Source organism: Phalangium opilio, unplaced genomic scaffold, assembly GCF_054372755.1.
Source record: "Phalangium opilio isolate 3A_F unplaced genomic scaffold, DU_Popi_V2 ptg000528l_1, whole genome shotgun sequence".
NCBI classification, from domain to species: Eukaryota; Metazoa; Arthropoda; class Arachnida; order Opiliones; family Phalangiidae; genus Phalangium; species Phalangium opilio.
Window position 1 is genome coordinate 537,754 of NW_028324242.1, and position 288,358 is coordinate 826,111.

Genomic DNA, 288,358 nt, shown 5'->3' on the forward strand with positions numbered 1-288,358 from the left:
CTAATTTGGCTCAGTTCTCATGGAGAATTTTACAACAATGCACTGAAGTTAACCTAAACTTCGTTGGATAATGTACTGAACCTATATTGCCCATTATTTTCATAGTCGGTCTTGTTTTAATATTCTGCGAAGGATTTTATAATTTCTTGGTAGTACTAGATAGTAAAACATTTCTCCCAAATGTGACCTAGCTTCCGCGGGGGGTTTTCAACTAGGGCTATTCCAAATCCGTATTTCTCTTAGCGTAACCTTCAAAAGAATCCAAGTAAAGCCTTAGCCCCTATTGCCAAAAAAAAAAAAAAACTCCATATTTAGAAAAGCCGAAGAAATTCTTCAAGTTCGTATGTTGTGGATTGATGCGGTGAATGACTTGGAAAAAAAAAATATTTTACCTATCTCTCTCTTCAGTGAAGATTACGAGATTTTCAGGTGTGAAACATCGAAGGCCTACTTTTTACCAGTTTTTATTGAAAGAGTTTTCAGACTTTCGTATAAAAAAAAGAATTGTTTGAAAAATAGTTGAGGCGTTACCTTTTCTCCTATAACATCCTAAGAAGCTTTTGTTTACAAACTTGAGGCGCGTTTTCTGTGGTGATGAGTAATAATGATTGTTCGGGTTTTTTTTATTAATGGTTTGTTATTATTTTTTCTTCTTCTAAATCATTATAATAATGGTTATATAATCTAATACCGATGCTGAGAAATCGATTCACCCTCATCAAGAAGTTATATCAGTATCTCAGAGAGAAGGTATAAGATGCCTTTGTATTCGCGCGCCGTAGTCCCTCTGAGATACTAGATATAACTTCTTGCCCTCATTGAAATTTGTGAATTGATACGGTTTGCCTTATTGGAATTTTAAAGTTCAAAACACTAAAGAATCACGCTGGAGTATTTAGCCCAATTTGTTCGATCAATTTGAAAAGGTCTCGCCGCTTCATACGAGTTTCGAGTGTTATTTTAAACCCGTAAAATAATTATTCAAAATACCGGTCGACACAGCAGCTTTACCTTTATTTATTTAATCAAAAAAATACTTACTTAAATCCTAAACAGAAGGAATTATCATCACGGAAGTTCAAGACCGCTTATTTCATATAAACATAATACTCTTAAAAGTACCGCGCGTAATCCATATGTTCATGAAAATAATGCCAAATTATCATATATTTAATAATTAAATTGTTCGTTTTGGGCAGTGACTGAAACCGCATGACCATTCTACTAAACTGTAAATTAAATTTTGATTTAAAGAGTGTTTTTCCTTTTCGAGGCAATATATTTAGAAATAAATGAAAATTTCTAAAGTGAATAGACCCCTCCATAAATTACAGCGGAGAAGCAAACACCACAGGGGCGGAGATGACACCTTCTTGGGTTATTTCCCTGACGCCAAGAAGCGTGCACCGCTAGAGTCGGCTACCCTCCCTCCCTCGTTGCCTCTCGACGCGAGGGAAGACACCCAAGATGGCGGCCCCGCCCCTGTGATTTCTCTGTAAGGAATTAATGGAATTATCCATAAGTAACTTCTGCTTTATACGGAAGTTTAGTTATTTAACAAATTTTTAGAATTCGAATAGAAACTTGTTTTAAGTTAGGAAAAAAATGTTCAATTTTGGCAGAGCCTGCAAAATGGTTGAAATTAATCAAGTGTAATCTATACCCCCAATACCGTAAATTTGCAGTACCCGAACGATTTAGCGTTTAATCCATTATGATATGTAAGTATTTTTCTAAGGCGCCTCAGCGGTCGTTCATTCCTCTCGGTGCAGTTTAGACTCGTCGGACGTTTCAAAAATTCTATCGTTTCTTCCCGTTCTCAATTGGGACATGAAGGTATATTTGAGAATTAAATTTTGGGCCTCTTTCGGAGGAAACCACCCTTATTCGAATGACATAGAACCTAAAAAGAACCTTTATCAACAAATTTGAAGCGCCTAATCTAGCTTGATCCCATTTAGGAAATGTCGACGTGATTTGGTGCACGACTAGCTCGAGTTGCAACCATTTTTTTAAATTTTTGGGTTTCTAACTGCATAGGCCTAATCTTTCGTTAACCTGATTTAATGAAATACATACCCGGCACTTTGAATGCAATTTAAGGTTCTACCTGTAAAATGCCCGAATTTTAATTGAACTATTTTATCAGGGGTTACCTGGAATGACTTCGCATTCCTCGTGTCACTTTTATAATTTCCTGAAATTGAAATTGTGGAATACACCGAGACTCTTTAAAACACTTCCGAGATTCTTACACCAACAGTGTTAATTAAATAGAAGTAATTAAAATTTAATATAAGAAGAAGCTGAATTTACAATGAATATTTTATTGTTTAAATTTAACCTTGACATTGACTTTGTTATTTTATTCCCGTTTTTGTTAACAAGATCACGAATATCCTAATTTTCTTTAGTCTATAATTACCCAAAATACCGCAACTTCCTTTTTGATTCTCTCTGAATTTAACGCACCATCCAGAATGTTTCCTTAAACAAATCGTAGTAAAATTTCACTTTCATTAAATACGTATAAAAAAATTATGAAAAAAATAAAAGTGAGTGTGGTCCGTTGGGTAATTTTTGACCAAAAGTTTCCTGTTAGGAACGGTTTTTTTTTTTTTTGAAATGCTTGCGCGAGACCACTTTTGCCACAAGGAAACTTTTTCTAAAATAAAGAAATTTTAACTTCAATTTCGTTTGGAATACATTTTGTGTATGTGTGTATCTACATGTATTATGCAAGATAAAATAATGCCCAATATAATAAGGAATCTTCATCTTGCCCTGACAATCTAGCATTGACAGTGACCTATTTTAAAAGTTAGGGTTACAATAATTCGCAAATTACTGCAAGTTGCAATTTTATTGTAAAGTATAAATGTGGGTAACGTTACATTATATGTACCTTAAAAGAACTGCCTTTATCTAAATATAAAGAGAAACATATTAAAATGAAATAGTCCCCGTTTTTAAGACTAATTAAATGTTAATTATTTTGTAATAGGAGATCATTTATTTTAATTTTAATATTTTTCCTTTTATATTTTAAAAAATACCGTTATTTTTATGGCGTAAAGTTTTCCTTTAACAATTAGGCCTACGTCAATTGCTTTCCAGAACTCGCAAATATTTAAAGGGGTGTTTAAGCACTCTTTACGAGAGACGTGGCAAATCATACTTAGTTTGAAACTTTTCAAGTCGACGTTAACTATCACGAATTAAATTTAAATTTAGTTTTGGTGCCAAGGCTAAGTTCAACTTTGCTTCCTGTTTAGTTTAGCCAAAACCGTCGTAAATTAGACTTTTTCAGGTAAACACCCGCCGGGTTCGCTATAAAAGACTACAAAGAATTTTCTTAAATTATTTAAGTCCTTCCTAATATTTAAGGGAACAAAAAGAAAGCGTTGAAGCGAAACAAAACGTTTTCTACAAAGAAATAACTTTAAAATAACCATATAGGTCTCGTTGTACCATTTAAATTTCGGAGAACTATATTTGCATTTGAAAAACATTTAATGATATTAGTAATAATGGAACCTTTTCGTTATTTGCCAATTTATTTCTATTGTAACTATTTTATTTATTTATTTATTTCGCCCCATTTATCAACGACCGTAATGCTCGGTAGCGTTTTGAAGTTAATCTACGAGACGGGTTCGTGACCTTTTGGTTGTAGTTGGTTAATATAAGCAACCTTTTATATAATTCGGTACTTTTCTGAACTTCAAATAATTTAATACCATCATAGGGAGACTTATTTCCACCCCAATATAATAAGTTCATGAACAATGCCGCAACAGCATTCCCCCCCCCCTCCCCCAATTCAAATGTGCCGCCATTTATTCTTTAAAGAGCTGATTTCACTACCTTAAATAGCGCCATCTATGGAACTTTTTATAATTTTAAATTTATACGACTAACTTACACGAAACTTTATATTTATATTTTAAATAATTGTTAAAGCAAATACGTTAAATTATTCTTAAAATAAAATATTTAATTCAAAGTACTATTTATTCCTCACAGATGTCGCGGCTATCTCATATGGATGCCATATATCGAGCTTATTGAGCGAAGAGACTGGCAACCCAGTCACAAGGCGCAAAAAGAAGTCGTTGCACGCGAATCGGACTCGGTATAGTCGCGAAGAGCCGAAGAGTAGGAATTTAAAGATGGATGCCATTGGGATCGCTCGTGTAAGTAACCCATTCCGTAAATCGTGTTATTTAAAATAATTTCGGGCAATTATGGTAAATTTAACTATCAGGTATGATAAAGTAACGAATATTACTAGTTAAACCGCGATAATATTAGCGATTTAACGAACAATAAAGATTTTATAAGCAAACACCGGATTGCAATTTACTGTCAGCCATTGTTGTTATGTTGTAGTGGGTCTCCCTTGGGAAGTTGGCGCCTCTTTTCCGCGTACTCTTAGCAAGACGTTGCAGCCATTTTACGTTTCAATTGTTCGGCTCGTAAGAGTTTTATCAATTTTTCAAAATTTATTCATGAATCGCTATTACGCGTCACCGTAAGAACGGAAAACTCCGATCAAATGCGAAATACGCGTAATTTGCCCCATTAATGATGCGTTGTACAGGTGTTTGTAGGCAATTAAGAATATTTATTAGAGACGCGGAACGGGACAAATAAAGTAGATAACGTATTTATTATAGTGCCCTTATTTCCTTTCTTACACGAGTGTCATCCATTTATTTCAATATATATTGTTGCAGTTGATGTAATTGATAAATGCCATCGTAGTTCTTTGAAATGCAACGTGGAGGAGGAGGACACTCCATTGATCCATGGTTGAGGCCTGTAGCGGGAGTGATAGGGACTCAAGGTTGTAAAAGCCATTTTAATGTTTTTTTTTTTCCATACCTAAGACGCGTTGTAGATCATTAGCTTCTGGCACCGCATTAAAATTTATTTGCACAAAAGAACTCGATACTTTTCTTAATTGTTTCGAATAATTAAAGCTAAAAGACGATTTTTTTACTTTACTTTCGTTTCGATTGCTAGTTGTCATAGCGCGGAAACTTTATCCATTTTTTTTGTTGTTTTTGTTTTTATTAGTAACGATCAATTTCTTCCTAAATAGAAATTCAAAATTTTATGACATTTCATCGCTGTTATCCTCAAAAAAAGACTATCCTATCTAGACTATAATAGTGTTTTGTCTAGGCTTATGCGAAGTGCCAGATATTAGGCTACGGTAAATAATTGATTTTCATGTGTTTTTGTCCATCATCCAAAATACGATCGAGTTTCGCGTCGTTTCTACATCGTATTCTTAAATTTCTTAAACCGTTTAAAAACAGGAATATCATCTTCAGGCCCTCAACATCGCGACAGAGAAGAAAATCAAAATTTCCATAGACATTCTAGGGGTTGGTCCTATAACAGGAACCAAACGAGTAGTTCGACCTCCGATCGGGGTTCTAGTTTTTCAAGGCGAAACATTCCTTACAATCCTAATAAGAGACACGACAATAACGAAACACGTCATAATTACCATCATAATCGTTCTCATAATTGGGCTTCTTCTTCTCAATCTCAACGCCGGTCCAACAGAGATTATTATCAAAATCGCTTTTCGTCTGAATCACCTCGTTCTCAAGATCGTGACAACAGATCTGTGTCCCCGAGAGATAGGTCTAGAGATAGATCCCCGGGGGCGGCGAGACGTCATTATTCACCATCGGAAGACGAAGCTAGAAGGTCTTACCATCGTAGTGGTGATTCTGCTCGACCTGAACGGAGAACTAGATGGGATAGTGGTCGAAGTTTTACCACCGAAACAAACCCTTCCTCCGAAGTATATTTTGAAGATTCTAGCGCCACCATTTCAACTCCCGAAGCTTCTTCCGTTTCCAAATCCGAATATGAAAATGTTGTTGAATTAGCCAATAAAATAACCAGTTTAGGCCCTTCCTTACGCGATCCCAGGCTTATAGCGCGAGTTCTTAAGATTCAAAAGCAGGATTCCGAAATTTCTATTACGACTCCTGGGAACGAGACGTCGGTGACGTTATCAGTACCCGCTTTAGATCCTATATCCAGTCCGGAAGTATTTGAAGAACCTTCCAGCGATTGGGGGGATGGTAATCAAAGTTCCATGGACAATTTGGAAATTTCAAAGGTCAAAGAAGATACGAATCAAACTTTAATAGATCCGCGGCTTTTATCGCCTAAGAGACACCACACGGAAGTTGTTATCAAACCAGTCGCTTTCAAACCTGATCCGAAAATTCGGAGAACATCCTCCTCCGTTTCGACGGAAGAGCAAAGTACCGAGACGGCGCGTCACGCGCTTTTAGACACGCCCATATCCCCGGTAAAACAGGATCCGATCAAGTCCAAAGAACTCGATGATTCTATTTTAAACGAAGCTAAAACTTTAGCCGGCGATATTGAAGAAAGATTAAAAATGCCAACGGTCAAGAGCTTATCGAGGGACCTGTCCCAAACTCCTAATAAATCCGCTTCCGGTACCACCAAAGACGTTTCTGATAAAAGTGTAAATGATTCTACCACTGTCAAAGAAACTACGAAAACAATCACACCACCGCCTACAACCATTTCTAAAGTCGCTACCACAACCACCGTATCTGGGGGAACACATTCGTTGTTGAAGGATTCTTTCTTATCAAAGCTTAAACAAGAGGGTAGGGCCAAAATGACGGCTCCCTCGAAACCCGAAACGAAACAGAACCAAGCTATTCTTCAAATGGCGTTTAGTCCGGAACGACCTACGTCTTTTAAGTCCAATTCCGATAGTCAAGGAAGATCGGCGATTCCCAAACAGATTGGTATTAAAGGCATTTTGAACAAGGTCATGAAGTCCTCCATAACAAAGGTACTCAGACCCAATATGGATTCCGTCGCCAAGGAAAGCGCCAGAGCGACGACGGCGGAAATTACTCCGGAGAAAATGGATACTTCCGCCGTGACTGCTGAAGAAGCGGAAGTTCCTAAATCTAGAGACCAAAACGAAGATGGCGAGGTTACGGCGGATTCGGAAATGGCGGGCCCAGTTCACGAACCAGATGGACAACGCGTGGAAACTGAGGAAGATAAAAATTCCCCCGCCCCTTCGCAATCCCCGTCAGTTTTGGAAAGGTCCGATAGCGCCCTAGATGAAAAAATTGATGGCAATAATCAAAGTTCGAGTAAACACAACAAAGCTCGTAAATCATCGCAAAATACAACCGTTGTTCTTCCGAGTGAAGACACTGTTGGCAATACTAGTGTTTCATCCAAAACCCCCTCGTCAAAAAGTGACTCTAAAAAGAGTGGCAAGAAAAATAGGCGCAGACATTTCCGCGGTAGCACTTATGGTCTTTATTTAAGCTCTCCGAAAAAGAAGAAGAAACGACCGTCTAAAAGCCCGGATGGTACCGTTAAATACGATGACAGTGTTGGTGGTGGTACCGAAACAACCGGAAGTGTCGTAGATTCCGCGGATGAAGGAAGTTACAGAAGCGACTTTCAAACATCGTCCGAAAAATCGTTTCAAGATGACGAAATGGTTCGAAGCTCTTCGGAAGTAGCTTCGAAACCCTCGCCAGAAAATGCCGACAATCAACAGGCGGACAAGTTTCCGATACCCGCGTCAAAAATTAAGAAAGAACGCGGCGAAGATCGTGAACCTAAGACACGTGATGAAACCACCAAAATTAAGGAAGAAACTATGGATGTCTCATCAGGAACTGAAGTTGAAACTGAAGGAGAGTTTGATGGAAAACGGAAGTACTCCAAAGAAGATACGGAACTTTTGCCAACTGGCGAAGCTGCCATTCCGGAAATTGTTCCGTCAAACTCTGATTCGGAAAACTTGAGACAACCCGAAACGTCTGATATGGAATCTCCGAGAAATTCGATTAGGAAGCGACATTCAGTCAGGGCTAATAAAACCGCTGGCACCACACTTACGAGTCGAGGTTAATACTTGGTTTAATTCTTCGAATTGCCGCCCGCCATCATGACCCAACCAATTGTCTTAAATTTTAGATGGAAGTTCAATCGCTCTGAGTGTCAAAAGTCGACAGAGAATCAAAAGAAGAACTGTCGATGATAATGACGGTTCTTACACCTCCGAAACACCAAACAATGAATTGACACCAAAACGTCAACGAAGGGATCAAAATCATAAGGTTCACGCCGCCTTGACTAACGCCAGTGGTAATGGTAGTTTACCTAAACTCGAAACTTCGGTTAGTAAATCAGTATGGGGAAGAATATTGAAACCCTTTACTAACCAACAATATTTTTCGCAAAGTACGAAAGTACATTGCCTCCGGTAATTGTTTGCACGTGCCAAACCAAACCCTTGGACGCCACTAAAGAGTCGGCCAATTCAAAAATATACTGCCAAGCTATTGATAGTATAGATGATAAGGTAATTAAACGAGGCTGGCAACAAATTAGGCGCGCGGTTGTAATGTCATTCGACTCCCGCCGCTTTTTATAGCTCATAGGTTGTTGCAACGAAGTAACGACTCATCATCTTGTACGACCATCGGTGAAAATACCTTTTACCGCCATGTGCGAAGTCCATTTATGGAGATTGAAACATCATCAGTGTTGTCCCGTCTGCGGAATTTTCTGTTCCCAAGGAGATTTCGCGCAGTGTTGCGGCCCGAGTTCCTCACCTTATCGCATCCATTTGTTCCACGAAGAATGCAAGATTGTCTTGAGAAATGTGGAAGAGCCATTGTGTCCTCATTGCGGAGATGGCGGAGGACAGATTAAGCTGATTACCTTAGAATTGAATACTCCTTCAGCCTCGACGTTTTACCTCAGTCAGAAACCGTTATTCTCAGAGTATGTCTCGAGTGTACTTGCGTTGTCACAGATGATTAACGAGGTTTTTCAGACCAAGGGCGAAGATGACGATTACGAGGCTAAATGACGTGAAAGATGACGTTGACGAATTTCCCGCACGGTCCTTTCAAGTACCGGAAACTGGCAAAGTTTTCAGTTCCGGTATGATCGTTTAATTATAAGAAATTGAATAGTTGTAAGCTCATCGCCTTTGTTTGTAGCTGGCTTACCGGTTGGTGCCGATCGCTCGGAACTCGAAGCCATGCTCGTCGCGTTAGATACTGAAAAATTGGCTTTTATGAATTACACCGATGATCAGTTGTACATAGCCGCGCAGAATGGCGAAGTTGAGAATGTTTTGTATATGTTGGGTAAGTTTGCTTTAAACTGGTATTATTTTTTTTAAGTAAATTGATTGCTAACTAACAGTGACTTTGGTACAGCTTTAGGGTTTGATCCCAGCAAGAAATATCTTGATTATGGAGGCGATAGCGCGCTTCATGGAGCGGCTATTAATGGACATTTAGTCACAGTCCATCTCTTGTTGCAGGTAAATTAATTATGGGGGGGAAAAGGATCAAACCAAGAAACCTGGCGCTTTGAAACACATTCAAGTGTCGTCATGATGGTACTTGTATCGTCGCGATGGTACTCGGGTCGTCGCGATGGTACTCGGGTCGTCGCGATGGTACTTGCCTTTTCGCGATGGTACTTGCCTTTTCGCTATGGTACTTGCCTTTTCGCGATGGTACCTGCCTTTTCGCGATGGTACCTGCCTTTTCGCGATGGTACCTGCCTTTTCGCGATGGTACTTGCCTTTTCGCGATGGTACCTGCCTTTTCGCGATGGTACCTGCCTTTTCGCGATGGTACCTGCCTTTTCGCGATGGTACTTGCCTTTTCGCGATGGTACTTGCCTTTTCGCGATGCTACTTGCCTTTTCGCGATGCTACTTGCCTTTTCGCGATGCTACTTGCCTTTTCGCGATGCTACTTGCCTTTTCGCGATGCTACTTGCCTTTTCGCGATGCTACTTGCCTTTTCGCGATGCTACTTGCCTTTTCGCGATGCTACTTACCTTTTCGCGATGCTACTTGCCTCCTCGCGATGCTACTTGCCTCCTCGCGATGCTACTTGCCTCCTCGCGATGCTACTTGCCTCCTCGCGATGGTACTTGCCTCCTCGCGATGGTACTTGCGTCGTCCATGGCGGCGGTACTTGTAGATTTAACTGTTCCATTTTAAAACTAATTTAAAAACGCTTTTAAGGCTGGAGCATCAATTGACCAAACAAACACCCGCCTTTACACCCCGTTAATGGAATCAATTGAAAAGAACCAGTTACTGATTGTCCAGTATCTTATCAAATCGGGGGCCCAACTTTTAGCCAAAGTAAATTTAGAGAGAAACACTTTCTTTCTTTCTTTGGAAGCTCGATATATGATAATTCTCCTTAATTAGGGCGAAGATGGTATGTCCGCGTTGCATTTGGCCGCCCGTAGTGGTAGCCTCGAAATTTGCAGAGTACTTTTGAACACGGGCAAAATCATGCCTGATATTCAGGATGACGGAGGTTGGACTCCCGTTGTGTGGGCGGCTGAACATAGTCATTTAGAAATTGTTAAGTTGTTAATTGAAAGAGGAGCTGACACAACCATTAGAGATAACGTAATTAATTAATTAATTAATATCATATCGATTTATTAATTACTTGGCGCGGCTAATTTAGTAATTTGGCATTTTAATTAGGAAGAAAATATCGCCCTTCATTGGTCGGCGTTTTCGGGAAACGTTGACATATCCCAAGTTTTATTGGATTTAGGTTGCAAATTGAGTGTTGCCAATGAACACGGTGATACGCCACTGTAAGATTAATTAATGTCGTTTTTTAATGTTAATTTTGGTCACGCGAGTTTAATTAATCTCTTTATTGATTACAGACATATCGCGGCCAGACAGAATAATTACGAGTGCGTCGTGTTATTTTTAGCGCGAGGCGCTGACGTCAGCGTAATTAACAAAGAAAACGAGACTCCGATTAAATGCTGCGCCGATCCCAATTCTCAGACTTATATGGCGTTGATGATGAATTCCGAGTTGAAGAGGTTGACGAAAAATAGGCCAATTACGGCCGAAAGAGTCATGCACAAGTAAATTTAGTCTATTTTATTTTTAAGGAACTCGCTTCGGAATTACTTTGAATTTTAATATTTTCTTTAGGGATATATCGCGGGGGAAAGAACCGAATTGCATTCAATGCGTGAACGGAGTTGATGAGGAGGCGGCTCCTTCCGATTTCCTTTACATCATTAAGAACTGCGAAACTTCCGCTATCAATATTGACAGAACCATTACGTCATTACAGGTATTTATCTATCTACAAATACCTGTAAGGCTAAGCGCAGTACACAACATTTTTCGTTTGTTTTTCCTTCCTTCCGATAAACGTAGCTGTCGCATCTTTCTTTACGATTTCATGACGACGGTTTCTGTACTATAACTGTACGTCATTGCGCTTAGCCTACTCTTAACTGTACTTCCGCCCGCCATTGACAATACTATCTTCTTCTTCTTCTTCTTAACAGAGTTGTCAATGCGAGGACGATTGCACTTCAGCCAAGTGTACTTGCGCCACCATTAGCTTTAAGTGTTGGTACGATAATGTAAGTCTTACTATGCCTATACTTAGTCTTAAGATGTTTCGGTATAAACTTTAAGCGCGGCGTTGGTTCCGTTTGTTTGTTTCCTCAGGAAGGGAAGTTACTTCCGGAATTTAATATGCCTGATCCACCAATGATATTCGAGTGTAATCAAGCTTGTCTTTGTTGGAAAAATTGTAATAACAGAGTTTTACAGCACGGAATATTGTAAGATTTCTTTTTTTATCGGGTTTCTTTAATTTAATTTAATTTAATTTAATTTAATTTGTTTAGAATTAACTTAATCGAACGGTAATTGTAATTATTTTAGGTCAAGATTGCAACTATTTAGAACGGTTGGGAAAGGTTGGGGAGTTCGAACCTTAAAAGATATATCAAGAGGAACCTTTATTTGCGAGTAAATGACCTTACTGGACTTTGGGTTTTATAATAATAATAATAATAAGTCGAGCCCAGTTTCTAACTTAATTAATTAATTGAATTGTTAATTATTTTTTAGATATATCGGGGAAATTATATCCGACTCGGAAGCCGATCAAAGGGAAGACGATTCTTATTTATTTGATCTTGATAATAGAGTAAGTTCAATTAATTAAATTGTTTGTAATTAGCGTAGCTTATTCCTGATCAGCGCCACTTACCCATAGCGGCGACTTTGAGAACTACTGTAAGCGGTAAGCCAATCAGATGTGGCTAAAATCTGGTGACGTCACTGACTGGCACTCTCGGGTCTTACCAAAAATGACGTCACCAGATTTTAGCGACATCTGATTGGCTTGCCGCTTACAGTAGTTCTCAAAGTCACCGCTATGGGTAGATGGCGCTGATCAGGAATAAGGCTAATTGGCCATATGTCTAATCAGCGCCACTAGCGGATGGTCTGAGAACTACTTCCATAGAGACTAGTCATATTTAAGAGGGTTTGCAGAATTTCCGCCAGGTGGCTCGAACGCCGCGCCATCTGACGGAAATTCTGCAAACCCGCTTAAATATACCTAGACTCTATGGGAGTAGTTCTCAGACCATCCGCTAGTGGCGCTGATTAGACATATGGCCAATTTATCAGATTTTTAACTCTAAAATATTGCGCATGCGCGTTGTGTTTTTTCAGGATGGCGAAACTTATTGTTTAGACGCGCGATATTACGGAAACATCAGCCGATTTATTAATCATCTTTGCGAACCTAATTTAGTTCCCGTCAAAATCTTTGTCGAACATCAAGATCTTAGTTTCCCGCGGATTGCTTTTTTCAGTTCGCGCGATATTAAAGCTGGTGAAGAACTCGGGTAATTAATTAATTAATTAATTCTTATATCGGAATTAGCGAGTAAGGAATTAATTAATTATTTTGAATCATCATTTATTTCGTTTAGTTTTGATTACGGAGAAAAATTCTGGGTCATCAAGTACAAATGTTTTACGTGCGCGTGCAATTCACCCAATTGCAAATATTCCAAGGATAATATTCACCAAACACTCGAGTCTTATTACAAACGATTGAAAGAGGAGTTACCCGATGACGTCGTTGAAACGGATATTCCAACAACCACGTAACTAATTAATTAATTAACTACGGCTAAAATTAACATTAAACCATCGTCAATCAAACTTTATAACTAGTTAAAAGGACTCGAAACATGTATGAATTAATAATTGTTAAAAATATGGATGGTTTTGTTTAATTTCTTTCACTATTTTTGTAAATATATCCTTAATCAATTTTTTGTTTCATTTAATTTTATACATTTTGTTTTTCTTAATTAATTAATTAACACTTTGACAACTGGTAAGATTTTATGGAAGCTTTTTAGTTTAATTAGTGGATGATAAGTGCGCTAAGGCTCCGCCCCCATCTTCATCGTGGTTTATAAATTAAAATTCCTTAATTTGGAAAAAGGGATCCATTTGTTTGTTGATTATTTGTTTCAGAGGGACTTTTTACGTAAAACAAATATCCGTGTAATTAACTGAGTGTTTTATACTTGAAAAATAAAGTCATTGTTTCAGGTGATTAATTAATCCTCGTCATTATAATTTTGTGGTATTTTTGGTAAGTTTACACCCATAAATACTTGGAGTTGCCAAAATTAGGCGCCTTTCGACCTTTGAAATAGAGGGGTGGGGGGGGGGTAGGCAATCAGTACGTTACGTACGCCATGTCTAGGCGCGCTCTCGTGAGTCATGGTATAATAAGCCTACAGCGCACGCGCCAACATGCCAGACGAAAGGCGCAATTTCGTCCTTCTGTCTTCCCCTTAGTTTCTAAGTACTGTGTAAAGGTTGCAGAACGGGTGGGGGGATGCAAATTAAATGTATTCCCCCCTTCCCTTATTCATGTACGCGCTAGCTGCTGGGGAGAACGAAGGTCTTAAAATTATTCCTTTGTTCGTCCTCTTTAGAACAGAAGGTCCGTGGTCGTGTTGCGTGTATTCGCCAGGCGTATTAGCTCGTCACGGAGTTTTAGGTTCATTTACTTTAATGAAAGTACTTAAGAGTTCGTTAAAGTGGTTTTAGGCTAATTATCGTAGTGGTTACGGCGGTTCGAGTTCTATGATTCTTCCAATAATGACAATTTATATTGGCTTAATTTTTTTGTCTGGACTCGTTCAACCACGTGTTTGGAGCGTATCCGATTCATCATTGGTAAGTATCGCGTATCCTTGAAAAATCTAGTTTATTATGATGTTTAGGTACTTCTTTATTTGGTTTCGTAGCAATTTTATATCAAAGTATCGCCTTTGGAAAAAACCTAGTTAAAATTTTGTATCGTTTGATGACGTAGTAAGGAGAAAGTTTCCCTCTAGATGTTGCTCACGTGACACCTGTCAGTGTCGCCTCGTTAAGCCTATTTTTTCAGATTCGCGGGGACATTAGTAGGCTCGGGAGTCTCGCGCTTGGCTTTCACGCGAGATGCCGTGAGTGACGTGTCAAGGAGAAAAATCCGCCAAAAATTTTCTCCGCCAAAAATTTGCTTTTGCCCCCTAAATTTCAAGTTTTCAAAGTGTTTTTTCTGTGTTTTCCCTCATATTTAAATATTGATCAAGCCAATTTTTAGAATCAGAAGAATTTAAACTCTCAAAATAGTAAGGTTTTCTTTTAAGATTTGAGATAATTTTTAAACAACGTCGCTAATAGCTATTCCTTTAGCTGTACAAGGCTTAACAGCCCTAGCTCGACAATGAATAGAATGGAGCCAAAGGAAAATCCATTGTGAGCCAAGATTCAGGTAAAATTAAGAATAATTTTGTGGGAAACTAAATATTTAGGCCTATTAAGGATATTCCATGGGAACTAATGGATAAAACATTCAATATATAATGAAAACTTGACCGCTACTAGACGCGGTTACCTGGCGCTTTCAGTCTTGGAAGTGCCATGAAATACTTAATTGAAACCGGCTATTTAGTAGGAAATTGGGTTCTTTCCAAGATTATAACGAAATATACGACAAGATACAGGGCGTATAGAGCACGTTTTCCATTTCCGACTCTTCCAGTAGCTCGATTAGTTTTTCATTTTCTCTCCGGACTTGATAAGATGAAGTGAATTTTTTTTTTTTTTATTATCAAAAGGAAAAGAAGTATTTCTTTTATTTCTACAAATATACGAATAAATTTTGTCACGGGATGCTAAAATAATTTAAAACGTGACAGAGTACTATCATACTGATATAATTCCACGAAAAGTATCATTATTTTTAGCTTACTTCCAACTTACTATCAGAAAGCATTTATTTCCAACGGAGTTTGAAAGGGTTAACGTTACCTAAGACAGGTCCCGTTGGTCCCCAATTGGGACTGGGCGGATAAACAGTATTTCTAACATACCCCCCCCCCCTTAAATTTCGCTCGCACCTGAGTTTTCCGGACCCCCCCCCCCCCGCGTCGACCCAACGAGTCAATGGTTAGAAAAAAAGAATTGTTGATTAAAATTTCAAAGTTTTTCTTTTGGCGAGGGAAATGGGCTTTAACAACAATCTTAGACATAAGTTTGGGGATTGGAGACGACAGCTGTCTCGAAAGTTGTCAGGTTCCCCTTGGTCCTATCCTACTTCAATATTTATGCAATACGCCCCCCCCCCCCCGGGTCGAACTTGCCGCCCAACCCGACCGACCATCTTACCGACCGTCGACGACTTCCTAGCTAGCTGCACCTAGACAAACACATTTTCTCCATCCAAGTTTTGATAGAATTATTTTTTTTTTTGCCCGTTTATTCACAGCAGCCACCGGGCACTGTTGAAATTCCTTTTTCATCTTTTTAACCTTAAGGCTTAAGGCTTTTGTTTCCCCCGAAACTGAAAGGTTTTTGTCCTCGAAATTTAATCAATCTACCCAACGAAAAAATCCGAATTGTTTATCTTTGTTTGAAGAAAGAAAGAATTAATTTAATTTGAAAGGTCGTTTAGTACATCCCGTACCTGTAAAGTAAATATTTACCTTGAGATTTTGCGTCTTTAAAATGTTTTTAAGTTGTCCGAAAGCGTAGTGAAAACATCACAACCTTTGACCCCCTTGCCCCTCGCGAATCCCTATAAATAAAAGGCTCGTGGTTTCCAGTAATTATAAAATAACACAGGCGATTCGTATTTTCACGTACAGGGTGTTTCTGATAAGTCTGGCATTAATTAACGCGATTCGGTTGAAGTAATCTTGTTCCAAATGTATGGGGATGTTAGAAAGAATCGTGTTACAATTACCCCCCCCCCCCCCGCCTATTTGCGGTACACTTCTCTCTAAGAGAAGTATTATATACTTCTGGTTCTTATTTAGCTTAGTAAAGGGACCGTCAACCGCGATGGAAGTCTTGGATGCTTGCTTCATCGCGTAAATATTTTAGTCATCTACTTTTGCAAGCACAGCTGCTCCGTGTCTGTGTTTGTAATAAATTAATTTGGTTTTTATGGCAATCAAAATCAAATCGTTAAATTTAAAAAGCGCGGGTTTAGAGTAGGAAGTTTTGTTATTTAAGTAAACTTGACGTTCTAAAGATAGCGCTGTAGGTGGGTTTTGATCAAACATTTTTGCGAAAATTCTGTCCATCGTGTACTGTACAACCCCCCCCCCCCAACACATTTTAATCGAACATCCAGCTGTGATTTCGCAACCAATAAAAAGTAGCTAAGACAAATTATTCCGTATCTGCGTGCGACGTCTTGTTTTCTCACTAAACCCTTCCTAATGGGAGTTGTTGTTCAGGTCGTTCTTGGTAGCTACAGCCATAAGGGAAAGAATATATCGGGGGCGTTAGAGACTCCATCAGGTGTATTCTAGGAGAAGTTGAGGAGCCCCCAGGCCAAGGCGAGCGAGCGGCCCAGCCGTCTGTCGGTGGGTGATTTCCCCCCCCCCCCTGGTAGGCTAGCTTCTCCCGACCCGAAGGTTCTCGTTTAGTTGGACTCCACTTTCTGTTCGGGACTCGATCGCGAGTGACACAGTACACGCGGCGGCCGCTTTCCCCGGTACGATTGGCTGTAGAGTGTAGATAGAGACACCGGGGTATAGCCTTAAAACCCCCATATGGCGCGCGCCAACTGCGCTTTTCCAAAGTTTCGCCAACTGCGCTTAATTTCCGGTGTTGTTTTATTAGGCATCGTTTCGCTAATCGCGTGAGAATCGCGGCGGTTCCGTTGGGAAGTTTCTTAACACTCTTATCGATTCTTGAGATTCAGTTTTTAATAAATATATTGGAAACAGTAAGATATAAACTCTATATCATTTTAACCGTGGATGTAACGTATCTTTATACCCGTGTCACGTGTTTCTTTGAGTGATTTGTGATTTATACTCAGTGTTCAAGCTGTTTTTTCGTTCGTTTATAATTCGTACATGGATATGTCTTTATAAAACAACTTCCGTTAAAAGGTAGGAGCTTAAGGTTAAGATTACGAGTCTTTTTAAGAAATTTTAATCGGTTCCGAAACAACTAAGTCGGTAAACGTTTAAAGTCCTTGAAATTCGAATGGATGTATATATGTATATACCGCATTATTCAAATTCTAAGTATGTAGACTTGCGATTTCCGATTATAGAAACTAATTAACAATTAAGCTTTAGCGCGCGACGAATACAAAGCGAGATCTTAACGTCTAAGACCAACACGTATACAGGGTATTTCTGATGAGCCTGGCATAAATTAAGGGTTTGTTGTTCTTTGGGCGATTTGAGTTGAAAGTGTAAATTCTAACTCCATTTTGCCAAAAGAGACACTGTTTTCGAGTAATGAATTGAGTGTTTTAGGGATGACCCCTTAATTAAATTAGAAATCATTGTCTTAATCAGTTACTTGATTAAATTAAAGGGGTCATCAATAAAATACTCTGGGTAATATCAACTTAGGGCAAAGTGGAGATAGAAATTACATTTTCGGCTCAAAACACCTCCTTAATTAGTTTATGCCAGACTTATAAGAAACATCCTGTATACGTAACAAGATCGAGAACCAATTGATGTTTTGTTTATATTGTGGTAGACTAGGTGGCTTAACAGTTTTTCGTTTGAATAAAGGGGGCAGCTAGAAAAGTAATTAAATATATCTTGACCGTCCAACTTGACCCTGAAAACGGACGGCGCTTCTCTGTAAATCATTTTAGAAAATCCAGATGTAGATGCGTATAGGCCTAAAAAGAGTTTGAAATCTCAAATTTTCGTATTGAACTAAATAATAACTCGGTATAATACAATTTGGTGTCTAGAGAAGGCAGCAATTTCCATTAAAATCCGGACGGTTTGAAAGCCAACATATTGTCAATTTGCTGGGTAAACCGACAGAGTTGCGGGAGCGAGGCGTTATATTGTTTGTATCGCTTTATGATGAGGGCGCTCGAATATTCCTACCTAGACGAGGCCGAGATACAATCACGGAGGAGGAAATAGAAGAGTATGAGCGTGAGAGGGTGTTGATCGAGCTCCGGAAATAATAGCATCTCGTTTTCCGAAGATTGGGAGCCAAATATAAATAGATGCGCTGCTACCCTCAGTCCCAAATCCATTCTAGCGGCAAAACCAATTTCAAAAGTTTAAAGCAAGCATTCGGGCTTGAATCCCCAGTAGACAATATTCCCCCCCCCTCCCATCCCTTTTAAGTTTGGGGAAACGGATACCAAACGCGGGTTTTGAAAAATGTTTGCCTAAGCTTATTTATTTATTTTTCGTCAAACCATTCAATAGAGCGTTGCATTAATTATAGGACAGTATAGAAACACCGCCGTCGCCGCCTTTGGTTATTTCCCTAGAGCCAAGAAGCGCCGCTAGATGCAGCGCCAGTTAGTGAACTCGGGCTCCGTCTGGCGTTGCTTCTTGACGCCAGGGAAAAACACCTTACATGACAACCCCGCCCCGGTAATTAATTGAATTCAATAATCAAGTGCAGGGTCCTATAATTCCTATAAAATCCTATATTTTTGAACCTGTCCTATATTATTATCCTTAATTTCACGAAAGGTCAGACTATAATATCCTTTATTTTTGTCATAATATTGCATTTTAATATCGTTTCTCAACGTCAAATTTAGAAGAAAAGCGTTTAAAATGACCATTTTAACGCGTTACTTACAACGTTTTTGAATTCAGCTTTTAGGCTTAGTAAAAAGCCCGCCAAAATAACCCGCCAAAAAAGCCCGCCAAAATAGCCTCGTCTCCTTCGCTCTTAGAGCGCGCCATACAAAAAATTCAACTGCATGTTTTCCCTCCCCCTCCTCTATCTCCCCCTTCTTCTCGAAGCTCCGCTCCGGAGTCCCTCTCCCTCTCGTCCGGAAAGACAACGGGCCGGGCTTTGTTAGTTTGAATTTCGCGAGATAATCGGTTATTGTTAATTGTTTTAAGTCGGATTTAAACATCTAAAATGAGGCCAAAATGGATGAATTTTGTGATCAAAACTGTGCCAAGATCGAGGCAAAAAGGATTCAAATCATTTGGTCGTAAAATATTCCCCGTGTAAGTTTGTCTTTTTAGCAAGTTTTATTTGTGAAGTCCCGTTAGTCGTTAGGGTTAGTGAAGTGGGGGGTTAGGGTTAACTACTCGAGCTTCACTCGGTGCTAAACGGTGGGTGGGTACGGGGAATGAACATAATTATATATAAGAATTTTTAGTCCTATATTTTCCTATAAATACACATATTTTCTCCTATAAAATCCTATAATTCCAGAAAAAATTCCTATTTTTATTTTGCACACGACATCATAGATGGCGTTTGCAAAATATTTCTCTATACGGAAAATTTGACGAGGGAGAAGCCACTCTGTAATAAAGTCTTTCTGAGAGTGTAAGATGGGAAGCGTATTACGCCGTTTAACGCGGAAATACACTCGGGATTACTTTTTACAGTTTTTATTTCAATATTAGAACGGGTTAAAGGCATATCTCCCGAATTTACGGCATTAAAACCACCAAAAAGGTAATACCCGGGGAATACGCCATTGGCTGATCCCTCGGACGGCGTGCGTTTCTCGTTGACGAGGGGAAAGCCGCTCCGTAATAAAGTCTTTCTGAGGGTGTACGATGGGAAGCGTATTACGCTAGTTGCCTGATCCCTCGAATGCCGAGCGCGGCGTGCTCCCGAGCGCGACGTGTCGGTTAGTAACCTCGTATTTTAAGCTTAAGATGATACTGAGAATAAATAAGGGAAGATTGGCGCGGCTCTAGAGACCGCGCGCGTTATCCGGGGTATCGTAAATTATGTACGTAGAAAACCTCATATTTTTAGCTTAAGATGATACTGAGAATAAACGAAGGATAGATCTCTGGTCTAAACGCGCCAGATTTTACGGTAGACGGTAGAGTAGACCGGGAGTCCTATATTGCGTACGCGGGAATCTTGCGGACTGCCGACGGCAATGTTTAAGCCTTTGCTTAACTGAATTTTATTTTATCAAGCTAAATATAATTTTTGTGATCTACTGTCTTGTGACACTTGAAGTTCCGATTTAATGTTATAAACAGATTCCCGATTAGTAAAATCAATTGTCGGTAAGTGTATACAAATGGCCAATTGATTTAAGTTCCTATATAGAAACTAGTTCAAATAAAACGAAAATTATCAAATCTTAACTGAATTTCCTACTTAGATTTAAATATCAATTTTTCAAGCTAAGTATAATTTTTGTAAACACTGCGACTAATTGTATTATTTACTAAACATTATGATTAATGTTTAGAGCTCGGCATTATCTATCCATTATCCACAAATTGGTGGATAACCGATTATTTATAAACAAAGTTGTAGATTATAATACGATTTAGCATGAGTTATGTGGATAATTTTCGAGTATGGATGAAGATAAAATAACTTGGATAATGGATAGATAATGCCGGGCTCTAAACATTGTGATTAATGTAACATTAGTAAATAAATCATTAATAATGATTTATTTACTAAACATTGTTATTAAGGCTTTAGAGCCGAACATAAAATCTTAACTGAATCTCCTACTTAGATTTAAATATCAATTTTTCAAGCTAAGTATAAGCCCTGAAAATTTAATGACAAGTGTGTTACAATCGATTATATCCAAAAATGGTTAAAAATGTTCATAATTAATTAGTTTTATAAATTATGCAATGAAAGAGGAAGTGACGTACATTTGGGTAAATGTTTCGCGGGAGATTCAAATGTCGATTTGGGTTAAAGAAATAAGAGAATAATTTGAGATGGTGAAATGTTTGGCGGGAGATTCAAATGTCGATTTGGATTTGGGTTATAGCGTGGGTCCTCGCGGAGCGCTCCCATGGAGGAATAAAACTAGGAGATCCTATTCTTCAAAAACAGTCTTTAACGAAGCTGGAAACTACTACTACCATTTTTATTGCTCCTTGGAAGCGCTCCGCGAGGACCCAAAGGAAAACGCTATTAAAGAATAGGGTTTTAAGCTCTCTCTCCTTATGGAACCAACCCTAATGTTTACATTTGGATTTGGGTATTTAATCATTAAAATTTTTAGAGAATAGTGCCCCTGGATACATTTCAAGTTTTCTGCTTATTTCCGCTCTCGCGAATTTCCAGGAGGCTCAAAGTATTTCAGTTATTTCCGCCCCAATTCAACCTTTTCTAGCCGTGATTTATTTCGTCGGTTTTATTTTAAGCAGGGACGGAAATAAGATAACTTTGAGACACTTATAGGGGTCACTGCCTCACTGGACCAATGTCCTATAAATTGATTGGGTGTGCAAAATGTTCTGGTTGCTGGACCAGCTTGTTCCTATAAGTAATTTAAAATTTTGGCTGTGTTATCTGGAAGTGTTTTATTGGGGTTTCGGGTTTTAATTTGAAGCGGAGCTGGGGTTTAAATTTTAATTTAGTTCTAGTTTTCAAAAAATACCTCGATTTAGACTTGGGAAATTTAAGAAATTGGTTATTTTATGGCTTGTACAGTTACTTGGCCTAAACTGTAATAGCAATTTATTAAGAAACGCTAGTTTAAATTTAATATTAAACATTTTGTTAGCTTTTTAATCGCATCCTTCCTCCGAAGAAAAAGCTGGGCCCCGAAGGGATTTAGCGGCGAGTAATTAATTAATTTTAATTAAAATTTAAAGAAAGTTTTTCTTAATTCTTTTCTCTCACCTTTTTTCTTATAATACCAGACTCTTAATTTTGGAGTAATTAATTAGAAAGAAACCCGTCTTGTATTCTCCCCCCCCCCCGGTCACAGAAAAGAAACGCCATTAGTTAAGAACTATATGTATCTGTATAGGAATTCTTGCTTTTTTGTTTACTTGTTTACCATCTGAAAACAAGCTCTTAATAATCAACTAGTAAGATAGAAAACATACTGTCGTGGATTGTAATTAGAAACTTAATTAGTGTTTTAGTTGCACTTGATTTCTTAGTTGCCGCGGTAGAATTATTTTTGCACCCAAGAGCAATTGCTTCAAGATGGGAGACAATTCGCGGTTTTTGCACCTACATCCCAAATTGAATTTAAACACCAATGTCAGACGATAGAAAGATTTCTACAGTTAAAAACTCTTTACAAAAATAGCTCAAAAATTGGTTTAAATCTGATACCTACTGTACCTTATCAGTGTTTGGAATGGATTTCTCTATAATTTGTGGGTATAGACCGAGTGAGATTTTCCTTGAACTAGTTTCGTTTAAAGTATAGGTTCTCGGTTTTGGATGTCCAGGTGAGAAATTCAATCGAGATTGAGTGTGTATCAATCCGTGGTGCTGGTTTACTTTTTATCAGTTTGGTTGGTCGGAGCTTATTTTTAGACCAAAGTTCACGTCATTTCAAGGGTTATTTTTGAAATCCACTTTTTGATTAGTTTTGGGAAGAAACTTGAAAGAACGCGTCATTCCAAAAATATTGACTATAATTTGGCGTACTTTTGCTTCATGCCTTCTGAACATTACGGAATTGATAATTATTATTATTTGTAGGCCTGGTAAATAGTTCGCCCATTGATATGAAATTACAACTGATGCGTAGGGATCATTTCTCGGAGTTGAATTAGCCTTATTCCTGATCAGCGCCACCTACCCATAGCGGCGATTTTGAGAACTACTGTAAGCGGCAAGCCAATCAGATGTCGCTAAAATCTGGTGACGTCACTGACTGGCACTCTCGGGTCTTACCAAAAATGACGTCACCAGATTTTAGCGACATCTGATTGGCTTGCCACTTACAGTAGTTTTCAAAGTCACCGCTATGGGTAGATGGCGCTGATCAGGAATAAGGCTAATTAGGAAACTTAACGTAAATCCTTCAAAAATTCCTGAAAATGTCTAGACAGAAACGCAACTTACTTCCAAACTTATTTTATCCAATAAATAAAAGATTAAAATAAATTTCCATCTTTCTCGTGGCAATTTTTCTCTCGGGATTACAATGACAATCTGACAAGGGCTTATTATGTAAAACAGGAGATTCCTATACGAATTCGTCGTCGTCTTGTTAGTTAGTTTTTCCCCGAATGGTGACTGGTCCTTTCGCTTTAGTTAAATCTGGAAAAGCCTTCGGGAGTAACGCGGCCAGGGATATTCCATTCGCACCTTTTCTTTTTAGAACGTAGGCGGAGCTTAGATTCAAACGGGGATTTCGAAACGTCTCATTTCCCCCCCCCCCCCCGGTGTTAATCACGGGGGTCTCCTTTCTTCCCTCTCGGTCCAGCTCCTTTCCCTTTTCTGTTTGATGAGGAAATGAAAAAGAAAAGCTGGGCTTCCACGCTTCGGCTCTCCTCTTCCCCAAGAAAGGATACCGAGAGAGACGAGAAGACCCGACTCTTATCACCTCTTAGGCAGAATTCTTCGTCCCATAAGCTACGTCTCCGTCCTATGACGACGACATCTTCCTCCGAATGTCAGTGTACCGAGCGAGAGTCCACGAACCAAAGCAGTTTTCTTTATTAACTAGTTTCCAAGGTTGGGTAGGGTTGCGTACGGCGTTCTAGCACCCCTTTCGGGCAAAGATCCGAGTGATGGATCACTTCCGTCTATCCGACAACTATAAATAAAGTTTTCCTTGATTATTAAGAATAGAGCTTGAGGCTTTAGGCACAGATTTTAGCACGCTCGCCCCCCCCCCCCGATACTCCATTCTCCAAGAAGGCCCTTAGTTGACGAGAACTTTAGGCCGGGGTTGGGGTTCTTTGTCCAACCGAAACACCTGTAGATAACTGCCTAATTACGTACAGTTAGTAGGAAAAATTGCGTAGCCATGTTTTCAACCTGTCCTCGTGGATTTTGCGCCTAAATCCTGGCCCAGAAAATCCGCGTAGAAATTAAGATTAGAGATATGTGAGCCTGATATTATTGTGGTTCTATCCACCTTTCCTGGGACCATTCCCCGCCATTCGTGTACTGACCACAACCGAACACACCTATATGCAGTTAAATTTGGTAGTAGTATAGGCCTATACGCTATAACACCATTTAAGGCTTAATAGAGAAGCCCAATAAGTACTTAAGCTAAGCTTTATAATGGTAAATATAAAACCGCTATACTTCGTGGGATGAATTTCGGATTTTTTCCAGACCATTTATTAAGTTTAACGCCTTTTCGGCTAGCTAGGAAACTGTCGGATCATACGAAGCCATTGTGGCCAAGCAATTTTCGTTCAACCTCTCTGATGACCCATACGCTATAACCTGTATTGTGTCTAATTGCGCGGACGAAGTTTAATAATATTCCCATACCTATATATCTAGCCCCGTTCGATACGAGTTAAAAAGTCAAATATAAGTACGCGCGGGTGCTGCTTTTGCTCGCGTCCTCGCCTTAATCGATTCTCTATCCAAACATAAATTCAACTTTTTGTGGACCCAAGTTTGATGTAGTTTTTTTGTTTTTGTAACTTGTTGCGTGTGTACTGAAACTTCATAGTGGGTGGATGGCAGCTAGTCTTTTGAGGAAACGCCATATCCCAATCGAATAAGGATCAGTATTAGTTTGGATGTGCCAGTATATCAGTTGTTTTTGTTAGTTTTCATAGTTAGTCGTTGTTACATAAGGCCTGGCGGTTGAAGGAGACCCCGTAGGATTTCGCGCATCTTCTCACTCCATTTAGGCCTCCTTTTTAGTCTGACCAATGTTTGAGTATAATCAGAAGTATATAATAGTTCTTTTCGAGAGAAGTTTGCCACAAAGCGGGGTAATTGTAACGTGATTCTTCCCAGAACATTTAGGAGCAAGGTTACTAAACCTAATCACGTACGCGATAAATAGTTCCCCCTCATCATTACTCTATTAGCGCTTAATTATTTGTCAAGGCGCATGCGCTTGTGGATTTTTTTCCCACCTTAAGACAATCAAGGTTTGTGGGTTGACAGCTGAAGATTTAGTAAATACCAAACAGTTATAGAATTCACCCTATAGCACGGTGTGATATTCCCATCTGAAGTTTGATGAGCGGGAGAGCAAGCAGAAAGGGTTAGGGGCCTAGGAAGAATCATGTTACGTAACTAAAGTAATAAGAGGATACAGAGTGTCATCCTTCTTCTATTATCCCCTTCTGGTATAACCGAATAAAATATCACGAAAAGTATGGATTTTTTTCTTTATTCCGTGACGAAAAAGGAAATATATCGGGAAAATATGAATAAAAACGGAAACAGTGCCATAGGTGTGGCACTCTTTCTTCTTCTTCTCTCGTTTGACGTCACGAATATTCATTCAAACGCCTATAATAAGAGTAATTAGAAAAGGGGCAGCAATTTCCAGAATAAATCTTTCAAAATGGCCTCCACATCAAAAAATAAATTTAAATTTGATAGAATAATGCATGAGGGTACGTAATTAGTCGGCTGTTGAATTTAATAGCTTAATTAAAGCTTTTCTTAGTCTGTAAAGCCGCGCGTATCATTAGTAAAGCCAAGGACTCTCGGAGACCGGGGGAGGGGGAGAAACCCCTTCGCAATATTCTAGCGGCTAACAATAATCCTTCATTGGATCGATGAAGTTGCTTATTGGCTTTCGCGTCTCCTCCTTACCGCCGCACGCTTATGGGCGCGACACGTCTTCTTAGTCCTACCGGCTTGTTTAATGGCTTTTTGATTGGCCTCCTGCGCCACGTGTTGTTGTACGTTCTCCTACGACAATGTTATTACCACTGTTTGCTACTTGTACGATGAACACCCAATTAGTTTTGGATTATAAGATGCTAATACCTATACGTACAATGACGTGTTTATTGTAAAGTTGTTTAAAATTAACGCCGGCCATTAACTTAGCGTTCTTCATCGATAATCACGTGATCAATGGGTAAAGCGCGTGCAATTTCAAAATTCAAAAACAAAGGCTTATAAATATTAATTTATTCATAATAGCGCGTGAAAATTCTGAAAAAAATTTAAACCGAGGCTTAATATTTTAATTTAGGTTCGTCTATTTTCCGAACTCTATCTCTTTTTAATCAATAATGTTCGCGTCTTTTCTCATCCAGACGTGGCTTTGAATTTTCTAGGAAACATTAATCAGTTCAAAGCTAAAGACTAGGCATAAAGGTTTTACCCTCATCGTGACGGATTCTCTGGGCTGCCTCTATCTACCTGTTCTACCTGTAGGTCCTTTAGTTTTACGCCCCTCTTATTTAGAAGAAAGGAGCTCGATATCGCGCAGCTGCGCTTGCTTTTCGAAATATCTCCTTTGGAAAAAAAAGAAATGAAAAAAAAAAAGGGAGAATTGAAGCTGTTGCTTCTCAATTCGAATAGTATATATAGGCCTAGAGAGAGACTTCTCTTTCGTGGGTAACTTGAGGAATTCTATTGATTTTGGGCTGCCCCCTACGCCCACTTGCCCCTTGCCCGTTTTTTTCACGGACTTTCGCAACGCTTCCAACTCGAACCCTCTTTATAGGTGTATCGTGATACCCCGGAGTCCAGTTTTACCGAGGATATTCGTTTTAAATAGTTAGGGAACTTCAATTTAAATATACAGACATTCTGCTTGAGAATTATATAGGAAAATTTCACGTAACATAACCTTATACCTAAAAAAACGGGCCTTTTTCTAAATATAAATAGAAAAATATTGAAAAGTGGCCTTTCTTTTAAGGTATAACCATTCCTTTTCTCGGTTATTCTTTTGGGCGAACTCGTTAATTCCTTCTATAACCATTCCTTCGAGTAGTCATGACACGCCTATGAGAAAATGATAGAATGAAAAGAATAGATAAACACTTGCAGCCTGCAGTTATAGGAAGAAGTTGGTATCTTTGAAATGATACACCTTTACCTGCTGGAAAAAAGGTAAAAGTTTTACACTTTCCCGGTAACGTTAAGGCACCAAAGAAAATCCGAGAAAACTGACGTACCCTCGTTTCATTCTCGCGTAGGCTTTGCGAGTTTTCTTTTTTCGTTGTCAAGTAATTCGGATAATGGTGCTTGGGGGGGGGGGTTTATTATTAATTTTGGTAACCCGATCCTAGTTAATTATTCATAAACGTCATAGCCATATTTGTAATTATTGGGGAGTGATGTTTATCAGGAGTTAGTGTAGAAATATCACTTTTTTTGCAGAGTATAAATAACTTTAGGCGGGCAAGTTTCGTCTTGACTCGGCGTCAATTTACTGGCGTCATAAGCTCGTAAGATGTGTTCCGTAAGTTTGTCACTGGTTACAAACTGGAGCTTGTCACGAAGTGACGTTGGTGACACGTCATAGATTCTATTAAAACGACGCTTGGTCAGGCTTAGCACAGACTAAGAGGAAAGACGGACTGCAAAATTAACCGAACTTGCTCTCATTAAGTCTCTTGCATTATAAAGTATACGTAGAGTCATACTTATGGAACGTATCTTATGAACTTACGCTAGCCTTAATAATATATAATGCTCATTCGGTAATAACTGGTTTTCGCGAGAAGCATTGGGCTTTATTGCGAGTGTCACGGGATTATGGTTGGAGCCATTGAACTTCAAACTTTGTAAGAGATTGATTACAAGCTTCAATATTATTTTATACATTCTACCGAGTTTCATTCTTCGCTGTTGTTTATATAGGCTTAATTAGTAATATAGGTTTAGTTAAAAATGACGCTATCTCAGTGTTTTTATTGTACAATTCTAAGAAGAAATTTTCCCGTTCACGCAGGTGAATCAAACCGTGATGAAACACGTACTGTACGTTGATGTTTGATGTATTTGCGATATTTATTGGATCGAGCGCGGTGATTTTGTGTTTGTGAATATTCTTAATGGAATGGACTAAAGTTGAAGGAAGGTACTTGATGTTCAACGGAGCTGACTTCCACCGTAAGTACTTACCATTTTTTTTTCTATACACAATCTCTTACGGACGGTTATCGTAAACAATCTCGGCAAAAATGCGCGCTTAAAAGCGGAGCTCTTTTCCAATGAATAGTGTATTAACCCAAAAACAGATTTTGCCCTGTTAAAAAATTTGAAGAAAAAAAATATGACACCTGAAGGAGCTCGCAGCGAGTTCATTTAAAATTCTTCGACGCCCAAAGCGCGGCGGGGTTTTGGGGTCACTAACTATACGGATAGGGATTGACGGGTGATGGTGCGGTGTTCTTGTTTCTGCGTCGTGTCAATTGGGAACCTATCCCGGAAGAGTGATATTTTTTTTGCGAGGGACATTGGGACAGGTAGGCGAGGTACGCGAGGTAGCGTTCTTCGAAAACTCTCTTTTAATGAGGCGAACGTGTTGAAGTGGCCGTGACTGGTAAGCTACTGGCCAAGCTCTTTATAAGCAGGAATGGCGTAGTCAGCGGAAGACACCATTCCCTTCTGTTCCCTTCTGTTTTTTCACTTCACGCGCACTTAAACTTTTATGGACTGGTAGTAACTTGACATACTGGCGTTATGGAATTCCAAAAGAGGAATATCGGGTGGGGGGATTATAACTTTTTACTACAAGTTTAGAGTGGACCAGGATTAATTTCCATTATTATTTTTTAATATCTAAGAGCTGCAGTCTGGGATTTCCCTCGGGTATAAAAGGCTTGTTTTAGAAATTTTAAAAGTGATATCAAGAAATTGCTAGGCTAGTACACATTTTAAAGGCGCGCAGTACAATGTCTTTTAGGGAGAGATTTCTCAGAAGATTAGCGATGTAGTACTAGAAAGCGTTGTACGGTACGTTCCTTACCATCTTTAATGGTCGTGTATCGCTGTTCCCACCATTTGGGACAAGGACAAGGTATTTCTGTAAAGGTTATTACGTATTAAGAATTGTACTTTTTCATCGACTCTGTAAGCTAAAGTAGTTTTGATATCTATATACAGGGTGTTTCTGATAAAAGACATTCCCCTTAATTTATGCGTGCAGACTTATCAGAAACACCCTGTATAGAGTAGGAACTGTCGAAAAATGTCCGATTCTAAGCTTTGGGCAACATACACGTACGTGTTTTGTCGAATCATACGGAGGTTTGTTGACAAGAACTTTCTTTAGAGTAACAATCTCGGGGAATATTTGAAAACGAATTCCTACAAAGAAAAGTAATCCCGAATCCTTTTTTATACGCGTATCTTCCTCGCTATTTCCTCGCTTCATTTTGACCCATATTCTTTTTGCTTTGCTCCCTACCCAGAATATACCTGATATCATAAGTTCATAATACGTTCCGTAAGTTTGTCACTGGTTACTGAAGTGACGTAGGTGAAGTGTCAAAGATTCTCTGTGGTGAGGCGCTGTAAAAGGAGTGTAGTCTGCGATTCTCGCTTGTCGTTGTCGAACTAGCTCGAACTGTAAGTCTCTAGAGTTACAAAGTATAGGTAATGTCGTACTTAAACGGAACGTATCACTTATAAACTTAGGCTGATATTGGTTTGTATAGAGTTTTTACGAAAATGGCCGCTCTCGAATAAGCCTTTCGTCTCTCGTTTTAGGCGGGCTCTTGATTTTCGAGTGTGTAGGCCTATAGGATTTTCTTTGAAGATATACCGGGGCTTTATACGAGAGCTCGCTCGATTGGGAAAAAGTTATCTTCAAAAGACCTATTTACTTACTTTTAATCTAAAAGGATACGTTTTAATATTTGGTCAAATATAACTGGCTACAAAGAGAAATTTATATATTGCAGTTGTAGATAAACTTAGATAAAAAAGGGACGCGTGGTTAATCAACTAATGCGGTTAATTGCCGACCATATACTTTTAAAATAGCTATAAAATATATTCATCTATTCAAGCAAAATGAATGAAATTTTAATTTAATAGCATTTTACTTTCCAATGTGGGCCTCTCCGTTCGGATATTTAATAATTTTAACACAGTTTCATCGATCCCCCTTATAGTTCACCTTGTTAAGATAAATGGGATTAAAAGCTTACGTCTACGCGCGGGAAAGTTTAATTGCTCTAAGAGTAACTCCCTTATTCCCAGACCTACCCGGGATATACACCTTTGAGCCCCCCCAATATTTGGTCCTCTAATATGGCTCATTTTTAATTAGAAGTCTAATATCCCGGAATAGCCATCCGCTTTGAAGGGCTTTTCTAAATTTCTCTAGGCCTATAACCGTCTAGTCTACTAGGCTATCTTGACGAAACTAGTTATATACTATTGTAGACGAACGCGAAGCCTTCTAAAATACGTTTAAGGTATAAAAGGACCTTTGTACTTTGGCCGAGATTGTGGTGGATTGATTAGATTACCGAGATGGAAGGATAGGCCTACTCGACCTTAGATGGTTTCACCCGTATGACTGAAAGTTTATAATGAATATTTCATTTGCTCAAGGAATATTTAGTGAAGTGCTGAAACCTTTATTAGGCAAATGGTCAAGGAAAAGATGAAGGAATTTAGCTTCTTTCTGACTTTCCTAAGTTAGTCTGACCCCGGTGATATTTTCTCATACTGTAAGTTCATAAGATATCTTCCATAAGTATGACACTACCTATACTATGCTAGGGACTTACTGAGAGCCAATTCGACACGAGAATTGGCTACACTCGGTTTTGCAGTCCATTTTCCTCTTTAGTCTGTAGTAATCCTTTAACAGCTTTACAAGAATCCATGACCTACGTCACATCAACCTCTCAGTGACAAAGTTGTGGAACTTATCTTATGAACTTATGATATAAGTTAAGGAAAAATGTAATTAAGAAAGAGTTCCTTATAAGAGAAAGAGGGGAGGGGGTCTGGTTTTTACAATGTAATTAAATTGGGGGGTCGGTCCCCTCATTTGTCTCGAGACTCTTTACTCCGTTTCATCAATAACTTTTCCCGAAGTTAATTAGACTTTCTTCGGATTAATTTCTCAAAACTAATATTCGTAAGAGGCTTACGTTGAGTTTCTATAACTTAAGTTAGATTAAATGTCTTTTAATTGGCCTGGACTACTAATTACCGTGTTAGTTTATAAGGAAATATATGGACAGTTATAATTTCGAATACTATAGATTACAGTAGCGAAATGCTAACGGCATCTTAATTTATTATAAAGGTGACACTGGGAATTCTCATCTCCCCTTTAGATACCTATTTAATAGTCTATTTACAAATAGAAAGGGGCACTTCCATTCACAATTTTTTTGGTTTGTTTGTTAATTTTTAATGATTATCCGTCTTTTTCAATTTCAATTTTGAAATATATCTCTTTATTAATAGTGAACGTTATTTCTAATGAATTGAGGTGAGAGAGAGAGGGAGGGGGGAGGGGTTGGCAGAGAATGACAAGAAATATTTGAATAATTAAAAAGGAAGCTTAAACCCCGGCCGCTTCTCATTTTTCAAAAACAAGCTTGTCTTATATCGATACGAAATCGATCCATCTTTGTTTAGTTGGTCCTAAAGGAACCGCCGCCGCGCAACATACCCCTCCCCCTTTTCGGTTGAACAGAAATTCCAATTAATCTTCTAGTAATCCCGCGTGTCTTAGTCCTTGTTGCATTCTGTAATTGAGATAGATTCATCCATGCCTAACGCTTTTAAATTGAACAGTCCGAAATGATTAATTTCAGTCTTCTCGCCGCGGCATCACCTGTAGCCCCGTAAGACTTGCTTAATTTTATGTAATATAAAATATACATAACCGACTTTGTCTTTTAAAACTCTGTCGCCTTAGTCCTTACTGTACGGTACACAATTGACTTTTTGTGGCTATAGGGAATTTTTTTAATGTCGGACAAGGAAACGGGGTACCAGTGTTTGGGCCGGGGGTCTAACAATCCCAAAAATCTTACGGGATTTCTTCTTTGATTTTGTCAAAGATTTTGGGATTTCTTCTTTCAGGGTTCATACAAACCTGGAAAACCGGGAAAACCTGGAAAAAACAGGGTAATAAATAGTTGACAAAACCCTCGGGGAAAATTCAGGGAAATTTCGAATTTTTAGTAAAATTCAGGGAAATCAGAGTAATTTGCGTCAAACATGGGGCCGAGTATTTAAGCAAAATGTTCGTGAACATACCCCCTCCATAGGATTAACATTACACTATACTTTGGAGGCTCATAACTCTGGTTCTATTATAGAGATACGGGGATGTCCTTTGAGAATGTTATAACCCTATTTGCCCCCCCCCTCCTTCGTTAACATTTGCTCCATAGGATACTCCATATAGGGGAAAAACCTGGAAAATTGAGGGAAGTGTATGGGGAAAAACCTGGAAATCTCAGGGAAATTTGTTTTCCAAAAGTTGTATGAAGCCTGTACTTTGATTTCGCGATTTTGCGTGAAAGATTTCACGATTTCTTGTAAATGTCGGACCCCTCGCTTTGGGCAGTTTGGAACTCGGGAGGGAAATAAAAAAATAATAAGCTGCAGGTACATAGAAACTGGAGAGAAAATGATTGGCAGAAAGCTGATTACTTTTTTTAGTAATCTATTATGTTCCTTCATCGATATCCACCTTAGGACGGGGTTACCTTGATAGAAATCCATATGAAATTGAATTTGTGTCAACCCAACTTCATAGCGAAGGAGTTGCATTGTCCTCCTGGGTTTGGCAAGCGCTCTTTCAGAAGTTGGTTATACTTCCCGTTCTTTCTTTCCGCCTTAATTTTATTTTCTATCTATTAATTATACACTTACATTATGTAACGTATCCAAATTGACACTATATCATTTCATTTTTGCGTAACTAGAACTAAAGCAAACGCGACGTAGTTGATCGTAGTGGGGTTTACACTTAAAGGATCTGTAAAGTAGTCGGAGGACCGTTGGATTCCTATTTTGTTGTTGAAAAAGTCGTTATTGACGTCACAACGGGGTGGTAAACAAAACGAAAGTCTTTCCTTCTTTCCGGGAAAATAATGTTAAGACATTTTCCTATTTTTGTGTTATATGAAGCCTTATCCGGCATGTGATACAATTGGGCCCATCACAGCGCCTTTGCTATTGCAAACGGTCGACGGTTCTAGCAAGCGCAACACGGGTTGGGTTGGGTTACGGACTCTCTGGTGTTAGGACTGGGGCTCTCAACCAATTAACCGGATGCGAGGAACCGCTTTACAACCAAAATAATTCCTCTTTGACACGTTTTAAATCAGCCGCTGACGTCAGTGAAGTATTTCCCGGTCCGCCGACAACTTTACAGTCCCTTTAATTACATTCTAAACTACATTACGATTTGGTAAATTTACCTTAACTATGATCGTGGTGTAAACAATGTTAATCAAAGTTTTACACCGAGAAAAATAAGTGAGAGATTCTTTGAGTCTCTCGGTTAATGGAACACGGCCCTTCTTCCGTTTCGTGACCATTTTGCGCCTGAACAACGTGACTAGCATGATGAATCAGTGGTACAAGTATATAGCGCGGGAGACTTGTCTTTCAAGGGGGGAGGGGGCAAAAGGAGCTTCTCGTGTCCAGGAACGTGACTTACCGCCAGATCCCAATGAGATCCAATTTTTTTTTCTTCTTCATATATTTCGTACCTTCGAGTTCAAATAAAAAATTTACCCCAAACTTCAGAATTCTGCCTGTATATATATATATATGCTTTTTTCATTAAAATCAATATCAGACTGCTATACGAAGTATATATAGGTTCGTTATGTTAAATTGCTTGAAATATAAACTTAGAATGGTTTATACGCCTCATTGACTTCTGTTGCTCCCATTGAGTTTACAAGTATTTCGGCAAGGAGAATGTGTAAGAAGGGAGACTAAATGCGTGTGTAGTTCCTAAAACGATACTATGCCGTTTCCCGGTTAACGCGGTTACCGCTTCCCCCATCACGTCAAGAGAGCGTACATTAATGCGCATGCGTTCAAGCCTCCTTGGTCAAGTCTCTTGAGCTTGTTTATAATTTTGAATACCCCTGGTTTGCCACAATGATCACGTGACGCGCGCGTCGAAGTTGCGTGCCACTGTACGCGGTATTTCGTATCTGCCTCTTTTTTTTATAGCTAATCACTTTCCCGAACGAGTCTCCCCTCTTATACATCCTCCTTGATTCCGGGGAAGATATGGTTGTCTTGAATCGGAAACGTATATACTTTCTGTAAGATAAGGAATTGATTTTTTTCTTGTTATGGTAACACTGAATTTTGCTTTTCTAAACAATTCTTTCACACATTCGTTCAAAGTGAACGCGTATGACCAAAACCGCCAGCCTTTCTTTCAACCTTTAACCTTTTTTTAGTCCCTATTCAATTGCGGGTGACAAAATTACACACAGGGTGTGGAAAAAGTCGATCTAAGCGCGCTGTTATTTACCCACATATAGTTATTTTATCCTGGACGTACCCTACCTACAATTTCACGCTCTGTTAAAACTCGCGCTTAAATAGCAAAACCATTAGTAAATGTTGAACCCAGGCAAGCGGGGACGCGGTCGATTATGTAACTATATTTCCAAGTTTTCGACCTTAGGCGTGGTGTTTTTACGTCTGTCAGTGTGCATGGGCTTGGTACTCTTCAGTCATAAAATGCGCTATAGACTATTCCATTAATAACGCAGGCGGGAAAACCAACGCGGGTTATGTCCCTCTCGCCAAGAGGCTTGGCCAGACGGAGCCCGAGGAGCCTAGCCGACTCCTATGGTGTTTGCTTATCTTCTGTAATTCACGCGATGGTCTATTGTATTTTGAATATATAACTCAGTTAGGAAAAACTAAATATTATTTTAAATTTGAGTGCGGACTTGCATGGTGCGGTGCGTATATATGTTTGGGTTTCAATATTTTGTCCTTGGTGATCTTGTTCGATGTTCATCCGTCATGAATTTTCATGGCGGCGAGATCTTTCGGGGTTTATTTTAGACAATATCTTTACTATTTATTGTATGGCGTTACGTATCAGCACTTGTATCAGCGATATTGCTTTCAAAATATATAGACGGGCAAATCCTTCGAGTGCGTCCTCGCACAGTCTAGCATTTTTTATAAGAAGCGCGTTTTTCTGGAAATAAGGTACTTAAATCCCTCGGCTTTTCCAGAGTATATATTCCTTTGGATGTTTTGATCCCACTATGATCCTGTTTTTATTTTCATTTTTTTATACTTTCAAATGGAAGATCCATCCTTTTTTATAGTTGGAATTTCTTCCCATATTTTCTAGTTTTCTTGTATTTATTTAATTATTGATGAAAGTATCGTCATCGCGACGACGTATAGTGACTTTAAACATGGCCGAAATATTTCCCCTATTATTAAAATCAGAGAAAGAAACGTATTGTGGATCTTACTCCCCTTATTTTTACTCTCTCTGAGTATTTTATTTTTTCAAGCAAGCTATCGCGGCGGCGGCGGCGGCTCTAATATTATCTCGGATCTAACTCGATTAGCTTTATGTAAATTTTTTAAACGAGGATATGAGAATTGGCTTATAATATTGACGTTTGGGAATCGCGTCAGAGCGTTTTTGCTTCAGGCTAAATAATAATAATGAAGCCCCTCTCTAGTGAACTTTTTTCTTTCAAACTGTAATGTAATATACTTTCACAGCATCCGCCAATCCGGGAATCGGGAATCCCACTATATTTGCAAATATGGCCAAAAACAGTCTTTTAAAAATTTAGGGTGTCCTTCGGGTCCTTTATATTTCAGTAAAAATATAGATCCTTATTTACGCTTCCTCCTAGCGTCCGCGAAACTTTCAAACAAGCTGTCCTGGATTGTTTAGCCCCCAAAGCATCCGGTTTTAGGGCTAGTAGGCGCTCTTATCTTCGTATATTTCCACGTGTATTTTTACGTTTATTATTTTCAGATATGTTTTGCTTATAAAACCCTTATACCTTTGTAAATAATATATGATTTTAGATGTTTGTTGCGGGGTTTTTTTCTCGCGTTGATCCGGAATGTTACGGTTTATCTTAAATATCGCGTAACGTCGTAAAAACTCTGCAGTCCAGAATTCATAAATAATTTATAATACGAAGAGCGCGCTGTACTTATCCTTCTTAGATATTTATAACCTATGGCTGGAATATGACGGTGCATGCCTTTTCGAGAATAGAAACACTATTACGGAATAAAGGTGTCAGGTAAATAACCACAAACGCCGATCTCGTGATGGCAGTTCCCAATTGTACAGTTTGAAAGAAAGGCGTTTCAGGTAGTCGCGTATATTAAGGAGTTAATTGGCTAGTTTTGGTAAGGGAATCAATAGCATTTTTTTCTAAGCAAAGAATTATTGGTCACTACAAGTTAAAAATATCTTCATTCATTTCCTTACAATGTAACAAGTGCATGACTCCCATCAACCGAAACGAGGACAAAAATACTCCCTAAAAAAAGAGATTCAGTTTTTAGAAGGATGGTACAGGATACTAGTCTTCGCTACAAAGGACAGCAGACTAAAGAGATAGACAGGAAAATGGTGTAGGAAGGAAGGAGAGAGAGAGAGAGAGGACAGAGGCGCAACGGGGATCTCTAGTTTTTATGGGCAGCCTGTTGCTCCCTCCAAAAGCCTCGCCACCACCACCACCACCCATTTGGGCTTTGGTCCCCTTCCGCCTGCACGAGCGAACCAACCAGATTTGGTGTCTCGGCTGCTTGGCTTGGTCAAAGACTGTATAGATCAAGATAGCGTAAATAGAGAAGATATATCACCGTTAAAAGTCGCTTTCTTTCAATTACTCCTTAATAGACTAGCTTCTTGATCGAATAAAGGGCACTAAGCCTTGCAGGTCAGTCTAGAATCCACGGTTTCACCTTCGTTTTAAGCTCGGGTTTCGAGGAAGCTTATTTCGTCTACCTTCAATATAATAATAGCCGCAGTCTCAAATAGGTCACGTTATACTTAGATGGTTTTTCTGCGGAGAAAGACCAAGCTTGGCTTGGTTTTTATTGTAAACCTATAGATAGTTTACAAGCGTGGAGGATTCGTACCATTTACCTGGACGGGTTTCTGACCTCCTGGTATGAATCCTTCATGTGTGTAAACTATCTATTCATTATTTTTAAGTCCTTAATTAAATCCTTTGGAATATTGTCGCGTAATCAAGAAACAAATCCAAATTTATTATTACCCGTATCCCCGGGAGATTTATTTCAATTAAAACTATCTTAGCTTTAACTAAGTTAATTTACACTGTCATTTATTTCATTTGAAAGGAGACGTTAGGTTTCTCCGGATTTTCTTTTATCTTGTCTTTAATATGTTCAGGTGTGCGAAAAACGAGATTTTGATTGGATAGTTAAGGAACTTTTAACGAAGTGAATTCTTTTATTTACTCTCTGCCTCGGGCACAGCCACTCCAAATCCCGCGCTACTAAAGCCTTACTAAAGACAAGAAAACTAAAATGGCCAGACAATGACATTTACATACTATTTTTTAATCTATATGACGAAATAGAGCAAGACGAGGGGTCGGACGTTTGGCATTTTAGTGTACGGGATTTTGAGATTTCAAGATTTTGACAAAGATTTTGAGATTTTGCCCCAGATTTTGAGATTCTGACTCAGATTTTAGAAATCTGGAAATCTAGTCCAAGATTTTAAGATTTCGGGATTTTGAAGGAGATTTTCAGATTTCGAGGAGATTTTCGGATTTCGAGGAGATTTTCTGATTTTGATATTTTAGGATGAGATTTCGGGATTTTAGGTGAAGATTTCGGGATTTCTAGATTTTAATGTGAGATTTCGGGATTTTAGGTGAAGATTTCGGGATTTCTAGATTTTAATGTGAGATTTCGGGATTTTAGGTGAAGATTTCGGGATTTTCAGATTTTAAAATAGGGATTTCGGGATTTTCAGATTTTAAGGTAGGGATTTTGGGATTTCTAGATTTTGACGTGAGATTTTAAGATTTTTAGATTTTGACGTGAGATTTCGAGATTTTCGAGAGAGATTTTAAACAGATTTCAAACGAAGTGTACGGGATTTTGACAAACGTCCGACCCCTCGGAACAAGATATTCATTATCGTAGACACAAAATTGAAAACTCTTTTTACAAGCGCGAGATCGAGATAGGCTATGACCCAAAGTCTTCATCTCTAATGATCATTGAGAAGAAGCGAGAAATAAAAGGCATCACGGCCATTGAGCAAAAACAGTAATCTTTAATTAGAGTAGGAAACGTACAGTACTTCTAGTGGGTTAGGGTTTTCGGTAATCAGAGTACCTAGTTACCTACCTAAAATGCACGCTGGCTTCCGTAAGATCATTATTTTGTATTAACGGTCAGTGAACCGTTACGACTCCTAACGTTTGTACGCGGCTAAATTATCGGGTACCTTTTTTCGTAACTGAATGGTAGGTACATTTGTAAAAAGCCAAAACATGTTTTTTAGTAAAGAATACCTTTTAATTAGATGGTACTTTTTTGTAAAGACAATATTTTTAAATTAGAATTTTATCGAATTTCGAGCTGAAGTTTGTCTATGTTCCATTTCAGGCATTTAGAGTTTTAGCTTAAACGAAAAGTTCAGGTAATACCTTTAAACAACGGCCTTTTTCTAAATCTAATTGGAAGATAGATTAAAAAATAAAATTATCTCTTATTAAAAAATAATTAGCGTTTAATTAGTCTTAATCCGCCATTGGTTTAGTGGCGTCTGTTAAATCCAATAGATTATAATTCATAATTTACGCTGCGAAATTAAAATTTAGGAAATAATATAAAATATTTAAATAACATATCATTTAACTGTGATTATTCTTCAATATGTTTGAATAACCTAGAGCAATCTGGGGCAGTATACCTATAGGGGTTTAAGGCGCGAGGTATTTTCTACGAGCGCCTGTAGAACTGTTTACCCCCGCGTACCTAACGTGCTCAGGGTGATCCTGAAAATTGTACCTTAAAAAAAAACCAAGGTAGAAATTGAAAATAAAATAAAAAACAATGAATTGAGATTGCGAGCGTTTAAAAGTCTATTGATGGGGACACGCCCTTACCATAATTGAATATTTAAAGTTCTGGACTCACGGAATCTCTCCATTTTTCAGCCAACCAGATAGAGTGCATGCCGGGGAGCGCTGTTTATCAGTCACAATATATTCTTTTAGCCATTTCATTTTAAGGCAAATCAAAAAAGATAGACGCGAAAGGGCGTTGGAACTATTTGAAAGCGTTGAATTATAACTCAAAAGCCAAGGCTTTAAATAGTAATCCCCGTTACACTGGGGCACGCTCACCGCTCTTTATCCTTCCATCTCGACGTATTGTTTTCACCCTAAAAATATACCGTACTCAAAGGCAAAGGCGATCTCCGCAATGTTATAAATATATTTAAAAAGTATTAAAATTCTGAATGATTTTAGATCGCGCTTAACCCGAAAAAGATGGTCTTTAAAATCCTACGCAAATTTTTACCAATCATTAATTTAAACATAAATGCTTGTCTATACGTGTATGCGTATATATATTATGAATTATCTTTTAGTTTCTATAGTTAATTAGCCGCGGTTAGGCAGATGTGTCGCGATAAATAAGGGCAGTAATAACTTTTGAAAACGGCAATGAAAAAGGTTCACGCGTGCTTGCCATGTTAATGACGCGATGCTATTAAAATTCATGGCGAGTTTCGGAGGAACGCGTTATCTTCTTCGAGAAATTCTTTTAGACTATGTTAATATAACTAACATTTTAGAAATAACTTGTATATCGCCTTTACAAACTCACTAAGAAATTTATCTGTAAATTAAGCTTGGATTAACCCTTTGTACATTTGCAACTTCTCATATTTGTATTCAGACTTTTAAATTTTATTATTGCTAGGCCTATTATCATAAGTTCATAAAATATGTTCCGTAAGTTTGACACTGGTTACTGAGATATTTTCACGAACCATTTCAAAACCATTTAACGAGGATTTAGATTTGATTTCAAACTTTAAACAAATTCGTTCAGCTAATTAAATCCCGGTTCTTTAAAACAATTTAATATTAAAGTTTATAAAGCTTTTCACCTAACGTCTTAACGAGAGATAAAATTCTTGGAAACTTGTTAGTCCTTTATATTCCAATTAGTTTTCAGAGTAAGGAAGGTCTTTAAACAAGCATATACACACTTGTTGCTTGTATACGCGTATGTCGCCTCTCCCGTATAGCCTTTGAACAAGCTCAATGACCCCACGTTTTTGAAAACCTTTAGGCTACACAATCTGTTTTCCACAACGACGTGTATAGCGTTGCTTTCCTTGAAAACTCTGCCCCCATACTATCTTCGGTAACCTGATAAAACTCCCTAACCTTTTAGAGTTGGGCGCAGCGCTCGTGCCGATCACCTATAAGTGGAATCTTTATATATGGCTCCCTTTTTAATATCAGAAGTCTTCTAGAAGACGTTAAAATAAGGGATGAAAACTTTACTCTGAAAAGTTGATTTACTATCTAGTTGATGTAAAAGGGAGGGGCCTTGTTTAAGTCACGCCCTTTTGCTAGCTGATACCGCGAATTTAATCATACTTGGACGGTCTATAAAAAGTTCCCGACCATTTTTGTTTACCTCAAAATGTGTCGCGTATTTTAATATCTGAGAATAGTTTACTTCCACTGATGGGCTTCCAATAGAAAATGACTAGAATTTATTGATCTTTTTTATATAGTAAATGTCGCGAGCTTCAAAATATGAGTTCCAGGCGTTTTCTAGCTGCCAATACGAGGTTCTTCCACTTTGATCTTACTTTGTTCGTTTAAACGTGAGAGGGGGGGGGGAGAAAGTCGCGTCATGGAAGATGGGGAAACGGTGTGGTGTCGAGTTACAGCGGCCGCCTTCGTATTGCCTTTCCAATTAAGATGGAATTCAATATCCCATGTCGTCTTTATTACTATCCAATCAGTCTCAGATGACCATTCGTTCCTAAGAAGCGCGCTTGCCTCAATTTCGGCCCGGTATATATAGATATTTATGAAAATTTATACGTGGGGGGGGGGTTTGAATCAAAATTACCTTTAAATTACTGTATTTTGTGCCGTAAGCAACGTGTACGGTTACGTCAAAGTGCAGTACGCAGTCGCGGAAGAGCTAAAATGAACTAGATGTATACACGACCACGCTTTATGTCAACAATATTCGAAAGATAATATTTTCGTTATAGCCAATGACATCAACGTGAAACGTAAAGGAAAAGTTCAGGTAACTTAACTGATTATACTTTAATCAGTTATGTTACCTCAGTTATGTTAGCTGAACTTTTCCTTTGAGCGCGCGGGTATTACAGTGAGCTCAGCTGTTAAAATTGGCGAATGAGGCCTTTGGCGTTCATTGTTAACTATAAAAACACGAGTAGCGCGCCAACTTGAAGTAGTCGAAAGATAGAAAGCCCCGAAGGAATAAAATCCAAATCCGCTGAAGTCTTTATTGAACCGAAAAGGGTAATGAGGCAACTCGACCTTTTTGGAAACGGGAGAGAGAGAGAGAGAGAGAGAGAGAGAGAGAGAGAGAGAGAGAGAGAGAGAGAGAGAGAGAGAGAGCATGCATGCAGCAGTCATTCCCAAGACCTTTATTTCCTTAGAGAAAACAATTTTGGAGGGATGCTGACCTCCTTCATTAGTCAGACTACATCCCTGACCTAGCTCTCCCCCCCTCTCTCTGTCCACCCCCAAGAAGCTTAATATTGACGCAATTAATGAGAACGAGGTATTAAGCCGGAGAAATTTCGGACTGCCCCGAAACAAGGATACTTTTTAACTCACCACTGAAAACCACCAAAGGGTAGTAAGAGTAATGTACCTGAGAATTAGTTCCATCCTAAGTATACCATAAGATGTGTTCCATAAGTATGACACTTCCTACACTAGAGACTTCCAGCTCGAGCTAGTTCTAGCAGAACGACGGAAGCGAGTCAATTGAAGTCCTACACTCGGTGGTTAATTAATTTTGCAGGAATTCCATCTTCCCCTATTTAGTCTGCGTTACTAAGCCTTTGACAGCGCCTCACCAGGCGTCACTTCGTGACAAGCTCTCTGCAGTAACCAGTGACAAACTTATGGAACGTATCTTATGGTTTACAACCCATGGCATGCGGAAGTTTACTATAATCGAAGATAAACATTATCACCTCAACTGCATGATCACTGGGAAAACTCCTACACCTTCTCATAGAGACACTTGTAATAATTAGCCTTATTCCTGATCAGCGCCATCTACCCATAGCGGCGACTTTGAGAACTACTGTAAGCGGCAAGCCAATCAGATGTCGCTAAAATCTGGTGACGTCATTTTTGGTAAGACCCGAGAGTGCCAGTCAGTGACGTCACCAGATTTTAGCGACATCTGATTGGCTTGCCGCTTACAGTAGTTCTCAAAGTCGCCGCTATGGGTAGGTGGCGCTGATCAGGAATAAGGCTAATTGATTTAATTTCCCGAACGAGAAATAATGTAAATTAACTCGTCTTTATCGTGGAGATTATTTCAGACTAAAATACTTTTGTTTAGTGCGAATTGGCTTCGGGTCTTGGGGGGGGGGGGTGTATACGTAAGTCTTCTTTTCCCAGGGAGTGAGGGATTTTATCTACTCCAAAATCGACTCCCGCTCCCGCTCCCTCGCCCTTCTAAAGGTTAAATTCGAATGTCTCCCGGTAAATAGCAACTCGACTTCTGTTATCGATCTAGCTTCCTCTGGCGCGGCCAAACGACAATTTGAAATTAATTTAGTAAGTCTGCCTTCACCGAATGATCGTAAACACCGAGCTGCGGATGTATCTAGTTCGAAGATGGTAAAGTTGTTTGATTAACTAGGATAGTATGTAACAGTATCCTACAATTTGATACGTCCTACCAGCTCTAAAGGCGACATTTATAGCACGGATTTTCGAAGAAAAGCTCATTAATTCAACGCAACAGCTTAATTTTATATCTTCAAAAGTACTCTGCACTTTTAAATACTTGAAGATAACCTTAGCTATGTACAGGGTGTTTCTGATAAGTCTGCATGCAGAAATTAAAGTGGATGTTCTTTGGGAAATCGATTTTGAGTCGAAAATGTAACTTCTATCTCCATTTTGTCACAAGGGACACTGTTTTCGAGTTATGATTTGGGTGTTTTAGGGATGACCTCTTAATTGAATTAGAAATCATTGTCTTAATCAGTTTCATAATTAAATTTAAGGGGTCATTATTAAAATACTCCTTGAATCTTAACCCGGACAGCAAAATGGAGATAGAAGTTAAATTTTCGACTCAAATTCAATTTCCCAAAGAACATCCCCCTTATTTACGGTAGAATTATGAGAAACACCCTGTATATACATTTGGTGGAAACGAAAGAGCCGAAAAGCGATAGTTTATAGAGAAATGTGATCGGTATGTTTTGATATAATATTTAATATCCGGAAGCGTTTTAGCTTTCATGTCTTTGGAAAGCGGTATTTACACTCACCCATGCAATTGCGAAACAACTTGTAATTTTTTTTCTATACTCTATATATCGAACAAACTTAAACCCCCGTTGAGTACAAAATGCATTAAAGGTGTTTCTTCTTTTTTTCCTTTGAGGTTTGGTAGGATATTACAAGTACACGCGTTTTCTTTCGATAATGCGAAGGGACCCCTGCTAGTGACATTTTTTATCCTTATTTCTCAGTGGGGGGGGGGCGGGGGGTCTCCCAACTTAAGGAAGCTAAAAGGAAAATCGTGTAGTCGTGGCTTCGCGAGAGAGGTCGCCTCGTCTAGTCTTGCGGGTCAAACTGCTCACGACATAAAACTAAACCGTTTCCATTTCTTCATTTTATTTCCTAGCTTCGTCTATATAGGATATTCAATTTTTACTGTCCAGAATTCCTCTTCGTGAATGGGACGGTGGTCAGTGCGCGTTATAACATATTTTAAAGGCTTCGAGAGCTGCCAGTTGATTAGGTTATTAGTGATATGTTCCATAAGTATGACACTACCTTTACTTCGTAATGCTAGAGACTTACAGCTCGAGCTAGTTCGAGAATTGACTATACTCTGTTTTGCAGTCCATCTTCCTATTTAGTCTGCATTACCAAGCCTTTGACAGCGCCACACTCACCAGGCGTCGCTTTACCTCGAATCTATGACCTACGTGGCTTCGTGACAAGCTCCAGTTTGTAACTAGTGACAAACTTATGGAACATATCTTATGAACAACTGGGCTTCATAGTCCTATAGCTGATGAGCAATTCTTGATAGTTTGACGGTTTAATGAGCGTTAATAATCTAGCGTTAATTGAAATCTGCACTCCGAAAATTAAATGTTTTTTTTTCATTCAAAACACGTAAAACAATTTAAAAATCCAGTATCGAAAATTCATATCCACTTATTATAACGCTAATTGAAGCATTACCTATTTAAGAAGTACGATGAATATTTAAATTATTCTCCTTTTATTTAACAACGGATGAATATTAAATTTATTCTCCTGATAATTAATAATTAATTTAGCCCTTAAGTGTATTAATAGACTAGGCCTTTTTCTTTCCGCGGTTAAACATATCATACGCTTCAATTTGGAAGCTCTTAATATTAACGATTGCACTGAAAGAGAGTGGGAGAGGGGGAGAGAGAAAATCGTTATTGTAGAATCCCTGATGAGGCATTCCGAGCAATTTGCGGTGTCCCTGCAGTTAGGCCTTCAAGTTGTCTCCGGAGGAATGCTCTCTGCCGCCGCGTTAATTTATCATTGTTGAAACATTGCCATACGTACTCGGGTTTTAACAGGGCCTGAACGGAGATACACTCACCCCGTATCGTTTAAAAATGTATTAGTTCTCTCTGGATGAAACCATAAACGCGCGGTATGAGCGAAGGGATTTGAGGTTACGCTGCTGCTGCTGCCTAGCGACTGATTATTTATTATTGAATGATTCTCGCTTTCACGTACGCTTGTGATGGTGTTGCTCACTCGCCCTTTCTATAGGAGGGGGGAGGGAACTATAACGGCACAGCCCGATATCTCTCTCACGCGCACCTACCTCGGCGCACCGTTAAGAATATTGGCCCTAAACAAACTTCTCCGACTTTTTATCCTCTCTGCTTATATTTAGTAAAGTACTTAAAGTTATCTAACAAATGTAAAGGTGCAAATTTTCATAAATAGAGGTTACGCTCTTTTTTTTTTTGTTCGTTATTAAAGGGTCGTAACCCCGGTTTGTGATTTCCCACGTGACTCTATTCAATTTTCCCGCAAAATATAAAACTTTCTTTCGCTAGCCTCGCCCTTGCCGGTATTTGGCTTTTTATCTTTATAGATTTGAATAGATAATACGCAAGCGATATTGAAAATATATTACATACGTCAACAAAGACAATGTGTTTCTAATTTTTTCCAGGGTATCTTCGTGTAAAGCCCAAATTTGCGATGGTCCCTTGACACGCGATTATATAACTTTAAAAACCCAATTAGAAATCGGTAAAGAAAATGGTACATTTTCTTCTTGTACGTTTGTCAAAGTTAGAAATCGGTAATTGGCAACTTGAGACGCGTAATAGTCATCGATCTAAGTTCCTTTTTAATCAATAGTTCGACGCAATTCACTTTCAGACGCCAGATTTTACCCTCAAGACTTAACAACTGTTATAGTTGGTAAGAAAAATCCGGAAAAAACCTTCGTGTCAAAAAAGTCTAGGCTAAGCCCCGGCCCTTTTCCTTATAATAGATTTCGTTTTTATCGTTATGACAAAGTCTGTTTTCTCGAAGAAATTTATTAAAACGTTGTGAAAAAAGAAGGCTTCTGATTGGTCGCCATTAAGAAAAGGCGTGGCAATTATCAAAGCCACGTTTATATAAAGATAATTAATCATTTTCCGAAGTATTTAAATAATGAAAGGTTTTATAAAATTGCAGGGCTCCCATCTGGTCTCTAAAATACCTAAAAGTCTCTACTTTTTGGGTAGGTCTCTAAACCACCCTAAAATCGCCATTTGGTCTCTAAACCACCCTATTTTCAAAAATTCCCGTTTTTAATATTCCATCTAATATTTTTTGCAACAGTAAAACTATTCTCACTCCGATCCACAGGGAATTATTAAACGCTTTAACCTTTACAAATGACCTTGGCAATATCTCGCCAATTTGAACTATGTGTTTCCGGTTTTTCTCATTGGCTGGTGGAACTGTGTTTAGAAAGTAAATTCGTCTTGGCTCGGAGAGGTTTATTTTGGTTTCCCAACTTTTTTTTGTGATACTTCCGTACAAATAAAGATCTAATTTTGATTTTGAATTGGTCTCTATTTGGTTCCTATTTCCAAGAATTTGGTCCTTATTTTACCCTATTTTTACCGTGAAAGGTCTCTTTTTTTCACTATTATTTTAAGAAATTTCTGTGGGAGCCCTGAAATTGGTATTGCATGAGAAACTACAGACTTTGTCTTTGATGAAACTTTGAATAAGTATAATTTTGCAATTTGAAGCGATTAAGTTGCGGGGAGCAAAATCTTCTTTGTTATATTAACTTTTAACCTAAGGGTATTATTCAAACTTCTAAATTATCTGATAATGCGTTTGGGCGGCTTATAACGAGGAAGCGAGTTTAACATCCAGTTCGACTTTTAACTCCATTAGTTAGCAACAGGCGGACTGCCTAAAAAGAGACGTAATCTGATTACGCAATGTAATTAGTTTAATTCCTCCGTGTCTTTGAGCTGCTGCAAAAAGCCTTTTTCGATGGACGCCGCCGAGGACGGGGATGGCTATAGCGTCCAAGCTCTCTCTCTTTCTCCAGTACGTCACCCTCCTCCTCTCGGTATCTGCTGGCCTTCCTCGTGATGAGGAGGAGAGAGAGAGAGAGAAAAGAGAAGAGTAGACTCCGTCAGGTGTATCGTGGAAGCTCGGGCTATGTTGGGAAAAGCTTATTAGAGTTTGCGTTCGAAATCTGGTTGGACACGTACGCGAGTCTTGCATGCTTCTTTCGCTCTCGTTCGTTGATAGGGTGAGCTAGTTGTACTCCCGCACTATATTACACGGCCGCTTTCGACCAATTTATTTTCTCGCTCGTATATGAAGTATAGTATAGTACATCGCTTATAGCCCCGAAGAACGCTCTCTCTCTTTAGGTTAACGAGTTTTCGCGGCTTCTTTTTTCCCGACGGTTAGCTAATATAAGCTTGCCCGGCCGCGCTCTCCCTTCGACGCCTTGTCTGGATATAGATTTCGCGCCTTGACTACTTTTGTTGTGGTCGAGTTGGCATAAAGATGTTTTGCTCGTGCCCTTTTCCAATTGCTCCAGTTCGCATTATCTTTCCAGGATTTTTCCATGGAAGGTGAGTGAGTCGTATTGCCTCCACAAGTCTGTCTGGTTGGTTGTCAATAGACGTTAACAGCGGACCACCATGCACAAAGCGGTGTAGTTGTAACGTGACTCTTCCCAACATCGGGACATTTGGAGCGAAGTTACTAAACATAATCACGCGCGTAATAAATATTTCCCTATTAATATTTGCGAAAATTTAAGTTATGGAAAATGTGAATTCTCAAGTCATATCTCATGACTATAAAATCACGCTATTTAGTACTCGGTTTTATCTAAAAAATTAATGAAAATTTTAAATCCTTCAACCTGGAAATCGCGCTAATTGGAAATATTAATTAATATGACAAGGTTGAATAAATCTACAGTCTGATTGAAGTTCCCGCCTATACGAAAATTTCGTATATTCATTTTCAATCCCGAAACAGGGTCCGAATCTTTTATCATAATAATGAGCAAGATCTCCGTATTAAATCTCTGACCCGAGTGTAAGGATTTGTGGTTGGCCAAGGCTTTGAATGCTCGATCCCAATATATATATAATATAAGTGTTGCTTCTTAAGATTTTGATTCAATTTGAATCATCCGATATCTCTACCTAAGTAAGGAGATTTTGTACAAAGAGTATAGTTTCAAGTTGTGTTAATGGGGAATTTTGCTTTTCAAACCGATTCCCGAGTCTTTAGAATTAGAAAGTGCAGTTGGCTCAGAAAGGGGTCGAACACGCTCTGAAGCTTAGTAAAATTTATAACCTTTAACCTCGTGTATATCGATATTTTAAAATTGACAGTATTTTCCATTTAATATCGTTTTCAATTAGTGAAGATTTAGTTCGAGCGTCCATCTTTACTGTTTTATTCGATTGGTCGACACCATTTCCTAGTTAATTAGTGATAGGTCAAAGTTCACTTGTTTCATTTTGCGCCGCCATTGGTTTAGTGGCGTCTGCTAAATCGAACCTCTTATAGTCCTTGTTTTTAAGATTAATTAATTAAATGCTGACTATTTTGTAATAAGAGATCAATTAGTTTTTCTTAAATAATTAATTCCTTTTATATTTATAAAAGGGCCGTTCTTTCAAGGGTTAATCAGTTACGTTACCTGAACTTTTAATTTAAATAAATAACTTACATAATGCTTGATAATAAATAATTACAAGAAATCGGGAAAGGCAACGCCGCGTAACTTGGCTCTGATTTTAAATTATAAAGCCCTATTTCGAAAGGTAATTGATATTAATATAACGGCTAAATATTTTACGTTCTTATAAACGCCGTTGGAACCCCGGTAGAATTAGTAGTCATTTAAAATTAAATAGGATTATGCCTGGCAGCTTGACTCATTTCAGTATTCTTGGTGTGTACAAATATAAATTCTTGGTGCATGTGGGTTTATTTGACTAATCTTATAACGAATTCAGTTTGCTCTTTGAATTTCAAAGTTTCGACGCTGCAGCGAACAAATAATACCAATTGGCCTAACGCGGTAGTAGACTCTATACACTGTACCCCTTTATACACTTTATACCTCCATAGAGGATTAAACAGTAGAGGAGTAGACAGTTGAACAATGTATTCGGTTCTCGCTAAATTTTTTTGAGCTACTCCTGGCGGCACTCGATTTCTTGGTAGACACGTGGTTACCTTTATCCAAATATCACTCTTCGCCTCCATAGAGGATATACAGGATAGGGCATTTTTTAACCAATTATGATTTTTTGTATACCCAATGAGAAAAAACCGGAAATGAATAGTAAAACTTTTGCGAGATATTCTCTTTTGTATTGGTAAAGGCTAAAGTGTCTACTCCTCTAGTGTATATCCTCTATGATACCTCGACGAAGATTCAAATGCCGGTAATAGAATTTGAGCAATTTTCAGGTAGGCCTATGCTTTTGCAGTATACACGTCTCGTATTGCGTGCGCGAAAACCTGGCGTTGTCTTCTTAATATTCTGTTCTGGTAAGTTTCGTGTTTGACTATTATTATCTGGCTTGCATGGGCAGCGCTACAAACGGTGTTAAAACAAATCTTACATTTTAAATTCTTTTTCCTTTTAAGTTTACGATATAACGGAATAAGTTTTATTTTTTTTTTGTCATTCCGCGCACGGATACCAATTTCATCGCGATGGGGATGGGGACTTATATCCTGTTAAAGGATCCGCTTGGTCTTACTTATAGTCGAGCCAAAGATTCAAAGGCTTAAGGCAGCTGGGATGGAAAAAACTTCGTGATATTTAAGGAAATATAAATTCGGTTGATGCTATTTGGTTCCGCTTGATCTAATTCGCGAGTGTTACTCCCAAGGATTCCTCCCTAATTTACGTACGCAAATGGAGTCGAATCTGCTTATACTTATCGCGTTATCCAGAAACGGGATTGATAAAATCGTCAGATTTGAAAAAAACTCTTAAGATTAAATATGAAATAAATATGCAGGAAATATAAAGGACGAAATGGCGATGCGGTATTCCTTGTTTTTAAGACTAATTAAATACTAATTATTTTGTAGTAAGAGATGATTTATTTTTTTCCTTATTATATTTAACCTTTCCTTTGAAAGTTCCCAATTGTTTTAATTGTACCGATATGTCTCTCAAGACCAACAACAAAAAAAAAATACTTTCCAACATAAACCCTTTTGACGTATTGCCAAAATTAATCAGAGCAAATTAAGGTAAAAAAAATCCCGTAAAAGGTTACGTAACATCCGTTGTTAGAGCTTACGCAACGCGAAGGAAACAAATTGTCAAGTCTTTTTTGTAAAGTTTGGGAGGCAAACGAGACTTGTTTTGCGTAAGTAGCCTGCATGGCACGGAGTGATATCATTAATAAATGTCTTCTTATAAAAGTGACTTAGGCACGCTCTTGCTTAGTTATTAGCTCGGAATTCCGTAGTCCACCGCTTTTAGGCCTGCAGTCCCTCCGAGGTAAATGCTTTAGTGGTCAAGAAACGAAAGCCATTATCCTATATGGGGAATAAGATTAGTCCGCCCAAGTACGCGTTGGCCTTAGCGAAGAAGCTAAGAGCTTTTTCGTGTAAAAGTTTCCGCGTTAGTTACGTTAATTTTCATAGATTTTTAGTAGTAGTTGTTTGTGAACGTTTTGCTTAATTACTCGGCCCCTGTTTGTCGTAGCCCTATGTTTTTAGTCTGGTTGTTTGGGGGGCAAATAGGACTATAACATACTCAAAGGGCATCCCCCTATCTCTAGTAGAACCAGGGTTATGAGCCCCCAAAGTTTAGAGTAATGCTATTCCTATGGAGGGGGGGGGGAGTATGTTTTTTGAACATTTTGCTTAATTACTCGGCTTAAATATTTGGTTCAAATCTTTATTATTTTTTCGATAAGCGGGTACTCGCTTCGCGAATTAATCCAACACAAATTTTCAGTTTTGTTTTATTTGGTTTTAAATGTTAATGATCCATCACGCGATATTCAAATGATATTGTTTATTTTTGGCTCGAGTTGCTTTGGGTGAGCTTGTTCGTTAGCGATTAATAGATATCAAAAGTTAACGAACGTTTGTCAATGATAAACTTTTTTTCTACTTTACTCGCAGATATTAGAAAATGAAAACTTAGAAACCTTTTTAAATAATTCCTTGGCGCGTATTTTCTTCTCGTTAGTTTTGAATCTACTTAATTGATTTTGAAAGTATACATTTTGAAAGTATGTTTATATTATTCGCTTCCTTTTCTGGAGAACGGAAATAGAGCGTAGCGTCTTCCGGATCGAGAAACTAGTTCCGAGTTCTCGTCAACAGTCAGACCTTGTCGGTATTTGTTAGTTCGGGCGAGCGGAAAATTCAACGAAATCTAAACCAATAGGAAACCTTTCCCTAGGACGCGGATAAAAGCGTTGGAGCGTCATTTTCCCTAATAAGCTTTCCACTGGCAAGCGATTTCATCGGAAGTTACCTCTCCTGCCAACCCGCCGTGACGTGTGTTTTCCAGTATTAAAACGAGAGAAAAAGTTTTTAAAATGAGAAATTTAGAATTCCATCGTAGGCTCGACATGACTTTTAAAACTTTTAATTGGACGTTTTAAGTTTAAAGAGTGTATTTTTCCACAAGGAATGGAGTTACAAGCTTCCCTTTCGTTTTCGAGATGTCTTTTGGACCATCGCGTTGGATCCAGATTTGTTATACAATTCAATTCAATTTCATTATGTCTCAATGCACTCGGCTCGAAACCGAATCGATCATTTAGATATATTTGTTGTTAGAATGAGGGTGTTGATAAGAGAGAGTTTAGGTTGATGCAATTTGTCATTCGCTATCAATAAGATAGAATGTCCATTACGTGGCTTTTCGTATAATTGATTCGACACGTACTCAAAACGGGCTTGTCCATAGTTAATAGTACATGCGCGTGACCAACCAGTTGATACCGTCTGTGAAGTACGCGTCTTTTTTAGAATACACAACCTACGCTTCGTAATGCTCGAGACAAACAAGCGAGAATTGGTTTTGCAGTCCATCTTCCTATTTAGTCTGCATTACTAATCCTTTTACGGCGCCTCACCAGGCGTCGCTTTACCTTGAATCTATGACCTACCTCATTCACTTCGCGACAAGCTCCGGCGCAGTTTGTAACCAGACATTACAAACTTAGGGAACATATCGTATGAACTTACGATTTCGGTTTGTGAAATCTCAAACTCAATATTCTTGTTAGAATTAAAGGCATTCAAAGTGGACTTTGAATTACTCGTTTTTCGAGCAATTCGGAACACGACTGGACTTAATCTGTTATAAATGAAATCGAATTCCCACGTCTCTTGTTGAAAATTCATTCTTTACCAGAACTTCCGTAAATTAGATTTAGTAAAGTATTCTCTAGCCGCGCTTAATACCCAAAAGATTTATCTTCATTTAATTACGGAATTTCACTCACTATTTCTTTTTATACAAACAATAAAAACAGAAAGGCCGTTCTAAAAGAAACAATATCCTAAATATAAAGGATGAAACTTGGTTCGTTGGGACAGGGAGAGAGGGAGATGCCGCGTGAATAGCGCGAGGTGTCTCTCTTTTGCGTGGGGGAAGTAAATTTCCCAGCCAACGGGGGTAGTATCGCCCGGGCTACCGCGAGCTCTACTGTGCAAAATCCAAATTTTTTTATCTCATGTAGGGACTATTCGTGATGTCACTTCGCGCATGCTCAATGATCCACCGAATGACCCAAGGTAGAGAGAGAGAGAACATAGTATTTCATACCCCCGTTTTCAACCCCTTCCCGCTAGATACGAGTTCTGTTAGCATTAGGCGGCTTCTCCCTCTCTCCCTGGTTGGGAGAAGAAGAAATCTTCTGTTCGCTAGCTTTTCATTTTCCTAACGCTGCTCTCCTTTCTCTTGTTTACCACCTGTTGTAAGTCCACGCCTTCTTTTCCAATATTCTGCGGGGCTAATGTGTCTTTACAGTTTCGTGGAAGCTAGATCCCGAATGGCTAGATTGCTAGGTGTTGACGCCGTTAAAGAGCTAATGAAACCTAAATAAACATCTCAATTGTTTTGAGATTAGTAGTAAGATAGGATGAGCGTTTGTTCTATATTTATGCCTACAAATATTTTACAATATTATGGTATTTCTACTCTAGGCTTAATCATCTTTCGGTGAAGTTTTACGACATACTTAAGGTCTTTTCAGACGACGCGACTTTTGACTCAACTAGTTGGGTCAAAAAATAGAGTCAGCGAAGATTGGTCAGTGATAAATTTATAATTGGTGATTCAATTTGTCAGCCAACTTTAGTTCACATTTTCCAAATAGTTTAGTTGACTCGTTTAAATTACCCTAAAAGATCCATCGTCTGAAAAGGCCTTGATAGGTTTTAGGTTGACACTTTTATTTAAAAGTCGTAAATTGTATCTAATTATATAATAATTTCGAAACTTCATTCTCCCCTCAGAGTGTCTTTAAGCACGCTGCAAAGTGAATTCGCTTTGAAATTTCGATATTACAAAGGCTCTGGCTTCTATTTTATCTTCTTTGGGGGAATTGCTGGACTAAGAGCGGAGTAGTGCAGTGTAGTGCAGTGTAGTGCAGCTGCTTTTCTTCCTTTTTCTCCCGGGGATTCGGCGGTATGTTGAACGCTTCGCTTAGAACGAGTGCGCGGTTCCGCTTATATTTTTTCCATTCATTCATTCTAGCGTATATTCGCCTTCTACCCTAAGAAATAGGTTCCTAATGGCTGTGCCAAGAGCTAATTTTCCAACGCTTATGTTTTTTCCCTTTCTCGCTCGCGTGTCAACAGCAGACAAAGAGTCCGTGTTTTCTTCTTTTCCCTTCTCTTCACCGCCCGCTTTCTTTATCAAACTTTTCTGAAAAAGCATTATACCTTCTCAACGAACGAACGAACGAACGAACGTCTTAAGACGTTTAATTCTTTCGTGGAATATGATGGTTTTTCGCGTGTCTGCCAATTCCAGATCAATATATTTAAAGGGGTATCACGAACTCTAGATCTGTATGGCATACGATTTGAAAAATTAATTGAAATTGTGGTTAACCAACGCGCGACTGAGAGCCTTGCAATGCCATTTATACTATCATAAGTTTATAAGGTATGCGAGTCTTCGTACGGTAAGAGACTTACAGCTCGAGCTAGAATCGAGAATTGACTACACTCTGTTAGTTTTGCAGTCCATCTTCTTATTTAGTCTAAGTACTAAGCCTTTGACAGCGCCCCAGTCACCAGGCGTCGCTTTACATCGAATCTATGGCCTACCTCACTCACTTCATGATAGGCTCTCAGTAACCAGTGACAACATATCTTAAGAACTTATGATACTCTTCAAGGTGTAGTTTTTTTTACCACTTGTGAAATATAAACTTGAAATGCGTTGAGATTTTCAAGAAGACATACTTTAGGTGATTAGACCAGGCTCGATTCATCTTTGGGGTCTTTCGCGCAGTTGTAACAAAATGAACGCCCTGTACGTGTCAATACGCATCAGCCACAGCAGCACGTGCGTAATCTTTCCCGCATTTGTTTCGCGCTTATTTTGAAAATATATACGCGGAGATAACGGTAGAACTATACCATAAATATAATGCGCTTTTCTACTTTGCGATAAGGGTAGTTTTAAAGTACCGAGTAAATATCGAAAGGGATCTCCCCTCCCTGACATATAGGGAGGGCGTGTTGTTATTCAAGCTTATCAGCTTGGCTTTACATTAAACCCGTACCTGTTATATGTTTGTCATCGGACCAAGCTCTAAACGGAATCCTGATTAACTTTGATCAGAAATTGATAGTTTGAAATGAGGCTTACACGATGTTAAATTGTTGTATCTGTAATAAATTTCTTCAGTGGTTAAGGAAGCACGGGCCCAGTGCCCAAAACTACTATAATACATTTAATACAGTCCGTCATAGGTTCGTAAGATATATTTTCTCGCGTTTTGTCCGTGTTTACAGAGAGCTTGACACGATGTGACGTAGCTGAAACGTCATAGATTGTCGTGTAGCGACGCCTGGTGAGGCGCTGTCAAAGGCTTAGTAGTCAATTCTCTCGCTTCCGTCGTTCTCGAACTAGCTCTCAGTCTCTAGCATTACTAAGTATAGGTAGTGTCAAACTTATGGAACATATCTTATAAACTTATGAGTTACATAACGATTCCGTCAAATATAATGTTTAAGTTTTGATAAACTATGAGCAGACGGTTTTTCGCAAACATCCTATCAATTTCTGCAAATATGAACAATGAATGGTTATAAGCGGCTCTCCCGAAGTGGGCCTCCGTTTAATCCACGCACCCTAAAGATAGAACCGAATGTAAATGAGTATTTAAATCCACCGAGTGTCGGTGCCTGTTGCTAAACGTTTATAGCAAAGTTATTTTTCTATAAGTCAAGCGGCGCGTATTTCTTGACATTTTCCTCGAAGCAATAGGCAATAATCTGTTGCAAGCCCGCCGCTGTCGTCTTGTAACGGCTGCACTGCATTAACCCTAACCGCCAGACCACCGTCCTATCGTAATTTAGCCGCGTGCCTTCCTTGTCCAATATACTGTGCGGTTTCCTTCGTTTACTCCGCCGCGTCTAGGACAAACTGAGTTTGCCGTATTCCGAAACTACTTTCATCCTATAAGCTAAGGATTTGATTATGTACTGTTGAGCCGAGGGTTAGCTTCTGCCAGTCGACATACTGTGATTGAGTTAAATCATAAGTTTATAAGATATATTCTATAAGTATGACACTATACTCACACTTCGTAATGCTAGAGACTTACTGAGAGCTCGTTGGAGAATTGACTACACTCGGTTAGTTTTGCTGTTCATCTTGTAACTAGTGACAAACTTATGGAACATATCTTATGAACTTATGGTTATATTACTGAAATCCCGATGGTTAGTTGGTTGTTTGGAAGGGTATTTATTTGCTCTTAAGATTGACGGGTTCGTTTATTTTTATAACGCGAGCTCTCTGCTTAATTTCGGATAGTTTTTTTATTATTATTTATTATGATTTTATTATGTCTTTATGAATTAGGTAGCAGTCATTCTAATGAAGACTACGCGAATATTTAATAACATTCGGGAAGCGGAGAATGTTGTTAAATATACCTAATATATTTAGATATTAAAATACGATTAAAAATCAAATTACTTCACGTATTGTAGTGAAAACGCGAAATAAGATTTGTTCATACATGTAAAGTGTTAATGGTTTGCAAACCCCCGAAGCAGTGTCTTGGAAAATGCAGTCGGAACCCCTGGCCTAAGGCAAAAGAGCCTTAATTAAGAAAGAGCGTTAATGAATGTAATGAAAGATTTCAATCCATTCTTTGTTTAATTAAAATTATTTGAATTTCACGAAATAATATTTCTATAAATTTAATTAGTTTTCTTTGATAAGGTTTCGTTAAATCTTAAAATTCTGGAAACGAGGAATAACGAAAGTTTAGCTTAGTACGCTTTTAGTTTAAACAGGAACACATACAGCTAATTGGAATTATTACGCTCCCTTACATCCCACGTTAATTCTGACTTCATTTTTCTAGCACCAGCATTCCTGGTTTAACTTGACAGCAAATTTCTGAATAACAATACCCCTTTCCATTTACCTAATTAAAAATTCCAGCTTGTACCGCGCTAACATATCTCATTGGGTTTATTGTAAGAAATCTGGTCCTTAGTTAGCCCTTGGCTTTTTCTCTTCAGCAAACTAATTAAAGCGAGTCTCCATTATTGCATGCTGGTCTGACTGTACTTCCGCACCTCCCGGCGGCCGTTTGAGCCAATTTTAACATAATGAAAACCCTAACGAGTATCTGCCCCTATCACCGAGCTAGGGAGGAAAATTCTTAAACAGATTTCTCCTAGGGGGCTCGGATACTTCACAGATTTAAATTACTTCCTCCCTCGAAACTTATATCCGGGTTTTTTAGTTCTAAAGACGAGTGTCCGGTTTTGAATTTATCCTTGCACTAAATATATACATTCTAGCCAGTAGCGCGTACCAAAGAAGATGAATAAGCCACGTCATCGGGAATGGATAAAAACCAACTAGTTTTAATAAAAAAAGAGGAGATTTTTCAAAGGATGAAGACGTAAATCTAAAACCCCCGCCCGCACTTGCCTCGTAAAGCAATAACATTGAAATTAATTTTCTGCTAGGATGGTTTCTCTTATGGTTTTATACTTGTTTAAATTTCAAAATTTGAAATAAAACGAGAATCTATAGAACTGCGTGCGGCTGCAAAACGAAAGATACTTATTTGCAAATTTTGTATAATTATAATTAGAATAATTCTGTCATTAGTAACGCTACGATTTTAGTTACGGCAGGGATAGATTTAATTTTAGATGAAGGAATGGAGAACGGAGTAATCTGGGCGGGCGCGTCAAAGTCCCGGACCCCCTTTCCCGGGACGGGGGGGGGGTATGAAAGAAGAGGCGGGAGGGTCATAGCGACAAAGGTAAAAAGGAATTAGGTATTTTTCTGGCCGTCCCCGTCAGCAACGTCATCAAAACGTAGTTTAAGTGAGCCAATAAGATAATTTAAACTTTTCGTTACGTGTTGGAGGAAGGGGGCTCTATACTGGGTGGTCTATGAGTCGGACTGAAGTAAATACTAACCGTTCTCCATTCCTACTTCTAAAATTAAATCTATCCCTGGTTACGGTAAAAATATTTGATGAAATATTAGTTTAGTAAAAACATCTTTGGGACTGAATTTCTTTTTAGATCTAAGGGTTTTTCGGTAAGGACCTTATCTTATTCCCAGAAATTTGTCTGGGAATTTCGATTCCTGAAATTCAAATCTGATAATTAAGAAGCGAATCACGACGGAATCTTCGTTCCTATTATTGTAGGAGATTAACCGAGGATGAATAATAAGCCCCATTCTTTTATTATACGTCATCTTAAGATTATAATTAGACGCTAACCTTTAGAATCATCTAAATTCATCTACGCTTATAACAAAAGAGTCTCGTAAATCTCGGGCCAAAAATAATACTCTTGACGTCATATATAGTTCACTAATATGTCCAAGCACGACATCCACGACCACCAGGCGGCGCCTCGCTCCGATGAATAGACTTAGTAATATAGATCATTCATCCCCTTTGTTTTAATCTCTTACATCCGGATGGTGGGTGGGTGCTGTGGATTCGAAAATCCTTTTAATCCCTCCACGGATAACTCGCCATCGTCCAGTATGGCGTTGCTATTGGCAACGGTAAACCGTTTGTATTTAGGGGGGGGCGGAGCTACTGTCCTCTCCGAATACTAATTACTCTGATAAATTCCAGAGGAAGATTAAAGACGGACTGTAGACACTCTCTCTCTGAATCCTCTTACGTCTAACTGTGGGCTTAAAATGTATGATTAGTCGGCCGAGAAATCGAGCGTTTTCAACCGAACTGTATTTAAATGGGCCGCCGCTCTTATCGATCGACTGCCTTCTATTGGTTTCGCTATATGAAAAGCGCCGCGGGTTTCGCCACCTATGGGGAAATAAGTGGAGCTCATTTCGCCATGGGTTCCAAGAAATTATTTAAACAACACTTCTTAGAACTCTTTATTCGAGATTGGGGACCCCTGAAGCTTTTTTCAGGGTTGTTTACTTCACGTTGATTAGCTTTTGGGTTGTTTACTTCACTTTGATTAGCTTTTGGGTTGTTTACTTCACTCTGATTAGCTTTTGGGTTGTTTACTTCACTTTGATTAGCTTTTGGGTTGTTTACTTCATAGATTTTGAATTATTTACTTCATATTTCATGAGCTTTGGATTGTTTACTTCTTGGATTATGATCTTACGATTGTTTATTTCTCAGTTCATGAACTTTTGAGTTTTTTTATTTCATTGTTCAAGGGATTTTGATTGTTTACCTCGTATTTCATGGGATTTGTGAGGTTCCTCAATTGAATATTATGGTTGCGATTATTTTTGTATTTATATAAGTGTCATTGAAATGCGAATAAAAAAAAAACGTTTCTTCTTACTAACACTGAAGAATCTCTTCCCCCCCCCCTTTACCATTCTAATACATCATCCGTGTGGCACACACGTAAAAACAATAATATCGATTGGTATGGCCGGTAGTATAGAGAAAAACATCTAAAAGATTTGACAATAAGCGCTCAAAACAATGTTTCCAAAAAAAGGAATTGCATTTTTCTCGTCATCTATCAAAGTATGTTTTTCGAATTACAGCGAATTCAGTCTGACAACCTGAATCTACGAAACCCGCAACCAGAAATGGAATCTAACACTCTTCCCCCCCCCCATTTGGCGTTTCGTACTGAAAAGGTTACCTTCAAGTCTTACGGTAGTTTTAGGCAACTCTGGCCAATTAGCATTGATAAAAGAACTCCCGTACTGAAAGCGTCACGTGGTTTCGCGCTGGGTTAGCTAATTGGTTAGATATCTTTATGATCGACGCTTTATAAATTAAAACTAAGCGTTAGGCTTAGCGCGTAAGTTTTTTAAACTATGAAAATTTACATGCATTTACATCAGAAGGGGATAATTGAGGAAGGATGACACTCTGTATCCTCTTAATACTTTAGTTATGTAACACTATTCTTCACAGGACCCTCACCCTTTTTGTTTGCTCTCCCGCTCATCAAACTTCAGATGGGCATCGCACCGTGCACGGGGTGAATTATATAACTGTTTGGTACTAAATGGTCAGCAATCAACTCTCAAACCTTGATTGTCTTAACGTGGGACAAAAATCCACAAGCGCATGCGCCTTGGCAAATAGTTAAGCGCTAATAAAGTAATGGTAAGGGGGAACTATTTATCGCGTATGTGATTCGGTTTAGTAATCGTGTTACAACTACCCCTCTTTGTGTTACACTTCTCTCGAAGAGGAGTGGTATATATACTTCTGGTAAAATCAAGGCGTATCTCTGAAAGTAAAATGCATAATTAGGCCTAGTACTTTTAGGGTTAATCGTAGACCTTCGTGTTTATCTCGTAGCTTCGGGACTAGTAAAGTCCCTCGGGGCTTTTGTAATATTCGTATGAAAATCTGGAAATGATCTTAAGATGAAAACTTTTGCCCCCGTTACGTGAACTCCTATAAATAACCCCTGACACGTGACCAAGGCCGTAAATCCGAAGGCGTTCCTTTTAGAAGCGGGAGAAATACGTGTGGTCAGCGGTTTTTACATAGGCCTTAGCTTAGTCGACTCCGTTGGAGCATCGCGGAAAATTCGCGGATAGCTGATTGAGACGATTAGGTAACGCTCTACATATCCATGATCTACTACGTTTCTTTTTCTGTGGCCTATCTTAGGATACACCCTCGCTCTTAGAGAAGGCTTTTCCATCTTCTCTCTCACGCCCTGCATGCAGGATTGATTCATTCAGATATACTCTTCAAGTTCTTTTGAATTCCATCTTTACAAAGAGATTTCTGCGGCGTACGGACTTACTAGCCTAGAGTTCAAAAATGGGTTTAAATCTATAATTTTGACTGCCCCCAAATCTGCTACTGAATTCGATTCCATCGGATCTAAATTGATTTAATCTAATAACCCCTTCTTTCTCGAGAATTTGAAACCCATAAAAGCTTTTAGTTTCCATTTTCTTCAAAATTAGGCTAGTTAAAGGGCGTATTTTTCTCTCTAGAATAGGCCATTCCATAAATTTCAGCGGAGGAGCAAACCCCACAAGAGGGGAGACTTAGCTTATTTCCCTGCTCTCCCCCTGTGCGGTGCTTTCTCTCAAATAATTATTAGAACCTTCCAAGAATAAAACTGAATTTTGTGTTCCCTAGACTTAGTTAAAAAACGCTCCTTCGGGTTGTGACCTCGGGGTTGTCTTTAGTTTAACATTATGTGTCACTCCGCTATCAATAGACTCGCCTATTTCATAATGGTAAAAGTTAATTCCAGTATCAAGTTCATATTCGAATTTTCAAAGCGCCGTTTTCATTTGGCGCTATAACCGGGGGAAGTAAATGAGATGCATTCCCCCACGCTTAGAGTGTTCGGGTCGCGAAAAAGTCACTGCTTCGCTCGTCATTGTGGTGGTGCTAAAATTGAACTTTGTACTTTTTATGCCTATTACGCGTTGAATTTTAACGAAGGGGGGGGATGTAATTCTTTTTCGGAGTCTGCGCAGACTTCGGCAGTTTGATGATTCATCGTTCTGTAAAGACGAAGATCAGTTAGGTCTTTGTTTTATCAAGCGGTTTAAATTCATTTTACAAATTTGTGGTTGTAATTTTAATTTTAGCGTACTTTAAAATACTCGGGCCGTCGTATAGTTTTATTAAATGTACGTGTAATTTAAAGGACATTATAGAGTATTTTAATTAAAGGTAATACGGTTTTATTTTCAGGTATTTGCCAAAAAGTTGTATTTAAGCCAGAAGCCATGTTTTGAAAGTCCTGGCGGGTCCAAGATATAAACCAATCGGAGCGATCTCCCGGTTGTTGGCTGGGCAACTGACCGCTACCGCTACCGCTGACCATCATGATTGGAGTAACCGGAAGCCGACATATCAACAGCAGGAGGCGCGGCTCATCGCCCAATATCTCACCACACCCCCACAAGTTGATACCAGGTAAGGGTCACGTGTTCTCGCCTAATGAGTCCTAAGACAAGACCAATGGCTTATAACGAGCGCGAAGCCTAAATATTGACGTCACGGCCGCTGAAGATCCCCCTTACGTAACAAGGGCAAAGGGTTACTTAGTCGCTAGATGACGACAAAACACAAGTCTAATAATATCTTTCCCAACAATCCACCCACGCTCTCGCTCTCTGTCGATGAAGCCTTAGTATTCCGTTCGCTAGACGCGTAAGGGTAAAATTTATATCCTAATTGTTTAAGTCAGTTCCTTATGAAGCGGACTGGTCGGAGCTAGATAGCGGACGCCGCTTGTGTATGGGTTAGTCTTTGGAAATATCGTTACAATTAAAGGGAAAAGCCACCCGCTTCCAATATTCGCTATTAAGTTACGGTTACGTTTAATTTAGTTTGCTAAAGTTAGAACTCTCCTCAAACCGAGTTTGTCCATCTCAAATCTGGATACTCGTAACTATTTTTCATACGTCATTTTGACCATACGCGATGGCCTAGCTGATATGACGTCATAATCATACTAAGGGGAAGTATTAAAAGCTTTATTTAAGGAAATTCGAGAGTCGTGAACTGTAACTTAATAGTCAAAATGCAATCGGCGAGAGAGTCGACACTACATCCGAATATTTTAAAATCCGTCATGACGTACTTAAGAGTTTGAACGAGTGTCGAACTTCTTGAATTTTCCCTTTTTGCTTTAGAATGTTTATTCTACCCGCGTGAGAGGTCGAACATTTACCATTACCCTATTTTGCGTGAAAGCGTAGTATAATTTGGTACTAATATTTATAAAAAAATTAATTGGATTTATTAGAGATATCGCCGTAGTAGAATTTTGTTAGTTAAAGTCTTCTTAAAGCCCACTTGACAAAAAGGACGTGAAAGTTCAAAGGTGTTTCTAATGGGGAAAAAGGTAGTGTCGCGTGTGCGTGGATAGTAGGTTAGACTGGTAGTGTTCGACCCCTTTATTTTAACTTAATTAAGAAATTCAATCAAGTTGATGGTCGTGTTTTTTGTAAAATCTAAGGTACGCTGACCACTCAGCGCGAGGAGAGCGAGGACGACGACGATGGTACGAACGTCTCCGAAAACGGGGGCGGCTGGGGTGGCCACCCGAGGACCTCCCCCAATGGAGGGGGTGCCGGGGGTGGTGCTGCTTCCGGAAAGCGACAGTCGAGATCGTCCGGCGGCGGCGGCGGCGGCGGCAGGCGAGTTAAAGCTCCCAGTCGACTCTCGATACCGGACCTTCCGGCCGGGGTCACGTTGAACAGGCGGAGGGCCGTCAACACCGGCGATCACAAAACTTGCGCTCTTTTGCACACCAGGTTGAAAGGAATGAAACTGGAAGATATCGCGTGAGTACCCATTTTAATTACTCTTGACCTCTAGAGAGATTAAGCCGCAAACATTCTCGACTTAATGTTGATATCCTAGCGAATAAAGAGTCGCTTAATCTCTCTAATATTTTGGCCAAGGAGCGTCGACGTGAAGTGAATTTTAAAACGAATCTTGTTTACCTATCCTTGTACCGGACGTTATACCTTAGTTTATATCAAACACGGAATAGTTGGTCAAAGGTTGAAAATTAAGCTCCGTCGCGTCCCCCCCTTTGTTTCAACTTTGATAAGGGATCTTTAAAGGGAGGGTGAAGTAGAAAATCAAGTGATTTTTTTTATCGATTCTTCTACTAATTATAAGACCAGTCTGCATAGTGAAATATTCGGCAAATACTTCCGAATGATTTTAAATTTTAATATTCAAATTAGGTTCAGATTTTAATTATAATTGGAAATAAGCCCCTCCGACCAATCGCGTAACGCCCTGCCTTTCTGTTAACAAAATTCTCGTGGCACGTTCCATGTCTCGCGCCACGATTATCACGTCGCGCGCCTAATTTAACCAAATCTCGCGCTAAATTTCATTCGCCATGGAGCACGTGCCACGAGAATTTTGTTAACAAAAAGGCAGGGCGTTACGCGATTGGTCGGAGGAGCTTCTTTAAAATGATCCTTTAAATCTGAACCTAATTTGAATTTTAAAATCGTTCGGAAGTATTTCCTGGATGTTTCACTATGCAGAATGGTCTTAAAATTAGTTGAAGAAGCGATAAAAAATCACTTGATTTTCCACTTCACCCTCCCTTTAAATAATTAGTTCGGATCGCGTGTTTAGATGGCTGCAGGTTCACCCCTTGGTAATTACAATTCACCCCTTTCTCTTTTGGAATTGCGTGTTTCCCTTGATCTCGAGACACGATACGCTCACTTTTTTTTCTCTAGGCCTAAATTATTTAACAAATAAGCTCCTTTAGAATTTTAGATAATTTCCCATAAGTGCCTTTGTCAAAAAGGGGGCCATGGCGTTTCTAATTTTTCACCAAAATTCGGCAAATAATAATACTTTTCTCGAGTGATTTAATTAGTTAAAGAAATGGTTTTTCCCCCTAAAATTATTTATCAATTTTAAGCAATAATTATTGAAACCTATTTTGCAATATATGATAATGATATTTTGGTTTAGTTACGTTATATTGTTTATGAGTGACAAAAAAATAAGAGATCTTACGGTGCTAGGATAAAAATCGAGGGGTCGGACGTTTGGCATTTTAGTGTACGGGATTTTGAGATTTCAAGATTTTGACAAAGATTTTGAGATTTTGCCCCAGATTTTGAGATTCTGACTCAGATTTTAGAAATATGGAAATCTAGTCCAAGATTTTAAGATTTCGGGATTTTAAAGGAGATTTTCAGATTTTGAACGCGATTTTCAGATTTCGAAGAAGATTTCGGGATTTTTTTCAGGATTTTCAGATTTTGAAGGAGATTTCGGGCCTTGGAACAAGATTTTCGGATTTCGAGGAGATTTTCAGATTTTGATTTTAGGATTTTACGTTAAGATTTCGGGATTTCTAGATTTTAATGTGAGATTTCGGGATTTTTGGTGAAGATTTCGGGATTTTCAGATTTTAAAATAGGGATTTCGGGATTTTCAGATTTTAAGGTAGAGATTTTGGGATTTCTAGATTTAGACGTGAGATTTTAAGATTTTCAGATTTTGACGTGAGATTTTAAGATTTTTAGATTTTGACGTGAGATTTTAAGATTTTTAGATTTTGACGTGAGATTTCGGGATTTCGAGATTTTCGAGAGAGATTTTAAACAGATTTCAAACGAAGTGTACGGGATTTTGACAAACGTCCGACCCCTCGATAAAAAATACTTTACTTCAAATCACGTTTCAACTGTATACGGGAAATATTTTGATTTCCCAAAAGTAGTCTTGCCCTAACAGCCGTCCAATATTTTTTTGTCGACACCTTCCTAGAATTTTTAATGACATATCGAATTCCAATAACGTGTCACTCGCGAGATAGTTGGGTTCCCCTCGAAACGTGTAAAAGCTAACTAAAATCATTCGATTCTGAAATACCACCGGTAAGGTTTCTTATATATAAGGCGCATTCGGTCGGTCTTAGATCCCATCAAAGAAATAGACTAATGGCACCCCGTGTTATTTCCCCGTAGAGCTTAATACAGTCGAAGGCAGAGGGCTGCCATTACCCTATAAGTTCTATCTCTCTGACTCTGTCCCACTTGCCGCCGCCACATTACGGGACAAACTGTAAATCTTAGGAAAGGCACGCGATCCTCTGAAATATATATTCTTCTGTAGGGTTTCAATTTTTATAATTACCAAAATCACGTATATTTATACTTTGAAAAGTTACGACTTAGTTCTTTATTGCTATAAGGACGGAGCTGGAAAAGTTGTTTCCGGATCACAGGTGTACTTGTCACGCTATATCTTTCAAAAGGGTCACGATTATAAGCTCCGAACGCGACTTTTGTCTAAGATCAGAGCCTAATACTATTTAAGTCTAAAGCATTTAGGGGGTGGGGGGGGGTGGGAAGCTCAAAAGCAAATCGAATATAAAGAGAACGGAAGCTATTTGACGTTCCTCTTTCATAGTTCTTAGTTACTTAAATGTATAGAACTTTTAGCGTAGATCTAATCCGTTTTAACCAAAACCATTCAAAGAATTTTCGTTACTCTAAGAACGGTTCCACCAATTTTTGAAAAGTTATCAAGTTTTTCCTTTGGAATCGTAAGCGGCTTTTATATTCTTACTGAAAGTTTAAGAATTCTACTCGGGCTTTCAATTCGTAAATCGGTTTTTGGTGAAATCGTTTTGGTAAAATAAAGGACAGGGGATGAAAATAAAGCCAGGCCTCTCCGCTTCTACCTATAGTCCAGCGGGCCGGGCCTTCTATAGCGGTCATTGGTGGCCGTAGGCAACGTTTTTCTCTCATTCAATCATCCGATTAGGGACGTAGTTTTTTTTCTGTGGTCAAGCTGGCTGGCCCCTTTTTTTAGGGGGGTTTCCCCCGAACGCCTTCTTAGTAACAATTTTTCCTTACCTTATCAAAGGATTGGTAGCCCTTGACGGATTTTTCCATTAGCTATCTGTGTCACTGATCGTTACACCTCTTTCTCTTTCTCTTCATCTTCATCCTCGTACTCATCCCGTTACCTCGCGTCTCACCCGTGCTGAAAGAGCTAGCTACGGCCACCGCACCACGCTATACATTCTCATTCTCTAGTGGCAACTTTGTTGACCCTTTTATTCATCCTTTAAGACAATCTCCTCCCAGTTTAATCGTCAAGATCCGAAATCAAATCAAGAAAAACCTACTTTTACCTTCTAAAACATAGTCGAGGACACGGTTTACTGTAAACCCGAAGTTTGTATCCAGGACACCACTGACTATAATATGACCTTGAAGTTTGCCTCCACTATACCACTGACTATAATATGACCTTGAAGTTTGTCTCCACTATACCACTGACTATAATATGACCTTGAAGTTTGTCTCCACTATACCACTGACTATAATATGACCTTCAAATGTGTGTCTCTAGGGTACCATGATCTTGAATTTACCGTGGAGGATACCTATAAATGTTTCGCGAGGGCATGGCGGGGAAAAACCGTGACTTTGAACACATTTTTAATGAATTATTGTAAATAATATTATATGGCCTATGGAATGTTTCCCTCCAAAATCTCGCAAAAGCAATCGACATATCGATCTATCGAATTTGATCCGCGCACTCTAATTTGTTTGGGTTTAACTAAACCTAAACAAAATAATCGTATTAAAAAGAGATTTGTAGCGACACTAAGCCCAATCTCGCATTAAGTGGATGCTGGGTCGTTTACGAGAAAGCTTTTACTTTAATCTAAATCGAAGAGATGTCGCTGGCGAATGTTGAATAGCTTACCTCTCTCCGCCTCTGCCACGGAAGTTCGGATCGATGTGTCAAATCTGTCGGCAACGTCTGACGCTTTTCCAAAATTATAGACGTACGTCTTAGGCTAGCCCTTCGAGCCATCCTCTTTAGAAAATTTCCCCATTAAGAAATTGGTTTCCGCTTGTTCGCTTGCCACGTGGTCGGCCGTGGTCGCCACCTATCTCGCTTAGTAATTCGCTTAAATAAATGGTCGGGAAAGCCTGGAGAAAAACACTCCACCGAAACCTCCAATAATTGGAGAACCGCCAACTCTATAATAACTCATTAATTAAAATTCAAGAACCTAACTTAAAAGCGTTCGATGTCTGGAATCTGGCTACGAATCAACAGACGCCACCTCCCTTCCATCGCCGCTGGTCACGTACCACTTTTAAACCCGAAACAAATTAGCCAACCCCTTTATTTACCTCATCGAAGTATACAAAGCTGAAAGATTTCTATAGCTACCACGTGATATGGAAGTCGGGGCTGTAACGCGCATTCTACTGTTAAATACCTCGGGTACTTAAAGTGTTAGTGACATAATTTTCGTCATCCACAAACTTAATATGCGAAAAAAATGCTTGAAAAATCTAGTTTATTATGATATGTTTACTTTTTTATTTGGTTTCGTAGCAATTTAGAAAATTGCAATCCAAGTATTGTGTTTGGAAAAGGCTTAGTTAAAATTTTGTTTCGTTTGATGACGTAGTAAGGAGAAATTTTCTCTCTAGATATCGCTCACGTGACGCCTGTTAGTGTCGCCGCGCCTTGTTAAGCCTATTTTATTCAGATTCGCGCGGCATTAGTAGACTCGGGAGTCTCGTGCGCTCGCGCTTGGCTTTCCCGCGAGATGCCGTGAGTGACGTAGCAAGGAGAAAAACCCGCCAAAAATCTTCTCCGCAAATTTGCTTTTGCCCCCAAATTTCAAATGTTTGAAGTGTTTTTTCTGTGTTTTCCCTCAAATTTAAATATTTATCAAATATATTTTTGGAATCAGAAGAGTTTAAACTCTCAAAAAAGTAAGGTTTTCTTTAGATTTGAGATCATTTTTAAAACACGTCGCTATTCCTTTAACTAGGTAGTCTTGACGAGGTATTTTGACAAGTTCAGGATATAAATATTGGAATATTACGCGCTGTTCCAGTAAAATTGAAATAAACAACAACATTTTAAACTTGCCCCATGCAGTTGCGACACGAGTCCACTTTTTGGCGGGAAATAAGGAGTGTTAAATTGCCGCCACTGCACCACTTAAGTTTAAGCTGTATCGCGAGCAAGCCATGTAAAAGTTTTGAGGCAATTAAGAAAGTTGATGTATTGGAAAAATTTTAATTACACAGGCTTCGTTATCGTTATCGTTATCGGGGAACCATCAATTAATAAAAATAAAGTGAGCGCCCGTATCTTTCGCTAACTGTTCCAAACACCTGACTTGAAATTACACCCAACAACAGGGTGTAATTTGGGAAGGGGGGGGGACTGAACTTGAAAAATACGTAACAGTAAATGTTGGTGAAACAAAGATGAAGAACCATCTGCCGACTGACATTATTTTGAACCAAAAGAAATATGATTCGGTTCCATTTTTTTTAAGGAGATATTTTAGAACTATTTTCGATACACCTTTATGGTTTTCTTATACCGTACTGTCACTAGATTTAAAGAGAGACGTACGTGTGTGTCGAAAAAGCGTATTAACTCAGGGGGTTTATTCTGTGTTATTGATTTTTAGCAAAATTGATGAAAGGAAAAGATCTTGACTTGTTTCTATGCCTTGAAAATGTCTTTTTATTTTATTCTGGTTCGCGGCTCTTCTTTATCAATTCGAATATATCATAAAACGTGTTTAAATTTAATAGGGCTTATTTCAGTTTTTTTTTATTGCCTAGATGTTTGGGTACAGCCAAAAATTTCAGAAAATAAAGCCTGGAGATTAGCGAGAAATATAATTGAAAGCGTATTTTTAAGACCATAATCCCAGGCACGGAAATATTAGATAATAAAAGTTACGCTGTTTTTTCCGGTCGCTTTTGAAGAGTGCTTATAGGATATGAGGAAGAAAGGGTTTTTTTCACGTCATAAGAGCTTTTCGATGTTTCTATCCGTTTCTATAAGATTTTGTCAATCTTTCAAAGCTTTGAAAAGAGTCCGTTAAATTTCGGTGGTTGTATATCCAAGGGTGGGTCCGTACGAGTTCATTTAAAATTCACGGGACGCCATGTTGAGAACGGCACCTGGAGTTTTTAATCATTTCCCTTAGGGTTATATTGAATTATTTAGCCGAGTCTAGCCTAAAAGATAACCAAAATTCGTTGATGTTTAGATATTTTATGGGATGTTGAATTATTTTCAACTGTTTTATTGGATACAAAAGTGTCCCAATGGGTTTACCAAAAAACTCGTAGGCGAAAATTTACAAAGCTCCGTTAGATATTACTTCCTGAACTTGTGCACTTTGTTTACCGTCTCACGGGTATTGAAACAAATAAAATTGTCTGTAAGGTAGTCCGTAGTATTAGCCTGTCTTTTTCCTTCGAATCTTGGCCGGGTATTTTCTTTATCTCGCTGGTTACTTTATTCCTGGATCCGCGAGTAAACTTTGAGAAAAAGACGTTATCGTCGCTGTCAAAATAGAACTATAAATCTGAACGGCAACAGAAGAGACTTTGCCGACTTTTGGATTCTTATTTCTCGCGCCTTGTGTCTCTCTCTCCTATGTTTGACCTTTTTCGCGAATTCAACAAATGTCGTAAAGAAATTTAGAACCGAATTTTATACTATTTCGCTAGCTAGGATGGTGCCTAGGATTTATACAGGCGAAGAGCCCCAGTAACATCTGGACTATAGGGATACGTCGTACCAGGGATATGTCGCGCCAAAAGTATATAATGGTTTTTATGTCTTTATACCTTTGGTCGTACTGGTGGTGTACTTTAGTTACGGGGCAGTTTTGAATCAGTTTAAGACAGGATGTGTTTCGGACTGGTCAAAGAAGCGCTCCTCTAATGAGCCAAGCTACTTGCCAAGAATAAAACTCGGTCTTTCTGAAATATCGATTTCGAAAATGTTTAAACCCTAGTACAACCATTTTTGTATCTCGTACAATATGCCTAGTAGTAGTTATTTCGAAGTTTCTGACATTTTGAATGAGGAGAATTAATACGAGGGGATTATGACGGGCGGCGTTGCTCCGTTGCCGCCACGCTAGAAGCAATATTTTAGAGATTAACTCCAACCTCCAACGGGTACGTTGAAATTGGAAGGTGGTAAAATTTTTAAAACGGGAGAAACACTGAATCGTTAAACGCGACACAATGAACGCTCCATTCGATGCTAGAGTGGTTTTAATTAGAGGTTCCCCCGACGTCATTCGACTCTTCCCGACTTTGGTATTAAATCAAAAATGCGGCAAGCGACTGCCTATAGACCAATCCATTAATTACACGCGAGGAAGTCAACACACAGGGGGGGGGCGGCCGCCATCTTAGGTTAGTTCCCCTAGCGCCAAGAGGAACGGGGTACTACGTGCATTTTCTGTTTTCCCCTCTTATAACTCCCCTCCTTTCGCTGCCTCTGGAGCTTGGGATATAACTCGGGAAAGCGCCCCTTGTGGTGTTTGCTTCTCTTAGGGAATTATTGGAAGGGTCTATAGGAGTTTGAGCGAGCGAAGGCTTCTGGTTCCGAACGAATTAATTATCCTTTCGTTTTTAAGCCGGTCACGTGGTGTCGTTCCCAAATGGGTCTCCGTCTAAACTAATCCGTCGACCCACTCGAAAGCCATTAACGCCGCGCGATGTTCGCTCGTTTGTCGACTTCGACTTCGGTTTCGGACAGCTACTCGACGTCGGTTCCGTGTTCCTCAAATCCGCGCCATGAGAATCCCTTCGCCTTTTAAAGAGGCCCGAGGAAGAATTAACTTAATTGCGCCGCTGATATCTTTCGCTTAGTCAACAGACTACGCGGCAGAAGGAGGTACCACGGATTCTCCAATGCCATTTCTCGAGGATGTCCGCATCCGATGTAGAATACGGAGTCTGAATATGAGACCAACACTTAGAAATCGTACTGCATTGTTGCCACGGGTCAGGGAAAACCTGGAAAAGTCAGGCAATTTAAAAATGGGCCGAAAAGGTCGGGGAAAAGTCAGGGAATTTGGTTCTGAAAATTCCGTGGCAACCCTGTGTAAACATATTTGATATCATGTTACGAGCAGTGTTTGTAAAAGAAAATATCACTTCTGATATCATCAAAAATATCAACTTAAACAACTTATTTCTTTACTGGTGCATATTGATAATGATGTTAGTCACTACCATCCAAATCAAAGTCACTCAATCCTTATTCAAAGGAGTTATCCATTGTTGTCTTGTTGTTTTCCTGAAAGCTAAAGGGATCCGTTCTGTTTGTCCTAATGAGGAAAGGCATTTCGCTATAGTGTCTCCGCCTTCGGGGTACTTGCAATCCCCTATAGGCTGAATGTTCGGGTTGCCGATTATTAGCCATGCTGTTCTCTTAGGATCGCTCTACGGATTAATCCATTGTTTCCCCAATGCATTTCCCCTGAAGAAAATCTAGAGTGGCACACGTACCAGGATCTCTTTAGGCCTAGTCTTTTTTTCTTTGGCGTGTGTTCTGCTCCGGAAGTATTTTCTGTCTGTTTGGGTACAAATCGGGGGGATAAAAGGTAGTGTTACGCTTTTTATTCGGACAAAATGCTGGCTGGACATTTAGGGGCTTGGGAATGTTCGGTAATATAGTTTAGATTAGGCTTAGGTATGTACGGTACTGTTAGAAGCTATTATTCTGAATGAAACGATATTTATTTATTTATTTATTTGAGAGACATGAGGTAAAGGGTCGTGAAGCCATGGGCTTATGTACAACCTCCCTCGTCGGTAAAGTGTGAAGGATTACAACAAGAAATAAAAAAAATTAAATGAAAAAACTACAAATATGAAATTATATATAAAGAAAAATATTGTTAATACGGCAGATCAAATTCGGTATAGCCTGAATTAAGAGTCAAATAGCGCCGTTACGGCAGTGCGAAATGAGTTTCGCCCCGGAAGGGCAAGGGTAGCGATAGGAAGCCCATTCCAGTCATTCAATACCCTGTATGTAAAGTGTTGCAAAGAATGTGGCCAACTTTCTTATTTATTTTGAACAGAGATCCCGCCGGCGGTCCTATATAATTCCTACAAAATCCTGTATTTTTCAACCTGTCTTATATAATCCTATAATTTCGTGATAGGTCCTATAGCATCCTATATTCTTGACTTAGTCCAAGTTTTCTTATAATTATTTTTTGAGATTCTTCTACATAGTATTATATACCAGCATTTTCATTCCTATATTTTCCTATAAAACACGTGGTTTTTCTCCTATAAAATCCTGTAATTGCGAAACAAAATTCCCATTTTTTCCTATGAGAAATTTATATTTTTGGCTGGACTCCTTTTGATCTATTTATTTATAAATTAATTGGAAGGAGGTTCACCGCGTACTGACATTATTAAATAAAAAGACCATCTGCGAAGCGGAATTGAAATATTCTTCACAAAAAATATATATATAAATTAATAAGAAAAATCGAATTGATTTTCTGAAAATGTTGTAAAGAATATATATATATTCAATTTCCTTTTACGAAATTGGTATTTTATAAGCATGGCCTTCTGACATTTTTTTCTATAAACAACGGAAAACGATCGAATATAATAATTTTCGGATAGTTTCCATACGCGCCTTCAGAATACAATCTAACATTGTCAATAAGTTCCGAATATGACGTGAGATTTCGTAATAAGCATTTCCAAAAAGAATTACGATGTTAAAGGAACAGGTACAGGTAACGTAACCTCTTACCCCTACGGGATTGGTTGAATTTTCATAGGCTGAATGAAGTAAGGGGTAAGTGGTTCGGGCTAGCAGACGCCACTAAAACAATGGCGGATGGCGCAGTTATTTTATTCATTTTTTAATATATTAATTCCTTAACGTTACGTTACCTGAACTTCTCCTTTAACAATGAATTTTAATAAAATGTTCTAGCCGGATTTTATTTAGTATATTAATGGGCTTAAAAACATGCGAAGTTTTTTCGATGGCGCTCGTTTCGAAGTTGTTTCGGTTGTTAGGAGAACGTGAAAGCCGTTGTAAATAAAAGGATATACCGTAGGACTTTGCTCTGCTGTTGTAAACGGATAAGAGAGCGGCGAAGCACTCTTCCGTAAGGGTTAATATAGTGTCTTCGTAATTTCCGTGACTTATTTTTATGGCGATTGCGGGTCAGTGCGTCGAACATCAGTAATAGTTGCTTGGAAAGCTTATAGTGAATTGGGATCCAGCAAACGACGTAACAATACAACAGCAAGTATACAATACCCAATGAAATACTATAATCCATGGAGCTGTGTTACGTGTTTCAAAGTATAAACCCCCATTTTGATCAACCCGCTTTGTGATCTGTCAAAATGAACTTTCGTGCAAGCGATCCCCGGTAAGAGACAGTACCAGTAGGCAAACCTTTCTTAGGGATATGTCGTACACTGTACGCGGTGAAGGGATATGTCGTACTTTTTATTGTTACTTTACTTGTGAATACTGGCCTTGAGGGGTGTACTATAAACAGTCGAAGGGATACTAATGAAATCGAAGGGACGCGATACTTTTACTTGACCATGGTGTAAAATGGCCTAATTTCAAGAATGCGTGACTCGAAACTTTCAACAAAATTTCTCGAGTATCCTTGAATAAGTTCGTATTATGCAAAAAGCCTTTGAACTCGCGTAATGGGAGAAACAAACACGAAGAAATCTTTATCGATTCCTTCTTCCACATCCGTTTTTTCTATCCTCTATTTTCCTCGCAGCGTATTGGTCCATCTTATTTCTTCCAATTACGGTCACTTCTTAAGAAGATTTACTTTCTGCCAATTAATTTCAGATCCTCTTTTTTTTTTGTCGGTATCTCCGTCCTTTGCTTTAAAGCTACACACGCTTTCTTTAAAACTATTTGCGGTTATTTTTTTCTTCGTTTCTTTTACAGTTTTTACCGAATTTCGCGATAAGACCTCGATGCCTTAACCCTTTTTTACGTAGAAGTCGGTATGTCAGAAGTCAAACTTTTATTTGGGAGAACTTGCTTTTGAAAAGAAATTCTATTACGGAGTGTATTTTCAATTTCAATACGCGGCGTGATATTGTCGAAAAAAAATGGACCTTAAGAATCTTTGGATGTTACGACAGAGTTTTATTTTGGGGCCAAGTTTCGTTATCTGAACTATTTTATTCACTTTCTTTTATCGTTGAAGCAACAGCTCAAATTGTTATCGGAAGAATTTCAAATTTGGTTGTGAACTTGTTACAATATCTTTCTGAATGTCCCGGTAAAGCCTGCATTTAAATATCAAAATAGTACTTGAAGTAAAATGAAACTAGTCTTATTCTATTCGATTTCCATTCATCTTTTACGAGGGACACCAACAATATAGTGCGCGTGGATTATTTACACTAAAAAGATAGAACCCCCACAGTTTCGGAAATGGAGAAAGACTCCTTGGTACTCAACAACCAACCATCTTAATGTTTAAAGGAAAAGTTTAGGTAACGTAACATTATAGCTGAAAAGAAGTGCCTTTTTCTAAATATAAATAAGGAATCAAATATTAAAATAATAAATTATTTTGTAATAATTATGAGACTTGACCTTTTCCCTTAAACTTTTTCCCCATAATTTGAGGATAGAATAAGAACATAATTTAATGTCTTTACCACAGTGTTTATAAGAAATCTATTAACGTCAAAGAAAAAACAGACGTGAATTCAAAATCTATAAAGATTTAGAAAGGATTTGGTATATTTTCATTGCCAAACTAATACTAAAGGTTTTTAAGAATATGTTTTCATTTAATTATTGCGCTGTACAATACCACTAAGTTTTCGCAAACGTGTTAGAATCCCCGTCGTCAGTGTTGCCATTCGGATTTCTTACCTTACATTTTTAAACAGATGCTTAGGGAATGGAATAGAGGCTGCTGTTTGATCTGGTCGCTAGTGAACGAGACTACTTTTTAATCCGAGATTCCCGGGAGTGGAAACAAAATATAGGCTTAAGGGGGGGGGGCAGGTTAGACCCCGAGGGTTAGTAAGTACGGACTGAAGGTATAAAGCTAGTTCTGGCGAGAGAGGAAATGAGGCAAGTTCGGACATCCCCGAGTCCTATTCTCTGGGGGTTCTCTCTCATCGAGCTAACACTCGCTCAAAGTACGATGAGAGCGAAAGTAGAATCAAAATCGATGTTTGGCCAAGGTATCCGCTTCTTCGTATATTTCGGGATTCTCTTCTCTCCACCCTACCATGCACTAAAACCCACCCGAACGTGCTGCCCTAAAGTAAAAAGCACGTATTTACTACCTTGAAGTTTGTTTACAATTTGATTTTCGGATGGGTTTTGTTTGGGTTTTACCCGGATTTAAATGAAAACATACCTAACTTTGGGCTTAAGAGTTATATTTTAAAGGAAAAGTTCAGGTTATACCTTAAAGAACGGTCTTTTTCTAAATATACAAGGAATTAAATAAATGGTCTCTTATTACAAACTAATCAAGGACTACAGCGCCATCTGCCATTAGTTTAATGGCGTCTGCTAGCCCGAACCTCATACCCACCTTGCCCTTCCTCTGTAAGAATTCAACCAATCCCGTAGGGGTAAGTGCGTGGTTCGAGTTAGCAGATGTCATCACTAAACCAATGGCGGATGGTGTAGTAGTCCTTGATTATTTTTAAGACTAAATAAATGCTAATTATCATTTGTAATAAGAGATCATTTATTTGTGGAGTAAGTAGTACGCGCATTCGATTAACAGCGTCCGTGTTAAGACGTCTCAAATTAAAGTCTGGGTTTTTAAACTTTTAAAATAGATCTGGTCAAATACCATATTGACTTTATATTGCCTTATAGAACGTGATTCGACCACGTGTAAAGGTATATAGGCCTATACTTTATTTGTTGCGCCTCAGCACTCTTAATCGTAAAACCAGTAAACTAAAATACTCCAGTTCAGGAAACGTATATGCAAATTTTCTCATTAAATTGTTACGGAACAATCCCCAACTAATGCAGCTTGTACGCTATAGGCAACTACAAAAGTCGAATTTGTTGAATTTTAACGGGTAACCTAAAAGTTTTCAAACCTGGAAGTGTTTTTTATTGAGAGAGACTTAAATTCCTCCTTAATGTAGTTACGCTCTTCTCTCAGTTCCTAAAAAGAGAAGTTAGCCGTCTCTAACCGAAGTAGATTAAGCCGAACTTAATAAGGATCTACTTGTAACGCTCTGTCGTTGTAGTTTAGGGTGAGATGTCGTTGTAAAAGCGAGGATGATAGGGGGAAAGAGAGAAATAGGCGCGCTAACTGTGGAACGGCTTAGGTCCGGGGGACCGCGACAAAATGGGGGAGAAATAGTCGGACGCGTTGATAATCGGTCGAGAAGGGGTACGGACGAACCAATTACAATTGAGTCCGACTATTCCTCCCCCGTTTTTGGCGTCCCACCTAACCCGAGCCGTCCCACAGTTAGCCTATAACCTAGGTAAAAGTAGGGGTAAGTGAGCTTAAAACCGATTTTACTTCCACTTTCTCGGCTTCCGGCAACGGGTATATTGGTGGGTAGCAACGTGCAGGCTTTTTACTTTTAGATAGGGGCCCGCGTGCTATAGAAATTCGCCCTTTGTAAAAGCTAAAAAAGCCCGCCCACCCTTCAAAAAAACCTAGATCGTCAACGCTATCGGAAATGTCTCGTTGATCGGGAATAATACCTTTGGAAGTTCCTATTGGAGCATCGCTCGGCGTCTCCACTTAGTGTCGGGTAACCTTAGTTTCCTTTATAGGCCCTTTAGTAAAGTCACGTGACACCCGAGCTGAAATTCGGGAACGTGCTCAAGAATCGATGAAAGGCAAATGTTGGGAAACTAAACTTTTCGACTTGGCCCCGCCAGGCCAGAGACGGACCGCGGACGACTGATATTGCTAAGCCTGGCCAGCTATAGACTCCCTTTTCACTTCTTCCGATTCTCTATCTCTTCAGTTCTATACCTTAGTTTTTGTCTAACCCTTTTTTAGATTATCTCTCTCTCGCGAAACTTCTTACGTCACTGTATACCTGAAATCCTAATAATGTTTTTGGTTTAACAACCGCTTCTATTGATGCAATTTTGAGCCCCGTGGCTTGACAAAGTAGTTGCTTTTTCGCCTTTCTGTTGTGGTGGAAGTAGCCAATGAAAAAAAGTACTAACCGAAATCGGATACTCGTTAAAACCAAGTTATTTGAAGAGATTCAATTATCGTAGATTAGTATACCAAATGACACGAATGGATAAGTTAACAAGTTATTTTTAATTTCGAAATCGTATTAATTAACGTGGATATTTAAAGCTGATATTTGCGTTTATTATACATCAATGGAACTATAGTTAGGGAAGGCAAAATTGATCAGTTATCGCTTTTGCGGCGAGTTATTGATGGTGGAAAACTTGCAAATATATTATAATAATCGTGTTATTTGCAAATAGAGAGGAAGTACACGGGGAAATGAGAATGCGTATAGCGAATTAGACAATGTGATGCGTGGGACTGATGATTTGACAGCTAGTATGTGCCAATAAACTTTGACTCTCTGATAACACGCGTAGTTCCATTGGTACAGATGACGCGGGAATAGAGGGGAGTTATTAGCTTATATTGGCTTTAAAAATATCATTGAAGATTAATTGGTTGCTTGTAAAAATATTGGAAAGCTTAATGATGTACTGAGCAAAAATTTACAACCCCCCCCCCCCCCAAAAAAAACTCCGAGCATTTCTGATCATCTCTTTACTGTACTATAATTGTAGGCTGGGGTTTTATTTTCTTTGAGCTCTCTTATCAGAGAAGAAACTGTTTCTACTCTTCTACCTCTCATATTTCAGGAAGAATGTTTTTCGCTCGACTAGACTAGGCTGAAATAACATTGAACTCGGCCGCACCACACCGCACCGCGGTTGGGCGTATCTGTGTCCTTTTCTTCGAGAGCTTCCTTAGCGAACAGTAACGCCCTAACTATACCCCGATTTGTTGAAACCCGATTAATCGACTGGAAATATTGATCCAAGCCATCTTTTATATTTCCAACTCGAAAGCAATTACGCTAATTTGCTTAAACTATATTATTTCTTAAGAAAAGGGTAAATAATTGAGCGGAATTGTTGAATCTATATTATAATGTATGAAAATATTCAAAAATTGGTTCCATCGGGTTATATTTAAATTCGTTTCTATATATAATCTCGCTATTAAAGGAGCCTTCATCTCGGCTCGTTTAAAAAAGGCCCTTTTGAAAATTTATTTTAATCAAACCAATTTATTTGTGGAAAAGGCAGTATTGTGCCAGAAGAAAGAAGATTGTCTTACAAACTGTATTGTCTGACTTCTTACAATCGCGGATAAAGGGCTATAGCTAAGAAAAACGAAAGTCAAAAATGAGAATGAAAGGTCCAAACTGCGGCTTTTTACCTTGTTATTTCGCCCCGTGCCCGCCCTTTTCTTCTTTTAGTCTATCATCTGTTGATGAAAAAATGAGGCATTTCCCCCCCCCCCAATTTGTATTATTTTTATAGTCGTTGCATGGGAGGCATCCTAGCAATGTATGGTAGTAAGGAAGCTTCGTAGTTTGACCACCGTCGCCTAGAGGGGCGCTAGCGTTGCTCTTTTCACCTGTGCCCGCGAGGAGCGTCGCGGCGAGTGATCCGACGAGGAGCGTCCTTCGTTTGTTGGTAGCTTGCCACTAGTGGAAGACTGGTGTGCCTTGTAGCTAGAGAGGATCTTCTTTTCGGGACGGGTCCTTTATCATCATGACCGGGAAAGGTCCCGCCATCACCAACCTGTGGAATCTAGGATCCCGACTCGTTGGCTGGTGACTCGCTCCGTTGGGGATAAAAGGCTTGGCCCCAAAACCCAGAGAGAGAAAGATAAATCACCCGTGAAACGCATTTGCCACGGCAATGTGATATTTGATAGGATAGCCGTTATCAAAAAATCGTCGCGATGTTGCCTGTCAGGTCATACAGCGTTCGCATGAAGCGTCGGAACATGGAAACGGCGGCTTCCTTCCGACGTAGTCAAAATCGCCGCCGGGGTGAAGGTGGTTCCGAACCGGGTTCGCCCCATACCCCAGCTAGGAGAACATTCAGCACCGGTTCGGTTACTTCAAAGTCATCCTTGAATAAGTCACCTTTAGCGGAGCCCGCCGCCGCCACACCCGGGACCTCGAAGGAGGCGACCAAGCCCGCTGCGGATTTGAAAGATCTCGATGTGGCCAAGAGTACCATTAATATTAGACTCAAGGCGGGTCGACCTTCCATCATACCTGAAGGTGAGGATGGAGCCGCCGAGGAGGAAGAAGATGAAGAACAACAAACGGAAAAAGTGGACACCATCGTCAAGGAAGAACAAAGTAAAACTGTAACTCAGGAAAACAAGAATTTAACCGTGTCGTTTTCCGGTGTAAAAACCAAGGAAATATCAGTTCAAGGGTGAGGATTATCAATCAATCTGTATTGTGTCGTGTTGCCTTGAGTTGTGTCAATTTCCCACGTTACGTCTCGATCTTTTACTTCGGATTACGTCTACCATTGATATCATTACCGTACTTAGCTCGTGAAGAGGTATCACCAACTTCAATGATACATGTATACTTCTTGGGTGTAATTGTTTAGCTAGCCTCTTCATTATTGTGCGATAATGATAAGCAAAAAATAAAAAATCCTGTATAGAGAAATTCAATCAAAATACATCGAAAAACTGATTCGAATTGTAGTAGCCGTAATTATTTAAGCAACTATCTTGTCCCTTCAAAGCGATTTGTCCTAATTATAGCGCACTACCGCTTGCTTATCTCGCGTATAAATTGATTACTTTCTCTTCCACATATTCAAAGTTTTGAAAGTTGAGATCTCTGAAATCTCTATCAATTTTATATAGGTACAGTTTTCCAAAAATATGAAGCAAAGTAAATGGGAGAAACATTTTCAATTAGATTTTTCTATACCGCGCCGTATTTTGACTTGAGTACCTCTTTGTTGCTAGAAATTTTATGCCGTATTTAATTAGTAAGAGTTCTTTGGCGCGGGGGGGGGGGGTGTCTTCAAATACCCTAAATCTACTTTGAATTTGAAAAGAATACGCGCGGCCAAAGTATCCTTCGATGCGAAGCTAATTTTTGTCTACGCTGCGGGAAATGAATGAGTACCGCAAACAAAAGATGAGCCGAGTGAACGAACGATCTTCCCATTTTGTTTCTAATGATCTATCTCGATTCGTTTGCCGAAAACTTCAACAGTCCCTATAGAGCTTCCGGTTCTTCGCGCTTCCGCTTGAAATTTTACTTCCTCGATTAAAACCCGTAAATTTAATTCCCGAGTCATATTCTTGAGAAAATTGAGAGAGTTATTACGTTGAAGAGTGGATTGGGAGTGATTAAGGTTATTAAGGTAATAAAGACACTCGTCAGACAGGATTAAAGGTACTAGACTATATTAGTATCGTCTGAGATGGTAACGCGATCGAATACAATTTTAATTCAGTTGGAAGTAATACTAAAGCTTGGCTGCAGGCCTATAGGTCAATCCTAAGTTCGTAAGATACGTTCCATACGTTTGTTACTGGTTACTGACAGTTTGTTACGAAGTGACGTAGGTCATCATAGATTCGAGGTAAAGCGACGCCTTACTTAGGACAGACTAAATAGGAAGATGGACTGCAGTCAAACTTAAGTACCATAAGTTCAAAAGATATGTTCCGTAAGTTTGTCTCGCTGGTTACAAACTGGAGCTTGTGATGTAGTGACGTAGGTCATAGATTCTCGTAAAGCGACGCCTGGTGAGGCACTGTCAAAAGCTTAGACTAAATAGGAAGATGAAAGTCCCGCAAAATTAACCACCGACTGTAGAAATGCAATTCTCGCTTCCGTCGTTCTAGATCTAGCTGTCTCTAGCATTACGAAGTATGGGTATTGTTATACTTATGGAACATATCTTATAAACTTATGATAAATCTCTCGTTCGAATCGACTTTTTAGTTTATTCTTGGAAGAATTGAAGGCGCGATCTTGTTTTTTACGTACTAAAATTGAGTTTACACCGTAAGACTTTTGCCCAATAAGCTGTCCAATAAATTCAACATTCACCCTGTACAATTGGAACGCTACGGACATCTAAAAGAATGAACTTTTACGGAAAATGTTGAAATAGTCGTTGACGCTAAACAACTCTGACACTTGTTTCTCCCGCACTCGCCAAGCGCGCATTTAGACTGAAATGGTGGTGGAAAAGGTGGTACTTACTAAGCTAGAAAGCCGTCTTTCCAATCGAACATTTCATACAGTATTGAAATATTTTGAATCAATTCAGTTCTGCCAGGAATTGTTATATATTTCTATGTACTGTACAGAACAGGGTCTCTCTCTCTCTTCAATTAGATAGATATACTCGTTAAATGGACATATTCTTACCAACCAATTCCTTCAGGGGGTTGTTTGGTACGATATTCAATATAAAAACATTTCGTATTTTCTATACACGTAATATTGATTCCCCCTATGGGGGTGGGGGTCCGACTGCGACGGTGATTCGGTGTTTCTGTTCCATTTACCTCGAAATGGTCTTGTTTGTTAGAACGTATTTACAAGAACTCTCGGTCTCTGCTGCCGAAATTGATTTTGTCCTCATATCCCTGACATTTTTTCTTTCCATACGCGGCGGGGCTTTCTCGCTTCTTTCGGAGAATTGTTGATGGTCTCGTAGTGATTTGTTGTTCCTCTCTTTTTTTCTCCGTTAAGTATTGAGTAAACATTTGACTCTGCAGTTGGGAAATGATATTGTCGATTGCCAATCAGCGTAGCGCGATATGATTACCGATGCGTCTATACTTTTATCAAACGTACATTTTCGGTTAGGTGATATAGCGTAAATGAAAAATTTAAACCAATTTTCAATCCTGGAAATTCTCGCGTGAACCGTTAACTTCGTATTTTCATTTACTCTTGATAATGCCTGAAAGAGACTATGTTTTTGGATAAAGACGTTTTAAATTACAAGAATATAACTATACGCTTAACCTCGATGTTATTTGAAAGGGTTAGTTAAGTCTTACAATGAAATGAAGTTAAACTTCATGATTTCGCAAAGCATTTTCAAATTTTCTATGGAACGCGGCGTATTCGTATAGATGGCGTTTGAAGCCTGATTTAGGTGTAGATTATTAATTATGATTTAATAAATAACCTAAATTTATACCTAAATTGTAAAGCGTGAAAGCCAGCGAAGGTTAGAGAAATTACCCACCGTAATTCACACCAAGCTGAAGCGGCGTTGGCGTTGCCCAATTACCAACGTATTAGTTTAAGAGAGCGTTAAACCGTTAACTTGCCATCTTATAATCATATAGGCTGAAAAAAATATTTTAGGGCGCGTAATTAATTTCTCTGGGTCCTCAATTTAGATGAGATAATAGACGTGAAGTAGCCAGAGCACTTCAATCTCTCTTAAAAGGCTATGAAAGGTCAGCTAAAGATGGGAAATAAGTTCACCAAGGAGAAATTGCTCGGTGCGGTTGGATATATAAAACGCTTTTTTTTTTCGTCTTATATCTAGCTTGAATTTTGTTCACCATTTTTTCACGTTAAAGGCTACGAACTCGATTTATTCGTGTGTACAGGGTGTTTATGACGCTGCGCAGTGTCTAGGTTAAATTTTCAAAGTGAGAACACCTCATCCTATCTCGCGAGGCACACTATACTAAACACTCCTATAATCATAATAGCGTAAGTCTATAAGATGCGTTTCAATAGTTTGTCAATGCTAACTTAGAAACTGGAGTTTGTCACGAAGTGATTGAAGTAGGTCATAGATTCGAGGTAAAGCGACATACGCCTGGTGATCGAACTTACGATAATAGAGGTACGCGGTTTTTCTAGCACCCTGTATATTTTCTTTCCGTATCTAATAAAAAATTGGTAGCACTAGCTATAGCTCCCCCGTCATATTTTGCTATCCAATTGACGAAGCATAAAGTGTCCTCTTCTTTGGCTGCTTATACTCTTAAAACACTTTTAGCTGCCGGGATAGTCTATAACATTACCGACTTGAGGTTGAGAGTGAAATGAATTTTCCGATAGGAGCCAAAGTACTTTAAAAATTGGGAAGCACTTTTTAATACTCTCAAAAACAGGGTGTTTCTGATAAGTCTGACGTGAATTAAGTTGGGTGTTTTTTCCAGGGTTCGAACCTAACCTGGATAACCTGGAAAACTTAGATGGAAGTCGGGGATTTCGAAAATGGAGGGATTAAAGTTTTGTCCTAAAAGTCTGGGATTAAGTTTGGTATATCAAACCATGATTGTAATGATGGAGCAATGCTAAATATGGGCTGCATGTGTGCGGGTAAACACGAACTTAAAATGGTCAGGGATATTGCGGCAAACTTTCGTCAGGGTAAGCTGGAAAAGTCGGAGATTCACAACATTAAAAAAACTCTGGTTTTTATGATTTTTTTTGAGTCGAAAATGTTCTATGAAATTTTTGCCGTCCGAGCCACGGTGCACTGTTTTCGATTTGTGATTTGATGGGTGTTTTAGGGATGACACTTTAAATAAATTAGATATCATTGTCTTAATCAGTTTCAAAATTGAATTTAAGGGGTCGTCCGTAAAATACTCCTTGAATCTTAACTTGAAAACAGCATTGTCCCTTGTGGTAAACAAAATGGAGGCGATAGAAGCCACATTCCCCCTCATTTATGCTGCAGACTTATCAGAAACACCCTGTATATTATACTCGATCTCGAAAATGATTGTTTTTACGTTTTGAAATACGCATTAAAAAGGAATTTCAAGTTTTTCGCCTGCACAGACTAAATTTTACCGTCTCTCGCATCGTCACAACTATCATTTCTCTCGGCTGGAGATTTTTCTTTCTCTTTCTCTCGCTAAACTCCATTTGTGTTTATGCAAATTACCCTTAGCTTTCTTCTTGTATAACCGATACAGATTATATATATTTCTTCTTTTTTGGTCTCGCGGAATTTTTGACGCGTTGTGTCGCGAATTTTAATACGAAAATAATGTAAACGCGGTACCACAAAGAATTTCATTTAAAAAACGCTGGCAATTCAAATATTTTTTTAAGAATAAGGAATTTTTACGCCGCGTATTTTTGGAAAATTCATTCAAAAAACTACGGTGGTAATGTACGTAGAATTTGTAGGCGAGATTTTGGGTATTTTAATGATAAATAGGCTACTCTATGAATATTATACTTCTAGACCGATGGAACGGTGAAGCTATTAAGCGTAATTCATTTTCTTCACGTAAGATTGAAGTATTTAAACTATATCAAACGCGTACCTTTGAATCCATCATTTATCGATTTCGTTACTCGTAGAAACAATAGATCAAAAGCTGTTGTTTATTTCGCGTCTTGGAGAGTTCCAAAAATTCAATGATTGATTAGGGTGAAAATTTGCGCGAACCATTTTGGATTGAACCCTTTTCATTGGTAAAACCTGAATTTTCTTAATGAAATTCAGACGTAGTTTTGCGTTTATAATATTGAAAACCGTATAAATGAAACTTAATTAGAATAAAACGGGTATGATCCGCTCTTAGTAATTTCATTTTAGGTTCTCCGATCTCGGCCTTTACCGACGTGGAATTTTTTTCTACTTTCAATTTAAGCCGGACTTTGAGGAACTTGATAAACGCGCTTTAGATCCATCCGGAAGCTTTTTATAGTTCGGAACTCTTTTAAAAGTAAGTCCGGTGGTGGTCAAGCGCCACGCATAGTGAACAGTCCAAGGAGAGAGAGTGCGTCCATCAATCATACAGCCTCGAATCCATCACGATCCTTTTGTAGTCGTGTTTTATTAGAGAGATATAGAGGTTGCAGGAACCTTGTTGCGCTTAATTCGCTCCACTTTTTTAGTTTGATTGAAGCGGGACTCTTATAGTAAGGTGTAAAAGTAACGAATTGCCTTGTTCCTGTCACCTGAACTACGAAATATATTTAGGAAGTAATAAGTTGACGAGATAATTTAAGCCTTTGCTGAATTCCCAAGGTATACGCATGAAGGGTTTGTTCGACAACGTATTTTTTTAGGCCTAAATATCAATCGAAAAGTTGTTTGGTCTAAAAGTTTATCGGTAATTACAAATAAGCTGTAACCGCTCGTCGAGGGTATCAAATGTGATATCACGTCAGCTTTCATAAACAGGGCGACGAAAACTAAGTCGCGTGTTGTTTAGATTTGCTTTTAAGTTTTCGCAGAGAGACAACGATAGGTTCGAAACGATATACGTTGAGGAAAATGGGTATATACTTTCGGTAAAGGGTTGGGTACGTACGCTTTGTTGTAAATATGATAAGCTGTTTGCTTAGCTTTCAAGCCTGGAAAAGCTAGCTGAATAAGGTGCGGTTGAGATATGTTTATATTGGAAAGTTATTGATACGTTACTTGCCCGCAGAATAAACACTGCAGCTTGTACGTGGGTCCACCTTCTTAGCTGACACTTAACAACAGTATACGCAATAAGAAAAATTTGCAGTGTAAAAACCTTTTTAATCGAAATAAAATAGGAACCATACTGTATATTATTCTTTTAAAGGAAAAATTTAGGTAACATATCTGATTAAAATAAAGACCTTTTTCTAAATATATATATAAAATTATCTCTTGCTGCAAAATAATTAGCGCATAAACGAAGGTTACCGCCTTTAGTGGCGTCTGCTAAATCGAACCACAATTTTTAGTTCAGGGTGTCTCTTTAGTGCACTAAAGGGAAGGCTTTCATCGTGGTAGTGTCTCGTTTAATTTAATAGCGGGTTTGGGGTGAGACGGATTATAGGCAGCATGGGGACAGACTAGTCGTCAATAGACGTATAAATTTAATGGTAATATATAAATCAATTTTGGATTCTACCAATTGAATTGTAAAATGGATTTGTAACTAAGCGCTTCAAAGAATTTTATTTAAGTGCTTGGATTTATTCTTGCGATACCGTATTTGTTTTATGAAAACCATATCTTTCATCTTTACTTCATGAATTTTCCACGAGGAATGTCCGTGGAGAAATCTAATTTTGAAAGTCATTGAAAATGCATGAAGCTCTTTTTCTGATTCCCGGTATTAAAAAAAAATCATGGCGATCGTAGCGTCTCAGTGTCATTGTCGGTTAAGACGCCTTTAAGGTGACGTTAGTCGGGGGTCTTGCCTTGTTTGGGACTTTGGGAGTTTCCCGAGTCAAAAACAGACGCCGCCAATTCATCCCATAAAAGTTCAGTTGTATAATATGAAAGGGCGGTATTAAATTGTTTTAATTTCCCCAAAACACGTATCCTGCAGGGTGAAAGAAAATATTTCAAAATTAAACCCTTTTGAAACCGCCTCAAACTTTGTTGTGGTTAAATAAAGCAAAGCAAAAAAAAAATTTATTAAATTTTATAAAATTATCAAGAATTCCCTAACGTTATTAACACCCACAAACTGGTTCCATTACGTAATTACAATTAGATTTATTATAATTCATAAACAGAGGCTTAGCGTTGAGCTCTTCAAAGTAAAACCCAAAAAGGAAGATTCAATTTTGCTTTTCCGAAAAAGGATTTTTAAAACACGACGGTTTTATATACTTGCTACGAGTCAAGGAGCCATAATTTAAATTTATCGCTATAATTTTATCTCCGCGTATTTCGCTCCTATAAAAGCGAAAATCTCCGAAGTAAAAAAGACCTGGCATGGCCTCCCTGATATTAGCTATATAGCCTACTATTTGTTTTCAACCTCGTTTCATCTGTTTCCTTATTTACCAAGAAATAGAAAGGAGGAGAAAAAAGCAATTGCGTTCTTGTTTTATTTTTATCAAGTCCTTGTGCATAATTCAGGTGTCAGTGTATCCACGTATGCTTCTTAAATATGAAGCCAGAAAAAATTATGATCTTGATGAAGCAAAAAAGAAAACTCTAATCAATTAGGCTTATGTAATATACGTCCTACCATAAGTTTATAAGCAATGTTCCTTCTATAAGTATGGATGCACTAACCTATTCTTCGTAATGCTATAGACTTACAGGTCAAGCTAGTTTGAGAACGACGGAAGCGAGAATTGAAGTCCTACACTGTTAATTTTGCAATCCATCTTCCTATTTAGTTTGTACTTATCCTTTGACAGCGCCTGACCATACCATCTATGACCTACCTCATTCATTTCGTGACAAGCTCTCTGTAACCAGCAGTGACAAACTTGTGGAACATATCTTATGAACTTATGGTAGTAGAAAACTAGATGTTAATTGTTAGGCCAGGTTAATTTTATTTTAAATGACCAAAGTTGTCGGATATGTCTGTTTTAAACGCAATACGTTGATGAAAACACTTTAAAAAATGAAATTATGTAGGCCTCTAGCACTTAACGAAATTTCTCTCCCTAGTGGAGTCTCTTTTTTATTCATATTTCATATAGGCCTACATATTTTAAAAATTATTTTTTTTAGTACATGGTCTTAATTCGCTGTTTTCCACAATTAACGTTTATGCTACGCTTAAAACAAACTGCTTAAAACCTTAATGGGGAATTTTTAGCCCGTTAAAAAGATGGGGTAAGACACGACCCATCATAAAATCAGCAGCTGTTTTACGTTCCCTTCGAGGGCTTCATGTTGATATACCATAAATAATTCGTTCGTAATACGTAATAGAGTAATGTTTGTAACAATGAAACGGACTATAGGTGAAATTGTTGACTCTGTCCTGCAACCTATATAGATTCCCATCAAAGTACGGGGATAAAAACACTCGTTAAAATGGTACGTTGGTCCTGACCTTGTCTAACGCGTAGTCGTATGTTGATAAAGGGAAAATAACCGCTACACCCCCCCCCACAAAGTTCCTCACTAAGGCCCGAGAGTTAGGGATAATTGTAACTTTTGCCCTAAGCATAAGAGAACGGTAGAGCTACGTGTATACAAACAAAAGTCTATCCCGTAACCGAATGGTCTCCTTCGCAATAGCTCTTTGCATACTAGCGAAAATAACAGGCAAGTAACCAGCGCCCTCTTTTTCCTCTGTACAGGGTGTTTCTTGTAAGTCTACATGGATAAATTACAGGGATGTTCAATGCATGATTTTGAGTCTAAAATGTAACTTCTCTATCAAAGATATTTTGCCCCAACACTGTAAAAAATAACCGTACTGTCTAGTACCTTTAAAGGTATTTTTCAATGCATCCCCAGACGTACCTATAAAGGTACTACAAAATACCGTTGTGTAAAGGTACTCTGAAATACCTCTTGAAGAACGTACTTTTGAGGACTATGAGGTATTTTGTGATCCCGTAATGGGTATCATTTAAACCTCAACAATGGTCGGAATAAAACTTTAAAATTGTGAAAGGTACTCCTTATTACCGAAAGGGGTACCTTTCAACACCCAAATAGGTTTGAAAATATACTTTTAAAGGTATTTTGTGCTACCGCATTAGGTGTGAAATAAATCCCACATGCATGTCTAAATTATACTTTCGTGCCATCAAAAATATTTGCGGCACATTTGAAACTGGTAAACTTTTCCTTAATTACCGCGGGCTTGAAAAATTTTCAGACATGGTAAGCAATACACCACTTCGATGTAAGAGAGACGGAAAGACACGAGAGTAATATTTTCCTTCCATCTCAACCTTTAGTGTCTGTGTTGTGGGCTTTCGGGATGAGGGTAAAATTTTGCCTTGCATCTCGCCTTTAAGTGTCTGCGCCGTAGGCTTGCGGGGTCGTGAGAGTTCGCATAGTAAGCAAGGGATCAACCACCCAAGACTTCCCGATCCTAAATTTAGCTCCCCCTTGTTAAGGAAGGTGTGATACTGTTATAGTGTAAAGGTAATTCAGAATCACATATACATGGATATTTTTTGAATGGCGACTGAAGGCGTAAGCTCGGATTCAAACCTTTATATTAAATATGTATGCCTTATATCATAATTGTATTGCCTTTAAATGATGTAACGTATGCTAGCGCACATAGCTGTCAAAGAAAATAATTAATAATAATTATATGTAATTAAATATTTAAGAAAAACCACTAGCTAGAAAACTAGAGATTGAAATTTAAATCTCTGGTTGAAAACCACTACCCTATTCTACCCTACCGAACCTATTCTTTATTGTTATTAATCCAATAGAGATTTCTTCTACGCTGCCATTACTAGTGCTACTGGTAAAGTAAACAGTTAGTGTTAGAGAGTTTGGGCTAGAAGTATTATATCATGTATTTTACTTTAGTAGTGTTAGTTATAATCAGCACGCCGGAACTAAAAACTCCCTCTAAAGGAGTCTGTTAAGTCCTTTTCTACTTCCAGGGTACGATAACATACCATCAGAAGCGCTGAAACTCTAAAAGGTTTCATTATATACCTTATATTTCCAAAGTACCTCCTTCGAAATCATTTAATACCCGCACTGTGAAGCAACTAATAGAATACGTTCATGGGTACTAAAAAAGTCGTGGAGGTATTTTATAGTACCTTCAAAATACCTTTATTTTTAACAGTGAAGGGCCACTGTTTTCGAGTTATGGTTTGAGGGCTTTAGGGATGACCCCTTAATTAAATTAGAAATCATTGTCTTAATCAGTTTCTTAATCAAATGTAAGGGGTTACGCGTAAAATACTCTTGACAATCTTAACTCGAAAACAGTGTCCCTTAGCGCAGTTATGTTATACATTTTCGTCTGAAAATCGGATAAAGAACATCCCTCATCTCAATATATGGCGGAATTATTCAGAAGTACACCCTGTATAGCGTAGGAATTTAAGAGTATTTTTAGTAACGTTTTTTAAGCCTCGATTCTCTTTACCCAACTAAAACCCGAAAACAAAGGAAGATTTTGCAAAGTACTCTCAGTCGATTGTGTTCCTCTGGCACTCTATCCTCGGTTTTCCCCGTTCGCCTTGGACTTCCTGTTAAAACCCTTTTTCAGAGTCCTTTTTCCTGGAATTTAAAAGTATTTTTTAAAGAAGGGAACTATAGACTCGGGGTTTAAAAAGCTCGAATTATGTGTCTCGAAAGTAAACGTAATAAGGCAGGGTTGCCACTGGTCAGGGAAAACCTGGAAAAGTCAGGGAATTTTGAAAATTTCAGCAAAGTCAGGGAAAAGTCAGGGAATTTGATTTTAGTTGGTAAAATTTGTGGGCCGGATAAGTCTTTATTGAAAGAGTAATGAAAGTTTCTCCTCATCCTCTCTTCTTAACACAAAAAACTCTAGAGCAATCCTTGAAAATGCGTTCTAAAAAATCTCTTAGACTGTTATTTATATTTAAAATGTTTCTTATTCATTTTGGTGCAACAAATATATTGGAAAACTTAATGTAGATCGAGTTTATTTACTTATAAGCACTTAAAACGTGCTGTAAACATTTACTTTTTCGGCCTAAAAAGGTCAGGGAATTTGGTTCTGAAAATCCCATGGCAACCCTGTAAGGGCTCCCTATAGTCTATCTTCGATGGAAACTATTCATTGACGTAATTGTTAGCTTTTCCCGGAATAATCCGCGGTAGGCGCGCGGTGAAGGCGTTAGAGATTCGTTACCGATTTTCAATGAAAGTCTTAGAAATCGCGATAATAATCCATCAAGGTGTCTCCAATCTCTTAATAAAGTTTTCTATTGAAAGGCCCAAATACGTGTGGTGGTATTTGGCGGCGGTGACCTTAAATTAAAATCCACCTGATGCGCGCGCGGCTAATTTAAAGATATATTCCGAAACTAGATCCATAAATGACGATCGATATCTTAAATTGGAACTATATAGATATTGGAAATGATGGGAAATAACCCCAAATTCCACACTGTATTTTATATATACTTAGGTATGCTATTTATAGGCGGGTTATTTTTATGAAAATGTACGGAGCTTCACTCTATCCAAATCAGTGGAAATTATCCTTTAATCAGAGGGACGTTTTACAATTTTACTATCCCGGGCCCATTTTTGGAGGAGAGGGGGTGGGTGAGAAACGAGCTAGTCCCCGGAGAAAAGTTGCTTTAACTAAGTTAGTCGGGGGAAACCCTGGCTTTTAAAAGAGACTCTAGTCGAGGGTCGAAGGGTTCGCGTCCGTACCATTCGTGGCCCGAAGCGAGCCATCTAGGGAACTGCGGGCTGCTAAACTAATTATTTTCCTTTTTTCCTCTCTCTCGTTCATTTCCACGCCGTCGCTAGATTTTATGTCCTAATTATTTATGGAAAGTTCGGGACAAAAACCGAACGAACCCCCCAAACCCCCCCCCCCCACACACACACTCCCGTAGAAACGTCCTCGAGCCCCGATTTGCTTGCTCTTTTGTTCGCGCTAATGGACCAAGTGTCTTTCATTTTATTTTTTATTCAAGGCGCTAAATGCTTAACATATTTGAATTAACCAGTATTGTTAGTTGGCTTTGTGGACAACCTCTCGTGAATTATTTTTACGTCGAGTGTACCTACTCTTTTGTCTGGGATTTGGGAGAAGATAATTGAACTGGATCTGGTAATAAATCTAGCTTAAGGATTAACCGGATTAACGGAGAATTTTTAACGAGGACATTATTTCGGGATCTCGCGCTATAGCTGGACTCTACTATTGGACGAAAGGGTGTTTAGTTTTAAAATACCGCACGCTGTAAATTAGTGTTTCATATTTCACATTGTATATGCGCGGATCAAATATGAGAAAGTCCGAAATGTGTGGGGGTTTTTTATTTTTGCACACGACGGGAAGTACATCGGGAAAAACCTGGAAATCTCAGGGAAATTTGTTTTCTAAAAGTTGTATGAACCCTGCCTATTATGTCGGTTTTCTTTTTAGCAGGGACGGAAATAAGATAACTTTGGGACACCTATAGGGGTCACTGCCTCACTGGACCAATGTCCTATCAATTTATTAGGTTTGCAAAAATGTCCTGGTCTTGCTGTTCCAGCTTGTTTAGATAGGAATTTATTTCCGTTTCTGCAAAATCTTCGATTTCTCTCCTCTTGTTTTTTTTTTCTCCATTGCTAATTTCATCTTCGCACTTTTTCAAAGTTTCACTTTTCTTTCCGTAAATTGCTAAGGAAAACCAGGTTTTTTTCTTCTTTTCTCGGCATCACATCAGGTTGCCGTACCTTTTCTTTTCTCGCGTTTGAAAGTAAAGAGTAGGACCTAAAAAGCCCAGCAAATATTCGTTTTCCCTCTTAGCCCAAAAATGAATCTGTCACTCAAGCGCGGCGGGCAAATATCGAGGCGCCGCGCCTTATTCTTACCGATAAAAAAGAACCCTAGCGACTAGTCTCGGTATATGCAAGTTGTTGCCTACAGCTTCCGGTACGGTGGAACGCCAAATCAGGATGTAGATATGTGGCGACAGAAGTACATTCCACGAAGTAATTTAATTATCTTTGATGAAAAGAATGTCCGAGGGGTTTTTGGTCTGTCAATTTATGGTGACTTAACTTTGGCACGTAAAGAATACGTCGCTAAACTCGGGCTGAAAGATGGTATTTCACGTAATAAACTTCTGGTATCGCCTTCGGGTAGCGCGGCGATGGGGCGCGGAACTCCGCCTCAATCTGTCGTCGAAAACTCGAAATATGAAAAACCGTCGGTCTTTCATTCCCCTTTTTTACAACTACGGGATACTATTAATGTGATTCTCTGTCAGTCTGTTCGAGTTAACTTACAATGATGTATAGCGTAATCTCAATGTTTTTCTAACCCCTGTTCCGGGTCGTTACCTTAAAGGCGTAAAACGGACGTGGTTTATGGTCAATTAAAATTATAGTTAAAATATTTCAACTTCAGTATATAATCTTTTATATCTTTTCACGGTTGACCTAGCTGGTTTGACCTTAATTAATTATATGTTCGTAATTAATTTTGATAAAAGCGTCATTTAGATAATCAAAAATTGTTAAGGTTAAAAATATGGTTCGCTAGAAGTTGGTTTTCTTTGGGTTGCGGAAAATATGTTTTAGGTCGTTCCCGACTTATTTTTTCCGATTTCCAGCGAAGGTAGTGGACCTAATTGAATCACGGCACTTGTAAAAGTTTTGTACGCGCTTCTCAAAACATTTTTACATCAAACGTAGCCAAAAATACGCTTTCGAGAGATTCCATAACCCACTAATCAACCATGGGGAAACCATTCAGAGTTGGAAATATTTGTATATATATGAAAAAACGTAGCCTATTTCTCTGAAATCTAAAATCACCTTTCAAGGAAGTAAGGTTTGCCTTTTCTTCCGTTGGTGGCTTACGGTTTTCTATTACGGCTTAGGATAGTGATTTGGAAAATGAAAAATCCTCATTGGCTCGCAATAGGACACCGGCCGGTACTGCGGGCTTTTCCACGGTGGTTACTTCGGTGGTACTTTTTTCGTTATTACACACCAGGGGGAGGCTCAATCTCTTCGGAAAACGACCCCGTAAAGCCTCTTTCTATTACGAACAACAGGTAGCGTCTGTGTCGTGACCGGCTCTCGCTTCTTATTGATTGAGATTCCTGGAAAGACTCGAAAGGCTTTTGCTTTCGAGTAACAGATGGCGAGCTTTAGCTTGGAGTTCATTCCGCGGTCGACATTACGTTGTTTTAACTGCAGTTACTCAACATACTTTAAAATAGTTCTCTTTTGGAAAACATGGCATTTGCTTTGCGGAGATTGAAATATTTCTACAGAAACCGTAGGAATAATGTGGGATGTTTTGACCGTATGATTTTGAACAGTTTTTGAGTTTGGCAAGGCTCTAAGGCGTTTTTTTAGTATGAACTTTGTCTCTCAACTTCAGCTATTGCTTAGAAAAAAATTGTTATTATCCGAATTATAATTTAGCATCGTTAAATACAATTTTCGTTATCAAAACATTATTACGAATATATACTTAGATTACGCTATCTTAAGAGGTATAAGCTAAAGTTTTTGTTCTTATGTACAAACTAAGACTGATGATAATCCTTCGACTAATTGGCTCATTAGTGACATTATTATAAATAGCTTTTCGAAACTTGGATATTTCTGTCCCCTTTACCCAATAAATGTAGTTTTGATGTATTGGCAATTTTTTTTATTGATTTAGGGTTAGTTATTATGGAGCGTAGACAATTTTCCAGGCATACCCGGGCTTTTAGGGCTATCGACCTGGACGTTCCTCCCGCCACTAGGTGACATTGACACGTCAAGCTCTTAGCTCGCGTGTTTATTTTTTGTAGATGAAAAACTTCCAAGTTTATTTTATCGCGGAATTAAGGTTAAAGGCGAATCTATTTGTAATTTAATTTGGTAATAGATGGCGCTTTTTGACTGACTTTATTGAAAAGATACCTGACGGGAAAAACCCGTACCGTTTTTTAGTTGGTCGAAATTCCGTCGGTCGCGAGTCATTTTCGAGACGATTAAATTCATCCATTTTTGTCTCGGCATTATTAGTTTTCGGATTTAAATTAGTTAATATCTAAGAGTAATTGAAGGTGGGTGATTAGCGTATTTCGACTTGGGTAGAGGCGAGCCGGTCGTTGCTTTTTGCCTATCTAGGTGACCATTGGAAGCACGATATCTCGGTGGCCGGCTAGCTCTATCTGGCCCGAATGAACCAAGCGGGTTAGTCGCGTGTCGCTAGTGGTAATATTGATTGAGCTAGCGTGTTTGCCGCCGCGGCCAAAAACCGGGAGAGATCTTCAGACTCGCGGATTTAGATATGTGTAACGCATCGACATCAGCTAGCCTGGAGAAGTAGCGGCATTTTTTTTACTCGATTTCCAACGGGCCCTACAACTGAGTAGGCCAGTTTTTCGTCTCGAGTTCGGAAAAATTAAAATCGAGGAACAATTTCGTCGCACCCGGCTGTCCGAACGCGGTCATCGGCGGAGTGCTTTAAACTAGGCTTTTCAATCGCGCGAGTAATAGCGGCACCAGCACCCCTCCCCCGGAACGTGACCGAAAAATCATGTCTCAGTAACAGTAAGGAAAAATAAAATATTTCCAAAAAAATTAATAAGCATCAAAATATTACGACAAAGCAATTTTTTCTATTCTAAATATCTTTTCCCCAGTCAAATTTTAAAATCAAAATCTATATAGATACGAATAAAGCTCGAAGCGAGTCGGAGAGACATTCTTATAGTAGTCTTAACCCTTTTTTCCTTATTATATATTAGAAGTGAATCTTTTTTGTTTTCCGTTTCGCGCCAAGAAAGTTCTATTATTACGAACAATTTTACCATACTTCTAGTACTACTATACTCTATACTATTACTATTTCAACGTTGGGAAAATTTCCCTTCTTTTTGAACTGATAAACTTTCGTTTCTACAACCTTACCATCGTAATTGGGATTTTATTAAAATTCCCCGATTAAAAATTATTAGGAAAATATTAAAAAGAGGTCGGTGAATTTAAAGGCGACGAAGAATGTTCGTGGCGATATACTGTTTTAAGGTAAGCCTTGGTTCGGATTCTTCATTGATTTTTGTCCCCTTCTCTTATGGCCTCCGAAAGTCTTAGGGCCAACGACGTGCACGCTCTGACTCGACTGCACTGCGGGGTTTTGGGGGGATTGAATGGGAAAAGGCTTAACTGCTGAATTTCAACCGAAGCTCTCTCTCCTCGTTAGGCCTATATTCCAATTTACTAATTCTTGCCTAATTCACTTCAGTAATACTCGTATCAAACCCAATTTTGTACGCGTATTTTACTTTTAGTTTGATTCTTAACTATCAAATTCTTAATGAAGAATTATAGTTGTTTGAAAAACGAGCTCTGCTTGAGCGTTCTTTCAAGATGGCTTCCTAGTATAAATTTACCATTTTAGCCTTTTTAAAACGGTACAAATATTACCTAAAATATTCAGACGGTCTTTCCGCGTTTGTAACCCTTTGTTTATCGAGTCAAAAACTGGGTCATAGGTTACTCTAAGCTTAAAGTCAAAGTTCAAAGGTTAAATTAGGATTATAAAGTCTAGATATGCAAGCGTGATTTACATTTTGAAGTATCCATTGTTACATTTACGAGTAGAAATAGATGATCTATCTTATATGGCTAAGAAAGCTTTCCCGAATTTTACATATACATTGTTGGACCGATTCTGAATGAAGATCAATTATTTATTTAGATTCATTTTCAATAAAATCGGGGTAGAATAACCATTTTTTAATTAATTGAGACAAATTTAGCGAAGCAAACTTCCAGGGGCAACTGTTCCAATGTATTTTCTACGAGCGCCTGTAAAAAGGCTTACCCGCAGTACATTGATGTATGTCATTTTTCAAAAATTTGTATCTTCGTTAATTCTGGTCCGATTTAGTCGAGTTTGTACTCATTTTAAACCTGACATTTTTATTTACACGCGTATTTAATCCCATAGCCTTATCTTTAAATTTAATGGGTCGTAATTGCGATTATATCCTAACTTCGTAAGAACAGTAAAATAAATACTATAACCAGAAGTATATAATACTTCTCTTCGAGAGAAGTGTACAAGCACAAAGCGGTGTAAGTGTAACGTCATTCTTCCCAACATCGGAACATTTGGAGCAAGGTTACTAAACCGAATCACATATCCGATAAATAGTTCCCTCATCATTTCTCTATTAGCGCTTAACTATTTGGCAAAATGCGTTTGCGGATTTTTGACCCACCCCAAGACGAGGTTTGTGAATTGATTGCTGGGGATTTGGTGCCAAACAATTACAGAATTCATCTAGCGGTGCGGTGCCCATCTGAAGTTTGATGAGCAGCGGGAGAGCAAACAAAAAGGGTGAGCCCGGGAAGAATCATGTTACATAACTAAAGTATTAAGAGGATACAGAGTGTCATCCTTCTTCTATTATCCCCTTCTGCTATAACGCATTTTTCTGGTTGTAGGCTCTTATCTTTCTACTTTTGTGTGTAATTAAGGTCTAATACTTGCCAAAATTCGCTTAAAGAAGGCCGAATTTAGGGAAGTATTACGCAAGTTTTAGGTCTTTGTTATTAGAACGGGGTTTTTTTTGTCTAGAAAAAGGGAAAACAAAAGAAAATGCGCGCGGTCGATGAAGAATGCATTTCTATATCCTAGTAGCGAGCGCGGGGGAACGCGCTGCTGGCTTCTTAAATACACGTACACGCTAGAGAGAAAAACCCCATGCACTGTCGTCATAGATACCACCACCAGAAAATGATCTGGTGGCCCAGTGTAGACTAATACTCCGAGCAGCATCCACCCACCCACGTTGCTTTTGTAATATTCTTTGTCCAATAGTAGTAGTAGTGTGGTATGAGGGAGAAACGATATTTCTAAATTTAACAATGTAAGTATTGTTTTTTAGGCTAAATAAGGTTACGTAAGAACCGTAGTAAATATTGATCGATGCTAATCTTTTAAAATTACAATCCCGTTTAATCACGAGTATAAAACCAAAATACGTAATCACTTTAGTATAACGTAACCGCTGTGTTGTAAAGCCATAGAAGAGCTTGGTGGTTTTTTCTCGAAACACTTTAGCTTATAATAGCGAGAACGAAAATGCTTCAAGGGATATTTTTACCTTAAGCTTAAATACACCTTTTACAATTTTTGAGTTTGTTTCATTTTTTTTTTTAATTATTTAAAACTTTTCAAAATATATATATTGTTATTTTAAAGCCTGTTATAAATTAATTTACAACTATAATTTAATGTTGTGTATCGAAATTTTAAATTCGTCGGTTCTCCCTTTAGCTTATAGTAGCAAAATACTACCGAATAGTAGGCGAATAGCTAAACCAAGTCCTGGTTTTGAAGAGCAGAGCGTGACCAAGTTAAATAAGCTAAATTAAGTTCGGTATTCAAGAATACTTTTAAGTAAAACTAGGACTGACTTTACTTTGACCCGTAATTCCCCTCAGCATATGAACTCGATATAATCGGTATAATTACGTTTTCGCTGTTAAAGGGTGCGCGTAATTATCCCCGTAGACTTCAACTGGCGTTTAACCTTTTATCCTTCACCTTGTATAGGTCATTTAGGGTTAGGATTCATTTATTTTTAAGTAAATCGACGTTTTTGGCGGGAAAGGAAGCTTCTGCTGGGAAAGGGAGTGGTGTATCGTTCTTCCGGTCAGCTCTGGCTCGCTCGCTCGCTCGTATTAAGAAAGCTCTTTTCATTGGTTTTATATAGCTTGAATAAGTAATGCTCTATGAAAATTGTATATTTTCGCCTACCCTGACTAGAAAAAGGGGTATATGAAAAGGTACGCTGCTCCAGTCGGGTCGGGGGCTTCCTAAAAGCGCGTCGAACCCCCATTTTTCCCGATGCATTTTTGGTAAGGTAGTCACGCACGAAGCCACGCCCATGCGTGCCGATGAAACACGGTCACGTGACTTGTATTTAGGCTAGTTTACGTGTAAAAACCCTTTCTTTCACTAACCACCTTCCCCTCGTTGATATTAAAATCATTTACCCCCTCTTCAACTCCTTCGGGGTTTTGCCTTATTACACCTAGGAATGTTTATTTGAAATTCTAATCTAATAAAGGCAAATTTTTATCGTGTTTTTTTTTCCTGAGGTTTTTATTTCGATATGCTAGCCATATACTAAACTAATTGGAAAAGGGTTATTGATATTGAATTTTTATGTCACTTTTTTTCAGTTTATTTCGTATTTTATAATATTTAGAAAAGTTGAGAAACTCTTGAAGATGAATATTATATTTTAAACAAGTAGTAATTTAAATACTAAAACGTATCCCTATAGAGCGTAATATTAGCTTCAAAGTAAGACCAGAAACGGTCAAATCGGTTCAGAATTAGCTAAGAGCTGAATTTTTAAAAAATTAGGTACATTGGTGTATTGCAAGACGCCTTTCTACAGGGGCTCGTAGGAAATACATTAAAGGGTTTGCCCCTAAAGTTCGGCTTCTGAAATTATTGAATTAAACGTTGTTAAAATTGTCAAATCTTATCCGATTTCGTTTTATTTAGTCTCAATTTCAAAAAATAAAATTACGCTATAACAATATCTAGTTTAATTATAAATTTATGGTTCATTTAAAATTTAACTTACTATTCGAATCTTAAGTGTCTAATTTTACGTATCGAATGGTTTCACAATGTAATTATTAGAGTTAATACCGTACAGGTTATATATTTATCTTCAAAATGAGACAAAATTTGTGGAAATCTGTCCAGAATTAACAGAGATAAGAGTTTTTAAAAAATATCGTACATAAGTGTATTGCGAGTAAGCATTTCTACAGGGGCCCGTAGGAAATACATTAGCGAGTTTGCCCCTGAAGTTCGGCACTTCAAACGGATTTAAATATTTTTAAATATAAGTTAATATGTCAAATTTGTTCATATTTTGAAACAAAATTAATTAAATAAAAATCATATTGAGCCCACTCAAACTTATTTCAAAATTGAAATATCAAATTTTCATCCGAAAGTGGAGGTTTTCGGTTAAGGGAGGCAGACACGGAAAGAGGTCTGAAAAATATTAGAGAAAGATTTGTACCCACCGGGGTGCGATTATAGCCTAGGGAAGCCTAAGTTTATGGAGTTCATAAACATATCGTGTGAATTTAATTTTGAAAATTTACGATAGCTTTCAGACCCGTATATTGTTAGGGGAAATTATCACGTTCTTAAATAACAATGCGAAGTAGAATCTTTCATCCAAAATAACTAAATAAGAGATAAACACTTACGTGTGTTTAACAATTTATTCAGTTTATCCAAGAATATTCAATTATTTTATTTACGTAAACCTTAGAAACGAGTGACAAGCTTTATATAAATATAAATATAAATAATATATTAATTAAAAAAATAATACAATATTTAAAAAGTAATATAGTAATTAAAAAATAATACAATATTTAAAAAGTAATATAGTAATTAAAAAATAATATAATAATTAAAAATTAAATATAAAAATTCGTTTATGCGAATTATTCAACATAATTACGCACGAACGTTTCATACGTATTTAATTTTATTCCTGGAATTGAAACCGGAAGAAAGGGTTAGGTAACCCTAAAAGCCCGCTGACGCCTGCTGATACCCAGAAACCAATATAATGGCGAATAAAAGTCGGTATGACGCAATTCGTAGTAAAAAAGGAGTTGGGGTTTAGCGTGGGCGTTTCGGGGGAATTCCTGGAGAGAATGAGCCTCTCGATCCTCGTACACCAAACATGGCCATCTAACGTAACTTAAGCGGACTAATTAGAATGCTGTCATTATTGGAACACTAACAGACATTATAAAGTCCACCCAAAACTCTCCGTGAAATTGGAAAAAGAATAGAACTAGCTAGGAGAGAATGCGTAAAGAAACGAAAGTAGAGTAAGCTTCCAATATTGGCGAACGAGCGATAATGCCAATGTAATATAATTGTAAATCGAGCTAGTATTTTTTAGGTCAAGGGTGGCCACGCTGGTCTATTCGAATTAATGATTAAGTTTAACTGAAGAGACTCTTGATTTTAATTAGTTACTTTTTAACTAAATGATTATCACGTGACTCGGATTTGGAATGAATTATTGCGAAGAACGTAAGAGGTCAAAAGGTTATTTGAGGGCGTAACGAAATTTATTTAAATTTAATTAATTTTACATAATGTCAGTAAGAATTGGTGGAAGCGCCTTACATATTCTAATTTTCGTGTCCCAGAAGTTTCCCACGCACGTTCCCAAAATACACCATCATCACTGAAACGTCTGATTTCTAATAGCGGGCGGGAGAGAGCGAGCATTTTTTTTATATAATTTTTGCGAGTAATTCGATTTCTTCCTTGGAGCAAAGCAGAGCGGAGCTACTTCTCCGGTAAACTTAGTTGGAAGGAAGCTAACGGTATTTCCCCGACGCCTAGAGGGAGATCAATAAGGCTCTAGGGCCTACCATATTCCTTTCTGGGGGCGCTACCAACGTTAGAGGGCGTTGTTTATTCCCCTTTAGTATACACGGATAAACAAAGCACACCCCTACCCCCCTACCCCCCCCCCCTACCCCTCTCTTCCTTCCTCTGACCATTCTCCGCTGCCCGTTGCACGAATTCGTAGCTCAATATTCCCGGGGAAAACGTGATTTCACCACAAACATATTTTAATCAAGCTTTTAATAGGTTTCTAGGGTTAAACGTGATGAACTTTCCGTTCCATTCTTTCGTGATCTACTTATTTTTTAGGCCACTATACTATCATCTCCCACGCGTGGCCCGTTTAAATCTTACAACGGAATTAGTTTAAACTTTTTCGAGCTTAAATTAATGATTTAGAACGTTTATTACGTACAAGGTATGGTCGTAGTTAGGGTATTTTTGGATGGAATTTATTTATATTTATTGATATTGTAATTTTAAAATTACGAACAAATATTTAAATTTTTGTACATTTATATATTTTGCTTCGTTGACTTAGTTTTAATTGATTTTGGTTAAGATACTAACTTAAGTATATTTACCCGAGATTGAGGTAAATTACGTATGAGAGGTGACATGGTATAATATCAGCTTAAAAATGAGATCAACAACAACGAGGATATTGGTAAATAATTTAGAAAGATAGGATTATTTGTACAGCCCAAAAACATATATATACCGATGAGGAAGAAGCGTATAAATATTTAATTTGTTGACGAGAAAATAAAGAATTTGATCTATTCTGTTTTTGAGAATATTAAGGTATCAACCACAGCGTAGAACTTTGCATTGCCGAATGAGTTAAAAGAAAATGAATCGCATATTTTGCAACTCTAATTTGTCATTTTGAAAGAATCTACAGATATTCATTTAATTATAACTAGGCCTATAGATAATTATTACTCTTTTTGCAAAATTTATTTTAAACCTTATCGAAACGTTTTGTTGCACGAAGAAATAGCGTTTTTGAATTGGGCCAGCCGTTAATAATATTATTTTGTTGTCTGCGGGGGCGGGGGGGGGGGGTGCGATATATTCGTATCAATCTGTACTAACATAATCTCGTTGTTTTTCTCTCCCTTTTCTTCTTCTTGCGGTCTCTCTGTGGATAATCCGGTTGGACGTGGATCGGACGTGTTTGGACCCGGCCGCCGATTGTTTATTGGAATTGAATCGTGACTGTTGTTAGTCTCTCGGCGCTAAGCGCGGGCGCCACTGACGCCAGTGAAAGCGCTAGCCGGTTTTTAAGTTCCTTGGGAGAACATGGCGGCCTAAGAGTCGGTTCAGCCGTTGGGGGCGTCGGTGGAGACGGCGGCGGAGGAGGATTTGCCATGGCTCGCAAGAAAGGTGCCCCGGTCGTGGCCAGCGGCAAAGGTCCCAGTTCCTTGTTTATTTTTGGCGAAGAAAACTTTATCCGGAGATACACCAGGTTTATCATCGAATGGCCATATCCTTTTTTTCTTAACCAAAATCGCGTGCGCGCCTTTACGCGTCCGTGATAACTGCGGACAAAAGCGCCCTACGTCTAACCCCCAATTTCCGCGATACGAGTGCACGGGTGAGTCTTTGCATTTTGTTCTAGACAGGTCTAGTGGTACTTCTTTCACCTCCCACCCCTAGGAAGCGATGACAATCGGCAATATCGCTATGGCAATCTAAATTAATAGTCGATAATGCTAAGAAGCTGGCGTAACTTTACTATATATACGCCCAGTGTGTTGTTACGCGTAGTTTTCGGACTTGGAGGATTCGTACCATTTGCGCGTGGAGGATACTTGAAGCGCAAAGTTGTACGCGCCAAGTAACCAGCCGACTTCCTCGCGTAAATGGTACTAATCCTCCTAGTCTGGTAACTATGTATGGTTCGGGAAGCCGCCTTATTCAAGGGTTATCCCCTAAATTTGAGTTACCCGTTAAATAGTGTTAAAAATCTATACAGTTAGCTGCAAAATACACCCATTTCCTATAAAAACCTAAATTATACCTAATAATGGAAAAAAACCTCCGTTTCATCAGAGCCTTCGTGAATTACGTAACGCGTACTGTTCCACCCCCTTAAATGGCCATTAGGCTTTTAAAGCGAAATGATTGTTATATGGTAATTACGAAATAACATCGAGTCTTAATCTCCTAAAAAAACACAACGGGGGGGGGTAAGTCAAGAAACTGGGGTATAACCCTTCAGACTCTGATTAATCATTACGACCAACTTCAATCGACGAGTACTTTCTACAAAGAATCGGGTGGGAATTTCCACAGCACGCTGTCTTGCAAAATCCGCCCGCAGAGTTATTTTACGTGCCGAGTAAACGGCACGCGGTACACTCGCGCTTAAACTGGAAACGGGAAGAGGAGAATGCTGGGAAAAATCTTAGGGGTTTGCTCTTTCTAGTCATTTGTACTTATACCGCGCTAGACAGGCTCTAGCCTTCCTTCTTACAAACGATAAAATTTAATGTTGCGTCATTCGAATGAGTAATTGCGCTACGCTCAATGACCGTGAAGCCGCGATATATCGGCTAATTAATGAACTATGACCTTATTTCTACCTCTACCTCTTTCTTCTCTCCTAAAGAGCTGATCCTTTCGAAAAGTATAGTCGTTTGATTCGTGGTTTGGGAAAATTTCTTCGCTTAAACTACCTCTATTTAGTTAATTTCTGAACTAGCCGAGAGAGATTCGAGTCAAGTATCCGTTTGCCCGTGTTACCATTTTTTCAGGAGCATTTAACTCACTTTTTCATTCATTGGTGATGGGTAGTTTAAAAAAGGTTAGAGCCTATTACTAAGTATTCTGATTTGTCTCTCGTGGGATATGTAACGCTCTGGTTCGTTTAACCTGGTATACTTATCCTCTCGAATGAGTCTCTTTTTGAATTGTTTCGACTATTTAACTTTTCAGCTGCTATTACCTCTTTTTTTTTCTTAGAATTTTTGACTTTGACTAAATTTCTTTATTAAGCTTTTTCCGGATTTTAACTTCTTGATCATTAACACGTAATTTAACGCAGTTTCTTAACTATTTATCTAACTTAAAGGAAAAGTAAAGTAACGTAACGTAATGAGGGTGTAAACTCTACCTCCATTGGTTAAGTGGCGTCTGCTAGCTCACTCAGCCTGTGAGAATTCAAACAATCCCGTAGGTGTAAGAGGTTCTGGCTAGCAGACGACACTAATGCAATTCATTAGTTCATGAAGTTTCAAAAGAATTAGTACTCTCTCTCGCGAGTGCGTAAATAATGTGGAAAGGATTCTTCCTTCATTCCTAATTATATCCGTGAAAGTGTGGGACATATATAGGCCAAGCGCTTAAATTATATTGTTCGTGATGTCATTTGGAACATTTCTTACGTAACAATTTTAAATGGGTTATATCAACATCGTCATTAATGGAAGGAAAGAAAAACAAATCGCTTCTATAATCTTCCGTATCATTTCACTTTGTATGACGTCACTATTAAGATTGTCATCGTCATTGTGTGACGAACTAGAGCGTTTTATCTTTGGACCGAGTCTCCTTGACCCACCGTCTCGCCCCCCCGGTCTATCCCCCACCGCGCGTCATCGTAAGGGGCAAACTTTCTACTACTCTTTGAATTTTTTAGCTGGAAGCCGCCCTGTCTCTAATGATCCCTAACGCTTTGGCGCTTCCATCCTTTAGTTTTGACGCTGGGCGCTGCTGCGCCACTCTCGGACCTCGCTTGCCTCCTCAATCGATCGATAAAGCCTCAAAATGGCGCCGCGCTCTCACTCGCGGCCCGCGTTTGCGCTCTTATCCCGCGCCCCAACTCTGCCCAAAAATGGAATAAAAAGGAGGGAGGGGGGGGTCTTGTAAAGATGTTTTGAAATGAAAAGCCATGCACGCTATGACCGTCTCTCTACGTCTACTACCCTTTTAAAACTCCTCATCCCGGCCGACTCGCTTGACTTTTCTAGCCTAAAAATATGTATAGAAAGATCTCGCCCAACTATTTCTTTAGGAATAATATATAAAAACATCAGAATTCCCAAGGACTTTCAAAAACTTTGTGCTAAAAGTTGAAATGTATATTTTATTTTTACTATTAAAGATGGATTTGGCCAAGAACCCAAATAATAACCGAGAACGTTCCAATTTGCCTCGAGATACTATATTATCTCTTTGAATGTTCTCGGGATTCGTATTGGTTCTTGGTATGGCTGGTGTACAGCGTAACTATTGCTACGTTCACGCAAACAAGCGAGTCGCTAATTGGAACTGCTTTGGTCAACTAGTTTGAAAGCTTCTTCATTACCAGTTTGAAGCGACTTCGTAAGCCTCGGTTCACGCGTTAAGACACTGCTTGATGTCTGCTAAGGCCGGTGAAAATACCCTTAAAGGAAAAGATCCCGTTTATACACATTATAAACTGCCTTTTTCTAAAAATAGGAAAACAAATTATGATCCCTTATTACAAAATAATTCAGATTTAATTAGTGGCGTCTGCTAGCCAGACCCTCTTACCCCTACGGGATTGGTTGGTGGTTGGGTGAGGTAAGAGGTTCAATTTAGCGGACGCCACTAAACAAATGGCAGCGCGGTAGTCCTCAAAAACTAATTAACTATTTTGTAATAAGAGATCATTATTTGTTCCTCAATAAGTGCGAACGTGGCTTATGGGTGTCTTGATAGTGGGGGGGGGGGTTAGTATTTTGGACGAATATGTACGGGTCTCCCTTGTTTTCTAGACATTTATGTCGATTAAGCATTTTTGAAGGGTCCGGTAAAAATATGTATTTAGGTAAAATAATTTGAGACTTATATGCCTTAGAGCGCCTGGTAGATACGATAAATTCAGAGTTAACTCATTTGCTGTTACCCATAATTATTCAAATTTTCTTTAAAAATTCTCCATTTTATCAGTGGTTAATATAAGCTACTGGTGGGAAATTTGTACCATTTTTTTTTTTTGGCAAAGTAAATATTTCGATTTTTAAAAAGCAAAGCTCGGTCGTCCGTGTATATACGCTCTGTTTGTCGCGCCAAAACACGCTGCTCCCTTACTCTGTTTAGCGCTTGGCGTGTCAACAAAGATGACGTTCGACTCTCGCGGAAAATTCATGACCCAATTAATGTTTAATCAAGGAGCGGGCTATTGTCCGAGGCCACGTTTGCGCTAATTGAGGATTAGGATCCTCTCTCAAAAGTAACAAACCCCGGCTATTAATCAATATTTGTTTTCAAATATTTCTCTTTCATTAATAGTAAACGTATTTCTCAATGTAGGTACTACGCTCTTTTAATCTTGAAATTTCTAAATTTTCGTTTAGTCGTTGATTTAATCAAAAGTGTATAGCTATAAAAACCGAAAGTAGACTTCCTTCAAATCTTTAGGTATTTTAGTCGCTGAAAGACTATGAAATCTTTCTAGGGACACCTAATGTAAAGTACATAGAGCAGATTTTCTTATTGGAATACAGTTTTAAAACTGATGTACGTAACTAGCGTTCCGCCCCCGTATCTAAAGTAGTTTAACGTCTTTAAGAGATCGAAGCCACGTTCGTGACTAATTCAAATATTCTAATCGGGAAATTTATTAATAATATATGAAAGTGGAAAAACTTTCTCTTCCTTTTAATTCGTGGGTCAAACACGAGGCATTCGGTACAGGCATACACCACCGACTTTCCTAAGGATGGGAAAATTCCACGCGTTTATCGATTATTGGCCACTCCCCTTATTTCACGTGCGCGCGCAGCGCCTGCCGGGAAATTGAAGAAGGGGGGGGGTGAATTTGGAAAAAAAGGGAAGGGGGTAGTTACGCCGGTTAAGGATGGAGGTGGAAAGAGTTCAACGCCAGGCGAGAGATCTTTGCACGCGTTTCTCTATGGGAGCATGGAATCCCTCTCCGTAGGCTAACCTCCTTTCTCCCCATCAATGATGCCCATATATATATGTAGACTAGAAAAGTAGGTCAGTCCGCTTCTCGCTCCATCTAACGACGTCATCCAATAAACACCGACGGAGGATAAAAGATGGCGATCAGCCTAGATGACTTATCCTCTTTTCGCGGACGGACGGACGGGTGTCCCATGAAAAATTCCGGAAAAACTGTTAAAGATGCCCCCCCCCAACTCTTTCAAACCCCCCCCCGGCCGAGCGTCGTATAGGATGGGGATTTGAAAAGGGCCTTTTGAATATGGCCTACATTTATTTCCCTTTCGCGTGGCCGATTGAAATATTCCTTCGTGACAAATAGGAGTCGCTTTTAAAGAAACGATTCCTTATAGCGAGTAGACGCATCGTGGCTTTTTGGCGCCAATCATGGCCAATCGTTTATATTCCTAAATGGGATCACGTGATGAAGAAGAGACTGGGATGAATACGTCTAATATGTTGCTTTGACGTATAACTTGCATTTAAATTTCTTGATCAGTCAGTGTGGCCATGGCAAAAGAACTTGGCTTATTTACTTATCGCTTGAATACCTAGGGACAAAAAGATGTCGGTACATCTGCTGGGTTTACTTTCAACACGTACGCGATTCCCTGATCATTTCCGGCTAGTTCCCATTTTGTCTATTAATTTCTGACGTGTCGGCCTATTTCCCCAATCCTGTTTTCCGCCTCTTTTCTACGCTCCTAAGTTCAAGTAACACCCATTTCTTTGTTGAATTAAACGTCAACAAAATACAGCGAGACCGGTTAGAAATCTCACTATTAATTCTCTCTCCCTTCTTAGAGAGAGAGAGAGAGAAAAAAATAAAGTCCATCATCCAGTGGCCGTGGCTCCATCCCAGAGTAATAAAGACGCTCTCCATAACTCGAGAGAAACCTAAAAGTTTTCTCATAATATTTGAAAGGCAGTTTAGTGTTAGAAACACGAAATACATATCGTTTGTTAGTACTAGGTCCCCCTTCCCACGGTCTTCCTCTCGTAGAAGAAGGGAAGAAATATTGGCAAGAATCCAAATATCGAAAAGCGTGGGTGCAATTTTTGTAACGCGTTTCTTTTCTTGTACCGGCACGCACCCTGGCGACGATAGACGTTGTATAGAGGCGGGTAGGGTATAAAACCCCCCCCCCTCAAACAAAAGACTCGATTCTTGATAAATCGAGCCAGATCGTTTCGTTGTAAGCGGCCATGTAGATGAGGAACCCAGTTGAAAAGAGGAAGGTGACTACCGTTGCCCGGGGTTTGTCGTTGCGTCGCCAGAAGCTGCATGAGGAGTCCTTTTTTCCTTTTTCCCATCTCTGACCAATCTCCCCCCCCCCCGCTACCATCCTCTTTTCATCGAAACCCAGCCGTCACTAGTGAAAAATTCCTCTTTCGCCTTTCACAATTTCTCCCAGCATACCCCACGACCTACTCTTTCTTCCTACGACCCCTTTTTAATTTGAAAACGGTTCCCATCCAACTTGAATCGCTATCGAGAAAGTTAGAAGTGAAAACCCGAATTGAGTCCGAGGTGTTGGATATTTGACGCCATCTTTCAGACCCTTCCTTACTGTTATTGTTAAGCCTAATTAAATTTGAATCGCATTGAACTCCTTGGAGGGTGATAAACGAACTACCGAGTCGCTTTAATTCGAAACTATAGTCTCCGCAAAATAAACGGCAATTGCGTTTTAAATCTGCATCGAGTTATTTGCAGCGAATGAAAAACATAATGGTGACGTTTTTCAAGATGTAGTTAGAAATTCGCCTTTTTGTTGAACCAGTTCAATGAGTAGCTATCATAGTTCAGGGTTCATACAAACCTGTAAAACATGGAAAAATCAGGGAAATAAATAGTTGACAAAAACCTCAGGGAAATTTAGAATTTTAGTAAAATTCAGGGAAATCAGGGAAATTTGCGTCAAACAGGGGCCGAGTAATAAAGCAAAATGTTCGTGACCATCCCCTCCATAGGATTAACATTACACTAAACTTTGGAGGCTCGTAACTCTGGTTCTACTAGAGATACGAAGATGTCCTTTGAGAATGTTATGGTCCTATTTGCCCCACCTCCTCCTTCGTTAACATTTGCTCCATAGGATACTCCATATACGGGAAAAACCTGGAAAACTCAGGGAAATTTGTTTTCCAAAAGTTGTACATATGAACCCTGTAGTTTTGCCCTCCCTTTTTCTCTTGGCGGCTCTGGCTTTGTGGGGAGTTAAAAGAAGACCAGGCTGAACTTGTACAAGTACACATCATCCCGTATCCCCCTTAATCGTTCGGTTCAATTGAAAAGGAACTCGATTTTTATTTTAAGAGAAATCGGATGGGGGTAAGGTAAGGTAGCTGAACTCCCGACGTAGCTCCTTTTTCCAGATCTATTTTTAGAGTTCCCAAAAAAGGGCGGGGATGGCTATCGAATGGATCAATTTGACGACCAACAAATTCGTGCGAATAGACTCGACCCCCTTCCCCCCCCCCATTATTTTTCAAATCCGATTGATTTTATTTATAGAACTTTCCCCTTATGGATTCAGTTGGAAATTTGGTTTTTAAGTTCAGGAGATATAAATGAATAGCGCGTCTTGGCTGGCGCTAATGGTGATAACATAGCTGTGGTACCGAGTACGCAATACCAGAAGTGTAATAGAACCAGAGTTACGAGCCTCGAAAGTTTAGTGTAATGCTATTCCTATGGAGGGGGTTGTTTGTTTACGTTTTGCTTAATTACTCGGCCCCTGTTTGTCGTAGCCCTATGTTCTTAGTATGGTTGGATGGGGGACGAATTGGACTATAACATACTCAAAGGGCATCCCCTTATCTCTAGTAGAACAAAAGTTATGAGCCTCCAAAGTTTATTGTTAAAAATCATAAGTGACCTAATAACAATAAGTGAGACGCTAACATAACTTGACGACGATATTGAGGTAGCCTCAAGTTTAAAGTATCATTGTATGGGGAGCAAAAAGGGCTATAACATATTCAAAGGAGATGCCCGTATCTCTAATAGAACAAGAGTTATGGGCCTTCAAAGTTCAGTGTTAAAAATCATAAGTAACATAATAACAATAAGTGAGACGATACCATAAGTTGACGAACATTTTGCTTAATTACTCGAAACCTGTTTGACGCAACCCCAAGTTTTAAGTATGGTTGGATGGGGGGCAAATGGGACTATAACATACTCAAATGGCATCCCCGTATCTCTAGTAGAACCAGAGTTACGAGCCTCCAAAGTTGGATGTGATGCTATTCCTAAGGCATGTTTTTGTACATTTCGCTTAATTACTCGGCCCCTGTTTGTCGTAGCCCTAAGTTTTTAGTATGGTTGGATGGGGGGCAAATAGGACTATAACATACTCCCCGTGTTTCTAGTAGAACAAGAGTTACGAGCCTCCAAAGTTTAGTGTAATGCTATTCCTATGGGGGGGGGGTATGTTTTTGAACATTTTGCTTAATTGCCCGGCCCCTGTTTGCGGTACTGTTTCTTAATAAAAATAAAATGTAAAGCTTCGAAGATTTCCGTTTGTAATAAACGCAATTTCTCGTATCTACCAATATAACCTTAGTCTTAAGGCCGAGAGAAATTACACCTTCTAGGTTAGTCGCGAGTAATTAGTTGGTCCCCGCCTGGTCAATACGAGTAACTCCAGTAATCGGAGTAAAAACTTATTATGGTAATGGTCTTTGAGAAGCTGACGCATGCTCTGGGCCACCAATGAACAAGGTCGATATTACGAGGGAAAAAACCCCGATCTCACTCCCTGCAGGACTAACCGAATATACACTATCATTGCTTCGCTCGTTTAATCAGATAATCCACCGCCGCTTATCGGAATTAATTTCCTTTAGTTCTTCAAACTCGCTAACTTCGCTATATCCTTATCGCTTCTCGTGCACTAGCTCTAATAGCTGGAATGAATAAAACAAGGGGCAGGTTTCGGAAGTAAGCCTTGAAAACCGCGATACTCTCTTCTTAGAGACAATTGCTTTAAATAGAAATTCATTATAGGTAGTTTTGTTGTGCTTAAAATGAAAAGAAAAATTCTGCGAAAAACATGCAAATGAAATGCAGTTCAAAATTGACGATTTTAAATGCTTGTTAAGTAATTTCAGTCCGCTAAATATTTTTCTATTCATATTGATTGTTTTACGATCCATTGAATATTTATTTATATAATTCTGCCCGAAACGTTTGGAGTGTACTTGGGTACGAGATTTGAAGGGGCGCTGTAGCCAATGGGGTCCTTGCCTCTCCGAGTCTCCCTGTATAGATAAAGTGACGCCAGAATGACTTTGAAAGTAAGCGCTCAGCCGTCAGATGAGATTAGCTTATTGCGCCTCGATGAACCCGCATCTATCTTCCTCAAATTCTCCCGCTTTTCTATCAATCCATCCACGGCTGTAGCCGGGGCGGGTGCCGTGCCCCCTTTAATGGGGACCAATTCAAAAGCCCCGGGCCTTTATCCGCCATTGCTGATTCTCGCTGCTCGCTATTTTTACGTAACATTTGGAATTATACGTAACCCGTCATCTTAGCTATTACAACTATTAGCTATTACAACTATTTTAGTTAAACTCGAGAAAGATAAAATGTTTAGATCATTTCAGAGCAACACACAGGGGCAAGACTACCATTGGGGTATTCGTAATCGCGCCGAGAAGCGACTCCAGATGGAGCCCGAGTTCGATAAACGACTCGAGGGGTGCTAGCCAACTCGCGCTGATTCTTGGCCTGAGGCGGGTTACCCCTTTGTCGGCTTAGCCCCTGTATGTTGCTTTCTCCGTAGGTAATTTCCGAAACCGTCTATTATTTCATAATGGAATTTACCAGATGCAATTTTTGTTCGATGGATTAAAAGAGGCAATTTCTTTGAAAGCTTTTTTATAAAAAAGTATACGCGTCAGTGTTTTTCGCGGAAATATCGAGTATTGAAATATCCGCGTTATTTTAAAGTGATGGAATTAGTAAAATCATTTTCAAATTGCTTAACATTCGATCATTTTCTTCTTAGGATCGATTCCCACGGGTTAGGCCTAATCATCACACGTATGAATGAAGAGAGTGTGAAAAAATAGAACATTCTTCGTAAGCGTCTTAAATTTCATAAAGTGTTCGCTTAAGCCGAAAGAATCCCCCAAAAAGCGAGTTAAGTTATCATTATCCGATTGCGACGATGTGTCGTAACGAGCTTTAGAGTCCGCCATATAGGGGGTCGTACAGCCATCCCACTTGTCACAGTTTTTACAACTAATACTCGTTACCTTTATGGGACATTTTCTACTTTTTTTCGCCTTGGTTTTTCATCTTGGCCTGTTCGGTGCGTGGTGTTGGCTCCTTCACCTTATTTCCAGGGCTCCCCCACTTTTGTAGATTCGTTGAGGCTATTAGGAAGAAATCGATACCGTATTGCAGGCGTGTGTGGTTTCCATAGAGACGGTAAAGTTCATTCATTCTCTCTCCTATAGCGAGGGGTGATCTCTTCTCTCTCCCGGCTTTTTTTTTTCCTTTCCTTTGGATCGGGAACATACCTAATTTTTTTTGTTGACCCTAGCTCGCTTCTCACTCTTTTCGACGCTTATGGCTTTCGATATATTTTTTCTCTGACACGTTTATGGGTGCTCTAGTCGAAGTAAACGGATGACCAGCATTCTCTAATTGGGTTTAGTAATATACTTTATACAATAACCAGTGAAAAAAAAACATATTAGGCCTATGCCTATCTATACTATGTGAAAATAAAACTTGAAATATGTCTATAAATATATTACCGCGAAGGCAAACTTGAGTTGCCCGTCGGTACATTCTAATTGTCAGTTAGTCAGGCAGGACTTTGACCAGGGCTGGAAATAAGAAAAATTTCCTATTTGACTGGAAAATTTATTGGACATTGTCCACTGTCCACTGGCTTGCGCGTAAATAGTGTCGCATCTTCATAGTCAAGCTATCAAAACTTCGGAAAATGTATTGGTCTAAATGTCCAGTGACCCCCTTAGTTTTTAAAAACATTATGGGACATTTTAAAATTTTATTGGACAATGTCCAGTGTCCCGCGCTTATTTTCGGCCCTGACTTTGACAGGTATATAATTTAAGAAACTACAACGCGAGCGATTAAGTTAACATTTATTCAAGATGAACAAAATGCAATAACTCGTTAACACTCGCGTAGCCAAAAAATATCATTAAATGAAATTAGTAATTGAAATGAATATTACCAGAAGTAAATAATACTTCTCTTTGAGAGAAGTGTACCACAAAGCTGGGTGAGTGTAACGTCACTCTTCCCAACATCGGAACACTTAGAGCAAGGTTACTAAACCGAATCACATACACGATAAATAGTTCCCCCTCATCATTGCTATATCTATTAGCGTTTAAATATTTGGCAAGACGCATGCGCTTGTGCGTTTTGTCCCACGTCAAGACAATCAAGGTTTGTGGGATGATTGCTGGGGATTTAGTGCCAAAAAATTATTGAATTCACCTTACGGTGCGATGCCCATTTGTAGTTTGATGAGCGGGAAAGCAAACTAAAAGGGGGAGCCTGGGAAGAATGACGTTACATAACTAATGCAAAGGGAGGATACAGAGTGTCATCCTTCTTCTATTATCCCCTTCTGATATTACTTTACTATCCTTAACGGCATTCGCACTCCGTTTGAATACGCGGTTTTGCTCACTATCATTGCCAACTGTATAGTTCTCGCCCTAGAGGAGCATCTACCGAATCAGGATAGAACTCCACTTGCGCAGCAATTAGTAAGTTTGCATTTATTACTTTGAAAAGGAAAAATAACTTTTTCTTCCGTTTTGGTTGCGTTTTTTTAGGAAAAGACAGAGCCCTACTTTCTAGGGATTTTCTGCGTAGAAGCTTTGTTGAAAATTCTAGCTTTAGGATTTATACTACACAGCGGAGCCTACTTAAGGAATATCTGGAATATGATGGATTTTGTTGTAGTAGTGACAGGGTAAGTTACGCCTTCATTCTCTTAAACTAAAATATTCTCGGCCGAATTTTACTCGTTAAATATTGTATCGTGAACGATACTAACGAATTCTCACCAACTAAATTAGGCGTTAAATACAAATCCTTCCGCGTAGAGTTTGCAAGTTCTCTCCCCACTTGTTAAAGGAGTTTTCCTCCGCGGTCTAACCCGCTTTCTCCTTTTCATTAAAACTTGCAGAGGTTAACGGTAATAGTTAGTATAGGGCGCTGTAGGTTAGCCCCTGCACCCCTCTACGCAATTTAAAGGGACCCACCTGTAAACAAGCCACAGGCTTAGTGTGGGAATCCCTTCATAGATTATTATCATAATTGTTATCAGTGTGAATGGACCTTCAATTTTGTTAATATTGCCGGAATATAGGTTTTTTGCCATATTGCCATTGCAAACCGAGTATTTTAACCATTTTCACGACGTCAGTAGATGGTCCCAATGAAAAGAAGGATTCTATATTTTTCCCGAATTTTGAAATTTCCCAAAAAAGAAAGGTTTCTGAATCTTTTCAGGATAATGAACATAACCGTAACGAGTCAAGGTGGGGAAAATTTAGATTTACGAATGCTGAGGTCCTTCAGAGTATTACGTCCATTGAAACTAGTTTCTCGAACGCCAAGTAAGTCACCGATGACCAGTTGTGACCGGCCCCCGAACCCCCCCCCCCTCTCTGTCTCCCTATTCTATAGAATTGATTACTATTGGAAGAACCCGTCATAGAAAAAGTAGAAAATTCTGTAGATAGATTTTGTTATTTGTTATTTGAAACCCGTTTTTGGGTTTTCAAATCACTGTAGATTACGTACGAGGTATAGTTCTTTTGTATTTTGTAGTACAAGTAGAAAATCTTAGAAAATCAAATTAATTTTAGGCCAAAATTTTGAAGTCACTCCTTTAAGATATTTATATATTTATCGCGAAATTATAAATGCTGGCGTAGTTAATACGGGGTCATCACTCGATATAGATTCTCATGAAAGGCTTATCGTGACCTTTTACCCTTCGCCCGCCCATTCACCCCAATTTTAATCTTTCCTCCATCTGTCGCTACAATTTGATGAAATGTAGAATATAGTGGTGGAAATCCTTTTGAATTTCCTTTTCAAAATGAATGGACCTCAGCAGAGCAGATCAGATTCGCATTCGTCCTAGTCCGATAGACGTAGTAGTATCCCCGAAGCGGTTTGTAGATGACTGTAGATGTAGATATACTGCCTAGAGTCTATAACTAACATCTTCGTAGTATTCTTCTTAGAACACAATCACTATTAATAATCGTAGTATAGTAGATAATTTTTCAATCGTGTACTTTCTAGTTCTATTTAGTAGTAGTAGTAGTAGAAGTAGAAGTAGGCTTTTAAAACGTTTTTCTGTAGCATTAGTGGCATTCTTTTCTTTCTTCTTCTTCTTTCCCGCGTGTCCTTCTCGCAGGTTTATTACGTTCGTAGTGCCAGAGGATTTAGGCGTAGATTTGAGAACGTTACGGGCGATAAGGGTATTGAGACCGCTCAAGTTGGTCTCTGGAATTCCAAGTAAGTCCTAGTTCAACTCGCCGCGACAACGCCGAATAACTAACTGTGCCAGGCCTAACTATCGCGCGGCGTATCTTCTTTCGAAACCCGCACGTTACTTGTCCGTTGTTGATAAAAGTAGTTCTCGAAGCACGCACCTCGCTCCTAAAACGCTTATTGCCTGCCTGCCTCTATGTTGAGACGCGTTTTCACAGGCGACTAATTCGACGTTTGTTTGGGGCGGGGCGTTTGCAGGTCTTCAAGTAGTATTGAAGTCCATCATCAAGGCGATGGCGCCGTTGCTTCAAATCGGGCTTCTGGTGTTGTTCGCCATTGTTATATTTGCAATTATTGGCCTTGAATTTTACAGTGGTGCTCTTCATAAAACTTGTTACAGTAGCGTAGATACAGGTATTTCGCGTCGTTCAACGCGACAAACGCGAACAAAATAAATACCCATTAAATTCGACTACCTTTTCATCCGTTCACGGGTTACTGTTCTGACCTTCGACTTGCTGGAATGATGGTTGTAGTTGGAAACCGCAATCTTCATTCACTAGGCAATTCGAATCGCGATACGAACTACTCGGTGAACGTATGAAAGGTAGTCGAATTTAAAAGTGGGCTCTAAGATGGGGGGGTGTGTGTGGTGTGAATTTTCTCAGCGGAAATAATCACGGAGGGCGAGCAAGAGACTCCGTGCTACAAAACGGACAACCCGGATAAAGCGCCGATTGGAAGTTACACTTGTAACGATACGTACTCGATATGCGAAGAGGGCTGGATCGGTCCGAATTATGGCATAACGGGCTTCGACAATATTTTTTTCGCCATGCTTACCGTTTTCCAGTGTATTACTATGGAAGGGTGGACGGCCATTTTATATTGGGTAAGTCGTACCACCACGCGCGTCCACTTCCGGCGGCGACTAGTCCTAGCTCCTCCATCCCATCGCGTAACGCCGCCGCCATTATAAAGCCTTTCAATCGCATTGCGTTTCTCATTTGGCAGACAAATGACGCGTTAGGAAGTACCTTTAATTGGATATATTTTGTACCTCTCATCATTTTGGGATCATTTTTTATGCTCAACTTAGTACTCGGTGTTCTTAGCGGGTAAGTATCTCTAAGAAGCGTCACCGCCGCGTCATGGCCTGACGTCATTTTATCACGCAGTGAGTTTGCGAAGGAGAGAGAACGTGTAGAAAACCGCCAGGCCTTTTTGAAGCTCCGTCGACAGCAACAGCTGGAGAGAGAACTCAATGGCTACGTCGAATGGATATGTAAGGCGGGTACGTATTGTCAACTCTATTGTCCATCTCGTAACGTCGTCCGTCTAGGCTAACGCCGCTTCACCAATGGTTACTATATTTGACCATGACTTTCCTAACGACGTAATTGTTCAAATATTTCAGAGGAGGTGATATTGGCGGAGGAAAGAACGACGGAGGAAGAAAAAATGCACATAATAGAAGGTAAGATTCCCTTCAGGGTTCGTACAAACCTCAGGGAAAACAGGGATAACCTTGTAAAATCTGGGAAATAGTTGACAAAAACCTCAGGGAAATTTAGAATTTTTAGTGAAATTCAGGGAAATCAGGGAAATTTGCGACAAACAGGGGCCGAGTAATTAAGCAAAATGTTCGTAAACACACCCCCCTCCATAGGATTAACATTACACCCAACTTTGGAGGCTCATAACTCTGGTTCTACTAGAGATACGGGGATGTCCTTTGAGAATGTTATGGTCCTATTTGCCCCACCTCCTCCTTCGTTAACATTTGCTCCATAGGATACTCCATATACGGGAAAAACCTGGAAATCTCGGGGAAATTTGTTTTCCAAAAGTTGTACATATGAACACCCTGGATGATACCAATGACTTGCAATGTTCCTTCTTCACCCTTAACCCTTTTAACTAGGCCTAATTCTTTCCTGTATTCTTGTTTGTCGTTTACAGCGAGGAGGCGAGCCGCGGCTAAACGCAAAAAGTTAAAAAGCATGCATAGTAAAAGCACGGACGAAGAAGAAGAGGAGGAAGTTGAAGACGAGGGTAAGCCCAAATATTTTTACTCCCTTCTTCTTCTTTCGTTCAAATTTCTCCTCAAATTGTTAAAAGATATTTATTTCTTCGTCAAACCTATGGTTTTTTCTTCCGTTCTTTGTCACTCACTGGTTTTAGGGGTTTTAACTTAAGACACCTTTAAAATTAATATTGAACCTAAAACTAGAGAAGAATTATAGAAATTGAAAACAAAATCGGATCGGCATATATTTTTCCCAGTCCAGTACCTACATATCGCCGTGCAGGTTCTTGTTTAGTTGAATCCTAACCAATTGGATTAAACAAAAATATTTAGGGCCTACGTGTAGGGTTAAGAACGAGATATCAGGACATAAGTCAAAGGGAAAGTAAATTTCCCGCGCCTATATTCGGAAGTAACGAAGAAGGAAGGAAACTACGTAGGACAATCCGAGGGGTCGGACGTTTAGGAAAAAGTCTACGGGATTTCGAAATCCAATTTGATTTCGTCGGATTTTGTTTGATTTCAGAATTCGATAAAATCCAATGGATTTCATCGAATTTTGAGATTTTTCCCGTGATTCCGTCGGTTTTTGCTATTTTTACCGTGATTTCGACTGATTTTGCGATATTTCCCTTTATTTCGTTGGATTTTGAGGTTTTTCGCGTGATTTCCTCGGATTTTGAGATTTTCCCCGTAATTTCGTCGGATTTTGTGATTTCTTTTGATTTCGTTGGATTTCGTGAATTTTGTAATGGATTTCACAATTTCTTTACTGATTTCGTGATTTCCCTTCTGATTTCGTGATTTCCCTTCTGGTTTTGTGATTTTTTTTTTACTGATTTTATGATTTCTTTACTGATTTCGTGATTCGGCTGCTGATTTCGGATTTTTTATTTGATTTCGCTAAATTGGATTTCACGGGTAGCGTACGGGATTTCATGAATGACCGACCCCTCGGGACAACCCGCGCGTATCTTCGGAAGTAGGACAATAAGGTTTCTATTAAAAGCCTGAATAAGTTTCCGAAAGTGTTATATCTTCTTAATACGACGTAAAAATTGAGCAAGTTGTTGCTGACACGTGGTACGCGCACGCTTTCAACCTTCACCGATCGCCGCGGTGGCACTTCACTTACACCGGCGTTTAGTCGCTCACAAAATGCTCGAGAAGGGACACTAAGGGCTATTTGGTATTAACGGAAGTAAGATAAGGGACTAGAAGTACTGAGCTAACCCCAAAGTCTTCACTCGGCGAAAGTGAATATTTTTTAAAGACACTAATGGTTGGCCCTTGGTAGCGGTTTCTGAATTTTCCCTCCAAAACGGGAGACGCTCGCGGCGGTAGACGGGGGCCGAACTAGATTCAAGCACCCGCTTCGTCCGTGTTCCGCGGCTTTAGGTTGAGGGGAACGGGGGTAGGAAATGTTTATGGAACTCGACCAACCCTGTTTTCTCTCTAGTGTAGGCGCGATGGAAGCGGCGGCGAATAAAATCCTCTCAAATTTGTTCACTAGTGCCAGAATCTAACTACTACCCAGTGCAATTTTTTGCGCATATACAGACCTTGACTACTACCAATGCTAGAGCTCTTTACTTCTAGTCCCTTAACTTACTTCTGGTGGTATTAAATTTCTAAAATTTGAACGTCGTATTTTGGGGGTTTTTTTTACTGTAACGAATTTACCGCGGGACTTTTATATTCCCTTTGCTTTAAAAAAAATTCGTTGTCATTTCGTACTAAGTTTTTTGGACATTTTGTTACTGAATGGTCAGTTTGCGAGTGACCGGTTTTTCTTCATGATCCTATACTTTGTTGCAGCTCAAGAAAAGACCGACACTGAGCAATGTAGGTAGTTCTTTTTTACGGCGAATTTTGTTACATTTTTAATAAGAGTTAATTTAGCGCGCTATATACATACATACATATATAGTATACAATTGTGTTCGCCTTATAAATAATATAGAGAAATTGGCATTCGTCGCCCGTAGATTTTACAAAAATCACTAAACGCTAAATGAGCCTTAAATAAGCTTCGATGTTAGTAGAAAATAGATGGCGCTTACCGATAACAGGGTTGCCACAGTACCTGGAAAACCTGCAAAAGTCAGGGAATTTAAAAATGGGCCCAAAAGCTCAGGGAAAAGTCAGGGAATTTTAAAAATTTCACCAAAGTCAAGGAAAAGTCAGGGAATTTTAAAAATTTCAGCAAAGTCAGGGAATTTTAAAAATTTCAGCAAAGTCAGGGAATTTTAAAAATTTCAGCAAAGTCAGGGAATTTTAAAAATTTCAGCAAAGTCAGGGAATTTTAAAAATTTCAGCAAAGTCAGGGAATTTTAAAAATTTCAGCAAAGTCAGGGAATTTTAAAAATTTCAGCAAAGTCAGGGAATTTTAAAAATTTCAGCAAAGTCAGGGAATTTTAAAAATGGGCCCAAAAGGTCAGGGAATTTTAAAAATGGGCCCAAAAGGTCAGGGAATTTTAAAAATTTCAGCAAAGTCAGGGAATTTTAAAAATGGGCCCAAAAAGTCAGGGAATTTTAAAAATTTCAGCAAAGTCAGGGAATTTTAAAAATGGGCCCAAAAAGTCAGGGAATTTTAAAAATGGGCCCAAAAAGTCAGGGAATTTTAAAAATGGGCCCAAAAAGTCAGGGAATTTAAAAATGGGCCCAAAAAGTCAGGGAATTTTAAAAATTTCAGCAAAGTCAGGGAATTTGGTTCTGAAAATTCCGTGGCAACCCTGGATAACAAATACGCGGGCTTGATTTTTATTTTAAACGTTTTGAAAAAAGGAAAAGATTCAGTATTTTTTTTTTTTTTTTGAAAATCCCCAAAACAGATAAACAGACCAAGTTTTGAACCAAAAATGATTTTTTTCTCCGCTAAATTTTTGTTAAGGGGTTTAGCTTTCCCATTGTCAAATGTCTTTTACCTGATTTTACCTGATTATCAAGGTGTGTGTTTTAATGTCCGAGTCCCATTGCCTTTTTCCAAGATATTAAATTTTTTAAAACCCATAATTTTTTGGCTTTTCGCAAAATTATGCATGAGATCATTTGGTATCGTTACCAAGCACCATCGGATAAATTTTTTCAATATATAAACATACATTTTTGCTCAATACACTTGACAATACACTTTTTCTCACAATACACTTTTTTTGACAATTTTTCACTCTAAAACACATGATTCTATATCTGAACACAACCGTTATCCTTGGTTAAATATAATGGAGTCGAAATACACTAAGTTTAGACAGGAATAGATTTAATTTTAGAAGTAGGAATGGAGAACGGTTAGTATTTACTTCAGTTATTCCGACTCATAGCCCCCCCACCCAGTATATAGCCCCCTCCCTCCAACACGTAACGAAAATTTTAAATTATCTTATTGGCTGCTCACTTCAACTACGTTTTGATGACGTTGCTGAAGGAGACGGCGGCGAAAAATAGTGACGTAATTCCTTTTTACCTCTGTCGCTATGACCCTCCCGCCTCTTCTTTCATACCCCTCCGTCCCGTGGAAGGGGGGTCCGGGACTTTGACGCGCGCGCACCCAGATTACGAGTCTGTTCTCCATTCCCACTTCTAAAATTAAAGTTATTCCTGGTTTAGAGTCAGCCATTTTGAAACGAGCGGTTTAAAGTAACAAAAGTTAATCGTAACTACGGATCAGAACACTAACATTATATACTTCTTTCAAAAGTTAATTAAAACATTATTAAATCGTTGGCGAAACTTTGAAATTCCAATATTTTGAAAAAATAAGTTTTTGCACTTTTTTCATGACGTTTTTTTTGAAAACATCGGAGCTCTGTTCCGACTCCCGAACGTTTATTGGAGATTAATTTGCGCGCAAAACCCAAAATTGGTTCAATGTTTAATTTCCTATATTGGAGCCAATTGAATATCGAGCTGCATATTAATATATACGTCTTTGAAATTTTTAAGTTTTTAATTCATTTGTGAATCGCAGTGTGAAAAAATTCCCCGCTTGCAGTTGCTGCTTCAGCTCATTTTTGCTGCCGCTGCCGCTTCCGTATAATATAATTGGCAAAAAACAGAGAACATAAACTGATTCCGTGCTTTAAAACCGATTATGTTGCTAACATGTGTTTTTTTGGCATTTTTAAGGCTGACGTTTGTTTGACACTGTATTCGGGGCCTTCCAGAGGGTTTGTGGGCCCCCAAATCGCGCCCCTCCCCTTTGAGAGAGCCCTAAACGCGTCCCTGCCCGGGGCCTTCCAGAGAGGTTGTGGGCCCCCCTTTGAGAGAGCCCTAAACGCGTCCCTGCCCGGGGCCTTCCAGAGAGGTTGTGGGGCCCCCCCTTTGAGAGAGCCCTAAACGCGTCCCTGCCCGGGGCCTTCCAGAGAGGTTGTGGGCCCCCAAATCGCGCCCCTCCCCTTTGACAGAGCCCTAAACGCGTCCCGGGCCGGGCCCCACCCTCTCGACGGCCCTGAATGTATTAAGTCTATAGTGGCTACAATTTAGCGACAAAGACGTAACGCTTTTACAAACCATCAGCCTTAAATGTCTTAATATTTGCCTTTTAAAACGTTTAATAAGAATTACAAGGTGGAACAGACACGATATAGCCGCGCATTTCTCATTTCTACATAGATTTTTTTGATATAATCGAAATTTAAACGATAATTAATTAGTTTAAGCGGAATTTAAACGATAATTAATTAATTTCAACGATAATTATCTGTTCCAAATTGTAAGCGAAATTTTTCTGAATGTTATATCTTATTTGGAATTGCTGAAGATATAATTAACGATTCAAGATTTATTTGGAATCAAAAAAAGAAGTAAAACGCACTTATTTTTCAATTCTCTTACTTTATTCTGTTTCTCTTTTTTTCATGTGCTCTCGACTCTTATTCCAAAATATAAAATCCGGCATGTCTGAAACATATATAAAATTGTTGGCCAATGTGATGCACAAAACATTCTTCCTCCCTTTCACCAGTGACAACTAAGAAGGTTAGACTGAAAGGTACAGGCACCACCGTCTCTCCCGACAACGACAATATCCACGCTCTAACCCCTAAATATTATTATATAGTTTTATATATTTCTTAATCATTCTTTGACGGAGTCGTATCGAGTCATCAAATTTTAGGGCAATTTTATATTAACAGTAATATCAGAAGGGAATAAGAGAGAAGGGACACACTTTATATCTCCATAATGCTTTACACTCGTAACAACAGTCTTACTAACCTCAAATCAACTACCCTTCACTGATTGGCTGCTATCTAACTTCTGTCGTAGCTGTGACGTCAGATAAGGGGGGGGGGGTTTGACGTATAAAAAGTAGTTTACATTGAAGGAGATAAAAATAGGGTAATGGCAGCCCTCTACCTTCGACTGTATTAAGCTCTATGGGGAAATAACACGGGGTGCCATTAGTCTATATTAAATGGCTTTAATCGTTGAATTAATATTAAAAAATCAAAATTAGTTTCAATAAAATACATACTTAAGGTTATAATTACACGAGAACGAAACATCGACAGCCCTAAGCCTTTGCAGAATGAAAATCTAGCAGACTATTAAATAGGCCGCCTGATACCACGCGGAGAACTTAAAGAACTATTTTTGCCGTAAATTGGTTAAAAGCTGTGTACTTGCGCGCTTTTCTTGAGGTTGGTCGGACTCCCGTTACCATAGCAGGCCCTAATGTCTCCCTTCTCTCTTATTCCCTTCTGGTAATATTCAACAGTAATATAAAGCTCCGTTATACGCGACAGAATTTTTAAGGAATATTCAATTTATTTTCGCGCGAATGATCACAATGTCTCACGAATCACGATTTAATATTATCACGATTTTAATATTAAGCAATGCAAAATGAAACACTTCGCAAAAGCCTCGTTCGCACTCACGCAAAATATTCAATAAAATTTCAAATTTTTATTCACTCGCTACGTCTCCGTCCGTGTTTTAATTATAAGAACCGTTTCCCCGGGGGGGGGGGCTTGGGGGGTGTGGCTCTTCCAATTAACGTACCAGTATCTGAGTTTTCTTCCTCTATAGCGTAGCCACTAATTCTTTAGTTTAGAAAAACGAAACTGTCTCCCTATTTCTCTTCATTCTCCATCGCGCTCTCTACCGATCGTAGTTTTTCGAGTTTTGTAGCCAATAACAATAGCAAGTAGACTTTTCTCCCGTTCTACGCTTTTTTGCCCTCTAAACGTGTCTCTAGTTCGCTGTCGTGTATCCCTCCGCCCGCCGTGTCCTTAGCGAGTGGTAGAATCTCTAGGTCGAGGCTGTCCACTTCTCTGTCTCTATCGGACACGTTCCGAATCCTTTCGCGGCCAAAGTGTCCTCGCTTCTGACCCCTTGTTCCGAATCGTAGGTTTTGCCAGGGCTTCCTACTTAAAAGCGAAAGTCAAGAACAAAGGAGCTTGTAAAGCGTTCTGGAGAGTAGAGAAGAGGTGTAGGTCAGTATCTTGTTGCGGCCATTCCCATTGGCCGTTCAGTCGTAAGGGTGAAAAACCACGATTCATTTTGTTTGTAATTATGATTCTCAGATTCGTCATTCGTCACGTCATAAAAACTCAAATATTTTATTGGAGTGTCATTGTACTTGTATTTTTAAATACCGCGTGCGTCGCTGTAGAACATTATCAACAGCCCCCCTGGCTGACGGATTTTTTATGTAATTATTTACTCTCTCATCATTGCAATTAAGTATCATCGCTGTTAATTAATTAATTTTTTCTGCCGCCCGCCCCCGCAGTCTATGCAGAATTTGTATTTTTGGGTCTTTTCATCTTTGAAATGTTTATTAAGGCCTACGCCTTGGGGCCTCGCATTTACTTCGAATCTTCCTTCAATCGTTTCGACTGCGTAGTCAGTATTCTTTTAATTTAAACTTATTTTATTTAATTAAACTTAATTAAAATTAAATTTAAAATGATCCTCGGTTTCCAGGTTATTATGGGGAGTATATTTGAAGTAATTTGGACAGCGATTAAAGACGAATCTTTCGGTCTTTCCGTGTTGAGAGCTCTGAGGTTACTCAGAATTTTCAAAGTCACCAAGTAAGAGTCAACTTGTTAAATGACGTATTTCCTTTAATTAACCACTATCTTCCTGGCTACTTTAATTAGGTATTGGTCTTCGTTAAGAAATTTAGTCATTTCATTATTAAGCAGTATGAGATCCATCATCAGCCTTCTATTTCTACTCTTTCTCTTCATTCTCATTTTCGCACTCCTAGGAATGCAACTCTTCGGCGGGGCGTTAGTCTTCTTCCTTTCCTAATTAATTTTATTTTAATTACATTCCATTAACTTCAATTCGTGACATCTCTCTCTGGATTTATAGCTTCAACTTTGAGGATGGAACTCCTCCGGCTAATTTCAACACATTTCCAATTGCCTTGCTCACTGTATTTCAGGTACGCCAACTGAACTGAACTGAACCGCGCGTCGCATCGTGTGTAGCGACACTATTCTTTCTCTTTAGATCTTGACTGGAGAAGATTGGAACGAAGTCATGTATAAAGGGATCGAATCCCAAGGTGGTATACATGGCGGAATGATTTACAGTCTGTACTTTATCATCCTAGTGTTGTTTGGTAATTGTATCCTTTGTGGCGTGTTATTCTTCGGGACGCGTCCGTCCATCTTGTTAGGCCTATTTTTTCCTTGACCGTCTTCTCGAAGATACGCTGTTGAACGTGTTCTTGGCCATCGCCGTAGACAACTTAGCTAACGCGCAAGAATTAACCGCTGCCGAAGAAGAGGAAGCTGAGAGGAATAAGGAAGAAATTGCCAAGGAGATCGCCGAACTAAACGCCGACCCACCCCAGGTCAACATTTGCCCGCCTTCTCCTCAGAATAACCCCGATGGGGAGAAGAATTTCAATTAGTAAGTCTCCTCCTCCCGAAATTCTTAATTCCACTCCAATAATTCAGGGCCGGATTAAAGGGGGGGGGGGGTACTGGCCCCCGGGCGTTGAGTTCCCCATCCAACCATACTAAAAACTTGGGGATCGAGTAAATAGGGGCCAAGTAATTAAGCAAAACGTAAACAATCAAACCCCTCCATAGGAATAGCATTACACCCAACTTTGGAGGCCTATAACTCTGGTTCTACTAGAGATAAGGGGATGTCCTTTGAGTATGTTATAGTCCTATTCGTCCCCCATCCAACGATACTAAAAACTTGGGGCTACGACAAACAGGGGCCGAGATATTAAGCAAAACGTAAACAAACCCCCCTCCATAGGATTAACATTACACCCAACTTTGGAGGCCTATAACTCTGGTTCTAGTAGAGATACGGGGATGTCCTTTGAGTATGTTATAGTCCAATTTCTCCCCCGTTCCAACCATACTAAAAACTTGGGGATCGAGTAAAAAGGGGCCAATTAATTGAGGAAAGCGTTCCGGGTGCCAAATTGCTTAATCCGGCCCTGCTCGAATCAAAGAGCCAATTTTTGCCGCTAAGTCATTGTCCATTTGCAATATTTTAGCGGGGACAAAGAAAATTGGAAAGGGAGCCAAGAAAAGTCGTTAGATATTACGTTGAATAGAACGACGCCATCTCGCGAAGATCTTTCTGAGGATGGTAAGTGTCCCTCATTTTAGTTTCGAAGCGACCTTAACGTAAATTGAAACAAGACGGCCCAAGGGCTCGTAATAGTAGCCACATCGTATGAGTGAATACAAATTCATAAGTATCCGACCCCACAGATAAAAATTCAAAAGTATCCGACCCCACAGATTAAGAGGTACCCCACCCCACATCACCCCGACATTTTAGAGATAAAACTAAACGATAAAACCTCGCGGTTTCTATTAAGTATCTATGGCTCGGTGGTAGAATGTCTTACTACAGCGTCAGCGACCCGGGTTCGATTCCCGTATACTACGATGTGGCTAAAAAGGAGTTGCTTAATTTAAGTAGAGTAGAATGGTTCAGCTACCAATCGACTAATACTTTGTAACTAATACTTTCAATATAATCAGGCAAAAAAAGGAGAAGTACGTTTCGAATTTGACTATAGGATAGAGATATATTATAGCTTTAGACCCGTGTACTTAGTTCCCTAGGCCAGTAGAGAATGCCAAGTAGATTTAGATATTTTCAGAGAGCGTTGCATTGAGTTAGTTTCGTTTTCTTCTCATGAAGAAGCTCCGCGGGAAGACATTAATCGAGACGACGATATAACGGGACCCAAACCAATGCTGCCATATTCCTCCATGTTTATCTTCACGTCAACTAATCCGTGAGTTTTGACATCGAGAAATCGTTCGTTTCGATCTTCCGACGACGCGACAACTCGTTTTAATTTCAGAATTCGACGCGCCGCGCATTACATAGTCAATCTTCGTTATTTCGATTTGTTCATCATGATCATCATTTCTCTAAGTAGTATAACTTTGGCCGCGGAAGACCCTGTTCAGGAAGAGTCTGATAGTAACAAAATCCTCAACTATTTCGACTACGCCTTTACTGGGGTCTTTACCGTAGAAATGATTCTAAAAGTACGTCTCCTCCTTTCTTATCCTCCCCTCCTCCTCCTCCCCTCCTCCTCTTTCTCCTCCTCTTTCTCCTCCTCTTCCTACTCCTTTCTCCTCCTCCCCTCCTCCTTCCCTCCTCTTCCTCCTTCCCTCCCCTTCTTCCTCCTCCTTTTTCTCCTCCTCTTCCTACTCCTTTCTCCTCCTCCCTTCCTCCTCCCTTCCTCCTCCCTTCCTCCTCCCCTCCACCTTTCTCCTCCCCTCCTCCTCCCCTCCTCCTCTTTCTCCTCATCTTCCTCCTCCCCTCCTCCTCCCTTCCTCCTCCCCTCCTCCTCTTTCTCCTCCTCCTTTCTCCTCCTCCTCCCCTCCTCCTCTTTCTCCTCCTCCCTTCCTCCTCCCTTCCTCCTCCCCTCCTCCTCTTTCTCCTCCTCTTCCTCCCCTCCACCTTTCTCCTCCCTTCCTCCTACCCTACTCCTTTCTCCTCCTCCCCTCCTCCTCTTCCTCCTTCCCTCCTCCTTTCTTCTCCTCCTCCTCCTCTTCTTCCTCCCCCTCCTCCTCCCCTCCTCCTCTTTCTCCTCCTCCCTTCCTCCTCCCTTCCTCCTCCCCTCCTCCTCTTTCTCCTCTTCCTCCCCTCCACCTTTCTCCTCCCTTCCTCCTACCCTACTCCTTTCTCCTCCTCCCCTCCTCCTCTTCCTCCTTCCCTCCTCCTTTCTTCTCCTCCTCCTCCTCTTCTTCCTCCCCCCTCCTCTTCCTCCTCCTCCTCCTCTACGCGAGAGCCAAGGCTAACTGTACTGAACGCGTTCTTCATTTCGCGGGGCAGATTGTAGATCAGGGTATCATCCTTCATCCCGGTTCGTACTGTAGAGATCTATGGAACTTGTTAGACTCCGTAGTAGTCATCTGCGCACTCGTTGCCTTCGCCTTCGAGTAAGTACGATTAATATCGGCTTTTTAACGATCAGTTTTGCTAATAACCGAGGCGGCTTGATATTGCAGTAAGAGCAGCACCGGTCAGAATCTTAGTACCATTAAATCTCTCAGGGTTCTTCGTGTGTTGAGACCGCTGAAAACGATAAAAAGAGTACCTAAACTTAAAGTCAGTATTCCCATGGCGTCTTTTTGTTTGTTTTCAACTGGAATTGGGTTTATTCTTGTGGTACGTTACGTAATTCCATTCCAGGCCGTGTTCGATTGCGTAGTAACTTCGTTAAAGAACGTCATCAACATCCTCATCGTGTATTTACTATTTCAATTCATCTTCGCCGTTATCGCCGTGCAACTCTTCAACGGGAAATTTTTCTACTGCACCGACGAGTCGAAACTCGACAAGGACTCTTGCCAGTATGTCCAATCTTTCGCTTTATAATTATTGTAGTGCCTTTTTGAAGTGTCCAATGTTTTGTCCGGTGGTGCAACGGCGCGTGCGCGCTCTTAATTAGAAGCTGAATTATAAGAGGGGTCGGACGTTCGGCATTTTAGTGTACGGGATTTTGAGATTTCAAGATTTTGACAAAGATTTTGAGATTCTGACTCAGATTTTAGAAATCTGGAAATTTAGTCTAAGATTTTAAGATTTCGGGATTTTAAAGGAGATTTTCAGATTTTGTACGCGATTTTCTGATTTTGAAGGAGATTTCGGGCTTTGGAACAAGATTTTCAGATTTTGAAGGAGATTTCGGGATTGTGAAGGAGATTTCGGGATTTTGAAGGAGATTTCGGGATTTTGAAGGAGATTTTCGGATTTCGAGGAGATTTTCTGATTTTGATATTTTAGGATGAGATTTCGGGATTTCTAGATTTTAATGTGAGATTTCGGGATTTTAGGTGAAGATTTCGGGATTTTCAGATTTTAAAATAGGGATTTCGGGATTTTCAGATTTTAAAATAGGGATTTCGGGATTTTCAGATTTTAAAATAGGGATTTCGGGATTTTCTGATTTTGATATTTTAGGATGAGTTTTCGGGATTTTACGTTAAGATTTCGGGATTTCTAGATTTTAAGGTAGTGATTTTGGGATTTCTAGATTTTGACGTGAGATTTTAAGATTTTTAGATTTTGACGTGAGATTTCGGGATTTCGAGATTTTCGAGAGAAATTTTAAACAAATTTCAAACGAAGTGTACGGGATTTTGACAAACGTCCGACCCCTCGGCCAATTTTCTTTTCGCAGGGGTGAATTCTTCGTCTTTAAAGACAACAACAGGCCGCCCACTGTGCAAAAGAGGGAGTGGCTCAAACGATCTTTCCATTATGACAATGTGATAGCCGCTATGCTGACGCTCTTTACGGTTCAAACTGGCGAGGGCTGGCCAATGTGAGTCTCCCCCCCCCTCATTTCCTTGACCCCCCTCTTCTCGTTGACCCTTGTTGTCTGGTTTATCTTCATTGGCAGGGTGCTTCAGAGCTCCATGGACTCGACGTTTGAAGACATGGGACCCCTTCCGCATTTCAGAATTGAAATGGCTATTTTCTACGTCGTATTCTTTATCGTGTTCCCATTCTTTTTCGTCAACATCTTCGTGGCCTTAATCATCATTACCTTCCAAGAGCAAGGCGAAAAGGAGCTAGAAGAAGGAGAACTAGATAAAAACCAGGTAAGATCGAAACCCTTAATTCCTATTAATATCGCGGCTCTTCCACACCATTATTTCCTGGGATGTGCGGCGGATCCAGATTTTTGGGGGTGTCGGGTGGTAAACTTCGTTGGGTAATAGAAAATGTTTACCCGCCGCCGCCGCCGCGGGTATCGGCTCCTATTCTCAATTGCCCGTCTGGGGGGGATCTGAGCTGCAAAATCCCCAAAAATCCAATTCGGGTCTTTGTTTTTCATTGTACAGTCCAATTAAAAGCTAGATTTCAAAGCCGAGCCATTATCCCCCATAGTGTCATTCATTAAATTCAATATTAATTAATTAATAACTCGTTAAAATTAAATTATTTAATTATGAAAGGCAGAAGTATTGAAACACGCGCGCGGTAACCCGTCATGAACTGAACCCGCGGGGATTTGCTAAGGCTTAAAATTGGGACTCGAGTTACCCATTCGGGTCCTAAAAAATATGTTTCGGGTCGGGTACCCGCACACCCCTGATTACTTCCACACCATTATTCCCCCTTGAAAATGTTCTAGGCGAGCTAACAACATCATTCTTTTCAGGAAGGGTTTGGGGGTGGGGGGGGGGAATTACGTAATAACGTAATTTATGAAAGGAAGGCTAATGCGTGTTTTTTGTTGTCGGGTTTGGTTAATTTGCAGAAGTCTTGCATTGACTTCGCGATCCAAGCCAAACCCCTCCAAAGGTATATGCCAAAGAACAAAGATAGCGTCAAATACAAAATCTGGAAGATAGTTGTATCCACTCCTTTTGAGTATTTTATAATGGTGCTCATTGTGCTCAATACCCTTCTGTTGATGATGAAGGTAAGTTTGATTTGACAAACTCTTTTTTTTTAATTAATTAAATCGTCTTCTTTTTAATTATCATTTTATTTAATTGGTTTTTACGTATAAATATTTATTAGTTTTTTATTTCGATCAATTAATTTTTAATGAAAAATTGTTACGAGTAATCGATTAATTAGCGCATGCCGGAGTTTTTTTAATTGTTGAAATTAAATTAAAAAAAGGGTGAGAAATTCGTCCGTTCGCGAAGTGCATGTTTCTCGGTGGTGGTGGTGGTTTTTTTTGCACGCCTATCTCTACTTTTTTGGTCCTTTAATTTTTTGAAAATATATATTATAAATATATATATTACGTACCACAAAATGTTTTTTATAACCAACACACAATGGGCATTTTAAAATGAAAAACCGAAATAATTCGCTGGTCACAAAAACCAAAAAAAAAAGCATTCGCAAATTTTTGGATCACGCACACAAATTTTTCACTCACTTTTTGGCTCCCAAAATTTTCTATTAACAAAAAAAAAAAAAAAAAAAAGTTTTTGAAAAGAAAAAAAAAAATTTTGAAAAAAAAAAACAATTTAAAAAAAAAAAACGCAAATCCCGTTATTATTATTATTATTATTAAAGGAAAATTACAATTTTTGTGTAATGCTGCAATGCTCTTAAACGTGCCTTCGTAGAATAACACAAACCAGACGTACAATCTCCGTTTATTTTTTGGAAAGAAGCTAGTATTTTGGTTTTGTAGTAGAGTAGTAGTGGTGTTTTTTTCAGTGATGAACAAGTAGCCCCGCCCCGCTTGAAACCACCCATTTTTTCCCCCGTTGAATTTTTGTAACGCTACCAAAAATTCTAACGAAGGCGCCTTTAAGTTTTACAATCAGTGAATGAAGAGCGGAAGAGGCTAATTTAGTCCAGATCTGTCCAGATAGAGGGTCAGATAATTGAAATATAAAAACGAATACTGTACTACGCTACCGATATAATAATAATCTATATTATATAATTTAGGCCAAATATATACGAAAAGGAGAAATTTAAGCGTTTTAATTGTTTCTTTTTCTTTAAATCGATTATTACGTAATTAGCGTTTACGAAAGACCTAAATACTTATCATATATATTAGTGTGTAGAAATTTAAAAAACTGTTCCCCGCGCCAATAATGAGTTTAAAATACTTGTCACATCAAGCTTTACGCGTCTACTTCAAATCGAGTAAATATATTTAATTCTTCAAAGAAATTAATTTAGGTTTCAATATTTTAATTACAATAATAATTAACAAACTTTAAAATACACTTTGCAATTAAGTTGTTGTCGGGATAAGAAAAAGCGGAAGTGTACCACCACAAAGCGGGGTAATTGTAACGTGATTCTACACGGAACATTTGGAGAGAGGTTACTAAAGCATTAAGAGATTACAGAGTGTCCTCGGGGATAGATTTAATTTTAGAAGTAGGAATGGAGAACGGTTAGTATTTACTTCAGTCCGACTCATAGACCACCCAGTATAGAGCCCCCCCCCCCTTTCCTCCAGCGCGTAACGAAAAGTTTAAATTATCTTATTGGCTCACTTAAAGTACGTTTTGATGACGTTGCTGACGGGGGACGGCGAAAAATAGTGACGTAATTCCTTTTTACCTCTGTCGCTATGACCCGCCGCCTCTTCTTTCACTCCCCCCCCCCGTCCCGTTAAACGGGGGTCCGTCCGGGACTTTGACGCTTGCTTAGATTACTCTGTTCTCCATTCCCGCTTCTAAAATTAAATCTATCCCTGGTGTCCACCTTCCTCTATTATCCCTTTCTGGATAAAAACTTCATTAAAAGGGCATTTAATTGAATTAAGATTGAAATATCGATTAAAATTAGTCGTTGCATCAATTTAATATGGATACTTAAATTTAAGAAGACTAATCGCGTCATTATAAAATTAGTTTAGTTTATTTCTAATCCTATTATAAACTCATTATTGGTCGGGGGCTGTTTTTTACAAGAACTGGACTATTGGTCGATGTTGACGTGACCTCTAAGCCCATTGGATATTTCCCTAGTCGTAATTATGATTAAAAATAAACCGAGAAATTAGTTTTATAAATATTCAAATGTTGTGGGTAGGCCGTTGCATGCTTGTGTTAAACGATTTTTTTTAGTGTTTTTTCGACAACCACAAAACGAAATATTTTGTTGGGAGAAAAATACTTAATTTTTCACCATCAAATTAATTTAAGTCAACTAACAAATTAATTTTAATTATGATTTCATACGGTATTTATTAGTTTAACAGTTCAACAGTTTTTCACCAAACGATTTTTCAATTTTTTTTTAATCCATTATGATTTCATACTAATACATAAAAAACCCCCTCGATCTCAAAAATCCCCCGACGCTATAAATCAAACCCCAATAATCCGAATTTTCGAACGTCTCTCAGGGGTCAAAGTTTAAAATTTCGAGAAAAATCGTATTATGAAATGTTTTAAATTATCCAAAAAAAAATCGACGAAAATTATTATTATTTTTATTTTACGATTATTTTGGTAAATGTTGCTGCTATAATTTCGTTGGATTACAGCATGCGGTAACGCAGTACAGGTATGAGATTATAAAATGAAAAAAAAAATCGGCCGTATTATTATGTTATCATTCAATTCAATTATACAAAAAAAAAGAGTTATCAAAATCAAGCCCAAGATAATTTTTTTGCCTTGAATCGAAAGATCTACGTACGTGTTTTGTAAATCTATGAATCACTGCGAAAATTTTCAACGTGAAAACGTCTTTTTTTAACCAAATTTTTTTCCCCCCAAATTCACCACATTTTTATTCTGAAGCATAATTTGGCTTGCTTTAACAAAAATGATCAACGCACGATTAAAAAAACATACGAGAAGTTACAAAAAGTCCCTAATTAAAGGGAGGGTGAAGTGGAAAATCAAGTGATTTTTTATCGATTCTTCTACTAATTATAAGACCAGTCTGCATAGTCAAACATTTAGGAAATACCAGTTCCGAATGATTTTAAAATTCAAATTAGGTTCAGATTTTAAGGATAATTTTAAAGAAGGACCTCCGACCAATCGCGTAACGCCCTGCCTTTTTATTAACAAAATTCTCGTGGCACGCGCCATGTCTCGCGCCACGATTATGACGTCGCGCGCGAATTCTATCAAATCTCGCGATAAATTTCATTCGCCATGGAGCACGTGCCACGAGAATTTTGTTAATAAAAAGGCAGGGCGTTACGCGATTGGTCGGAGGTCCTTCTTTAAAATTATCCTTAAAATCTGAACCTAATTTGAATTTTAAAATCATTCGGAACTGGTATTTCCTAAATGTTTGACTATGCAGACTGGTCTTAATTAGTAGAAGAATCGATAGAAAATCACTTTATTTTCTACTTCACCCTCCCTTTAAGAAGATGGCTATTGTTTCTTCTTTTCCAACTATGCAAAATAATTTCCCGCCTCAAAAGCCACGTCGCTGCTATAATCAAATTGGAATTTTTTTATTTTTGAAAAAATCCAATATTAACAGTTCGTGCATGAATCAAATTCTTTTTTTTTTTTCAATATATTGCCTTAATATAAATAGATATTTTAATGCTTGCTAGAATATTTCACAGTCATTCGACTTAATTTATTACGAGCTTGCCTTTTTTTTCTCCTAAAACCAGATTCTCTTACAAAAAAAATGCCTCGAACTGTTACTAAAAATATATTATAATAAGAAACACTTTCATTTGGTAGAAATTTTGTAGAAAATTATTATAAATCGTAATTTTAGGTGTTGCTGTACAAAGGTATAACATTACGGTAGTATTATAAGTAACGTGATAGCCGTAAGTATGAGAATATCATTTGGAATACCTATTTTCGTAATTGAGTAAATTATTTCTTTAAAAATAACGGATTTAATTGGAATTAAATGGTGAAAAAAAGGTTTCCAAATGCGTAGAACATACTTATATCCGTTACGTTACTTAAACGTTGTAATACGCTTACTGTTAACTGAATTATCAACTCTCAAAAGTTTCATAAATATGAAATTAGTTAACTATCAAATTATATTATATAATATATTTAGATATTATATAATATAATATATATATAAAATTATTTCGTTTAACAGTAAGCGTCTATTACTACTTTACTAATCTTTTCTACTTTTTACCTATTATATAATAGAGTAGTTATATAGTTAGATTTAATTAATTAAATTAATTAGAATTAGCTGCAATTGCGCAAAGTTGTAGAATATTGTTAAGATGGCAAAATGCACGAAAAATATCTAAAAAAATCAAATGGAGTCTTTCTTCCACCCTAAAAATATTGATTAGAACAAGTTTTTAACCCTAAAGAAACGAAATTTCTCTCGCAAAGTACGTGGCAAGTGAACAAGATGGCGGCGGCTCAGTTTCCGAGCCAAAATAACACTGGCACTTTTTCAAAGCGTTTTAACTCCTCCTACATTGAATGAAGTCGCGGCCTATAGGGCCAGGGAAACATTGTTTCCTACGCCTCCACGCTTTTTATTAGGTTCCCTAACTTTTGTATATTAAAATTAGGGATGAACCGATACTCGCGGTTTCCCGATAATATCATATCGGTTGGTCTAATACGATACTAAACCGATACTGGTTTAAATTCTTTACATGGCGCTACATGAAACTTTTAGTAATGTATTGACGGTGATAATACATTTCTATGAATGTCAATAAGCCGTGACATTATTTTGAAATTGCCTCTATACATTTTAGTATAATTCATGAAATTACTCTATAATTATTTCCTAGTATTTTATATACATATGTAAATGACTCTGTACTACTAAAAATACCCGGTATCGGTTGAAGTATCGGGTTTTAGATCATAGTGAGTAAATATCGGTATCGGTTCGTGTTTGTCATCTCTAATTAAAATTGAAAACGGCTTCATTCAATCTGAAATGAATATATCGCTGAGATCTAAAAGCGGGACCCCCAATAACACGTAAATAAGCTCCGCCCCCGGCGTTAAACAAAGCTCCGCCCCCCGCCGCTTCTTTACTCCAAATGCAGTGAAGCTTTAATGCAAATTAAATTTAATTAATAATCATTCGAGGCATTTTAATCTCTGGTTAAATAATTCAAACCCTCCCCCAAAAAAGGCAAGACGTGTCTAAATATCTCTATTCAAATGAATGAAGCGTTACGAGAGACTAAATTTAAATTTAAACTATTACTTAATTTATTTAATTAAAGAAAACAATTAACTAACCGATAATGACTGTGAATTATGTTCGATAATACAACCAAAAAAAATAATTATTGCTATCTTGAAATCACTTGAGTCTTGCTATATATATATATCAAAATACAATACAAAAGCTCACCAGAAAAAATATACAAAAATTTTTTCTTTGCAAAAGTAACAGCCGAGTTTACTTTAAAAAAAATGGTGATGTGATCTGAATATATTCAGATAATTAAAACAAAAAGATAGCATGCCAAATGTTGAGCGAAGTATATTATAAAAAAAATGGCATTGCATGTAGGGGCGTGTTTATGTCTAATATCTTTGTCGAGCAAAAAAAAAAAAAAAAAAGCTAGTTTTACAACTTTTATTTAAGAAACCGAATTGCTGTAATATTTTTCCAAAAAAAAAATAGGATAATTCGCGGTAGTTGGAAAAATTTTTTAAAACCGAAACTAATGTGAAAAAACACACTGACACCGGATTGGTTCTCTTTTTATTCTCTTTCCCGTGTTACCGTACATCTCTCTCTCTCTCTTTCTCTCTCTCTCTCTCTGTCTCAATCTCCTGTCGTAATCCGAACTGCGTGTGCCCTCGCTTACGGTTTGATCAGTACTCGCAAGCTCTGAAGAGAACTGAAACCCAAAGTCTATCGGAATTTCTGGAAATTCGCAAAAAAGTAGCTCCTCATTAATTAGTATATTGCATTCACCGCTGGCCACTACTAGAATTATATATAACTATATATATATATTGATACACACGTACACTTGTATTCACCCTTCCATTCTTATTGTTTTACAATTTATTTAGTATTTATCTTTTATTTTAAAAAACAAATTAAGTTATCGTAAGGCTATATTCATTTCAATTATGTGTTTATTTTGTGAGAAAATTCACTCTGAAACGTCCGGGATTCATTTAGAGCTCGGAGCTCGCTCTTTGAAAAATGGCAATTGCCGATACGAATTTAAAAATAATTTAAGAGTTAGGCTTAGATGATTTAAGCTTTGAAAAATCATTTCTTTCAAAGTGAAATGTTTGGGTAAAATTTTACGTTACCTACTCATTATTTCTTATTGGATTTCAATTATTGAAAATTATCTATACGATCAATTATATTAATTTCCCCGCCTTTTTAGAGTGATTTTTTTCTATTTAATCTTATTTTTAAACTAGCGCAAAAACGACAGTTTATTATTTTTAACAAGGAAATTTTAACGCACTTTTCTAAAAACTAAAAAGCTAAATAATTTTTTTCTAATTTGCTATATAAAAGTTAGTCTTTAAATATTTCCTGGACATATAACGAAATATTTTACTACAATTTTTAACAACTGGAGTTAAGATTTAATAGATATAAAGCGGTATGAAATATTTCGTCGTATGCCAAAAAAAATAATAGAGTTAAAATTGCTTAAACTTAAAAAGCAAAACAGCAATGTTTTGAACGCTTCAATAACGTTTCATTTTTATTTTTAAAACTAATCTTATGATAATTAATCTACCGTTTTTCCTTCTATGTCAAAAACCCCAAAAATCCCGGCTTTTTATTATTTCTTAAACATATTTAACAAACACACATTTTATATATTATTATAATTTTGCCAATTATTATTTCGTTCCTCAATATTTATTTTATTATTATTATTATTTTTAAGGTAAACCAAAACATTTCATTTTTTCGTGTCGTGTTGTCCAGTTGATGTTGTTGTCTTTTAGGCCACTTTTTATTTCATTCCAAATATTTCAACTACTTTCCTCCCACCAATCTTCTCCTTTAAATCAAATAATCATCCTGATCATCCCGATGAGATTCTCCACTTTCCCTCTACTACTCTTTTTTTATTAATTTAAAGGCAACGTCACACCCTTAAGAAATCACGTGTCAAATTATACAATCGCGGTGGCGACAACTTTTATTATTATTATTATTATTATTATTATTACTGATCGACAACTTTTATTCATTTTTTTAGCGACAAAATTCCATAGTAAAAACCCCGAATATCAAAGCGACCCCCGATATGGGTTCTAACGTTACCTTTAAATGCGCAATTGGCCTTATTTTTCTTCACACGTTTCTGATAATCACCGTTAACAAACCCCTCGTTGATTCATTTAGTTAATTAAATAATTAATTGGGTAATGCGAAATCTTCATTAGCCAATGGCGGCGTCTTATAAGGGTGGTTATCAGAAATAAACGAAAAAACGTTTACCGAATAAAATTCCTCAAACGCCACTGGAGTGATAACCAACCACCAATCGGAATGAGGCAACGGCGACCTTGAACTGGCTTTATACTCGCCGCCTCCCTATTGGCTGGCTACGTTCCAAAATTGTTCCTCAAACTCTCGAGTGATAACCAGCCACCAATCGGAATGAGGCAACGGCGGGCGACCTTGAACTAGCTTTATACTTGCTCGCCGCCTCCCTATTGGCTGGCTACGTTCCAAAATTGAACACGCGCTCTGTTTTGCGGAATTTTGAACGCGGTAAAAGTATTCGCACACGATTAATACGAAACGAATTGAAAATGAGAAAGCTAATTTAAAACAATGAAACACACGGCTCGTTTCTCTACTTGGTTTCTTTCTCAAATTTCTTATTGCGTATCTTTTTTGCTATTTGTTCTTTGCGTCTCTCGACCTGTTCTAGTTTTACAACCAAAGCGTCCTGTTCAAGAATACACTGCACTACATGAATACGGCCTTCACTGCACTATTTACCCTTGAATGTTCGCTGAAGCTGGCTGCTTTTGGAGTCAGGGTAAGGATGGGGCACTTGTGAACGAACAAACAAACAAACAAACTAAAGTGTATCGAAAGATGATGAATACGGAAACCTCTGAACGATCCGGAAAATATTTTTGATATAATTTAAAATGCCAGGCTTTCGTACAAAGTAACCGAGTGCCGAGTTTAATAAACTATAAAAAGGCCCCATCTCGAATAGACGCCCTAATCATCACGTGACCACTATCGTGGCGCGATTAACCTATAGAGATTAAGCGTATTCGTCCAAGGACAGCGGCGAGAGCGCGGTCGTTCTTAGGGTTTCACACTCTGGTCATTTGGCGTTCTGCCGGCATTTTGTCATGGTCTTCGAACAACTACCATATTGGTCCCTTTTTCCAAAAGGATTAGCGCCGCTCGTTGTATTTTAGAAGTCGCTCGATTACTCTAAAACGTTCTAAATCTAAAAAGGCGTACTTGAAAAATCCTTGGGTAATCGGGCGCTTTTGAAAAGGCGTCTAGCGCTCGAATCCTCGAGGTCGCGACCTCTCCCCCCCGAATAAATTGCCGAACCTTGACCAACCCGGCAGGGTGCATAGTTGCTGCATGTGTAATGCGTACCTATAGTTCTGAATGGTATCTCGTCAGTATTTTGTTTGCAATGCTTGACTGCTCTGATGGTATACATATATATACTCTGTGCCGCATCGAAAAAAGATATCATGAAAGACGAAAATAATATCAAAGTGAAATATGGTACAGTTTTGGTATATATTACAAACTTTGACGGAAAATATACAACGACATCGTACTCTAGTGCCCTTTTGACTAGAATTAAAGACTCCGCGATGACCACGGCAATCCGCGAGCGCCCCCAAGGAAAAATATAACCCCCGACCCCGCAAATGACGCCCCCGAAAGCTTAAAAAGGAAAACGTTTTAATTTGCGAAGAAGGCCCAAAATACACGATCAAAAATGATAGGATCGCTTTATAAGGGATTCACGAGCTTATCTCCCTTTGAAACTGTCAGCCATTTACAAAGATGGCCGCTATCGCGGGTGGGTGGGTGGGGAGTCTTCTTGTAAATAATCAAAAAGGAACAACTTGGAAAATTTAGGGGGTCTTTTTTTCGGAACAATTTTTATTTGAAATAATCAACGAATTAACAAAGTGCCTGAATTGCATTTGGACATGCATGTTTGAAACACGCCACCCTAAAAACTCACAGAAAGAGAAATATAAATGCCAAAAATAATAAATATATATATATGAAAATCATTAGCACTGGCATTAGACTTTTACTAAAACATATATATTCTATATTAAAAAAAAAAGCGCTCAATTTTTTTAAATACTTTTTTCGTTTTTTTTTTTGTTTTTTTTTTATTTTTAAATTTTTTTTTTAAGTTTTTGTTTTAGCTCATTTTTCTCATATATATTTGAATTTTTTTAGTATCTTCGTGAATCGTGAAACACTGTTTCTTTAATAGTTGTGAGACAATTGAAATTTTGTAATGGAACATTTCAGAAACGTCCCCCGGTTAATTAAATTAATTGCGAAAATTAATTTCACGCGTTAAATTTATGGAATGATTTTGCGCGAGTTGGAGTAACTCCTAATTAACTGATAATTTATTAATATGAATTTGGGGTTTTTTCGTTTCTGCATTGATCCGTTACGACATAACTTAGCGACGACGAAACAAATTGAAAGGCATGAATATATAAACACATTATGTATCTAGCTTACTGAATGATTGCCGAGATTAACGAAAAAGTGCATGAGTTCTTTTTTGCCATTATTTATTTTTTTTTTTTACGATAAAAAAACAATTATATATTCTTAAAACATTTTATTTTCTAAAAATATTAACGATTTTGTTTACAAAACAAATTATTTAAAAACAGAGACAAAAAAAGCTTAAAAAATATATTAATTCTTAAAACGAGCTAAAATACTTAATTGCACAAGTGTATAGTTTAATTTTACCGCGAGTTTTTTTTTAATTATTTAACAAAATGAAGCTTTAACAGGACGTGCCTTTAACTGTTTTTGGTACATACAAATAATGCCTTCACGTTTTTTTAACGAAAATGAAGAAAGCGACCCGTTTTTTGAGATTTGTCAAATTCTTTAGAATAGCGCAATGTTTAATTATTTAGTTTCAACGTACTTTTTTATTAATAGACGTAACACTAACCGTTAATAATTAATTTTGTATTCAATGGGAAAATGAAGCTAATGAATCATTACCTCCACAATTGAATAGGGTTAGTGTAGAGGCTGGTTTGGTGTTTACGTTTATTATAATTATTATTATAATTATCATTGCGCTATTTGGCGGAATTTGCGATCCCTTTTTGTTCGGATTATGTTTTTTCAACTTTTATTTTTACAAATCCCAAACTCGTTATTTTTCTTATTTTTCCCGCCACTACTCCTGCGGCTATAGTACTACTACGCAAGCGAGTTGTACCTAGACATATTAAGCTACATGAATGAGGCATTCACGGCACTGTTCCTGATAGAGTGTATTCTGAAGCTCGTGGCTTACGGATGCAAGGTTTGATACATTTCTAATTACACAAATTACCGACCATTTTTCCTAGCTTTTTTATATACATCTCTTTCATCCCCTAACAGTCGAAATATATCTATATAAACAAATATACGCCGCTTTTCAGTAGATGAAAAATATTCCTTAGTTTTGATTACGTGGGTAGTAACAATCTCGGACCCGGATCCGTTTCTAAAGCTTTTATCTTTCCCCACTGCGCTTCACAACCCTCGTTTACTCGTTAAAGTTGTAGCGGATCAATACTCGTACGAGCACCACCCAAAAATATACTGAAATCTGCGCTCCCAAACCATATAAGCCACTCGCTTTAGTATATGGTTAAAATGTTTGCCTCTATCAACGACTTACTCTATCAGTTCTATCGTAAGTTTATAAGATACGTTCACCGTACGTAAGTTTGTCACTGGTAACTTAGAAACTGGAGCTTATCACGAAGTGACCTAGATAGGTCATAGATTCAGGGTAAAGCGACATACGCCTGGTGAGTGGGGCGCTGTCAAAGGGGGCTTAGTAATGCGGACTAAATAGGACCTAGATGGAAGTCCTGCAAAATTAACAAAGTGTAGGACTTCAATTCTCGCTTCTCCTTCTCGAACTAGTTATCTCGAGCTGAAAGTCTCTACTTGTATATCAAGTGTCATACTTATGGAAGGAACGTATCACTTATAAACTTACGGTTCTATTCTATCACTATTCTACAAAAGTTGGATTTATTTTGAACATGTATATATACATGATTACAAGTCAATTAGCGCGAGGTATTTGGAATTTACAATACATGGTAGCGTGAGTATTGTTTCGCTACAGCGTGCGTAGAAGCTTTATTACTAAAATTCTTTCGTAAGTAGTCAGATAACGGTGCCAGGCTATAAAACAATATTTCCGGCCGTTTTACGTTAAAACTCGTGGCTTTAATTAGATCAAAAGCTTTTCTCCATCTCTATCTCTTTCTTCCTCTATCTCTTCATCCCCGAATTAACATTTCTTCAAAAACAAAACTATGTATTTTAACCCCCCCCCCCAAAAACTCGTGTCTACCTCATCAGTAACCTAGGGGTTAGCATTTCACATGCAGCAAAAAAAAAGTAGTAAATACTTGCGTAGTGAGTAGATCAAAATATGTAAAATACCCTGGTATGGCATAGAGCAGTTTTTGTCTTCATCAGCTAGGTAAGATGTTCTTGTCTTTTAGCTTAGCTATTACGTTACTGAAAGGCTTAGCTTCCTAAGGATAAACCACTGACAGAGACGCCCTGCTGTATTATCCGTCATGTTCCCTCCGAAGAAGTCTTTGGAACCAAGGAGGGTCTATAACTGGAGAGACTCGTTCTGGAAAGCCGTTGGTGAAGGCGCGCCTCGCGTCATCCTTGTTGGAAACGAGAGATATTCAAAATTATAAACAAGCTCTAGAGGCTAGAGCAAGGAGGCTTGAACACGTGACGTGGGGTGGGGGTAGCTGTAACCGGCGCGGTTACCGTTTTAGGTACGGGGGACTACGCTCATTTTTCCCCGAGTCTCCCCTCTTCTACATTCTCCTTGAACTTGGAACTTATGACACTATAGTTTCATTTTCCTTTCAAAAATGTTTAAGTCTTAATTTGTAAAAATGGTAGCGTAGCAACGTATTTCAAACTTTGAAAGCGTTTGAGATACGTTGTGGTCCTTGCTACCAGCAATTCGCCACGCTATTATTTAGTATTTGGCGAGTAACGAACAGCAGCGCCTCTCTGTACTTTTAACACCGGCAAAATGTTATTCAAATTCATGTTAATTACCGATTATTATTTTAAGAATAACAATTTGCTATTGTCGCTAGTTTCTCTCTCTCTCCTTCTCGCTATCTCTCTCTTTTTTAAAATTAAAATTGTAAACTAGCGACAACTGATAGATTTTGTTTCATTTCGTAATTAACTATAATAACGTTTCCAAATCGATCCTTAATTAAAATTAAAATAGCGTTATTAGTTAGTCGTTAGAGGAGATTAAATAGTAATTGTAAAAAAAGAACAATCGCCGTCATTCGCGAAATAATTTTGTCATTTTTTTAAACGTTTGTATTTTTCTTCGTTATCTATTTTGCTTTTATCGACGTGCTCTTTTTGTCACGAAATATTTTCGTCGGTGGGGGCGTGCCAATGCGCAGAACTTCTTTAAAGATCCGTGGAACACGTTTGATTTCATCACTGTTATTGGCAGTGTCATTGATGCCTTAGTCGTTGAAGTCGGAGTGAGTATAATAGACGTGGCCAAACGTTTATTAATATACCTATATATGGCTTTTTCCTCGTAACCTTATATACTGTATATACGATCAAAACGAACATCAGATTCCTTCCAATTTCGAAAGAACTATAGCGAAAAGGAATCCGTTTTTCAAAATATATATATCTATTTTTTACAAAAAAAAAAAAAAAAAAATTGATATTTCGTTTCCTTGGCCGATTTCTCAATTAAGTCGCTTAAATTTTAGTTTAGTCGCCGCTTGAAAGTAAATATTCGTTGGAATTATCGCTTAGAAAGAGTCGAAATCGGTGAACTTGAACGAAATTGATATTTTAGTTGCGAGAATGTCGCCCATAATGGCTTCGTATATTAAAGGTGACCGGATATAGGGTCGGTCGAGTTGGCGGGATCTATTCTTGATAAGCCGAAAGAATGTTTGTTCAATGGTCGTAACGTCGGTCGGGTGTTGATGTTGACTAAAAATAGTATTACCTGTTATCAGTGTTTGACAAACATTCTGGTTCGATCAAAAAAATGACTGTATCTAGGGGCTTTTCCCTGTCTTCTTCCAGGTCAATTTCTTCAATGTTGGATTTCTGCGTTTATTTCGGGCCGCTCGACTCATCAAGCTATTACGCCAGGGATACACGATACGAATTCTACTCTGGACCTTCATTCAATCATTTAAGGTAACTCTCCACTCCCCCGATTAGAGATGTGAGGCGCTAATTTACCAAATACCGCGTAAATTACCGTTTTATATCTTACCGTAATTTCAAAATGGTAATCTACCCGTAAATTACTGCGGTAATAAGCCTGTGAAGGTATAAATACCATAATTTACGGTAATTTTTGTTATTCCAAAATTTTAATCGGTAATTTAACTGTAATTTATCGGTAATTTAACTGTAATTTATCGGTAATTTACCTGTAATTTATCGGTAATTTACCTGTAATTTATCGGTAATTTACCTGTAATTTATCGGTAATTTATCGGTAATTTACTTGGTAATTTATCGGTAATTTACTTGGTAATTTATCGGTTATTTACTCGGTAATTTACCCTGTAATTTACCCTGTAATTTATCGGTAATTTACCTGTAATTTATCGGTAATTTACCTGTAATTTACCCGGTAATTTTCCCGGTAATTTACCCGGTAATTTTCCCGGTAATTTACCCGGTAATTTTCCCGGTAATTTACCCGGTAATTTTCCCGGTAATTTACCCGGTAATTTTCCCGGTAATTTACCCGGTAATTTTCCCGGTAATTTACCCTGTAATTTACCCGGGTAATCTTTCGGTAATTTACCCTGAAATTTATCGGTAATTTACCCAGTAATTTACCTGTAATTTACCTGTAATTTATCGGTAATTTACCTGTAATTTATCGGTAATTTATCGGTAATTTACCGGTAATTTATCGGTAATTTACCTGTAATTTATCGGTAATTTATCGGTAATTTACCTGTAATTTATCGGTAATTTACCTGTACTTTATCGGTAATTTATCGGTAATTTACCTGTAATTTATCGGTAATTTATCGGTAATTTACCTGTACTTTATCGGTAATTTATCGGTAATTTACCTGTAATTTATCGGTAATTTATCGGTAATTTACCGGTAATTTATCGGTAATTTACCTGTAATTTATCGGTAATTTATCGGTAATTTACCTGTAATTTATCGGTAATTTATCGGTAATTTACCTGTACTTTATCGGTAATTTATCGGTAATTTACCTGTAATTTATCGGTAATTTACCCTGTAATTTATCGGTAATTTACCCTGTAATTTATCGGTAATTTACCCTGTAATTTATCGGTAATTTACCCTGTAATTTACCCGGTAAATTACCATTTTTTTTTTAAATTACGGTAATTTTACATCACATCTCTAGTCCCGATTCGACCTTCATTCATTCATTCATTCATTTTGTACCAGCCTAATCATTCCATTTTCCATTTATACAGGCTTTGCCTTACGTCTGTTTACTAATAGCTATGTTATTCTTCATATACGCCATCATAGGAATGCAGGTAAAACTAAGATTTTTATTTGTATCTCCTCTCTGACGGAAATCGCGCTCGCTAGGATAAGGGACAAAGTAAGATGCAACGCTACCCTAGCTTAGGCCTAGTCGATATAAAAAATAATTATAATACAATTGCCTTAAATCAAATTTCAAGTAAAAAAGATTGAGTATCGCTGTTGCAACTACTTTCGTAACATTCAAAAGGATAACCTAAAAATTAAACCTTAAAAGGACGCTCTTTAGTTTTTTCTAGCTATAGAAGGACAAATATATTATAAAGATCTCTTATATTATACAAAAACCGGGTTTTGCTTCGCAGTCCTTAAAAAACTGCATTTATACACAATCCTTGGTGACACTCTTTCAAACCCACAAAGGGGGGCCAGAAATTAGAAATTATTACACGTATTGCAATTTGAAATTAAGTTTAATCGATATGGGTGAATCGCGTAGTTCAAACATTTGTTATGATTCGAAATTTTACAACCATTACGATACAATTTTATTATTTTTATTAAAAAAAAAAGAATACTGTTATTTGCCAAATTCCCGTTACACTTGTCTCTAAGGCGAAGGCCTAAATCATCAACTTCTTATAGGGTTTTACGGTCGACTAACAATGTTGAAGCTACTCCAACTAACCCTGAAGTCACTGGTTCTACTTCCATTACTTCCCATGCACCTGAATATGATACACCTAGCTGTTTTCATAATATATACAGTCTTTCATCTTATGAAGACCCGCCACCTTACGATCTTACAGTCAAACTAAATGGCTTAGCTCATTGTATGGAAGTCGATAGTGGCTCAATGCACTCGATTATCAGCTCTGCCACTTATGTAAAGCTTTGGCCTGTCACACCACCTGCATTATTACCTGTAAACGATCAGCTGCTGCGAACTTGGACTCTTGAGAAGCTGGAAATTATAGGCTATACTGACGTTTCAGTATCCTATAAGTCGGTGGAAGCTAAGTTACCTCTGGTTGTCATACAAGGCAAAGGTAAATCTCTCATCGGCAGAAGTTGGTTCAAACGCCTTGGAATATCTGTTATCCAGGACCCACAACTTAACCGACTTGAGATGGTCTCTACCGAGTCAATCCTACAAAAGTACGACCACTTATTCCAAAACAAGCTGGGTACCTTCAAGGGGCCACCTATTTCCATAAAAGTGGAGAAGAGGTGTCCGCCACGGTTTCTAAAGGCCCGCCCAGTGCCCTTCGCGTTGCGAGATCGAATTTCGGATAAACTGGATGAGATGACAAAAAAGGGTATCCTAGCCCCGGTTTCATATTCCGACTGGGCTACACCAATAGTTCCCGTAATTAAACCGGACGGAAGTATCCGGGTCTGTGGTGATTACCGTAGCACGGTTAATCAGGCTATAATTCAATTTGTTTACCCGCTACCCACGGTAACGGACATATTGACCACTGTCAATGGCGGAACAATTTTCTCAAAACTGGACCTAACGGACGCCTACTTACAACTCCCAGTCGATGAACCTACATCGCAAATGCTGACCTTGAACACTCATAAAGGGTTATTTAACGTCCTGCGACTACCTTTTGGCATCTCGGTTGCTGTGGCCATTTTCCAGAAAAGAATGGAAGAACTTTTATCTGGTATTGACGGGGTCATACCATACCTGGATGACGTGTTCGTCCAGGGAAGGGGAATGGAAGATCACAATAACCGACTCGAACAGGTTCTTCAGCGTTTCGATGGCGCGGGTATTCAGCTTCGCCGTTCGAAATGTAATTTCGCCGTAACCGAATTAGAACTATTAGGGTTCAAAGTCAATGCGAATGGCATACAGCCTACCCCGGAAAAGGTGTCCGCCATACATAACTTACCGGCACCACACGATAAGACGACCTTGCAAGCGTTCTTGGGGTTGTTGAATTTCTACGGCTGTTTCCTAAAAAATCGAGCTGAGACCCTTGAACCGCTACACCGGCTCCTGCAAAAGGAGACGCCCTGGTCATGGACAGACAGCCATAGTAAAGCTTTCGAGGCAGCTAAAGCCCTTCTACAAGAAGATGACTTGCTCGTTCATTACGATCCAAACCTGCCGTTGACTGTTACCTGCGACGCATCCTCCTATGGAGTGGGTGCCGTTTTGGGCCATATACTTCCCACTGGCTCGGAAGCGCCGATCGCATACTATTCGCGCACCATGACACCCACGGAACGGAACTACAGTCAAGTCGACAAGGAAGCTTTGGCCATAGTGGCTGCCATAAAGAAGTTCCATCAATTCCTTTATGGTCGACACTTTCGAATCTACACTGATCACAAGCCACTATTGGGGTTGTTAACTCCCACTAAACCGCTTCCGCCCATGGTTTCACCACGGGTTATAAGATGGAGTCTCCACTTATCGGCTTACAATTATGAACTTGTTTACCGTCCGGGAACCAAAATTGCTAATGCTGACGCTCTTAGTCGGTTGCCGGCCGCGACGCCAGACGTTGAGGTCCCGCAACTCTCCGAAGTCCTACTCTTGGAGAACGTCCCGGTCGACCGCATCGACGCGCTTACCATAGCCCGCTCGACCAAGTCCGACCCCACCTTATCTCGCGTGGCCTTGTGGTCTCTCAATGGCTGGCCACCTACCGTACCAGAGGAGCGATTTCTTCCGTACTACCGTAGACGCCACGAAATAAGCGTCCATCGTGATTGCGTCCTTTGGGGTTGTCGAGTCATTGTTCCCGAGGATCTGCGGTGCGACGTTCTTACAATCTTACACGGTTCCCATCCAGGAATCGTTCGAATGAAGGGTCTAGCCCGTAGTTATGTATGGTGGCCAAATCTGGATAGAGCGATCGAAACTACCGTACAAGCGTGCAACACGTGTCAAGAAACGCGTAGGAACCCTCCGAAGGCACCAATTCACCCTTGGGAATGGACTGAAAAACCATGGTCTCGATTACACATAGACTTTGCCGGTCCCTACCAAGGCCAGACGTTCTTCTTAGTTGTGGACTCTCACTCTAAATGGCTAGAAGTTATGCCCGTGACTTCTTTGTCCGCCAAGACCACTATAGCGAAACTACGGACTCTCTTCGCTACGCATGGTTTACCAGACACCATTGCTTCAGATAACGGAACCACATTTTCTTCGGAAGAATTCCGCACGTTCCTACAATCGAACCTAATTCGACAAGTATTCGTCGCGCCATACCACCCATCGTCGAACGGACAGGCCGAACGCATGGTGGCAACTACCAAAGAGGCTCTCAAACGAATCATAAGTGGCGACTGGCAAACCAGATTAGCCCGTTTCCTATACTCACAGCACACACTTCCATGCACTACGACAGGGAAATCACCGGCCGAATTATTAATGAATCGCCGCTTAACTTCGCTATTGGATCGTCTTCACCCTGATTTAAATAAAGCTATGCGTGAGAAACAACAGGAGGTAACCTCTGCGGCACAGACCCACACAAAGATTCGGTCGTTTTCACCTAACGATCCAGTATATGTTCGCAACTATACGACCGGCCCTCGTTGGACCCCAGCTACCGTAGTAGACGCCACGGGTCCTCTCTCATATCGGGCCGCCACTATGGACGGTACCGTTATTCGACGACACGCGGACCAGATTAGACAACGGGTTGACTCAACCGCGCATGAAACGCCTTCCATGCCCCCAACTACAGCACGATCACCATCACCTTCGCAACAGGTCGACTCGCCCCGCGATACTCAACCTGCTCAATCCGACGCGTCAACTAATGCCGAATCTTCCGCGTCAACCGCCGTTACTCCTCGCCGTTCCCTACGTCCCCGGGTCCCTCCGAAATATCTTGCTGACTTCGTCCATCAATTATTGGGGGAAGGAGTGTTGTGTATTGACCGCAAGGCGGCGCTCCAAGATGAACATCACGTGATAGAGTGATGTAGAGTGAGAGCGAATGAAGAGACTAAGCTATATAGACGTTTTTCTAAGTCGTGAATTAATCATTCTCAATATCTTTGTTGTAACTCAATCAGTATTAAAGTATGTTCGTTAATTAAGTACCTGTGACTTTTACTAAACACGAAACATAACAGTTTCCAAATATATACTCCACGGGGATTTCCCGGTATTCGAAAGGGAAGGCGCACGCGCGGCGGCACCTTTGAGCTTTGAAGTCTGGGCGCCGGCGCGGGGGGGGGGGTTTCCCAGCTGCCAGGCTCTCGGCTAAACTTCAAGGATGCCGATTTAACAGTGTAGATACTACATACCAACGGGTTGGAGAGGGTTTTCCCCAAGAATGTAGCATTCCTCAGACAGACACAATAGAGACCGCCATTTTGGGAATGCGGAAAAATGGTACCGGAAACAGACGCGATAGAATGCGGAAAGATTACGTAAACACTTCCTTTTTAGCTCCATCCACAATTGTATCGTGACAGACTTATAATTTAACGCCCAGACCGAACCGCTTTACCTAGGAAGTTGAAATTTCGCAGAGACGTTATTCTTAACTAGTAGATGATCATTAAGAAATATTTTTGTAATCCGCTGCCGCCATCTTGAAAAATGGAGGCCATCCCTACCCTAGTCGCTATTTACGTAAATCGCTTAGTACTTATTAACTTATTAAGTATATGATTGTAACTAACCTTTAGCCCAATAGACGGGCGACAATTCTGAGCAGAGATTTTTAGAAACGCCGCCGCGTTTATACCCGTTTTTGTTGAAAAATGTCTAATAATAACAATCGTTTGAACTACACGATTAAAAAAAAATTCCTACATCGATTAATCTTAATTTCAAACTGCGATACGTATAATAACTCGCAAAAAAATGTTAAGCTCCATAGAGATTAGCATTACGATTTCGGATTGAGTATAAATAGAATAAAGCCAGTCCTTTTAAGGTATAATATTGCGTTACCTGAACTTTTCCTTTAAAATCAAAATGCACTAAAATATTTATTACCGATTGTGTTTAAAATGAGATACTGAATGACGCGGGTTAATGTTAAGCGGCCCTGGTCATCGCGATGATTTGGGGGTGTTTCCTTATTGGGTCTTGATCCGGAAACGAATATTCTTTGTCCTTTCCTACGTTATCTTCAGGTTTTTGGAAATATCAAGTTTGACCCCGACTCTGACCTCAACCGACACAACAACTTCCAAACCTTCATTCAGTCTCTGATTCTTTTGTTTAGGTGAGTCAACGGTGGCATCTTACCAACCAAAGATCATAAAATATTATATCTGAATCATTTTTAATCCCTCAGTTAAATTGATTGCTTACGTTTTTACTAGCCTGTCACTTCATTCTGTTTTCCCGTCTTTTCTCATTATTTTAGAATGTGCTATCATTTTTTGCCCGTTTTCGGCATGAAATGAAATTCCACTCTTTTTGGCTTAATTGAATGCACGATTCGCTACCTTTTAATTCACATTCGTCTTTTTTACTAACACGCTTTCTTTCAATTCAATTCAATTCAAACAACAAAATTGGCTTTTATTTCTCAAATACTATAGGGTAATGGCAGCCCTCTACCTTCGACTGTATTAAGTTCTATGGGGAAATAACATGGGGTGCCATTAGTCTATATTAAATAATATAGGGTAATGGCAGCCCTCTGCCTTCGACTGTATTGAGTTCTATGGGGAAATAACATGGGGTGCCATTAGTCTATATTAAATACTATAGGGTAATGGCAGCCCTCTGCCTTCGACTGTATTGAGTTCTATGGGTAAATAACATGGGGTGCCATTAGTCTATATTAAATGGCTTTAATCGTGGAAGGAGGTTCTAGTTTTTAGTTCGCTTTGTAGACGAGTCCTTAGAATCATCCGTGTCATTAGTTTTATCAGAAGTAAGATAAGGGACTAGAAGTACTGAGCTAACCCCAAAGTCTTCACTCGGCGAAAGTGAATATTTTTTTAAGACACTAATGGTTGGCCCTCTGGTAGCGGTTTCTGAATTTTCCCTCCAAAACGGGAGACGCTCGCGGCGGTAGACGGGGGCCGAACTAGATTCAAGCACCCGCTTCGTCCGTGTTCCGCGGCTTTAGGTTGAGGGGAACGGGGGTAGGAAATTTTGTTGGAACTCGACCAACCTTGTTTTCTCTCTAGTGTAGGCGCGATGGAAGCGGTGGCGAATAAAATCTTCAAATTTGTTCTCTAGTGCCAGGATCTACTACCAATGCTAGAGCTCATTACTTCTAGTCCCTTAACTTACTTCTGGTTTTATCTATATTTAATGAAACCCCCAACGTCCGTAAATTTCAAAAATGGGCGCCGATATTTGCGAGGAATGGATTACGGTAGGTCTGAGCGCAGCCTTCGTACGAGCTGCGAAGAAATAGCAGTCTAGGATGGCGATTATTAGGCCCGAGTCCCCGAAGAAACTCTTAATTAACGTATTTCACGCTGAAATCAGTCACTGTCCTTATTACAAGTAGGCGCGAGCGAATTGGTGACTTGACCAGTTTCTTTCGCGTCATTTCTTCGTGTATGCCTTTCAGTCGTGTCTATCTATAATTGTTTCAAATCAATGAAGTGACAGATAAACAACATCAGATGCCACCGAAGCTACGATTATAAAGATACCCCCCTAGAATCAGACCTTCATCGTTGACCACAGCTCGGTTGGGCGCGCGCCATACTTTTAGCCTTCCCTTCTTAGTCATTCGCTGATAGCCGAGTTAGTATAGCACTCCGCGTAAAGTTGTGGTGACGTAATGGCGCCGCGGTTCGAAACTTATTTTGAAGCGTGTCCCATTTGTTTTCCCTTTGTTTTTCTTTGGCGTGTCGTAGGTTTTTGGTAATATTGAGCTCGACCCTGACTCCTCCATAACGCGCCACAATAACTTCAGAACATTTTTTCAAGGATTGATGCTTCTCTTCAGGCAAGTTAATTAACTAAAGAAGGCCGCGACCTTATTAAGAGAGTAACGTTCGGATTAAATGATATTTGGGGAAGAAAAGCTCGTTTTCAATACGATACGCTTTATTTTTTGTGACGCGCTGTTGTTCTTCGTTAAAAGAATTTTGTAAAACGTTTTTTGGAGAAATTTTGCACGTCGTTGCTGATAGCTTTCAATTACTACAACTTTTCACCAATATTTTATTTTATTTAATCACGTTAATTATGGTTATTATAAGAAACACGTCGCTATTACGCCACTTAACCACGTAGTTACGCGATACCCGCAACGAACAATTTGGAATAATCAACCCTCTTCCCGTCTTCCCTTCTTTTTCGTATTTCTAAGTATGGCTTTGTAAAAATTCATTGTTCATTCACGCGAATGTACACGTACAGTTAAAATTACCTCCCTGATACGTAAATATTACGTATATCGCTGTCACCTCTGAATAAACCAATCACGCACGAGTATATTGATGAAAGGATAAGCTTAATTTTCGCGAACCTGAATCACTCGTAAATTTAAAATTCCGTACGCATGGCTTTCTTTGTTAAAAATGGTCCGTGTGCTAGCTTTAAAAAGCAGTGTATTAAAAATGTATCAATCAGTGTGTGTGTTTAAGAAGTAAAGGCTGTTCCGTCTTAATTTGTTCGTGGCACCGTCGTTCTGACCCAATTGTACTGTACGGGTTTATTAAGGACTCCCATTCCATTAGATGGTTTTTCTGGAGCAGGTTTAAAGTTTCAAAATTTCCCTCCAGATAAACTTAGCCGTTTAAATTTGAATTGAATTAAGTTTTGGCGTGTTTTGTCACGGCGGCCACGCGTTACAGATGCGCCACGGGGGAAGCGTGGCAAAGTATCATGTTAGCGTGCGTCCGAGGTAAACCCTGTGATCCCAGGTCCAAAAAGACTGAAGACCTTTGCGGAAGCAACCTGGCCTACACCTACTTCGTCAGCTTCATCTTTTTCTGCTCTTTTCTGGTACGATTGAAGCGCCCCCCCCCTACATACATCTCGCCCCCTTTAAGAGATGTAATCTTAATTAATTACCTTCTTAGATGTTGAATTTATTCGTCGCTGTCATTATGGACAATTTTGACTACTTGACGAGGGATTCCTCCATTTTGGGAGCTCATCATTTAGACGAATTCATTAGGGTGTGGGCGGAATATGACCCGAACGCGACGTAAGATCCAAACCCAAATATTAGCCAAGGAAGAAATATGAATTATTATTTTTAATTAGGGGTTACATTCATTACACCGAAATGTACGACATGCTTCGAAACATGGATCCGCCCCTCGGATTCGGCAACAAGTGTCCTTACAGATTGGCTTACAAAGTAAGAAATCGTCGTCATCGGGCTAAACCAAGTCCTAAAATGTTTTTCAACGCAGAAACTAATCCGAATGAATATGCCACTGAACGATGAAGGAAAAGTTAACTTCACGACGACGCTCTTCGCGCTCATCAGGGAAAACCTCAGTATTAAAATGAGGCCAGGTACGCACGCCCCGCTCATTTTAGACCACTGGCCCCTCCCCCTTGACCACTAGGCCTAATCGGTCGCCGCTCATTTTAGACCACTAGCCCCTCCCCCTTGACCACTAGGCCTAATCGGTCGCCGCTCATTTTAGACCTCTAGCCCCTCCCCCTTGACCACTAGGAATAATCGGCCGCCGCTCATTTTAGACCACTAGCCCCTTCCCCTTGACCACTAGGCCTAATCGGTCGCCGCTCATTTTAGACCTCTAGTCCCGCCCCCTTTGACCTCTAGTCCCGCCCCCTTTGACCTCTAGTCCCGCCCCTATGACCTCTAGTCCCGCCCCCTTTGACCACTATCCCCTCCCCCTTGACCACTAGGCCTAATCGGTCGCCGCTCATTTTTAGACCTCTAGCCCCGCCCCTTTGACCTCTAGCCCCTCCCCTTTGACCTCTAGCCCCTCCCCTTTACCACTAGGCCTATCCGCCGCCGCTCATTTTAGACCTCTAGCCCCACCCCCGCCCCCTCCTCCGCCTACCCCTTGACCACTACTACCACTAATCCGCCGCCGCTCTTTTTAATAATTCAACTTTAGCGGACGAGATGGACTCGGCCGATAAAGAGCTGAGGGAAACGATTCAAAAATTATGGCCGCTGCAAGCCAAGAAAATCTTGAATAAGCTTATTCCAGCTGATGAAGGTCGGGACCTCCTTTCAATATTTTAAAGGGAGGGTGAAATGGAAAATCGAGAAACGCTTTTCTATCGATTCTTCTACTTGTACCTTGGAGCGATCGCGTAACCATTCGGAGACTCGTATAATTTGTAGAAGAATCGAATTGGTTTTCCTCTTCACCCTCCCTTTAAAAGAAAATGTAAGTAATGTTTTTAACTTTGTATCGATGCCGGTAACAGAGCTTCGCGAAGGTAAAATAACTGTTGGTAAAATATATGGCGGGCTACTCATCTTCGAGAATTGGAAGACAACGAGGTTCGGCCAATTACCCGGGCCCGATAGCTTGGCGGTAAGTCTACACATTCAATATATATATATATATATACCGTTTTAACGGCGTCTCGCGTATATTTTCGAGTTAGGCTTATAATATTAATAATAATAAAAATAATAATAATAATAATAATAATAATAATAAAAATAATAATAAAAAAAATAATAAAAAAACAAAAAAAATAAAAAAAATAATAAAAAAAAATAATAAAAAAACAAAAAAAATAAAAAAAATAATAAAAAAAATTAATAAAAAAAATAAAAAAAATAATAAAAAAAAATAAAAATAAAAAAAAATAAAAAAAATAAAAAAAAAATAAAAAAATTAAAATAATAATAATAAAACAAAATAAAATAATAATAATAATAATAATAAAAATATTAATATTAATAATAATAATAACAATAAGGAGCCTTCCCTTTTTCGAATTAAATTTATTCTAATTAGAAGATTTTAGTCGAGTAGTAGCTCTTAGGTGTTGCGGAAATTTTCTATACATAGTTAGCCAATTACACCCGTAGATTAACGAATCAATCGATCGATTAATGATAGATGATATGACGATTTTACTCTATCTATACTGCCTGACTATAATAATGAGGTCGTCAATAGTTTGGTCACAATGTGGTGTTGTTTGTCTCTCTGTTTACAGGAAAAGAATCCCCCCTCTCCTCATGCTGAATCAGCGGTAGTAGATCTGAAAATATTATTATTCTTAACCTCGATTTTTTCTCTCTCTCTTTAAATATTCATTTCTCTATTTCTAACCCGAATCTAACAAAGACTCGCGCGAAGATCCAACCTATATATACCCTAATTTTTAAAAATGGTAATTTACCGGGTAAATTACCGAAACATTACCGGGTAAATTACCGAAAGATTCCCGGGTAAATTACCGAAAGATTACCCGGGTAAATTACCGAAAGATTCCCGGGTAAATTACCGAAAGATTACCCGGGTAAATTACCGAAAGATTACCCGGGTAAATTACCGAAAGATTACCCGGGTAAATTACCGAAAGATTACCGGGTAAATTACCGAAAGATTACCCGGGTAAATTACCGAAAGATTACCCGGGTAAATTACCGAAAGATTACCCGGGTAAATTACCGAAAGATTACCCGGGTAAATTACCGAAAGATTACCCGGGTAAATTACCGAAAGATTACCCGGGTAAATTACCGAAAGATTACCCGGGTAAATTACCGAAACATTACCCGGGTAAATTACCGAAAGATTACCGGGTAAATTACCGAAAGATTACCGGATAAATTACCGAAACATTACCGGATAAATTACCGAAAGATTACCGGGTAAATTACCGAAAGATTACCGGGTAAATTACCGAAAGATTACCGGGTAAATTACCGAAACATTACCCGGGTAAATTACCGAAACATTACCGGGTAAATTACCGAAACATTACCGGGTAAATTACCGAAACATTACCGGGTAAATTACCGAAACATTACCGGGTAAATTACCGAAACATTACCGGGTAAATTACCGAAAGATTACCGGGTAAATTACCGAAAGATTACCGGGTAAATTACCGAAAGATTACCGGGTAAATTACCGAAAGATTACCGGGTAAATTACCGAAAGATTACCGGGTAAATTACCGAAAGATTACCGGGTAAATTACCGAAACATTACCGGGTAAATTACCGATTTAAATTTTGGAATAAGAAAAATTACTGTAATTTATGGTATTTTATACTTTCACGGGCTTATTACAGCGGTAATTTACCATTTTAAAATTACGGTAAGATATAAATCGGTAATTTACGCGGTATTTGGTAAATTAACGGTAATTTACCGACTCACATCTCTATGCTTTTTCGCAATGACGTTTATTTCTCGCTGATTACAATTAAGAGCCCAATTAGCCAATGAATTAATTGAGGTTCCGTTAGTTTGGATCTTCGTAATTACGCAGTGTTCGAGCGTTGTCACGATAATGTATCTTGGCGCGAAGACTGCGTAAATTTCCGCATTTTTAAAATAGCCCTATCTATCTACACACCGCATGTTTCTGACTGAAACAAATTTAAGCCCTCTTTACACAACCAAATTTTTAAGCATGTTTTATTCTCAAATTTTCTCTCTCTTTTTTTTTACGATCTACTTTTACTTCGTCTAAGCATGATGACTCGAACCGAATTTTAAAATTTATCCTAAAAACGCTTCTTATTAAAAGTTCAAACTACAAGCGCAATTTTCTATAAACCTCTCTTAACAGCGCTCGGCGAAGTATCTTATACCAAATATTAATCCGCGATAGTAAAACCTACGTAACAACGCGGTAGTGTGCCTGCTGAAATCACCGAAACAAATCTTTTTTAGCTTTAGGTTCACCCCCCCCCCCGCCCCGCCCCCTTATCTCCGGAGTTGTCGCGCCTCGACGAAAAATAGTTCGTCTAGCGCGTATAACTCGGGAGTTTCAAACGCTTTCACGACTTGTTTCGAACCTTTATAGCACCCTATCTATACACGTACTAGTGTCACCCGAAGAAAAACTACGGCTAGTTGTCGGGAACTAGCGCCGCGGGCCATCGGTCGGCTACGGCTACGGGGTTGGCGGCGCGCGTAGTTTTCTCCGGGTTTAATATGTGTGTGTATGTGTTTGGCGTGGCCCCCCTGATATTTGTGGAGCGAATGAAATGTAATGTGTAAAAACAGCGACCGTCTCTGCTCCGTCGATTGATGGGAGTGATGCGTCATTCCAACTCGCGTTCCAGTCTGTCCCCGGACGACGACGAACCCGGAGACGACGAGGGCAAACTGCCTCGTTCGCGACGCGGATCCGCCCAACCTTCCCTCTTGAGGTAAATACGTATCTCTTTACCAAAAGTGGATGAGAGGAAAAGTATGAAAATGGTTTTTCCAAGAGCAACTCGCGAGTCATCAGAGTTTCGCCCTAGTTGACCCTTTTATTGGCGTAGCTATACTGGGCCCGTTCACTCCCTTAAAATAGATCTTGTCAGGGTGGGAAATAAGGATTTTTTATAAACTGGACATTGGGCCAGTGACCCCTCTGGCCTGGAATAAATAAACTGGTCCATGACCACTGACCAGGACGCGTCGTCTGATAAATTGAAGAAGTGGATAATTAAAATATATTAGCTAATGTCTGGACTCTGGAAACCCTTGAATTTTCTTAGTGGTCCTGTGGACCACTGACCCCCCCCCCCCTCCGATTTAATTTTTAAACTGGTCCAGGCAATTTTTAAACTGGTCATTTGCCCTGTGCCACCACCTTATTTCCCACGCTGCCTCTCATCCACATTTGATTTTACGTAGATTAGCGAGTAATTAGCTCGTATATCATTTAATTACGTTCAAACTTAAGGTTGAACCGTGGGGTCCGTCATTGCCAAAAAATCCCGTACGCTCGGGGAAAAATCCAAAAACAAATCCAAAATTCCAGTATTTGTATTTTGTATTTTTTGAAAAATCCGGAGATCTTTCAAAAGTTTCAAAATATATAAAATTATGTAAAAAATCCAAAAATCCACCGAAAATCCAGAAAAAAATCCAAAAATCCACCGAAAATCCAGAAAAAAATCCAAAAATACCGAAAATTTTTTAGAAATCCAAAAATACCGAAAATTTTTTAGAAATCCAAAATAACATGTTAAATCCGGGAGTGTGTTCGAATTTTTTTAGAAATCCAAAATTTTGTGAAAATCCACAAAAAAATCCAAAATTTTGTGAAAATCCACAAAAAAATCCAAAATTTATGAAAATCCACAAAAAAAATCCAAAATTTTGTGAAAATCCCCGAAAAAATACAAAATCCCGAAAAAAAATACAAAATCCCGAGAAAAAATACGAAATTCCATGAAAAAACTCAAAAATACAACGGTTTTTTTGAAAATCCTACTGGATTTTGGATTTTTATAAAAAATTGACAAATCCATATAAATAAAAAAAAATACGTAAAAATCCATAAAAATCCCGTACGTTTTTTTTTTCGAATGACGGACCCCTCGGGTTGAACAGTACTTAGCGACGTAGATTAGTTTTCAAGTTGAATTATCTTATTTGATACGACTCGGAAATTTTGCAGTGTCGAGAAAGAAGGTGAGAAAGGCGGCGGCGAAAAAAGACAACGAAGGTTCAGTTTCATGCGTCGAGGGAGTCACTGCAAAGGAAAGAAGTCGCCGACGCGGAGCGAACAAAATTTCCCCGCTTCACAGGTCTGAACACGCAAACTTGGGAATTGCGGTTTAGTATATCACACGCGCGCCTACAGTCGCTGTGTATAGTCGTCTCTTAGTGGTTCTCGCTTCTTCGATATTTAGTCACCTTTACACCAACCACACCCCCTTGATAACTAGTTTCAGCAAATGCCTTTAGAGAATAAGTTAGATGGCAAAAACAACTCGGCCCGAAACATTCGTTACACACCGCGACTGACGTTGTCCGGTACTTGGGATATCCCACGCACGTGCACGAATAAGACCAAGCATAGACCTACTAATTTAAATACGTTACAACGCGTCGAGGGAATTAACCTTACTTCGACGCGACACACTATATGTTAGTTCAATCATTAACATTATTAGGTTAAACATCTACATTCGTCAACTACGGCGGCCTTTAGAGTAGATAGTTGTAGAATTTAGCCAGTAGATAGATTAGAATTTTCTAAAAACTGTACTTGTTTTTCGTTTAAACCTATAAAACTGTACGTTTCTCTTTTTCTCTATATAATAAAATGAACCCGCACCTTTTAATCCAGGCCACGCCCCCCCCCTCCGCCATGTCGCGAACTCTCGTCTATCTATCCTGTCTCTCTCTCTCTCTCTCTGTCTGACTTTACACTATGGCACTAGCGCTTTTCTCGAGTCCGCTTGCTGTTGTCACGTAGTGCTACGCATCTTCCGTCTAGTCTTGAGCGCTCTTCGCTGTACCCAAACGGTTTCCGTAACGCTAGAGACACGAGTAAACACGCGTCATTGCCGCCGCCGCCGCCGCCTGTAAAAGGCGCTGAAGGCTTTCCCGATTAGGACACGACTTATATCGCCAAGCTTCCTCACGCTGTTAGCTTTCTTCGAAGATTTCCACCGCGTAAAGCGTGGTTTTCACTTCGCGACTTTCGCTAGCCAATCAGGAATAAGCTAGAGTCGTGACGTCATTTTTACCGATGCGTGTAATCGGGAAGAAGCGGTCCGCCATGTTTTTATTTATTTCGATCCTAATCGAGTCAGTTACTTGTACAAATCCCTGAGGTTTATCCGTTAAGCCTTGGTTGCAAATAACCGGAAGTTAGGCTTAGCTCGGGATTCATGGGGGTGAGTAACCCCGGGAAGAAACTCGTCTGTCGTCTGCTACATAAGCCACCAAAATTATGTACTGTAGCAGACGACAGACAAATTTATTCCCGTTACTCGCCCCCACCCATGAATCCCGATCTAAGCCTAACTTTCGGTGGCGAAAGGGAATAAGGTGGATTAGTGCAGTGTTCAGTTTATCCGTTAAGCCTTGGTTGCAAATAACCGGAAGTTAGGCTTAGCTCGGGATTCATGGGGGTGAGTAACCCCGGGAAGAAACTCGTCTGTCGTCTGCTACAAAGGCCAAAAATATGTACTGTAGCAGACGACAGACAAATTTATTCCCGTTACTCGCCACCACCCATGAATCCCGAGTTAAGCCTAACTTCCGGTGGCGAAAGGGAATAAGGTGGATTAGTGCAGTGTTCAGTTTATCCGTTAAGCCTTGGTTCCATTATTTGCATGAACTACGCTAGGTGAAAACGCTATAACGCTGGGCGACAACGTAAAAAGCAAATAGCTGCAAAGTAGTTTTTTTCGGTCAAGTGAAAACCACGCTTAATTCTTCAAAGATTTTCACCGCGTAAGGCTTAAGTAGCTTAATTAGCACACGGCGTAAATTCGAACAGCGGACGTGTCTTTGGTAAAACGAGGAAATTCACGTCGAGTGGTTTCGCGAAGACTAGAAAGTATCTCGTATTCTGATAGTACTTTTGCGCATCGTAGGGTATGGAAATGGTGGAAGTCGATGATAAATCCTTCGCGGCGCCCCAGGCCACGGAAAGCCTTCCTCTAATCAATGGTATTCAGTTGGAAGACGATGACTCCAACAACAGTTACGCCGTGAGTCCTTAAACATACAGTCACGGCGCGTAAAAAACAATAATTAAGACGCTTAAGGAATTAGTGGTAAAACGTTTGTCGTAGGAAAGTGAAGTCAGCAGGCACAGTTTAGCGAAAGCGATTAAAATAACGTTGCACTTTTAAACGGGAAGCTGAGTAAAAATGATCGCGATAGGGATGTGGCCAATACACTCCTCGGGTCAACTGGAAGGTCATTCCTTCAATTTTCTCTTCTCGTACGCTTATATCTTCTAAAATAGGATGATTAGTGACGTAGTTGCGATGCTCTTAAAATCTAATTGAAAGAAACGGATAGTTGTTTTAATGTAGCGAGTCTAGATTATGTCTCGTAGGAATGCTTTCATTTTCTATTTTCACCTTCTCTCTTATTGGCACTTATCGATAATATTTAACGAAGAGTCGTTTGTCGTAGCATCCCCTCCCTCCCTCGCTCGTGTATGGTCGCGTATTAATCCGTTCTTCTCGTAATGGACGGACTTAGGATCGTGTGGCTCATCTAAAGCCGGATATCGTCAACCAGGTCTACGGCGACAGGTCCAGGTCGAGGTCGCCGTCACCTTCGCGTATGAGACGGGAGTCCTTGACGCCTCCTCACCTCAGAGGGAGGTCGCCAACGCCAATTAGAAGGTCACCGTCCCCGAGGAGAATGATGCACGGGGTGCCCGTAGGTCCTCCGGGTCACTCCGTGGTACACGACGTGGGATTTTCCGATGCCGTTAGCGACGTCGTCGATTTAGTCAAGTACGAAACGAGTCGGAGAGGAAGGGCCAGAGGTCAGAACGGTATTTTCAATCTCGCTTACTAAATAATCGGCGTATTTTCGTCGTGCCGTATTTAAAGTGTCGCATTTTAGTAGCGTAATCTTGTTGTCACTCGATGGCGGGGTTTGTAGGGTGGAATTACTGGCGCGTTCAGCTTCGAGGTTTTTAGTAATTTATTTGCCGATGCTCCTTTCAGCCAAGATACGTGGTGACGATTACGACCGAGATCGTTCGCCGTGCCGGCGCATCCACGTGGGAGGAATGGGTCAACCGTGGCACCACAACACGGGCCACACTCCGTGCCACAGCCAAGGCAACAGCCCGGAGTATATCACCACGTGCCTTGACAGGCGATCCCGGAGTCCCAGTCCCGAGCCGAGAACGCCTCCTTGTCAACGCGGCGGCGGAGGCGGCGGCGAGTTCTACGGCACCACCGAGCTGGACTACCGTTCCCGCAGTCCGAGCCCTTCTTCGGCGCACAGCCTTCCGGTGCCCCAGCAGAGGAGGCGACCCCGCGGACGCAAACTTCCCCCGACCCCCAATAAGCCTTCCACGCTTCGCTTGAACGTTCGTTCCATGGAAGGGATCAACTTCCCCATCGTTTCCCATTCCCCCACTGTTCCCTTGATGGGCAAAGCCCCCCCACCGGGTAGCATCAATTTCCCCAAAGTCAACGCCTCGCCGACTCGCCTGCCAAAAATGACCAACCAGCCGGTTTGGCGCGACCGTTCGGCCAACATCGCGGGTGTCTCGCGCAACGCGGATCCCACCGCCGGCGCCGGAACGTTGAACCGAGGGAACCGAGCGCAGAGTAGCGTCAGTTTACCGGCGGCCCCCAGGAGAGCGCAGTACGACAATAGAGAGCAGTACTCCTCCGTCGTTGGTCCCGTTTACGCCGGCGACGATGGGCGAAACGCGGCCTACCAGAGACAAGAAGAGCCTCTTAGCTTCGAGGCGGCGGCCGCCATCGGGCGAGGCTCGCGCCAACTGCCTTCCCCCTTGCCCAACGGCTACAAGCCGGGACAGCGCGAACGCGAACGCTTACGCGAAAGACGCGTGCCCGCAGCTGGGGACAGAAACCCCAATGTAGTGACGGCCAATCCCAGGACCGGTAGGGTGACGAGCGCTAGGAGTGATACCGACGAAGACGATTGGTGCTAGCCCACGTACGTTTTAGGCCCAACTCAAATGGTTTTTAAAATTAGCGCGCTAATCTAATCTAGCTAGCATCGGCTGCTGACTTCTTTCGAGGAAATTTTTCTACTACGTTGTTTTTCAATTTTTCCGACAACCGGACATCGATACAAAAAATGACCAAGATGGCATGGCGAAGGCGGCTACCCCCGCTTTTTCTCCCCGTCGAATCTTAGTCTACATACACGACGCATCTACGCACCGAAGAAAACAAATCACCGAAGAAAATTGGGTTTTAGTTCCTTTTTCGATTGAGAAATATCGCGCTCGATAGCGAATTAATAATATCGCTTCAATTATGCTATGTTCACACTTGCACGGGAACCGGTTGAAAACTCGTCTGCCCAACCAGTTCTGAAACACTCTTTAATGGTAGTTCGGAGTGATTTCAACTGCCTCGGTTCACACTCTTAGACGATTCTGTTAGTCTGTCTGCTTATCATTTCGTTGGTGTTGTCTGCTAAGGCCGGAGAAAATACACTTAATACCAGTCTCATCCCAGGTGAAATATCCCTGAAAACTACAAACTAGCTCGGTTCACACTCTTAGACGATTCTGTTAGTCTGTCTGCTTATCATTTCGTTGGTGTTGTCTGCTAAGGCCGGAGAAAATACACTTAATACTAGTCTCATCCCAGGTGAAATATCCCTGAAAACTACAAACTAGCTTCCAACAGGGCCGCTTTAAGTTGGTTCGCGAAGCAACTTTTGAGTCGCTTCGAACCGGTTTCCCATATAAGTGTGAACGTGGCTTAATTCGTGTCGTTTTTACTCTCTCCCCTAATTATCTCTTTATTTGACTAACGCCTTTCAAACCTCTTAAGCTTGAAGAGTTTATCAAACACGATAAGTATCCGCGTATTAACAAAAATCGTATTATTATTAAATTAAATTAAACTTAATCCCAGTTCATAATTATATATATATATAATTACATATATATATATATACAGGTTATTGTGAGACGAACAGTTTTATAAAGAAAACCAAAAGCAAAAGCAAAAAAAGAGAAAAACCTTTTTCTTCGTCATAAATATATTTGCAGTCCGTTTTTGTCTTTCAATGACCATTTGCTGTGATAGTAAGCCTGTTTCTTCACAGAATGAAAGTATATATATACGTTTAAAAGTGCCACCTGATGGGACATACATTTTCCAAGCTTTTAAAACAATATCTAGCTTAGGTTTAAATATAAATTGATAAAAACGAAAAAAGATTTAAAATATATATAAAAGATTCCAAATTAAATTAAATTAAATAAAACACCGCGTTTTCAAGTTTTAAGCGCGGACGCGGTTTTTTTGTCGAAACATACATGGGGGCCAAAGCTAATTCGTCGTGTGCTCCACCAATTTTTAAATGTCCCGCTGAATTATATATATATAAAAAACAAAAAAAAAATATTTCAAATTACTTATTAAACATTAAAAAACAAAAATTAAAAAAACCGCCGTAGTTAAGATTTAACATTTAAAAAAAAACTTCACTCTTTAAAATAAAAATACAAAAACCGCGTTGAAGCAAACAAAAAAATCATCTTGAAAACTTCTAATCACCACAAACGTCAAAAAAAAAAAACAAAAAAAACAAAAATCATTCTTTATTCACGTCAAAAAAATAAAAAATATTTCTGAGCAAAAACAAATAGTGAAAAAAAACAAATAATACAAATTTCGAAACCATTATTAAAATTAATTAACCACCCACGCAAGCTGTTATTTGATATTTAAAAAACAAATTATGAAAAAACAAGAGAGCCAGTTGTCTTCTATCAAAAAAACAAAAAAAAAACAAAATCCTTCTAAAACACTCCCTGTTGAATTATAAAATTATAATGAATTAATAAATAATTAATTTCCGCTTAATTATTATATTATTAAGACAGTGCCTCTATTAAAAACGAGATATATATTAAAATACAGATTTCAAATTTAAAAAAATTAATAACCAAAAAAAAAATAGAATAAAATTGTTATTGGAAACTCGGATTTTCCAAAGAAAAATAAATCGAAAATAAATTGACAGATTTTTCATTCCAATCATAAATTTTAGCTTTCGGTGTAGCCTTTTTTTGCTATATACGAATTGTTCACGTTTTACGTTTTACGTTCGTAATATATCGAATTATCTAACGAATAATTATTAAGTTTTTAATTTTTAATCATTTTTAATACGAATCAAATAATAAGCGAAAAAAAAAAAAATAATTAAATTTCCAAAAAAATTATCAAATTTAATTTACGTAAGTTTAAAAACAAAAAAACAAAAAACAAAGTACGTACATATATAGACAAAAAAACAACACGTAAAAAGGAAGAAAAATAATAATTAAAAAAATACAAAATCAAGAAAAATAAATTAAATATATATATAAATAAATAAATAAATAAAGTAAATATTTAAAAATCGGGAACGTTACTGTAGATAAATCGCGAGTTTATTCAATCCACCCTGGAATATTCGACTTAAGGTAGCGAACCTCTCGCTTCCACGAAAGGCGCGACTCGCGTATTATTAAATATATTAGAAAATAACGCCACTGCCGATGACGCGAAAGCGCGTAGATAGGGGGAGGAGACGCGGCCTCCCCCTTTTAGCGTCCGCCCAAAATGGATGGAGCGACTTGACGAAGAGGTAACGCTACCATTCGTGGCTGTATGGAATAAATTCACGGTGGCGTAAAAACAACTAATAATAATTAAAAAAAAAAAAAAAAAAATTAATTTTTTAATTTTTTATTTTAACCGACAATTTTTCCAGTTATATACTTAACAAGCACTATAGTTGTAGTTTTTCGATGGCCTTAAAACCCCTTATTCATGCCTATAACACTAAAAATAAATAAATAAAAAAAATAAACCAAAAAAAAAAAAAGAATTCAAAATTAAAATACAAAGAAATCGAGCGTAAAGATGTTTTCATCAGGTATTTCATTTCGAGTGCTTTTTAGTATAGCTTTTTCTTTCCAAAGTTTCTATATATTTTCTATGCAAAATATAAACAACAAACAACAACAACAACAAATTAAAAAAACCAAAAAACAACTTTATCACACTCGAGTGAGATCTTTATCAATTAGGTATTTAAAAATATATATATATAAAAAAAGTATATGATACAATCTCCCTAAAATTATATATATAATAATAAAAAAAAAAAAGGTTTTTAGGGAGTTTCAAGTTTTTCTACTGTCAGAGTGTTGTTTAAAATATTAAAAGAAAAAAAAAAAATAACGTTGAAACGAAAAAATGTTTCTTAAAGAATATTTAAAAATATTAAAACCATTAATTTTTTTTTTTTTTTTTTAAATAAATAAATTCGTCTATTTCAAGAATTTCTTCCCAAAAAAAAAAAAAAAAAAAAACCAAACCCATTTAAATAAGAGAGATTACGAAGAAAGTCCCCGGCGGCGGCAAATGATTGATATTGATATTGATATTGATATCTTTAGCTTAAACATTTTTTTTTTTTAAAAAAACCGAAATAATATTAAGGGGAATATATTGGGGCGTTTAAATTAATTAAAATCTGTCCTCGCGATAATAAACCTAAACCTAAAAGAATTCGTTAACTGGGTATAGTTTAGATATATATAATAAATGATATAAGGTTTTGGGGGACAAGGTTTTTTGTAAATAATGTACAGTTTAAACAAAAGAGATCTTTAATATTGTCCTATGGACATATATGATAAAAAACAAACAAAAGAACCACTGTTTAACGAAAATTCTTTTATGGCTTTGTTGCTTCTGTAAAATAATTGTTTTGTTTTAAATAAATGTAAGGAAATCTCTTTTAAAGAAAAACTTACGCTGATAATGTCCGCCGCAAAATATTAAACTAATTCCTTTCCTTTTTATCATTTTTTTAGAGCCGGCTCAACAACGCCGCGAAATTGATTCCACACTGGCGTATTGGAAAAGGTCAATTGGTCCATTATCGTGAGTAAGTACGTTACAGGGTTCATACAACTTTTGGAAAACAAATTTCCCTGAGATTTCCAGGTTTTCTCCCCATATATGGAGCCAATGTTAACGAAGGAGAGGGGGGGGGCAAATAGGACTATTACATAATCAAAGGACATCCCCGTATCTCTAATAGAACCAGAGTTATGAGCCCCCAAAGTAAAGTGTAATGTTCTTCCTATGGAGGGGGGTATGTTTATCAACATTTGGCTTAATCACTCGGACCCTGTTTGTCGTAGCCCTACGTTGTTAGTATGGTTAGATGGGGGGCAAATGGGACTATAACATACCCAAAGGACATCCGGGTATCTCTAGTAGAACCAGAGTTACGAGCCTCTAAAGTTTAGTGTAATGTTAATCCTATGGAGGGGGGTTTGTTTACGTTTTCCTTAATATCTCGGCCCCTGTTTGTCGTAGCCCTACGTTTTTAGTATGGTTGGATGGGGAACAAATTGGACTATAACATACTCAAAGAACACCCCCGTATCTCTAGTAGAACCAGAGTTATGAGCCTCGAAAATTGGGTGTAATGCTATTCCTATGGAGGGGGGGTTTGTTTACGTTTTGCTTAATATCTCGGCCCCTGTTTGTCGTAGCCCTACGTTCTTAGTATGGTTGGATGGGGGACGAATTGGACTATAACATACTCAAAGGGCATCCCCGTATCTCTAGTAGAACCAGAGTTATGAGCCTCGAAAGTATAGTGTGATGTTACTCCTATGTAGGGAAAGTTCACGAACATTTTGCTTAATTTCTCGGCCCCTGTTTGTCGTAGCCCTGTGTTCTTAGTATGGTTGGATGGGGGACGAATTGGACTATAACATACTCAAAGGGCATCCCCGTATCTCTAGTAGAACCAGAGTTAAAAGCCTCCAAAATGTGTTGTAATGCTATTCCTATGGAGGGGGGGTTTGTTTACGTTTTGCTTAATATCTCGGCCCCTGTTTGTCGTAGCCCTAAGGTTTTAGTTTGGTTGGATGGGGGACAAATTGGACTATAACATACTCAAAGGACATCCCCGTATCTCTAGTAGAACCAGGGTTATGAGCCTCGAAAGTATAGTGTGATGTTACTCCTATGTAGGGAAAGTTCACGAACATTTTGCTTAATTTCTCGGCCCCTGTTTGACACGGCAAATTTCCCTGAATTTTCCATGAGGTTATTGTCAACTATTTATTTCCCTGATTTTTCCAGGTTTTCCCTGTTTTCCAGGTTTGTATGAACCCTGCGTTACTTCCAATACTTGGAAATGCTAGAGACTTAATTACAGCTGGAGCTAATTCGAAAAGGACAAGCTCTCAGTAAGCGGTGACAAACTTATGGAACGTATTTCATCAACTTATGATAGAATGTATAGGCCTACTAACCAAATTTACTTTACAGGATGGATGCCTTGGAATATAACTTGTATAACCCAAAAAAAGATTTATTGAAATTATTTCGAAATTGGTATTACATATATTTCAATTTTATATTCAATATATATTTGTAGGTATTTATAGGAAGATGAATATTAATTTGGTCGCGAGGAGGTTTTGGGTCGACCGGGTGTCAGAAGCGCCGTACGGATTTGCATCGGCTTCAAAGACACTTCCAATTCCGATTCCAATTCTGCAAAAAAAAGGAGAGAAAACGGTTTCAGGCGCGAAATCAAATCCTCAAAAGAGATTTGAACTGACTAGAATCTTTTTCTCTCATTTTGCCCGCAGTGTCGTCCGAGGTCCAGCGCATGCGTCTCACTCGCTCGATAAATTGATTGGCTCCCAAATTGGTTTCTCGCGCCGAGACGACGTCGAAAGTTGCGAAATCCTGAAACGAGAGAGAAATGAAATTCATCAACCCGCCGTAAGTAGATGTTAGGCTTAAAGCTTAGTTCCCACTTGACCGAAAACACGACGGAAACGCTGCGTAAGTACCTCTGCGCGGTAAAAAAATCTTCCGCATAACGCGACCGAAACAGCTGTCGGTCGGACAGAATTGGTATTCTATGTGTGAACCCAACTAAAATCATGCCGTCGAATTGCTGCGTAAAACGCAATTTTTTGACGCAGCGCTAAAGTTTTCGGTCGTCATTTTCAGCCAAGTGGGAACCTAGCTTTTAAAGGTACAAGTCGAGTTATATCGCGATATATATTGTGAATTTTTATATCTACAAAAGGGCGTATCTTCAAATTACGATTGACGATATTTCTTGTAATTTAATACAAAATTGATTACTCGGGAAAATGAAAATAGGCAAAAAAATATAGTGCCCTATTCATCCCATTTCTTACTGGAGTGTCGTTACTGTAAATTTTTAAAAGATACGTTATAGCTAAAATATTTCTCGTTTGACTTTTAAGAGAAATAACTACCGATCTTGTACACGAGTACGTTACACCCTCCCTTTAAAACTATGCCAAGAGTTGAGACGCGGTTCGGATCAGTTCGACAATTTTAGGCGGATATTTTTGACTTGATAGGGCACGAGGGAAATATTCATTCAAATTTTGACGCGCTTAAAATTCGTATAAAACGAGGCTCTTACTTGAAGGGAAAATGTAACTGGGTTGGATAAGACGGGGTCTTCGTCCTTTTCAAAACGGTGTTCCACCCTCGCCAGGATACTTCCGCCTTTCCATTGTTCCAATGTCAAAAGGTGAACGTTCGGCGGAAGTTCGCTTTTAAGACCGGAAAACTATAAGTACATTGATAGTGATTAGGCCTATCACCGGAAGTTAGGCTTATCTCGGAATTCGTGGAGGGGAGTAACGGGAAGAAATTCATGCGTTGTCTGCAACAAAGGCCAAAAATATGTAATGTAGCAGACGACAGACGAATTTCTTCCCGTTACTCCCCGAGTCCCCTCTACGAATCCCGAGATAAGCCTAATGATTTAGGAATCATTGCCAAAGGAAAATGCGAACCTGAGTTTTATAGTTTTTCGCGTAATCAGCTTTGGAGCCTTCGTAATTGGCAAAGGAGAAAGATGGTCCCGCGAATATTTTTTCCGTTTGGTTCTTGTAGTTGCTGGAAGCCTCGCTGACGTCGTCCATGAGTAAATAATGCGTACCCAAAACTACGAGTCCTTCGCCGTTAACTCCCGGTTCGTTAAGTGGCTCGGAAACACCGAAACTGTCATCGTGGAGTAGTCTTCGATGAACCTTTGCAAATCGAACGCGAAGCGTTAAAAGATTTCATCTCCCGTAGCCCTTTTTAAGCTGAGAAGATCAAATACTACGAGACTAAAGTACAGCCAAGCCGCTCAAATACTATCGTACCATGAGTTCGATAGATCCATCCGAACTACTCGCGCCTCCTTGCGCCCGATCAGGTAACACTGTCATTTGGGTTTGTTGTTTAGTAGATCTGTCTTGCCCCTTTTTAAAAAAAAATGATAAATATATATTTTAACGAAATCAAACTTTAGGCTCTCAAAACTGGCCTACTTTGATGAAAATGTGGCTGTTTATGGGGTAATAATTTTCTGACACGGGTTCCGTTCGGTTCAGTTTGAAAGTAGGTCTAAAATCCCGCCTATAATTGATCAAAGGTTAAAGCGTAGCCCACTCGATCACGCGCGCGAAGCGTAAGACATCTTACGTTCTTTCTAGAGTTTCGCGACCATTGGAGTCGGTGTAAAATTTTCTTCCGCTTTTAATTTTTGAGTCGAAACGTACGACTACTTCCTTACCAACGTTGTCCCTGTTAAGTAAATAAATCTATTGTCGCGAATCTATCGTCCGCTTTGTTTGAGAACGGATACTAAATACTCACTTAACCGGTATGGGTCCAACAACCCATTGGAATTCGGCAAGATTTTGACCTTTATAAACCCTAATTACTTGCGACAGCCAGGAGTTGTACGTTTGGTGTATTTCTTCAACGAGAGGTCCCTTAAGCACCTTGACCTTGACGTTTGCGGATAGATTTACGGGTGTGGTTCCGTTTGGTCTAAAAATGTAGGCCCCCGAAGCTCTTCTGTCGAAACGCGTATTGTCACCGTTCATGGCTTTGTAGTAATGGAAAGACTGAGAGACCGGATGAAGATAGCCATTTTTATTGCCGTACTCTCGAAGTAGACCACTTTGACCATCGATAACCAGGGCTACGCGCTGCGTAGATAATAGACGAGTGACTCAGTTTAGCGTTACCACGAAATTATATCAATGAGTTTACGTCATTCTGGATTCCAACGTCATGGCCACGTTGATTGTATAAGAAACTCATTTGGGCCTTGGCAAGTTGAATACCTAATTTACAATGTACGTACTTATTTTTTGTTTAAAATAATTATAAATGACAAGTTCGTCTTACTGTTCGATTTTTGAACAAAATAGGTGACGTAACCCAATGGAGGTAGGTCGGCTTTGAAGACCAGCTCGTTCAAGGCTTTACTAACACGGCCAGGAATATTAAGTACTGATATTGGAATTGGAACAATCTGCGAAGAATGTAACGTTCGTTATTGGTGATGGTGAGTGCTAGATAAATCTTACTTATTATTTACGTACTTGGGCTTGTACAGCCTCGCCATTAGGGCCAGTAACTTTGTAATTGTTGCCTACGACGGGTAATCGCGCGAAATGACTGCTAGATCTAGCCAATGGGTTATATATGGTAACCGCCACCTGAAAACGTCAATTTATCACGTATCGTTATTATACTTATCAATAGGTATATTTGTTTTACCGGTTTATCATTTTCGGTTATGGCGCATTGACTTATGTTTAGTAGGTTACAGAATACTTGAGTTAGGGCTGGTTTGTCACTGACAGGCATTAGTTTACCGTAAGCTTCGTTTACAGTTTCCTGTGATTTTTTGAAATATGAAATAATTTAAATATTTACTTGGGAAATACTTATTGGAATTTAGCGGCGCTTACTTGACACGCGGCGACACCTTCGGATAATCGTTGCGCGTAATCGTAAGCTACGTGTTGTCTCTCCGTGCCACTGTAAAGAAACTATTTCTTAAGCGTGTCGGTGTTTAGTGCCACGGAACTTACCTAACGGCGTCATGGTGTTGAGCGACAGCTTGGGCTTCCTCTGTCGTCGCGTTACGTTCAATTATTATTATTAGTACTTGGCGGAATTATTTAAGGCGTCTCAAAAACTTACTTAAAACCCACACATCCCCTTTACTTTCGGGTCCCAAAAGGGCCAAGGCGTCCAATTGCTTACAAACTTGGAGGAAATTGTTAGTTTGCCTAACGTATCCCTTAAGCGCGGGCCGACTCGTAAAGTAGCCAGTCCAGAAGGCGTGAGGGTCACTGGCGTATGGGAAAAAGTCGTCCGTTTTTTCAGTCCAGCTTGCGTTTGCCTTGTTCAAGGAATTTAAGTAACAAGATGGCGTCGAGTAGAAGAGATTTACTTTGCCTCCAGTCGTTTGCTGTTCAGAGATATTGTTAAATATATACGATGACCACTCGCTCAGTCTTACGTACTTGTTTGTTGACGTATTTTATAAGTTTGTCCAAGTTTTTGTACCACGTGTGGGCGTTTTGGTAGTTGAAATCGTTTCCCATTGTAATGATTAGGTTATTGGTGCCGTATTCTTTAGCTTGCTCTTGAACGACGTGAAGAAATTCACTGACTCTTCTATCCACATTGTAGTCTTTAAGCTTCGGGTCGTCCTAAATAGATTTACCGTAGCTTTAAACGTCTCAAAAAGACTAGGCTGGCTTTACGCGTTTACCATAATTGGTTCATCACCGCAAAAAATGTCAAAACAAAAGCCAGCTGGTGGACTGTAGGTGTTGGGCAGTATTCCAGTGAAGAGATCGGCTTCCTTGCCTGCCATACGTTATTTGAAGTTTATTAACCCCGCTAGCCGTGTCTATGGTTTAGAAGCTCTAATTTTACCTAAGCTAGGGCTGCTTTTCCATAAAAACTCCATAGTCTTAGTCTCTTGTCTCGTTGTTTTGTCCTCGTAGTCTATTCTTCCCAGAAATAATCCATCGAAAGACATCTGCAATCGATAAAGATGGTCTTGAAATGTTCAGGCGTCAATTTTAACCCTATAAGTACTTGGGCGAATAAAGAGGCCTGTTCTCTGGAATGGCCAAATGGGTCAATTTGCCAACCCACTCGTGGTCTTCCGCATTCTCCGAAGGTATCGTTGAGGAATTTGAATCCAAAGGTCATTTGGTCAATAATATCGTTGTAGTGCGTGGTAGCTTCGTCGTTCATACACCATCCACCGCTTACGAACTCCAGTTGACCTACGGAATAGCGGTGTCCTTAATATTTGAGTCAGTGGACGGATGATTCGTAGCTTACCCTGGCGTACGAGTCTTTGTACTTGATGCCTTAAATGGTCTTTTTGTTCCCTCCACCATCGATAAAAGAAACCAGTTTCGACGTATATAAATTTTTTAGCCGGATCGTGAAGTAATTCTTGGACAACTGAATCTAGAATGTACTGAACTCCGGCGTTGGCGTATCCCTGTTGAGCTACGAAGTTACAAACAAAGAGCCGTGTTTGCTACAATTTGTATCTAGCATGTACTAGGATCGTAAGCTTATAAGAATACGTTCCCTAAGTATGAAACTTCGTAATGCTCGAGAACGACGGAAGCGAGAATTGCCTACACTCGGTCATTTTGCAGTCCATCTTCCTATTTAGTCTTGACCTCGAATCTATTACCTAAGTCACTTCGTGACAACCTCTCGGTAACCAGTGACTTATGGAACGTATCTTACGCTAGGACTAGGACTAACATGAATAGGAGCTCTAGTCTATATTTTACATTCTCAGTGCTAAGTACTTACAGCCATAATAATACTGGTCAACTGTTTTCAACCATCCGACATCATCGTGTGTATGGCAAACTATATGAACGTTGATCATTCCATCAATTCCCTCGTTGCAAGACTATAAATGAAACGTTATATTTAATTCCGATCAGCGCTTACAATTTACGTAACTTGAACTTACGTCGTAACCGCATTTTGATACTCGTTCCGAATTTTTAATGGGTAATTCGGAACCAATTGATAAACTTCCGTCTTGAACTATTTCGTAAGTTTCAGATATACTGGCACTGTATCCCAGACGCGAACATAGGATGAATACTAAGGGAACAATTAGCGAAACCATGGCTAAGTATTTGGGTCCACTATACCAGGCACCCCCGTCCGTTCGTCTCTCGATTTTAGTCGAAATCACTCGAAATACTTGCTTTTGTTTAGTTATCAGCCCTGATTTCGATATAGTTCAATTGTTAAGCACTTTTCTTATCGGACAAACGCGCAGCTCCAATAAGATTTAAAATTGACTGTTACTGGGTTTGGTTACTTTTTATTACGAGATCTTTTTCTATTCGTGACAACCGAGTACTTGGTGGTTAAATTCGTACATTAACTCGTTGTCAGATGATAATTTGGTTCCTCTCCGAGATTCTGCGGGCAGCTCTTATCTAGAAATCTCGGTAGAGTTACGATTGGAATTACTTCTAAATCGTCATCTTTATTAATGCTGACACTCGTTTAACTCGGCGTTCATTTATTTAGTAAAGTTGTACCTTATTTTCTATATTTTAATCTAAATATATACGAAGTATACGGTTCGTAGTCTACGTACATTCCGCGTGTATTTATCTCTATGAGCACGCGCCTCTACTACATTCGACAGTTACGGGTTTCATAAATTACCGGAAGTCATTTTATAAATCCAATTCAGTTTCCACGGAGCTAAACACGTCAGCTTTAGTTAGTTCGCGAACGTGTACGTAATTCATCTTACAAGTACATTTCAATTAATTTTAAAGTATAAAAATGTACTTACCTTAATCCGGAAGATTCCGAGTTTATCGCGCTTTACCCGTTATGGTCTTAAAAGCGATTAAATAAATTATAATTCAGAATTAGCTAGCAATTTCAAATCAAAAGTTTATTTATGGCTTATATTAATTATCTATTATACAGTGTGTTTCTGATAACCGGTTCTTTTGAAAATATTAATTAACCAATCTTCGTTACGAGTGACTCGGAATGAACCTTAATTAGCGCTTCTTGTTCGTGTCCAATGATAGTCACTTGGCATAAATTTGAAATACAGGGCACCCAGAGGTCCTATAATTCCTATAAAATCCTAAGTTGTTAGTATGGTTGGATGGGGGATAAATTGGACTATTACATACTCAAAGGACATCCCCGTATCTCTACTAGAAACAGAGTTAAGAGCCTCCAAAATTTAGTGTAATGCTATTCCTATGGAGGGGGTTGTTTGTTTACGTTTTGCTTAATTACTCGGCCCCTGTTTATCGTAGCCCTAAGTTGTTAGTATGGTTGGATGGGGGATAAATTGGACTATAACATACTAAAAGGACATCCCCGTATCTCTAGTAAAAACAGAGTTACGAGCCTCCAAAGTTTAATGTTTAAAATCAAAAGTAACCTAATAGCAATAAGTGAGACAAAAAATAAGTTGACGACAATATTGAGGTAGCCTCAAGTTTAAAGTATCCATGTATGGGGAGCAAAGAGGACTATAACATATCCAAAGGAAATCCTCGTATCTCTAGTAGAACAAGAGTTATGAGCCTCCAAAGTATAGTGCGAAAATCATAAGTAACATAATAACAATAAGTGAGACGATACCATAAGTTGACGAATATTTTGCTTAATATCTCGGCCCCTGTTTGTCGTAGCCCTATGTTCTTAGTATGGTTGGATGGGGGACAAATTGGACTATAACATACTCAAAGGACATCCCCCTATGTCTAGTAGAACCAGAGTTACGAGCCTTTAAAGTTGGATGTGACGCTTTTCTATGGCATGTTTTTGAAAATTTGGCTTAATTACTCGGCCCCTGTTTGTCGTAGCCCTAAGTTGTTAGTATGGTTGGATGGGGGACAAATTGGACTATAACATACTCAAAGGACATCCCCCTATCTCTAGTTGAATCAGAGTTACGAGCCTCGAAAGTTTAGTGTAATGCTATTCCTACGGAAGGGTTGTTTGTTTACATTTTGCTTAATTACTCGGCCCCTGTTTGTCGTAGCCCTAAGGTTTTAGTGTAATGCTATTCCTATGTTTTTGAACATTTTTCTTAATTGCCCGGCCCCTGTTTGCGGCACTGTTTCTTAAAAAAACTAAGAAGTAATAATTTAGTGTACTATATAATCCTATAATTCTGTAAAACTGTCCTATAAAATCCTATATTTCCATCAAAAAATACCTATAATTCCTATAAAAATCTTCGAAATTCGGCTGGGGGTCCTGGAAATATTTTCCTCGTTGAAAACGCTTTGTTAAAGGATATTTTTATAATTCACTACCTCATTATAATTTCGACCAAGTCTATTCTTATAAAATTTGAACCAAATGGGCTGGCTCTCTAGCGAGGCTATCGACTGCTTTATTCGCAATTTATCTCTTTAAAACAAAGGAGAAAATGCTTTTTATATCGCGATTCAATCGAAAACTATCGTTTATACGCTTGATTAAACTAATGACTTTGGAATATTTTCTACGGAATTTTTAAGAATGTATAGAAAACAAACTAAATGTAAAAGATTTCGGCGCGCAATTTGTCCGCGAATTACGTAGATAACAATAGAGAATAATTCAAAATTTCGCTAAAAACGATAGAATTTTTCACTCTCAAATTCGTGGTTTATCAAACAATACCCTTTTCGAATTGTTTTGACGTTAAAAGATGTATTTGTAAGTATAATTTAAGCTCGGAAATAACTTCAAAATAGTCGAAATGTAATTGAAAGCCTTTTCAAAGAATGGATACTGAGAATTTTTAAAAACCAAGAATAGGGACTTGGCAATACTACGTCACGCAACGTCAGGCTACCTTCCACTAGTGCTAAAAAAACATACCAGGAGGAGGGGCTTATATAGCTTTCATTCTGTTAAAAAAAACATACCATAATGGCGCTGGAGGCGGAGTTATAAGTGCTTAGTCCCTTTAAGAGAAACACTGAGTAAAGTGGTTCGCTCCAAATTTACCTCGCGTGCTAAATTCGACTTGAATTGATACGCTAAACTCTAGAAAGTTTTAGTTTATTATTAAATTTACAGTTTCGTTATCTAATTCCTATAAAATTCAACGTCTAGGCCTGAATTAAATCGTATGTTCGTAAGATATCTTCCGTAAGTATGCCACTGGTTACTGAGAGCTCGTGACGAAGTGACGTACGTGAAACGTCGTATTGCTAGTAAGTCTGTAGCATTTCGACGTATATGAAGTGCCATACTTATGGAAAATATCTTACGATTAAATTTAAGATCTATTTTAAAGGAATTGGTGAGCCATCTCGTGTTGATGAGAAAACGAATTCACGCTTGGTTACTTATCCGTTCAAGGGATTAACCGAGTTACATTTCCCCGTAACGCGGCGCCTTTTTAATTTAAATTAAAGTAGTTCATTGTAAGGGAGGCCGTAATAACTCTTTTTTACACTATACAGTACGTTAAATCAAAGTAGCTAGTTGGTCGCGTCGAAAAAGTCTATTATAGAGTCAGCTCCGTAATAATATGACCGTGACGTTTTACTTTGGGAAACTAACGAGTGTCAAAAACTATTGAATTAATTTAAATGTTTTTATTTTTTGTGCCCCCCCCCCGGCTGTAGAATGTACTGTAGCGTAAAACCTTTACAGTCACAACTATATGCCAACGACGAAAATAATATTTAAAATTAATATATACAAATACAAGTCATTGTATATTTGGGCCCTAACTCTATACTTAAAAGGTTTTTGGCAACGATCCTGGCTTTCTACATTTTACCAGAAGGATATAATACTTATCCTCGAGAGAAGTGTACCACCACAACGCCGGTTAATTGTAACACGAGGATACAGAGTAGAGATGCGAGTCGGTAATTTACAGTCCGTAAATTACCGGTATTTTACCAAATACCGCGTAAATTACCGATTTATATCTTACCGTAATTTTAAAATAGTAATTTACCGGTAAATTACCGCGGTAATAAGCCTGTTAAAGCGTAAAATACCATAAATTACGGTATTTTTTGTAATTTCAAAATTTTAATCGGTAATTTACCGGTAAATTACCATTTTAAAAAATTACGGTAATCACATCTCTAATACAGAGTGTCATCCTTCTCCAATTATCCTCTTCTGATTTTACTAACTCTATAAAATATTTTTAAACAAGAGCTAGAGTGTCAGCTGACAGCGTCTCAAGGTTTTTTCTGGTTCTTCCTACAATGTTCCTTATAGCATCGCGTAAGAGCGTTAGAATCTTGAATCTGAATGAAAAATAGCTGGGATGTTTTACTATTTATATCTAGTCTGTAATATTGTTCAAAAGAGTTGTAAATTTGTACGAGTGTTCGGACTGGTCTCCGTGGCCAATGGTCTTTCAAAACGGCGGCAATAAATGTTACGCTAAACTATTCAAAACTTGGACTAAGTCAAAAATATAGGATATAATAGGACCTTTCATGCAATTATGGGATAATATAGGACCGATTCAAAGATAGAGAATTTTTTATAGGAATTATAACGCCTTTATATTATTGCAGCAGTCACTGATCAGGGAGGGTGTACACTCTGTATATGGTTTATGGAATATAGGACCAGATATAATAAAATCGAATGATAGGGCAATATCTTATTAAACTCAAACCGCGGCTTGAATTCCAAACACGAATTATTGCAAACAATCAATCTCCCTCCCTCCTTCTTACGGTTCATAAAATTAGCTTTATTTCTATGTTAATTAGTTCCGTCTTTTCTACTTGGGGAAAGAATTGAGGGATCTTGATACTAATCGCGTTCCTTGATTTCCTGTTTACTGAGCCTAAATCATTAGTACATCAAAATGCGCGGCTAAACCGCTGACTTATGAAAAGTATTATAGGCTTATGGTTGATTGGTATGCTCAATTATACAGGGTGTTTCTGACCCGTCTACCAACATGTTCTTTAGGCAATTTTGAATCGAAAATGTTCTATTTCCATTTTGCCCTGACTCCCCCCCCCCTTTACCGGGTAAATTACCGAAAAATTACCGTAATTTATGGTATTTTATACTTTCACAGGCTTATTAAAATGACGGTAAGATATAAATCGGTAATTTACGGACGGTAAATTACCGAGTCGCATCTCTATTCAGACCAGGCAGACGCGTCACAAACACTCTGTATGATTACGAATTAATAATTCATCGGATGCTTTTTTATCTTTTCTTTCAAGTGCCATTATTTGGGAATAACGTTTTAGGATTGCAAAAGTGTATCAACTCTAATCTAACCTAGTTGATTAGAAATTTAAAAGCGAGCTTACGTCTCTCACCCTCCCTTCAACCATCGAATTTTTGCAACAAGTAATCAATATATCGACTTTACGCGTTGACATCTTTTAATTGGAAAGGGTTATTAATAATTTTTAGGTATAGGTAAATAACGCCACCGCATCTTAATTAATAAGATTAAAATTGGTTACAAATCGACGGTTCCTCGAAGTGTCTTTAACTCTTTCGAAATTTCGAGTATTTTAAAGGCCGACATCCAGCAGCGAAAAGGGTTCTAGCGAACTGAAAACCGAGCATCGAGACTAACACTGGAGCGACCGTGCCGATTTTCGAATCCCCGCTGGGGCAAAAGATGCAAGGGTTCTCGCAAACTGAAAGCCGTGCAATGTGGTTCTAGCGAACTAAAGATACGCGATAGAGAATTTCCTTCAGGGGAAAGCAAAAATTCGAGAGGAAATAAATTTAAAAGGATTTCATTTGTTCATCTTCAGTTCGCAAGAACCCTTCCAACCAACTTTTGCCCCAGCGGGGATTCGAAAATCGGCACGGTCGCTTCATTGTTAGTCTCTATGCTCGGTTTTCAGTTCGCTAGAACCCTTTTCGCTGCTGGAAGTCGGCCTTTAAAATACTGGGAGCTGGAAATTCGTGCATTTCATTATTTAAAATGTGCTAAAATTTAATAATTACAGTTATTTACAAGTTATTTGCAAAACAAAACACTCGAGAAATGGTTGACGACTTAAACCGTAATTATATTTAATTTATTCGCGCATTATCACGTTCAAGGTTGTAGAAAACGGCAGCGGATGAGGTAGCTATTGATTATTAAACTTTTATCAAATCTCTTGTTTATTATATATATAGTTATCTCGGCTTCAAGGTCAAAATTAAATTTCAATACGATCCAAATAATTACGATTAGTTAAATTCGCGCGTTTCATTATAATTTTTTAAAAAGGCCATTCTAATCAATTTCTCGATTATCTAATAATTTGGGGAATTTTAGCGTCGCTTTTTGAAAGTCTCATCAAATTTTGGATTTTGAAAGCGAAAAGCGATACTCTGTTGAAAGATTATGCCAACTGTAATCTTGACAGTCGCGTTGTTACCCTAAAATTTCAGCACGTGAGGACAAAATTGCGCGTAACGTTGCTAATGCTTGAAATATAAATGCCCTTGAATTCAGAACTGTTTTAGGTAATAATAATTCACGTAAAATCTTTCCTCAATTACCAAAAATATTTTTTCCTATTGGCCAAAAAAAATAATACCCATAACGTAAAATTATTTTAAATTTAGCCAAAAATTGTAGTAATTGAATTGGTATCGCGGGTTATCTTTTACGCGCGGCGTCCGGGGCTAATAACACGTGATAATAGAGGTTGAATTTGTTTGGCTAATTCTAGCTTTTGACGTCATAGATTATTATTGAAAAGCTGACTTTAAAACGAATTTGGGGATGAATTGGCAATTGGTAACTCTCAATTTTTTTCTTAGTGTCCGTACCATAAGTTTATAAGACACGTTCTATAAGTATGACACTACCTATACTTCGAAATGCTAGAAACTTTCAGCTCGAGCTAGTTCGAGAACGACGGAAGCGAGTCAATTGAAGTCCTACACACTCGGTTAACTTTGCTGGACTTGACCTTCCTATTTAGGCTGTATTGGTAAAGCGACGCCTGGTCAGGCGCCGCTTTACCAGAATCGATACCCTTCCTCATTCACATCGTGACAGTTTATCAGTAACCAGTGACAAACTTATCTTACGAACTTACGGTCATACTTAAGGAAGAACGCTCTTGAAGCATTGAGAAACGTAGGAACAAACCATGGCCAATTAACAATGCTAAATTATTGAAATTGGGTGATGAATACGGCCAAATTTTAAACACCCACGGTGGGTTATTATTGTTTATCTATTTTGGCGCCGTATTTCCACACCGCGCCAACTAAATGCGAAAACTAATTACCTATTAGGCCTACTATTAAAATTTAAAAATCGCTTTAGCAGAAATTTAAATACCCATTTAATACCGCTAACAAAACGCGTTCGGAAAATAATTTAAAACATATATTTTAATGATTTTGAGAGTTGTTTTTCCTTAAACCATAAATACTTAAAAATGATGAATAAAGCGCCATTTTCCAAAACGTGCGCTTGCGCAACCTATATAGTCATTTCAAGGAATAAGTAAAAAAAAAAGAACATTTTCGCAAGCTGACAAATATTTGATTCGTGACTCGATTGGTTGCTTTAATAACTACGTCACTATAAGTTTAGATTGAAAAATAGTTATAATCACGAAATAGTGACAGCTACGTTAGATGGCTTAGCCCTTCAAGATGTCAGTCTATAATTGATGGTGTAACATTTGCGGAAAAACACCGAGTTCTTTTCCTCTTACCTTAACTCGGCAATAACAAGCGCGTAATTACAAATGAAATTCTTAATTACCCCTTGTTTATTAAGAAACGGAACATTTTTTGTCCAGTTTAATTTTATTTCTAAGATACGAGAAGTATCGTATGTTCATCGTATGCTAAATACGTTATCTACATACGTCTGCAAAACGGTCCCTCTTAAATTACAAAATCAAAAAAAAGTTCAATCCTTATCAATTAAGTATAGCCAAGATGAAATAAATATCACGTGGACGCTCCTTTTGCAGGCTTGTCCGCAGCTACTCGAGTCGCAAATTCTATTTTTAGAAATCGCTAAAGACGATGATATAATAATTTCTGCTAACTCGAGGTGTCGAACACTTGTACATCTTTATGTCTCGTTCTCCCGGCTCGAAGATCGGATGCGAAGGTGAATGAATTATCTATTTAGAGGATTAAAGCTTGGCGAGTGTTCCACGTCTACGCGTATCTCTTATCAATCAATGAGACCATATGTAGAGATTTCAAGTTGTTTTTTTTGCGTGTGTAATTGATTTTTAAAACGCGTAATGTCTCGAGTACCCGTGAGAAAGTCACGTAATCCTAATTAGATATATTAATGGATGTTTTTGTTTTAACAAGCTATACCCCTTTTAATTAATACGCCTAATGATTTTTAAATGACTTTTTAAGTATTCGAATTACGTTTTTTACGCGTAACATTTATTACCACTTGGGCTTTTAACTCTCAAAGTAGGTAACTATTGTAAGGAATCGTCGTGATCGAGAATAGGCCTAATTTTCAAAAACAATATCGAGTGGTAATTATTTTAAGGATATTTACGAGTATTTTAAGGGGAAATTTATGAGGATATTTACGGGGCCATTTCCTGGTGTGGTATTTTAACCCGACAATGTGTTGTGGATTATTAAGTATAACGTTTCAACTCGAGTATATCTTTCCGGAGAGTCCCGGTTAAGATTATAATAATTGGCGAACGTATCTTTCACATTGTTAACAAAAGATATTAAGCGCAGTCGCCCAAGCGGCAACTTTTTCTTTATTGTATAATCATCCGGCTCTATTAGGTCTCGAAACGGAACTACAATCATAAGACAATCTTTATCCACGCACGCATGGTCTCGTACTTATGGAACGTATCTCGTGAACGTCCGCTACAATAAACGATTCTTACGTTTTGTTTTCTCTATAACCCCGGAACCTTTGACCCGACGTCAAAGGGATAACCGAGGGGTTAGTCATTCTCCAAAATTTTGTACACCTGATTTCTGATTTCTGAATTTTTATGTGAATTCCGTTGATTACTGAATGAATTTCTTGATTTCCGTGATTACGATTATTTTAGGTGATTTCCATAATCTTTACAATGATTTCCCGTTATTGCCGCAGATTACTCGAGATTACTACTTGAATTCCACTGATTACTCGTGATTACTATTTGAATTCCACTGATTACTCGTGATTACTATTTGAATTCCACTGATTACTCGTGATTACTATTTGAATTCCACTGATTACTCCATTTCAACTGATTACGATTTTTATTTTGGATTTTCAAATTCCTCGATTGATTATGCGTGATTATTTGACGAAATATGTGATTACCGAGATGATTACAAAAGATTACTAGGAAATCATGTGATTATTTCTGATTCTCTCAATATTCCATGTGATTTCCAGTGATTATCGGAGATTCTGATTACTCACAAAATTGATTATGATTACTTATGATTTTCTTAGAATTCTAGAAATCAAGTAATCGATTTCGGCGGTTTTGTACACCTGATTACTCAAGTGACTAGCCCCTCGGGGATAACCCCTTTGTCGAATGATAAATGGGAAGATGAGTAAACCCCTTAATTCCACGTAGACTTAAGCGCTATCTGTCGCGGTATTGTATAAGAAGTTTGCTCGCTAAGAAATTTCTTACGTAGAAGAACTCGTAAAAATCTGATGATTGGAGAAGAAAGCCGCGTTTCATCACGTGAATGCGTCGTGGACAAAAAACGATCACGTGATTATCTAAACAAAATATCAGGCGCGAAAAGAGGTTGAGCGCTTTCGGCTCTAACTACTTCTCCCCCAGTGTCGAGGTCAAACCAGAATACAATCGAGTTACACCGAGTATACCGGTATATTTGATAGATACCGAGGTGTATAAAATAGTAGGCGTAAGTGTACATATAGACGCGTCTGTACGGATTATCCTATCCTTTCTTTTGCTGCCGCTGAGAGAGAGAGCGAGAGCTCTAGTCTAGAGATACGTGACGTATTTTTATAAAAAGCGGGGCGGGAGGGTCACCTTTTTCCGATCACGCCATCCCCAGCAACCGGGCGAGCTCTAGAAAAGGCGTCTCGCGCATCACACCACACCATCCTCCGCTCACCCAATCTACCAGAATCATCTCTCTCCTTCCTTCCACCACGCAGCCACGCTCGTGAGTCTGGCAGTTCGGGCGGGCGACTCAGCTGACGTAACGGTTCAAGTCAATTTCTACGATCGCGTTCGCGGCTGACGCGTATATCAGTGGAGAGAGGAACCTCTTTCGAATCATTCTTAAACCCATTACCGCTGAATAAACTAGGCCCTTATCCCTTCGCCATTGCGGGCAATTATTTCAATGTCAACGCGAATTATCCACTTCTTGATACCAGCGGAATAATTGTGTTTTACCCATAGCCCCAAAGCTTACTTCTTTTTTCGGCGTAGAAGATACATTCGCCTTTTCGTTCGTTATACCGGAGTGTGTTTATCCCCGAACATTATTGATTTTTATATCCACCACCAACCACTCTTTGGGCCGGACTAGTCAAAGACAATCTACCACCAACACCACCACCTTCTTCTTGAATAAAAGTAAGTTCATCCAAATGTATATATATTTAAAAAAAACCCGAGACATTTTGAAATTGACAGCTACATCGGGCCTCGGTTTAAGATTAAATATTAGATAATCGATAAAGTTCTAGAGCAGTTTCTCTAGAGCATTCGGCTTTCTATTAATATTTCAACGTATAAAAATGTGTTACTCGGGCTTAAAATAGATTATTGGGTTATGCTTGACCTAGCGCTAAGCCTTATTGTTCAAATAATTTAACTGACCTCTTTCTATATGTTATAGAAATTATAAAAATAGCTGAACGCGTAATGCGTATTCCATTTTATTTCAGTTTTAATCGTGGTGTAGCCCCTATGCCTATGTTTCACCTGTCGCGCATTGATACGGGTCAAAATAAGTCAGCTGTACCGAGAAAATAACACACTGGGGTTGTACGTCACGGGCTTTTCCTTTCAAAATTCCCTAGCATTCTAAAATAATTTTCCCTGACCAATATTATCACCTTTATAATATATATATATATATATATATATATATATATATATATATATATAAATGTCAGAATGTTGTATTTAAAAAAATGGTATTATCCTTATTCCCTAGGCCTAACTCGCGTAACAATTTTAAATTTCTTCCCTGACACCGCGCCACTATTCAAAATCCCTGACTAACCCAAAAGGTACCGTGTCAAGCCCTGTTAACACACGCGTCTATTATTATTTTGTGCTTGGATTTAATGGGTTATTTTTCGCTTTAATTAAGATAATGCAACGCCAGCTTGTACTTAATTTTTGTTCTTTCGTTGACTTTGATGTGTTTACGCGTATATGTACTATTGTTTTGTACGCTTGTACGTTAGTACCGGTACAACGTCAACCTATTATTTCTCCTCATCCCACCTTGTATACTAAGGCGTGTTGAGTGAGTCGAGAGACGGACGCATTGTGAGTGACTCTCGTGTAACGTAAAAACAAACCAAAAACAGTAGACTTATCATAGTTCATTAAATATTCTTTGGAATTTTTTTTTACGAAATCATAGTTAATTTGAAATGGTTTCAAAGATTTCGCGTCAATGCTTAAACAATAAATCAAATGACCTCGACCTTTTCAAACCGTTATCCGTAGAGGTAAGTGCATGGCGGTCGTTAATTAGTCAGACCCGAATTGGCTGGCAACCATGCGGGTGTAGGATTTATTAACAATACGTCTCCAATATGATAATTACGGTTTATCGCCAATATAATTGAATATTTATGTTGCTTATATGGAGATGGCATTGAGCTTATTATTAATTAACCGCCGCGCGTTTTTCTTAGATAACGCTTAATTTTAATTCGAATATTAAATATACCCTATATATATATATATATATATATATATATATATATATATATATATATAGTTCTCTTTAAAATATTTCGTAACTAGGGATTATTTAAATGAACTAAAATTATACAGGTCAGGGAAAACTTGGAAAAACCTGGAAAAGTCTGGGAATTTTAAAAGTTCAGCAAAGTCAGGGAATTTGATTTTAGTTGGTAAAATTTGTGGGGATAAGTCTTTATTGAAAGAGTAATGAAAGTTTCTCCTCATCCTCTCTTCTTAACACAGAATGAACTCTAGAGCAATCCTTAAAAATGCCGTCTAGAATTGTTCTCTAAAAAATCTCTTAGACTGTTATTTATAGTTAAAATGTTTCTTAATCATTTTGGTGCAGCAAATAAATTGGAAAACTTAATGTAGATCGAGTTTATTTAATTATAAGCACTTAAAACGTACTGTAAACATTTACACTTTCGGCCTAAAAAGGGCAGGGAAAATCTCAGAAAAAGGTCAGGGAAAATTTGGTAGAAAAGTCAGGGAATTTGCTTCTGAAAATTGCGTGGCAACCCTGCGTTATAGAAAGAATTTCTTTACAAGAGATTGCGTCAGTTTCGTTAAATATTTCCATGTCGTTAAAAGTTTCAGCTCCCATCCTTTACGCAATAACAAACGAAATAAAAAACGTGACCTTGCTTCGAATTGCAAATTGACTCCCTTTCTCTAGTGGTTTTTTTTCGTCGTTCTATTTTAAATTTATTTTGTTAGCATATCATCTTTTATTTTTTTGGTTTTAATAGTCGCGGTTTGGTGGCAATTTTTATCCATTTCCATTTAAAGGCGCGTGTTACTGACCCGTACGAAATGAAATAGGATCATACGTCTTCCATTTTATAATATCTATATTTTAAATTATACGTCGAGATTTTTTTGAAATGATGTTGTAAGATTTTCATAGAGAAAGAACTGTCGAGGAGTAAAGGGTGGTGTTACCTTACTTTGGTTCCGATTTGGTTACAAAACCGGAAATAGCGCTTAGATAATATCAGTTTTTATCACGGTCTTCCGCTTCTCTATGATTTAAACTCTATGGATGGATTTTTATATAGAGGGCGTCTTTTAGACTGCTTAAATTTATCTAATGTCTTTGGTTTCGTTTTCATTTTTGCTCGTAATCGGAATCGTGTTGAAAGATAGGCATTTCCGTTCGATTAGGCCTAACAAAAGCCGAGTTTACACGAGGCGCTTTGAAACCCGTTTTCAAGCGATTTTGGAAACGTCGAAATGCGAAATTTTGCCGCGTTAATCGTGGAGATCTTTTATGAGCAAATGCATTTATTATTTTAAAGGATGCTTTAAAGAAACCGGCCTTTTTCTAAATATACAAAGAAAAACATTAATTTTTTTATCTTATTACAAAATAAGAGGTTCAATTTAGCAGACGCCCGCGCTAAACCAATGGCGAGTAATAAGATATAATTTTTTAATAATTTTTACTTTTATATTTAAAAGAAGCAGCCGTTCTTTGATGGTATAATCGGTTATGTTACCTAATATTTTCCTTTAAAAATGGATTAGACCCCACCTCTTTGAAACGGTTTAAAACGGTGTAAACGCGGCTTTAATCGCGGCGAGAATAAAATTGTTTCGCGCGTCATAATTTTCACAATTTTCTTTCCAATTTTAAATCTCGAGCAGTTTGCGCCAATTTTGTTCTTTTTTCAAATCTTGAAGCGGGAAAAAAGGCTTAATTCGTTAAATTTGAAGGAACTGTACGACGATTAGCGGCGGCGCTTATATACTTTTCGTGGGAATGGTTCTATAAGGTACTTGTTGTTGCAGATGACTCCGAAAAGCTCAACCGTGACGGAGACCATCGTCGAGGAGAGACCAAAACCAGTTTACAAGAAAGAAATAGTCTGGCGTAACGTCATTCTCTTCGCTTACTTGCACATGGCCTCGCTCTACGGAGTATACCTGGTTGCGACGTCAGCAATGTACAAGACTACTATACTAGGTTCGTCCTCTATATTATTCACTCGCTAGAAACTGAAGATTAAGTTGAAATCCCCTTTAAGTTGAGCGATTAAAAAAAGTATTTGTTTCGCCTAATTTGAATTCTAACCAAAAACAAGCCTAAATATGCTGGGGGGTGGGGGCGGGGGGGGGGGAGTCGGCTTGTCGTCTTACCTACCAGATATTGACCACTATGCAATAAGAAATATAGTTACGAAACATTTATTATTCTTATTTCTTTCCATTCTTTGATTGATCGGAATTATAATATAATACTTCTCTTCTATTATGCCCTTCTGTTGAAACGTACCCTATCACGCTGAGAATCAAGTGGGAGCCACATCGTAGAGCTCTTAGTTTCACCCGAGCCGTAGTAGTTGTAGTAGTAGTAGTAGTGGTAGTAGTTGTCGCTTTCGTTAGATTTTAGCTCGATAGTACCTCAACCCACCAATAGGGGTAACTGAGCTGGGAGATTTTATTTTATCGGGGTCGGATACTTCTGATTTTTTATCTTTGGGGTCGGATACTTTTGAATTTGTATCTTTTGGTTCTTCATATTGATTTTATTTTCAAGTGCTAATTAAATAGATAACGATGTGGCTACTATTTTGGGGGCCAGCCCTTGGGCCATCTTGTTAATATTCCTTTCTCCGTTATTAGCAATTTTAATGTACATGATATCTGGACTGGGCATTACGGCCGGAGCTCATCGTTTGTGGGCCCACAAATCGTACAAAGCCAAACTACCACTGAGAATTTTGCTAGCATTCCTGAACACTTGCGCTTTTGAGGTAAGACACTTTCCCCCCCCCCCCTTCTTAATTCCTTCGCGACTTAAAGCTGACGAACGCGTTTAGCCATGTATTGACCTTATCATAAGTTTATCATGCCCCTAAGTAGAGATATGGATGGCTGCTACTCCTATGGCTCCCTTTAATGAAACCCTATACTCTCTCCGTATCATTTATCACCTCAACTTCAATACAAAATTGTACCGCCTTTAGTGCCTAGCGTTTCTTTTATCCCTTTTAGAATGTTTCAGGACTGAAACCGCCCCCCTCTATCTCACCAGAGAGAGAGAGGGCGATTTTGGGGTTGCTTAAGTAAATTTCGTTCCCCGCTCCCAATGCCTGCCTATACGAAACGTAATTTTTATCCCTTTTAGAATGTTTCAGGACTGAAACCGCCCCCCTCTATCTCACCAGAGAGAGAGAGAGAGGGGGCGATTTTGGGGTTGCTTAAGTAAATTTCGTTCCCCGCTCCCAATGCCTGCCTATACGAAACGTAAAACTCTCCTTTATTCCACTGGATGATTTTTTTTTTCGTCTCGACCGCTTGGTGGCTGCACCGCGACAGAAATTTCAAAATTTTCTCTCTTCGGATCTTAGCGCTATACGAGTTCTGACGTCACAGTAGCCTGCTGCGGTAGATGCTCGGTTGTAACCCATATTTGTACAGTACTTATAGGCGTGATAAACTTATGGTTATGGCATTGTTCGCCATGAATCTATCTTAGAGTCAGGCCTATTTTTAGTAGGTTTTAACTCTGGGCGTATCAATGGATACTTTTCTTTGGATTTGGTTTATATTAAAGCCGCGTGCTTTTAACTTTACGAATAAATAGAAACGACGTGGTAGGCTTATTTTTCGCGCCAAACATCGATCCTTAATAAATATTAATTGCCGAGTAGATTCGTGTCATTTAAATGATTGCCATAAGGAAAACGTTTAGAGAAAATTATTCAAAAATCTCTTAAGGAAATACGCCACTTGGCCTTTTTCCTACGAATACTCGCGATTACCTTGATTAGTATTCGAAACGCGTTAATTGCTCCGTAATTATTACACGCGCGTAATAACGTAAGTTTATACGTTCCATAAGTATAATACTTCTTACGATTCGTAATGCTAGTTCGAGAACGATAAACGTGAATTGCAGACGACACGCGAATAATTTCGCAGTCCATCTTCCTATTTAGTCCGCGGCATTACTAAGCATTTGACAGCGCCTGACCAGGTGTCTTCGCTTTACTAAAAACTATTTCGTCTCTTCGTGACAAGCTCCAGTTTTTAATCAGTGGCAAACTTATGATAATACTTTTGTTTCGTTTCGTTTTTCAGAATGATATCTTAGACTGGGCGAGGGACCATCGAGTTCATCACAAATACTCTGAAACGGACGCTGACCCGCACAACGCTACCAGAGGATTTTTCTTTTCGCACATGGGATGGTTATTGGTTCGAAAACATCCCGATGTCCGTGAAAAGGGCAAGAACATCGACGTTAGCGATTTAAAGGCCGATCCCGTAGTCGCTTTTCAAAGAAAGTGAGTAATTGACAACCTGTCACTCGCGCTTACCCAATTATTTTCAGAAAATTTATTTTACTTAGCTTCCTCTAACCTTGAGATTTTCAACCTTTCCCCCCTCTCTCTCTCGCTCCCTCCCTCTCTCTCTCGCCCTCTCACTCCCTCTCTCTCCCCCCTCTCTCCCTCGCCCTCTCTCTCTTTCTCCCTCTCTCTCCCGCTCTCTCTCTCCCTCTCCCTCTCTTTCGCCCTCTCTCTCCCGCCCTCTCTCTCCCTCCCTCTCTCTCCCGCCCTCCCTCTCTCCCTCCCTCTCTCCCTCGCCCTCTCTTTCCCTCCCTCTCTCCCCCCTCTCTCCCTCTCTCTCTCCCTCGCCCTCTCTCTCTCCCTCGCCCTCTCGCTCCCTCTCTCTCCCTCGCCCTCTCTCTCTTTCTCCCTCTCTCCCCCTCTCTCCCTCGCCCTCTCGCTCCCTCGCCCTCTCTCTCTTTCTCCCTCTCTCCCCCCTCTCTCCTTCTCTCTCTCCTGCTCTCTCTCTCCTTCTCTCTTTCCCTCTCTCTCTCCTTCTCTCTTTCCCTCTCTCTCTCCTTCTCTCTTTCCCTCTCTTTCCCTCTCTCTCTCCCTCTCTCCCCCCTCGCTCCCTCGCCCTCTCTCTATCTCCCTCCCTCTCTCTCTTTCCCTCTCTTTCCCTCTCTCTCTCCCTCCCTCCCCTCTCTCTCCCCCTCTCTCCTGTAATATTCTTTATTTATTTAGTTAGAACCCTGATTTAATTTATATTGGAGCGTTCATTTTAGAAAATAGATAGTAATTTAAAATGAATGCCGTTTTCATTGCTGTCCGAGCAATTTCCCAAAATGGACTAATGTTGAAAAAGACCTAGTTGCAATTAATGCATTATAAGGTTAACCAGAAGGGGATAATAGAAGAAGGATAACACATCCTGTATCCTCTTAATAGTTTAGTTACTTAACATGATTCTTCCCGGGCTCACAACTCTTTTTTTACGTTCTCCCGCTCATCAAACTCCCGATGGCCATAACAAGGGTGGTGAATTCTATAACTGTTTGGTATTTACTAAATCCCCAGCAATCAACCCACGCACGAACCTTGATTGTCTTAAGGTGGGGGTCAAAAATTAATCCACAAGCGTATGCGTCTTGGCAAATAGTTAAGCGCTAATAGAGAAATGATGAGGGGGAACTATTTAACGCGTATGTGATTCGGTTTAGTAACCTTGCGCACTCCAAAATGTTAAGGGATGTTGGGAAGAATCGTGTTACAATTACCCCTCCGCGTCGTGGTGGTACGCTTCTCTCGAGGAGAAGTATTATACACTTCTGGTTAAACCTTCCGATAAAATTACTTCGTGTAAAATGTCTTTATCCGTCGTCCCGTTGACATTGAATTTATTAGAGGTTGTTTTTTTTACGCGTCGTAGCGCAAAGGTCGCTGAACCGAATAAAAACTCCCCATTTCTTTGTCGCAGATACTACTTGTATCTGGTGCCATGGTGCTGTTTCGTCATCCCAACGGCGATTCCCGTCTACTTGTGGGGTGAGAGTGTTTGGAACAGTTTCTTCATCGCGGGTCTCCTGCGTTACACCATCTTACTGCACGCCACGTGGCTGGTCAACAGCGCGGCTCACATGTGGGGGAACCGGCCCTACGACGAGACCATCAACCCCAGCGAAAACATGTTCGTCTCATTCGGGGCCATCGGCGAAGGCTTCCACAATTACCATCACACATTCCCCTGGGACTACGCCACCAGCGAATTCGGAATCAAGATTAATTTGACCACCATCTTTATTAATTTCATGGCCCTTATTGGACAGGCTTACGATCTCAAGAAAGTTTCCAAGGAAATGATTACGCAAAGGAAAATGCGAACGGGAGACGGAAGCCACGCGAATACCAACAAGGAACGCAGTTACTAATAGAGAGACGATGAACTGACCACACAGTTAAAGCCACACTGTTCCTCGTTGGAGGCGACGCTCGTCTCCAATTGAACGTTGTTTTTAATGTGAAATGAAACTATTTTGTAGATAAAGACGTATTCGACTGACAGTGTGGTTTTAACCGCAAAAATCCTTCTTCTTTTGATCGCCGCCGCCAACGACATTTTAATTCATTTTGCGTAGAAAAGAATTAATTCAAAGGAAGATTTGTCCGTAATCTTAATTAACGTTTTCCAAGTTGATGGTGGGCGGCTCTTCCGGTGTGATATATAAATTTTTTTTTCGTTCCACCACCCACCATCATGGCGTCGTTCGTTTTTCGTCTTCCCCCTTTATTTTCTTACTCGCCGCCGCCATTACGGGGGCGGAGAAACTCGGTAATTAAGTGTATTAAAAAAATATTATGTATAAGCCGCGTAGCACCACCGCTTCAACCCCTGGTTTTTTTCCCAACAATACGCTCGAGGTATCAAACCAAAACCACCCATTTCGCCCCGCCCTCCTATCCCAACAATAGGCCCCGCCCCTTCTAACATTAGTCCCCGCCCCTTCTAACATTAGTCCCCACCCCTTATCAACAATAGACCCCGCCTTCTCATCCCACCAATACGGTCCGCCCCTTCTAACATTAGGCCCCGCCCCTTCTAACATTAATCCCCACCCCATATCAACAATAGACCCCTCCTTCCCATCCCACCAATATGGTCCGCCCCTTCTAACATTAGGTCCCGCCCCTTCTAACAATACGCCCCCCCCCCCCAGTATCCCGATATCAGCGGGTGGGCGGGGTTTCTATTTTTAAATTTTACCAAACTTTTTTTATTGTTGGGATAAAACTAAATTGATGGCGAGACGTTTATGATATTACTTGTAATCTGAAATCTGTTTAAAAAGTCTAGCTTATATTTATTATTTTCAAATTTAATTAATTAACTCATTAATTAAATGAAAAAAATTAAAATTAACATTAATTCTTTATTGGATATACATATATATATATATATAAAAAGACGTCCAAGCTAAAGTTATATACAAAAATTCGTGAAAGCGCGTTGCGTATTTTCCATAATATCCGATATATATATACGTGTACGTATCTTATTTGTTTTTCTCCTTTATATATATATAGCCTTAAATACATGCCAAATACATTACGCGGCCGCCTATTTATATTGCGAAGAAATAGTTATAGTCTATAACTAATTAATTATTTTTTGGAAACGATTAAAGGGATGTACAATCCGTTATGTATGGGCGGGGCCTATATCAAATATAGCTCTACTGGGCATGCGTGAAGTTCGTAGGATTATCAGTTCAGTGCATTGGGAATGGGCATCTACCGTAGAAACAGACGTCGTTCAAGCAGACGACAGCCTAATCACTACTCCAGGAAATAGTAACGCTACTACTAAAAAATATAGTTCTTGAGTCTTATAGACACGCCCATACATAACGGATTGTACATCCCTTTAAAGGAAAATGTTAGATAACGCGACTGATTTGACCTTTAAAAGAACGGCTGCTTTTTCTAAATATAAAAGGAATTAATTAAATATTAAAAATTAAAATAAATGATCTCTTAAACTACAAAATAATTGGTCTTAAAAATAATCGAGGACTAGGCGCGCCACATCGCCGCCGTAGCTTTAGTGTCGTCTGCTAAATCGAATCTACCTTACCCGGTGGTAAGAGGTTCGATTTAGCAGACGCCATCACTAAAGCTATGGCGGCGAGGTGGCGCTCGTAGTCCTCGATTATTTTTAAGACTAATTAAATGCTAATTATCATTTTGTTACGAGAGACGATTTAATTAGTTTTAATATTTAAAGTTATCCGAACTTTTCCCGTGAAAATTGAATACGCAGAGCTATTTGACCAAAAACTTAAATTAAAAGCGAATTAATATTTAATAAAACCCCGATCAATATATTTTGGAACAAAATAATATATATATATTATACTCGAAATTTCTGTTGAATCGCGAAAAATGTCTTAGCGTAACATTCCAACGCGTCTAATTGAGGAGAAATAACTTTAATACGATTATAGTCCACTTGTATAAATACAGCTGTATAAACTATATACTTTTTGCGTTTGTTTAGAACTGAACTGAACTGATCAATTTATTTGTTTAATTAAGTGAATTGAATCCGCCTTAATTTCTATCGCCACCGGAAGTTAGGCTTATCTCGGGAAGAGTTGAGACTCGTAACGGGAAGAAATTAGTCTGTCGTCCGCTACAAAGGCCAAAAATATGTACCGTAGCAGACGACAGACGAATTTCTTCCCGTTAGGCTTATCTCGGGATTCGTGGAGGGGAGCAGCGTGGGAAGAAATTTCGTCTGTCGTCCGCTACACAGGCCAAAAATATGTATTCTAGCAGACGACAGTCGAATTTCTTCCCCTTACAGTCCCAACTCTTCCCGAGATAAGCCTAACGGGAAGAAATTCGTCTGTCGTTTGCTACGGTACATATTTTTGGCCTTTGTAGCGGACGACAGACTGTCCCGAGATAAGCGTAACTTCCGGTGGCGATAGGAAAAAGGTGGATTGGTCAAGGGGTGTTGTCTTGTTAGGCGCGCTCAAGGCAGCTTCCTATTGGCCAAGAACCTTTTCTAATGTCACCGCAGACAGTACACCTTGGCTATACTATAATTAAGCCTTGAGCAAAATATGATTACATTTCCTCGATTGAAAGGCAATGATTATTAACAGGGTTTTGTAATAGGTGTATGATAATACCAGTGTATCGTAAATTATCCTTTAGGGTTAAAAAACACATTGTATTTGTACGAAGCTTCGGTGTATTTTATTTAATAGCCTATATATACATATACATCTATATTTAAAAAGGAATTGATTCGAAATTGTTATTTCTTGATGACGTCACAAACGAACAAAACTAAGCCTTGGTTCATCGGCCTTATATGGAGAGAGAAAAATACCATTAAAAAGGTAAAAGTCAATAAAAATTTATTCAAGTTTGTTAAATAAGATTTTGGGTATTTTTGAGAGTCATTTGGGTATTGTCGGTTTTAATATAGGAAATATATCCGGGGGGGGAAAGAATTCAAAAAAGCCGCGCGGAAAGAAACCGACTTCAGTTTCAGATCAATTCAGTTCAAACAAGCAACTCTGAACTGATTAAGCTGTCACACTCACGACTCACGAGAGTCCGGAACAGCGGGAAATAATGCGGTGGCACAGGGCAAATGACCAGTTTAAAAATTACCTGGACCAGTTTATAAATTAAATCAGAGGAAGGGGGTCAATTGTCCACTTGTCCACTAATAAAATCCACCTTATTCCCTTTCGCCGGAAGTTAGGCTTAGCTCGGGATTCATGGGGGTGAATAACGGGAAGAAATTGGTCTGTCGTCCGCTGCAGTACATACAGGGTGCTCCAAAAAGGGGTAGATGGTAGGGGAATGGGAGTATCGTGAGAAAGCCAACTTTCAAGGGGCCATAGGAAATACATCGCGACGTATTTCCGTTGTAATTAACTTAATTGTCGTTGTATTTAAATGCTATTTGAACACAATATTCTCGAGAATGTTAACTTTAAATGGGTACCTTCATTTTGTCTCTATCATTTTAGGTTCAAGAGAAAGCCACCTACGGAACTCAAGCCCCACCACCTCTCTTGTCTTATTCCAGGATAAATATCCCCGAGTTATGATCTCCCGGGCCCACGTGACAAAGCGAAACAGTTTAGTGGCAGACGGCAGTGTGGGGCGCGAAATTGGGAGGAATTTGCGCAAATGCCAAATGGAATGGATTTCTGCTCGCGGCCGAAGTTTTGATCCGATTGGATTACAAATAATTGAACAAAATTCCCGAAATCAACTAGTAAGTTTCAATGACGGTGTCCAAGGTAATTATGGCATCAAAATGAAAAGTACTCTCTCTCTTTACAGTACCCGGCCAGCGGCACGGTCACCAACATCCTCAAGATACAGTGATACACAGGCTCCATGGCCAAGGCTTAAGTTTTACCGTGATGGATACACTCCTGCTTCGTGAATCACGCGTGCTTACAGTGCCTTGGCGATGGTAATTATATCAAATATTTGTTTCTTTTGTTTTTAATCTAGGCCTACTAAGCCTTTGCATGCCCTTTTATTTTTTAACCTCTCCTCAATATTCGCGGAACTATAGTGTAATGGCAGTCGTCCCGGCTTAGACTGCGTTAGGGTCTATGGGAAAATAACATGGGGTGCCATTATTCTATAATAATAAGGCATATGGGGGTTATAATGAAGTATCCTCGTTACCATGGGTGGCTGTCGCGAACATACTCTCCACAGGATTTGCGTCACACCCAACTTTCGAGGCTCGTAACTCTGGTTCTACTAGAGATACGGGGATGTCCTTTGAGTATGTTATAGTCCCATTTGTCCCCTTTCCATGGATACTAAAAACTTAGGGCTACGACAAACAGGGGCCGAGATATTAAGCAAAACGTAAACATACCCCCCTCCATTGGATTAACATTACACCCAACTTTGGAGGCCTATAACTCTGGTTATGTTAGAGTTAGGGGGATGTCCTACGACAAACAGGGGCCGAGATATTACGCAAAACGTAAACATACCCCCCTCCATAGGATACTTTGAGTATGTCATAGTCCTATTTGTCCCCTTTCCAAGGATACTTAAAACTTAGGGCTACGACAAACAGGGGCCGAGTAATTAAGGAAAACGTAAACAAACAAACCCCTCCATAGGATTAACATTAGACTATACTTTGCAGGCTCGTAACTCTGGTTCTATTATCCTAACGGGGCAAGAAGGGCAGGTCCAGTCTAAGAAGGCCAGTTTCAAAAATACTCAAAAAGGAAAGTCCATGAAAACTCATTCAAATTTGTAATTTTTAAATAAAATTCATGGAAAACTCAGTGAAATGTTTTTAATACGCTTCTGAAACCATTTTTTTCCGATTCCTCGCCTTGAAATTATTCAGGAAATATATTTTCCTTGTTAATGTAGCTTAATTAGAAGCCGTAATTTAGGGAAATGCTCAACTGGGGGAAGCGTCACACTTCTAGTTAGACTGTTACTTATAATTTTCTGGGTTTTATTGGGGTTTTGTGGGTTTTATTGGGGTTTTTGTGGGTTTTATTGGGGTTTTTGTGGGTTTTATTGGGTTTTATTGGGGTTTTTGTGGGTTTTATTGGGGTTTTTGTGGGTTTTATTGGGGTTTTTGTGGGTTTTATTGGGGTTTTTGTGGGTTTTATTGGGGTTTTTGTGGGTTTTATTGGGGTTTTTGTGGGTTTTATTGGGGTTTTTCTGGGTTTTATTGGGGTTTCCTTCTTTCCAACGTCTTTTTGCCTTTCTTATTTAAAATTAATTTAAGTTAAATTAACCGATTCTGACGTAGAAAACTCTAACGAATCGAATGCAAGTGGTCCCAATATCGTGCGACTAACGGTTCATTAGTTATTCTGCTAATTACAACCATCTCCGTTCCAAACTGTGGAAACACCCTGTACATTATTGGTTCCAATTTGTGTTGATATTCATTAATTAGAGTTAAAACCTTAATTATCTTAATTTTTAAATGAATATTCTTATTGTGTGTTGTCACGTGACCCGTTAAATATATTTTTCTCGTTAATATACCTTAATTAGAAGCCGTAATTAAGGAGAAAACCCCTCGCACTTGTAGCTCACAAACCCCTGGACACAAAACTTAAAAGCGCTATATCTTTTAAACCGTAATAGATAAAGCTAATTTGAAACTTGAGTTAGATACAGGACTTAATGGAGATTATTATCTGTAATTTTCATTAAATTTTAATGATAATTAACGTAATTAGAAGCAAAATAGATTTTCCTGATCTCAAATTTCAAAAAAAGCCGCTGCGTTAATAGTGTGGCGACATCTATACAATACAAGCTCAAATATTATTTGAATTTAAAACTACAATGTTTAATTATTTTGATTGCAGGTAGAACTAAACCTTATTTAGACAAAAGTAATTCTGCAATTAGTTCTTTGAAACAACAAAGTTTTAATTAATCACAATGCAGTTCAATTTTCCACATATAGATGGCGAAACCCGCCTATCAAGATACAAGTATAGACGGAGTAGCAAGAATATGTAGAGCTAGAGCGAGAATGGAAAGCTTTAAGCTGGAAAGGCCTTCTTTGTGTCGTTACTGCCGTCGTGACGTCGTATTCAATCAAAACTACGCAATATTTATTGGCCAGAATGTCCAGTGAGCCCCCCTTTAGTTTTTAAAAGCATTATAGGACATTAAAATATTATTAAACAATGCTTAATGCTCTGTGCTTATTTCCGGTCCTATCCGCGGCCGGCATCAGCTGAGTTCATCATGGCAGCCTGTGCTTAGCTCCTGTGTGACATTTCGTGTTTGCACCTTTATTTAGTTTAATTAAACCAAGTTCTTTCGTTAATTGCAATTAAAAATGGTTAAGAAGTGTTCAAACCATGATTACGCGAAAGAAAATTTAGTTTTTTATTGAGTTTTAAAGGCCAAAGGTAATTGAAAAAGCAATGTTTATAGAAAAGTACCAAGGCTTAAGGAATTATTAGATAGTGTAGAACACAAGATAGGCCGATTTAAATGTAATTAACGCGTTTTAATTTAATATTTGGGGCAACCCGCTGCTATAATGGATACAAAACAACCCCCAAAAGTACTTGGGGCGTTTAAAACCAGTCGTGTTATCCAAGTAGAGACTGTTATCAAAAGACATGCATGGCAAGGAGCTGTACAGCCGCTACATCGTTCTCCGCTGAAAGATCACTTAAAGATACAGATACAGTTTGAAGAAACTAAAGAAACACTTCGCTTAATGCCTGGTAAGTACCTCTTTAATTAATTATAGTGTCCAATTATTATAGCATTAAAATAGAACTAACTCAAAAGGTACAGGCGCTAAATGGTTTACGTTAGGCTTAGGTTTTATGGCTCGTAACTCCGGTTCTACTAGAGATACGGGGATGTCCTTTGAGTATGTCATAGTCCTATTTGTCCCCTTTCCAAGGATACTTAAAACCTAGGGCTAGGACAAACAGGGGCCGAGGAATTAAGCAATACTCAAAGGACATCCCCGTATCTCTAGTGGAACCAGAGTTAATGGGTGTTTTGTAAAATAAGTCCGTCTTAATTCAATGGAGCGAGTGTTTATGAACATTTTGACTAATTTCTTGGCCCCCTCATTGGTGTAATTATTTAAAATAGTTAAATTTAATTTGTACTCCAATTAATTGCCTTTTTTTCCTTTTATTTTTCAAGAAATTTGAGCAAGTAACGAAGTATTGCTTTTCCAAGTAACGAAGCTCTAGGGCCTGGAGAGTAAGTTTTAATTTCAAACCTAATTTAAAGTTATTAAGATTTGGTTTTAATTTGTTTTTGTCCAGTGGAACCTTTTTACGAAAATGCAACAGTTTGGCAAGTATTTTTAATTTATTTACATTATTTTAAAGTTTTCGGGCCAAGGCTTAATGATTTAGACCAAAAAACACCTTTGCGGACCCTTGCGGTCTTTTGCGGTCTTTTGCGGTCTTTTGCGGTCCTTTGCGGTCCTTTGCGGTGTTTTGCGGTCCTTTGCGGTCTTTTGCGGTGTTTTGCGGTCCTTTGCGGTCTTTTGCGGTCTTTTGCGGTCCTTTGCGGTCCTTTGCGGTCTTTTGCGGTCCTTTGCGGTCTTTTGCGGTCCTTTGCGGTCTTTTGCGGTCCTTTGCGGTCCTTTGCGGTCTTTTGCGGTCCTTTGCGGTCTTTTGCGGTCCTTTGCGGTCTTTTGCGGTCTTTTGCGGTCCTTTGCGGTCCTTTGCGGTCTTTTGCGGTCTTTTGCGGTCTTTTGCGGTCTTTTGCGGTCCTTTGCGGTCTTTTGCGGTCCTTTGCGGTCTTTTGCGGTCCTTTGCGGTCTTTTGCGGTCCTTTGCGGTCTTTTGCGGTCTTTTGCGGTCCTTTGCGGTCTTTTGCGGTCCTTTGCGGTCTTTTGCGGTCCTTTGCAGTCTTTTGCGGTCTTATGCGGTCCTTTGCGGACTTTTGCGTCAAACAAGGGCCGAGTAATTAAGCGAAATGTTCAAAAACATGCTGTAGGGAAAGCGTTACACCCAACTTTAGAGGCCTATAACTCTGGTTCAACTAAAGATACGGAGATGTCCTTAGGATATGTTATAGTCCTATTTGTCCCCCATCTAAGCATACTAAAAACTTAGGGCCAGGACAAATGGGGGCCGAGATATTAAGAAAAATGTTCTTCTCCTCCACAGGATTTGCGTCACACCCAACTTTCGAGGCTCGTAACTCTTGTTCTACTAGAGATACGGGGATGTCCTTTGAGTATGTTATAGTCCTATTTGTCCCGCATCCAACCATACTAAAAACATAGCTATACGACAAACAGGGGCCAAGTAATTAAGGAAAATGTTAATAAACGTTCGCTCCATTGAATTAAGACGTGCTTATTTTACAAAACACCTATTAACTCTGGTTATGTTAGAGTTAGGGGGATGTCCTTTGAGTATGTTATAGTCCAACTTGTCCCCCATCCAACCATACTAAAACCTTAGAGCTACTACAAACAGGAGCCGAGTAATTAAGGAAAACGTAAACAAACACACCTCCATCCATAGGATTAACATTACACTATTCTTTGGAGGCGAATAACTCTGTTTATGTTAGAGATACGGGGATGTCCTTTGAGGATGTTATAGTCCAATTTGCCCCCCCCCTCCTCCTTCGTTAACATTTGCTCCATAGGATACTCCATATAGGGGGGGGGGGAAACCTGGAAAATTCAGGGGGAAGTACACGGGGGAACGAAATAGATCTGGTTGAACGCAAAATGAATGCCGCCTTCCATCCTGGTCGGGAAGTGACCTTTTTTATTTGATTCTTCTTTCTATTGGTATAGCGAGGTCGAGGTCGAGGCGCCGTCTCTTTGAACGTTGACCCTGTCTTACTGTTGAAGGAATCGGAGAAGATGGATGTCTTGATCAAATTGCTGGACAATCTGAAGGCGGAAGGACATCGCCTCTCCTCCAAAATCCTCGATATCATTCAAAAGATTCTCCTGACTGGGTAAGCCTGAATCGGTTCAATTCAATCTTGTCTCGGGGAAGAGGACGCTTGACGATTGGCGCTATTGGCAGGAACTGGATGGAAAGATCAGGAACTTGGACGAGCGCCAACGAAGGATACGATTATTGCAGACTGACCACCAATATTGCGTTTTCTTGCTGACAACGCAGGTACGTTCCGCCTCCCTCCATCCCTCCCTCCCTCTTGACTCGCCAATAGTCTCGTCCGCGCGTTGTAGGTGGGCGAAGTTGGTCTGAATTTAACCGGCGCCGATCGAGTGGTCATTTACGACTCTCTCTCTCTCTCTTCTCTCTCTCTCTCTCTCTCTCTCTCTCTCTCTCTCTCTCTCTCTCTCTCTCTCTCTCTCTCTCTCTCTCTCCCCTCTCTCTCTCCCCTCTCTCTCCCCTCTCTCTCCCCCTCTCTCCTCTCTCTCTCCCCTCTCTCTCCTCTCTCTTTCTCTCTCTCTTTCTCTCTCTCTCTTTCTCTCTCCTCTCTCTCTCTTTCTCTCTCCTCTCTCTCTCCCTCTCTTTCTCTCTCCTCTCTTTCTCTTTCTCTCTCTCTCTTTCTCTCTCTCTTCTCTCTCTCCTTCTCTCTCTCTCTCCTCTCCCCCCTCTCTCTCCTCTCTCTCTCCTCTCCCCCCTCTCTCTCTCCTTTCTCTCTCTCTCCCTCTCTTTCTCTCTCCTCTCTTTCTCTTTCTCTCTCTCTCCTTTCTCTCCTACTCTCTCCTTCTCTTTCTCCTTTCTCTCCTACTCTCTCCTCTCTCTCCTTTCTCTCCTACTCTCTCCTTCTCTCTCTCCTTTCTCTCCTACTCTCTCCTTCTCTCTCTCCTTTCTCTCCTACTCTCTCCTTCTCTCTCTCCTTTCTCTCCTACTCTCTCCTCTCTCTCCTTTCTCTCCTACTCTCTCCTCTCTCTCTTTCTCTCTCCTCTCTGTCTCTTTCTCTCTCTCCTCTCTCTCTCTCTCTTTCTCTCCTTCTCTCTCCCCCCAAATCCAATCTCCTTCTCGTAAAAATAGAAGCGCTGACTCCGAGGCGACGACCCCTTCCTTCTCGACTCGGCCCTCGTTAACTTTGGTGGTGCTGGACATCTCCCTTCCTCCCATCGTCATCCGCTGTCAAAACGGGGTCCGCGGTCCGATGGAGGAAACCGCGACGTCCGCAAACTGAAACTGAAACTAGGAGCCCGTTACGAGAGTTCCCCACTGGGTGGAACGACCTAATAGATACCCCGCTAGACTTGCCAGGAAGCTGAACACGTTAGACCCGTCGTCTGCTCGAGAGCCGGGATTGGCTGATCCCCGGAGGCCCCAGGGGATATATTCGAAGGTAGCCCGGGAATCGGGGCAGTTGGGGTGGAGTACCGGCATCGGAATCGGATAACAGTATTTGATAGACTCTGTTTACTTGTTTACTAACAGATTGTGTATTTAATTAACCCGATTTATGTTCTAATAAATACATTTGATTAACTTAATGACGTAGTCGTGTGTGGTTTCGGTTTATTGGTGGAAAGCGCGCGCGGTTACAGGCTGATCGAAGATCCCAAGAAAAGTGGTCGAAGTCGGACTGAAGGCCACCCAATATAAACTGGAGCGCGTCTCCGCCCAACTCGAGGAAGGGAGCCTCCTCCTCCACCTCCATCGGGTAAGGACTGGACTCCCCTTTCTCCCTCTTGGCCTCGCCTCTCTAATCTCTTACTTGGCCCAGTAATTAAGCAAAGTGTTCGTCCCCTCCACAGGAATTGCGTCACACCCAACTTTGGAGGCTTATAACTCTGGTTCTACTAAAGATACGGGGTTGTCCTTTTAGTATGTCAAAGTCCAATTTGTCCCCTTTCCAACGATACTAAGAACATAGGGCTACGACAAACAGGGGCCGAGATATTAAGCAAAACGTAAACAAACCCCCCTCCATAGGAATAACATTAGACCCAACTTTGGAGGCTTATAACTCCGGTTCTGTTATAGATACCCGGACGTCCTTTCGGTATGTTATAGTCCTATTTGTCCCCCATCTTACTATACCAAAACCTTGGGGTTGCGTCAAACATGGGACGAGATATTAAGCAAAATGTTCGTCTCTCCACAGGATTTGCGTCACACCCAACTTTCGAGGCAAGTAACTCTGGTTCTACTAGAGATAGGGAGATGTCCTTTGAGTATGTTATAGTCCTAATTGTCCCCATCTAACCATACTAAAAACTTAGAGCTACGACAGACAGGGGCCGAGTAATTAAGCAAAATGTTCATAAACATTCGCTCCATTGAATTAACACGGACTTATTTTACATAACACCTATTAACTCTGGTTCTATTATAGATACCCGGATGTTATTTGAGTATGTTATAGTCCTAATCCAAGGTTAAACGTCACGAGTCTGCCTTTAGCAATGGGCGGCCATGACAGTTACCGTTTTTTCTTTATGGGAAAACAGCAAGGGTGACGTCATACCGGCGCTTCTGACAGCACTCTATTGTCCCCTTTCCAAGGATACTTAAAACATAGGGCTACGACAAACAGGGGCCGAGTAATTAAGGAAAATGTTCATAACCACTATACTCTCCGTTGGAATAGCGTTACACTAACCTTTGGAGGCTCGTAACTCTGCTTCTAACCTTTACGTGTTACTGTTATGACGTTTAGCTTAGGATAGGGGTGTTTTAGAGACATTTTGACCCTTAGAAGGACAGATACCGAGGGTTTTTCCCGTTTTATGGCTCTATCTATCTCACTCGTTTAACCAACCCACTGTGTCATTCATTTAGCTTACCCATCCCTCGACACAAAATTTAAAAGCGCTATATCTTTTAAACCGTAATAGATAGAGCTAATTTGAAAGCAGATCTAGATAGAGCACTTAATGGAGATTATTAGCTGTAATTTTCATTAAATTTTAATGATAATTAACTTAATTAGAAGCAAAATAGATTTTTCTGATCGCCAATTTCAAAAAATTCCGCTGCGTTAATAGTGTGGCGACATCTGTACAATACGAGCTCAATTATTATATGAATTTAAAACTACAATGTTTAATTATTTTAATTACAGAATAAAATGAAGCTTACATAGTCAAAATTAACTATGCAATTATCTTTTTGAAACTACAAAGTTTTAATTAACCCTAATGCAGTTCATTTTTCCACATATAGATGGCGAAACCCGTCCCATTGTAAGGCCTCTGCAATGTACAGGTACAACGTCAACTCAACTTAAAAGTGAAGACATTAGTGTCTGCTATTCCTCCCTGCGCTTGGTGGTGCTATCTGGTTATCCGCGTCCAAAAAACTGGTGAGTAAAAATTCCAACGTAATCTTTTTTTTTCCATCTCCCGCCGTAGTGGCAGCGAGATGAGAGAGAATTTTTCGCAATTTCAATTTTCGGTTATTTTTAATTTCCAATCGAAATTAACTTAATTATTTAAATTAAATACACTTAATCTGAATGATTAAAACCTCCTGAATCCGATGGTGCTAGTCGCGTCTCTCTACGACTAACCGTTAATTAACTACGTCATAAAACGTGTCGAAACGCAGCCCGTTTTTTCAGTTTTCCTTCTTTCCAACGTCTTTTTGCCTTTCTAATTAACATTAATTTAATCTTAATAAACCGATTCTGACGTAGAAAACTATGAGGAATCGAATGAAAGTGGTCCCAATATCGCGCGACTAACGGTTCATTAGTTATTGCACTAATTAAGACCATCCCCGTTCGAAACTGTAGACACACCCTGTACATTATTGGTTCCAATTTATGTTGATAATCATTAATTAGAGTTAAAACCTTAATTATCTTAGTTTTTAAATGAATATTCTTATTGTGTGTTGTCACGTGACCCGTTAAATATATTTTTCTCGTTAATATACCTTAAAGGGATGTACAATCCGTTATGTATGGGCGGGGCCTATATCAAACTTATCTTCCATCAAATATAGCTCTACTGAGCATGCGTGAAGTTCGTAGCATTATCAGTGCATTGGGAATGGGCATCTACCGTAGAAACAGACGTTCAAGCAGACGACAGCCTAATCACTACTCCAGGAAATAGTAACACTACTACTAAAAAATATAGTTCTTGAGTCTTATAGACACGCCCATACATAACGGATTGTACAGCCCTTTAATTAGAAGCCGTAATTAAGGAGAAAACCACTCACACTTGTAGCTCACAAAACTTAAAATCGCTATATCTTTTAAACCGTAATAGATAGAGCTAATTCGAAAGCAGATCTAGATAGAGCACTTAATTATCTTCATTAGCTGTAAATTTCATTAAATTTGAATGATAATTAACTTAATTAGAAGCAAAATAAATATGGCCAATTGCTGGGTGTTCTCGGATCTCAAATTCAACAAGTTTAGATGGCGAGGGGACCGTCACTACGCATCAGAGCGTACGAGATTTGAAATCACTACCGATTTTGATGATTTCAATACGATTAATGTGATTTGAATGATTTGTACGATCCTAAGTTTATAAGTGATGTTCCATAAGTAAGTCACTACCTAAACTTCGTAATTCCAAAGGCTTAATGAGAGCTAGTTCAATAACGACAAGCGAGAATTGACTATACCCAGTTTTGCAGTCCATCCTCCTATTTAGTCTATGGTAAACCTTTGACAGCGCCCCAGTCACCAGGCGTCGCTTTACGAGAATCTATGACTTTTCTCCTACGTCACTTCATGACAAGCTCTCATTAACACTTATGGAACACATCTTATTTACTTATGGTACGACTCGAATGATTTGGCGTTGATTTGAATGATTTGAATTCTTAATTTGACTGCTTTGGATGGTGATTTCACTGATTTGATTGATTTCATAGCGATTTTAGTGATTTGAATGATTTGAAAACCTAGGTGTATGAGATTTGAAGGAGTGACGGCCCCCTCGCGTCCCAATACACTGATTCGGACAGACAAACCTCGCTTCGGTTGACTCTCAGTGGTACGACTTGTTTCGTCCAAGCTTTCCCGCCGAACTATTTTCGACCTCCGCCTTTTCAACATTGCTTATCCCTCCGCCTTCAGTCAGTCCCGTTACCGTTGTCGGCCCCCCCCCCTTCTATTTGTAACCGCGCTACAATGTAGACGTAAACGTCAACTAAACTTAAAAGTGAATATATTGGTCGCCCATATTCCTCCCTGCGCTTGGTAGCGCTATCAGGTTAGCCGCGTCCTAAAAATAAAGAGGCGATAAATTTCAATCTCTCTTTTTTTTCTTTCAACCCGCAGTAGTGGCAGCGCCGTGAGTTACTAGCGTTAAACCTTCCGTACATTTAAAACAGGGTGCCATTACTCGAAACCCAATTCATTATTTGGGCTTAAAAATTATTTTAATTGATTTTAACCGCGATTTTTTTACTGATTACTGTTAGTTACGAAGTGCAACGTAGGATAGGGTTATTTTAGAGACATTTTGACCCTTAGAAGGGCAGATACGGAGGGTTTTTCCCGTTTTAGGCCTAAAATTAGGCCTAAATTAATTAACCCGATATGGATTTCGGGATAATTTTAGATGAGAAATCGATTGGTGATACGCGAATCGGCCTAAAATGAACAAGGTGGCCGAAAATGTGGCTGTACGCTTCTGAAACCATTTTTTTCCGATTCCTCGCCTTGAAATTAATCAGAAAATATATTTTCCTTGTTAATATACCTTAATTAGACGCCTTAATTAAGGGAAAAACCTATTTTAAAAACTCCAAAATCAAGTCTTTGCAAACGCATGAAAAGTCTACGGACGGGAGACGCGGTTGATACGCGAGATGAGAGAGAATTTTTCGTAATTTCAATTTTCGGTTATTTTTAATTTCCCATCGAAATTACCTTAATTAATTAAATTTAACACACTTAATCTGAATGATTAAAACCTCCTGAATCCGATGGTGCTAGTCGCGTCTCTCTACGACCAACCGTTAATTAACTACGTCATTAAACGTCCCGAAACGCAGCCCGTTTTTTCAGTTTTTCTTCTTTCCAACCTCTTTTTGCCATTTAAATTTAAATTAATTAAACTTTAATTAACCGATTCGGACGTAGAAATCTCTAAGGAATCGAATGAAAGCGGTCCCAATATCGTGCGACTAGCGGTTCATTAGTTATTTCACTAATTGCGGCCATGTCCGTTTTTAGTTTCAACCTAACTGTGTAGCGACTGTAAACGTTATGGTCTACGGCCTCGCGGTACTTCCTGGTATCGAGTTATGTTGATTTTCATTAATTTGAGTTAAAACCTTAATTATTTTAATTTTTAACGGAATATTTTTATTGAATATTGTCTCTTGACCCGTTTAGAGTGTCATATTGAAAAATCAGACTGATATCTTTAGAAACGAGGTTTAAAACTGATTATTAGTGTTCCTTGTTTAAATATAATTTATTTTGATGAAACTGATATGGATTATATACTGATTTGAACTGATTTACACATTTCCAGCCTTTTTGTGTTTGTGCCGCCATTTTGGAAAATGGCGGGAAAACAAATTTCGAGATTGGGCTCAAACTACGAACCCGATCTGTACGGGGTTACTCGCGTTGGATTCCCCATCAAATTATCTATAAAATGACGTAAAGAAAGTTTCAAAATTCTTTATAGAATTTGCATAATTTCACTTTTAATTTTTCAAGTTCGGGGGTCAATAGTTCAAAACCTATCAGTAGTACGAGCTCAAAACCAACATTTTCGGCTTTTTCGGACTCTTTTTAGTTTATTCAAGTTAATTTAAGCCATAAATTAAATTTAATTAGGGTTTAAAATCGAAAATGAAAATTGAAAGTAAAAATGACAGAGATCTGAAATTCAAAAAACCCGCCTAGCCAGCCACAAGTATTTACGGAGTAGCAAGAATGTAGACAGTTTGAGCGAGAATGGTAAACAGCATCCCCAGAAAGGCCTTCTTTGTATCGTTACTGCCGTCGTGACGTCGTAATCAATCAAAACTACGCAATATTGATTGGCCACAATGTCCAGTGACCCCCCTTTAGTTCTTAAAAGCATTATAGGACATTAAAATATTATTATACAATGCTCAATGCTGTGTGCTTATTTCCGGTCCTATCGGAGGCCGGCATCAGCTGAGCTCAGCCTGGCAGCACAGAGAATATAAGGGAGGAGTGGAAGCTCCCCCGCTCCACAAGCGTAAATAGTTATGTCTCGCTTAAATTATACTAGCGGCAAGGCTAGCGGTACGAGGGAGTTTCCGGCTCAATAGCGCCACCTACGATACCATTTAATGTCTCAAACGGAAATGCCTCGGTACTGCGCATTGAAGATGCGCGGTAGAAAAGCGAGACAAGTTTTGCCCCTCTTTCCACTCCTCCCCTATACTCTCTTTGCTGGCAGCCTGTCCTTAGCTCCTGTGTGACCTTTCGTGTTTGCACCTTTATTTAGTTTAATTAAACCTAGTTCTTTCGTTAATTGCAATTAAAAATGGTTAAGAAGTGTTCAAACCATGATTACGCGAAAGAAACGTTCGTGTTTTATTCAGTTTTAAAGACCAAAGGTAATGGAAAAAGCAATTGTTATTGAAAAGTACCAAGGCTTAAGTAAATGCAATGTTTGTTTAATGAGAAGAACGGAAGATAGGGCTATTTAAATGTAATTAACGCATTTTAATTTAATATTAGGGGCAACCCGCTGCTAAAATGAATGAAAACAACCCCTCAAAAGTACTTGGGGCGTTTAAAACCAGTCGTGTTATCCAAGTAGAGACTGTTATCAAAAGACATGCATGGCAAGGAGCTGTACAGCCGCTACATCGTTCTCCGCTGAAAGATCACGTTGTGTGGGCTCATACAGTTTGAAGAAACTCGAGTAACACTTCGCTTAATGCCTGGTAAGTACCTCTTTAATTAATTATCGTGTCCAATTATTATAGCATTAAAATGAAATGAACTCAAAAGGTACAGGCTCCAAATGGTTTACGTTAGGCTTAGGTTTTATGGCTCGTAACTCTGTTTCTACTAGAGATACGAGGATGTCCTTTGAGTATGTTATAGTCCAATTTGTCCCCCATCTAACCATACTAAATACTTAGGGCTACGACAAACAGGGGCCGAGTAATTAAGGAAAACGTAAACAAACACACCTCCATCCATAGGATTAACATTACACGATACTTTGGAGACTCATAACTCTGTTTATATTAGAGATACGGGGATGTCCTTTGAGTATGTCATAGTCCAATTTATCCCCCCCCTCCTTCGTTAACATTTGCTCCATAGGATACTCCATATAGGGGGAAAAGCCTGGAAAATTCAGGGGGAAGTATATGGGGAACAAAATAGATCTGGTTCAACGCAAAATGAATGCCGCCTTCCATCCTGGTCGGGAAGTGACCTTTTTTATGTTATTCTTTCTATTGGTATAGCGAGGTCGAGGTCGAGGCGCCGAATGACGCTGTGGCAGACGTCGTCTCTTAAGGAAAATGTTCATAAACATTCGCTCAATTGAATTAAGACGGACTTATTTTACACAACACCCATTAACTCTGGTTCTATTATAGATACGGGGATGTCCTTTGAGTATGTTGTAGTCCTATTTGTCCCCTTTCCAACGATACTAAAAACTTAAGGTTCCACCAATCAGGGGCCGAGAAATTAAGCAAAATGTTCATAACCACTATACTCTCCGTTGGAATAGCGTCACACTAAACTTTGGAGGCTCGTAACTCTGGTTCTACTAGAGATGGGGGGATGTCCTTTGAGTATATTATAGTGCAATTTGTCCCCTTTCCAACGATACTAAAAACGTAGGGCTACGACAAACAGGGGCCGAGATATTACGCAAAACGTAAACATACCCCCCTCCATAGGATACTTTGAGTATGTTATAGTCCAATTTGTCCCCTTTCCAACGATACTTAAAACTTAGGAATAGGACAAACAGGGGCCGAGTAATTGAGCAAAACGTAAACAAACAAACCCCACCATAGGATTAACATTAGACTATACTTTGCAGGCTCGTAACTCTGGTTCTATGATCCTATAGTCCAACGGGGCAAGAAGGGCAGGTCCAGTCTAAGAAGGCCAGTTTCAAAAATTCTCGCCAAGGAAAGAAATGAAAACTCATTCAAATTTGTAATTTTTTAATAAAATTCATGGAAAACTCAGTGAAATCTTTTTAATACGCTTCTGAAACCATTTTTTTCCGATTCCTCGCCCTAAAATTAATCAGGAAATATATTTTCCTTGTTAATGTAGCTTAATTAGAAGCCGTAATTTAGGGAAATGCTCAACTGGGGGAAGCGTCACACTTCTAGTTAGACTGTTACTTATAATTTTCTGGGTTTTATTGGGGTTTTTGTGGGTTTTATTGGGGTTTTGTGGGTTTTATTGGGGTTTTGTGGGTTTTATTGGGGTTTTGTGGGTTTTATTGGGGTTTTGTGGGTTTTATTGGGTTTTTCTGGGTTTTATTGGGGTTTTTCTGGGTTTTATTGGGTTTTTCTGGGTTTAATTGGGATTTTTGTGGGTTTTTCTGGGTTTTTTATGGGTTTTTCTGGGTTTTATTGGGTTTTTCTGGGTTTAATTGGGATTTTTGTGGGTTTTTCTGGGTTTTTTATGGGTTTTTCTGGGTTTTATTGGGGTTTCCTTCTTTCCAACGTCTTTTTGCCTTTTTAATTAACATTAATTTAAGTTTAATTAAGCGATTCTGACGTAGAAACCCCTAACGAATCGAATGAAAGTGGTCGCAATATCGTGCGACCAGCGGTTCATTAGTTATTCCGTTAATTAAGGCGGTCCCCGTTCGAAACTGTAGACACACCCTGTACATTCTTGGTTCCAATTTACGTTGATATTCATTAATTAGAGTTAAAACCTTAATTATCTTAATTTTTAAATGAATATTCTTATTGTGTGTTGTCACGTGACCCGTTAAATATATTTTTCTCGTTAATATACCTTCATTAGAAGCCGTAATTAAGGAAAAACCACTCGCACTTGTAGCTCACAAAACCCCTGGACACAAACCTTAAAAGCGCTATATCGTTTAAACCGTAATAGATAGAGCTAATTCGAAAGCAGATCTAGATAGAGCACTTAATGGAGATTATTAGCTATAATTTTCATTAAATTTGAATGACAATTAACTTAATTAGAAGCAAAATAAGATTTTATGGTATGGGTGTTTTCGGATCTCAAATTTCAAAAAAAGCCGCTGCGTTAATAGTGTGGCGACATCTATACAATATAAGCTCTAATATTATTTGAATTTAAAACTACAATGTTTAATTATTTTGATTGCAGGTAATACTATACCTTACTTATTCATAAGTAACTCTGCAATTAGTTTTTTGAAACAACAAAGTTTTAATTAAACACAATGCAGTTCTTGCGCGTGCTTCCCGCATTCCTTCTGCCCTGCGCTCTAAACCTCGGGAACTCCGTTTGTCCGCTCTTGGCTGGACTCCACTCTCTCTCCGTCGTACCTACCTCGACCTAGTGAGCCTTTTTAAAATCCTATCTCACTCCTCCCAGAAATATTTTTTATTTGCTACTCATAGTAAGGGTACTAGAGGCCACAGCCGTAAACTTTTTCTTCCTCCTTCCCGTACCAATATCTTACGTCACTCCTTTTTCCGCAGGACCATTCCCTTATGGAATGCTCTCCCTGATTACCTAGTTTCCATTACTTCAGTGAACCAATTTAAGAGTCATTTAAAATTATTCCTAAATATATAAATTTAAATTTCGCCCCAATTTAAGAGTCATTTAAAATTATTCCTAAATATATAAATTTAAATTTCGCCCCAATTTAAGTGTCATTTAAAATTATTCCTAAATATATAAATTTAAACTTCGCCCCAATTTCCTGTTATTATATTTCATATTGTTTAATTTGTTTAATTTAATTTTAATTAATGTTCCTTTTGTATGATATTCCCTATGGCTTGTATTGTATGTATTGTATTTTCAAAACGTTTCGGAGCTGTAAGACCTTTTCTTTGGTCCTAGCTCGACAATAAAAACGGAGCAAAAAAAAAAAAAATTTTTCCACATATAGATGGCGAAACCCGCCTATCAAGGTACAAGTATAGACCAATAGACGGAGTACAAAGAATATGTATAGCTAGAGCGAGAATGGAGAAATACATAGCTGGAATCGCCTTCTTTGTGTCGTTACTGCCGTCGTGACGTCGTATTCAATCAAAACTACGCAATATTTATTGGCCAGAATGTCCAGTGAGCCCCCCTTTAGTTTTTAAAAGCATTATAGGACATTAAAATATTATTAAACAATGCTTAATGCTCTGTGCTTATTTCCGGTCCTATCCGCGGCCGGCATCAGCTGAGTTCATCATGGCAGCCTGTGCTTAGCTCCTGTGTGACATTTCGTGTTGGCACCTTTATTTAGTTTAATTAAACCAAGTTCTTTCGTTAATTGCAATTAAAAATGGTTGAAAAGTGTTCAAACCATGATTACGCGAAAGAAACTTTAGTTTTTTATTCAGTTTTAAAGGCCAAAGGTAATCGAAAAAGCAATGTTTATAGAAAAGTACCAAGGCTTAAGCAATGTTTAGATAGTGTGGAACACAAGATAGGCCTTTTTAAATGTAATTAACGCGTTTTAATTTAATATTTGGGGCAACCCGCTGCTATAATGGATACAAAACAACCCCCAAAAGTACTTGGGGCGTTTAAAACCAGTCGTGTTATCCAAGTAGAGACTGTTATCAAAAGAAATGCATGGCAAGGAGCTGTACAGCCGCTACATCATTCTCCGCTGATCACTTAAAGATACAGATACAGTTTGAAGAAACTAAAGAAACACTTCGCTTAATGCCTGGTAAGTACCTCTTTAATTAATTATGGTGTCCAGTGATTATAGCATTAAAATGAAAAGAACTCAAAAGGTACATGCTCCAAATGGTTTACGTTAGGCTTAGGTTTTATGGCTCGTAACTCTGGTTCTACAAGAGATACGGGGATGTCCTTTGAGTATGTTATAGTCCAATGTTTTTAGCATGGTTGGAAAGGGGACAAATAGGACTACAACATACTCGAAGGACATCCCCGTATCTATAATAGAACCAGAGTTAATGGGTGTTGTGTAAAATAAGTCCGTGTTAATTCAAAGGAGCGAATGTTTATGAACATTTTGCTTAATTTGTTTTTGTGTTTTTAAAGAATGCCCGAGAGTCCAGTGGAACCTTTTTATGAAAATGCAACAGTTCGGCAAGTATTTCTTATTTATTTACATTATTTTAAAGTTTTCGGGCCAAGGCTTAATAAAACTCCAATTAATCCCAATAAAACGCAGAAAAATCCCAATAAAACCCAGAAAAACCCCAATTAAACCCAGAAAAACCCAAATTAAACCCAACTTAACCCAGAAAAACCCCTGAAAAACTCCAAAAAACCCTGTAAAACCCCAATAAACCCCTCAAAAACCTCATTAATACTCCTTTGTGGTAGTTTGTAGCAGACAACGGAACTGAAGCCCCTTCATCTCTCATGTCTTATTCCAGGATAAATATCCCTGAGTCCCGGCCAAGGCTTAATGATTTAGATGAAAAAACGCAACTTTTAATACCAGTTTTGAAACATAGATGGCGCTAGTTTATGCACTGGGTTGGAATTTTCCAAGGAGTAATAATATTTATCGGGGATGGGAGTTACAATGGAGTGTTCCTTGAAAGGCCAATATAATGCCATTAGGTATCTTTAGTTATTGCTCCATAGTAAGTTTCAGGCTAGCAGACAATCAAAATTGGTTAACAGGCCGTTGTTGCGGCGTCTCTAAAGTTTTTAAGCCTTTGTTTTGCGTGGTTAATTATAATTTTAATTGAGTTTCAATTATATTTAACGTAATTTTATTGATTAGTATAAAATTTGTGGATTCCGCGTATGAAGATGGGTTCATTTAAAAGACTTCCAGGAGCAAAGTAATTAACAGTTTTAGGTTTAAAAGTTGTTAGGCCTACTTTTGGGGGGAAGATGAAACATTTTGTCATTGTTTCAGGTGATTACCATTCTCCTAATAGTAATTACGGTGGTTACAATTGGAGGCCTAAATTATTCTAAATCAATTTTAAATTATTCTAAATCAATTTTAAATTATTCTAAATCAATTTTAACTAATTCTAAATCAATTTTAAATTATTCTAAATCAATTTAAGTAAGCCTAAATCCGTTTTACTTCATTTATTTATTTCTTAGCCCTTGATGGGTTGAAGCAGTATAATGAAATTCCTCCACCATCAAAGCCCTCCGTCAGATGTTTCAAACTCAAGGGTCCTAGGGTGAGTGTGAAATGTTCAGTTTTCTTATTTTGTAAGGCAAGTTTAAGGGTTTTGCCCGATAATTAAAATTAATTGGAAAGTTTCCGAGTTATCAACCCCTTGAGTGAGTGTAAGATGTAGTAGAGTCGTTAAATATTCCCCTATATAATTATGATATCCTTGATAATTAATTAATTCTCAAGGTGTAATTAATTAAGTTTTTAGCCTGGGTTACCGTTACTGAGGTTCTATTTACTCTGGCTATGATGACCTGGACTTTGTATTTAGTACTTATTCCTTAGTTTTACTTTCAGTGGGCCTTGGGCCTTTATCAGGTTCAGTTTTTTAAGGCTACATTATTTGGCCTTCCTACTATTATTTCTTTTCTAGTGACTCCCCCCCTCACTCTGCCACTCTCTTTCCGTCCCCCTGACTCGGTCTCTCTGTCTCTCTCTGCCACTCTCTTTTTCTCCCCCTGACTCTGCCACTCTATTTTTCTCCCCCTGACTCTGCCACTCTATTTTTCTCCCCCTTACTCTGTCTCTCTCTCTTTCTCCCCCTGACTCTGCCACTCTCTCTTTCCGTCCCCCTCACTCTGTCTCTCTCTTTCCGTCCCTCTCTCTCTGCCACTCTCTTTCCGTCCCTCTCTCTGCCACTCTCTTTCTCCCCCTCACTCTGTCTCTCTTTCCGTCCCCCTCACTCTGCCACTCTCTCTTTCTACCCCTCACTGTCTCCTTCTCCCTCTCACTCTGCCTCTCTCTTTCTCCCCCTCACTCTGTCTCTCTCTCTCTCTTTCCGCCCCCTCACTCTGCCAATCTCTCTTTCTCCCCCTCCGCGGACTTTTGCGGACCCTTGCGGACCTTTGCGGACCCTCTCTCTGTCTGTGTTTTTCTCTCTCTCTCACTCACTCTCTCCCTCTTTCTCCCCCTCACTCTTTCTCACACACTCTCTTTCTCACACACACTGTCTCTCTCTTTCTCTTTCTCTGTCTCTCTTTCTGCCCCCCTCTCTCTGCCTCTCTATCTCTCTCTCTCTCCCTCTCTCTCGCTCTCTCTCTTTCACTCTCTCTCTTTCTCTCTTTCTCTTTCTCTCTCTCTTTCACTCTCTCTCTCTCTTTCTCTCTTTCTCTTTCTCTGTCTCTTTCACTCTCTCTTTCTTTATTATTATTATATTTTAAAGATGAGGAACTTTTGGAAAACTTTGTACAGTTTTGTTAGTTTTTTGGCAATTTTGAATTTTTAGGTCAAAATTTTGGGTTGATCTGGCAGCACTGTCACTCCAGTAGGTCAGCTGACACGGATTTTGGCTGGAAACCACCATGCCCCGCTGACCAATATTCGATTTCTGTCATTTCCAAATTAGTAAGGTAATTATAGTTAATTTTAAGTCTTTAATTGCCTTAAAGCGCAGCCACCTTTTGCGTATGGTTTAAAGCGACTTTTAGCTAATCATAGTCAATTAAAAATTTTTCAGGCTAAGCCTTGGCCATCAAAAAATGCTAAGCCTTGGTCATCAAAAAATGCTAAGCCTTGGTCATCAAAAAATGCTAAGCCTTGGTCATCAAAAAATGCTAAGCCTTGGTCATCAAAAAATGCTAAGCCTTGGTCATCAAAAAATGCTAAGCCTTGGTCATCAAAAAATGCTAAGCCTTGGTCATCAAAAAATGCTAAGCCTTGGTCATCAAAAAATGCTAAGCCTTGGTCATCAAAAAACGCTAAGCCTTGGTCATCAAAAAACGCTAAGCCTTGGTCATCAAAAAACGCTAAGCCTTGGTCATCAAAAAACGCTAAGCCTTGGTCATCAAAAAACGCTAAGCCTTGGTCATCAAAAAACGCTAAGCCTTGGTCATCAAAAAACGCTAAGCCTTGGTCATCAAAAAACGCTAAGCCTTGGTCATCAAAAAACGCTAAGCCTTGGTCATCAAAAAACGCTAAGCCTTGGCCATCAAAAAATGCTAAGCCTTGGTCATCAAAAAATGCTAAGCCTTGGTCATCAAAAAATGCTAAGCCTTGGCCACTTTTTCATCTATGTTGAATTTAAGCTGCTTTATATCAAGTAAGTAAGTAAGTAAGTAAGGAAGGAAGGAATTTTATTCTCCTTATTACCGCCGCGCTAGGCCTTGCTTGCTTCTAACATATGTGAGTTCTATTCAGTTCAGTTCAGTACTTAAGGCAGGTATTATTACCTTAAACTGGTCCATACTCCATAGATAGGCTTAGGCTTAGGTTAACTGTTAAATTATCCATGGTAAGGATGAAAAATGTTCACGAGGAAAGGTTTCAAGCCAATGACAATGGCATCCTAGAATATCGTTTAGTCTGCTATGCTACCTAACAGTTCTGACCCCCCTGAAACGTCACAACCTGTTCTAACTTCTATTTCTTACTGGAGTTTCATCCCCCATAAAGGTTGGGAACAGTATTCTAAGGGGGCAAAAATGCCAACCAGAGAGGGGGGGCTGCGTGACGTCAGACTATCTCTTCCCCCTAGCCAGTTGTTAGCTCCCTATTGAAGGGGCTTGTGTTTTCCCGGCTTTCCTAAAAATATTTCTTACCTAAAACATACTTAAGAGGTCCCTTCCCTAGTCCATCACTCCATTGACCCTTTCTCGACCCCGAAAAACTAATTTTAAACCTCCGCTAAAAATAATTACTTACTTAAATCCATTTTTTTTCTTCTGTCCGGTAACGTGTCAGTCTTCTTCCCCTTTACCCCCCTTTGCTTCTATTATAGATACCCGGATGTCCTTTGAGTATGTCATAGTCCTATTTGTCCCCTTTCCAAAGGCGCGGTTCACTCAACCTTCGAGGCCTATAACTCTGATTTTACTAGAGATAGGGGGATGCCCTTTGAGTATGTTATAGACGAATTTGTCCCCCATATAACCATACAAAGAACATAGGGCTACGACGAACAGGGGCCAAGTAATTAAGCAAAATGTTCGCCAACGTATGGTATCGTCTCACTTATTTTTATTATGTTACTTATGACTTTTGCACTAAACTTTGGAGGCTTATAACTCTTGTTCTACTAGAGATACGGGTATCTCCTTTTAGTATGTTATAGTCCTCTTGGCTCCCCATACAAGGATACTTTAAACTTGAGGCTACCTCAATATCGTCGTCAACTTATGTTAGTGTCTCACTTATTGTTATTAGGTTACATTTGATTTTTGGCAATAAACTTTGGAGGCCTATAACTCTGGTTATATTAGAGATACGGGGATGTCCTTTGAGTATGTTATAGTCCTATTTGCCCCCCATCCTACTATACCAAAGGTTTGTCGTTGCGTCAAACAGGGGCCGAGTAATTAAGCGAAATGTTCAAAAACATGCTGTAGAAATAGCGTCACACCCAACTTTGGAGCCTCGTAACTCCGTTTTTACTAGAGATGGGGGGATGTCCTTTGAGTATGTTATAGTCCTATTTGTGCCCTTTCCAACGATACTTAAAACTTAAGGTTACACCAATCAGGGGCCGAGATATTAAGGAAAATGTGCGTCAACTTATGGTATCGTCTCACTTATTGTTATTATGTTACTTATGATGAACTTTGGAGGCTCATAACTCTGGTTCTATTAGAGCTACGGGGATGCCCTTTGGATATGTTATAGTCCTCTTTGCCCCCCATACAAGGATACTTTAAACCCGAATTAAAGTCAATTTGAGTCAAGAGCAAATGCCCCTAATGAAGGAAGCGGGTAAGGAAATTTCATGGCCCCCTGTCGGACTCTGGAGGTACCACAACGCGTAGCGGAGCTGACGTAATCGAATTTCGTATTGCGCGTGTCTTAGTCTTAAAGATTGAATAGAGTGCTGTCAGTTGTGACGTCAGATCCAAGGTTAAACGTCACGAGACTGCCTTTAGCAATGGGCGGCCATGACAGTAACCGTTTTTTCTTCATGGGAATACAGCATGGGTGACGTCGCACTGGCGCTTCTGACAGCATTCTATAGTCGGCAGGTTTATAAATGGCGGCTGTGGCGGCGGCCAGGAATGGAGATAACTAAATTATAATTTAAATGAAGAAATGCATTTAATTAACACATAAAGAGGTAGAGTGTATTCAAGGTTAGTAGAAAACAATTTGCACGAAAAGTATCTAGTGTTAATATTAGATTATCTTCTCAACACCATTAAAGATGTTCAATCTAAAGTTAAGCCTTGCCATTTAAAGACTGCCAGATCAGGGAGGAAGTAAGGAGAGTCGACTAGCATTCTTTAGAAGAGTGACTGGCAACCCTACTGCTTGTGGAGCCCCTGGTTGTCATACGGAACAAAAATATGGCGCCGCGCAAATGGTTTTCTCGTGAAATAGGGCGGTAGAATAACAATGGCGGCTTGGCATCATTTCGGAGATTCAAGTTGTTTTTTTATAAGTTATCAAAAATAAATTATAGTTATTGATTAAAATTATACAAAACCTCAACAATGTGCATTTTTACTACCAAGAAAACGCTAACACATCCTTCCAACCTTCGCCTATGCCAATCCCCTATTTGAATTTACCGCGTTATATCCTACCAGGGATAGATAGACTTTTTTAAGACGGAATGGGTAACAGGGTTATTCGGGTGCGCGTCCTAGTCCACGACCCCCTTACCCGTGACGGGGGGGGGTATGAAAGAAGAGGCGGGTCTTATTTTCATTATGGCGTTGTATGTATATCCGGGTCAAATAAACGTCGTCTGCCAAGTTGGAATGGATTGGGCTCCGATTGTAATTTTTGAAAGAACATTGTTTAAAAATGGAAGTAACACAAGACATAGGGCTTGAAATCAAAACACATTTTGAAATACGATTTATTTCTCTTTGATGAAGTTGTAGTGATGCTTTAAAAGCCTTCATAGATATTACAACACGAACAGGTTTTAACAAAACACTAAGCTCACAAAACTCCTGGCCATTCACTAAGCCTTGGTTAACTTCATCAAATTCGCTTACAAAATTATGAGGATAGTAGACATGATTGGCTTTAGAAAGAATTAGCGAACACTTTTCACCCTTTACAGATGTACTCCAAATCCAAAACACCGGCAATAAATTCCCTACCTCTTAATTGCTATTAAAAACAATTCCCGAATAATTTCCGTGCCCTTGCTTTTAGACAGCTTCATTTTGAACCCCTGTAAAGATGCTTTTCTGTACAACCATAGCCCACTCGATCACGCGCATCACGACGTAAGCTGCTCGCGCTATATAGCGCGAGCAGCGCAGCGTCCGGGAGCGCGGATCGAGTGGGCTCTGGTACAACGCAAGAGGGGTCGTAGTCATAGCGACAGATGTAAACAGGAATTACGTATTATTGGCCCTCCTTGTCAGCAACGTCACCAATACGTAGTTTTAGTGAGCCAATAAGAAAATTTAATTTTTTGGTTACGTGTTGAAGGAAGGGGCTATGTACTCGTCTATGAGTCGGACTGAAGTAAATATTAACCGTTGGGAATTCCGTCTTAAAAAAGTCTATCTATCCCTGATCCTACCTTGGTTAAAAAAAATCTTCAAAAATTATAGCAAACGACTTTGTTAGGTATGACAGCCAGGGGGCGATGAAATCGACATTAAAAAAACCCGTTGCATAGGCCAAAGACGTAGTCGACACTCCTTACTTCCTCCCTGGCCAGATCCATTCCTTCAGTCTGCAGTTAACTGAAAGTGTAGCTTGTTTTCATCTTGACTCTTAACTTAATCCTCCACGTAAAGATGACAATTTGTCTCCGCCATTATGTTTAAAGTATGTGACATGATTTTACCAAATAAACAGCAATGCAAAACAGTCCCCGCCGCCGCCGCCGTGAAAAAGTTGAAAGTCCTACCTTAACTTCCGGTATAATCAAACTGCTTAGGAATTATAGATCGCGCTTCTATTGTACACGCCAAGTTTTCAAAATGTTAATACCAGTAAAATGCCGCCGCCTACCGAGTATTGGATCTAATTTGGGGACTCTTACTTATGGGGACCTCACATAACTGACTTATGGTAATAAACGTAAGTTCGACACCGTCAATAAGCTTAAGATAAAGATAAGTTCGACACTATCAATAAGCTTAAGGTAATAACCGTAAGTGTGACACTGTTAGTAAGCTTAAGATATTAACCATAAGTTTGATACTATTGATAAGCTTAAGGTAATCAAGATAATAACCATAAGTTCGATATTGTCAATAAGTTTAAGTTAACGCAGTAAGGTCGATAATGTCAGTGAGCTTAAGTTAGGGCGTAAGTTAGAGACGAACTTGCTCATGGTGCTTAGCATAGTGGTTGGGTAAAAAGAAGAGCCCCTTTGAATGTAAAACATATTTCATCACGACAAATTTGAAAGACGCAAAAGTTGTACGACAGGTTTATTCAAAATAATAGTTTAATTATAATTTATATTAATGATAATTAAAATAATGCGGATAAATACGGTACAAAGTTAACGATTTAAAGTCTAACGAAAGCATTAATTACGTCAAGTGTTGAGTCTTCTTCCGGTTTCTACGAGTTCGGAATGATGACGTAGACGGAGATCTTCCTGCCGGTGTCCTTGATGATGGGCCGAAATTTGCTCAGCGCTCCCAGCAGGGTTCATACAAACATGGAATAACAGGAAAAAACAATCAGGGAAATTAATAGTTGTCAAAAAACCTCAGGGAAATTTGCGTCAAACGGGGGTCGAGTAAATAAGTAAAACGTTCACAAACATACCCCTGCAGAAGAATAGCATTCCACTAAACTTTGAAGGCTCGTAACTCTGGTTCTAGTAGAGGTACGGGGATGTCCTTTGAGTATGTTATAGTCCAATTTGTCCCCTCTTCTTCATTCGTTAACATTTGCTCCTTAGGATACTCCATATACGGGGGGAAAACCTCATGGAAACCTCGGGGAAATTTGTTTCCCAAAAGTTGTATGAACCCTGACTTGTCCCGGTAAACTAAACTTTGGTTTGTATTGAATCTAGGTTTTCTACTAACAAAAGAACTGAACGATAATTACCAATGACGAGTACGAAGATGACATCCAATAGAAGAAGGTCCTAGCCATCGGAGGAAGGTCCACCTAGCCATCAGAAGGGTGGTGAGAGACTGAATGCTTTGTTTTCAGCGATGGAGCCTTTTATAGTTAGGGAAAGGTCAAAGGTAACGCGCGGGGTGTTAATCCTCTATTCTACCTGACACCCCTAGAGCGGAAACTCGCGAGTATCCTTAAATAAGGCGGCGGCGGAAGGTTACAATAGCGCAAATTCCCAATACCCGCGGCGCAGGCGCTAAAACGCCCTACGGAAGGCAAAGTTTCACCCCCTTGTATTTCCCTCCTCGTTACGTAAAAGTGGTCTACAATAGACCTTGGTAGACACGCGATATAGATAAGAAGATAAGGCCTGTCACGTGATCTATTACGTCACGAATAGCTCGCTTTCGCCAAACAGTCATTTCGAGTCTCGGACGGTTCTGACGCGGTCGTGTTCTACTATTTCCTCAACTCTGTCTCGGGCTCAGTCGCTCTCAAGTCGCGGCGGAGATCAGTCTTTATAATTCGATATCGAACTAAAAAGTGTTTTAATTAACACGCCTTACGATTTAACTAGTTTTAAAAGAGTAGCAGTGTTAAGCTAGGGTTAACCAAGTCCCAAGTCGAATTGGTAAGTCCTTATTTTCAATACCTCGGGCCTTAGTTCGTGTTAAGCCTTGTCTTTAGTATCTTTTATCGGCAAATCAAAAAACAATTTAATCGCCTTGAGGCCTTTTTGGACCATACAACTACTTGACTCATTTACTTGAGTCAACTTGAGTGAGGAAACTAGTTGGGTCTCGCTAACGGAAGTTGGATCACCGTGTCCAATTTTTGTTGACTCGACTTTTTGACCCGGATCTATTAGAGTCAAAAGGTTGTACAGTCTAAAAGGCCTTTAGCTTTGAAAAGCAAATTTTGAGACTGTAATCGGTGGATCATTGGGTTGTGCATTGCGTGCAACTTTGAGCGCGTTGCCACGTCGTATGTTTCTCATTAGTTTGCCATTATGAGCGTTGCATTTACTGATCACCGCGGCCGCTATTCGGACTTGATCGTTGCGAGACAAATAATCGGTTATCGCCTACAGGAAGTCCATCTTTCGGTAGACGAGATCGGTTTTTGGGGTCGGAATGCCGACTTCTGCGACCGTTGTTCGTACTTGTTCAGTCCAAGGCGATCCGGTTCTACGGGAACCGTTTTCTCGACTACCGGAAGTCCATCTTTCGGTAAACGAGATCGGTTTTTGGGGTCAGATTTCCGACTTCTGCGACCGTTGTTCGTACTTGTTCAGTCCAAGGCGATCCGGTTCTACGGGAACCGTTTTCTCGCCTACCGGAAATCCATCTTTCGGTAAACGAGATCGGTTTTTGGGGTCGGAATGCCGACTTCTGCGACAGTTGTTCGTCCTTGTTCAGTCCAAGGCGATCCGGTTCTACGGGAACCGTTTTCTCGACTACCGGAAGTCCATCTTTCGGTTGACGAGATCGGTTTTTGGTGTCAGATTTCCGACTTCTGCGACCGTTGTTCGTACTTGTTCAGTCCAAGGCGATCCGGTTCTACGGGAACCGTTTTCTCGCCTACCGGAAGTCCATCTTTCGGTAAACGAGATCGGTTTTTGGGGTCGGAATGCCGACTTCTGCGACCGTTGTTCGTCCTTGTTCAGTCCAAGGCGATCCGGTTCTACGGGGACCGTTTTCTCGCCTACCGGAAGTCCATCTTTCGGTAGACGAGATCGGTTTTTGGGGTCAGATTTCCGACTTCTGCGACCGTTGTTCGTACTTGTTCAGTCCAAGGCGATCCGGTTCTACGGGAACCGTTTTCTCGCCTACCGGAAGTCCATCTTTCGGTAAAGGAGATCGGTTTTTGGGGTCGGAATGCAGACTTCTGCGACCGTTGTTCGTCCTTGTTCTGTCCAAGGCGATCCGGTTCTACGGGAACCGTTTTCTCGACTACCGGAAGTCCATCTTTCGGTAGACGAGATCGGTTTTCGGGGTCAGATTTCCGACTTCTGCGACCGTTGTTCGTACTTGTTCAGTCCAAGGCGATCCGGTTCTACGGGAACCGTTTTCTCGCCTACCGGAAGTCCATCTTTCGGTAAACGAGATCGGTTTTTGGGGTCGGAATGCAGACTTCTGCGACCGTTGTTCGTCCTTGTTCAGTCCAAGGCGATCCGGTTCTACGGGGACCGTTTTCTCGCCTACCGGAAGTTCGTCTTTCGGTAATCGAGATCGGTTTTTGGGGTTGGATTTCCGACTTCTGCGACCGTTCTTCGTCCTTGTTCAGTCCAAGGCGTTTCGGTTCTACGGGGACCGTCTTCTCGCCTACCGGAAGTCCATCTTTCAGCTTGCGTGACCTTTCTTTGTACTTGCTCGTTCGAAACTGATTAGACGGCTCTACGGTGACAGTTTTCCAATCAACTCAGAACTGGCACTGATAAAGAAACTCGACCATGGCCGTTCGTCACTGTTGACGCAATGTGGTTTTTGCCAAGTGCTCTGTAGGAATTCAACCAATGAAAGCGTGGCTCCGTTGACACAGTGGCCAAGCTCGCTAAAGGCAGGAACCAATGGGAACTAGCGCGTTTGGTCTGATTGGTTCCTGCCCTTGTCAAGGTAAAATTTGTGTCCAGGAGATTACCCAGAATGCTCGGGGTGATCATGGACGCGCGCTTCCTTTCAAATATAATTTTATACTTGTAATTTTGCTGAGTTTACGAATAAGTTGCCGTCAGTCGCTGTCTTTGCGAGTCTTTTATTTCCAGTCAAGTGGCCATCCCCTTGGCAAGGTATCGTGAAGAACTTTCCCGCAAGTTTATGACTTATTTTTATTGGTTTTAATATGGATGTAATTTGACAGTTTGCCTTTAATTGTGGATGGATTTGCTCAACACAGCTAGGATTAGCCGTTCTTTGGACACGAAAATGTAAGTGATATGAACTTTCTAGTCTTTCTTCTAACGTCATGTGATAAATATAAGCTTGCAACGGTTTCGCCCAGTCAGTCTTAGAAGTAAGGCTAAATTTTTTATCAGTGACCCCTACAGCGTCTACAAGATTAAACTGGTTGACCCCGTCCCTAATTTATCTTTTATTAATCCTATTAAAAAATTAAGGGAGTATTTCGTGGCTTAGTCTCAAGCAGTTGGCATCGTAGTGTGTGAAGGTAAAGCGTGATCGAGTGGGCTGTGGTTGTAGCGAGGAAGGCAAAGGAGTCTATATCCTTGGAGTAGAAATTTGTAGTGACTAGAATTATTAAAGTGGTCCCTCGTGAATTTTCGTTAAAGTTCTCAATAAATAAAGTGGCCCCGAGGACCAGTTTAACACGGATTCCGAATAAAAAAACTGGTCCATGCAATTAATAAATTGGTTTTTGACCCGCGCTATTTCCAAGACTGCAGGCCAGAATCCGTTGCAGACGACGGGGAGCCGAACTTTTGTATTTTTGATGGGAATATGTTCAGCCCCTCGCACGCGTCAACGTCACTTCCCCCAAGTTTTCTCTTGATCGGAGATTTCCTTTAGAGATTCTTTCGACTGCGGAGGAGCGCGGTCGCTCCCGGTAGATTAACGCGAAGTAATGAAACGACGCCACGGTCTTTTTGTCGCGATCTCCCGAAGTGGACCGCGTTAAATATGATTTTTGATCCGAAATGATCCGTCATTCAATTGGTAATGTCAGCCAAAGGTACGTGTAATTTCTCTAATTAAGATTCCCAGTCGGATTAGGCTTATTTAATTTTAGAATCCCCGCTTTTAAGACTTTTCCCCCGAATAAAATTAGGCTTAGTAACGTCCTGTAATGGAAATGGTGGGCGCCTGACCATTCCTCGAAGGCCGCGTTCGTGTTTTTCTCGCCTTCTTTTCTCGCGAGGGCCTTGGCTGATCGTGCACGCTTCGGGTCTAGTTAGAGTTTAGTTGCAGTTAGGCGGAAAGCGACGCCATCTTGGACACCCTTCTTTCTAGAACATTCTAACGCCGAGCACTTCTAGCTCTGGCTTTTAAATCGGGTTGCATCGTAGATATGCCGTATATTATCGTAGATTTTAATCGAAATTAAATATTTTTGGAATTAAATCTATTATAAAACCAAATTATTTTCGGAATTAATTAATTGTCGGAATTTTAACGAGTGAATCCAAATCGTGCCTTTCGGCTTTCTTCACGGATACTTCGGGGTCCACGTTGTCCTTAGCTAAGCCTAACCTCGTGGCCGGAAATATTTTCCGCCCTCTTCGGTTGGTTGATCTCAATATGGCCGCCGGTGCCCCCAACCCTAATGAAGACTAATCTGAATCGGGCTCAAATTATACCGAGATAGGCCTTTTTCCGGGATACTTCGGGGTCCACGTTGTCCTTAGCTAAGCCTAACCTCGTGGCCGGAAATATTTTCCGCCCTCTTCGGTTGGTTGATCTCAATATGGCCGCCGGTGCCCCCAACCCTAATGAAGACTAATCTGAATCGGGCTCAAATTATACCGAGATAGGCCTTTTTCCGGGATACTTCGGGGTCCACGTTGTCCTTAGCTAAGCCTAACCTCGTGGCCGGAAATATTTTACACCCCTCTCGGTTGCTTGATCCCAATATGGCCGCCCGTGCCCCCAACCCTAATGAGACTCCCTATGGGATGATAATCTGGACTTTAGTCCTTATTTAAGAACGCGAGACCAAGTATTAGCAAATCCCAAGTATTTTAATCCAGTTGAAGAATAAACGCGCTAGGAACTTAGCGTTGTAATTAATAATTATGTACTTGGAAAAAAAGTACCAATTAATTCTATCCAAAAGCTTCACTACCGCTAAAATATTTTTCTAATCTTTTGAGTAATGTCAGTTGTACGTATGCAAACGTCATTCACTTCTATCTCTTAGCTCAGTGTCATCCCCTCTACCAGGCGCGTACAGTATCCCCTCTTACAAAAGCGCCCCTAGAGGGAGGGAGGGAGGGATACCCCTCTGCCTACACTCTCTACCGAAACTACTCTTTTGGGTATTCAAAAATGTGCTAGATATTATTTTATTGCTTTTATTTCTGTGTTCAAAGGTCAGTTGCTGGGCTTCGTGGTTATTCCCAACAGGGGAAGGAGGCTTGGTCGAGTGGTTCATTCGTTTCTTGCGAAATAAATTTGCAAGGTAACGTAAAAGTTTTTTCAAAAATTGATTAGAAATTGGTTTTTCTAAAATAGATTCATTTTAATTCAGGGTATATCGATAGAGTAGTGGCAATCCATGTTAATTTCTCATAGAGCGTAACGTAGCCAAAAACAGAGAGGTGCCATTACTCCATTGCGTGTTCTTGCATTTCCAGTCAAGGTACGAGACAAGATATCGTAAGGAACAAGTTTAATACAGCCAGAGTTTGCTTTTCTTCTGTTACGAGAGGATAAGTGTTATATTATTGATTTTAGAAACTTTCTAGTATTTCTTCCAACATTGAAAATTTATTTCATTTATAATTAAGTTAATTATTATTAAGATTTAATAAAAATTTTAGATAATATTCTATCTTAGTTCCTTTATCCATATCTGTTTTAAAATTAATTCTATCTTTTACGGTTCAAAAGATATAGCCGGGTCAGCTAAAAGAACAACGGGACAGGTTATTTTTTCATAGACTTTTGATAGGGGTGTCGCATTTTAGGGTTATATCCTTGTAGACTTTTATCAAGGAGGATGTATAAGGGGAGGCTCGGAGTCAGTCAAAATGCACGTAGCCCCCTGTTCCCAAAACGGAACTGTGGCGTTCCCTAGTTACTATGGTTACCACTACTTCTCAGCACGGTGTTTTTTAGCAAAGGCTTATACGCGTACCCTGTTCCGTCATGGATTTATAATAGAAGCTTACGCTTCCTGGATATTCCACTCGCCTTAAAACGCGCACAACATTTATTCCTCGTCTGAAATGGCGCGAGCTAGTACCAGCCTGGCACAAGTGTTTGTGACGTAGAATTTGAGGCAAATTCAGAGGGGATGGAAGTTTTTCACGCGATCGAGTTCTAATTTTTAATAGCGCGCGAGAGATAATTTTTAGAAAAGCGCGCGCACACGCGCTCCGAGGAAAAAAGTTTGCCTCATTTTCTACGTCATCAGCCCCCCCCAGTCCCCACGCGCGCGAATTTTTATGGCATAAATGTGTTTAAAATCAAAATGCCTTACTGAAGGCTACAGTGAAATATCCAGGATGCGTAAGCTTCTATTATAAATCCATGGTGATGGTATCTCATAAATTTGGCGAGCTTCTGGAAAGACTTCTGACAATTTTTTAAGAACTAGTAGTAATTTAATTTCAATTTTAATTACTGTGATAATAAAATGGTCTGAACTAGGTATAGATATTATTTCTGCGCTTGTATACCTGTTGTTGCTGGTACAGTTCTTATTACAACACTTTCTGTGGTACACCATTATAGCTTAAAGCGCCGTAAGCCAGCTAACACGCGCTTGCTCTAGCCTCGTGAGCTTATTTATAATATTGAATATTTCTCGTATCAAACAACAATCATGTGACGCGTGTCTTTACTAACGGCCAGCGCGTCGAAGGTGCGCAGAATTGTATGCGGTATTTGCCTCGTTTAATAGGCCTTTACATACAATCCGTATGTTGCCGGGGGAAAAGGCAGAGACGATGGCTATACACCCGGGAAAAGAAAATGTTGCCGGGGGGAAAAAGCAGAGATGAAGGGCGTTCGTACCCTCCCGCGAAATAATTAGTAGAAAGGCTTATTTAGTGTATTGTTATGACTATGGAGGGGTAGACTTTTGCTTCATTACTCCGTCCCTGTTTGATGTAACTGCGAGTTCAAAATACCCGTGTACGTATGGGAATGCGCCGCATCGTAGCAATATTCCCCCAATTAAGCCCTATTATTACCAAACTTGTTGAATTCAATAAGCTAAGGTAATAACCGAACGTTCGACGTTATCAAAAAGCGTAGAAAATGACCCACAAGGGCGGTACTGTCAGTGAGTATATGATACTGAGCTTAGCATAGCGGGCGAGTTAAAAAGGAGGGTCTCTTTGCTGTTTATTCATCCCCCCCACATTGAATTTCATCACGACAAACTTAAAACGCAAACATTGTATAATATTTTTATTCAAAATAATAGTTTAGTTTTAATTTACGTTAATGATAATTAAAATAATGCGGATAATTACGGTACAAGATTAACGAAAGCAGGAACTAAGTCAAGTGTTGGTTCTTCTTCCAGTTTGTACGAGTTCGGAATGATGACTTGGTCGGATATCTTCCTGCCATAGTCCTTGATTATGGGCCGACATTTGCTCAGCTCCCCAAGAGACGTATCGAGTCGTTTAACCCGCTTTTGAAGAAGTTAAAGAACACTAGGAATAATTCGGAACTCGTAGTTGGCGATAGCGTGACGTTGGACACCCGGTTAGTGAACAATCCTAGCGTGAGTTAATCCGTGTCCCGGTAAACTAAAATTTGATTTGTACTGAATCTAGGTTTTCTACAAACAGAACGACTGAATAATAATTAGTAATTACCAATTTCGACGATGACATCCAATAGAAGAAGGTCCAAGCCATTAGAAAAGTGGTGAGAGACTGAATGATACGTTTTCAGCGATAGAACCTTTTATAGTTAGGGAAAGGTCAAAGGTAACGCGCGGGGTGTTAATCCTCTAGTCTGCCTGCCACCCCTAGAGCGGAAACTCGCGACTATCCTTAAATAAGGCGGTGGCGGAAGGTTACAATAGTGCAAATTCTCAATACCCGCGGCGCAGGCGCTGAAACGCGCTACGGAAGGCAAAGTTTCACCCCCTTGTATTTTCCTCCTCGTTTCGTAAAAGTGGTCTACAATAGACCTTGGTGGACACGCGATATAGATAAGATTTGATAAGAAGATAAGGCGTGTCACGTGATCTATTACGTCACGAATATCTCGCTTTCGGCAGGACAGTCATTTCGAGTCTCGGATGTTCTGACACGGTCGTGTTCTACTATTTGCTTAACTCTGTCTCGGGCTCAGTCACTCTCTAGTCGCGGCGGAGATCAGTCTTTATAATTTGATATCGAACTAAAAGTGTTTTAATTAACGCGCCTTAAAGAGTAGCAGAGTGTTAAGCTAGGGTTAACCAAGTCCCAAGTCGAATTGGTAAGTCCTTATTTTCATTACCTCGGGCCTTAGTTAGGCCGTGTATTTAGCAGAGCTGCGCTAATTAACTGACAATTAATTGAATTAGATTTAGCCAATTAAATATATATTTATGAAGTAATTGATTGGAAATTAGGCATTTATTTATCGAACTAATTAATTAGAATTACTAATTTCTAATTAATTACTTGTACCCGTGAATTTCCTACAAAATTCCTCGATTTTTAGTTTTTACTACAATTTGGCGTAAAAGCTTAACTGAAATGCAATTGGCTAATTACTTAATGATAAATCTAAATAATTTTAGTTAGATAATTAGAATTATATCTCAATTAGCACTAATGTAATTAAAATTCAATTACCATTCTCAATCGGTAAATGATGCTAATTAATTAGAATTTTAATTAACTAATTAATTAGCGCAGCTCTGGTATTTAGTATCTTTTATCGGTAAATCAAAAAACAATTAAATCGCCTTAAGGCCTTTTTGGACCCTACAACTTTTTGACTCATTTATACGAGTCAACTTGAGTCAGGAAACTAGTTTGGTCTCGCTAAAGGAAGTTGGATCACCGAATTTAAAATTGATCAACCGTGTCCAATTTTTTTGACTCTACTTTTTGACCCGGACGTATTAAGGCTCGTTTTCATAGAAGCTAGATTATTCGAAAACGCTCACGCTTCGCGAGCTTGAATACGCACGGTAACGTATTTTTTTCGAACGTTTCCGCTTTCGCTCGAAATTTTCACGCAACGTTCGAAAAAAATACGTCACCGTGCGTATTCAAGCTCGCGAAGCGTGAACGTTTTCGAATTTTCTAGCTTCTATGAAAACGAGCCCTTAGAGTCAAAAGGTTGTACAGTCTGAAAAGGCCTTTAGTGTAATGATCATTTTGATAAACAAATTTTGAGACTAATCGGTGGATCATTGGGTTCGTGGGTCGATTAGACTCGTTGAGCATTGCGTGAAACTTTGAGCGGGTTGCCACGTCGTATGGTTCTCATTAGTTTGCCATTCTGAGTGTTGAATTTACTGATCACCGCGGCCGCTACTCGAACTTGATCGTTGCGAGACAAATAATCGGTTATCGCCTACCGGAAGTTCATCTTTCGGTAATCGAGATCGGTTTTTGGGGTCAGATTTCCGACTGCTGCGACCGTTTTTCGTACTTGTTCAGTCCAAGACGATTCGGTTCTACGGGGACCGTTTTCTCGCCTACCGGAAGTTCATCTTTCGGTAAACGAGATCGGTTTTTGGGGTCGGAATGCTGACTTCTGCGACCGCTTTTCGTACTTGTTCAGTCCAAGACGATTCGGTTCTACGGGGACCGTTTTCTCGCCTACCGGAAGTTCATCTTTCGGTAAACGAGATCGGTTTTTTGGGTCGGAATGCTGACTTCTGCGACCGATTTTCGTACTTGTTCAGTCCAAGACGATTCGGTTCTACGGGGACCGTTTTCTCGCCTACCGGAAGTTCATCTTTCGGTAAACGAGATCGGTTTTTGGGGTCGGAATGCTGACTTCTGCGACCGATTTTCGTACTTGTTCAGTCCAAGACGATTCGGTTCTACGGGGACCGTTTTCTCGCCTACCGGAAGTTCATCTTTCGGTAAACGAGATCGGTTTTTGGGGTCGGAATGCTGACTTCTGCGACCGATTTTCGTACTTGTTCAGTCCAAGACGATTCGGTTCTACGGGGACCGTTTTCTCGCCTACCGGAAGTTCATCTTTCGGTAATCGAGATCGGTTTTTGGGGTCAGATTTCCGACTGCTGCGACCGTTTTTCGTACTTGTTCAGTCCAAGACGATTCGGTTCTACGGGGACCGTTTTCTCGCCTACCGGAAGTTCATCTTTCGGTAAACGAGATCGGTTTTTGGGGTCGGAATGCTGACTTCTGCGACCGCTTTTCGTACTTGTTCAGTCCAAGACGATTCGGTTCTACGGGGACCGTTTTCTCGCCTACCGGAAGTTCATCTTTCGGTAAACGAGATCGGTTTTTTGGGTCGGAATGCTGACTTCTGCGACCGATTTTCGTACTTGTTCAGTCCAAGACGATTCGGTTCTACGGGGACCGTTTTCTCGCCTACCGGAAGTTCATCTTTCGGTAAACGAGATCGGTTTTTGGGGTCGGAATGCTGACTTCTGCGACCGATTTTCGTACTTGTTCAGTCCAAGACGATTCGGTTCTACGGGGACCGTTTTCTCGCCTACCGGAAGTTCATCTTTCGGTAAACGAGATCGGTTTTTGGGGTCGGAATGCTGACTTCTGCGACCGATTTTCGTACTTGTTCAGTCCAAGACGATTCGGTTCTACGGGGACCGTTTTCTCGCCTACCGGAAGTTCATCTTTCGGTAATCGAGATCGGTTTTTGGGGTCAGATTTCCGACTGCTGCGACCGTTTTTCGTACTTGTTCAGTCCAAGACGATTCGGTTCTACGGGGACCGTTTTCTCGCCTACCGGAAGTTCATCTTTCGGTAAACGAGATCGGTTTTTGGGGTCGGAATGCTGACTTCTGCGACCGATTTTCGTACTTGTTCAGTCCAAGACGATTCGGTTCTACGGGGACCGTTTTCTCGCCTACCGGAAGTTCATCTTTCGGTAATCGAGATCGGTTTTTGGGGTCAGATTTCCGACTGCTGCGACCGTTTTTCGTACTTGTTCAGTCCAAGACGATTCGGTTCTACGGGGACCGTTTTCTCGCCTACCGGAAGTTCATCTTTCGGTAATCGAGATCGGTTTTTGGGGTCAGATAGCCGACTTCTGCGACCGTTTTTCGTACTTGTTCAGTCCAAGACGATTCGGTTCTACAGAGACCGTTTTCTCGCCTACCGGAATTTCATCTTTCGGTAATCGAAATCGGTTTTTGGGGTCAGATAGCCGACTTCTGCGACCTTTCATCGTACTTGTTCAGTCCAAGACGATTCGGTTCAACGGGGACCGTTTTCTCGCCTACCGGAAGTTCATCTTTCAACTTCCGCGACTGTTCTTTGTACTTGCTCGTTCGAAACTGATTAGACGGCTCTACGGTGAAAGTTTTCCAATCAACTCAGAACTGGCACTGATAAAGAAATTCGACAATGGCGGTTCGTCACTGTTGACGCAATGTGGTTTCTGCCCAGTGCTCTGAAGGAATTCAACCAAACGCTGCTTAAGGAAAGCGCGGCTCCGTTGACACAGTGGCCAAGGCCGCTAAAGGGTAGTTAAGCCAAAGGCAGGAACCAATGGGAACTAGCGCGTTAGGTCTGATTGGTTCCTGCCTTTGTCAAGGTAAAATTCGGGTCCAGAAGATTAGCTAGAATAATCGGGGTGATCATGGACGCCGCGCTTTCCTTTAAATATAATTTAACTTTGTAATTTTGCCAAGTTTACGAATAAGTTGACGTCAGTCGCTGGCTTTGCGCGTCTTTCGTTTTAGTCAAGTGGCCATCCCCTTGAGAAGGTATCGTAAAGAACTTTCCCACAAGTTTAAGGTTTATTTTTACTGGTATTAATATGGATGTAATTTTGACAGTTGCCTTTCATTGTGGATGGAATTGCTCGACACAGCGAGGATTAGCGGTTCTTTGGACACGAAAATGTAAGTGTTATGAACTTTCTAGTCTTTCTTCTAACGTCATGTGACAAATATACGTTTGCAACGGTTTCGCCCAGTCAGTCTCGGAAGTAAGGCTTATTTTTTTATCAGTGAGCCCCAGCGTCTATAAGATTAAATTGGTTGACCCCATCCCTAATTTATCTTTAATTAATCCTATTAAAAGATGATGGGACACGCACACGCACCCCATTCTATCACGCTTCGGCTTTAAAAGCCCTTCCATTTGGTCTCAAAACGCCAGATACGCCAAAATATGTCAAAAATCAGAGTTAACTCTTAAGATTGCCTTCAATGCAAGGAACACACCGTTTTTTTGGTCCTAATTTTGAAAATACTGGTTGAAAACGCTCGAAATTTTAACGCCATTTGCAAAATAATGTTAGGTATTTTTGTTCAAAGTCTTTCAATTTCGTAGCTTTTTGTAAGAACATTAACCGTCATTTAGTGCTTTAGTCTCAAGCTGTTGGTCTCTTAGCGTGTGAAGGTAAAGCGTGATCGAGTGGGCTGTGGTTGTAGGGAGGAGGGCAAGGAGTCTATATCCCTGGAGTAGAAATGTACAATGACTATAATTATTAAAGTAGTCCCTCGTGAATTTTCGTTAAAGTTCTCAATAAATAAAGTGGCCCTGAGGACCAGTTTAACCCCCCACGGATTTCGAATAAAAAAAACTGATCCAAGAAATTAATAAACTGGTTTTTGACCCGCGCTATTTCCAAGACTGCAGGCTCTGACCCGTTGCAGACGACGGAGAGCTGAACTTTTGTATTTTTGATGGGAATATGTTCAGCCCCGCGCACGCGTCAACGTCACTTCCCCCGAGTTTTCTCTAGATCCGAGATTTCCTTTAGAGATTCCTTCGAGTTTCGACTGCGCTCCTCGTAGATTAACGCGAAGTAATGAAACGACGGCGCGTACTTTTTGTCGCGATCTCCTAAAGTGGAAAGCGTTAAATATGATCCGTCCTTCAATCGGTAAGGTACGAGTAATTTCTCTAATTAACTTTCCAGTCGGATTAGGCTTATTTGATTTTAGAATCCCCGCTTGTAAGACTTGTACCCCGAATATAATTAGGCCCGTCCTGTAATGGAATTAATGAGGGGCCGCCTGACCATTCCACGAAGGCCGGGTTCATGTTTTTCTCCCCTTCTTTTCTCGCGAGGGCCTTGGCTGATCGGGCACGCTTCGGGTCTAGTTAGAGTTTAGTTCCAGTTTGGCGGAAACCGACGCCATCTTGGACAGCCTTCTTTCTAGAAGATTCTAACGCCAAGAACTTCTAGCCCTGGCTTTTAAATCTGGTAGCATCGTAGATATGCCGTATATTATCGTAGATTTGAATAGAAATTAATTATTTTTGCAATTAAATCTATTATATAACCAAATTATTTTCGGAATTTTAACTAGTGAATCTGAATCGTGTACGAGTCTAAGAGATAGTCGGGAGCCTTTCGGCTTCTTTCCGGGATGCTTCGGGGTCCACGTTGTCCTTAGTTAAGCCTAACCTCGTGGCCGGAAATATTTTACGCCCCTCTCGGTTGGTTGATACCAATATGGCCGTCCGTGCCCCCAACCCTAATGAAGACTCCCTATGGGATGATAATCTGGACTTTAGTCCTTATTTAAGATCGCGAGACCAAGTCTTAGCGAATCCCAAGTATTTTAATCCAGTTGAAGATTAAACGAGCTTGGAACTAAGCCTTATTCAAGACCCATAGGACAAATGAATTAAATTAATGAGGGGCATTCTGTTTCACGTTTTTTCAGATTAAGGACTCGTGAGTCACTGAGCTTCGGGGTTCGAGTTGCCTACCCTGGTGAATCGAGTTGCTCCATACAGCGAGGATTGCCCTTTCTTTGGACACGAAAAGGTAAAAGACATGTTACTGGTATCTATGGCGGAATTCATAAACGTCGGACGCAACGCAATTTTAGCACAGGCGAAGGCAGGGCGTCGTGCGCAAACGTCTGCTTTTTGCGCACGACGCCCTGCCTTCGACTTTGCTATATTGCGTTGCGTTCGACGTTTATGAATTTCACCTCTAGTCTTTCTTCAAACATCTTGTGATGTATATACTAATGAATGCGTACATCGTGCCACTTGGGTACCGATTTATTTCTCCCCAAAAGCCGCGCCAAGTTTTAACCTTGTCGCTAAGATGCTTTATTTTAAATTATACTTCCGATTAAAGGTATGGTCAGTTGCTGGGCTTCGTGGTTGGTTCACTCGTTTCCAGTCCAGGTTCATTCCCCTTTGACGAGATACCGTAAGTTTCTCCCAAAACAGATTTTAAATTTCTAAATATAATTATATACGGGTTATACAGATTGCCTGTTCTCGAGATCATTCGAGTCAAGTTGCCATCCCCTTGGCGAGCCATCGTAAAGATCTTTCCCACCGATGCCATTTTGATATTTGCCTACCCTGGTACAGCGAGGATTGGCCTTTTCATGGACATAGGACACGGAAAGGTACTTACCTTTTGTTTGTCTTCTAACGTTTACGTAAGAGCGCTCCACTTGGAAGAAAAGTACCAATTTATTTCTATCCGAAAGCTTCGCTAAATTTTAAGCCTTTCCGCTAAAATATTTTTTTTTGGCCTTTTGGGAAAATGTGCTACATATTATTTTATTGATTTTATTTCTGCGTTCAAAGGTTTCGCGAGTTGCTGGGCTTCGTGGTTCATTCGTTTGCAGTCAAGTCGCATTCCCCTTGACAAGGTAACGTAAAAGTTTTTCCAAAAATTGATTAGAAATTTGTTTTTTGAAATAGATTTATTTTTCAATTCAGGGTATCTCGATTGCGTGTTCCTCTTGCATTTCCAGTCAAGTTACGAGACAAGAAATCGTAAAGAACAAGTTTAAAACAGCCAGAGTTTGCTTTTCATCGGACACGAGAAGATAAGTGATATTTTATTGGTTTTAAAAACCTTCTAGTCTTTCTTCTGACATTGAAAATTTATTTTATTTACAATTAAGTTAATTATTATTTAGATTTAATGAAAATTACGGCTAATATTCTCACTTAGTTCCTCTATCCAAATCGGGTTTAAAATTAGTTCTATCTATTAAGCTGTTTTTAAGTTTTATTGTTTGTTTATGCTGTTGAATTGTTCTATGCTGATTCATGGTGTTTTTATGCCGTTATATTCTATTTTATGGTTATAGTGTCGAATTTATGGTTATTACCTTATGGTTATAGTGTCGAATTTATGGTTATTACCTTATGGTTATAGTGTCGAATTTATGGTTATTACCTTATGGTTATAGTGTCGAATTTATGGTTATTACCTTATGGTTATAGTGTCGAATTTATGGTTATTACCTTATGGTTATAGTGTCGAATTTATGGTTATTACCTTATGGTTATAGTGTCGAATTTATGGTTATTACCTTATGGTTATAGTGTCGAATTTATGGTTATTACCTTATGGTTATAGTGTCGAATTTATGGTTATTACCTTATGGTTATAGTGTCGAATTTATGGTTATTACCTTATGGTTATAGTGTCGAATTTATGGTTATTACCTTATGGTTATAGTGTCGAATTTATGGTTATTACCTTATGGTTATAGTGTCGAATTTATGGTTATTACCTTATGGTTATAGTGTCGAATTTATGGTTATTACCTTATGGTTATAGTGTCGAATTTATGGTTATTACCTTATGGTTATGGTGTCGAATTTATGGTTATTACCTTATGGTTATGGTGTCGAATTTATGGTTATTACCTTATGGTTATGGTGTCGAATTTATGGTTATTACCTTATGGTTATAGTGTCGAATTTATGGTTATTACCTTATGGTTATAGTGTCGAATTTATGGTTATTACCTTATGGTTATGGCGTCGAATTTATGGTTATTACCTTATGGTTATGGCGTCGAATTTATGGTTATTACTTTATGGTTATGGCGTCGAATTTATGGTCATTATTTTATGGTTATGGCGTCGAATTTATGGTCATTATTTTATGGTTATGGCGTCGAATTTATGGTCATTATTTTATGGTTATGGCGTCGAATTTATGGTCATTATTTTATGGTTATGGCGTCGAATTTATAGTCATTATTTTATGGTTATGGCGTCGAATTTATGGTCATTATTTTATGGTTATGGCGTCGAATTTATGGTCATTATTTTATGGTTATGGCGTCGAATTTATGGTCATTATTTTATGGTTATGGCGTCGAATTTATGGTCATTATTTTATGGTTATGGCGTCGAATTTATGGTCATTATTTTATGGTTATGGCGTCGAATTTATGGTCATTATTTTATGGTTATGGCGTCGAATTTATGGTCATTATTTTATGGTTATGGCGTCGAATTTATGGTCATTATTTTATGGTTATGGCGTCGAATTTATGGTTATTACCTTATGGTTATAGCGTCGAATTTATGGTTATTACCTTATGGTTATAGTGTCGAATTTATGGTTATTACCTTATGGTTATGGCGTCGAATTTATGGTTATTACCTTATGGTTATGGCGTCGAATTTATGGTTATTACCTTATGGTTATGGCGTCGAATTTATGGTTATTACCTTATGGTTATGGCGTCGAATTTATGGTTATTACCTTATGGTTATGGCGTCGAATTTATGGTTATTACCTTATGGTTATGGTGTCGAATTTATGGTTATTACCTTATGGTTATGGCGTCGAATTTATGGTTATTACCTTATGGTTATAGTGTCGAATTTATGGTTATTACCTTATGGTTATAGTGTCGAATTTATGGTTATTACCTTATGGTTATAGTGTCGAATTTATGGTTATTACCTTATGGTTATAGTGTCGAATTTATGGTTATTACCTTATGGTTATAGTGTCGAATTTATGGTTATTACCTTATGGTTATAGTGTCGAATTTATGGTTATTACCTTATGGTTATAGTGTCGAATTTATGGTTATTACCTTATGGTTATGGTGTCGAATTTATGGTTATTACCTTATGGTTATGGTGTCGAATTTATGGTTATTACCTTATGGTTATGGTGTCGAATTTATGGTTATTACCTTATGGTTATGGTGTCGAATTTATGGTTATTACCTTATGGTTATAGTGTCGAATTTATGGTTATTACCTTATGGTTATAGTGTCGAATTTATGGTTATTACCTTATGGTTATGGCGTCGAATTTATGGTTATTACCTTATGGTTATGGCGTCGAATTTATGGTTATTACCTTATGGTTATGGCGTCGAATTTATGGTCATTATTTTATGGTTATGGCGTCGAATTTATGGTCATTATTTTATGGTTATGGCGTCGAATTTATGGTCATTATTTTATGGTTATGGCGTCGAATTTATGGTCATTATTTTATGGTTATGGCGTCGAATTTATAGTCATTATTTTATGGTTATGGCGTCGAATTTATGGTCATTATTTTATGGTTATGGCGTCGAATTTATGGTCATTATTTTATGGTTATGGCGTCGAATTTATGGTCATTATTTTATGGTTATGGCGTCGAATTTATGGTCATTATTTTATGGTTATGGCGTCGAATTTATGGTCATTATTTTATGGTTATGGCGTCGAATTTATGGTCATTATTTTATGGTTATGGCGTCGAATTTATGGTCATTATTTTATGGTTATGGCGTCGAATTTATGGTCATTATTTTATGGTTATGGCGTCGAATTTATGGTCATTATTTTATGGTTATGGCGTCGAATTTATGGTTATTACCTTATGGTTATAGCGTCGAATTTATGGTTATTACCTTATGGTTATAGTGTCGAATTTATGGTTATTACCTTATGGTTATGGCGTCGAATTTATGGTTATTACCTTATGGTTATGGCGTCGAATTTATGGTTATTACCTTATGGTTATGGCGTCGAATTTATGGTTATTACCTTATGGTTATGGCGTCGAATTTATGGTTATTACCTTATGGTTATGGTGTCGAATTTATGGTTATTACCTTATGGTTATGGCGTCGAATTTATGGTTATTACCTTATGGTTATGGTGTCGAATTTATGGTTATTACCTTATGGTTATAGTGTCGAATTTATGGTTATTACCTTATGGTTATAGTGTCGAATTTATGGTTATTACCTTATGGTTATAGTGTCGAATTTATGGTTATTACCTTATGGTTATGGCGTCGAATTTATGGTTATTACCTTATGGTTATGGCGTCGAATTTATGGTTATTACCTTATGGTTATGGCGTCGAATTTATGGTTATTACCTTATGGTTATGGCGTCGAATTTATGGTTATTACCTTATGGTTATGGCGTCGAATTTATGGTTATTACCTTATGGTTATGGCGTCGAATTTATGGTTATTACCTTATGGTTATGGCGTCGAATTTATGGTCATTACCTTATGGTTATGGCGTCGAATTTATGGTCATTACCTTATGGTTATGGCGTCGAATTTATGGTCATTACCTTATGGTTATGGCGTCGAATTTATGGTCATTATTTTATGGTTATGGCGTCGAATTTATGGTCATTATTTTATGGTTATGGCGTCGAATTTATGGTCATTATTTTATGGTTATGGCGTCGAATTTATGGTCATTATTTTATGGTTATGGCGTCGAATTTATGGTCATTATTTTATGGTTATGGCGTCGAATTTATGGTCATTATTTTATGGTTATGGCGTCGAATTTATGGTCATTATTTTATGGTTATGGCGTCGAATTTATGGTCATTATTTTATGGTTATGGCGTCGAATTTATGGTCATTATTTTATGGTTATGGCGTCGAATTTATGGTCATTATTTTATGGTTATGGCGTCGAATTTATGGTCATTATTTTATGGTTATGGCGTCGAATTTATGGTCATTATTTTATGGTTATGGCGTCGAATTTATGGTCATTATTTTATGGTTATGGCGTCGAATTTATGGTCATTATTTTATGGTTATGGCGTCGAATTTATGGTCATTATTTTATGGTTATGGCGTCGAATTTATGGTCATTATTTTATGGTTATGGCGTCGAATTTATGGTCATTATTTTATGGTTATGGCGTCGAATTTATGGTCATTATTTTATGGTTATGGCGTCGAATTTATGGTCATTATTTTATGGTTATGGCGTCGAATTTATGGTCATTATTTTATGGTTATGGCGTCGAATTTATGGTCATTATTTTATGGTTATGGCGTCGAATTTATGGTCATTATTTTATGGTTATGGCGTCGAATTTATGGTCATTATTTTATGGTTATGGCGTCGAATTTATGGTCATTATTTTATGGTTATGGCGTCGAATTTATGGTCATTATTTTATGGTTATGGCGTCGAATTTATGGTCATTATTTTATGGTTATGGCGTCGAATTTATGGTCATTATTTTATGGTTATGGCGTCGAATTTATGGTCATTATTTTATGGTTATGGCGTCGAATTTATGGTCATTATTTTATGGTTATGGCGTCGAATTTATGGTCATTATTTTATGGTTATGGCGTCGAATTTATGGTCATTATTTTATGGTTATGGCGTCGAATTTATGGTCATTATTTTATGGTTATGGCGTCGAATTTATGGTCATTATTTTATGGTTATGGCGTCGAATTTATGGTCATTATTTTATGGTTATGGCGTCGAATTTATGGTCATTATTTTATGGTTATGGCGTCGAATTTATGGTCATTATTTTATGGTTATGGCGTCGAATTTATGGTCATTATTTTATGGTTATGGCGTCGAATTTATGGTCATTATTTTATGGTTATGGCGTCGAATTTATGGTCATTATTTTATGGTTATGGCGTCGAATTTATGGTCATTATTTTATGGTTATGGCGTCGAATTTATGGTCATTATTTTATGGTTATGGCGTCGAATTTATGGTCATTATTTTATGGTTATGGCGTCGAATTTATGGTCATTACCTTATGGTTATGGCGTCGAATTTATGGTTATTACCTTATGGTTATGGCGTCGAATTTATGGTTATTACCTTATGGTTATGGCGTCGAATTTATGGTTATTACCTTATGGTTATGGCGTCGAATTTATGGTTATTACCTTATGGTTATGGCGTCGAATTTATGGTTATTACCTTATGGTTATGGCGTCGAATTTATGGTTATTACCTTATGGTTATGGCGTCGAATTTATGGTTATTACCTTATGGTTATGGCGTCGAATTTATGGTTATTACCTTATGGTTATGGCGTCGAATTTATGGTTATTACCTTATGGTTATGGCGTCGAATTTATGGTTATTACCTTATGGTTATGGCGTCGAATTTATGGTTATTACCTTATGGTTATGGCGTCGAATTTATGGTTATTATTTTATGGTTATGGCGTCGAATTTATGGTTATTATTTTATGGTTATGGCGTCGAATTTATGGTCATTATTTTATGGTTATGGCGTCGAATTTATGGTCATTATTTTATGGTTATGGCGTCGAATTTATGGTCATTATTTTATGGTTATGGCGTCGAATTTATGGTCATTATTTTATGGTTATGGCGTCGAATTTATGGTCATTATTTTATGGTTATGGCGTCGAATTTATGGTCATTATTTTATGGTTATGGCGTCGAATTTATGGTCATTATTTTATGGTTATGGCGTCGAATTTATGGTCATTATTTTATGGTTATGGCGTCGAATTTATGGTCATTATTTTATGGTTATGGCGTCGAATTTATGGTCATTATTTTATGGTTATGGCGTCGAATTTATGGTCATTATTTTATGGTTATGGCGTCGAATTTATGGTCATTATTTTATGGTTATGGCGTCGAATTTATGGTCATTATTTTATGGTTATGGCGTCGAATTTATGGTCATTATTTTATGGTTATGGCGTCGAATTTATGGTCATTATTTTATGGTTATGGCGTCGAATTTATGGTCATTATTTTATGGTTATGGCGTCGAATTTATGGTCATTATTTTATGGTTATGGCGTCGAATTTATGGTCATTATTTTATGGTTATGGCGTCGAATTTATGGTCATTATTTTATGGTTATGGCGTCGAATTTATGGTCATTATTTTATGGTTATGGCGTCGAATTTATGGTCATTATTTTATGGTTATGGCGTCGAATTTATGGTCATTATTTTATGGTTATGGCGTCGAATTTATGGTCATTATTTTATGGTTATGGCGTCGAATTTATGGTCATTATTTTATGGTTATGGCGTCGAATTTATGGTCATTATTTTATGGTTATGGCGTCGAATTTATGGTCATTATTTTATGGTTATGGCGTCGAATTTATGGTCATTATTTTATGGTTATGGCGTCGAATTTATGGTCATTATTTTATGGTTATGGCGTCGAATTTATGGTCATTATTTTATGGTTATGGCGTCGAATTTATGGTCATTATTTTATGGTTATGGCGTCGAATTTATGGTCATTATTTTATGGTTATGGCGTCGAATTTATGGTCATTATTTTATGGTTATGGCGTCGAATTTATGGTCATTATTTTATGGTTATGGCGTCGAATTTATGGTCATTATTTTATGGTTATGGCGTCGAATTTATGGTCATTATTTTATGGTTATGGCGTCGAATTTATGGTCATTATTTTATGGTTATGGCGTCGAATTTATGGTCATTATTTTATGGTTATGGCGTCGAATTTATGGTCATTATTTTATGGTTATGGCGTCGAATTTATGGTCATTATTTTATGGTTATGGCGTCGAATTTATGGTCATTATTTTATGGTTATGGCGTCGAATTTATGGTCATTATTTTATGGTTATGGCGTCGAATTTATGGTCATTATTTTATGGTTATGGCGTCGAATTTATGGTCATTATTTTATGGTTATGGCGTCGAATTTATGGTCATTATTTTATGGTTATGGCGTCGAATTTATGGTCATTATTTTATGGTTATGGCGTCGAATTTATGGTCATTATTTTATGGTTATGGCGTCGAATTTATGGTCATTATTTTATGGTTATGGCGTCGAATTTATGGTCATTATTTTATGGTTATGGCGTCGAATTTATGGTCATTATTTTATGGTTATGGCGTCGAATTTATGGTCATTATTTTATGGTTATGGCGTCGAATTTATGGTCATTATTTTATGGTTATGGCGTCGAATTTATGGTCATTATTTTATGGTTATGGCGTCGAATTTATGGTCATTATTTTATGGTTATGGCGTCGAATTTATGGTCATTATTTTATGGTTATGGCGTCGAATTTATGGTCATTATTTTATGGTTATGGCGTCGAATTTATGGTCATTATTTTATGGTTATGGCGTCGAATTTATGGTCGTGCGCAAACGTCTGCTTTTTGCGCACGACGCCCTGCCTTCGACTTTGCTATATTGCGTTGCGTTCGACGTTTATGAATTTCACCTCTAGTCTTTCTTCAAACATCTTGTGATGTATATACTAATGAATGCGTACATCGTGCCACTTGGGTACCGATTTATTTCTCCCCAAAAGCCGCGCCAAGTTTTAACCTTGTCGCTAAGATGCTTTATTTTAAATTATACTTCCGATTAAAGGTATGGTCAGTTGCTGGGCTTCGTGGTTGATTCACTCGTTTCCAGTCCAGGTTCATTCCCCTTTGACGAGATACCGTAAGTTTCTCCCAAAACAGATTTTAAATTTCTAAATATAATTATATACGGGTTATACAGATTGCCTGTTCTCGAGATCATTCGAGTCAAGTTGCCATCCCCTTGGCGAGCCATCGTAAAGATCTTTCCCACCGATGCCATTTTGATATTTGCCTACCCTGGTACAGCGAGGATTGGCCTTTTCATGGACATAGGACACGGAAAGGTACTTACCTTTTGTTTGTCTTCTAACGTTTACGTAAGAGCGCTCCACTTGGAAGAAAAGTACCAATTTATTTCTATCCGAAAGCTTCGCTAAATTTTAAGCCTTCCGCTAAAATATTTTTTTTGGCCTTTTGGGAAAATGTGCTACATATTATTTTATTGATTTTACTTCTGCGTTCAAAGGTTTCGCGAGTTGCTGGGCTTCGTGGTTCATTCGTTTGCAGTCAAGTCGCATTCCCCTTGACAAGGTAACATAAAGTTTTTCCAAAAATTGATTAGAAATTTGTTTTTTGAAATAGATTTATTTTTCAATTCAGGGTATCTCGATTGCGTGTTCCTCTTGCATTTCCAGTCAAGTTACGAGACAAGAAATCGTAAAGAACAAGTTTAAAACAGCCAGAGTTTGCTTTTCATCGGACACGAGAAGATAAGTGATATTTTATTGGTTTTAAAAACCTTCTAGTCTTTCTTCTGACATTGAAGATTTATTTTACTTACAATTAAGTTAATTATTATTTAGACTTAATGAAAATTACGGCTAATATGCTCACTTAGTTCCTCTATCCAAATCTGGTTTAAAATTAGTTCTATATTAAGCTGTTTATGTGTTTTGTTTGTTTATGCTGTTGAATTGTTTTATGTTGATTCATTGTGTTTTTATGCCGTTATATTCTATTCTATGGTTATAGTGTCGAACTTATGGTCAGCATTCCGACCCCAAAAACCGATCTCGTTTACCGAAATATGGACTTCCGGTAGGCGAGAAAACGGTCCCCGTAGAACCGAATCGCCTTGGACTGAACCAGTACGAAGAAAGGTCGCAGAAGTCAGCATTCCAACCCTAAAAACCGATCTCGTTTACCGAAAGATGAACTTCCGGTAGGTTATAACCGATTATTTGTCTCCCAACGATCAAGTTCGAATAGCGGCCGCGGTGATCAGTAAATTCAACACTCAGAATGGCAAACTAATGAGAACCATACGACGTGGCAACGCGCTCAAAGTTTCACGCAATGCTCAACAAGTCTAATCGACCCACGAACCCAATGATCCACCGATTACAGTCTCAAAATTTGTTCATCAAAATGATCATTACACTAAAGGCCTTTTCAGACTGTACAACCTTTTGACTCTAAGGGCTCGTTTTCATAGAAGCTAGAAAATTCGAAAACGTTCACGCTTCGCGAGCTTGAATACGCACGGTAACGTAGTTTTTTCGAACGTTGCGTGAAAATTTCGAGCGAAAGCGGAAACGTTCGAAAAAGATACGTTACCGTGCGTATTCAAGCTCGCGAAGCGTGAGCGTTTTCGAATTTTCTAGCTTCTATGAAAACGAGCCTTTAGAGTCAAAAGGTTGTACAGTCTGAAAAGGGCTTTAGTGTAATGATCATTTTGATAAACAAATTTTGAGACTGTAATCGGTGCATCATTGGGTTCGTGGGTCGATTAGACTCGTTGAGCATTGCGTGAAACTTTGAGCGCGTTGCCACGTCGTATGGTTCTCATTAGTTTGCCATTCTGAGTGTTGAATTTACTGATCACCGCGGCCGCTATTCGAACTTGATCGTTGCGAGACAAATAATCGGTTATCGCCTACCGGAAGTTCATCTTTCGGTAAACGAGATCGGTTTTTGGGGTTGGAATGCTGACTTCTGCGACCTTTCTTCGTACTTGTTCAGTCCAAGGCGATTCGGTTTACGGGGACAGTCTTCTCGCCTACCGGAAGTTGATCTTTCGGTAATCGAGATCGGTTTTTGGGGTCGGAATGCTGACTTCTGCGACCGCTTTTCGTACTTGTTCAGTCCAAGACGATTCGGTTCTACGGGGACCGTTTTCTCGCCTACCGGAAGTTCATCTTTCGGTAAACGAGATCGGTTTTTTGGGTCGGAATGCTGACTTCTGCGACCGATTTTCGTACTTGTTCAGTCCAAGACGATTCGGTTCTACGGGGACCGTTTTCTCGCCTACCGGAAGTTCATCTTTCGGTAAACGAGATCGGTTTTTGGGGTCGGAATGCTGACTTCTGCGACCGATTTTCGTACTTGTTCAGTCCAAGACGATTCGGTTCTACGGGGACCGTTTTCTCGCCTACCGGAAGTTCATCTTTCGGTAAACGAGATCGGTTTTTGGGGTCGGAATGCTGACTTCTGCGACCGATTTTCGTGCTTGTTCAGTCCAAGACGATTCGGTTCTACGGGGACCGTTTTCTCGCCTACCGGAAGTTCATCTTTCGGTAAACGAGATCGGTTTTTGGGGTCGGAATGCTGACTTCTGCGACCGATTTTCGTACTTGTTCAGTCCAAGACGATTCGGTTCTACGGGGACCGTTTTCTCGCCTACCGGAAGTTCATCTTTCGGTAATCGAGATCGGTTTTTGGGGTCAGATTTCCGACTGCTGCGACCGTTTTTCGTACTTGTTCAGTCCAAGACGATTCGGTTCTACGGGGACCGTTTTCTCGCCTACCGGAAGTTCATCTTTCGGTAATCGAGATCGGTTTTTGGGGTCAGATAGCCGACTTCTGCGACCGTTTTTCGTACTTGTTCAGTCCAAGACGATTCGGTTCTACAGAGACCGTTTTCTCGCCTACCGGAATTTCATCTTTCGGTAATCGAAATCGGTTTTTGGGGTCAGATAGCCGACTTCTGCGACCTTTCATCGTACTTGTTCAGTCCAAGACGATTCGGTTCAACGGGGACCGTTTTTTCGCCTACCGGAAGTTCATCTTTCAACTTCCGCGACTGTTCTTTGTACTTGCTCGTTCGAAACTGATTAGACGACTCTACGGTGAAAGTTTTCCAATTAACTCAGAACTGGCATTGATAAAGAAATTCGACAATGGCGGTTCGTCACTGTTGACGCAATGTGGTTTCTGCCCAGTGCTCTTAAGGAATTCAACCAAACGCTGCTTAAGGAAAGCGCGGCTCCGTTGACACAGTGGCCAAGGCCGATAAAGGCTAGTTAAGCCAAAGGCAGGAACCAATGGGAACTAGCGCGTTAGGTCTGACTGGTTCCTGCCTTTGTCAAGGTAAAATTCGGGTCCAGAAGATTAGCTAGAATAATCGGGGTGATCATGGACGCCGCGCTTTCCTTTAAATATAATTTAACTTTGTTATTTTGCCAAGTTTAGGAATAAGCTGCCGTCAGTCGCTGGCTTTGCGCGTCTTTCGTTTTAGTCAAGTGGCCATACCCTTGAGAAGGTATCGTAAAGAACTTTCCCACAAGTTTAAGGTTTATTTTTACTGGTATTAATATGGATGTAATTTTGACAGTTGCCTTTCATTGTGGATGGAATTGCTCGACACAGCGAGGATTAGCCGTTCTTTGGACACGAAAATGTAAGTATTATGAACTTTCTAGTCTTTCTTCTAACGTCATGTGACAAATATACGTTTGCAACGGTTTCGCGCAGTCAGTCTCGGAAGTAAGGCTTATTTTTTATCAGTGACCCCCAACGTCTATAAGATTAAATTGGTTGACCCCATCCCTAATTTATCTTTAATTAATCCTATTAAAAGATGAAGGGACACGCACACGCACCCCATTCGATCACGCTTCGGCTTTAAAAGCCCTTCCTTTGGCCTCAAAACGCCAGATACGCAAAATTATGTCAAAAATCAGAGTTAACTCTTAAGATTGCCATCAATGCAAGGAACAGACCGTTTTTTTGGTCCTAATTTTGAAAATACTGGTTGAAAACGCTCGAAATTTTAACGCCATTTGCAAAATAATGTTAGGTATTTTTGTTCAAAGTCTTTCACTTTCGTAGCTTTTTGTAAGAACATTAAAACGAAAATTAACCGTCATTTAAAAACTGGTCCATACAATAGGGAGCTAACAACTGGCTAGGGGGAAGAGATAGTCTGACGTCACGCAGCCCCTCTCTAGTTGGAATTTTAGCGTGTAGAATACTGTTTCCAACCGTTTGGGGGGATGAAACTACAGTAAGAGATAGAAGGGTGTGACGTTTCATGGTCAGAACTGTTAGCTCTATAAATTAGTAGTTTTTGACCCGCGCTATTTCCAAGACTGCAGGCCAGAACCCGTTGCAGACGACGGGGAGCCGAACTTTTGTATGTGGAATTGTGGATCGCGTTAAATATGATTTTGACCCGAAATGATCGAAAGTAACGTCAGCCAAAGGTACGAGTAATTTCTCATTTCTCCAATTAAGATTCCCAGTCGTATTAGGCTTATTTAATTTTAGAATCCCCGCTTTTAAGCCTTGTCACCCGAATATAATAATAATAATGGAATTAATGAGGAAGGGCATTCTGTTACAAATGGTGGCCGCCTGACCGCCGGGTTCGTGTTTTTCTCGCCGCCTTTTCTCGCGAGGGCCTTGGCTGGTCGGGCACGCTTCGGGTCTAGTAAGAGTTTAGTTCCAGTTTGGCGGAAAGCGACGCCATCTTGGACACAATTCTTTCTAGATTATTCTAACGCCGAGAACTTCTAGCTCTGGCTTTTAAATCGGAAAACTTTACTTTAGCTCGCGCATTCAAAATACAGTTTTTCTGATAAATATCATTTCTTGGAGGTTAATTATATGATAATTAATTACATTTAAGTCGCGGAAACTATTTTAATAAATATTTTCACGACCATAAAAACCCGACCAGTTCCTTCTTCCTAGCAACCAAATACCATAAAATATCTCAAAATATAACCTAACAAACCTAACCTAACCAAACCTAACCTGACCTAAATAAACCTTACCTAACCTAACCAAACCAAACCTAACCAAACCAAACCAAACCAAACCTAACCAAACCTAACCAAACCTTTAGTAATATTTTGGAAAAGGTGATATTTATGCAGTTGATAAGCCTTGACAATAAGAAAAACAGGCGCACATTTAGCCGCTCATTGAATAAGGGAATAAGAGGGAATAAATTACAAAAAACATGGAAAATATTGATGTAAGTTAGTTTCCGCACCTTAAATTTAATTAATTATCATATAATTAACCTCCCAGAAAAGATATTTATTGAAAAAACTGTATTTAAAATGCGCGAGCTAAAGTAAAGTTTAGCCTTTAAATCGGGTTGCATCGTATATATGCTGTACATTATCGTACATTTGAATCGAAATTAAATATTTTTGGAATTAAATCTATTATTAATCTAAATTATTTTCGGAATTAAATAATTTTCGGAATTTTAACTAGTGAATCTGAATCGTGTACGAGTCTAAGAGATAGTCGGGAGCCTTTCGGCTTATTTCCGTGATGCTTCGGGGTCCACGTTGTCCTTAGTTAAGCCTAACCTCGTGGCCGGAAATATTTTACGCCCCTCTCGGTTGGTTGATACCAATATGGCCGTCCGTGCCCCCAACCCTAATGAAGACTCCCTATGGGATGATAATCTGGACTTGAGTCCTTATTTAAGATCGAGAGACCAAGTCTTAGCGAATCCCAAGTATTTTAATCCAGTTGAAGATTAAACGAGCTTGGAACTAAGCCTTATTCAAGACCCATAGGACAAATGATTTAAATTAATGAGAGGCATTCTGTTTCATGTTTTTCAGATTAAGGACTCGTGAGTCACTGAGCTTCGGGGTTCGAGTTGCCTACCCTGGTGAATCGAGTTGCTCCATACAGCGAGGATTGCCCTTTCTTTGGACACGAAAAGGTAAAAGACATGTTACTGGTATCTATGGCGGAATTCATAAACGTCGGACGCAACGCAATTTTAGCACAGGCGAAGGCAGGGCGTCGTGCGCAAACGTCTGCTTTTTGCGCACGACGCCCTGCCTTCGACTTTGCTATATTGCGTTGCGTTCGACGTTTATGAATTTCACCTCTAGTCTTTCTTCAAACATCTTGTGATGTATATACTAATGAATGCGTACATCGCGCCACTTGGGTACCGATTTATTTCTACCCAAAAGCCGCGCCAAGTTTTAACCTTGTCGCTAAGATGCTTTATTTTAAATTATACTTCCGATTAAAGGTATGGTCAGTTGCTGGGCTTCGTGGTTGGTTCACTCGTTTCCAGTCCAGGTTCATTCCCCTTTGACGAGATACCGTAAGTTTCTCCCAAAACAGATTTTAAATTTCTAAATATAATTATATACGGGTTATACAGATTGCCTGTTCTCGAGATCATTCGAGTCAAGTTGCCATCCCCTTGGCGAGCCATCGTAAAGATCTTTCCCACCGATGCCATTTTGATATTTGCCTACCCTGGTACAGCGAGGATTGGCCTTTTCATGGACATAGGACACGGAAAGGTACTTACCTTTTGTTTGTCTTCTAACGTTTACGTAAGAGCGCTCCACTTGGAAGAAAAGTACCAATTTATTTCTATCCGAAAGCTTCGCTAAATTTTAAGCCTTCCGCTAAAATATTTTTTTTTGGCCTTTTGGGAAAATGTGCTACATATTATTTTATTGATTTTATTTCTGCGTTCAAAGGTTTCGCGAGTTGCTGGGCTTCGTGGTTCATTCGTTTGCAGTCAAGTCGCATTCCCCTTGACAAGGTAACGTAAAAGTTTTTCCAAAAATTGATTAGAAATTTGTTTTTTGAAATAGATTTATTTTTCAATTCAGGGTATCTCGATTGCGTGTTCCTCTTGCATTTCCAGTCAAGTTACGAGACAAGAAATCGTAAAGAACAAGTTTAAAACAGCCAGAGTTTGCTTTTCATCGGACACGAGAAGATAAGTGATATTTTATTGGTTTTAAAAACCTTCTAGTCTTTCTTCTGACATTGAAAATTTATTTTATTTACAATTAAGTTAATTATTATTTAGATTTAATGAAAATTACGGCTAATATTCTCACTTAGTTCCTCTATCCAAATCGGGTTTAAAATTAGTTCTATCTATTAAGCTGTTTTTAAGTTTTATTGTTTGTTTATGCTGTTGAATTGTTCTATGCTGATTCATGGTGTTTTTATGCCGTTATATTCTATTTTATGGTTATAGTGTCGAATTTATGGTTATTACCTTATGGTTATAGTGTCGAATTTATGGTTATTACCTTATGGTTATAGTGTCGTATTTATGGTTATTACCTTATGGTTATAGTGTCGAATTTATGGTTATTACCTTATGGTTATAGTGTCGAATTTATGGTTATTACCTTATGGTTATAGTGTCGAATTTATGGTTATTACCTTATGGTTATAGTGTCGAATTTATGGTTATTACCTTATGGTTATAGTGTCGAATTTATGGTTATTACCTTATGGTTATAGTGTCGAATTTATGGTTATTACCTTATGGTTATAGTGTCGAATTTATGGTTATTACCTTATGGTTATAGTGTCGAATTTATGGTTATTACCTTATGGTTATGGTGTCGAATTTATGGTTATTACCTTATGGTTATGGTGTCGAATTTATGGTTATTACCTTATGGTTATGGTGTCGAATTTATGGTTATTACCTTATGGTTATGGCGTCGAATTTATGGTTATTACCTTATGGTTATGGCGTCGAATTTATGGTTATTACCTTATGGTTATAGCGTCGAATTTATGGTCATTATTTTATGGTTATAGTGTCGAATTTATGGTCATTATTTTATGGTTATAGTGTCGAATTTATGGTCATTATTTTATGGTTATGGCGTCGAATTTATGGTCATTATTTTATGGTTATGGCGTCGAATTTATGGTCATTATTTTATGGTTATGGCGTCGAATTTATGGTCATTATTTTATGGTTATGGCGTCGAATTTATGGTCATAATTTTATGGTTATGGCGTCGAATTTATGGTCATTATTTTATGGTTATGGCGTCGAATTTATGGTCATTATTTTATGGTTATGGCGTCGAATTTATGGTCATTATTTTATGGTTATGGCGTCGAATTTATGGTCATTATTTTATGGTTATGGCGTCGAATTTATGGTCATTATTTTATGGTTATGGCGTCGAATTTATGGTCATTATTTTATGGTTATGGCGTCGAATTTATGGTCATTATTTTATGGTTATGGCGTCGAATTTATGGTCATTATTTTATGGTTATGGCGTCGAATTTATGGTCATTATTTTATGGTTATGGCGTCGAATTTATGGTCACTATTTTATGGTTATGGCGTCGAATTTATGGTCACTATTTTATGGTTATGGCGTCGAATTTATGGTCATTATTTTATGGTTATGGCGTCGAATTTATGGTCATTATTTTATGGTTATGGCGTCGAATTTATGGTCATTATTTTATGGTTATGGCGTCGAATTTATGGTCATTATTTTATGGTTATGGCGTCGAATTTATGGTCATTATTTTATGGTTATGGCGTCGAATTTATGGTCATTATTTTATGGTTATGGCGTCGAATTTATGGTCATTATTTTATGGTTATGGCGTCGAATTTATGGTCATTATTTTATGGTTATGGCGTCGAATTTATGGTCATTATTTTATGGTTATGGCGTCGAATTTATGGTCATTATTTTATGGTTATGGCGTCGAATTTATGGTCATTATTTTATGGTTATGGCGTCGAATTTATGGTCATTATTTTATGGTTATGGCGTCGAATTTATGGTCATTATTTTATGGTTATGGCGTCGAATTTATGGTCATTATTTTATGGTTATGGCGTCGAATTTATGGTCATTATTTTATGGTTATGGCGTCGAATTTATGGTCATTATTTTATGGTTATGGCGTCGAATTTATGGTCATTATTTTATGGTTATGGCGTCGAATTTATGGTCATTATTTTATGGTTATGGCGTCGAATTTATGGTCATTATTTTATGGTTATGGCGTCGAATTTATGGTCATTATTTTATGGTTATGGCGTCGAATTTATGGTCATTATTTTATGGTTATGGCGTCGAATTTATGGTCATTATTTTATGGTTATGGCGTCGAATTTATGGTCATTATTTTATGGTTATGGCGTCGAATTTATGGTCATTATTTTATGGTTATGGCGTCGAATTTATGGTCATTATTTTATGGTTATGGCGTCGAATTTATGGTCATTATTTTATGGTTATGGCGTCGAATTTATGGTCATTATTTTATGGTTATGGCGTCGAATTTATGGTCATTATTTTATGGTTATGGCGTCGAATTTATGGTCATTATTTTATGGTTATGGCGTCGAATTTATGGTCATTATTTTATGGTTATGGCGTCGAATTTATGGTCATTATTTTATGGTTATGGCGTCGAATTTATGGTCATTATTTTATGGTTATGGCGTCGAATTTATGGTCATTATTTTATGGTTATGGCGTCGAATTTATGGTCATTATTTTATGGTTATGGCGTCGAATTTATGGTCATTATTTTATGGTTATGGCGTCGAATTTATGGTCATTATTTTATGGTTATGGCGTCGAATTTATGGTCATTATTTTATGGTTATGGCGTCGAATTTATGGTCATTATTTTATGGTTATGGCGTCGAATTTATGGTCATTATTTTATGGTTATGGCGTCGAATTTATGGTCATTATTTTATGGTTATGGCGTCGAATTTATGGTCATTATTTTATGGTTATGGCGTCGAATTTATGGTCATTATTTTATGGTTATGGCGTCGAATTTATGGTCATTATTTTATGGTTATGGCGTCGAATTTATGGTCATTATTTTATGGTTATGGCGTCGAATTTATGGTCATTATTTTATGGTTATGGCGTCGAATTTATGGTCATTATTTTATGGTTATGGCGTCGAATTTATGGTCATTATTTTATGGTTATGGCGTCGAATTTATGGTCATTATTTTATGGTTATGGCGTCGAATTTATGGTCATTATTTTATGGTTATGGCGTCGAATTTATGGTCATTATTTTATGGTTATGGCGTCGAATTTATGGTCATTATTTTATGGTTATGGCGTCGAATTTATGGTCATTATTTTATGGTTATGGCGTCGAATTTATGGTCATTATTTTATGGTTATGGCGTCGAATTTATGGTCATTATTTTATGGTTATGGCGTCGAATTTATGGTCATTATTTTATGGTTATGGCGTCGAATTTATGGTCATTATTTTATGGTTATGGCGTCGAATTTATGGTCATTATTTTATGGTTATGGCGTCGAATTTATGGTCATTATTTTATGGTTATGGCGTCGAATTTATGGTCATTATTTTATGGTTATGGCGTCGAATTTATGGTCATTATTTTATGGTTATGGCGTCGAATTTATGGTCATTATTTTATGGTTATGGCGTCGAATTTATTTTCAATATTTTATGGTTATGGCGTCGAATTTATTTTCAATATTTTATGGTTATGGCGTCGAATTTATGGTCAATATTTTATGGTTATGGCGTCGAATTTATGGTCATTATTTTATGGTTATGGCGTCGAATTTATGGTCATTATTTTATGGTTATGGCGTCGAATTTATGGTCAATATTTTATGGTTATGGCGTCGAATTTATGGTCAATATTTTATGGTTATGGCGTCGAATTTATGGTCAATATTTTATGGTTATGGCGTCGAATTTATGGTCATTATTTTATGGTTATGGCGTCGAATTTATGGTCATTATTTTATGGTTATGGCGTCGAATTTATGGTCATTATTTTATGGTTATGGCGTCGAATTTATGGTCATTATTTTATGGTTATGGCGTCGAATTTATGGTCATTATTTTATGGTGCACTAACATTTAACCATGTTTTCTGGTGTTTTGGCACGAGGCGTTTTTCCAGAATGTGCTAGATATCATTATATAAATAATATTTCCGTTTAAAGGTATCGCGAGTTTCTGGGCTTCGTGGTTCACTGTTTCCAGTCAAGTTATGAGACAAGAAATCGTAAAGAACAAGTTTAATACATCCACAGCTTGCTTTTCTTCGGACACGAGAAGATAAGTGATATAGTATTGGTTTTCAAAACCTTTTAGTCTTTCTTCTAACATTGAAAATGTAATTATTTGTAATTAAGTTAATTATTTTTAAGATTTAATAAAAATTGTAGATAATATTCTATCCTAGTTCCTCAAACCTGCTTTAAAATTTGTTCTATCTATTACGGTTCAAAATATAGCTGGGTCAGCTAAAAGAACGGCCAGTATATCCTTGTAGACTTTTGATAGGGGTGTCGCACTTTAGGGTTATGTCCTTGTAGACTTTTAATAGGGGCGTCGCACTTTAGGGTTATGTCCTTGTAGACTTTTGATAGGGGCGTCGCACTTTAGGGTTATGTCCTTGTAGACTTTTGATAGGGGCTTCGCACTTTAGGATTATGTCCTTGTAGACTTTTGATGGGGGCGTCGCACTTTAGGGTTATGTCCTTGTAGACTTTTGATGGGGGCGTCGCACTTTAGGGTTATGTCCTTGTAGACTTTTGATGGGGGCGTCGCACTTTAGGGTTATGTCCTTGTAGACTTTTGATGGGGGCGTCGCACTTTAGGGTTATGTCCTTGTAGACTTTTGATAGGGGCGTCGCACTTTAGGGTTATGTCCTTGTAGACTTTTGATAGGGGCGTCGCACTTTAGGGTTACGTTCTTGTAGACTTTTGATAGGGGCGTCGCACTTTAGGGTTATGTCCTTGTAGACTTTTGATAGGGGCGTCGCACTTTACGGCTATGTCCTTGTAGACTTTAGATGGGGGCGTCGCACTTTACGGCTATGTCCTTGTAGACTTTAGATGGGGGCGTCGCACTTTACGGCTATGTCCTTGTAGACTTTTGATGGGGGTGTCGCACTTTACGGCTATGTCCTTGTAGACTTTTGATGGGGGTGTCGCACTTTACGGCTATGTCCTTGTAGACTTTTGATAGGGGTGTCGCACTTTACGGTTATATCCTTGTAGACTTTTGATAGGGGTGTCGCACTTTACGGTTATGTCTTTGTAGACTTTTGATTGGGGTGTCGCACTTTACGGTTATGTCTTTGTAGACTTTTGATTGGGGTGTCGCACTTTACGGTTATGGCCTTGTAGAATTTTGATTGGGGTGTCGCACTTTACGGTTATGGCCTTGTAGAATTTTGATTGGGGTGTCGCACTTTACGGTTGTGTCCTTGTAGACTTTTGATAGGGGTGTCGCACTTTACGGTTATGTCCTTGTAGACTTTTGATAGGGGTGTCGCACTTTACGGTTATGTCCTTGTAGACTTTTGATAGGGGTGTCGCACTTTACGGTTATGTCCTTGTAGACTTATGATAGGGGTGTCGCACTTTACGGTTATGTCCTTGTAGACTTTTGATAGGGGTGTCGCACTTTACGGCTATGTCTTGTAGACTTTTGAAAGGGGTGTCGCACTTTACGGTTATGTCCTTGTAGACTTTTGATAGGGGTATCGCACTTTACGGTTATGTCCTTGTAGACTTTTGATAGGGGTGTCGCACTTTACGGCTATGTCTTGTAGACTTTTGAAAGGGGTGTCGCACTTTACGGTTATGTCCTTGTAGACTTTTGATAGGGGTGTCGCACTTTACGGTTATGTCTTGTAGACTTTTGATAGGGGTGTCGCACTTTACGGTTATATCCTTGTAGACTTATGATAGGGGTGTCGCACTTTACGGTTATATCTTGTAGACTTTTGATAGGGGTGTCGCACTTTACGGCTTTGTCCTTGTAGACTTCTGATAGGGGTGTCGCACTTTACAGTTATGTCCTTGTAGACTTTTGATAGGGGTGTCGCACTTTACAGTTATGTCCTTGTAGACTTTTGATAGGGGTGTCGCACTTTACAGTTATGTCCTTGTAGACTTTTGATAGGGGTGTCGCACTTTACAGTTATGTCCTTGTAGACTTTTGATAGGGGTGTCGCACTTTACAGTTATGTCCTTGTAGACTTTTGATAGGGGTGTCGCACTTTACAGTTATGTCCTTGTAGACTTTTGATAGGGGTGTCGCACTTTACAGTTATGTCCTTGTAGACTTTTGATAGGGGTGTCGCACTGTAGGGTTATGTTTCGACGTGCTTTATTATCCTAAAAAGGATTTAAACTTCTAGAGTGGATAGTATATAGCTTGTATAGGGGCTTGGGCTTGTATAAGGGCTTGTATAGGGGCTTGGGCTTGTATAAGGGCTTGTATAGGGGCTTGGGCTTGTATAAGGGCTTGTATAGGGGCTTGTATAGGGGCTTGGGCTTGTATAGGGGCTTGTATAGGGGCTTGGGCTTGTATAAGGGCTTGTATAGGGGCTTGGGCTTGTATAAGGGCTTGTATAGGGGCTTGTATAGGGGCTTCGGCTTGTATAAGGGCTTGTATAGGGGCTTGGGCTTGTATAGGGGCTTGGGCCTGTATAAGGGCTTGTATAGGGGCTTCGGCTTGTATAGGGGCTTGGGCTTGTATAGGGGCTTGGGCTTGTATAGGGGCTTGGGCTTGTATAAGGGCTTGTATAGGGGCTTGGGCTTGTATAAGGGCTTGAATAGGGGCTTGGGCTTGTATAAGGGCTTGTATAGGGGCTTCGGCTTGTATAAGGGCTTGTATAGGGGCTTCGGCTTGTATAAGGGCTTGTATAGGGGCTTGGGCTTGTATAAGGGCTTGTATAGGGGCTTGGGCTTGTATAGGGGCTTGGGCTTGTATAAGGGCTTGTATAGGGGCTTGGGCTTGTATAAGGGCTTGTATAGGGGCTTGGGCTTGTATAGGGGCTTGGGCTTGTATAGGGGCTTGGGCTTGTATAGGGGCTTGGGCTTGTATAGGGGCTTGGGCTTGTATAAGGGCTTCGGCTTGTATAAGGGCTTGTATAGGGGCTTGGGCTTGGGCTTGTATAAGGGCTTGTATAGGGGCTTGGGCTTGTATAAGGGCTTGTATAGGGGCTTGGGCTTGTATAAGGGCTTGTTAGGGGCTTGGGCTTGTATAGGGGCTTGGGCTTGTATAAGGGCTTGTATAGGGGCTTGGGCTTGTATAGGGGCTTGGGCTTGTATAAGGGCTTGGGCTTGTATAAGGGCTTGTATAGGGGCTTGGGCTTGTATAGGGGCTTGGGCTTGTATAAGGGCTTGTATAGGGGCTTGGGCTTGTATAAGGGCTTGTATAGGGGCTTGGGCTTGTATAAGGGCTTGTATAGAGGCTTGGGCTTGTATAGGGGCTTGGGCTTGTATAGGGGCTTGGGCTTGTATAAGGGCTTGTATAGGGGCTTGGGCTTGTATAAGGGCTTGTATAGGGGCTTGGGCTTGTATAGGGGCTTGGGCTTGTATAGGGGCTTGGGCTTGTATAGGGGCTTGGGCTTGTATAGGGGCTTGGGCTTGTATAAGGGCTTGTATAGGGGCTTGGGCTTGTATAAGGGCTTGTATAGGGGCTTGGACTTGTATAGGGGCTTGGGCTTGTATAGGGGCTTGTATAGGGGCTTCGGCTTGTATAAGGGCTTGTATAGGGGCTTGGGCTTGTATAAGGGCTTGTATAGGGGCTTGGGCTTGTATAAGGGGTTGTATAGGGGCTTGGGCTTGTATAAGGGCTTGTATAGGGGCTTGGGCTTGTATAGGGGCTTGGGCTTGTATTAGGGCTTGGGCTTGTATAGGGGCTTGGGCTTGTATAAGGGCTTGTATAGGGGCTTGGGCTTGTATAAGGGCTTGTATAGGGGCTTGGGCTTGTATAGGGGCTTCGGCTTGTATAAGGGCTTGTATAGGGGCTTGGGCTTGTATAGGGGCTTGGGCTTGTATAAGGGCTTGTATAGGGGCTTGGGCTTGTATAAGGGCTTGTATAGGGGCTTGGGCTTGGGCTTGTTTAAGGGGTTGTATAGGGGCTTGGGCTTGTATAAGGGCTTGTATAGGGGCTTGGGCTTGTATAAGGGCTTGTATAGGGGCTTGGGCTTGTATAAGGGCTTGAATAGGGGCTTGGGCTTGTATAAGGGCTTGTATAGGGGCTTCGGCTTGTATAAGGGCTTGTATAGGGGCTTGGGCTTGTATAAGGGCTTGTATAGGGGCTTGGGCTTGTATAAGGGCTTGTATAGGGGCTTGGGCTTGTATAAGGGCTTGTATAGGGGCTTGGGCTTGTATAGGGGCTTGGGCTTGTATAGGGGCTTGGACTTTTATAGGGGCTTGGGCTTGTATAAGGGCTTGTATAGGGGCTTGGGCTTGTATAGGGGCTTGGGCTTGTATAGGGGCTTGGGCTTGTATAAGGGCTTGTATAGGGGCTTGGGCTTGTATAAGGGCTTGTATAGGGGCTTGGGCTTGTATATTGGCTTGGGCTTGTTTAAGGGGTTGTATAGGGGCTTGGGCTTGTATAAGGGCTTGTATAGGGGCTTGGGCTTGTATAAGGGCTTGTATAGGGGCTTGGGCTTGTATAAGGGCTTGTATAGGGGCTTGGGCTTGTATAGGGGCTTGGGCTTGTATAAGGGCTTGGGCTTGTATAGGGGCTTGGGCTTGTATAAGGGCTTGGGCTTGTATAAGGGCTTGTATAGGGGCTTGGGCTTGTATAAGGGCTTGTATAGGGGCTTGGGCTTGTTTAAGGGGTTGTATAGGGGCTTGGGCTTGTATAAGGGCTTGTATAGGGGCTTGGGCTTGTATAAGGGCTTGTATAGGGGCTTGTATAAGGGCTTGTATAGGGGCTTGGGCTTGTATAGGGGCTTGGGCTTGTATAAGGGCTTGGGCTTGTATAGGGGCTTGGGCTTGTATAGGGGCTTGGGCTTGTATAAGGGCTTGTATAGGGGCTTGGGCTTGTATAAGGGCTTGTATAGGGGCTTGGGCTTGTATAGGGGCTTCGGCTTGTATAAGGGCTTGTATAGGGGCTTGGGCTTGTATAAGGGCTTGTATAGGGGCTTGGGCTTGTTTAAGGGGTTGTATAGGGGCTTGGGCTTGTATAAGGGCTTGTATAGGGGCTTGGGCTTGTATAAGGGCTTGTATAGGGGCTTGTATAAGGGCTTGTATAGGGGCTTGGGCTTGTATAGGGGCTTGGGCTTTTATAAGGGCTTGGGCTTGTATAGGGGCTTGGGCTTGTATAAGGGCTTGTATAGGGGCTTGGGCTTGTATAAGGGCTTGTATAGGGGCTTGGGCTTGTATAAGGGCTTGTATAGGGGCTTGGGCTTGTATAAGGGCTTGTATAGGGGCTTGGGCTTGTATAGGGGCTTGGGCTTGTATAGGGGCTTGGGCTTGTATAAGGGCTTGGGCTTGTATAAGGGCTTGTATAGGGGCTTGGGCTTGTATAGGGGCTTGGGCTTGTATAAGGGCTTGTATAGGGGCTTGGGCTTGTATAAGGGCTTGTATAGGGGCTTGGGCTTGTATAAGGGCTTGTATAGGGGCTTGGGCTTGTATAAGGGCTTGTATAGGGGCTTGGGCTTGTATAAGGGCTTGTATAGGGGCTTGGGCTTGTATAAGGGCTTGTATAGGGGCTTGGGCTTGTATAAGGGCTTGTATAGGGGCTTGGGCTTGTATAAGGGCTTGTATAGGGGCTTGGGCTTGTATAAGGGCTTGTATAGGGGCTTGGGCTTGTATAGGGGCTTGGGCTTGTATAGGGGCTTGGGCTTGTATAGAAACATAGAAAAACAACGAAAAACATAGAAAAACATAGAAAATCATAGAAAAAAAGAAAAACATAGAAAAACAACGAAAAACAACGAAAAACAACGAAAAACAAGGAAAAACAACGAAAAACAACGAAAAACATAGAAAAACAACGAAAAACAACGAAAAACATAGAAAAACAACGAAAAACATAGAAAAACAACGAAAAACATTGAAAAACAACGAAAAACAACGGAAAACAACGAAAAACAACGAAAAACATAGAAAAACATAGAAAAACAACGAAAAACAACGGAAAACAACGAAAAACAACGAAAAACAACGAAAAACAAACGAAAAACAACGAAAAAACAACGAAAAAACAACGAAAAACATAGAAAAACAGAAAAACAACGAAAAACAACGAAAAACAACGAAAAACATAGAAAAACATAGAGAAACAACGAGAAACAACGAAAAACATAGAAAAACAATGAAAAACAATGAAAAACAACGAAAAACATAGAAAAACAACGAAAAACATAGAAAAACAACGAAAAACAACGAAAAACAACGGAAACCAACGAAAAACAACGAAAAACAACGAAAAACAACGAAAAACAACGAAAAACAACGAAAAACAACGAAAAACAACGAAAAAACAACGAAAAAACAACGAAAAAACAACGAAAAAACATAGAAAAACATAGAAAAACAGAAAAACATAGAAAAACAACGAAAAACATAGAAAAACAACGAAAAACATAGAAAAACAACGAAAAACATAGAAAAACAACGAAAAACATAGAAAAACAACGAAAAACAAGGAAAAACAACGAAAAACATAGAGAAACAACGAAAAACATAGAAAAACAACGAATAACAACGAAAAACAACGAAAAACAACGAAAAACATAGAAAAACATAGAAAAACAGAAAAACAGAAAAACAACGAAAAACAACGAAAAACAACGGAAAACAACGAAAAACAACGAAAAACATAGAAAAACAACGAAAAACATAGAAAAACATAGAAAAACAACGAAAAACATAGAAAAACAACGAAAAACAACGAAAAACAACGAAAAACAACGAAAAACAACGAAAAACAACGAAAAACAACGAAAAACAACGAAAAACAACGAAAAAAAACGAAAAAAAACGAAAAACAACGAAAAACAACGAAAAACATAGAAAAACATAGAAAAACAACGAAAAACATAGAAAAACATAGAAAAACATAGAAAAACATAGAAAAACAACGAAAAACAACGGAAAAACAACGGAAAAACAACGAAAAACATAGAAAAACAGAAAAACTAGGAAAAACAAGGAAAAACAAGGAAAAACAAGGAAAAACAACGAAAAACAGAAAATCAACGAAAAACAACGAAAAACAACGAAAAACAACGAAAAACATAGAAAAACATAGAAGAAAAACATAGAAAAAAAACGAAAAACAACGAAAAACAACGGAAAACAACGAAAAACAACGGAAAACAACGAAAAACAACGAAAAACAACGAAAAACAACGAAAAACAACGAAAAACAACGAAAAACAACGAAAAACAACGAAAAACAACGAAAAACAACGAAAAACAACGAAACACAACGAAAAACAACGAAAAACAACGAAAAACAACGGAAAACAACGAAAAACAACGAAAAACAACGAAAAACATAGAAAAACAACGGAAAAACAACGAAAAAACAACGAAAAAACAACGAAAAACATAGAAAAACATGGAAAAACATAGAAAAACAGAAAAACATAGAAAAACAGAAAAACTAGGAAAAACAAGGAAAAACAAGGAAAAACAAGGAAAAACAACGAAAACCAAGGAAAAACTAGGAAAAACAAGGAAAAACAACGAAAAACAACAAAAAAACAACGAAAAACAAGGAAAAACAAGGAAAAACAACGAAAAACAACGAAAAACAGAAAAACATAGAAAAACAACGAAAAACATAGAAAAACATAGAAAAACAACGAAAAGCATAGAAAAACAACGAAAAACAAGGAAAAACAACGAAAAACAAGGAAAAACAACGAGAAACAACGAGAAACAACGAGAAACAACGAGAAACAACGAGAAACAACGAAAAACATAGAAAAACAACGAAAAACAACGAAAAACAACGAAAAACAACGAAAAACATAGAAAAACAGAAAAACAACGAAAAACAACGAAAACAACGGAAAACAACGAAAAACAACGAAAAACAACGAAAAACATAGAAAAACATAGAAAAACAACGAAAAACAACGAGAAACAACGAGAAACAACGCCGGCATTCGTCTTTGAGGCTTGCTGGACTCGGTATCATACGCACTAAACGCACCGCAGCGTCGTTCGTCCGGACGAAACCAACGACGCGTGCGCTACCATAAGGTTGCATACTTCCCACTGTCACCTCCAACTCTTGCCGGCGTTCGTCTTCGAAGGTCTATTACCACCCACTCGACGCCATTTATAACGCGACAAAGCCAGCCAGGGACTCGCGAAGGGACTCCCACGAGGGATATCCGAACTTCGGTCTGTACACCCGTTAATCACTCGTCGACGCCGTTCGAAGTCCTTGAACTTCTTTCGGCGCCGCTCGTGGCGTGAAGACACTGCTCTGTCGTGTCAAAAATGAACTAGTCGATAGGCCACGCCTTCCTCTTTGTTACAAGCATATGAATAATCAATCAGATATGTGTGTAAGAAGAAATACCTGATTGAATGGGGATTTATGCAACTGAGTTTTACATCAGAATTGCACTGTTTCTTAAACTTGCTTTACTGTAGGAAGCTCTCGCCTACAGTCCCCATAAGTAGTGTGGAACATAGGTATTAGGGAGAGCAATCAACTACGGGAATATGTTTTCGGACTTAGAAAATTTAAAGCATTCGAAAATATAGCTATTTCCCCGTAGTTTCGGACTTAGTTTTTTTTTGGAATGGTTGAAAATTTCTATGTTCAACGACGAATTCCCGTAGATTTGGACATTGAAAAACTTCAATGAATATATTTCTAAGTTTTATTCCCGTAGTTTGACCATAAATAAAAAAAAAGTGGGAATCGAGATGATTGAAACTTCCACACGAAGTAACAAACCCTCAGACGCAAGAGCGTTAAATTTATTTCCTTCTACCACCAACTCTTCAAGTGGAAACCTTAGACACCTAAGGTCCACCCTCAAAATTTGCTACTACCACTAAGATCAGTCGGTAACCTAGTTCTTGTTTCAAGATAGGTTGGCCGTATTACCAACCTTCTGAATGCTAGACACCTTAGCATCACTATGATCGCTTGTATCATATTGATCAAGTCTTGGTTCGTGTTTCAAGACGTGTCGGGTGGGTAACCAACCTACTCACTGCTTTATAGCTGAACATCGACGAGTGCGAACGGAAACCAGCGGATATCGCCGGCAGTCGCTCACACAAAGTTGACACGACCAACCCGACGACGACGCCTGTTCCGCCGCGTCGTTCCCGTTTGAGGGAGTGTTCGGCCTAGCCCGCTCAGGGCTAAAAAAAGTCCTGGTCTGACGAACGCTCACTCGTCAAAGAAGCTCGCTAAAACACCGGTCGAACCTCCGCGAGGGAGAAACAACCGGCCACCTTCCGACGCCCGCTATCGCAGCTGGACGCCATTCAGTGGCCAGACCAGTCGCAGTGTAGTTCGGACAGAAGAATGAGCGCCAAACGTCCATTCCTCCGCCGATCACCTTCGAGGGCCCACCCATTTACCTCTAAACGATTTTTAATCGACCCACGAACAGAGTCGTTTAATACGTTTAGAGTCGTAAAATAAAACCCTTGAAATAAAGCACTTTCCGCTAAGAAAGTCGGACGCTTGGTGACGCCCTATGATAGAGGTTATACGGACATTGCCGAGAATTTACCGCGCAGCGGGTAAACTCCCAGAGATGGAACCGATCGTGCTGCCGCGGCGGAAATATCCGCGGCCCGAGCCCTCTATCTTCCATACGCTCAGACACGATAGACTCCACACTCGAGCAGCCTGTTCTGCCGAGATTTATTACCACCAGCCATGGTAACAAGAGTTGCAACTATCAGCTCCAACTCTTGACGGCGTTCGTATTCGAAGATTGCTACACCGGATTGATTTTCACCTAACAGTCCGCAGCATCGTTCGTCCGGCCGAAACGAACCATACACGCAGACACATCAGACAAGACTCCTCCAATGAGCACCTTCGAAATACTGAACATCTTGGTCTGTGTTTCAATTCTAACTCACGCCGGCATTCGTCTTTGAGGCTTGCTGGACTCGGTACCATACGCACCAAACGCACCGCAACGTCGTTCGTCCGGACGAAACCAACGACGCGTGCGCTACCATAAGGTTGCATACTTCCCACTGTCACCTCCAACTCTTGCCGGCGTTCGTCTTCGAAGGTTTATTACCACCCACTCGACGCCATTTATAACGCGACAAAGCCAGCCAGGGACTCGCGAAGGGACTCCCACGAGGGATATCCGAACTTCGGTCTGTACACCCGTTAATCACTCGTCGACGCCGTTCGAAGTCCTTGAACTTCTTTCGGCGCCGCTCGTGGCGTGAAGACACTGCTCTGTCGTGTCAAAAATGAACTAGTCGATAGGCCACGCCTTCCTCTTTGTTACAAGCATATGAATAATCAATCAGATATGTGTGTAAGAAGAAATACCTGATTGAATGGGGATATGCAACTGAGTTTTACACCAGAATTGCACTGTTTCTTAAACTTGCTTTACTGTAGGAAGCTCTCGCCTACAGTCCCCATAAGTAGTGTGGAACATAGGTATTAGGGAGCGCAATCAACTACGGGAATATGTTTTCGGACTTAGAAAATTTTAAGCATTCGAAAATATAGCTATTTCCCCGTAGTTTCGGACTTAGTTTTTTTTGGAATGGTTGAAAATTTCTATGTTCAACAACGAATTCCCGTAGATTTGGACATTGAAAAACTTCAATGAATATATTTCTAAGTTTTATTCCCGTAGTTTGACCATAAATAAAAAAACAGTGGGAATCGAGATGATTGAAACTTCCACACGAAGTAACAAACCCTCAGACGCAAGAGCGTTAAATTTATTTCCTTCTACCACCAACTCTTCAAGTGGAAACCTTAGACACCTAAGGTCCACCCTCAAAATTTGCTACTACCACTAAGATCAGTCGGTAACCTAGTTCTTGTTTCAAGATAGGTTGGCCGTATTACCAACCTTCTGAATGCTAGACACCTTAGCATCACTATGATCGCTTGTATCATATTGATCAAGTCTTGGTTCGTGTTTCAAGACGTGTCGGGTGGGTAACCAACCTACTCACTGCTTTATAGCTGAACATCGACGAGTGCGAACGGAAACCAGCGGATATCGCCGGCAGTCGCTCACACAAAGTTGACACGACCAACCCGACGACGACGCCTGTTCCGCCGCGTCGTTCCCGTTTGAGGGAGTGTTCGGCCTAGCCCGCTCAGGGCTAAAAAAAGTCCTGGTCTGACGAACGCTCACTCGTCAAAGAAGCTCGCTAAAACACCGGTCGAACCTCCGCGAGGGAGAAACAACCGGCCACCTTCCGACGCCCGCTATCGCAGCCGGACGCCATTCAGTGGCCAGACCAGTCGCAGTGTAGTTCGGACAGAAGAATGAGCGCCAAACGTCCATTCCTCCGCCGATCACCTTCGAGGGCCCACCCATTTACCTCTAAACGATTTTTAATCGACCCACGAACAGAGTCGTTTAATACGTTTAGAGTCGTAAAATAAAACCCTTGAAATAAAGCACTTTCCGCTAAGAAAGTCGGACGCTTGGTGACGCCCTATGATAGAGGTTATACGGACATTGCCGAGAATTTACCGCGCAGCGGGTAAACTCCCAGAGATGGAACCGATCGTGCTGCCGCGGCGGAAATATCCGCGGCCCGAGCCCTCTATCTTCCATACGCTCAGACACGATAGATTCCACACTCGAGCAGCCTGTTCTGCCGAGATTTATTACCACCAGCCATGGTAACAAGAGTTGCAACTATCAGCTCCAACTCTTGACGGCGTTCGTATTCGAAGATTGCTACACCGGATTGATTTTCACCTAACAGTCCGCAGCATCGTTCGTCCGGCCGAAACGAACCATACACGCAGACACATCAGACAAGACTCCTCCAATGAGCACCTTCGAAATACTGAACATCTTGGTCTGTGTTTCAATTCTAACTCACGCCGGCATTCGTCTTTGAGGCTTGCTGGACTCGGTACCATACGCACCAAACGCACCGCAACGTCGTTCGTCCGGACGAAACCAACGACGCGTGCGCTACCATAAGGTTGCATACTTCCCACTGTCACCTCCAACTCTTGCCGGCGTTCGTCTTCGAAGGTCTATTACCACCCACTCGACGCCATTTATAACGCGACAAAGCCAGCCAGGGACTCGCGAAGGGACTCCCACGAGGGATATCCGAACTTCGGTCTGTACACCCGTTAATCACTCGTCGACGCCGTTCGAAGTCCTTGAACTTCTTTCGGCGCCGCTCGTGGCGTGAAGACACTGCTCTGTCGTGTCAAAAATGAACTAGTCGATAGGCCACGCCTTCCTCTTTGTTACAAGCATATGAATAATCAATCAGATATGTGTGTAAGAAGAAATACCTGATTGAATGGGGATATGCAACTGAGTTTTACACCAGAATTGCACTGTTTCTTAAACTTGCTTTACTGTAGGAAGCTCTCGCCTACAGTCCCCATAAGTAGTGTGGAACATAGGTATTAGGGAGCGCAATCAACTACGGGAATATGTTTTCGGACTTAGAAAATTTTAAGCATTCGAAAATATAGCTATTTCCCCGTAGTTTCGGACTTAGTTTTTTTTGGAATGGTTGAAAATTTCTATGTTCAACAACGAATTCCCGTAGATTTGGACATTGAAAAACTTCAATGAATATATTTCTAAGTTTTATTCCCGTAGTTTGACCATAAATAAAAAAACAGTGGGAATCGAGATGATTGAAACTTCCACACGAAGTAACAAACCCTCAGACGCAAGAGCGTTAAATTTATTTCCTTCTACCACCAACTCTTCAAGTGGAAACCTTAGACACCTAAGGTCCACCCTCAAAATTTGCTACTACCACTAAGATCAGTCGGTAACCTAGTTCTTGTTTCAAGATAGGTTGGCCGTATTACCAACCTTCTGAATGCTAGACACCTTAGCATCACTATGATCGCTTGTATCTTATTGATCAAGTCTTGGTTCGTGTTTCAAGACGTGTCGGGTGGGTAACCAACCTACTCACTGCTTTATAGCTGAACATCGACGAGTGCGAACGGAAACCAGCGGATATCGCCGGCAGTCGCTCACACAAAGTTGACACGACCAACCCGACGACGACGCCTGTTCCGCCGCGTCGTTCCCGTTTGAGGGAGTGTTCGGCCTAGCCCGCTCAGGGCTAAAAAAAGTCCTGGTCTGACGAACGCTCACTCGTCAAAGAAGCTCGCTAAAACACCGGTCGAACCTCCGCGAGGGAGAAACAACCGGCCACCTTCCGACGCCCGCTATCGCAGCCGGACGCCATTCAGTGGCCAGACCAGTCGCAGTGTAGTTCGGACAGAAGAATGAGCGCCAAACGTCCATTCCTCCGCCGATCACCTTCGAGGGCCCACCCATTTACCTCTAAACGATTTTTAATCGACCCACGAACAGAGTCGTTTAATACGTTTAGAGTCGTAAAATAAAACCCTTGAAATAAAGCACTTTCCGCTAAGAAAGTCGGACGCTTGGTGACGCCCTATGATAGAGGTTATACGGACATTGCCGAGAATTTACCGCGCAGCGGGTAAACTCCCAGAGATGGAACCGATCGTGCTGCCGCGGCGGAAATATCCGCGGCCCGAGCCCTCTATCTTCCATACGCTCAGACACGATAGACTCCACACTCGAGCTGCCTGTTCTGCCGAGATTTATTACCACCAGCCATGGTAACAAGAGTTGCAACTATCAGCTCCAACTCTTGACGGCGTTCGTATTCGAAGATTGCTACACCGGATTGATTTTCACCTAACAGTCCGCAGCATCGTTCGTCCGGCCGAAACGAACCATACACGCAGACACATCAGACAAGACTCCTCCAATGAGCACCTTCGAAATACTGAACATCTTGGTCTGTGTTTCAATTCTAACTCACGCCGGCATTCGTCTTTGAGGCTTGCTGGACTCGGTACCATACGCACCAAACGCACCGCAACGTCGTTCGTCCGGACGAAACCAACGACGCGTGCGCTACCATAAGGTTCGACCGGTGTTTTAGCGAGCTTCTTTGACGAGTGAGCGTTCGTCAGACCAGGACTTTTTTTAGCCCTGAGTATTATGAACTTTCTAGTCTTTCTTCTAACGTCATGTGACAAATATACGTTTGCAACGGTTTCGCGCAGTCAGTCTCGGAAGTAAGGCTTATTTTTTATCAGTGACCCCCAACGTCTATAAGATTAAATTGGTTGACCCCATCCCTAATTTATCTTTAATTAATCCTATTAAAAGATGAAGGGACACGCACACGCACCCCATTCGATCACGCTTCGGCTTTAAAAGCCCTTCCTTTGGCCTCAAAACGCCAGATACGCAAAATTATGTCAAAAATCAGAGTTAACTCTTAAGATTGCCATCAATGCAAGGAACAGACCGTTTTTTTGGTCCTAATTTTGAAAATACTGGTTGAAAACGCTCGAAATTTTAACGCCATTTGCAAAATAATGTTAGGTATTTTTGTTCAAAGTCTTTCACTTTCGTAGCTTTTTGTAAGAACATTAAAACGAAAATTAACCGTCATTTAAAAACTGGTCCATACAATAGGGAGCTAACAACTGGCTAGGGGGAAGAGATAGTCTGACGTCACGCAGCCCCTCTCTAGTTGGAATTTTAGCGTGTAGAATACTGTTTCCAACCGTTTGGGGGGATGAAACTACAGTAAGAGATAGAAGGGTGTGACGTTTCATGGTCAGAACTGTTAGCTCTATAAATTAGTAGTTTTTGACCCGCGCTATTTCCAAGACTGCAGGCCAGAACCCGTTGCAGACGACGGGGAGCCGAACTTTTGTATGTGGAATTGTGGATCGCGTTAAATATGATTTTGACCCGAAATGATCGAAAGTAACGTCAGCCAAAGGTACGAGTAATTTCTCATTTCTCCAATTAAGATTCCCAGTCGTATTAGGCTTATTTAATTTTAGAATCCCCGCTTTTAAGCCTTGTCACCCGAATATAATAATAATAATGGAATTAATGAGGAAGGGCATTCTGTTACAAATGGTGGCCGCCTGACCGCCGGGTTCGTGTTTTTCTCGCCGCCTTTTCTCGCGAGGGCCTTGGCTGGTCGGGCACGCTTCGGGTCTAGTAAGAGTTTAGTTCCAGTTTGGCGGAAAGCGACGCCATCTTGGACACAATTCTTTCTAGATTATTCTAACGCCGAGAACTTCTAGCTCTGGCTTTTAAATCGGAAAACTTTACTTTAGCTCGCGCATTCAAAATACAGTTTTTCTGATAAATATCATTTCTTGGAGGTTAATTATATGATAATTAATTACATTTAAGTCGCGGAAACTATTTTAATAAATATTTTCACGACCATAAAAACCCGACCAGTTCCTTCTTCCTAGCAACCAAATACCATAAAATATCTCAAAATATAACCTAACAAACCTAACCTAACCAAACCTAACCTGACCTAAATAAACCTTACCTAACCTAACCAAACCAAACCAAACCAAACCTAACCAAACCTAACCAAACCTTTAGTAATATTTTGGAAAAGGTGATATTTATGCAGTTGATAAGCCTTGACAATAAGAAAAACAGGCGCACATTTAGCCGCTCATTGAATAAGGGAATAAGAGGGAATAAATTACAAAAAACATGGAAAATATTGATGTAAGTTAGTTTCCGCACCTTAAATTTAATTAATTATCATATAATTAACCTCCCAGAAAAGATATTTATTGAAAAAACTGTATTTAAAATGCGCGAGCTAAAGTAAAGTTTAGCCTTTAAATCGGGTTGCATCGTATATATGCTGTACATTATCGTACATTTGAATCGAAATTAAATATTTTTGGAATTAAATCTATTATTAATCTAAATTATTTTCGGAATTAAATAATTTTCGGAATTTTAACTAGTGAATCTGAATCGTGTACGAGTCTAAGAGATAGTCGGGAGCCTTTCGGCTTATTTCCGTGATGCTTCGGGGTCCACGTTGTCCTTAGTTAAGCCTAACCTCGTGGCCGGAAATATTTTACGCCCCTCTCGGTTGGTTGATACCAATATGGCCGTCCGTGCCCCCAACCCTAATGAAGACTCCCTATGGGATGATAATCTGGACTTGAGTCCTTATTTAAGATCGAGAGACCAAGTCTTAGCGAATCCCAAGTATTTTAATCCAGTTGAAGATTAAACGAGCTTGGAACTAAGCCTTATTCAAGACCCATAGGACAAATGATTTAAATTAATGAGAGGCATTCTGTTTCATGTTTTTCAGATTAAGGACTCGTGAGTCACTGAGCTTCGGGGTTCGAGTTGCCTACCCTGGTGAATCGAGTTGCTCCATACAGCGAGGATTGCCCTTTCTTTGGACACGAAAAGGTAAAAGACATGTTACTGGTATCTATGGCGGAATTCATAAACGTCGGACGCAACGCAATTTTAGCACAGGCGAAGGCAGGGCGTCGTGCGCAAACGTCTGCTTTTTGCGCACGACGCCCTGCCTTCGACTTTGCTATATTGCGTTGCGTTCGACGTTTATGAATTTCACCTCTAGTCTTTCTTCAAACATCTTGTGATGTATATACTAATGAATGCGTACATCGCGCCACTTGGGTACCGATTTATTTCTACCCAAAAGCCGCGCCAAGTTTTAACCTTGTCGCTAAGATGCTTTATTTTAAATTATACTTCCGATTAAAGGTATGGTCAGTTGCTGGGCTTCGTGGTTGGTTCACTCGTTTCCAGTCCAGGTTCATTCCCCTTTGACGAGATACCGTAAGTTTCTCCCAAAACAGATTTTAAATTTCTAAATATAATTATATACGGGTTATACAGATTGCCTGTTCTCGAGATCATTCGAGTCAAGTTGCCATCCCCTTGGCGAGCCATCGTAAAGATCTTTCCCACCGATGCCATTTTGATATTTGCCTACCCTGGTACAGCGAGGATTGGCCTTTTCATGGACATAGGACACGGAAAGGTACTTACCTTTTGTTTGTCTTCTAACGTTTACGTAAGAGCGCTCCACTTGGAAGAAAAGTACCAATTTATTTCTATCCGAAAGCTTCGCTAAATTTTAAGCCTTCCGCTAAAATATTTTTTTTTGGCCTTTTGGGAAAATGTGCTACATATTATTTTATTGATTTTATTTCTGCGTTCAAAGGTTTCGCGAGTTGCTGGGCTTCGTGGTTCATTCGTTTGCAGTCAAGTCGCATTCCCCTTGACAAGGTAACGTAAAAGTTTTTCCAAAAATTGATTAGAAATTTGTTTTTTGAAATAGATTTATTTTTCAATTCAGGGTATCTCGATTGCGTGTTCCTCTTGCATTTCCAGTCAAGTTACGAGACAAGAAATCGTAAAGAACAAGTTTAAAACAGCCAGAGTTTGCTTTTCATCGGACACGAGAAGATAAGTGATATTTTATTGGTTTTAAAAACCTTCTAGTCTTTCTTCTGACATTGAAAATTTATTTTATTTACAATTAAGTTAATTATTATTTAGATTTAATGAAAATTACGGCTAATATTCTCACTTAGTTCCTCTATCCAAATCGGGTTTAAAATTAGTTCTATCTATTAAGCTGTTTTTAAGTTTTATTGTTTGTTTATGCTGTTGAATTGTTCTATGCTGATTCATGGTGTTTTTATGCCGTTATATTCTATTTTATGGTTATAGTGTCGAATTTATGGTTATTACCTTATGGTTATAGTGTCGAATTTATGGTTATTACCTTATGGTTATAGTGTCGTATTTATGGTTATTACCTTATGGTTATAGTGTCGAATTTATGGTTATTACCTTATGGTTATAGTGTCGAATTTATGGTTATTACCTTATGGTTATAGTGTCGAATTTATGGTTATTACCTTATGGTTATAGTGTCGAATTTATGGTTATTACCTTATGGTTATAGTGTCGAATTTATGGTTATTACCTTATGGTTATAGTGTCGAATTTATGGTTATTACCTTATGGTTATAGTGTCGAATTTATGGTTATTACCTTATGGTTATAGTGTCGAATTTATGGTTATTACCTTATGGTTATGGTGTCGAATTTATGGTTATTACCTTATGGTTATGGTGTCGAATTTATGGTTATTACCTTATGGTTATGGTGTCGAATTTATGGTTATTACCTTATGGTTATGGCGTCGAATTTATGGTTATTACCTTATGGTTATGGCGTCGAATTTATGGTTATTACCTTATGGTTATAGCGTCGAATTTATGGTCATTATTTTATGGTTATAGTGTCGAATTTATGGTCATTATTTTATGGTTATAGTGTCGAATTTATGGTCATTATTTTATGGTTATGGCGTCGAATTTATGGTCATTATTTTATGGTTATGGCGTCGAATTTATGGTCATTATTTTATGGTTATGGCGTCGAATTTATGGTCATTATTTTATGGTTATGGCGTCGAATTTATGGTCATTATTTTATGGTTATGGCGTCGAATTTATGGTCATTATTTTATGGTTATGGCGTCGAATTTATGGTCATTATTTTATGGTTATGGCGTCGAATTTATGGTCATTATTTTATGGTTATGGCGTCGAATTTATGGTCATTATTTTATGGTTATGGCGTCGAATTTATGGTCATTATTTTATGGTTATGGCGTCGAATTTATGGTCATTATTTTATGGTTATGGCGTCGAATTTATGGTCATTATTTTATGGTTATGGCGTCGAATTTATGGTCATTATTTTATGGTTATGGCGTCGAATTTATGGTCATTATTTTATGGTTATGGCGTCGAATTTATGGTCACTATTTTATGGTTATGGCGTCGAATTTATGGTCACTATTTTATGGTTATGGCGTCGAATTTATGGTCATTATTTTATGGTTATGGCGTCGAATTTATGGTCATTATTTTATGGTTATGGCGTCGAATTTATGGTCATTATTTTATGGTTATGGCGTCGAATTTATGGTCATTATTTTATGGTTATGGCGTCGAATTTATGGTCATTATTTTATGGTTATGGCGTCGAATTTATGGTCATTATTTTATGGTTATGGCGTCGAATTTATGGTCATTATTTTATGGTTATGGCGTCGAATTTATGGTCATTATTTTATGGTTATGGCGTCGAATTTATGGTCATTATTTTATGGTTATGGCGTCGAATTTATGGTCATTATTTTATGGTTATGGCGTCGAATTTATGGTCATTATTTTATGGTTATGGCGTCGAATTTATGGTCATTATTTTATGGTTATGGCGTCGAATTTATGGTCATTATTTTATGGTTATGGCGTCGAATTTATGGTCATTATTTTATGGTTATGGCGTCGAATTTATGGTCATTATTTTATGGTTATGGCGTCGAATTTATGGTCATTATTTTATGGTTATGGCGTCGAATTTATGGTCATTATTTTATGGTTATGGCGTCGAATTTATGGTCATTATTTTATGGTTATGGCGTCGAATTTATGGTCATTATTTTATGGTTATGGCGTCGAATTTATGGTCATTATTTTATGGTTATGGCGTCGAATTTATGGTCATTATTTTATGGTTATGGCGTCGAATTTATGGTCATTATTTTATGGTTATGGCGTCGAATTTATGGTCATTATTTTATGGTTATGGCGTCGAATTTATGGTCATTATTTTATGGTTATGGCGTCGAATTTATGGTCATTATTTTATGGTTATGGCGTCGAATTTATGGTCATTATTTTATGGTTATGGCGTCGAATTTATGGTCATTATTTTATGGTTATGGCGTCGAATTTATGGTCATTATTTTATGGTTATGGCGTCGAATTTATGGTCATTATTTTATGGTTATGGCGTCGAATTTATGGTCATTATTTTATGGTTATGGCGTCGAATTTATGGTCATTATTTTATGGTTATGGCGTCGAATTTATGGTCATTATTTTATGGTTATGGCGTCGAATTTATGGTCATTATTTTATGGTTATGGCGTCGAATTTATGGTCATTATTTTATGGTTATGGCGTCGAATTTATGGTCATTATTTTATGGTTATGGCGTCGAATTTATGGTCATTATTTTATGGTTATGGCGTCGAATTTATGGTCATTATTTTATGGTTATGGCGTCGAATTTATGGTCATTATTTTATGGTTATGGCGTCGAATTTATGGTCATTATTTTATGGTTATGGCGTCGAATTTATGGTCATTATTTTATGGTTATGGCGTCGAATTTATGGTCATTATTTTATGGTTATGGCGTCGAATTTATGGTCATTATTTTATGGTTATGGCGTCGAATTTATGGTCATTATTTTATGGTTATGGCGTCGAATTTATGGTCATTATTTTATGGTTATGGCGTCGAATTTATGGTCATTATTTTATGGTTATGGCGTCGAATTTATGGTCATTATTTTATGGTTATGGCGTCGAATTTATGGTCATTATTTTATGGTTATGGCGTCGAATTTATGGTCATTATTTTATGGTTATGGCGTCGAATTTATGGTCATTATTTTATGGTTATGGCGTCGAATTTATGGTCATTATTTTATGGTTATGGCGTCGAATTTATGGTCATTATTTTATGGTTATGGCGTCGAATTTATGGTCATTATTTTATGGTTATGGCGTCGAATTTATGGTCATTATTTTATGGTTATGGCGTCGAATTTATGGTCATTATTTTATGGTTATGGCGTCGAATTTATGGTCATTATTTTATGGTTATGGCGTCGAATTTATGGTCATTATTTTATGGTTATGGCGTCGAATTTATGGTCATTATTTTATGGTTATGGCGTCGAATTTATGGTCATTATTTTATGGTTATGGCGTCGAATTTATGGTCATTATTTTATGGTTATGGCGTCGAATTTATGGTCATTATTTTATGGTTATGGCGTCGAATTTATGGTCATTATTTTATGGTTATGGCGTCGAATTTATGGTCATTATTTTATGGTTATGGCGTCGAATTTATGGTCATTATTTTATGGTTATGGCGTCGAATTTATGGTCAATATTTTATGGTTATGGCGTCGAATTTATTTTCAATATTTTATGGTTATGGCGTCGAATTTATTTTCAATATTTTATGGTTATGGCGTTCAATTTATGGTCATTATTTTATGGTTATGGCGTCGAATTTATGGTCATTATTTTATGGTTATGGCGTCGAATTTATGGTCATTATTTTATGGTTATGGCGTCGAATTTATGGTCAATATTTTATGGTTATGGCGTCGAATTTATGGTCAATATTTTATGGTTATGGCGTCGAATTTATGGTCAATATTTTATGGTTATGGCGTCGAATTTATGGTCATTATTTTATGGTTATGGCGTCGAATTTATGGTCATTATTTTATGGTTATGGCGTCGAATTTATGGTCATTATTTTATGGTTATGGCGTCGAATTTATGGTCATTATTTTATGGTTATGGCGTCGAATTTATGGTCATTATTTTATGGTGCACTAACATTTAACCATGTTTTCTGGTGTTTTGGCACGAGGCGTTTTTCCAGAATGTGCTAGATATCATTATATAAATAATATTTCCGTTTAAAGGTATCGCGAGTTTCTGGGCTTCGTGGTTCACTGTTTCCAGTCAAGTTATGAGACAAGAAATCGTAAAGAACAAGTTTAATACATCCACAGCTTGCTTTTCTTCGGACACGAGAAGATAAGTGATATAGTATTGGTTTTCAAAACCTTTTAGTCTTTCTTCTAACATTGAAAATGTAATTATTTGTAATTAAGTTAATTATTTTTAAGATTTAATAAAAATTGTAGATAATATTCTATCCTAGTTCCTCAAACCTGCTTTAAAATTTGTTCTATCTATTACGGTTCAAAATATAGCTGGGTCAGCTAAAAGAACGGCCAGTATATCCTTGTAGACTTTTGATAGGGGTGTCGCACTTTAGGGTTATGTCCTTGTAGACTTTTAATAGGGGCGTCGCACTTTAGGGTTATGTCCTTGTAGACTTTTGATAGGGGCGTCGCACTTTAGGGTTATGTCCTTGTAGACTTTTGATAGGGGCTTCGCACTTTAGGATTATGTCCTTGTAGACTTTTGATGGGGGCGTCGCACTTTAGGGTTATGTCCTTGTAGACTTTTGATGGGGGCGTCGCACTTTAGGGTTATGTCCTTGTAGACTTTTGATGGGGGCGTCGCACTTTAGGGTTATGTCCTTGTAGACTTTTGATGGGGGCGTCGCACTTTAGGGTTATGTCCTTGTAGACTTTTGATAGGGGCGTCGCACTTTAGGGTTATGTCCTTGTAGACTTTTGATAGGGGCGTCGCACTTTAGGGTTACGTTCTTGTAGACTTTTGATAGGGGCGTCGCACTTTAGGGTTATGTCCTTGTAGACTTTTGATAGGGGCGTCGCACTTTACGGCTATGTCCTTGTAGACTTTAGATGGGGGCGTCGCACTTTACGGCTATGTCCTTGTAGACTTTAGATGGGGGCGTCGCACTTTACGGCTATGTCCTTGTAGACTTTTGATGGGGGTGTCGCACTTTACGGCTATGTCCTTGTAGACTTTTGATGGGGGTGTCGCACTTTACGGCTATGTCCTTGTAGACTTTTGATAGGGGTGTCGCACTTTACGGTTATATCCTTGTAGACTTTTGATAGGGGTGTCGCACTTTACGGTTATGTCTTTGTAGACTTTTGATTGGGGTGTCGCACTTTACGGTTATGTCTTTGTAGACTTTTGATTGGGGTGTCGCACTTTACGGTTGTGTCCTTGTAGACTTTTGATAGGGGTGTCGCACTTTACGGTTATGTCCTTGTAGACTTTTGATAGGGGTGTCGCACTTTACGGTTATGTCCTTGTAGACTTTTGATAGGGGTGTCGCACTTTACGGTTATGTCCTTGTAGACTTTTGATAGGGGTGTCGCACTTTACGGTTATGTCCTTGTAGACTTTTGATAGGGGTGTCGCACTTTACGGCTATGTCTTGTAGACTTTTGAAAGGGGTGTCGCACTTTACGGTTATGTCCTTGTAGACTTTTGATAGGGGTATCGCACTTTACGGTTATGTCCTTGTAGACTTTTGATAGGGGTGTCGCACTTTACGGCTATGTCTTGTAGACTTTTGAAAGGGGTGTCGCACTTTACGGTTATGTCCTTGTAGACTTTTGATAGGGGTGTCGCACTTTACGGTTATGTCTTTGTAGACTTTTGATAGGGGTGTCGCACTTTACGGTTATGTCCTTGTAGACTTTTGATAGGGGTGTCGCACTTTACGGTTATGTCCTTGTAGACTTATGATAGGGGTGTCGCACTTTACGGTTATGTCCTTGTAGACTTTTGATAGGGGTGTCGCACTTTACGGCTATGTCTTGTAGACTTTTGAAAGGGGTGTCGCACTTTACGGTTATGTCCTTGTAGACTTTTGATAGGGGTATCGCACTTTACGGTTATGTCCTTGTAGACTTTTGATAGGGGTGTCGCACTTTACGGCTATGTCTTGTAGACTTTTGAAAGGGGTGTCGCACTTTACGGTTATGTCCTTGTAGACTTTTGATAGGGGTGTCGCACTTTACGGTTATGTCTTGTAGACTTTTGATAGGGGTGTCGCACTTTACGGTTATATCCTTGTAGACTTATGATAGGGGTGTCGCACTTTACGGTTATATCTTGTAGACTTTTGATAGGGGTGTCGCACTTTACGGCTTTGTCCTTGTAGACTTCTGATAGGGGTGTCGCACTTTACAGTTATGTCCTTGTAGACTTTTGATAGGGGTGTCGCACTTTACAGTTATGCGTTGTAGACTTTTGATAGGGGTGTCGCACTTTACAGTTATGTCCTTGTAGACTTTTGATAGGGGTGTCGCACTTTACAGTTATGTCCTTGTAGACTTTTGATAGGGGTGTCGCACTTTACAGTTATGTCCTTGTAGACTTTTGATAGGGGTGTCGCACTTTACAGTTATGTCCTTGTAGACTTTTGATAGGGGTGTCGCACTTTACAGTTATGTCCTTGTAGACTTTTGATAGGGGTGTCGCACTTTACAGTTATGTCCTTGTAGACTTTTGATAGGGGTGTCGCACTGTAGGGTTATGTTTCGACGTGCTTTATTATCCTAAAAAGGATTTAAACTTCTAGAGTGGATAGTATATAGCTTGTATAGGGGCTTGGGCTTGTATAAGGGCTTGTATAGGGGCTTGGGCTTGTATAAGGGCTTGTATAGGGGCTTGTATAGGGGCTTGGGCTTGTATAGGGGCTTGTATAGGGGCTTGGGCTTGTATAAGGGCTTGTATAGGGGCTTGGGCTTGTATAAGGGCTTGTATAGGGGCTTGTATAGGGGCTTCGGCTTGTATAAGGGCTTGTATAGGGGCTTGGGCTTGTATAGGGGCTTGGGCCTGTATAAGGGCTTGTATAGGGGCTTCGGCTTGTATAGGGGCTTGGGCTTGTATAGGGGCTTGGGCTTGTATAGGGGCTTGTATAGGGGCTTGGGCTTGTATAAGGGCTTGAATAGGGGCTTGGGCTTGTATAAGGGCTTGTATAGGGGCTTCGGCTTGTATAAGGGCTTGTATAGGGGCTTCGGCTTGTATAAGGGCTTGTATAGGGGCTTGGGCTTGTATAAGGGCTTGTATAGGGGCTTGGGCTTGTATAGGGGCTTGGGCTTGTATAAGGGCTTGTATAGGGGCTTGGGCTTGTATAAGGGCTTGTATAGGGGCTTGGGCTTGTATAGGGGCTTGGGCTTGTATAGGGGCTTGGGCTTGTATAGGGGCTTGGGCTTGTATAAGGGCTTCGGCTTGTATAAGGGCTTGTATAGGGGCTTGGGCTTGGGCTTGTATAAGGGCTTGTATAGGGGCTTGGGCTTGTATAAGGGCTTGTATAGGGGCTTGGGCTTGTATAAGGGCTTGTTAGGGGCTTGGGCTTGTATAGGGGCTTGGGCTTGTATAAGGGCTTGTATAGGGGCTTGGGCTTGTATAGGGGCTTGGGCTTGTATAAGGGCTTGGGCTTGTATAAGGGCTTGTATAGGGGCTTGGGCTTGTATAAGGGCTTGTATAGGGGCTTGGGCTTGTATAAGGGCTTGTATAGGGGCTTGGGCTTGTATAAGGGCTTGTATAGGGGCTTGGGCTTGTATAAGGGCTTGTATAGAGGCTTGGGCTTGTATAGGGGCTTGGGCTTGTATAGGGGCTTGGGCTTGTATAAGGGCTTGTATAGGGGCTTGGGCTTGTATAAGGGCTTGTATAGGGGCTTGGGCTTGTATAGGGGCTTGGGCTTGTATAGGGGCTTGGGCTTGTATAGGGGCTTGGGCTTGTATAAGGGCTTGTATAGGGGCTTGGGCTTGTATAAGGGCTTGTATAGGGGCTTGGACTTGTATAGGGGCTTGGGCTTGTATAGGGGCTTGTATAGGGGCTTCGGCTTGTATAAGGGCTTGTATAGGGGCTTGGGCTTGTATAAGGGCTTGTATAGGGGCTTGGGATTGTATAAGGGGTTGTATAGGGGCTTGGGCTTGTATAAGGGCTTGTATAGGGGCTTGGGCTTGTATAGGGGCTTGGGCTTGTATTAGGGCTTGGGCTTGTATAGGGGCTTGGGCTTGTATAAGGGCTTGTATAGGGGCTTGGGCTTGTATAAGGGCTTGTATAGGGGCTTGGGCTTGTATAGGGGCTTCGGCTTGTATAAGGGCTTGTATAGGGGCTTGGGCTTGTATAGGGGCTTGGGCTTGTATAAGGGCTTGTATAGGGGCTTGGGCTTGTATAAGGGCTTGTATAGGGGCTTGGGCTTGGGCTTGTTTAAGGGGTTGTATAGGGGCTTGGGCTTGTATAAGGGCTTGTATAGGGGCTTGGGCTTGTATAAGGGCTTGTATAGGGGCTTGGGCTTGTATAAGGGCTTGAATAGGGGCTTGGGCTTGTATAAGGGCTTGTATAGGGGCTTCGGCTTGTATAAGGGCTTGTATAGGGGCTTGGGCTTGTATAAGGGCTTGTATAGGGGCTTGGGCTTGTATAAGGGCTTGTATAGGGGCTTGGGCTTGTATAAGGGCTTGTATAGGGGCTTGGGCTTGTATAGGGGCTTGGGCTTGTATAGGGGCTTGGACTTTTATAGGGGCTTGGGCTTGTATAAGGGCTTGTATAGGGGCTTGGGCTTGTATAAGGGCTTGTATAGGGGCTTGGGCTTGTATAGGGGCTTGGGCTTGTATAAGGGCTTGGGCTTGTATAGGGGCTTGGGCTTGTATAAGGGCTTGGGCTTGTATAAGGGCTTGTATAGGGGCTTGGGCTTGTATAAGGGCTTGTATAGGGGCTTGGGCTTGTTTAAGGGGTTGTATAGGGGCTTGGGCTTGTATAAGGGCTTGTATAGGGGCTTGGGCTTGTATAAGGGCTTGTATAGGGGCTTGTATAAGGGCTTGTATAGGGGCTTGGGCTTGTATAGGGGCTTGGGCTTGTATAAGGGCTTGGGCTTGTATAGGGGCTTGGGCTTGTATAGGGGCTTGGGCTTGTATAAGGGCTTGTATAGGGGCTTGGGCTTGTATAAGGGCTTGTATAGGGGCTTGGGCTTGTATAGGGGCTTCGGCTTGTATAAGGGCTTGTATAGGGGCTTGGGCTTGTATAAGGGCTTGTATAGGGGCTTGGGCTTGTTTAAGGGGTTGTATAGGGGCTTGGGCTTGTATAAGGGCTTGTATAGGGGCTTGGGCTTGTATAAGGGCTTGTATAGGGGCTTGTATAAGGGCTTGTATAGGGGCTTGGGCTTGTATAGGGGCTTGGGCTTTTATAAGGGCTTGGGCTTGTATAGGGGCTTGGGCTTGTATAAGGGCTTGTATATTAGCTTGGGCTTGTATAAGGGCTTGTATAGGGGCTTGGGCTTGTATAAGGGCTTGTATAGGGGCTTGGGCTTGTATAAGGGCTTGTATAGGGGCTTGGGCTTGTATAGGGGCTTGGGCTTGTATAGGGGCTTGGGCTTGTATAAGGGCTTGGGCTTGTATAAGGGCTTGTATAGGGGCTTGGGCTTGTATAGGGGCTTGGGCTTGTATAAGGGCTTGTATAGGGGCTTGGGCTTGTATAAGGGCTTGTATAGGGGCTTGGGCTTGTATAAGGGCTTGTATAGGGGCTTGGGCTTGTATAAGGGCTTGTATAGGGGCTTGGGCTTGTATAAGGGCTTGTTTAGGGGCTTGGGCTTGTTTAGGGGCTTGGGCTTGTATAGGGGCTTCGGCTTGTATAAGGGCTTGGGCTTGTATAGGGGCTTGGGCTTGTATAAGGGCTTGAATAGGGGCTTGGGCTTGTATAAGGGCTTGAATAGGGGCTTGGGCTTGTATAAGGGCTTGTATAGGGGCTTCGGCTTGTATAAGGGCTTGTATAGGGGCTTCGGCTTGTATAAGGGCTTGTATAGGGGCTTGGGCTTGTATAAGGGCTTGTATAGGGGCTTGGGCTTGTATAAGGGCTTGTATAGGGGCTTGGGCTTGTATAAGGGCTTGTATAGGGGCTTGGGCTTGTATAGGGGCTTGGGCTTGTATAAGGGCTTGTATAGGGGCTTGGGCTTGTATAAGGGCTTGTATAGGGGCTTGGGCTTGTATAAGGGCTTGTATAGGGGCTTGGGCTTGTATAAGGGCTTGTATAGGGGCTTGGGCTTGTATAAGGGCTTGTATAGGGGCTTGGGCTTGTATAAGGGCTTGTATAGGGGCTTGGGCTTGTATAAGGGCTTGTATAGGGGCTTGTATAGGGGCTTGGGCTTGTATAAGGGCTTGTATAGGGGCTTGGGCTTGTATAAGGGCTTGTATAGGGGCTTGGGCTTGTATAAGGGCTTGGGCTTGTATAAGGGCTTGTATAGGGGCTTGGGCTTGTATAGGGGCTTGGGCTTGTATAAGGGCTTGGGCTTGTATAGGGGCTTGGGCTTGTATAGGGGCTTGGGCTTGTATAGGGGCTTGGGCTTGTATAAGGGCTTGAATAGGGGCTTGGGCTTGTATAATTGCTTGAATAGGGGCTTGGGCTTGTATAAGGGCTTGAATAGGGGCTTGGGCTTGTATAAGGGCTTGTATAGGGGCTTCGGCTTGTATAAGGGCTTGTATAGGGGCTTGGGCTTGTATAAGGGCTTGTATAGGGGCTTGGGCTTGTATAAGGGCTTGTATAGGGGCTTGGGCTTGTATAAGGGCTTGTATAGGGGCTTGGGCTTGTATAGGGGCTTGGGCTTGTATAAGGGCTTGTATAGGGGCTTGGGCTTGTATAAGGGCTTCGGCTTGTATAAGGGCTTGTATAGGGGCTTGGGCTTGTATAAGGGCTTGTATAGGGGCTTGGGCTTGTATAGGGGCTTGGGCTTGTATAAGGGCTTGTATAGGGGCTTGGGCTTGTATAAGGGCTTGTATAGGGGCTTGGGCTTGTATAAGGGCTTGTATAGGGGCTTGGACTTGTATAGGGGCTTGTATAGGGGCTTGGGCTTGTATAAGGGCTTGTATAGGGGCTTGGGCTTGTATAAGGGCTTGTATAGGGGCTTGGGCTTGTATAAGGGCTTAGGCTTGTATAGGGGCTTGGGCTTGTATAGGGGCTTGGGCTTGTATAAGGGCTTGGGCTTGTATAGGGGCTTGGGCTTGTATAAGGGCTTGTATAGGGGCTTGGGCTTGTATAAGGGCTTGTATAGGGGCTTGGGCTTGTATAAGGGCTTGTATAGGGGCTTGGGCTTGTATAGGGGCTTGGGCTTGTATAAGGGCTTGTATAGGGGCTTGGGCTTGTATAAGGGCTTGTATAGGGGCTTGGGCTTGTATAGGGGCTTCGGCTTGTATAAGGGCTTGTATAGGGGCTTGGGCTTGTATAGGGGCTTGGGCTTGTATAGGGGCTTGGGCTTGTATAAGGGCTTGGGCTTGTATAGGGGCTTGGGCTTGTATAAGGGCTTGTATAGGGGCTTGGGCTTGTATAAGGGCTTGTATAGGGGCTTGGGCTTGTATAGGGGCTTGGGCTTGTATAGGGGCTTGGGCTTGTATAGGGGCTTGTATAGGGGCTTCGGCTTGTATAAGGGCTTCGGCTTGTATAAGGGCTTGTATAGGGGCTTGGGCTTGTATAGGGGCTTGGGCTTGTATAGGGGCTTGGGCTTGTATAGGGGCTTGGGCTTGTATAAGGGCTTGTATAGGGGCTTGGGCTTGTATAGGGGCTTGGGCTTGTATAAGGGCTTGAATAGGGGCTTGGGCTTGTATAAGGGCTTGTATAGGGGCTTCGGCTTGTATAAGGGCTTGTATAGGGGCTTGGGCTTGTATAAGGGCTTGTATAGGGGCTTGGGCTTGTATAAGGGCTTGTATAGGGGCTTGGGCTTGTATAAGGGCTTGTATAGGGGCTTGGGCTTGTATAAGGGCTTGTATAGGGGCTTGGGCTTGTATAAGGGCTTGTATAGGGGCTTGGGCTTGTATAAGGGCTTGTATAGGGGCTTGGGCTTGTATAAGGGCTTGTATAGGGGCTTGGGCTTGTATAAGGGCTTGTATAGGGGCTTGGGCTTGTATAAGGGCTTGTATAGGGGCTTGGGCTTGTATAAGGGCTTGTATAGGGGCTTGGGCTTGTATAAGGGCTTGTATAGGGGCTTGGGCTTGTATAAGGGCTTGTATAGGGGCTTGGGCTTGTATAAGGGCTTGTATAAGGGCTTGTATAGGGGCTTGGGCTTGTATAAGGGCTTGTATAGGGGCTTGGGCTTGTATAAGGGCTTGTATAGGGGCTTGGGCTTGTATAAGGGCTTGTATAGGGGCTTGGGCTTGTATAAGGGCTTGTATAGGGGCTTGGGCTTGTATAAGGGCTTGTATAGGGGCTTGGGCTTGTATAGGGGCTTGGGCTTGTATAGGGGCTTGGGCTTGTATAGGGGCTTGGGCTTGTATAGGGGCTTGGGCTTGTATAGAAACATAGAAAAACAACGAAAAACATAGAAAAACATAGAAAATCATAGAAAAAAGAAAAACATAGAAAAACAACGAAAAACAACGAAAAACAACGAAAAACAAGGAAAAACAACGAAAAACAACGAAAAACATAGAAAAACAACGAAAAACAACGAAAAACATAGAAAAACAACGAGAAACAACGAGAAACAACGAAAAACATAGAAAAACAACGAAAAACATAGAAAAACAACGAAAAACATTGAAAAACAACGAAAAACAACGGAAAACAACGAAAAACAACGAAAAACATAGAAAAACATAGAAAAACAACGAAAAACAACGGAAAACAACGAAAAACAACGAAAAACAACGAAAAACAAACGAAAAACAACGAAAAAACAACGAAAAAACAACGAAAAACATAGAAAAACAGAAAAACAACGAAAAACAACGAAAAACATAGAAAAACATAGAGAAACAACGAGAAACAACGAAAAACATAGAAAAACAATGAAAAACAATGAAAAACAACGAAAAACATAGAAAAACAACGAAAAACATAGAAAAACAACGAAAAACAACGAAAAACAACGGAAACCAACGAAAAACAACGAAAAACAACGAAAAACAACGAAAAACAACGAAAAACAACGAAAAACAACGAAAAACAACGAAAAACAACGAAAAAACAACGAAAAAACATAGAAAAACATAGAAAAACAGAAAAACATAGAAAAACAACGAAAAACATAGAAAAACAACGAAAAACATAGAAAAACAACGAAAAACATAGAAAAACAACGAAAAACATAGAAAAACAACGAAAAACAAGGAAAAACAACGAAAAACATAGAGAAACAACGAAAAACATAGAAAAACAACGAATAACAACGAAAAACAACGAAAAACATAGAAAAACAGAAAAACAGAAAAACAACGAAAAACAACGAAAAACAACGGAAAACAACGAAAAACAACGAAAAACATAGAAAAACAACGAAAAACATAGAAAAACATAGAAAAACAACGAAAAACATAGAAAAACAACGAAAAACAACGAAAAACAACGAAAAACAACGAAAAACAACGAAAAACAACGAAAAACATAGAAAAACAACGAAAAACGAAAAACAACGAAAAACAACGAAAAACAACGAAAAACAACGAAAAACAACGAAAAACAACGAAAAACAACGAAAAACAACGAAAAAAAACGAAAAACAACGAAAAACAACGAAAAACAACGAAAAACAACGAAAAACAAAGAAAAACATAGAAAAACATAGAAAAACATAGAAAAACATAGAAAAACATAGAAAAACAACGAAAAACAACGGAAAAACAACGGAAAAACAACGAAAAACAACGAAAAACAACGAAAAACATAGAAAAACAGAAAAACTAGGAAAAACAAGGAAAAACAAGGAAAAACAACGAAAAACAGAAAATCAACGAAAAACAACGAAAAACAACGAAAAACAACGAAAAACATAGAAAAACATAGAAAAACATAGAAAAAAAACGAAAAACAACGAAAAACAACGAAAAACAACGAAAAACAACGAAAAACAACGAAAAACATAGAAAAACAACGAAAAACAACGAAAAACATAGAAAAACAACGAAAAACAACGAAACACAACGAAAAACAACGAAAAACAACGAAAAACAACGAAAAACAACGGAAAACAACGAAAAACAACGAAAAACATAGAAAAACATAGAAAAACAACGAAAAACAACGAAAAACAACGGAAAAACAACGAAAAAACAACGAAAAACATAGAAAAACATGGAAAAACATAGAAAAACAGAAAAACATAGAAAAACAGAAAAACTAGGAAAAACAAGGAAAAACAAGGAAAAACAAGGAAAAACAACGAAAACCAAGGAAAAACTAGGAAAAACAAGGAAAAACAACGAAAAACAACAAAAAAACAACGAAAAACAAGGAAAAACAAGGAAAAACAACGAAAAACAACGAAAAACAGAAAAACATAGAAAAACAACGAAAAACATAGAAAAACATAGAAAAACAACGAAAAGCATAGAAAAACAACGAAAAACAAGGAAAAACAACGAAAAACAAGGAAAAACAACGAGAAACAACGAGAAACAACGAGAAACAACGAAAAACATAGAAAAACAACGAAAAACAACGAAAAACAACGAAAAACAACGAAAAACATAGAAAAACAGAAAAACAACGAAAAACAACGAAAACAACGGAAAACAACGAAAAACAACGAAAAACAACGAAAAACATAGAAAAACATAGAAAAACAACGAAAAACAACGAGAAACAACGAGAAACAACGCCGGCATTCGTCTTTGAGGCTTGCTGGACTCGGTATCATACGCACCAAACGCACCGCAGCGTCGTTCGTCCGGACGAAACCAACGACGCGTGCGCTACCATAAGGTTGCATACTTCCCACTGTCACCTCCAACTCTTGCCGGCGTTCGTCTTCGAAGGTTTATTACCACCCACTCGACGCCATTTATAACGCGACAAAGCCAGCCATGGACTCGCGAAGGGACTCCCACGAGGGATATCCGAACTTCGGTCTGTACACCCGTTAATCACTCGTCGACGCCGTTCGAAGTCCTTGAACTTCTTTCGGCGCCGCTCGTGGCGTGAAGACACTGCTCTGTCGTGTCAAAAATGAACTAGTCGATAGGCCACGCCTTCCTCTTTGTTACAAGCATATGAATAATCAATCAGATATGTGTGTAAGAAGAAATACCTGATTGAATGGGGATTTATGCAACTGAGTTTTACATCAGAATTGCACTGTTTCTTAAACTTGCTTTACTGTAGGAAGCTCTCGCCTACAGTCCCCATAAGTAGTGTGGAACATAGGTATTAGGGAGAGCAATCAACTACGGGAATATGTTTTCGGACTTAGAAAATTTAAAGCATTCGAAAATATAGCTATTTCCCCGTAGTTTCGGACTTAGTTTTTTTTTGGAATGGTTGAAAATTTCTATGTTCAACGACGAATTCCCGTAGATTTGGACATTGAAAAACTTCAATGAATATATTTCTAAGTTTTATTCCCGTAGTTTGACCATAAATAAAAAAAAAGTGGGAATCGAGATGATTGAAACTTCCACACGAAGTAACAAACCCTCAGACGCAAGAGCGTTAAATTTATTTCCTTCTACCACCAACTCTTCAAGTGGAAACCTTAGACACCTAAGGTCCACCCTCAAAATTTGCTACTACCACTAAGATCAGTCGGTAACCTAGTTCTTGTTTCAAGATAGGTTGGCCGTATTACCAACCTTCTGAATGCTAGACACCTTAGCATCACTATGATCGCTTGTATCATATTGATCAAGTCTTGGTTCGTGTTTCAAGACGTGTCGGGTGGGTAACCAACCTACTCACTGCTTTATAGCTGAACATCGACGAGTGCGAACGGAAACCAGCGGATATCGCCGGCAGTCGCTCACACAAAGTTGACACGACCAACCCGACGACGACGCCTGTTCCGCCGCGTCGTTCCCGTTTGAGGGAGTGTTCGGCCTAGCCCGCTCAGGGCTAAAAAAAGTCCTGGTCTGACGAACGCTCACTCGTCAAAGAAGCTCGCTAAAACACCGGTCGAACCTCCGCGAGGGAGAAACAACCGGCCACCTTCCGACGCCCGCTATCGCAGCTGGACGCCATTCAGTGGCCAGACCAGTCGCAGTGTAGTTCGGACAGAAGAATGAGCGCCAAACGTCCATTCCTCCGCCGATCACCTTCGAGGGCCCACCCATTTACCTCTAAACGATTTTTAATCGACCCACGAACAGAGTCGTTTAATACGTTTAGAGTCGTAAAATAAAACCCTTGAAATAAAGCACTTTCCGCTAAGAAAGTCGGACGCTTGGTGACGCCCTATGATAGAGGTTATACGGACATTGCCGAGAATTTACCGCGCAGCGGGTAAACTCCCAGAGATGGAACCGATCGTGCTGCCGCGGCGGAAATATCCGCGGCCCGAGCCCTCTATCTTCCATACGCTCAGACACGATAGACTCCACACTCGAGCAGCCTGTTCTGCCGAGATTTATTACCACCAGCCATGGTAACAAGAGTTGCAACTATCAGCTCCAACTCTTGACGGCGTTCGTATTCGAAGATTGCTACACCGGATTGATTTTCACCTAACAGTCCGCAGCATCGTTCGTCCGGCCGAAACGAACCATACACGCAGACACATCAGACAAGACTCCTCCAATGAGCACCTTCGAAATACTGAACATCTTGGTCTGTGTTTCAATTCTAACTCACGCCGGCATTCGTCTTTGAGGCTTGCTGGACTCGGTACCATACGCACCAAACGCACCGCAACGTCGTTCGTCCGGACGAAACCAACGACGCGTGCGCTACCATAAGGTTGCATACTTCCCACTGTCACCTCCAACTCTTGCCGGCGTTCGTCTTCGAAGGTTTATTACCACCCACTCGACGCCATTTATAACGCGACAAAGCCAGCCAGGGACTCGCGAAGGGACTCCCACGAGGGATATCCGAACTTCGGTCTGTACACCCGTTAATCACTCGTCGACGCCGTTCGAAGTCCTTGAACTTCTTTCGGCGCCGCTCGTGGCGTGAAGACACTGCTCTGTCGTGTCAAAAATGAACTAGTCGATAGGCCACGCCTTCCTCTTTGTTACAAGCATATGAATAATCAATCAGATATGTGTGTAAGAAGAAATACCTGATTGAATGGGGATATGCAACTGAGTTTTACACCAGAATTGCACTGTTTCTTAAACTTGCTTTACTGTAGGAAGCTCTCGCCTACAGTCCCCATAAGTAGTGTGGAACATAGGTATTAGGGAGCGCAATCAACTACGGGAATATGTTTTCGGACTTAGAAAATTTT

General features: G+C 39.5%; 6 protein-coding genes and 3 long non-coding RNA genes across 39 annotated transcripts; 8 read left to right on the top strand and 1 right to left on the bottom strand.

The window, feature by feature from the left end:
• Window positions 1-4,041: 4,041 nt before the first annotated feature.
• Window positions 4,042-13,505, top strand: G9a (histone-lysine N-methyltransferase G9a). Its single transcript, XM_089861940.1, has 20 exons — window positions 4,042-4,196; window positions 4,740-4,849; window positions 5,328-7,949; window positions 8,020-8,222; window positions 8,288-8,407; window positions 8,480-8,832; window positions 8,885-8,994; window positions 9,054-9,203; window positions 9,276-9,382; window positions 10,099-10,221; window positions 10,291-10,497; window positions 10,579-10,694; window positions 10,770-10,979; window positions 11,050-11,194; window positions 11,415-11,492; window positions 11,581-11,696; window positions 11,800-11,886; window positions 11,989-12,067; window positions 12,601-12,776; window positions 12,864-13,505. Exons 2-20 carry the CDS (start codon window positions 4,777-4,779, stop codon window positions 13,042-13,044), a joined length of 5,256 nt encoding a protein of 1,751 aa, XP_089718066.1. The 5' UTR covers window positions 4,042-4,196; window positions 4,740-4,776; the 3' UTR covers window positions 13,045-13,505.
• Window positions 13,506-14,474: 969 nt separating this feature from the next.
• cac (calcium voltage-gated channel subunit cacophony) lies at window positions 14,475-166,153 on the top strand. 20 transcript variants are annotated; one of them, XM_089861926.1, is made up of 50 exons: window positions 14,478-14,716; window positions 28,016-28,176; window positions 61,250-61,474; window positions 62,523-62,850; window positions 101,938-102,194; window positions 113,302-113,408; window positions 113,478-113,617; window positions 114,160-114,266; window positions 115,414-115,569; window positions 115,824-116,047; window positions 116,170-116,273; window positions 116,334-116,449; window positions 116,573-116,632; window positions 117,118-117,210; window positions 119,003-119,029; window positions 122,151-122,177; window positions 123,543-123,627; window positions 123,718-123,845; window positions 123,927-124,039; window positions 124,121-124,230; window positions 124,300-124,431; window positions 124,517-124,589; window positions 124,658-124,775; window positions 124,858-125,062; window positions 125,670-125,764; window positions 126,166-126,180; window positions 126,329-126,425; window positions 126,495-126,684; window positions 127,478-127,584; window positions 127,654-127,753; window positions 127,838-127,998; window positions 128,829-128,972; window positions 129,051-129,252; window positions 129,915-130,079; window positions 137,955-138,065; window positions 142,756-142,839; window positions 143,408-143,524; window positions 144,809-144,874; window positions 151,644-151,735; window positions 152,589-152,739; window positions 152,817-152,944; window positions 153,004-153,100; window positions 153,156-153,261; window positions 153,837-153,941; window positions 154,156-154,265; window positions 154,903-154,938; window positions 156,933-157,078; window positions 158,323-158,452; window positions 160,875-161,175; window positions 161,351-166,153. In XM_089861926.1, exons 3-50 carry the CDS (start codon window positions 61,384-61,386, stop codon window positions 162,313-162,315), a joined length of 6,822 nt encoding a protein of 2,273 aa, XP_089718052.1. In that variant the 5' UTR covers window positions 14,478-14,716; window positions 28,016-28,176; window positions 61,250-61,383; the 3' UTR covers window positions 162,316-166,153. The 20 variants fall into 20 exon arrangements, 19 of the variants coding, with proteins under 19 accessions (XP_089718052.1, XP_089718051.1, XP_089718061.1 ...); XM_089861925.1 differs by lacking the exon at window positions 137,955-138,065 and adding an exon at window positions 140,487-140,597; XM_089861924.1 differs by lacking the exon at window positions 151,644-151,735 and adding an exon at window positions 149,949-150,040 and having other exon boundaries at window positions 14,479-14,716.
• A 1,576-nt stretch (window positions 166,154-167,729) lies between these two features.
• LOC149588923 (lysosomal alpha-mannosidase-like) lies at window positions 167,730-173,468 on the bottom strand. The gene is made up of 22 exons (XM_089861941.1): window positions 173,232-173,468; window positions 173,066-173,168; window positions 172,574-172,747; window positions 172,322-172,515; window positions 172,157-172,262; window positions 171,990-172,087; window positions 171,739-171,927; window positions 171,413-171,683; window positions 171,301-171,340; window positions 171,178-171,247; window positions 170,984-171,103; window positions 170,806-170,922; window positions 170,609-170,735; window positions 170,471-170,544; window positions 170,069-170,406; window positions 169,895-169,996; window positions 169,741-169,828; window positions 169,573-169,671; window positions 169,219-169,455; window positions 168,840-168,989; window positions 167,992-168,121; window positions 167,730-167,923 (listed from the first exon to the last, which is right to left on the bottom strand). The coding sequence occupies exons 1-22, from the start codon at window positions 173,391-173,393 to the stop codon at window positions 167,826-167,828; spliced, it is 3,087 nt and encodes a 1,028-aa protein (XP_089718067.1). The 5' UTR covers window positions 173,394-173,468; the 3' UTR covers window positions 167,730-167,825.
• Window positions 170,650-196,273, top strand: LOC149588924 (acyl-CoA Delta-9 desaturase-like). 2 transcript variants are annotated; one of them, XM_089861970.1, is made up of 8 exons: window positions 170,650-170,768; window positions 186,943-187,117; window positions 187,777-187,907; window positions 189,238-189,443; window positions 190,903-194,332; window positions 194,975-195,225; window positions 195,294-195,429; window positions 196,129-196,273. In XM_089861970.1, exons 1-5 carry the CDS (start codon window positions 170,766-170,768, stop codon window positions 191,351-191,353), a joined length of 966 nt encoding a protein of 321 aa, XP_089718096.1. In that variant the 5' UTR covers window positions 170,650-170,765; the 3' UTR covers window positions 191,354-194,332; window positions 194,975-195,225; window positions 195,294-195,429; window positions 196,129-196,273. The 2 variants fall into 2 exon arrangements, with proteins under 2 accessions (XP_089718096.1, XP_089718097.1); XM_089861971.1 differs by lacking the exon at window positions 170,650-170,768 and adding an exon at window positions 182,768-183,795.
• A 1,362-nt stretch (window positions 196,274-197,635) lies between these two features.
• On the top strand, window positions 197,636-209,538 carry LOC149588925 (uncharacterized). 8 transcript variants are annotated; one of them, XR_016379748.1, is made up of 8 exons: window positions 197,671-198,205; window positions 198,642-198,701; window positions 198,767-198,797; window positions 199,621-199,690; window positions 200,265-200,431; window positions 200,503-200,601; window positions 200,670-202,072; window positions 209,388-209,538. It is a non-coding gene; the product is annotated as an uncharacterized LOC149588925 (long non-coding RNA). The 8 variants fall into 8 exon arrangements; XR_016379751.1 differs by having other exon boundaries at window positions 197,675-198,205; window positions 201,445-202,072; XR_016379744.1 differs by lacking the exons at window positions 198,642-198,701; window positions 198,767-198,797 and having other exon boundaries at window positions 197,641-198,205.
• Window positions 209,539-211,701: 2,163 nt separating this feature from the next.
• Window positions 211,702-218,081, top strand: LOC149588926 (uncharacterized). Its single transcript, XR_016379768.1, has 5 exons — window positions 211,702-212,213; window positions 212,555-212,602; window positions 213,587-213,669; window positions 214,891-215,014; window positions 215,122-218,081. It is a non-coding gene; the product is annotated as an uncharacterized LOC149588926 (long non-coding RNA).
• On the top strand, window positions 215,144-218,081 carry LOC149588927 (uncharacterized). Its single transcript, XM_089862026.1, has 2 exons — window positions 215,144-215,703; window positions 217,827-218,081. The coding sequence occupies exons 1-2, from the start codon at window positions 215,144-215,146 to the stop codon at window positions 217,960-217,962; spliced, it is 696 nt and encodes a 231-aa protein (XP_089718152.1). The 3' UTR covers window positions 217,963-218,081.
• Window positions 218,082-222,212: 4,131 nt separating this feature from the next.
• Window positions 222,213-235,679, top strand: LOC149588928 (uncharacterized). Of its 4 annotated transcripts, XM_089862021.1 has the most exons (11): window positions 225,601-225,776; window positions 225,846-225,956; window positions 227,853-228,037; window positions 228,109-228,760; window positions 232,128-232,202; window positions 232,275-232,340; window positions 234,120-234,223; window positions 234,545-234,619; window positions 234,680-234,824; window positions 235,009-235,073; window positions 235,144-235,679. In XM_089862021.1, the coding sequence occupies exons 6-9, from the start codon at window positions 232,291-232,293 to the stop codon at window positions 234,736-234,738; spliced, it is 288 nt and encodes a 95-aa protein (XP_089718147.1). In that variant the 5' UTR covers window positions 225,601-225,776; window positions 225,846-225,956; window positions 227,853-228,037; window positions 228,109-228,760; window positions 232,128-232,202; window positions 232,275-232,290; the 3' UTR covers window positions 234,739-234,824; window positions 235,009-235,073; window positions 235,144-235,679. The 4 variants fall into 4 exon arrangements, with proteins under 4 accessions (XP_089718146.1, XP_089718149.1, XP_089718148.1 ...); XM_089862020.1 differs by lacking the exons at window positions 234,680-234,824; window positions 235,009-235,073; window positions 235,144-235,679 and adding exons at window positions 222,213-223,431; window positions 223,503-223,569 and having other exon boundaries at window positions 225,688-225,776; window positions 234,545-234,572; XM_089862023.1 differs by lacking the exons at window positions 234,680-234,824; window positions 235,009-235,073; window positions 235,144-235,679 and adding exons at window positions 222,213-223,431; window positions 223,503-223,569 and having other exon boundaries at window positions 225,688-225,776; window positions 225,846-225,973; window positions 228,109-232,202; window positions 234,545-234,572.
• A 6,789-nt stretch (window positions 235,680-242,468) lies between these two features.
• On the top strand, window positions 242,469-243,939 carry LOC149588929 (uncharacterized). The gene is made up of 4 exons (XR_016379766.1): window positions 242,469-242,919; window positions 242,980-243,124; window positions 243,307-243,371; window positions 243,441-243,939. It is a non-coding gene; the product is annotated as an uncharacterized LOC149588929 (long non-coding RNA).
• The last annotated feature ends 44,419 nt before the right edge of the window (window positions 243,940-288,358 follow it).

Coding starts and splice junctions, on each gene's coding strand:
- G9a (XM_089861940.1), top strand. CDS start 4,777: ATGCAACGTGGAGGAGGAGGACACTCCATTGATCCATGGTTGAGGCCT. Junction 11,493..11,580: donor TTAAGTGTTGGTACGATAAT/GTAAGTCTTACT, acceptor TTGTTTCCTCAG/GAAGGGAAGTTACTTCCGGA. Junction 11,697..11,799: donor GTTTTACAGCACGGAATATT/GTAAGATTTCTT, acceptor TAATTATTTTAG/GTCAAGATTGCAACTATTTA.
- cac (XM_089861926.1), top strand. CDS start 61,384: ATGATTGGAGTAACCGGAAGCCGACATATCAACAGCAGGAGGCGCGGC. Junction 117,211..119,002: donor GGAGGAAGTTGAAGACGAGG/GTAAGCCCAAAT, acceptor ACTTTGTTGCAG/CTCAAGAAAAGACCGACACT. Junction 144,875..151,643: donor ACGCCATCATAGGAATGCAG/GTAAAACTAAGA, acceptor GGCGTGTCGTAG/GTTTTTGGTAATATTGAGCT.
- LOC149588924 (XM_089861970.1), top strand. Junction 187,908..189,237: donor TGAACACTTGCGCTTTTGAG/GTAAGACACTTT, acceptor TTCGTTTTTCAG/AATGATATCTTAGACTGGGC. Junction 189,444..190,902: donor GTAGTCGCTTTTCAAAGAAA/GTGAGTAATTGA, acceptor TCTTTGTCGCAG/ATACTACTTGTATCTGGTGC.
- LOC149588923 (XM_089861941.1), bottom strand. CDS start 173,393: ATGGTTTCGCTAATTGTTCCCTTAGTATTCATCCTATGTTCGCGTCTG. Junction 172,088..172,156: donor GAAAAGCAGCCCTAGCTTAG/GTAAAATTAGAG, acceptor AACGTATGGCAG/GCAAGGAAGCCGATCTCTTC. Junction 170,923..170,983: donor TAACCGAAAATGATAAACCG/GTAAAACAAATA, acceptor TGACGTTTTCAG/GTGGCGGTTACCATATATAA.
- LOC149588927 (XM_089862026.1), top strand. CDS start 215,144: ATGCTAAGCCTTGGTCATCAAAAAATGCTAAGCCTTGGTCATCAAAAA. Junction 215,704..217,826: donor TTTAAGCTGCTTTATATCAA/GTAAGTAAGTAA, acceptor TGCCATTTAAAG/ACTGCCAGATCAGGGAGGAA.
- LOC149588928 (XM_089862020.1), top strand. CDS start 223,213: ATGGGAACTAGCGCGTTTGGTCTGATTGGTTCCTGCCCTTGTCAAGGT. Junction 223,432..223,502: donor GTGGCCATCCCCTTGGCAAG/GTATCGTGAAGA, acceptor GTAATTTGACAG/TTTGCCTTTAATTGTGGATG. Junction 223,570..225,687: donor CGTTCTTTGGACACGAAAAT/GTAAGTGATATG, acceptor CTGTGTTCAAAG/GTCAGTTGCTGGGCTTCGTG.